The 288,358-nt window shown below is 39.9% G+C and overlaps 1 protein-coding gene across 7 annotated transcripts; it reads right to left on the bottom strand.

Moving 5' to 3' along the window:
- Window positions 1–47,270: 47,270 nt before the first annotated feature.
- Window positions 47,271–195,802, bottom strand: SYT3 (synaptotagmin 3). Of its 7 annotated transcripts, none has more exons than XM_072110377.1 (11): window positions 195,537–195,802; window positions 140,457–140,655; window positions 137,466–137,632; window positions 107,045–107,417; window positions 88,348–88,386; window positions 81,302–81,851; window positions 66,047–66,167; window positions 64,968–65,139; window positions 64,627–64,756; window positions 63,713–63,842; window positions 47,271–48,815 (listed from the first exon to the last, which is right to left on the bottom strand). In XM_072110377.1, the coding sequence occupies exons 3-10, from the start codon at window positions 137,608–137,610 to the stop codon at window positions 63,756–63,758; spliced, it is 1,617 nt and encodes a 538-aa protein (XP_071966478.1). In that variant the 5' UTR covers window positions 137,611–137,632; window positions 140,457–140,655; window positions 195,537–195,802; the 3' UTR covers window positions 47,271–48,815; window positions 63,713–63,755. The 7 variants fall into 7 exon arrangements, with proteins under 7 accessions (XP_071966478.1, XP_071966482.1, XP_071966479.1 ...); XM_072110381.1 differs by lacking the exon at window positions 195,537–195,802 and adding an exon at window positions 195,408–195,516; XM_072110378.1 differs by lacking the exon at window positions 195,537–195,802 and adding an exon at window positions 195,067–195,219.
- Between the last annotated feature and the right edge of the window lie 92,556 nt (window positions 195,803–288,358).

Raw genomic sequence — 288,358 nt, 5'->3', positions numbered from 1 at the left:
TGACAAGGGCTCACCCTGTGAGACCTTTTCATACATCCTTAAACATACTTGTAGGTCATGGAGCTTTTAAGAGTTTGATTCTATAAATAAAAATGTGGGGGCCAAAGCAACGTTTTTTGGAAAATAAAATTTCACTCATACGAGCCAATGTTAATACTTTCTATAAAACATCTGTGGTACTAAAATGCTCAATATACTCCTTTGTATACTTTTGGAAAGTTGAAAGTTAACTTGTTGGGGTTTCCACTGTTCTGGTACTTTTAAAATGTGTAATGGCACCATAATGGTATACAGGCGTATCTGAAACTGTTGTTATGATAGAGCGTCCCATACTTCCTATCTTACAATCTTTAAGTATCTTCAAATTGCCGTCATTATCTCCATATGTATAATGTCCACATAAACATTGCTAATGCCACTGGTAATCATATAAAGATATGAGTTTCAGAATTTGTCCATATGCTCTCTTACGAATATTGGATACATTGACCTGTATCTCTTATTTGCTCAACGCTTTCCAACATTTTTAACACCGAGTATCAACAGAGACTAACAAAGGGACTAACAAGGGACTCACAGGGGGCCATGTAATTGTAATGCTTTGATGAGGTGTGAATATGCGTTCATTCATTACATATCATATGGATATTCAAGGGGGGGGGTTGTATCTGACAATTTTATGTCAACATGGATAAAATTTCAATGTTATATCCTAAATTCCAATACCTTGTTTTCTATTGTGATGATGTTGTCTCACAAGATGGGTGCAAGGCCAATGGAGCCCAAATGAGGGTTATTTTCTGATAGTTTTAGTAAGCTACAGTATATGCCAAATATTTTTCATAATTATAAACTGTATTAATTTCACTTATGTATTCTGTTATTGTTGGGGGTTCAACAGCTTTCCAGTGGTGAGTGATGAGTACCCATGCGATAGTGAATAATTTGCATAGTAAGACTGGCTTTAGGAAGGGATAGTCTTTTAACTTCAGATGGAGGAGGGCCTGTGCTGGGTCTTATGTAACAGACTATGAAAAAATTTGTTCTATAACCTTGTATACCCCGTTCCAGTATCTCTGGATGTTTGGACATCCCCAAAGAATGTGATGTAGAGAACTTTTCCCACCGCAAAATCTCCAACAGAGTAGGGAATATTTTTTGTAGTCGATCTGGCGTGAGGTAGCAATGTAATAATGTTTTAAGAAAGTTTTCTATTTGTAATGTGCATTTGAGTGCAATGTGAGATGTCTTTATTGCTTTTTCCCAGTCTTGATCTTCGTACGTATTTTTTAGGTTGTCCTCCCATTTATCCATTGACCATGTTCTTTTCAATGTAATACATTCGAAGATGAAATTGTAAATTGGTTTTAACCCATTTGTGGCCACAGATAGTAGTGTTTTTATTTTGGGGTCATATTGTACTTCTTGTTGTATAATCTATTCTACTATGTGTTTTGCTCTAAGGTACAGAAATATGTCTCTACTAGGTCATTCAAATCTTCTTTGTAGATCTGGGAATGGTGCCATTTTCTGTTTGATTATTATCTGAGACAATGAGAAAATCCCCTATCTCTCCACAGTCTCATTGTATTCTTTCCAATGCAAATTTCTATAACATATATCAGTATACTCCCCACTTCTGAGTTGGTTCCTACATGCGTGCATGTAGCTCACTCCAACAAGTAAATATTGCTTTGGTTAAGGGGGACATTTGGATTGTTGGGGTTAATTGCCACGTATTTGCTAACAATTGACTTTTGAGATTGAAGTGTCCTGAAAGTGCTTGCTCAGCTTGGACCCAAGGTATGTTTGTCTCCTCCTTCCACCATACCATGGCTCTAGATAACACTGCAGCCAGATAATATGCCCTGAGATCCAGGATGCCCATGCCAAGTTTGTGTTTGGTTAAAATTGATTTGGCTATTCTTGTTCTAAGGCCCCCCCATATGCATTGAGACATCATTTTGTGGGCTTCAGTAAAGAAACTGTTAGGTATTGGAATGGGGAGAGTATGATATAGGTATAACAGTTTTGGTAACAGCAACATCTTAAGGAATCTTCCTATCGATGGAATCTCAGCCTTTTGAATGTGGAGTGCATCCTTTTGAAGCTGACATAGGAGATGAATGTAATTATATTTATACAGCCGTTGGACTGAAGATGTAACTTGAAAACCTAAGTATTGAATACTATCTTCTTTCCACTCGAATGGGTATTAACGGTATAATTTTTGACAAATTTTTTATCCAGGTTGAGTGGTGACATCTGTGTTTTTGTGGTGTTTATTTTGTAATATGAAATTTTACTAAATTAATCTAAAAGACCCATTGTGGTTTTAACTGAGGGTATAGGATCTGTTAGTGATAGTATAATGTTGTCTGTGTCCATGGAAATAGTGTGGGGTTTCCCTCCAATTTCTACACCTTTTATCCTTTGGCCTTTCCTATTATGTATTACCAGTGGCTCCAGTGATAGAATGAATATTAAAGGGGATGATGGACACCCTTGTTGGGTGCCGTTGGTTATCTGGAAGGAGTCTCATAAAGTTCCATTAACAAATACCCTTGTTGAGGGAATCAAATATAGGGCATGAATTCTGTGCAGTATGTTACCCATTGCCGCAAGAGCCAAGAAGGCATACGACCAGTGTATTCAGTCGAACACCTTCTCGGCATCCAATGCCAACAGTAGACATGGCACACTCTCCTTTTCCAAATGATGCACTAACTTCACAATGCATATTGTGTTATCTGCACCTTGCCTCCCTTTTATAAATCCCGTTTGGTTGGAAGTAATTAGGTTGGGAAGGAATTGCATAAGTCTCTTAGTATCTTGGCATGAATTTTTGCATCTACGTTTAGTAGTGAAATGAGATGAAAATTTGGGGGAATGTCCTGTGTTTTTCCCAGTTTAGGAAGAGTCATAATCAGCGCTTGTAGATTTTCCCCAGGGAATGACCCACTAGATATAGCTTCTGATTAAAACTAGTTTAATTAGGAGTGTTGCAAAAGTCTTATTGTACTCTCCCGTTAGACCGTCTGTTCCTGGTGCTTGGTTTGCTGGAGAAGATCTAATAGCATCCAAGACCTCAGATTCTGTGAGTGGGGAATTTAAAGTGTTCAGTTGGGCTAGGGTTAGTTTTCCCAATTGTATGCTTTCTAAGAAGCTCTGGATCTCTTGATCGTGGGGTTTATGTGTGGAAGGGTCACTTTTCAGATTGTAAAGGCTGGCATAAAATCTTTAAAACTATTGGCTATGTCCACAATGTGGGTTATTTTGCCTTCTGCTTTTGGGTGTTTTAGGTATGCTATCTTTGATTTAGCGTGCCTTGCTTTTGGTTTAGATGCTAACAGCTTCCCTGCCTTGTTGCCTTGGGAATAAAACCATGCCTTAGTTTTTTGTAGTTTTTTCTCATATTCATAGAGGGGCAAAGAACACAAAACCAGAAGATAGGATGTGAACAAAAAATGGCTATGAACCAGTAAATGAGAAAGTATAGAAATTTTATTAAATACACTGAGCACTAAAATTTAAAAACATTTAAAATCAGTACATGAAACATTATGCTAGAAGTAGTACATGCACTATATGATCTACCTTCTACAGATCATGGTGGACCTACACTTGGTGTCTATTCAAATAGAAAATAATATAAACAATGACTGACTGTGCATATGCAAACCAAGGAAAATGCGATACAGAACGAAGGAGCAAAGAACGCAATTGCTCTCTTTTTAACCTAAGTTTGTCTGCTGTTATTGCAGAAGGGGACTTTTTATTCTGGTCCTCAAGTTCTTAGATATCAACAAGAGTTCTAGTGATCTGGGTTTCTCTTCTTTTTTGCAATATGACCCAATTTAATTCCTAGGCTGCTGATGAACATTTTGTGTGCGTTTCAAAGTGTGGCCTTAGCTTGGCTGTCGGGGGGGGGGGGGTTGCTCAAAAAACTTTTGTAGTTCCTTTTCTAGGATCTTTTTGTTTTCGGGATTGTTTAACAGTCTAGGACTGCAGCGCCATAGATATGTTGTGGGGTATAACGAGTTCCCCTGCATGGACATAGTAACGGGCCATGGTCTGACCATGTGATTGTTTCAATGGTGGACTTAGTAGCTCTTATTAGGGCTTACCGGTCTACAATAAACATATCAATGCATGAGTAATCTGTCTATTATTTGGGGTGTATGCTGAGACTAAATTGTGCAGAACATTGTTAAGTTGACAGTTGAGGATGACGTATCTCCCCATTTAATCTGTTGTGACATCTATCTCTTGAAAGGTTAACGTGTTTTTTTATGGCGATTAGGACCCCTCTACTTTTGTTTGAATAATATGATAAATAGATGTGGGGGAAAGCTTGGTTCCTAATCCTGTGTGCATCCTTTTTCCCAACATGTGATTCCTGAATGAATAAGATGCGCAGGCCAGGGATCAAGCCTTCCATTATATATTTACACCTTTTAAAAACTCACAACTTTCACATCTAAAATCGGGTTATAACTCTGGGTTGTCCTAGTTGCAAAAAAGAGGGTATTACTATTTTGGCAAATTTATGTTATTTTTTATATAATAAAATCTGACCATGGTTACACAGGTACACAGCTTGTTAGTATCAGAGAAAGTAATCACAGCCGTGTGTTATAACGGGCCATGCACCAGTGTGACCATGGACAGATTTCCGTCCACTGGAAAAAAACAATGAGGTTTCCAATACCAGGACAGGTAGCAGAGATCTAGAAAACTGTGGCGATCTATTACAGAAAGTAAATTGGAAAATTGTATAACTTTTTATTATATAAACAATAACATTTATTTCCTGAAATGGGAATACTCATTTAATCCCCAAATCACTATTACAATTCATAGGAGCCCAATATGCTTATGGGATGGATCCAAACTCCCAATGCAATATTCCTAACCTGGAAAGTGGGACCCAACTGCAGGGAGCCAGGCCATTTGATAAAAACATCTAAGTCAACAATTAATTTTTCATAATTACATTGATAAGTTACTGATATGTCCTCTGTAAAAGTGGTGGCCCTCAAATAATGTTTGTTTGCTGGGAGCCTGACCATTGGGACCTCCAGCAATGACAAGAACTGAAGTCTCCAACAGCTCAAAAAGCACTGTGTAAATTAACTGTCGGCAGTCCAATTCTATGGAATACACGCTCAATAAGAAGGTGAAAATGTGGTTGCTCTAGTTCTTACTACTGTGTAAAACATAATGAGAAATAATAGTGCACGGCACAATAGCCTTTTCTATAATGTATTAAACCAGTAAGCAGCTTCTCAAAACTGCAGAATAGTTTCACTTGCAAAATGCTCCCCTGGTACATGGACAGCCCCAAGGAAGATTTTGTGACCAAGACCGTGATGCAGTTACCCATAATAAGCAGTACAGTAAGTAATTCAATTTGGCTCAAATGCTTCTGTGCCTTACAGGAAAAATATACATTTTTTACAACAGCTTTATAAATGCCTGGAAATGGCACTTGCCAAAAATAGATGCACTTCTCCCTCTGCCTGAAACCTTTTATTTGCTTCATTAGCAATTTTATTTATTGTGTATAAGGACTATGAGAAGGCTGCAATTTATTTTTGCTGGCATAATATAGATCGAAGCAGAGAAGCAGAAACATAAAAGCTATTGGCTGTAAATGGTTAAAGAGCTGGTAGGTATAAAAACCATACTTTTCAATTTGCTTTTTTTCCCCTGTACCTCTTATAAGGCCTTATACTGATTTCCCTGTTTAATGGATATGTAATTAGACAGAGAGAAAGTTGGATCCATTCTCTGAAAAAATGTCTCTGAACCAAAAAATGAGTAGCAAATTAACAATTATACATTGTTTTCTAAGCAAAATGGTATTAACCCCTTAGCGCACTATGATATTGGGGAATGTCATAATTAAAGATGAGCGAACATACTCGTCTGAGCTTGATGCTCGTTCAAGTATTAGCGTACTCAAAACGGCTCGTTACTCAGACGAGTATTTTACCTGCTCAACATCAAGCTTTTACTTAAGGAAACACAGTGAAGAACAGTGAAGAACACAGTGAAAACAAAGGATCATTTAAGTCAAGAACACAGTGAAGAACACATTGCAGATGTTTCCGTACATCTGCTAACTTATCAGAAGACATTAATGCTGAACGGTGTTCTTCAAAATAGTATGTGAAGAACAATATGTGTGAAGAAGTTCCACGAATATTCCATTGAATAAAAAAAATGAACAAACAGGACTGACTTCCTTATTTCTCAGAGCCTTGGTCCCCTTGAAAAATCGGGAAAAGTTCGACTCGAGTAACAAGAACTTGAGTGCTCGCTCATCTCTAGTCATAATACAAGGGCTCAGATGCATTAATAGACAGGACCCGATAGCTACAACCTTGGCTGTGTTACCCTTTAGTGCTATAAACAGCTTTCTCACCTGTCCCCCAAACGATCACCCCCACGCCAGGTTATGAGGGTCTCCATGGTAGCTATAGATCTAACAGTGCCATTGTCAACGTGTTCATCTGCATAATATTGCAGTGCATTAGACTGAAAAACTATCATTGGATGATTGCTAGTTGAAGTCCCATGGTGGGATAAAATACTGTGGAAAAGGGTAAAAAACTTTTACATATAAAAAATATTTAAAATAATAAAAGTCCCGTACCCTATTCAATATAAAAAAGTGAAAACCAGAATAAAAACACCACATATTTTGTTTTGCTGCATATATAACAACTCCACACATTCACTCCACAACTCCACTCCATACATAACAACTCCACATGTTAAAAGAATTTAACATGATCAGAAAAGTAACATTTACCCCAACTTAATACCAAAAAACTGAAACTCATCCTGCAAAAGAAAAACCAAATATGGCTTCATAAAAAAAAAAAAATTGAATGTTACGCCTCTTAGAAGAAAGTGATGCAAACTATATTTTTTTCAGAAAGCTAATCATAAAAAATCTATATAGATGAGATATGGGCAGTTCAATAAGTACCTGTGTTAGAAATGAAGACACCATTTTTTCCAATTTTTTTTTAATTTTCAACATATCTTTTACAAAGATACACTTCTCCCAATGTTCCTGCCATTTTTTTAACCCCTCCAAAAAATAGGATTTATCAAACTCTCCAAAATAAGCCTCTGTCTTGGCGATCACTTCCTCGTTTGAGCTAATTTTTTTTCCTGCAAGCCATTTCTTCATGTTAGGGAACAAGAAAAAGTCGGGTGAATACGGGGGGATGCGGCAGCAATTCATAACCCAATTCATGCAGTTTGGCAGCGACAACTCCCGATGAATGTGCTTGTGCGTTATGGAATTGGAAACAGCACCTTACCATTCAGTTCGACACACCTATGGCCTCTGCTACTTTGGGCACTTTCTTTGGAGGATCAGTGAGTATCATGTCGTGGACTTTTTGAATGATTTTCTCGGTAACCACGTCTACTGGGCGTCCTGGTCGCTCATCATCAAAAATGGATGTTCGCCAACGTTTAAATTTGTTGAACCAATATCTAACTGTGGTCATAGAAGGCGAAGTGTCCCCATAAACAGCATCCAACTTTGCTTTTATCTCCTCGCATTTTTCCCATCCAAAAACAAAAAGCGAATTACCGAACTATACTACTCTTTTTCCATCTCAGCGAAAATCACGAAACATGTCTTACTCAAATGGGTGCCAAATCCAAACTATCTATCATTCAGTAATTTGTTTTGCCGTTGTTTGATAAATGGCAGCACACGATGATAACACCAACTCCCCTCAGGAATGCCCTCCGTCATCAAACACCATATGGAGGAAATATTTGTGCACATCAACATCAAAGGTAGGAGGACCCTGGAACAGAGGTGCAGCTCATGGTAATTAAAATTTCATTGACTGTTGGTACATTTTGTACTTAAAATATTTAAATTTATAGGAAATCTATCACATAGTTGCAGGATTGTACAGCAAGTGCACATACCCTGGCCTGTGTTCCCTGAAATAGACTCCTTTCTTTCTTTATCTTCTTGTACCTTAGTTTTTGTAGAAAATCATCTTTTGGAGAAAGAGTTTTGGAGAAAATTATGCAGTACAAGAAATTTCCCCTTCTGGACAAATGTACCGAAATGGACACCTTATTACAGGCCTTTGAAAAGACTTGCCATCTGTACTACATGCCAGAGGATCAGTACAGTACCCAACCCCTCATCTGAGAGGGAAAGCTCTGAAAATAGAAACTTGCTCAGTGGGACCACCATGAGCTATAAGGATATCAAGTAAGCTCTGGTCCCTCAGTACAACTTGAGCCCTGAGACTTACTAAACAAAGCTTTAGAGACCAATGACATGAGAGCCTCCACATGAGGACCCTCCTATGATCAATGTAGCTCAGGATTGAGTCTAACCACCTTCCAGCAGCTGACGGAACAAATTGCAATGGAACAGTTTTTGTTGAATTTCCCAGAGGATTTACAGAAGCATATCCATAACCGGAAACTAATGGAGGCTTCTGAAAAAGCAACACTTGCAGACGAGTACACAAACAACTGTCAAAAAAATCTACTTTGGAGAAGGGCTAAGACAAACATAATACCTACTTTTCCTACCCCTAAGCCCAAGGGGGCAGAAACCCCATTTATGTCAACTTTAAAACAGCTGGGACACTCCAAAGCACTAGAAGGTTCTGGTACCATCCCAAAAAAGTCTCCTGTGTTATGTGTGGGTGGTGGAAGGTTCCGTGATAACTTGCAGCACGTAACCAAAGGTCAGGCCATGGCCATGGGACTGAGAGACACTGGAAGTGACTTGACTCATCTACAACTTCTAGGTGCTGAAGACTTTTCTAGCTTCCGCGTACTACAACAGCCAACTTTGCAGTGCAATTTCTAGTATAAACTGAGTGAGTTTGCTATCAGTTCCATTCTCAGCCAGGTAGACACACATTATGTACCTGAGCCAGAAGCTGCTGAGAGAAATGTCTGGCAATTGTAGGGACCCTGAGATGTCTGCAGCTCTACTTGTAAAGATGCCACTTTGTTGGGCAGATGGACCAAAATCCTCTCAGCTGGTTACAATGTGGATCTGGTAGTAAGGAAGGGGTCAATGAATTATAAATATTTCTACATTCACCACGACTGTATCTGTGAGTAAGTTTCCCTGGTTTACCATGCTTGATTTTGATGGAAGATTTCCTTTAACTTTCATTGACTGCTGATACTTATTGTACTCCACTTGTACTCTTACTACATTACAAACCTTTTTCTATGATAATTGTATTGTCTAGTGTGCCCTAAAGGACTTTTTGTCATTACCATGTGTGCTGCTACAAACAAAGCTGCAAAACCCATGCCTCAGTGACGGATGCCGCTTTGGGGAACGGATACACCTGAAGAGGTGGGTATACTGTACATACTTTATTATTTTTTCAGCACCCCACGGCCAATCATAAAAAAAATTATCTTCGACTAAGCTGCTTTTTTTGTTGTTATATTTAATTAGTACTTAGGATATTCCTTCAACATCCCCTAACATCAAGGTTTTTCAAGTTACTTTTTGCATCACAAAATGTATGTATTATGTGCACCTATATTGCACCAAAGCCCATATACATGCACAACTATGCCTTTAGATCTCATATAACTGAATATGTGCTTTTGGCATAAGCAAGCCAAACAAAAGGTGTACTTTTTACTGGGCATGTTCTCCACGTGGTTTATGTACCGTGCATTAGTGCAACTTGAACTGCCAACTCCTCATATAGGCATCTAGACCCTTCTTGAAGCTCTCTACTGTCCCTGCTGTGACCAGCGCCTGAGGCAGGCTATTCCATAGATTGACAGTTCTCGCAGTAAAAAAGCCCTGTCGCTTCTGGTGATTAATCCTTAATTTCTCGTAGACAGTGACCCCCTCGTTTTTTAATTTGATTTAATCTGAAACAATTTATCACCATATTTTTTGTATGGACCATTCATATATTTATATAAATTAATCATGTCCCCTCGTAGTCGTCTCTTTTCCAGACTAAATAAATCTAGTTGTTTTAAACTTTCCTCATAACTGAGACCCTCCATACCCCTTCATTTTTGTGGCTCTACGTTGAACCCTCTCCAGCTGCAGGGCATCCTTTTTATGGACTAGTGCCCAGAACTGGACAGCATATTCCAGATGAGGCCAAACCATTGAGATGAGAGTCCATACCACTCTTGATACATGACAAGATCCTAATAGCTTTGCATGCTGTTATTCAATTTATGATCTACTAGTACCCCTAGGTCCTTCTCAACAAGGGACTCTCCTAGGTTTACTCCGCCAAGTACATATTTTGCCTTTGGATTATTAGCCCCCAGGTGCATAACCTTACATTTATTCACATTGAACCTCATTTACTAAGTGGATGACCAAACAATCAGTTTGTCCAAGTCACCCTGCAGCCTATGAACATCCTCCATAGACTGTATTACACTACATAGCTTGGTGTCATCTGCAAAAATAGACACAATGCTATTAATTCATTCCCTTATATCATTAATAAGTATATAATTAGTAGTGGGCCAAACACAGAACCCTTGGGTACACCACTCATAACTGGTGACCATTCCGAGTAGGAATGATTGACCACAACTCTCTGGATACGATCCTTCAGCCAAAATTTCAATCCAATTGCAAATGATTTTTGCCAAACCACTCGACCTTATTTTAACCATCAGGCATCTATGAGGTACAGTGTCACATGCCTTTGCAAAGTCCAAGAACACAATATCCACAGCAGCTCTTCCATCCAGGTATCTGCTCACCTCTTCATAGAAGCAGATCAGGTTAGTCTGACGACTTCTATTCTTAGTAAACCCATGCTGGCTGTCACTTATTATACCATGTGATGTCACATACTCCAGTATAAAGTCTTTTACTAACCCTTCCAATATTTTCCCCACAATGGAAGTTAAGCTTACAGGCCGGTAATTGCCTGGCAAAGTTCTAGAGCCCTTTTTATATATTGGCACTACACTTGCCTTGCGCCAGTCATTTGGCACCACACCAGACATTACGGAATCCCTGAAGATTTTAGACAGCGGTACAGCAATAACAGAACTGAGTTCTTTAAGAACTCTGGGGTGTAACCCATCTGGTCCAGGAGCCTTGTACACATAGATTTTAATGAGCTTAGATTGGATCATGTCTACACTCAGAAAGTCTAGTGTATTACAGGATGTATCAACCACACCACCCACGACCGAAGTTCTTCTATCGTATAAACAGAGCCAAAAAACCCATTAAGTATCTCAGCCTTCTGTTGGTCTCCAATCACAGAAGCCCCATTTTCAGAATAAAGTGGTCCCATGTGCTCTGACCCATTTTTTTTTTGCATTGATAGACTATTGATATATAAATTTCTTGGGATTTGTTTTGCTATCTTTAGCCACTTGTCTTTCATTTTGTATTTTGTCTGATTTGATTTCCTTTTTGCAGATTTTAGTAAGTTTTTTTTAAGCATTGAAAGCCTCAGGTGACCCATCAGATTTATATTTTTTTAATGCCCTCTTTTTATCAATAATTGCCCTTTTAATAGTAGTTGTAAGCCACGCGGGGTGTAATCTAGCCCGTATATACTTGTTACCAATTGGAATAAATTTAGAAGTATAATGTCCCAGGATAGATTTGAATTTCTCACATTTAACATTACTATCACCATGTGACCGTATCTGATCCCAGTTTTCGATTTTCCCACCTGCTTTTGCTTTTTACAGAAAATAATTATGTTATGATCGCTGTTCCCAAGGGTTTCCCGGACACTGACATTTTGGACAATCTCTGCATTGTTAGAAATCACAAGGTCAAACAATGCATCACCTCTTGTGGGATCTTCTACAAGCTGCACCATAAAATTATCCTGCAGAAAGTTGATAAAATGTCTCCCCTTCACAGATGAAGAAAAGCCCAGACAATTTATATTTGGAAAGTTAAAGTCTCCCATTATCACTACTGTCCCCTCCTGTGCATCCCGCTCCATCTGTTTATTTAGGTGACCCTCTATTTCCTCAGAGAATTTGGGGGTCTATAAATTACACCAAAAATAATTTTCTCAGCACTCTCTTGGTTTTGAATTTGAACCTAACATAGTTCCACCTCACACTCTTCAGACCACTGTCTCATTCACAATCAATTTTAAGTCTCATCTGACATACAGAAATACACCACCTCCCCTCTTATTTGTCCTGTCTTTCGGAAAGAGTGTAAAACCTTAAATATTAACACCCCAATTATGTGATGCATCGAGCCATGTCTCCGCTACAACAAATTCTAACTGTTCCTCTAATACCAGAGCCTCAGCTTTACTGTAGGTGAAGAAGCGTAAAATCACATGCAGGGAGAAGCTAGCCAAGGCTTCTCCCTGCATGTGATTTTACACTTCTTCACCTGAATAAAGGACATTACACTTTTCTAACAAGTGGGTGAGTGCCGTTACTTTCTTCTACGTGTTTTTATAGTGTTGAAATAACTTACAGTTCCTTAATGGAACTTCAAACAGCAGGCAGGGCTTTAACATCAGCAGTACTTCAGCTGGAAGGAGGTAGCTGTTTGGAGTGCAGGTGGTTGCTTGCAGCCTGGATTATAGTTTCAGGCTGGGCTGGTAAAGATGGGACTGAGTCCTGATGGTCAATCTTTATCTTCAGACCTAGTCTCTTGGGACTGGCTAAGGTGTCAGGCAGCGTGCCTGTGACACCTCTGCTTCCTGGACTTAGACAAACTCCTCTGGTCAAAGAGTGGCTGGCTGTTGAGGCCTTGGGCATGTTATGGTAATGGTGCTTGGTATACAGGAACAAAGGCCTTGTCCAGAGCCTGGTGGGGCTCCTGCAGGTGGTGTACGCACGAAAATGGAGGGAGAGGCTGATAGAATAGGTTTCTCCCTAGGCAACCCCTATGTGTAGATAGAGATCCCTGATGATTAGAGATGAGCGAGCACTAAAATGCTCGGGTGCTCGTTATTCGAGACAAACTTTTCCCGATGCTCGAGTGCTCGTCTCGAAAAACGAACCCCAGTGAAGTCAATGGGAGACTCGAGCATTTTTCAAGGGGACCAAGGGTCTGCACAGGGAAGCTTGGCCAAACATCTGGAAACACCACGGAAATGGACAGGAAACAGCAGGGGCAGCATGCATGGATGCCTCTGAGGCTGCTTAATCGCACCATTATGCCAAAATTATGGACAACAGCATGGTGATGACAGAGTGACCGAATGAGGCTAGATAGCATCTAAAACATCCAATAATTGACCCTGACACTATAGAAGACGGCATGCAGAGGCAGCGGCAGCAGGAGCAGGCTAGAGAGTGTCGACATACCCAAAATGGACTCAGGCTTCAAACCAATGGGTGGAAGAGAGGAACCAAAGGAGGTGAGCAAGAAGCGCTGAAATGATTTCCTATGTGAACAAAAGGTTGACGGTATATTTAGTCGATAACACAGCATGGTGGCGACATAGTGACCTAGTTCCATAACGTATCTGGTGAAACACCCAAAAAATTAGCCTCACACAGCTCATTTGATAAGGGGACGACATGTGGAGGCAGCCATGGAGACGACTTCCATGATTAAGAGTGACAGTATGAGGCATCGATATTGCTTCTATGATTGAAACTTCAGGTCTTCAGCATGGCGGCGACAGATGCACCGAGTTCCACTATGTATCTGGTGAAACACCCGAAAATTCTGCCTGACACAGCTCGTTTGCTAAGGGGACGATGTATGGAGGCAGTAAGGTAGTAGTAGATTAAAGGTGCTGCAGTTAAACCTATGTTAGTTGGATCTTGGGATGGAGCTGGTGGTCCGCTGCCATGCAAGCTTTCGCCTGTCCAAGCCCTGTCTCTCGGCTCCTCCCCAAACAGCACTTCTAAGAAGCTTTTGTATAAGATCAAGTGTAGTAGTGTTCTTATAAGTTTGGGTTATAGCGGGTGAGGGGAATGTAAACAGATGCGCAAGAAGCGCTGAAATAATATCGGTAAATGATAAAAGTTTGCCAGTATATTTTGTGGATAACACAGCAGGGTGGTGACAAAGTTAACAAGTTTGATGTGGAAGCCATGAAAACGACCCAAAATTCTGCCTGACACAGCTCGTTTGCTAAGGGGACGATGTATGGAGGCAGCTATATGGACGACTTTGGGAGGCAGCTATGGAGATGATGTGTGGAGGTAGCAATGGAGACAACGTGTGGAGGCAGCTATAAAGACGACATGTGGAGGCTGCTATGGAGACAATTAAATTTGGATACTGCCTATATGTGGCAGTCCAAAAAAGTTTTCAAACCAGAGGAGCAGGTAGGTGGTCCTCCAGAAAAATTAAATAGATTAAGTGCCTGTATGTGGCACTCCCAAAAATTGTTTAAAACAGAGGACCGTGTAGGTGGCCCTCCAGAAAAATTAAATACATAGAATACTATAGCTAGAGCCAGTTGGCCCTGGCAAAAAATAGCCAGTTTCCTCTACTTTAGTGTACAAAGAGGTGGAGAAGGAGGAAAATGAGGAGGAGGAGTGCATACATTATTCAGGTTGAGCTTCTTTCACCTGGTGGAAAATGGAAATCCAGAGAAATCCAGGCTTTATTCATCTTGATAAGCGTCAGCCTGCCAGCGCTGTCAGTCGACAGGTGTGCACGCTTATCAGTGATGATGCCACCAGCTGCACTGAAAACTCGCTCAGACAACACGCTAGTGGCAGGGCAGGCAAGAATCTCCAAGGCGTACAGCGCCAGTTCGTGCCACATGTCCAGCTTTGAAACCCAGTAGTTGTAGGGAGCTGTGTGATCATTTAGGTCAATGGCAAGGTCAGCTATGTACTCCCTCACCATCTTTCTGTAAAGATCAGCCTACTCTGCCGAGACTGGGGACAGGTGACAGTGTCTTGCTGAGGTGACATAAAACTGTCAAAGGCCTTGTAAAGCGTACCCCTGCGAGTGTTGGACAAGCTGCCTGCTCGCCTACTCTCCCTCGCTAGCGCTGTCAGAAAGGAAATACAGTTTCAGCTTGTGCACCAGGGCCTGCTGGTATTCATGCATTCTCACACTCCTTTCCTCTCCAGGGATGAGAGTGGAAAGATTTTGCTTGTAGCGTGGGTTCAGGAGAGTGAATACCCAGTTATCGGTGCTGGAATAAATTCTTTTAACACAAGGGTCACGGGAGGCAGCCTAGCATGAAATCTGCCATATGCGCCAGAGTCCCGACGTGCAAGAATTCACTCCCCTCACTGGCCTGACTGTCCATTTCCTCCTCCTCCAACTCCTCTTCTTCTTCCCATACACGCTGAACAGTGAAGGACTGAGCAATGCCCCCCTCTTCTGTCTCGCCAACATTCTCCTCCCCTACTCCTCATCCTCCTCCACCTCCTCCAATATGCGCTGAGAAACAGACCTGAGGGTGCTTTGGCTATCAACAAGGGAATCTTCTTCCGCCGTCTCTTGTGACGAGCGCAAAGCTTCCGACTTCATGCTGACTGGAGAGTTTTTCAACAGGCCAAGCAGCGGGATGGTGAGGCTGATGATAGCGGCATTGCCGCTGACTGTGTTGACTCCTCAAAGTTTCTCAGCACCTCACAGATATCAGACATCCACATCCACTCCTCATTGTAGACTTGAGGAAGCTGACTGACCTGACTACCAGTTCTGGTGGTAGTTGACATCTGGCAGTCTACAATCGCTCTGCGCTGCTAGTAAACTCTGGATAACATGGTTAAGGTTGAATTCCACCTCGTGGGCACGTCGCACAACAGTCGGTGAGCGGGCAGTTGGAGGCGGTGCTGCGCTGCCCTGAGAGTGGCAGCAACTGTGCTGGACTTCCTAAAATGCGCACAGATGCGGCGCACCTTCGTGAGCACATCAGACAGATTGGGGTCTGCCGCTGAACTATGAGATTTAAAACATGGGCCAGGCATGCCAGTGTCAGTCTGCCGAGTTGCAGAGCCGCCACCAGGTTACGGCCTTTGTCACACACAACCATGCCTGGATTCAGGTTCAGCGGTGCCAGCCACAGATCAGTCTGCGCCGTGATGCCCTGTAATAGCTTTTGGGCAGTGTGCCTTTTATCGCCTAGGCTCATCAGTTTGAGCACCGCCTGCTGTCTTTTAGCGACGGCACTGCTGCTGTGCCTAGAGCTACCGACTGATGGCGCCATGCCCACGGATGGTAATTCGGAGGAGGAGGTGGAGGAGGGGTGGGAGGAGGAGGAGGCATAGTAAGCCTGAAAGACCTGGACCAAGGTAGGCCCTGCAATCCTCGGCGTTGGCAGTATATGAGCAGCCCCAGGGTCAGACTCGGTCCCAGCCTCCACCAAGTTAACCCAATGTGCCGTCAGCGATATATAGTGGCCCTGCCCAGCAGCACTCGCCCACATGTCCGTGGTCAGGTGGACCTTGTCAGAAACGGCTTTGGTCAGGGCACCGATGATGTTGTCTGATACGTGCTGGTGCATGGCTGGGACGGCACATCGGGAAAAGTAGTGGTGGCTGGGGACCGAATACCGAGGGGCGGCCGCCGCCATGAGGTTGCAAAAGGCCTCGGTCTCTACCAGCCTATAGGGCAGCATCTCCAGGCTAAGCAGTTTGGAGATGTGGACGTTGAGGGCTTGGGTGTGTGGGTGGGTTGCACTGTACTTCCTCTTGCGCTCCAGCGTCTGGGGTATGGAGAGCTGAACACTGCGCATGGAGACATTGATGGATGCTGTGGCGGATCGTGGAGGCGAAGGTGTGGTTTTCGCACGGGAGGTGTTTGGGCCGGGGTCCTGGGCAGGGGGGTGACTAGCAGAGGAAGCAGGTGACACAGGGGAAGGAGCAGCCGTGTGCCCGGCCGGAGGTGAACGGCCTTGGTTCCATTGAGTGGGGTGTTTACTGGTGGTGTTTAAGCTCGTAGTGGTGGAACCCCTGCTGATCCTGGTGTGGCACAGGTTGCACACCACAGTCCGTTGGTCATCCGGTGTTTCTTTAAAGAACTTCCAGACTTCCGAAAATCAAGCCCTCACCACGGGAGCTTCACTACGTGAAACATTTGGCGCTGATGCACCAGCTCTGGCCCTGCCTCTCCATCTGGCCCCACCACTGCCTCTTCCAACCTGTTCTCGTCGAGGACTCGCCTCCATCTCAGAAGCACTGTGTTCACCCGGCCTATCAACCCAGCTTGGGTCTGTCACCTCATCATCCTCCGATCCCTCAGTCTGCTCCCCCCTCGGACTTCCTGCCCTGACAACAACTTCACCACTGTCTGACAACCGTGTCTCCTCATTGTCCAACACCTCTTTACACACTTCTTCCACTACGTCAACAATGTCATCATCACCCACAGACTGCGACCGATGGAAAACCTGGGCATCGGAAAAGAGCTCAGCAGCAACCGTACAAGTGGTTTGTGACTCTGGGAAGGGTCCAGAAAACAGTTCCTCAGAGTATGCCGGTTCAAATGCCAAATTTTCCTGGGAGGGGGCAGACTGGGGGGAAGGAGGCTGAGGTGGATGAGTGCTGATTTTGGTGACATGGGTGGACTGCGTGGAAGACTGACTTGTGGAAAAATGGCTAGAAGCATTGTCCGCAATCCACGACATCACCTGTTCACACTGTTCTGGCCTCAACAGTGCTCTACCATGGGTCCCAGTAACTTGAGACATGAACCTAGGGAGTGTAGCTCTGCGGCATTCCCCTGCTCCCTCATCAGTAGGTGGTGTCTCACCCCGCCCAGGATCACGACCTCTGACCCCTGCAGTAGTGGGACGCCCACGCCCCATCCTCTACCCCTAGCCCTCGGGTTCAACATTTTCAAAATTAAGGTGTAAACTGTAAAATTTTTTTTGTGTTTTTGTTTTTTTAAGAAAACAATGCTATCCTTTTACTATTGCTAGTTTCTAACCTACACTGACAGCACACAACAGGATTTTGTGCTGTTCCTGATGACTTTTAGATTTGAAATTAAAAAAAAGAAAAGAAAAAGCAGACTGTGCCTAATTCAATCAAACCCCTAATAAATTGTCCCACTTAGATGTTTGAGATGGATATATGTGTCACTAAGAGCTAAATAGAACGTTCGCAAGTCTCCCTGCATATTCCTCACAATATGGTACTAGCTGCAGTACTAGTGCCAGCAAGGCCAGCCACAAGCAAATCAACACAATAAATATATATATAACGCTATTGTAGGCCTAAGAAAGCCGGTTGGGTTCTTGTATGCCTAGTTTCTAACCTACACTGACAGCACACAACAACTGGATTTTAAGTCACTTTAAGTTTTGAAAAAAAAAAAAAATCGTCAGACTGTGCCTAATAAAAAAAAAACCCTAATAAATTGTCCCACGTAGGTGTTTGAGATGGATATGTGTGTCACTAAAGCTAAATATAACATTCACAAGCCTCCCTGCAAATTCGTGACAATATGGTACTAGCTGCACTACTAGTGCCAGCAAGCCCAGCCACAAGCAAATCAACAAAATATATATATATATATATATATACATATATATATATATATATATATATATATATATATATATATAACGCTATTGTAGGCCTAAGAAAGCCGGTTGGGTTCTTGTATGCCTAGTTTTTAACCTACACTGACAGCACACAACAACTGGATTTTAAGTCACTTTAAGTTTTGAAAAAAAAAAAATCGTCAGACTGTGCCTAATTCAATCAAACCCCTAATAAATTCTCCCACTTAGGTGTTTGAGATGGATATATGTGTCACTAAGAGCTAAATAGAACGTTCGCAAGTCTCCCTGCAAATTCCTCACAATATGGTACTAGCTGCACTACTAGTGCCAGCAAGGCCAGCCACAAGCAAATCAACAAAATATATATATAACGCTATACTAGCCCTAACAAGGGCTGTTGGGTTCGTGTAGAATCACTCCTGCCTAACAGTAAGCTAATATAACAGCCTAACGCTTTCCCTGACCAGCAGCAGCTCTCTCCCTAGCGGCATCCAGACAGAGAATGATCCGAGCAGCGCGGGCAGGGGCTAGTCTATTCCAGGGTCACCTGATCTGGCCAGCCAACCACTGCTATCGACGTGTTAGGGTACCACATCATGCTGGGTGGAGTGCAGAGTCTCCTGGCTTGTGATTGGCTCTGTTTCTGGCCGCCAAAGATCAAAACAGCGGGCGATGCCATTTTCTCCAGCTGGCGAAGTATTTGTCCGAGCAACGAGCAGTGACGAGTACGCTAATGCTCGAACGAGCATCAAGCTCGGACGAGTGTGTTCGCTCATCTCTATTGATGATGTTGGATGCATTGGCAGGGTTGTTGCTAATGGAATGACCAAAAAGAAATAACCAAAACATTGCCATACACATAGTGAAGTTATACAAATATTTCCACTGTAAGTAAAAACACTCTTTGAAATTGAACAGCCATGTTTATGCTGAATGGTTCTTTTTCTCTAGACCATGTTATCCAGACACATAACTACGCAATATATTGTAGTCATTTAGTCATAATTATCCAGCTTTCTTGTTTCCACTACTTTCAATTCCACTACTTTACTGAGAGCAGAGAGCACATAGGATTGCAACCAATTTTTAATAAGAATAAGAAATTAAAGATGTCAGGGGAGATATGTAATACTTATATGTTTGATCAACAATGAACTGTACACTATAACGTCTAGCTATGCCTCATAAATAGTGTCAGGGTAGCTACTTCCACAAAGAAGAGCATAATGTAAACAAACATAATGGGGCAAATTTACTTTCCCGGTCCATTCAGCGACTCGTTCTCTGCGCTGGATTCGGGTCCGGTCGGGATTTATTAAGGCAGTTCCTCCAACGTCCACCCGGTGCCACTGCTGCGCTGAAAAGCATCGGAACGTGCTGAAGTTCACCGGCCTATTCCTAGTGAAGGTAAGTGCAAGCTCTGCGACACATTTTTTGTTTAAAATGCGGCGGTTTTTCTGAATCCGTTGGGTTTTCGTTCGGCCCCGATTTCCGTCGCGTGCATGCCAGCACCGATGCGCCACAATCCAATTGCGTGCGCCAAAATCCCGGCGCAATTCAGGGGAAATCGGCGCAAATCGGAAATATTCGGGCAACACGTCGGGAAAACGCGAATCGGGCCCTTAGTAAATGACCCCCAATCTGTAGACTTTTGATATGCAAAAACTTTTATATGATCCTCAATGGACAAATAGATTGCAATTCTGCAAAACATAATGGGGCTTAATTACTAAAGGTCGCACGCTGCACTAGTCAGACTGTGCACTTTCTTCATGGCTAAAACAGCTTGCACAGGTATCGCACACAACCCTTTTGTGGTGCAGCTGCGCTTGCTTCCTTGCGACTCAAATTAGGGGTGTGCCGTCTGATGGTCCGACTGATTCGGACCGAGCACCATATTGTGTTGCACGCCCTATGTTGAAGGTGCACCACAAAATAGATGGTGAACTGTGTGGGACCAGTGCAGGGAAGCGACAGATTCATGATTTCTGGCGCAAGATCTTAGTGAATCACCACACGCAGCATTATACACGGATATAGCACTAGAGGGACCTTGTAGGTAAATGTGCCCTAATGATTCTGCCTTGATAATGGCCTTGTGGAAGGACAACTTCTATGGAAAGGACAACATAGCTCCAACAAAAGCTTTTTCATACCATTTCTTAGATCCTGTTTAACCTGATGAAGTATATAAACATTTTCTTTTGTTGGAAAAGAATCTTCCATTAGGTGGTCCAGGTATGTGACCTATTTTCTAACAATGTCAGAAGCCTATGGAGATGTAAAACTTACCTTTTACACATCCCATCTTTAGAAATAAATATATATCCCCAACTGTTCTAAAGCTGGGCTGTAAGAGCTCTCCTTAAAAAGACCTTTCCTTGCCTGGAGACAGAAAGTATTCAGACTCCTTTAACCCCTAGGTGCACCAGTACGTCCATGCGGCTAGATGCTAAGCGCACGGGGATGTGCTATAACGTCCTGCTTCTGGCACCGGATCACGAACAGAGCCGGCACCAGAAGCAGCAGCTGTTAGCTGTCTATCACAGCTGACACCACGCGCTAACACCCGCAATTGGAGCTGGCTCAGAACGTGGGTATTAACCTCTTACACGCCGCGGTCAATGGTGTTCCCGCTATGGATCAGATACCCGTGCCACTTACCAGGGGATCCGATCCACTTCTGGGCAGCCACAAGGACTGCTGAGTGCCCCGGGACTGCCCGATCTTCTGAGCAGTCAGACCCCTTCCGGGTCTGACTTTAAACCGTCTGCGCATGCGTCTGCATGCTCAGAAGTTTACACTGCTCTACAAAAAATAGTATTGTAGTATTGTAGTATTGAACTTGAACCAGCAATCAGAGCATCGCTTGTTCAAGTTCAAGTATGGAAAAGTAAAAACATGTAAAAACAATACAGTTTACACATTAGAATACATTTTAAAAAATACATAAAAATATAAGCCCCTAAAATGTCACTTTCCCATCAAAACACTTAATAAAGTATAAAAAACACCAAAAAACCCACATATTTGGTATTGCCGTGTCTTTAACAATATGTATAATAAAACAGAATCATAACTGGAACCACACGGTAAACGCCGGAGGAAAAAAATGCAAAGAACATTCTGAAAAAAGATTTTTTTAATGAATACCTTTTAAAAAATGCTCTAAAAAGTGATTTAAAAAATGTTCCACAATCTAAAATAAGCCCACTAAAAAGAACAATCCTTCTAGCAAAAATAAGCCCTTAACCAGATATGTGAGGCAAAAAATAAAAAAGTTATGCATGTGAAAGACAGTCAGTGATGCTAAAATTAACAACATTTTGCAAAATTACTTTTTATTCAGTAAAAATGGGAAAAAAATAAAAAATCTATATAAATGAGGTATTTTCATAATCATGGCAACCCATAGAATAAAAATAATATACTATTTTTATGGTATAGTTAACGGCCAAAAAAACACATAAAAATTTTCCTAAAAATTTCGGATTTTCATTTCCTCCACCAACAAAGAGTTAATAAAATCTCACCAATTAGCTATAGATGCCCCAAAATTATGTACCAGAAAAGTGCATCTCATGTGGCAAGAGAAATAAGCCCCTATAGGTTCACATTAAAAAAAGAAAATAAATTATAGCCTGAACAAATCTGCTCTGCATGGCGCCTCCTTCCCTTCTATGCCCGTCTGTGTGCCCATACAGCAGGTTACCACCACATATAGGGTATCGGTGTACTCAGGAGAAATTGGGTATCAAACTTTGTGGAGCCTTTTTTCATTTAATCCATTATAAATGTTTAATTTTCCACCCAAAATGAGTGTATTGTGAAAAAATATTACAATTTGTAGACTGCGTCTCCATTTTTTTAACCCCTATAAAACACCTAAAGGGTTAACAAACTTCTTTAAAGTGGTTTTTCATACGTTGAGGAGTGTAGTGTCCATAATGGGGTAATTTACGAGTCTAGCTATTATTTTGGCCTCTCAGTGTCAATTAGAATTTGAGCAGGTCCATCTAAATACAGGTTTTGGTGATTTTACAAAAAATGTGAAAAATGATACCTAAATTCTGAGCCTCATAACATTCTAGTAAAATATGTGGAATCTTAAAAAACCATCCAACATAAAGCAGACATTTGGGAAATGTTAGTTATGAATTTATTTGGGTGCTATGACTATCTGCATCAAAAGTAGAGAATTTAGAACGTTGAAAATAAAGAATTTTTCCAGATTTTTTCCAGATATAGTTTTTTTCATAACTTAACACAAAAGATTTCATCCAAATTTTTAAACTAATGTACAATGTGTCACGAGAAAACAATCTCAAAATCCCCTAGATAGTCCCGTAGGGATTAAATATTTTACTCTTTATTTCATTGCAGTCAATTTGTAAGCTCAAAACTGTCTTTTTGTTTTTTTGTTTTTTTTTGCTACACTCTGCACCTCCACAGTCACCAGATCTCAATCCAATAGAGCATCTTTGGGATGTGGTGGAACGGGAGATTCGCATCATGGATGTGCAGCCGACACATCTGCAGCAACTGTGTGATGCCATCATGTCAATATGGACCAAAATCTTCCAGCACCTTGTTGAATCTATGGAACGAAGAATTGAGGCAGTTCTGAAGGCAAAAGGGGGTCCAACCCGTTACTAGCATGGAGTACCTATATGTATATTTATATTTTCTGATACATTGTATAGTGTCAATCCCTTTTCTGTGTAGGTGTTGTAATGTAGTTAAGGCATTTAACCCCTACGGGACACAGCATCTTTTGGCCTAAAGGACGCGGACCCATTTTTCAAATCTGCCCTGTGTCACTATAAGTGGTTATAGCGTGGGAACGCTATGAGAAATCCAGGGGATTTTGAGATTGTTTTCTCGTGACACATTGTACTTCAAATTAGTTTAAAAATTTGGATGAAATCTTTTGCGTTTAGTTATGAAAAAAAACAAAATTTGGCAAAAAATTGGAAAAATTCCTTATTTTCAACGTTCTAAATTCTCTACTTTTGATGCAGATAGTCATAGCACCCAAATAAATTCATAACTTACATTTCCCAAATGTCTGCTTTATGTTGGCATGGTTTTTTTAAGATTCCACATATTTTACTAGAATGTTCTGAGGCTCAGAATTTAGGTATCATTTTTCACATTTTTTGTAAAATCACCAAAACCCGTACTTAGATGGACCTGCTCAACTTCTAATTGACACTGAGAGGCCTAAATAATAGCTAGACTCATAAATTACCCCATTGTGGAAACTACACCCCTCAACGTATGAAAAACCACTTTTAAGAAGTTTGTTAACCCTTTAGGTGTTTTATAGGGGTTAAAACAAAACGGAGGTGCAGTCTGAAAATTGTAATATTTTTTCACAATACACTCATTTTGGGTGGAAAATTAAACATTTACAATGGATTAAATGAAAAAAGGCTCCACAAAGTTTGATACCCAATTTCTCCCGAGTACACCGATACCCTATATGTGGTGGTAACCTGCTGTATGGGCGCACGGCCGGGCATAGGAGGGAAGGAGGCGCCATCCAGATCCGATTTGCTATGTCACATTGTACAGGCTATAATTTTTTTCTTTTTTTATTGAGGACCTATAGGGGCTTATTTCTTTTGCCACATGAGATGCACTTTTCTGGTACATAATTTTGGGGCATCTATAGCTAATTGGTGAGATTTAATTAAAGCTTTGTTGGAGGAGGAAATGAAAATCGTCAATTTTTAGGAACATTTTTATGTGGTTTTTTTTTGGCCGTTAACCATACCATAAAAATAGTATATTATTTTTATTCTATGGGTCGCCACGATTACAAAAATACTTCATTTATATATATTTTTAATTTTTTCCCATTTTTACTGAATAAAAAGTAATTTGGCAAAATTGTTGTTAATTTTAGCATCACCGTCTTTCATATGCATAACTTTTTTATTTTTCACCTCACAAATCTGTTTAAGGGCTTATTTTTTGCGAGAAGGATTGTTCTTTTTAGTGGTCTTATTTTAGATTGCGTAACTTTTTTAAATCACTTTTTAGAGCATTTTTAAAGGGCATTAATAAAAAATCATCTTTTTTTCAGAGAGAGTTTTTTGAGGTTGTTTTTTACGGGGTTCACTTTGCGGATCTAATAACGATTCTGTTTTATTATGCAGATTGTTACGGACGCAGGGATACCAAATATGTGGGGGTTTTGTGTATTTTATTCAATTGTACTGAATAAAAACTAATTTGGAGAAAATCTTATTCATTTTAGCATCACCATCTATTCATATGCATAACTTTTTTATTTTTTGGCTGACAAATCTGGTTAGGGGCTTATTTTTTGCGAGAACAGTTGTTCTTTTTAGTGGGCTTATTTTAGAGTGCATAAAATTTTTTAAATCACTTTTTAGAGCATTTTTTATAGGGTATTAATTAAAAATTATCTTTTTTTCGGAACGTTTTTTGCGTTTTTTTCCTCCGGCATTTACCGTGCGGGTCCAGTAACAATTCTGTTTTATTATGCAGATTGTTACGGACGCGGCAATACCAAACATGCGGGGGTTTTTTGTGTTTTTATGTTTTTTATACTTTATTAAGTGTTTTTATGGGAAAGTGACATTTTAGGGGCTTATATTTTTATGTATTTATTTTTTATTTATTATAATGTGTAGTGTTAAGTGTTTTTGCATAATTTTACTTCTACATACTTGAACTTAAACCAGTGATACTCTGATCACTGGTTTAAGTTCAATACACTGCTCTACAATACTATTTTATTGTAGAGCAGTGTAAACTGTCTAAGCATGCTTGCGCATGCTCAGACAGTTTGCAGTCAGACCCGGAAGGGTTCTGGCTGCCATGGAAACCGGGCAGCTCCGGGGCACATGCCAGTCCTCGGAGCTGCCCAGGAGAGGATCGGATCCCCCGGTAAGGGGCACGGGGGATCCGATTCATAGGGGGAAGACCCTTACACGCCGCGGTCATGCTTGACCGCGGCGTGTAAGGGGTTAACACCCGCGATCGGAGTCGGCTCCGATCGCGGGTGTTAGCGCAGGCTGTCAGCTGTACTAGACAGCTGACAGCCGCTGCTTCTGGTACCGGCTCCGTTCGTGAGCCGGTGCCAGAAGCAGGACGTTATAGTGCGTCCTGGTGCGCTAAGTATCTAGCCACCGGGACGTACTATAACGTCCTGGTGCGCCTAGGGGTTAAACATAAAGTGGGATATCTGTGGGTTATCTATTGCTTTAATGAAATCAATGACAGTAGCAGGGCACCATCAGTCACTGATTAACTGTATTGATGACAAAACTCTGTGTACAACATCATGGTTGCATCAGGAAGAGCAGAGCGGCAAATAGGCAGTCTGAGGAAATGAGCTACAGTGATCCAGGAATTTGTGAGATGAGTATGGATTTTGATGAATTATTTTAAATATGATTTAAATAGAACCCCACTTTGAAAGTTTCCCAGGTTATATATTACCAGAATTGGTATGTACAATGGGTCACATTTACTAAGGGCCCTGTGCCAGTTTTCTCTCAACCTTTGCAAATTCTTTCTAGTGCATACTGTACCCTTTTGTGCCACGGCTGCACTATTTTTCATGCAACACAAATTTCTGCACTGAACATGGTGTTCCAGTTCTCAGTTAAACCATGCACCAAATTTTACATGCAAAGTCTGACAAAATTGTGTTGCACGCCCCATGTTGACGGTGAACAAAAAAAAAGTGGTGTACTCTGTTGGGGCAGGACAAGAAGGCACCACATTCATGCAGAACATGCATCAGAAATCCTGAATCTGGCGCCTTCTGCACTATACACAGGCAAACTGCACATAGTACAGACTGCACTGTTCTTGGTAAATGTGCCCCGTTATGTTTCATTTGAGGAATTTCACATTTCGTTTCAATGAGGAATTAAAACTTTTTAAAACTACAACCAAATTTTATACATTTCCTTTTTAAGTTGTACTACTTTACCACTGACTATTTGTGACATTGAGATGACCTTGTAGATGTTGCTCTCCATCAGTTTCATTCATTACCTTTTCCTCCTTACTCCATTACACACAGGAGAGCGGCATTGCCTCTCCTGGGCGCAGCAGGTCACCGGGGTAATAGACCATTATCTAGTAATAATGTTTCCAGCAGATTGAAAACAAAAGCAGAACTAGTTCTCAGTATTCTGTAGATTGAGAAAGCAACCTACAAAAATGACTTCAGTATGAGGTAAATTAATGTGGAGAAACTACATTGAAGAAATAGATGTATTTATTGTAGTATAGGTCGCAATCTATGTTTGGTAATGATTAATCAGACATTGGCCACAACTCCAATATAAAGTAATAATACCAGTGGTAAAATCAATACTTTACATACTTAGGGCTCATTCAGACGAATGTAATAGAGACTAATAGGTGCGGCCAGATATCAGTCCCCATTGATGCCTATAGCGCCCTGTCACGGTGCGGTGAGCACAGATTGTCCTATATTTGGTAGTGTTATGGCGTCGGCTTCTCTATTCAAAGGGGTAAGCAGCACTCACTTCTCCTCTCTTCTGCGCACAGGTGAGCATAAGTAGTGTGAATGTACCCCTAAAATGATGATGAGTTAGGAAAATCGCAACATATTGGAAAATCGCAACATTGCTGGATCAACATATTGGGGGGGGGGGGGGATTTACTAATTGTGCCGCAAGGACGACTGTCGGCATCGGAGATCAGTCTCCGCAAAGCACAGCCCAATGTATTAAAGTGGTGCACGGCTGTTAGTGATTACTGGGTAGACGGAATTAATCAGTCGTGCGCCGGAAAAATGCCGACAGTAATTAATGAAGTGTGCACCCAAATCTTCCATGCACTGTGCCTTAATTTTGCTCTCAGACCAATTTTTACCTGGTCTATTGTGCGCCAAAAATTGCACCTAAAAATGCCGACAAAATACACATAAATGTGGAGGATAATGTGGAAACAGGCCACGCCCACTTCCGCCCAAAAAGATGAAGGTGTCGGGAAAGTTGGAAACATCTGTTCTTTCTGACGCAAAATCGTTATAAAAGATCCGCAACAATTCTGCGCCAAAAAACCATTAAAATCCCGGCATCCTAATGATGTTCTGTATTACAGTTTAAAAATATTCTGCTTTGTGCTTTGAAAAATGTTTCCACCTGTCAGCCCCAATGTTTTTTTTGATGACCTTTGCACATGGGCACGCCAAGAGCTCAGCCTGTCATCACATTATGGTTCCATTTTGTACAAAGCCATAAAAGTCTCCTGTAAGTGAGACCTACTTGTTTCTTATGAATGCTCCATACCTGTAGAGTTATTCTCCACAATGCTGCCCTACACCAGAATGCCCCTATAAATGTAATTGATCATTGGGGTGTTACTTTTAGTCCATTTGAGCATATTGACAAAAGGTTAAAAACACTGTTAAAAGTCTAGTCCATTTTACAGTAAAAAAACACCTCAGGAGGCATATTTGCCTGAGGTGAGCTAAGTTTAAAGGCTGCAGTGGGAGTGTCACTTCAAATGCACTCATTTGATTTTAAGATTCCTAGAAATACACTTTTGATGTCAAATAACTGTATATACTCGAGTATTAGTTTTTTCTAATTTTACCAATCAAAACTGGGAACACGTATTGACTGGAGTATAACCCTAGGATGGGAAATGCAGCCGCTACTCTCAAATAAAATGTCCAGTAGTCTCCCCTTATGAATGTAATGTCCACAGCAGCCCCTCCAGTTGATAAAATGTCCATCACAGTGCCCCCATTAATATAATGTCCAGCAGAGTACCCCCATGAATAAAATGTCCAGCAGATTGCCCTCATAAATCTAATGTTCAGGAGAGTGCCCTGAACATCTATGCGATCTGCCCACACACAAATTTTGATGTCAGCCGATTCATCTTTTCTGTGCTGGCAGATTGCATAGACACGTACTAACTTTATTTTTTTTATATACCCAAGTATAAGCCAAATTTTTGGGCTGAAGATCTCGGCTTATACTTGAGTATATACGGTAAATACAAGAATCTTGAGTACCACAGGTTTGTCCTCCTATGAGGTACTTAACCGGAGATACGGTCAGCTAAAGACATAGGTGGAAATGCAATATGCAGATAAAGTATTCCTGTATTTTTTTACTTTATCTCCAGTTCTGTAGCTCTGTGTGCAACAGGCCTGATGGGATCAGAAAGATTAGATACCGTATATGCCGGCGTATAAGACGACTGGGCGTATAAGACGACCCCCAACTTCTGCCCTAAAAATATAGAATTTGGTATATACTCACTGTATAAGACTACCCCTCTCCCAAATGAAAAAAAGTCTGCTTAAAACTTTGCAAAACAAACAAGAGAGCAAGTGCCTGGTGATCATAACTGTAAGCTGCGATATTAATGAAGATCCGACATGCTTCTGTAAGTGCCGCCTGTGACCCCCAGCTCTGTGACGCCGACCGCTGTGACAGGGCGGCTGCATTAGCATACAGCGCGCCGCCCCGTCAGCGCGTACTAAGCCTCTTCTAATGACTGTGAGAGGCGGACTGCTGTGCATGCGCGGCGGTCCCAGGAAGCGGCTCTCTGCGCGCTGACGGGGGAAAAAAAAAACTCACACAGTGCGGCCCCCGTATATCCGGCGTATAAGACGACCCCCCACTGTAGCCATTATTTTAAGGGGTTAAAAAGTAGTCTTATACGCCAGTATATACAGTACTTATTTTGAGCTCAAAAGCATGTTTTTAGGTGCTGTAGATTAGACAATAGGGATGTCTGAAGTGATACATCCATGCAGCCTCTAAAGTTACACATCTCAGGCCACAGATGACATTTGTGGTGACATTGTTGAATTTTGAATGCAATTTTATATAAGTTGACAGGAGAAATTTCACATAAAAGGGGGAATTCATCTGTGTGAAACTGAAACACAATTGACTTATGGTATTATAGTGGGCCACCCAAACTTCAAACCTAAATCCTACTTTGTGAAAGGACAATTAGTTACCTGTCACATAATAAATACAGTTCTATCTGCAGGAAACAGGAATTTCTATGAAGAGTAAAGTGACAGATATCCTTTTATGAATGTGTGTACAGAGTCATCTGACAAAGAACATGGCACACACCAATGGATATATTTTCCTTTTTTCTTTTATTTACATGAAAGTAGAAAATTGTAAGGCTTGACTCATCTTACCCACTTCTTCATATACCATATTACAAATCCAACTTGACAAAGGTTGGGATTATCAAAACACTGTGGGGCACATTTACTTACCCATCCGAGTCGTGATCTCCAATCTGGACTGTCCGATGATGATGCACTGTGCTGCAATCCACTTAGATTGCGCGTCCGATATCCTGCATGTGTCGCTCCCTGCTCAGGTCCGCCGGAGTTCACCATCTTCTTCCCGATGTATATAAGTGCATGTCTTGTGACACAATTTAAAAATTAAATTCTGCGCTTAGTCCGAATCATTCGAATCGCCTGATGGCTCGTCCCCCAAATTTGTGTTGCATGATAGCCAGCGCTGATGCGCCAAAATCTGATTGCAAGCAACACAAACCCCTTTTAAATGCGCAAATCAGAAATTGTCAGAATACCCAATGAAAGTGTGGTCCGCGGACCCTTAGTAAATGAGCCCCTATGTGTTTTTGACCTGCTTCCTATGTGATACTATTATTTTGTGTACAACAGTGAAGGCTAACAATTATCAATATTCATTTAAAGGGAACCTGCAACTAGGAGACCCATTTTTAGCACTCCCCCACTCCCCACAGAGTATAGTACATACGCTGCCAAAGTGTTTTTGTATTAAAAATTGGTTTTACAGAAAAAAAGATATGTTATATTGTACCTTTCATTAGCATGTGCTGTGTGACATGGCAGTTGCCAAATGGGAGGGGCTTGAAAGGAGCAGTTCCCCCCACCCTTGGGGAACAGCTACTCCATGTGACCTTTTCAAATATATGAAAAAACCTATCACTTGGCTTAGCGACGCCCTCTGCTCCTCTACAACCAATCCCGAGTGTGGGGAATTATTCATATATTTGAAAAGGTCACATGTTTGACAAGGGTGGGGGGGAAACTGCTCCTTTCCAGCCCCTCCCATTGGCAACTGCCTAGTCACACAGCAGATGCTAATGAAAGGTACAATATAACATATCTTTTTTTCTGTAAAACCAATTTTTTATACAAAAACACTTTGGCAGTGTATGTACTATGCTCTGTGGGGACTGGGGGAGTGCTAAAAATGGGTCTCCTGGTGACAGGTTCCCTTTAAATAAAATAAAAAGGTAATATATGCATTGGTGTGTGCCATACTTTTTGATTTATATAACTGGAGTGGGAAGACCCCCTCCTTGACTAAGAGTAAGTAATAAATCTCACTTAAAAAGGTTTGCCCATGAAAGAAAGTTATCAAATGTTAATCCCCTAGTGATATTTAAACAATGAAGATGCATTTTAATCCACATACATCACAATTTTACTCAGTTTTATTGCTTTTTAGCTCATATAAGTCAGTGATGATTATAAGCAGACACTAAGCAGACACTTCATGATCCCACTGTGCTATGAGGTGCTGTGTGCTGACAATGTGCTAACATTATCAGAGTTAAGGGTTTACCTACAATTTTATTTAGCTTCTAAACATTATACTAGTATCTGACGCATAGAAAAAGAGAGATGAGACAGAGAAGAGATGAGAAAAGCTGGTGCATGTGTCACAGAAAGAACTAGAAAGGATTAAGGCATTAAAAAAATACACACTCAACGTATGTAATTGCCCCATCTGTATAGTTCAAAGAAATATAGAGTAAACACATTACGTAAATCTGTTGTAAATCCATGCTCAGCTATAGGACATTTATACTTGTAATATTGAAGTAGAAGAAAGGGTTAAGCAATGAAAGAAAAGTAAATATTACTCCTTTATGAAGAGAATGAGTTCTAATGTGCACTGCATATAAAATATTGTAATGCAGCCCACACAATGTTTCCCGGGATTTGAACAGAAGAAAGCTGTATACTGTGTATTGTCCTTGCAACAAAACATAGTAATTATTGTTTAGACTTTCATGCGAATATTGTAGTTATGTACAGTTTACAGGTCTACAAAAGCACAAAAAAGAGTTTACAAACAACAAAATAAAATATATATTTTCACTACTGTATTAAAACCTTTTATTAGAGAATAAGCTAAGCCTCCATTTACCTGGTGTAGCCCTATGTACGTGCCCTAGCCAGGAGACTTCTTCAGGGACAAAAGACAATAGGGTTATATGAATACTGTCATGGCAGACTAACGTTGGTACAAACTCTTAACCTTAGGCACAAAATCTCATGAGGGCCCCCCAGTCTGTTAATTTCGTTTTTTTAATCTAGTACAAGTTGCTAAACTGTACAGTTATCATTGAGTCTATTGAATAGCATGTAATTGTTATTGTAATTGTTATTAATGTTTTTAAGGAAAAATTTACATGAAATAACAAGCATGCGTGTTAACTTTAACCCCTTCCTGCAGCTGCCTTTTTCATCTTTGAATTCCCAAATTGTGAAGTAGTGTGTTGGATATTTGGACGCTATTTTCCATTACGGGGTTCACTACTGTGAATAACCATTTTTATGATGATGTAACAATCATCCTCAGCATATTTGTGATACTATTTGTTTTTTTTATATCAGTTGTAGGAAAAGGGAGGTGATTTAAAATTTTAGTTTTTTAATATTTTTCAAATTTTTTAAACTATTTTAGGCCCCTTTGGGTAACTTAAAGGGGTATTCTCATCTGGGTATTTTACATTTAATTTAATTCATCAACCATTTATTTACATTTCTTCAGTTTGATATAAAAATGTAACTGTGTGATAATAATTTCCCATGAGTGTAAGCATGTTTTTGCTTAGAAACAAGATATCCTTCCTTGAAAACGATCATCCCTTACCTCCAACATTGATGGCCACACATGCGCTTTAGTTGCCTCCAACCACATCGATACAGATTCCATTGCCACTGTGATATATGCAGGAGCTCCCAGATATTTAACATACAAAATCAATTCGTATCCAAGAAAAATAATCTTGTTCTAAGGGACAACATGGCTATGTGTATGGGAAATTATCTTCATGCAGGTAATATTTTAAGAAAATAAAATTGAAGAAATGTTTTTTGTTTGTCAGATGAATTAAATTATATGTCAGATGGGAAAACCACTTTAACTTTAGGGGTTCTGATTGTTCCTATCATATACCGCAATATAATACCTACTTTATCCTTAAAATGGGAGGAACAAGACCAATGTAACCAGGGTAACACTGTCCCCAACAGGAGTTTCAGCTTTTCCTAGCCTTGTCTAGGCTAGGAATAGCTGAAACTATATATTGTATACTGATAGCAATCCTGTTACTCATTAGGACGCTGTAATTTTGTTACCTGGTCATGTTATACTTACCATCGTTGTATAAATAGACATATTTTACTTACACCCAATGTAGCATCTTATTTACAGGGGTAACTAAGGCCCGTTCCACACTTGCGAGTGTGATGCGATGAACTCGCATCACACTCGCAACGCATGCTGCCGGGAATGCACGGCCCGAACGCTGCACCGCAGGAGTGAACTCAGCATGTCAGTTCACTGCCGGTGTGCAGCGCTCGTTCATCGCATCACACTCGCAAGTGTGGAACGGGCCTTACTGTCTGCTTCAGACTTTTTTGCTGCTTATGTTTTAATTTTTATTAAATTGTTACAAAAAAAATTTATATTTTTCAAGCTTCCCTGTTGGTCTTGTTCTTCCCATTTTTCGGGATAAAATATGTATTATGTTTTGGTTTACTAGATCAGGGCTTGGTGTTAGTAGGGGGCTCTAGGAGTTATCCTTCTTATTTTGGCTAGTAGGGCATAAATACTACATTACATCACAAAGTACATGGTCCTATCCCCACCTCAGTTGTTCGCAATTGGTTACCATATACTAAATACAAATACTAAAGTAAAGAAAACAGAGTTTATGTGGCTTGTGTATTAGTTGGTGACTTGGAGATGGGGGATACAGTCTGGGAAGGTATGTGGGAGTTACTGGGTGAATTAAGGTGTTACATGAGTGAATCAAATTAGACTTACTGGTATACTAAAGTTGTTATCTGGATGGTATGCAGCCCACCTCCCCACAGACAAAATAATGCACTGTGACTGCCCTGATTAGCAGCTGCCCTTCTGTATTTTAAGGTAGGGTTAGGATTGCTGCTAATTTCCTTCCTAACCCTCCTCCTCTCCGTCTCCATCAGCAGCTGCCATTCTGTTGGTGTTCTCCAATCCAAGCAGGAAGTAACGTCACTCAGTGATGCTGCCGCTTAAATGTCTAAATTGCTCAGTTTTCATAATTTTGCCACACTTTTGTAATAATAAAAAAGATTTACATTAAACTACAACAAACATTATACAAATTTGGTATCTCGGTGATCGTACTGACCCAAAAAATGGAGTGGAAAAGTGCAGATGGTACTGACCCAAAAAATGTGGGGGTGTCATCTGGAATCCCAAAAAGGACACAATTGCATTTTTTAATTTTCCAGTTTCCCAGTCCATAGGTTGGTATATTAAACCCTGACACTTGGATGTACAGTATCTGTCCTGCAGAATACAAGCCCTAACACAGCTCTGTGAAAACAAAACAAAAAAAGAAAAAAAAATAAGGTTTTTGTAAAATTGGGGTGAAAAACATAAAGGCTTAGAAAAGAAAACGGCCCCGGTATTAAGGGGGTTAACAACCTTATGGTTTATATAGATGATTTTATTATTTTCCTTATTCTCAGGGTGACAGTCTATTATACATATATAACTTGTTTCTGCTCTCACAGATCTGTCCATACTTTCCCTGTGGTCACTATGACTGGTTCGTTCCTATTATCAGTAGCTGATGTGGAAATGACCAGTCAGGTAATCACAGAGAAAGTATGAAGCTTCATCACAGGCAGCAGGAGCCGATGGCCAGAAGCAGAGATCATTCAGTCTCTGTTATCTCTGACTATCTCTCCATCACTGAGGGCCACTCCGCTGCCTCCTGCTCTCGGTATGCGGCAAACACATTGCCACAACAGTGTTCTCTCTGCTCTGCTCTGCTGTTATTTAATTGAGATTTAATAGAACCTTCAGGATTTTTAGAACCTATACTGGACTATTACTGTTACAAGAACTCCATCAAATAGCATTATTGTCAAGGTACTGAAGGACTATCAATAGTGATCAAGATCCTTAGTTGTTACTGCAGTTAGTGGCATAGCTAGAGACATCGGGGCAAAATTCCCAAGGGGGACTTATATCCCTGCCTGTCGCCACCAGCAGGGTCAAAATACAGTGAGCAATTGGTGACATGTGCTAGCTGTAAAAGGAAAAGGATACCACATGTCCTAAAACAATGTTTGAGTGCAGGGGCCCTTAATTTGTGACCCCTATTTAAGTGCCCAAGTGCCCCCTTTATATTTACTGCCCCCTTGTGTGTCACTTTCCCCTAATCTCTCCCAGCAAGTTACTGTCTTTTGGTCATACATACCATAGCTGCTGTAGAACATTATAATACACACCTCAGCTGCTAAAGAACATTGTGATACAAACCTCATCTGCTACAGATCATCAAAAACACTTTAGCTACAACTGAGCATCATAATACACATTTAAGTGACACAGTGTATAATGCTTGTATTTTTTATAAGGGAACAGAAAAAAATAATTTAATAAATAAAAATTCTGCTGCTTGAACTAGTGATCAGCTATCATCTTATATATATATATATATATATATATATAGATGCGAAGGTGAATGAAGCAGCCACCGGAGCAACTGAGCCTCATTATCATAATTTCGTAATTGTTTTTTGAGCAAAACTACTCGGATCAGGGATTAAACAAGATATTTTTCTGCATCAGTGTAGCTACAGCCTTCTCACTGTATGCTTGTTTCACAATGTTTCACAAATGGTGCATTTCCTTTAACTATGACGAAAGAAAGAGTATTTAATGTGTATTTTACATTGCTATGCAGTAGTTTTACTTCACACAATATTGTTTGAGATCATTAAAATATGAATGTACTCTGTCTACGACACCACAAAGTTTAACCTCGGGAGTCAAGAAGCAGCCTTCTGCTAAATTACTTTAAGTGTCTTCTGGCAACATAGAATCCCATAAGACACACAACAGCCATCAGATTTATTAAGGGAATCTGCTGCCAAGTTAATCAAAGCTCAGTATTAAGGAAGATTTACAGGAATTTTTAGTTTTCATTAGTATATTTCAATTTTAATTCTGAGACCTGGATAAGGAATAAGATAAGTGAGAAAGATGTGTTCTTCACAAGATACTTAAGGGAAAATGTACATAAGAATTGTATATTACATTAACATGAATAATAGTGGCTCGACTATGGTGGTCTCTGTCTTTATAGGGTCTTTAAACTTACTCACTTCTTCATGATCTTCAATTATCCCTGCAGTAATCATGTTAATGAGCGTTTACTACCTGAGTCGACTACTGCCCTACTCATTACTGTTTCACAGATCTGCTCTGCTTAATCACTCTGATTCCAACTCTACTGAACCACCTGCTAAATAGCCAAATATTCCACTTCACTGGTTTATGGACAGCCAAACAGGGGCAGATTAAGACTGCCATTGACCCTGGGCTGTATGAATATTATAGTCTCTACAAGTCTGTGATTCACTTTCTACATATGGTACTAGAACAAAGCTTCTTTGGCAATGGAGGATGCGCCCATTGCTGTCTGAATTCAATCTGCGGTCTGAGGACCTTCAATGAAACGTGCTCCTGGGCCGTATCAAGAAAACTTTATTGAAGAAACAATTTTAGTCTGCTACTAGTTGTAATCCACACAGTCCTTTTATTCTTTAACTTCCATTATCACATATTATAAGCATAATCCTGCCAATTCCAGTTAGCGTGGTATAATCCAATGCTTTTCGAATGTTATAGGTCAGTGATGGTGAACCTTTTGGGGCCAGAGTGCCCAAACTACAACCAAAATCCACTTATTTACCGCGAAGTGCCAACATGGAATTTTAAGCAGTAACTTATCGCTACCTGTTCATCCACATCTTTTAATCACCCCCCTGAGGCCACCAATACAGTTGAAAGAAGGAGGGAAAATTCAGACTCTCGTTGTAGCCTCTCTCCAGGGTCTCTCTGTAGAGGAAGAATGGTGGGTCCAGCAGGATGACCTCCAAAGATATTGCATTTCTTTCAACACCTTCTCACTTTTCCCGCAGTTCCTAACAGCCATTGAAATGTCACTTTAAAAAAGCACTGAGAGCAGCATTTCTTAAGTTGCCTTGTCCTGTTTGATGAACTCTGTCCTGGGGTGATGGCCTGAGTGCCCACAGAAATGGCTCCGAGTGCCACCTCTGGCACCCATGCCATAGGTTCGCCACCACTGCTATAGGTGTTCTAATTATGGCATGGAGTGTAATTTTATGAAAGCAATTGGTATAGCTCCTCTATTGAGATAAAAAAAAAAAACATGTCATACCAGAAGTTCTGCAGCTACTATCAAGACCTTTATAATGACAAAGTTGTTACAGTGTTTAAAACAATTACTACATCAAAAATAATAAAAGGTTCTTTTTTTTCTTTAAAAAGCATTGTAAGATATATTTTCGCCTCAGGTAATGATGCCCAGAAAGTAGACATAATTATTTCTCTCCGATGTGGAAGTCCTCAGGAATGGGCATTTTCTTTATCCTTAATTGCCTGAAAGATGTCCTCTTTGCATTTGTTTTTATTATCTGAGGAACCTGATTGACTACTTTATGGCAAGGTAAACGTCTAGTGGAAGATTACTAAACTGTATTTAGGAGATTGTATGTTCCATCAAATTGAAATGACTGTACTCACTGGCAGTCAGGTTAGACAGTGTGAGTGAACGTTAATGTGAATGTATTTGATCTTTACCTACTCATACTTCTCTGTCTTCTTCCACAACTCCTCTTGTTACGCCTAAAAGGCTGCTGAATATTGAAGAACCCATGCAAATTAGAGCCATGCTGCCCAATAATTGTAAGGAGCATTGTATTAAGAACTCACTCTGCTTCCACTGTGGTAAACCCAGCCATCAAAGACCAGCACTGGAGAACTACATGGACCTAAGTGACCCTTGGTGCATAAGTATTTCCCAAACCAGTTTTGAAAAAACTGACATTGTCAGTAAATAACGATGAGCCGACCTGAACTGCAAAGGTCTGGTCTGTACTGCATTTGTCGGGTTTGGCATCCATGGGCATGGAGACCGCACAAGCGCTGCAAAAGGAATAGTTCCACACTGCATGATTTACTGCTCAGCAGCCACTAAGCAGCCAATAAGCAATCACAGGAATGTCCTCTGTAGGCATGCCTGTGATTGGCCAGGCTGGAAATGTGACTCTGTGGTATAAAAGCAAGGTCACATGTCCAGATGCCACTACACACAGGAGATAGAGCTAGGAAGAGGTTGCTGCTCTTCATATAATCGATCAGTTATGCAAGGACTTTTTAAAAACTAGCAATTGCCCTTGTTTAGGGCACTAAATATAGAGAGGTTGCTGCTGTTAATTGGGACAGGTGGAAATGGGAAATCATTGCCAATTTTAGCCCTGCATCAAGCTACACATAAGCTGCTATATTGTAGGGATATTCTTACAGCTCATAAAGGATTATATGATAAACGATTAAATCTACCACATCCAAGTCTCTTTGCTATATTATAGCAAGAGTTAACATGCTCAGACTCTCAGAATTATGTCCCTTTCACGTGAAGCATACATCCTACATAAATACCATACTCTGATAAAAAAAAACGCTTTGCTGGTTATATTTTCATGCTTGCTCTGTTGTTTTATTTGATATACTTTCAATATTTGGCTATTGTTCTTGACTATTATTTGTATCTTTGATTTTGTGCCTTATTTTATATCTCTGCTTTGATTCAGATCGTTGATCACTTAGCTCTTCAGATGTATTTATTTAGTAAGCTTGGATTAGTATTGTATCTTTTTAATAAGCTTTGTGTGGATACTGGATGTTGCTGAAGTTTGGTTCTGGTACAATATATATGAAGTAATCTTCGCTCTGGCTCTTTATCTATACCACATCCATGTTTTCTAGATTGGAAGTTATACCAGAAAAATCATAATATATCAGCACAGTAATCTGCTACATATATATATATATATATATATATATATATATATATATATAGGTAGGTATACCATATATACATATATATATATTAGGTACACCATGCTAGTAACGGGTTGGACCCCCTTTTGCCTTCAGAACTGCTTCAATTCTTCGTGGCATAGATTCAACAAGGTGCTGGAAGCATTCCTCAGAGATTTTGGTCCATATTGACATGATGGCATCACACAGTTGCCGCAGATTTGTCGGCTGCACATCCATGATGCAAATCTCCCGTTCCACCACATCCCAAAGATGCTCTATTGGATTGAGATCTGGTGAACTCATTGTCATGTTCAAGAAACCAGTCTGAGATGACTCCAGCTTTATGACAGGGCGCATTATCCTGCTGAAAGTAGCCATCAGATCCACTAACTGGATGTTTTTTTCTTTTTTGGACCATTCTCTGTAAACCCTAGAGATGGTTGTGCGTGAAAATCCCAGTAGATCAGCAGTTTCTGAAATACTCAGACCAGCCCTTCTGGCACCAACAACCATGCCACGTTCAAAGGCACTCAAATCACCTTTCTTCCCCATACTGATGCTCGGTTTGAACTGCAGGAGATTGTCTTGACCATGTCTACATGCCTAAATGCACTGAGTTGCCGCCATGTGATTGGCTGAATTTAAGAAATTAAGTGTTAACGAGCAGTTGGACAGGTGTACCTAATAAAGTGGCCGGTGAGTGTATATATATATATATATGTGGTAAGCTTAGTCCTAGTACTGTTTCTATGCAGTAAGCTTGGTTCTTGTGATGTATATGTGAAGCTATATTTCAGCATTGTGTTACAGCTTGGTTCCCGTACTGTATCCATTTCTATGTATTAAGCTTGCTTCTGGTAATGTACATGTTTAATAAGCATGGTTTTGGAACAGTATGTATGTAGTAATCTTGACTCTGGTTCTGTATCTATCTCAAAAGTTTTGTAGCTTCGGTCTCTTTCTATGTAGTAAGCTTGGTTCTTATACTAAAATAAGTTGTAGTGCTGTATATATGTTCTGAGTTGCACCCTTAACCCTTTTAGAAGCTAACTCACAGTCACAGATCGATCCCACGTCCAATAAATAGTAAAAATAGAAACAGTCTAACCGGAGCTCCTTTTATGTCTTCTTGTATATCCTTTTGCGAATCCACAATTTCGTTCCACTTTCCCTCTTGGAAACTTCTCTAGTGCAGTTCCACACAAGCGATATTTGGATGAGGATAAACCACTGTTCAGACAGTCCAGCTGCGTTTTCTTATATCTTGTAACCACTCAATAAATGTAGGGCTACTACAGAAAAGATTTAAGCAGCAATAGTGCAGTATGTTCAAACAGATTAAAATTTATTCAAATAAAACATACTCACAAAGGAAAAGTAAAAAATGCGTTTTTAAAACCACCATGCGGACGCCAGTCTCACTAGTTCGCCCGACCCAGGGTTTCGCTACCACGGCTTCTTCCGGGGCGTATATTTGTAGTAAACTTGGTTTTAGTTTTATATCAAGGCACAAATTTGATCCTGGTACTATATATGTTGAATTTGATGGACAAGTGTCTTTTTTCAACCATATAAACTATTATGGTCTGGCATGCTGTTTAAATTGAAAATATATAACAAATAAAAATTATGCCAACTGAAGATCCATTTCAATTATATATATACATTGTGTATGTCACGGGTGTTACCGCGACCCATATCTCAGGTCGTGGGCTCACCCGTGCCCCTCGGTGTTCGCAAGCTCGGCTTTGCTCTACCCGGTCCTGATCCCAGTCCTCGGACTGTGAGTGCACGTCCCAATCTCCTTGGGTGCACGCATGCTGACTTAAGAAAATTTAAAGAGCACCATTAATTGGCGCTCGCCATTTCACAGAATTCTAAATAGACCTGACTCTCCCTCCCAGTAGTCATCCCACCCAGCTCTCAGACTACTCCAGTAAAAGCCAGGTCAGAAACCTAAGGTTACTAACAAAGATTGGCGGCTTACTTCACTGAGGCCAGGCACATAGGCCATATGTATAATTTATATGTTGCATTTTTATAGTTTTTAAGGTTTTTCCAGAGCACCTGATTTGAATTTGTATTGTATAATTGATTTTATGTCATTCAGGAGTAAGAAAACAAAATTATTTCAAATAAATAAGTCATATGGCATTATTCTTATGGCACCATTGTATTTATATGTATAACATAAGTATATTAATAATGTTTTCATTCTTCGTTCCTGTGGAGTGGTGTATTGTGTTGTTCTGTTCCTTATCCTTCTGCTCAGGCCTTCCAGATGCTGCTGTAAGAAGTGGGCAGTGTACATTTCTACTCAGACACCATTGAAGTGGAGTTCTGTGTAAACAGATGGTGATTGATAGAGAAGGATTTGCTTAACTCTACTAAAGACACATGAGGGGGCATTTATTATCATCTTGAAAACAGAAAACTGGTAGAATTTTTTTTCCCATTGCTGGGCCTCTTGTGCCTTATTTATGAAGTGTCAGCACCAAAATTTTGATGGTTTTCCGACACTTCTTTTTTGGGGGGGCGTAAAATGGTGGTGTTGCTTGTGATTTTGTACTGGTGCTACTAGTTTTCTGACTCCTTTTGTGTCGCAGTTTTTGTCGCAGCATTAGAATAGCTCATGCTCATCTGCCAAATCATTAATACCTTGCGCCACCAACTTACATCCCACTGAAAATAAAAACAATGAAATTGAGGAATAAGAGCTAATTATATTTTTTCTGACTGCCTCAATGCAGTTGATTTGAGTGAATTTACCCATAATGCAACTCATGCCATTGCTTGGAGACCTAGACATTCAGAGGACCTCAAAGAATAGAATAAATAGATTTAGAAGGCACAACCGTAATGAGCAATTACCATGTGTGCTAATGTTTGTACCAGGGTATCTACTGGTTAAAATCTACAGGTTATCCTTATAAAGTTTTCAGAGGACCTCACACGGTTAGATACACAGTTAAAAAATCAGCCATTTCATTGATCAGCTGCAAATAAGTAGCGGATGACTTGGAATGAGCTTGGGGTTTTCTCATACTCCTTTTCCCTCTCTCCTTGTGTGCTCCTTCCCGCCCTCTTCTTTTCCTATCCCTTTGTATTGCTTTATGTGCTTTCCTTCATCTTCCCGTGTTGTGTATGTTTAATGGGATTAATGTTGTTAATACTTATTTAATAGTGATATGGATATTTCTCAAAATATCTCCATGCATTCCACAAGGAGGTAGCCTGCACATTGGCATTGATATTGTTTTGATCATAATGTGGATTGTCATGTATAATCCAGATGTGAAACTGGATGCGTTACATCTGTACTCAAATGCTTTAAAGTTTGTATACTGCTTTATTCTATATTGACTCACTGACAATGCCTTGAATATTGTTACTTATTGATTTCAATAAAGTTTATTGAACACAAAAAATCATCCATTTAAAGAAACCAGGGAGAAGGTGGGAAGATGAGCATAAAAGTACTTGCATGCAACAAATGCAAATACTGTTCAAAGCAGAGCAAGGATCAGTAGAGTGGAGAGAGCCTGCAAGTCATAACCCTAGACAAAACTGTCCCTGCAAATCTGCTTTATGATTTTAGTTTCAAAAGGAAAACCCCAACATAGATCTTCTGGATCAACATCTAACACAACCCATAGAATAACATTGAGCTTCGTTGTGCTCCACCAAGGTGTCAAAGATTTTGAAGAGCATAAACAGTGCCTCAGGTAGCATTGTTATTTTCATAGCATGTGCCGTTATCCAAGTTAGAGGGTCTTCTCAGAGTCTCAGATGTGAACTGCGACACATATGTGAACATAGTTTAGTAGCACCAATATATTAATGAACCAAGTTGCTATTTGTATCCTTGTCAAAAGGATATTTTAAATGAAGCCATACTAGGACCCATCAGCAACAATTACCACCCTGTTTACAGTTCCCATTAGCAGAAATAGATTCATCCTATACTGCACAAGTTGTGTAGATAAGTGGTAAAATGAATTAGAATACAACTTGAGAAACTGTGCATTTAGCCACTTTGTTGTCCTCTACCACTTCTTTCAACTCCCTTCAGTATTTAGTTTTTTCTATAAATAAAAGCTATGCAGTTTAAAATGATGTTTGTTTGGAACATTTACCCCCAAGGCATCCTGTGATGTGTGCTGGAGGTTTCTGTGCTTACTTTACTGTAATGCCATGTGTAACATAAAGTTATAATTTTCTGCCTGCAGTGAAATGTCATCTCACCTGTCACAGTTCTCTTGTCACAACCATCCAGCTACAGCTCTGCTTGTGACAGTGAACTGCATGGACTTGCTTTCATTTCATCAATTTTTATCACTCTTCCAGATCTTTTTATTTTTAGCAGACTTCTGCTTTGTGCTATCTTCACTCTATAAATTATAATATTGCAGACCTTTGTAAAACCAGAAATGCCTCAAGTATATAGTGTAAAAATAACAACTAATAAAAGAATTAGGCGTTTTGGCTATTTTTATGACGTTGTGGAAATAATTGTCATATAACCCATTACTAAATAGCCAAAGCAAAACAGAAGGCTACATTGAATACATTGAAGTTAGTAATGAAAAGAAGGTGTACGGAAGAGCTTCAGGTCACGTTCTGTTTTCATTTCTGTTTTGTTCCAGGACAACTGGATACAGGCGAGCCTAACACATGTAAGAAAAGTTCTATTAACTTGTAAATGCCACATCAGATCTCAGTAACATCATCAGTTATTATGAGCCAAAACCAGTAGTTTGAACACGCAGAACAGATATAAATTGTAACTAGTGATGATAAGATCAGATAAAGATAAACTTGAAAATTCTTTATCTGGTCCAAGTTCGTGTACCTTACGGGAACTCAGATCTCAGCCCACACCGGTATCACCTGTTAAAAACCCCAAAGTTCTGCATGGACCTGAACTTTTTTTAAACTGAATCGTAAAATTCAACAGCTTGCACAATAACTGATGCAAAAAACTGATGAAATAATGGAGATGTGACCTAGCCATGATTTCTCCAGTATCAAGATCAGGCTATATTCATTGCTTGTACGCAAAATGTGGGCACTATATGGGTCGGTCTCAGACTTTTTTGACCACATATAAAAATGTTTAATTTTGTTACTTATAAAACATGCAGCAATGCATAAAAATAACCAAAAGAAAAATACTCAGTGTGGTATGGCACAGTAAGGTAGCATTATAGATAGTCTCTATCAATGATGGATCCAATGTTTCAACCCTGGGAATCTTTATGCTTTTTCACCAGTGGTTGCCTCCATCCAATAAATCTATATAATATTATATATATATATATATATGTACAAATAACAATATGGTTAACAGGATACTTAAGAATAATGTAGACAGATAACTAACATATATGTGTAACCTTATGATGCAAAGTATATTAGAAATAACTTCCCCTTTTTTGTAATGAATTAATAGCATAACTAAAAAATATTTTTTTTGTTGTGTAGAAATATAGTGTGGAAACCTATATGGTAGAGTAATGTATAAAACATGTACGGATTTACTATCCACACATTTATATTGAAGAGACCTCGCCTTTCGAGATATTAAAATGTGAAATCCATTCCAGATTTTTCTGGTGACCAGGTGGATTAATCCAGGACAGGTATTTGTAAGAACCAAAATGGGTATAAAATGAACATAACTGAAGGAGGTTTAAAGGAAACCTACCACTTTAAAATTGTAGTTACAACCCTGAAATACCTTGCACCAGCTCAGGGTGCATGGTGCACCGAGAATGTATGATGGTGCGCCGAAGGGGGGTTGAAATCTAATGAATAAACGAGTTTTTCAAGCAATACAGCTGTTTCTGAAAATGAAGATATGCTCCAGCACCAGCTCACCCTAAGCTGGTGCAAGGTATTTCAGGGTTATAACTACCATTTTAAAGTGGTAGGTTTCCTTTAATAAAGCTACTGAGAAAGAAACATCTTGCTTCGGAACACGTTTGGGTAAAGAAAAATTGAACAGCTATAACACAATACTGAACTTTATGTATTACGTAGCCGCAAACCACTCCCAGTGAAAAAGAATATCCCTAAAGGGAAACAACCCCTGGGGAGAACATCCCTAGCAAATCGGCACCAAGAATTAATAACAAAGACTTTGGCATACCTATTACTTTGTTATAGATATAAATCTTACCAGGCTGTGCTTGTGTTGTGAAAGTACAAGTGTTGGGATCATCTATTTTGGGCTGCATGGAGTGGAGACCTTTGGACAGAACATCAGCGCTGCAGATGGCTTTTCAAATATAATATAATATTTTCATTCACAAAACCCAATGAAGATACAATGTTAACACATACATTAACATAATGGTTACATTTGTGATTTGTTAATGCAATGTTAACACATTGTTAACACATTGGCGCTCATTTATTAAAGCATGCAAAATGCTTGCAAAATTAAAGTGCCAAATGTGCTAAATGCATGCACCAGTTTTGTGTTGCAGCTGCACTGTGTCCAACAAGACAGTAAAAATGTGCACCAAAAGGACGTGTTAGTGCGTAGTCGGAGTTTGTGCCATATTTATGGAGTTGGGCCGCAATTATGTCTGTGCCACAGTTCCACAGCATGAACAAAGTGCACCAAAAATACCTATGGAACCCGGGCGTGGTACCGCGCTGTCACCGAAAAAAGATAGAGCAGGCTTTATCTTCGGCCATAAGAATGATCTGCAGCGTTTTAGGACATTTTTTTTCCCTACAGCCACAATGTGGCACACATTGACTAAGACCACGTTCACACAGTGTATTTGGATTGCATTTTGAGACACAATCCAAAGGCTTCCCCTGTGATCAGGGCCATGTTAGGAATTTTACCTTGGGGCCCAGATGACATTGGTTACAACACTGGTTATTATATCTTGTTTACAACACTGTATCTTCCTAGGACCCTGACTTGTGGTCTTATCTTCCATATGTGCAGTAGTCCTTATGATGGAACTGGTGTGCTGACCCATACCTGACATTTTCAACTTCCTGTGCCTTTGGTTGTACAAGGTAAAATGATTTTTTTTTACTATATACAGTATCTTCATCCACAAGGAATCAAAACTTTGTAGAGATAGTTTCTATTGTTAGGGGGATATTTATATTCCGTACATTTGGGAGAATTTGTTCTGTATATATATTAGTAGGGTCATATGTCTTTATCTAATCACCAGAGTTTATAAATAATTAATATACTGTATTTACATGCAATTAAGACCTTTTCTTATTTATCAACACCCCAGAACATTCCAGAAAAGGTTGGAACAAATGTTATAAACAACCTTGGAAACAGATTTATATCCACTAGAAGTAAACATAGATGCTTTCTATAGAAGGACATCAAGCAGAGATCTTGAAAATGGTGAGAAGTTGATACAGGAAGTATGTTGAAAAATTTATAACGTTTCCTTACACAAACCATATTGATTATTTGCTGAAATGGACATCCCTTTTAACACTCACTGCGCAGAGTTGTGGAAACAAACAGGGAGAAGTGAGAGTCCAATCTTTAGCCTAGAAGAAGGATGTGCCTTAACAACAGAGAAGTAGAATGGTTACAAAGGGGATGGCAGTTCGCCTGAATCCAGAGTCATGTTCATCCAGGTATGCTAGCTCCTCTCTTTCCTCTGCTGAAAGGTATAAGTTGTATAATGCTTACAGTAAATACAAATACACATTACTTCACATCTTTATTTTATTACTTTTTTTTTCTTTTTATTGTTTGGTATGGCTTTACAGTCAATGACTGTTCAGAAATGAACATTTTCTCACACACTATAAACAGACAAATGAATTTTCCCAACAAAGTACACACGTGCATTTGGTTTAGATTTTTTTCATGGTTCAATTTTGTCAGCTTTATTTTCTTCAGTCTTATTTACCCTTCTGAGTAATTAAAATAAATTGGGTAGCCCCCCTCCCCCTAGTAGCATTTCTGTTCCTCTTGCAGTTGATACATTTTTAGAGCATGCTAAGAACTCCATGCAATTCTCAGTTAATCCAATTGATGTAGAAAAATTTGGAGGAAAAGTGCTAGCACCTAAAGTAAGGCCACCCAAGAGGAACGCATCAAATAGGTCAAGCTCTTTTATACCCCCTTGCAAGTAGCCAAAACTGAAAGCACATTATTTTGGACGATACCTTATACATAGAGAATCTCATCATGAAATTCTATTTTTTTTCTTTGTAACAAGATGATATGACATGTACACATGACCTTTCAAATTTTCCCTTACTATAAGATATAGTTATCCAATTTTCATTTAAAGTTAATGTCCATCATTTTAATGTTGTTTTCAACATTACTCTGTGCTTGTCAGATTTTTTATATAACTTTCTGGTGTTTGAAAATTGTAATCAAGCCACAGATTTAAATATATATTATATGTAAGTAATATCTATCTATTTGATCTATTTTATGTAAGCAACTCCCTCTAGCTGCCACTAGGGAGAGTTTAGAGGAGCCATACAGAAGGTGTTATATATATATATGTATATATATGTATATATATATATATATATATATATATATATATATATATATATATATGTATATATATATACACACATATACATATATATATATATATATATATATAAAAAAGGATATATTTTTGAAGAATGACAAGACAGAATTATTTTGTTAAATAATGGATATTCACTTTAAATATCTGTCAAAGGGACAGGGAAAATAACCATTTTATAGTGAAGTGATGGGAAAAGTTACTTACATTCCAAACATCGGGAAGTGGTCAAACAGATAGAAATAATGAGGACATCGAGATGATTTTAATTGACAAGTGATATTGCACCTCCGTTTAACAATGGTAACATTGAGACATTTTCAAGAAATATACCTTGTAGGACTGAAGATGTATTGAAACAAGAACAGAGTCAAGTGCAGAACTACTACATATTTCTCACCATTAAACACATGGACGAGTCTGCTGTATCCAGTTTTATTTTGTTCTCTTCTTCTTTTTATAATATATGTAGATATAGGTTTGGGAATATATATCTCTTGTTATTGTAGTATTATAGTTAGAATAATATCTCCCAATAAATCTCAATAATAGATTTAACTTCAAAGCCAGTAGGCACAATGTTGATTAGTAGGCCACAATGTTTAAGAAAAGGTCTAGTGGCAATTAGCTGGCATAAATTTTGGTATAAGAATAAGGTTTTTGATCAAATCTATAGGTCAGTATACCACATCTATACAAACCATAATCGTGCACTGGAAAACAATCATGAGAACCCTTGGATCCTGGCCAGGGCTGGAAGACAAACCCTTTGGACAGTTGAGATCATCATCATTAAAAACATACGATAACTGACCATGTTCTGAAGTCTCGCTCACCAAAATACCAATAGTAAACTTACATGGATGAAAAAGCCATCAAATACCACTCATCTTGGCATAATCCGCCTCACACACACATAATTTACATTATTACATAAATCAATAGAAAGACAGTTGACAGAAAAGTGCTTACATCTCATGGCAAGAGTCTAAGGAATTCTCTCTTGTCCATGGTCCAACAACTGTTTACCAAAACAACCGGTCTCACAATGGTAAAGTATGAGTGAAACACAACAACTGTCATGAAGCTTTTTTCAGTTTTAACAGAGTTGGTGTTCTTGCCAGAGACACACAAAGAATGAGGCAAGCATTGTCACCAAGCTGATAGCTGTAAAATGAGTTGAAAGACCATAGCGGCATTGCTTTGGCAGTCAAGAACTACAGTGCATTCTCCGCGCAAGAGCAAAGTGATGCTGAGAGGAGAGGCTTTTCCTTCACATGCATTCTGACTTAATGTTACTTAATGGCTGCTCGTCATAAAGATTTAAGTTCATCCCTTCTGTTTAGTGCATTGCTGGAGATTCAACTGAGGAGTGTCAAGTCCGGCAGCATCCATTATCCCCATCCATGGTAGAAAGGCATTTAAGAGTTCACCATCGATCAGTGCCGTTTCATCCAAAATGTACATGATTACTCTATGGCTTTAAGTAGATCTACATTTGTTTACAGCCTTGTCTTCCTTTTGTCCTTCTTGGGAATCTGGTGCCCTCCTCATTATAAGAGTGAGATGAAGAGGAAACAGAGAAAGACCTGCAACTCAAACACCTGAAAAGAAACACAAGACTCATAAGAATTAAACATAAAGAAAGTCCAGCAAGTATAGTTATTAGTACTATTATTAATAGTAAGCTACAGCTTTTCTTTAACCACTTGGTGTTGGAGCCTTTTTCATTCATTTTTCGCTCCCCACCATATAAAAATCTATAACTTTAAAATATTGCTTTAAATGATTGCTTTATATCCGATGCTCCCCCACACACCTCAGAAGAAGCCTCATTCTCACAGTAATGCCAATGGTTACACTCTGAGCTATTCCCGACTGCTCTATAAGATGACATCGACTAAGCCCTGCAATATTACCAATGCTTAACCACCTTTGCTTGCCACAAAATGTAAGATTATTACCTGTGTTCTAAAAGATTTATAAAAGACTGAATAGCACTGTAAATTTATTCTTCTGCGCACTATTGTATATGTGGAGGAACTTGGGGTATATTGACTTAAATGACTGCAGCATTACGGCTGTCTGGGAGATTGTAGGGAGCCATAAGCCATTAACATCCAAATAATAATGTTTCAGTAACCCAAACGTAAAGGTATCATTTTAGTAAGGTGTTGTGATATAGTAGATCATTTCTTAGCTCTATATTCCAAGTTTGTGTCATGTTTTTCAAATATGGTAATGTTATTCCTCATATGTAAGTGTTACAGGCATTCTGTGCTATGGTAACCATAGTAACCCAAGAAAGTTCATCATCAAGGGGACAATGGCAAAGTATTTGTGACTTGTCTTCCACAGATAAATGTCTATTCTGTATATTGTATATTAAGTATATTCATCATTTATGTATTTAACTTGGATTATTCTTTATCACCAAGCTAGTGTTATCTTACATAATTCAGATTTAACGTCAATAAATCTTGCCTCTTCACTATGCTCCATGGATAGTCCGAAAAAAAACAGTAAATGTTGCACACCCATCTGTAAAGCCGGAGTAATGCACTTGTGCAGTAGCTCCGGCTTTGCCATGAGGCAGCGTCGATGTAGCTGTACCCACTGGTCTGCAAAGCCAGTAGCTGCTGCGCATGCGCAGAACTCCTGCTTCGCAGACAAGTGCACGCAGCTACAGCGAGCTGTGCACTAGAGTGAAGCCATTAGATTGGATCGAAAGAGATTACTGGGGGGGGGAAGTAGCCTTAGCTTCTGCTCCACGATGCAGCTACTCCATGCCCCAGTAGCCTCTAGAGAACATTTTTACAAGGTTCTGAAAAAGTAAAAGTTTAAACAAAAAAAAACTGGGGGTGAATATAAGAACCTGCCTTCGGATCTACCTTATTAGGTAGATTATTGATGGTAGGTTTCTTTTAACCAATGCTACATATACATTTCCATTGCCTCTTTCTCCATGCTGCCTGCCAATTGTGAACAGCCTTAAAGGAAACACTAGGGGTACCATCATACCTAGGGATACCTATCACCTAAATTTAAAGCCCATATCCCAACACCAATCTAAATTAATTCACCAGGCACCTTTACATACATCTCAATATTATGCCACTATGTACTCTAATACCGTTTAAATTGTCATCCAAACCTATTCCCCAGAGTATGCAAATTAGCTCCTCTGGGTCCAATTGTCACAACTTTGTGAACAAAGGTCTGGCATATTTATAAGTGGGACTGTCCAGGCACCCTCTGTTCTCCTCTCTCAAGCCGATCCTTAGCTCCCTTCTGCTTCTAATTCTCACACCTGCTCACTGCAGTAAGAAGATGTCAGCCTCATGCTCGAGTCTCCTTCCACTCCTGTGCTTGCACTTCCCACTTGTTTTGTTTACACACAGTCTCCTGTGACATCTGTGTTGGGACTTCAACTCTATCTGTGTTCGGAGAGGACACAGATCTGGATAACCTAATGGTGCAGAGAACAATTAGTTCTCTGCATCATCATCATTCCCCTGCTGATGCTGTGATGCCAGCAGATGTGTGATGATGTAATCATCTGCCAGCATCATAGCCAAAGAGGAAAAATCAGAAGTGAAGAGCTTCTGGGGAATGGAGACAAGTGAGTATGTGCTGTTTATTTTATTTTAAATTCCTTTGAAACAAGGAAAACATGGGGCCACAATTGTTTGTGTGTGTGTGTGTGGGGGGGGGGGGGGGGGTTGAGAGGGAGCCCACAATATGAGGGAGTATGAGGGAGGCATTTATTTTAAATGGGAGCACTGCTGTTGACAATTCTTTAAAGAGGACATGTCACCCCGGAAAACACACCCACTAATTGTGCCCCCCATAATCCTCCCCCAGCCCCTTTCTTGCTAGCCATTTCTTTTAAATTGATTTAAACCGATCCGACCTCTTACCAAATAAGAGGTCGGATCCTGTATCTGGTGTGCTGGCAGTCGGCGGTATTCATAAGGAAGCCGGCCGACACACCCTCAGCATGCCCTTGCCAGCGGCACATTGTAGGAGATGCTGGCAGCATAGCATCACCGGCCGGCAATGTGAGTAAGCCAGGCTGCAGCCGCAGCCGCTATTTGTGTGGCGCGGCCACACCGTGAAGAGCCGGCAACGATGCGATGCTGCCGGCTTCTCCTACAATGTGACCGCTGGCAGGGGCGTGCTGGGGGTGTGTCGGCCACCCCCCTTATTTGGTAAGAGGTCGGATCGGTTTAAATCAATTTACTGCACATAAATTTAAAAAAAATGGCTGACCCTGCTGTGGACAATTCTTTAAGGGTGACCCTGCTGTGGATATCACATTAAAGGGGGCTCTGCTGTGGACATTTCATTAAAGGGGGACTCTGCTGTGAACATTTCTGTAAAGGGGGCTCTGCTGTGGACAATTCTGTAAATAGGGGCTCTGCTGTGGACATTCCGTTAATGAGGTGCGGATCTTTCTAGACATTTTACTAGAGTAACGGCTACTGCTGCAATTTTATTAGAGCAATTTTTAAATTAGGTAAAATTAGGACCTTGGCTTAAGAATTACAGTATGGGTAGGGAAGTTCAGCTGTAGAGCGTACAGAGGCTAGGCCAGCCATGTACAGCAGTCCACATCTCCAACATTCTCTGGGAAATCTGGTTAGGGCAGTAGTCAGAGTGAATGGTTTCATGCAGTTAGAGAATGTGATTGGCTTTCCTAAATAAATGGGTTATATAAGAGCAGGTTTAAAGTTCATCTTTAAATTACTTTTATGACAGTACAAGTAGGATATAGAGTATATAGACAATATAGGGGCAGATTTATCAAGTTCCTGGAAGTCAGAATATTTCTAGTTGCCCATGGCAACCAATCACAGCTCAGCTTTCATTTTACCAGTGCTCATGAATAATTTAAAGGGTAGCTATGATTGGTTGCCATGGGCAACTAGAAATATTCTGACTTTCAGACACTTGATAAATCTGCCCCGTAGAGTAGTACTTAAGTCCTAACATGTTTGTTTGGATGTTGGGGGCCCCTAGTCATGTGAACAACACAGGGCCCATGGGACACATTCACTAACTGGCTGGCAGAGGCACTGATTGCTTTTAATAGGTCCTACCTGAGGGTGGACCTTATAATCCATGTTCACAACGTTAAATTACATTTTATGTGCATCTGGAGAATCTCCTCCCTGAATGCAGACTCCTCCCAGTACGCAGCCATGTTTACACTTAAATTCTTGCGTTGGATAAGTAGCAACAAACAAGTTAGTATTTACCAAATGAAAGCATTTAGATCAAAACACATCTGCATTCAGGAGGGAAATTCTCCAGATGCACATAAAATGCATTTTAAAACACAATTCAATCTCATCTTGTGCACATGGTCTTAGGCTGTGTTCAAATTATGTGTTTGCATTGAGTTTTAAAACATATTGCAAAAATTGGCAAAAATGGCAAAAATGCACCTCAAAATAGATCTGTGTTTTCACTATCATTAATACTGATGTGTTTTGGGATGCATTTTGCCTGATAAATTTTTTGTGCCTTTCAGACAGTAAAAAGGCGTAAATGTGGCCTAAGAATATACATGTAATATTTACATGTAGCAGTAGGTGGGCCTACAGAATCTATTTCAACGGTGGACCCTAGGCCCCCCAATCTGACCCTGAGTGAGACTATGGGGGATATTTATCAGGACCTCTGTGCACCGCCAGTGGCGCAGAGGCCCTGAAATAATCGCAAATGCTAGCTTATTGCTAGCTTTTGCGATTATTTTCCCCAATCCGCCACCTTCACGCCAGTGTCACGCCTTCATGCTTTACTGTCCCCGCGCCTGCGCACTCGCTGCTGACGGCGACTTTTCATACGTGAAAAGTCGACGGCTGCATTTTTTTTCCAGGCAGGGCCTGGCGTAGGATAAGCGCTGCGCTGCTGGCAGCCCGATACATCGAGAGGCAGAAGCCTTTTGATGTATCGGGCTGCGAATTTTAGCAACGGGGATATCATACGCTGGTGCACGAGCGCCAGCGTATGATAAATATCCCCCACTGACTCTATATGATCATGCAAAGCAGATCTCTACAGTAAATAAGGTTTAGGCGTCACTTTAAAATTTTCACTTGAATTTAAGCGCTACCACATCAGATATGGATAGTTGCAACTGTCCTATTTAAAGGAAACCTACCACTTGAAGTGGCAGGTATAAAAAGGACATACCGAGCACCAGCTCAGGGTGAGCTGGTGCCAGAGCTTAGTTTTGTTAGTGTTTTAAACCGCAGTATCGCGGTTTAAAACACTTTTTAAACTTTATGGCCGAAGCTGCTTCGGCGCAGGGAGGTACGCGCTCGGCGCACCATGCGCACGACCGTGCACGCGACTACATAGGAAGTGAAGGAGAGCCGTGCGCAGGGTCGCGCGCATGGTGCGCCGAGCACGTACCTCCCTGCACCGAAGCAGCTTCGGCCATAAAGTTTAAAAAGTGTTTTAAACCGCGATACTGCGGTTTAAAACACTAACAAAACTAAGTTCCCCCTTATACCTGCCACTTCAAATGGTAGGTTTCCTTTAAGGGTATGGGGTATCAATAAATGCAGATAATATTTGTACTAGTTCCTTCAGGGCCAGTAAGCCCATCTGCACATGATGTAGTAGCATAGTGGATGGGATTTAAAGTCCTATCCAAAGGCTAAGTGAAGAATCTCTGGGGAAACAAATTTCCATTGTAGATTAATTATCTGTTTCATGTCACATTTGTGCTGCAGATTTTGGTATGGAATTCAACCCTTGCAAAGCAAAGATAGAGCTCCTTCCACAGCCGCAGCTAAATACTGAATAAAACAGTAACCAGCATATTAGACATTAGGGGACATGTATCATAGTGTTTTTTTCTTTGGTGAACTTTTGAGACATTTGGAGGGTCTTTGCGCCTTATGTATGATCATGTCTTTTTACTTGTGATACAAGTTTTTTCCTAACCTGGCAGACCTAACCCGGAATCCAAATTTTGGATTCTTTTTGAGACTTTTTGTTGCAAAAGTTTCCAATCCACATGGACACAAGCCACGTGAGGGGGTTATATACAGGAGTGGACACTACTGATAATTTGGGATTTGAGGCTGTGTCCTGTGACCATGTTAACACATGTGTTAACATCTCATTTGTATTGCGTTTTGTAAACGCAAATGTTAACAGTAATGTAATTAGGCAATTCACCTCTCCTCAGTTGTTGTAATAGGTTTCAAAACTAAATCAAAATGCAACGTGTGACCTCACCCTTAGAAGTAACCAATAAATAAATAAAAAAACAGAAAATGCAAATATTTATGAATTTTCCAAAAAGACATTACTGTACAAAATTGTAAACATTTAAAGTATGTGAAATAATTCCAATTTACATGTTAGAATAGGATCCATGAAAAAAAATCCTTTTATTTGCACCTGCCCTGGACCAGGTGTAGATGTGCGCCTAAAAAGTTGCAAAAACAAGCTAAATAAGTTATACATAAGTGAAAAGTCGCACGGAACATCTGGGAAGTAATGATACATATGGCACACTGCACAAGGTGCAGACCGAGGTGCACTTCAAAAGCCCCCACAAAAAAATTCAGTGAAAAGTCCAAAAATGCAAAAATGTCTGATGATGCAGCCACTCTCCACTTTCCTTGGTGCTTTTGCTTCAGAGCTGAATTCATAATTCTACATGCTTTAGAAATGTTGGAAATATTAACTGAATATCCCCTGCTATTCTCAGTGCTTAAAATATGCTAAAAAAAAAAAAATATTAGAGAAAGGGGTAGAAAAGAGTATATTTGTAGGGAAAACAAGCATCTTCATCATCTGTGATGGATCAAAGGAAAGTGTACCTTTGATAACTTGTGTAATTGTTGTCAAGCAAATATTTCACTTTGTTCTCAATAAAACAAAACATAAAAGTTACTACGAAAATTCAAGAAGAAAACAGGAATTACTGAAGCAAGATAAAAACCACATCTTAATCCAGCACAGCAAAACATGCAACAGCGAATGCTAAGAACCTGTCAACGTAGACGAGTACAACCAGTAGTTACAGAACAACTTGAACTACATATCTGATCACACACCTAGAAACAATTTTTAATCAACAGTACCAAAGAAACTCAAAAAAGAGAGCTAATTGAGTACACAACAATCGGTGCTGGGCTGAGTATATGAGAAGATAATATTCAGAATAGGAAACAAAATATGGTATAGCAGCAGTATATGAGACAAAACTACAAAACTACTCATAAGATGTAAATAAGATAAGAAATACCTATAATGGGTCAGTCAAGAGACCGAAACACGTGTCAGGGATGGTGCTAGGCAACGTGTTTGTGAGGTTGGCCTTATATTGTACATTTTGCTTATCTTATTTCCATCTTAGTTGGCAGTTGTACTTGTGTCTCATATACCGCTGCTATACTATGTCTTGTATTCCATTCTGAATATTATCTGCACTTTATTCCCAAGAAGACAAGTTTCTTATATGTACACAGGATAACAAAATAACATATTCTCTAATTCATTATTAACAAAAATACATCATTTAACATATATAAGTCCAACCTGTCTCTACCAGTCCCGCTGTACACAATTTCAGTTGCAACTAGACACGACCCTGTAACTTCTGGGTCGGATGGCCACCATCTTGGATTTCTGTGGGACAATGTAGAGCTGAGATTTCTGTATCTTTCTGCTCTGAGCCTGCAGCCCCATTCCCTGTAGTCTAGCATGGAACTCAGACACTCATCACTTTCTGCAAGCACATCTTAAGCAAACTACAAACTAAAAGAGATAAGGGATCCGAGGGAAGGGGGAGCCAGACACATATCTGCAAGAACACAGAAGTAGAAGGTGTAACACTGTAAAAGTCTGTCAGCCTCTGTCATGCCTCTGTGTAATATGTATCTCATCATCTCTCATCTGTCTCATTTCTCTCTCTATGTGTCAGTGTGTCAGAAGCTAGATTAAAGTCTATATGCACCTGTACCCTGATAATCTAACCACATTGTCTCCCCACCGAATTAGATGGATCATAATGGGGCACATTTACTTACCTGGTCCTGAGGAGATCCCGAAAGTGCATTGTCCGATGACCATGCGCTGTGCCGCGATTCAAGAAGATTGTGCGCCCGATATCCTGCATGTGTCGCTTCCCCGCTCAGGTCTGCCAGAGTTCACCTTCTTCCTCCCAGTGCATGTAAGTGCATGGCTTGTGACACAATTTTAAAGTTAAATCGCTCTCTCTGTCCGAATCTGTCGGATCGTCCGACGGCCCACCCCCCGATTTCTGTTGCATGAAAGCCAGTGGATCATACTACTATTACAACTCATTTATGTAATTTAAAAAATTGCATCAAAGCTTTAGTTACACTTTAATAATGCAGGAGAGGTGCTGGATTTCTCCTGCAGTACATACATATTACCCCTTGATGCCGCCTTACATTTTCTCTCCCCCCCTCCCATTGTGGTTAAGTGTTTGAAAAAGGCTATAAGTAAGCCGAAATAGTACACCAAAAACTATTTTACCATAATGAAAAGGAGTGCTTGTTACTTTTTGTAAACATTTGATGTGATACAAAGGGGTGTGCGATTAATGAAGCTGTAACCTGCAGCAACAGAACATCCTATAAGAAGTAAAGAAAGACTATGTCAATGTAGTACATGGACATGCCAGGTCTTCCAGAGAGAGATATTGGGGCTCACTTACTAAGGGTCCGCGGACCACACTATCGTTGGATATTCTGACTATTTCCAATCTGCGCTGCATGTGGCAGACCTGAGCGGGCAGCGACACATGCAGGATATTGGACACACTATGTAAGTGAAACGTGGCAGCTGTGCATTCTCGTTGGACAACGCAACTCGGGGAAAGCACTGGGTCAGGTAAGTAAATGTGCCCCATTGTGTGTAGCCCTTTCCCGACATGTGACATAATAGTATGTCACACGTCGGGTGTGGTTGCATAGAGAGGGCTCACAGGCTGAGCCCTCTCCATAGCCGGTAAGTCTCGTGTTATCGCTAACACCCGCAAGTGTTATCCCATCAATCGCCTCCCTCAAAATGGTGGCGCTCTTATTGGCGAAGATCATCGCTCCCTGTGATGTCATAATGGGGGGTGGCAATCGGTCATCCTTGACACCCTCAGGTCTTCCTAAGACCCGCGGCTGTCTCATTTTAACCCATTCATTACAATGTACAATTAGCTGTAGTTTATGGTAAGATCGATCAGACAACCTAGGATTACAGTACCCTGGGGGGCGGAAAAATAGTAAAAATAAAAAAAAAGTTTAAAAAATATATAATACCGTTTTTTCTGGCACTTTTTTGACATTTTGAAAAATATAAAAAGTGATCAAAAGGTTGTACAGTCTTAAAAATGGTAGCATTGAAAACGTCATCATTTCAAAAAATTCACTCAAAACAACAACACTCAAAACTCTGTACACCGAAGTATGTAGTGCCAGAAGATGGCAAAAAAAAGAAAAATTTGTACAGGAGGCTTTAATTCTTGTAAATGTACCAAAAAATTATGAAACCTATACAAATTTGTTATCCCCATGATCGCACTGACCCAAGGAATAAAGTAGACATGTCCTTTGTGGCGCACAGTGAAATCCGTAAAATCCAACCCCACCAGAAAATGGTGCCCTGGCGGGAAGGGGTTAATGTATTTTAATGTGCAATGGTGACTTTCCTTTATGCATTCACTAATATAGTCTTTAGAAAAAAATGACATTTAAAATTATTCCACTAATAAAAAATAGATTTTTTATTTCTTTTAATGTGCTTTGGAAAGCCATAGATAGACAGCAAGATAATTACTATTACATGTACACTAATCTGACTGCACATGCCTTTATACCTTACACGCTTTGATAAACAGTAGGGTAACCTTACATACAGACAGATCACATGTAAATACTGTATGAAGCTGGAGATTTACAAGCACCACATTACTAGAATGGGCTGTAAATGTAGACCTGTTTATTCATACATGAGAACTGATCAAGGCATTTGCAGCCACAGAATATGTAATTAGCAGTTCTCATTACATCCATAGACAGTGGCATTAATAACGCATTGGACACATTTCTGAAACAACAGTTTGTTAGAGGAAAAAAACAAAGCAGTATCCACAGTGATACTTATTTATTTATTTATTAAATTATTTATTTATTTTTGAGGTGTCACTGAGCCCTGGATGAATGTCCCCAGTCTATGGGATCTTTCATAGCAGGCAAAGTGGTCTTCTCAATTATTCCATAGGTAAGCATAACAGTGGGTTTATTTAACCTCTTAATGTCACTGCCCTTTTCCCTTTTTTATTTCACTCCTGCATATAGCCATACATTTTTTATTTTCCAATTTACATTTGAAGGCTTGCTTTCTGCTGGGCAACTTATACTTCCTATTGACATTATTTAGTATTCTGTGCCATGAGCTCGGAAGCTGGAAAAAATTCCAACTGAGAAAAAACAAATTGCACTATTTTCTTATTAGCTTGGTTTTCAGAGCTTTCCCAGTGTGGTCACATCCCATTCATTCTTTAGGTCAGTATTACCCAGATAATAAAATCTATAGTTTTAAAAAGTAAACAAAAAACATATCCTAACACTTCTAAATTTTATTATACTTTGGCAGACAGAGATGAGGAACAAGTCATTTTTTTGGAACCAGTCAGCATTTTTACTGACCATTTCAGGAAAATGAGATCCTTTTATTCTATTTTTATTGGTTGCAAAAATCTACAAGATGTTCCCATTACAAAGTGACACTTTATAGTCATAGCATTATTAAGACTCTTCCATATATTTATCTTTTGCCTCTTCTTAGAGTGTTTTATTCAGTAACAGCATTATGCAGGCAAATATTTAGTGGTGAATGTGTTGTGATGTTGTGGAAACATTATGTAGCCCTTATAACTTTGGCCTTCCCGTTTTCTAGAACATATCAATTCAGTTCACATCATTTACTATCCCATTGTTAATGGCTATTTTGGGTTTTCACTCTCCTCTTTGGAAGAAAGATCCATTCTAATTTTTTATGGTACCCGACATTATAAGAATGTTGCTTCCTCATTTAAATCCGCTAGAAGAGAAATCAATTTTTGCAATTAAATTCATTAAATGAGACCTTTAGCTATTTATTTTGATCTATTGAACTGTAAAGGTTGAATTAAGTCATGAAGTGCCAGGTATTGTACAATGACTGCATAAAGAATTGCTCACTAAAAGATATCCAATTGAAGAAAGGAGGGTCCAAATGGTTGACCACCCTGTATTGCAAATCCATAAAAATGAATGCCTTAATTAATTAATGCCAAAAAATAATGCATTAATCCCTTCATGGAGAAGATGAAACATTGCCTATGATACATTTGAGAATAACCGGTGAATCTCCAAAAACATACTGGTAGGTTGATTAGATTGTGAGCCCCTAATCAATATCCTCTAGCCCTCTTTTTTTATCTGAACAGCTAGAGGATATCAATGCCCCTATAGACCTATTAGAGATTTGATGACTTTTCAAATGAATGTTGTCTTCTACAAAATTTCAATAAGGCAGCTACCAATGGGAGTCTCCCTCCTGATAATTTGACTGCACTTATTATTACTATCCCTAAACATGGCAAGCCCTCCACTGGGACCCACAAATTCTGGCCTATCTTGCTCCGTACTGGAAATGTTAACTATATGCAGGCATACTAACAAGCAAGGTGATTAAGGTTACCCCCTACCTTATCAAAGGTGGATAACACCCGAAAGTTTATCTCCCTGATGCAATACTGTTAACACCAGTGCTACCTTCAGGACAGTTGATGCCGAGAAGACTAAGTTAATTGGTCCTATGACATGGGTTCTCTGAATATATTTACACACCAATTGAGGCTCTTTATTCTAATTCCAATGCTCAGGTATTTGTGAATGGGGCACAGTCTCACTATTTTCTCCTGACTATTGGTACAAGACAGGGGTACACCTTCTCCCCTAAATTCTTCAACCTCTCTATCGAACCATTAGCTGAAGCCATTACAGCCAACAACAATGTAAAAGGCATAAAGGTTGTATAAGTCTCACATAAGGTTGCCTTGTTCGCAGACAAGGTAATTCTTATGCACACACAGACATCATCGTCCCTAGAACACTTATTTACAACTCCTCTTATAAAGTCAATAGTTCCAAAAACTCTCTCCCTTTCTGTTCCACCAACAAAATTGGCACCCTTAATTAACAACTTTAATCTCCTCTAGCAGACATCCATATTCATCCACATCCGTATCCATATTTAACTCTATCTACCTTTGATAACTACAAACATATCTATTCCCCTGAACAAAGTGCCTCTTGCATTTTTAGAAATACATATTCCTGACGTGAATCTACAGAGCTGAAGGGAGACAGAAGTAATTTACATCCTTGACATTCAAACCACATCTAGGAGGATACAGTTTGAACACTCAACTACGAAATATCCCTCAAACTGAATTACTTTCAACTCATAAAATTAACAAATTCTTACTTGCATTGGAATTTAGCTCTTCCTCCATTAATTCATAGATTGTTAAATTATTGTGCAAGACATTGAAAAGTGTTAAAGGTCTACAATATATTTTCTACAATATATTAGATGAGAAAATGTTTATTACCTCAATTACGCCTATGGAGAATTGGAACAGACACTTAAACCAAACATTCTCACTCTCTGACTGCTTTTAAAGATATTTACTCAATGTTCCACTTCACTAGGTATCAAGAAGCAGCAAATAAAATATGCTTGAGATGGTATTACACCACTTACCGTCTCCATCTCATCTTTCCTAATTTGTCACTATACTTCTGGAGGAAGTGCAGGAATACGGGTTCTCATCACTATACGATATGTGCTGTGAGCATATTTTAACCCTGTGGTCAAAGACTAGCTCTTTTATCTCAACTCAATAGACCATTTATTCTCCAGTTAAAAATGGCTCTATTTCTTATAGGTCTTAATCCCTTTAAACCATCCCAGAAAGTAGAAGTAGGGCATTTGCTTCTAACCACCAAACTTCTCTTAACATGCCATTGTTAATTACCTGTTGTCAGGATTTCTTAGAAGTTCTTGAATTTATGCATACTACTTATTCATTTGAAAACATCCTAGCCTACCATTTGCATGATACCACATGCTTTCAGAAAAAATGGGCCCTCTGTTCCCAGAGCCCTTATTTCAGACAGTGAAAAGATGTGACATTTTCCACCCTTTCCTTATAAGTGCCTGGAACACTATATTGCATTATTTGTTAACTGTTACCTGTTTTGACACTTATTCTGAATATATTCCTGTATATGTATTCTACAACATTACAGAATAATCTTGGTTATGTCTAATCTGACTGCGATCGCAATGTTGTATTACGTCTATTGTATGTGTAAATGGGGTCCTGTATGTGTAAATTGAAGTCTGTTCAATCGAACACAGATCACCTAGATTTTGATATAGAATTAAGAGGAAAAGCCCCTTTCATCAAACACCCCATAAGCATTCGCCTTTTCCATAATGTGGACAAATATGAGATTCTCTAGGAGAAAAAGAGAACCTTCAAAATGAAAACACAGAATCGAGCTGGTTATCTCTACTATTGTAAAATGACACGGTTGTTGTAGTATTTGTTCTGTACCTCTCTAGTCCTACCTCAGAATCCAGAGATTTATTTTCCACGGAGGTGTGTGGAATAGCAGAGGCATAAGAATTACAGAAAATACTTCATTATCTTAAGTTTGATGGTTCAGCAAAAAAAAAACCCTGCCCTCATAACAAGGCTCTCAAAGAAACCACATATTACATCAGACCTTAATGAACTGACCAACTGTACTACACAAGACAATTTCCACAGCTTGAAACCCATTACAACATATTCAATCACTGTAATAGATCAGGAGCGGTATAATCAAGGTGTGGAAGACAAATGTGTGTTCAGCTCTCTAACACGAATAGCCACTGCCCAGTCAATCTTGGCTTCAGCCAGGGTTTGTTTTATAGTTATTTGCAGTGCACATGGGCCATAAATGCTTCCTCCATTATCAGAAAAGGCTGTTCTCTTTTAACTTGAATTTTTTAAGACATATTAAAGGGGTTTAAAATCAAATTGTTGATAACCTCTCCATAGAATGTTCTCAGCAGCTTATATGGTCATAATAATAATTGGTATCTCAATGACATTTATTGAAGAGTTAAACCTGAACAGTGATAGAGCTAGTCTGGTCTGGACACTGGAAAAGGAGAATGATGGGCAAAAGCCCTAGGGTAATACATTCCTAGTTTGGAAAACCAAAAAGAGAAACAGCACAGATCTCACAAGGGGTAAAGATAAGTAATAGTATATATTGTGCCGCCTATACAACTTTTCCATGCACACTGTTCTCCTTTAGACATTCACAAAGGAACTCGAGACATCTGTCCTCTATCACCTCTTTTATATGTTCTGAGTATAGAAACCTTGGTTGCCTGAATTTGAAAAAAAAAACTATATATGCAGGGGATTAAGGTGAGTTAAAACAGTTTAAGATATCTTTTATCTCTTTACTCTCACTAACCCACTTACCACTCAATCTAATCATACTAATCTTCAAGTTGAGATAAACACATATAGCCACATCTCAGGATACAAAATTACCCAAACAAAATGTTACTCAAACGCCTTGTCACTCAATCTACTGTACCTCAGAATTTATTGGAATCTATAAAGGAAAATTTGCTGTTTGCTTCAAACTACCTACTTACTGATTCTTAAAAATTCTGCATCTGCGGAGATTTCTATACCCTGTGCCAAATATGCTTTTTAATAAATTTTTAACATTACCCGGATTAATGCCAGCAGTGCATGGTGGGTCCTTGGGCATGGAAGGGCGAGGGGGCAGTTCAAACAGTGTTTGAACCTCAATGTGGGAATGAAGCCTGACAGTGATGTTGTGTGTTTGGAATCAGCTTAGTTTCTCACAGAACTTACCAGAGCTTAATCTACAATAAAAATGTATAAAAATTAAGTAATTCTTGTGTTTATCACAATGCTACTGAAGGGGGTATACTCTGGCCTGAGGGAAGGTATAATCTGGTGCAGCCCAAAGTATACCTGGGGTATAATCTGAGCTAGACCATGTTAACCCAGTGTATAGTCTTGGCTGGGAGTATTTTCTGGTCTGTTATACCATGACTCACTACTCGCTGCTGGCAGGGAGCAATGTAATGTTAAATATTAAGAAAACATTGGAATTATTCAGATGCATAACAAATACCTTTGTTGAAATCAACATGCAGGAATCTATTGGAACATATCATCATGTAAGAATGATGACAGGTGACAGTCAGGTATGTTAGGGAAGTCAGCGCCTCATTTTTGCTCTATAGTCATGTATAGTCATTCTTTTCTCCATTCCATGTACAATAAAAAAAAGTCAGATATAGCATCTGGTGTCACAATGATTTGTGACTGGAAAGATGATAGACATTCACTACTTACAGCTCTCCTGATCTGCTTCTCTCTTCCTAGGTAGTGGTATCAACTAGTCAGAATGTGTATTGTCCACTATTATACTTGGCTTCTCCCGAGGTGGGGAAGATTTTGTCACAAAACTGGTCAAAGCTTTCTCCTGAAAAAAAAAAAAAAACATTAACATCATAAAGCAGGGTTAGTTAAAGCTGAACTGTCAGGTCTATTAGAGGAGAGTATGGACTAGAACAAGGAAGACGATGGTGATGGTGGAAGTAGGGGGAAATGCTGAGCCTAGACACATATGATTGCTTTACAGAATATTCAGAATATTCAGATATCAATTAACTGTTGCCAGTTCTTATCTGGAATGCCTTTGACTCCTGTTTCCTCTGCCCATACACAGTGATTAACAGGTTTTCCTATACCATGAAGTGTTGTTAATCACTGTGGTTGAAGGAGACAGGGCTAATAGGCTTTAAATAATTGTGAATACAATATAAATAATATAGAAATATATGCAAATTGTTTGTTAAATTCGTACTAGAGAATATTCTTAGCTCCAATCAAATAGTTGAATGGAGCAGCACAGTTGTGGGAAAAAACGTATATAGCCGAAAAAATGGGTGCCGGCCCCAGTTCACCTGACTCAAAGATGAAGCACAGGATATCCGAAATAAAGACGTTTGAGGCAGCACATCCGTGAGAATAAAGATGTTTATTCGCCCAAGGTACAGGTGCGATGTTTTTTACCTTGGGCGAATAAACACCTTTATTCTCACGGATGTGCTGCCTCAAACGCCTTTATTTCGGATAATCTTAGCTCCAAATATTCAATGTGAAGTTGAAAGTTACAAAATTATTTGTATAATCCTTGACAATACATAAAATATAAAGATTGCCAAGGAGGGTTGGTAGTCACAGTTCATTGCAAATGCATTTACCTCAACTAACTGATGCCAGTGCTCAATTGGTTTTCTGGGATTTGCCAGCATCTCATTCCAGTGTTCCCTTCCTGGCATGTCCGCATCACTGCCCACACGACACATTCCAATAACCTCATTGTGACCTATACTGTACAAATGCAAAGAAATATAGAGATTACACCTCCATTGCCTGGCTGGAGAATCAACAACATATTCCACAATAGATTGTGTTTTTCTGTGACTTTTGAAATTTTGATGTTATTATTTCTTCAAACAGAGCAATTCATGTCAATGGGTGGTCAACAGATGACAATAATGCAATTTGATGAGCCAATGAAGAGAAATGGCCAAATCCTTACCAATCATAATCCATAACTGCAATTGTAAGGCTCACATGGTCCATGTTTTCATTAGGAATGTCAAACACCAATGCCTCATTATAGGTTGGGTTCAGAGTATTCTTCTTTATAGATGTCTTTCTCTTTTTCAGCCTCCGGCCTTCACAGATCAGAGATGCTTTAACATATGGATCTTTAAGATAAAGTCAACAAACAAGGAAGCTTTTAAGAAACCATGCAGTGCAACTGAGTTGTGGGTCAATAATATTTTTCTGGTACTCCAATATATGTTATCTCATAATTTATTAGATTTGAATTGTAAAGTGAGTATTTGTGAAACACTTGAGGTGCGTCATAAGGTGGAGCATCGTAAAGTTTCCATTTTATAAATGAAATACTACAGCATACTGTACTATTTTCCAGCATCTGTGTGCATATTTGCTACAGAGGCATTTAACCACCAGTGCAACAGCCGACCCCTCCCTGAGGGTGGTCTAGGGCTCATGCTACAGAATACTATGGACAAAGATAGAGGAGGAAGGCTTACAACTAACTGCTCAGCGCTGTGTAAACAAACTCAAGGAAAAGCTGCTACTGAGGGACACTTTGCTGCCCGTTTCTTAAAATCTAAGCTTAATTTCTTAAAAAACACCGCATCTGCAACAATATTAAAAATTACTCTATGTCAAATGTCAGTTGCTGTTTAAACTAAAACCCTGTCATTACCACTATCCTAGTATTTCAAAATAGGCTAAGGCAGTCAGAACAAGAGAAACACAGTTATACTATGGATCTGCAAAGCAATACTCACTGATGAAAATCAATTATCAACTTCATGTCTAAGAGAGTTCAGTAATGTTTTTCCTACTTGTACTGTAGCCATAGTACTAATTGTTCCGGTCATGAAATATTTAGTAAAATATTTAGTAAAAATTGTTAAACATGCAACATGTTTTAATCTTTGATTTGCCTTTGATTTTGCTTAGCCTGATCAGTTAGGTTCTCATTTTGCATTCTGGCTTAAAATAGCCCTTTGCTTTGTTTTACATATAAATATTTGCAAACCTAAGAAATGTACACAATAGTATTAAATAACTAACCTGAGAAACCAGTTAGATCCATTGCCTTCAAGTTCGTTGCTTTAATGATGGTGACAGTAAGGCGGCCGGCAGTTGGAAGGTAACACAGCGAAAAGTTTATTTCACCCAAGTCGGCTTTCTCCTTGAAATGCAAAAGAGACTTTTAATGTTCCTGTTTTTAAAGCAATACTATTTTAAGAAGAGGAGCAATTAGGAAGTGAAAGAATTCTGCAATTAAACTAATTAAAAGAAAACTAGAACATGAGGTGTATACACTTCACCAGATGTTTACACAGATCAGTCTATGTCCTTGAGTAAATAATATAGTAAGTCTGCTTCTTCTACCTTTTCTATTTTGTGATGAACAAAGGTGGTCAGATTCATCAAAAGAAACACAATTCATAAAATGAACTATAATGAAAATGATTTAATTATTACACACATCACAGCAATGTCATTTATCCATTTGATACATTTATTGAGTTATTATTTTGTAAAAAGCCTAATTGCTCTGAGAATGTTGCTAGATGGTTATTGGACAACAGCATCCAACAATTTAAACCAGATATCCAGAATAAGTGGTTTCTATCTGTTTGCTTCTAAACATGAACTATTTTTTTGGAAAGGAGAAAAAGTCATTGATAGTCACAATTGTATTATCCAGACACATAGTAAGTGGCCTATTTTAAACTTACCATGAACTATCCACAGAAGATGTGTAAAAAAAAAAAAGGAAATCCAAAAATGAAAAAATTGCACAGAAGCTTTCCAGAAGAATTTGAGAACTGAAACTAACTGAAATAGAATATCAGTATATGGTATCCAGGCTAGTATTATGTGAAAAGAAAACATGAATAAACCCCCACTTTAGTCGTATCTGCTTCAGTTTTGGAAGTTCTTAGATACACTGAGAGGCATTTATCAGTTTGGGCGCTAGGTCTTTGTTTTTGGCGCATTGTACTATAATTTTTAATGGTGTGTAAGATTGTGGCGCAAGGGGTTAATGTTGTGGTGCTAGACAGAAAAGGTTTAGAACTATCTCCTCATTCATGAAGGTGAAATAGAACTCCAGAGGACAGCTTTTTGCAGCTCTTAGTGTGCTCCAAAAATTGAGCCAAAAAATGTATTAGAAAACACAAGATGTGCAGGAAAAGTGTTGGATTCCCAAGCAGCGCTCCAAATTCTGTGCCCAAAACCAGGAAAGTTTGTGAGTGTCAGAAAACCCATGAATATTGTGGTACTGTCAATAAATATGGAGCAACAGGTGCAGAGAGGGAAAAAAAAAACAATGTCAGTTTTCCATCTGAAAGTCCTGAGACAACCATTAAAAATAACCTCCACTGTCACCGCTCCGATCATTGTTTCAGGGGCATGCACTGTTAGTTTGTGCCAGTTTAGTAAACCAGCTAGTCATTTCTTGGCATGAAAGATTCATTATTTACAAAAGAACATACATTAAACAGTTTTTTTGTTTTCCCTGTCTGTTTCTCGTATCTGTAGCCAGTGTTCATGTCTGCATTCAGCCATGTCCCAATTCCAACCTGATAAATATGTATGGCTTGTCAGAGCCAGCGATCTGTGGCGCTACAAATCCATTTGTGATGTGAAACAGAAACCTCAGAACAGACTAGTCTGAGACACAAGCTCACAACAAGACGTCAGCACATGAAAATCAACACAACCCCACAAAACTACATCCAAGACGAATTCCTAATGTGCATGTGTTCAGATTACTCAGGAGGCAATCTTCCAGGCCATTTTCTTCTAGTGAGTTTGGTTATCAATTTCATTTTATAAATGGGAGATAGAGAAAGGGGGATGGTGAGAAGATTGGAAATCTTTAACATATTTAAATAGACGATTCATTGTAAAAGTGCCAGAAATATAACCAATGAGTTAATTTGTTACTATGGGGAACACTGTAATATGCTTGCTTCACAGCAAAATCTTCTCTGTGGAACTGGGTATGCAAGATATTGTACCCAGCAGAAGTGGAAAACCTGGTTTGGGGTTTGTTTCCCAGCACTGTCTGCTGTTTGCCATGCCCTGTTTTAAAGCCTTTATTCTTGAATGTTGGTGTATTTCCCCATCATTTTGGTTGCTAATGCAGTTTCTTGAAAAGGCTAAGATCTTGACCGGTTTCACCACTTAGCAGCAATGAGACTGAAACTAACTATAAGTGAGACTTCTCCTTACTTCCATACCACTCACTATGGTTCATTTACCCATTGCCCACAATGGAGGTCATTTACTAAGGGCCCGATTCGCGTTTTCCCATCGTGTTACCCGAATATTTCCGATTTGCGCCGATTTCCCCTGTATTGCCCCGGGATTTTGGCGCACGTGATCGGATTGTGGTGCATCGGCGCTGGCATGCATGCGATGGAAATCGGGGCGTGGCCGAACGAAAACCCGACGGATTCGGAAAAACCGCCGCATTTTCAAAAAAATGTGTTGCGAAAATTGCACTTACCTTCACTCAGCCTGGCTCGATGTATTCCAGTGTGTTCCGATGCTCTTCAGCGCAACTGCCTCAATAAATCCCGGCCGGACCCGAATCCAGCGCAGAGAACGCGCCGCTGGATCGCGAATGGACCGGGTAAGTAAATCTGCCCCATTGTGTGCATGCAGGATTCATTAATAATATAATATCGCTCCCAATAGTACTTAGTGTGAATAGTGGTCTTAAAACGAGACTCTATGTCCTGGCCAGTTGAATAAATTCTCATGTTCTATTTCATTATTTTATATAAATATTTCTTGAGTATACAAAAAAGCGTATGTGATGTTTTGCAGGAGACTCCTCCTTTTTCATCATGTTTAAAGAAGGAGAAACCTCCTCTGAAACGTCACTCTGGACTTTTGTTGTCTTGGTGAGAGCCATGAAGATCTAGTGTTGACAATGATGACTAAAACTGGTGATGTACATATACTTTTTTGTATATTCAAAAAATATTTATATACAATAACAAAATAGAACATGAAGGTTTTTTTTTGATTGGGCACATGCAGGATTCATCAAAAAAGAACCTGGAATCCTAAAGGTAACTGAGCATGTCAGTTCAGTTCAGCAGCTCTGGGTTCAGTCTAATAAATCCCATATGGAACAAGTTTGTTGGCACAAACTCACTCTTAAGCAACAGGATTTAGTGGCTATACACTCCAAATACTGGCAATAATCAAAAGTTTTTACAATGCAAAGATGGTCTATCCCAGAAATAACACTGGAGTGAAAGTGGATGGAACTGGCACATGCAAAGTTTTCTATGGACACAATCTTGGTCAGTGGAAAAAAAACTGATATTTGAACATATCTATTCGATTTAGATGTCATGTAATTGTTAATGGAAATAATAATATGCCCAGCTAACCAATAATGCAGTATGTCAATAGGGCACACTTACTAAGGGCCCTGTGACAGTTTTCCATTGGATTTTTCATGTTCTTTCTAGTGGAAACTATCTTTTTGTGGCGCTGCTGCTCTAGGTATCATGCAATACAAATTAGGGAGTGCTCCATCGGACTTTACACCAAATTTATCATTCAAAGTCCGACAGAATGTTTGTACTCTTTTCTAAACTCCCTTGTTTATGTACAAAAATCAGTGAATAGAAATCATTAGTAAATAGGAACTGAAGCAAGTAACTGCGTGCATATCAAGATCTGTACAACTGCATTGCTTTGACCAAAGTGAACCTACATATTATATGGCACTTAAGGTATGGAAAATATCTCAAAATACTCAGAGATAGTTGAGTGCACTATGAGGACTTCTGCACTCAGAGCAGAATCAGAAAGCTGACAGACATTTTTATTATCAGCATAGCACAGGCTATTGGAACTTGTCACCAGCTAAAAATGACATTCCTGGCGAAAGGTTCCCTTTAAACAATGTGGTAGCCAGTGTAATGCAGAGATCACACAGCACAATAGTTTGATGACAATCCCATGGTGCTCGATGTCTATCAACAATGCTGTTTATATATCATATGAAGCATAAATCCACAGAATTTAAAGAGATGGTCATTTCTTTTTCTCACAACTGCATACATAGCAGAATGCCAGTCAGATTAATCCTTGGCTCAACCTATCTTCTTTAAAAAGCTAATAGCCATAAATTGCACTAATTGTTAGTTTCATCAATTGCAACGTTCAACCACATTTTTCACTAAATTATGTTGCCATAGTAGCCGACATTACTACCTCTTGGGGAAGGGCATTGCATAGTTTGACTGCTTTTACTGTTTACTTATCTCTACTGATATCTTTTTCAATACTGAAATGTCTTTTCTCGATTCATGTATGTCCCCAGATCCTTTGTAAGGTTCTTGGAGCAAATAAATAATGTGCTATTTCTTTCTACTATCCACTCATATAAATCAGATTACCCCTAAGGTTTCCATTCCATATAGAAATCAAAAATATGAAATAAAGGCCATAAGGTAATGTATTATGTATGTTACTCTAACAATACAGAGCTGAAATGTGCTGCAGTACAATAGCATCCGCACCAGAAGGCACCATCTCTTTATAACTGGAAAATATGTTTAGATTTTGTCTTTTGTCTTTGGGCGGAAAATCCAAAACAGCAGAACTCCCTGAGCATAGTAATGCCGCCATGTACCAACAGCAAGGTTCCCTCGGCAGTTTCCCAGATAAGAAGGTTTCATCCTTCTCGGGATATTGGTCGCATACTAATTAGCTGTGGTGTAACTGAACATTTTGCTGCTGTTTTCCACCAGAATAAGTATTTCCGTGGAGAGGACAGGTAAAAAGAATAGCAGAAGCTTAACTTTTTAACCCATTGTCTCCTTTCATAGCAGTGACTTAAGAAGTACTGTAGTCCATATATTCTGCAATAATACCATAACAGTACCATATCGTATATGTACATTCTGCATGTCTATTCAGTATATTCCAATTAAGGAGCAATGTGGCTTTTAAAGATTTTAAGATTGTCATGTCTCTCTGGAGATCACAGCATGTGCACCTTGATATTATTCATCTGCATATAGTACTTTATTACCCAACAGAAAAAGCACAGTATTTGTACACCCTTTCATTGAACGATTTAAACAATTGTGAAGGGCTTACTTTGAATTTACAGAGCAAATGAATAAAGCAGGCAACCCACGCCTCTAATGAATTCTTAAAACTAAAATCCCCCAGCATTACACATTAATAAATGAATTCCTTAAAGAATGTGTGAAAAGTGTCTGGCCTCTAGTGGTCCCATATGTGGTCCTTTATCCTCCACTTGAATAGAATGATAGGGGAATCTGTTTTCTGTAGCTGCTTCATAGAATGTCTAGGGGACTGACCGAGATACTTAACTTAATCGCTTGTTATCTTGTCACTTTGCTTAAGAGAAGTAATGCAGTGACCATTATTTACTTCTTCTTGGGGCATAGGACCTTCATTTATAGAAATTCTAGTGGGAAAGTTCTTACTTTTACTCTTGCCAATTCACTATTCTGTACAAGCAGGGCCAGATTAAGGGTGCAGACTGGTGGGCATGCTCCCGACAATTTTAGTAAACAATGCTAGAAAAAAATATATACAGCTTCCCAAGTAATACTTATATATACATTTCCCCCAGGAATATATATATATATATATATATATACACAGTCACTGTGATAAATATATCCAGCCCCCCTATAATAACTATATAACTATATCCAGCTTCCCTTTTATAACTATATACAGCCCTGTATAATCACTATATATATAGCCCCCCTATAATAACTATATAAAGGCTCCCATTATAACTGTATACAGACCATCATAATAACTATATACAGACCCTTATTATAACTATATACGGCACCCAATAATAACTATATACAGCCCCCCTATAATAACAATTGACAGTCCCTCTATAATAACTTTATACAGTAAACCTATAATAACTATAAACAGCCTCCCTATAATAGCTATATACAGCTCCCCTATAACTATAAACAGCCTCCTTATAACTATATTCACTCTTTCTATAAGAACTATACGCATACCCAGCAATAACTATATACTGCTCACTATGATAAATATATCCAGCCTGCCTATTTTAACTATATCCGGCCCTTCTATTATAACTATATACAGTACTCTATAATTACTATATACAGCCCCCTATAATAACTATATATAGCTTCCCATAATAACTGTACAGCCCTCCTATTATAAGCTTATACAGCCCTCCTATTATGACTATCTACAGCCCTCCTATCACTATATAGTGCCCTAGGTAAAATAATAAAATTGCACTCCATTCCCCCGATGAACACTGACCTCCTCCACCGGTGTCAACATACCATTGGGCTCCGACAAGATGGCGGCACCCTGCTGCTGGTGGCGCAGTGACATCTGCTATAGACCCAAGTCTATTAGATACTGTGCAGCTATGGTGGGGTCTCGGGCGCGCTCCACGGGAGCTCCCCCTATAATCCGTTCCTGTGTACATGTGTCAGTATTCACTGCAGTATCTCATAGACCAGTGATGGCGAACCTTTCAGGGACTGAGTACCAAAACAACAAGCAAAAGCCACATATTTTTCACAAAGTGCCACATGCCAATTTAAAGTAAATAAGGTAACTCACAGTTTTAAAACTTATTGGCATCCAGAGGACACCAATACAGTAGAAGGGAGAAATTTAGATTATTGTTGCAGTTTACCTCTAATGTCCCTTAACAGGATGAATCACAACTCCAGAGAAGGGTCTACAATGAAAATTCAGCTATGTCAGCACCTCCTTGCTCCTCCTGCACTAGTCACTTTAAAATAGCGCTGAACGTGGCACGTCCTGGGCTGCCTCTGACTGCAGGAGAAGGTATTGAGTCCTGAATGTTGACCTTTGTGCTGGGTGATGGGTGTCCACAGGGAGGGCTCTGAGTGCCACCTCTAGAACCCATGCCATAGGTTTGCCACCGCTGTCATAGACTATAAGCTTTTGCATGCAGGGCCCTCACTCCCATTGTTCCATTGAGTTCCATTATGCCCCCTCGAGATGTAAAGTGCTATGGAATATGATGGGGCTATATAAATAAAGATTATTATTATCATTGCCATTTTATGCAGCACAGATGACTTGGAATGTTTTAGTGTATGGAATTACAAGAATACCAAAAGAAACAAACCCTGCTATAATAGTTCTGCAATATGGCATCTCTTCAACAGAAGATAATTTAGCAGCTTTACAATTTTGGAAGATTAAGAAGGTTTGATTGACGGGTTGTAAAATCCTCTGCACTTCCTTTCTTCTGATGCTTTGGGTGATTTCCAGACGTAATGAGAAGAAACTATTCAAAGTGCAAAGAAATTAATTTGCACATCAATTACGGCAGGTAATTTATGTGTGCCCTTAAATCTTAAAGACAGAGAATTCCTGTGTAGTCACCGTACCATGTAGATTTAGGTGATGGGGGTACAATTTGCAAACAAAGAAAAAAACAAGCATGTCTGTCCAGAAAAACAAATGTTTTGATGCTTGAGATGCTGATTTGCATTTCATTTACATATAGTTATACTGTATCTACTTTGTTGATAAAGCCTGAAGTAACTCTAAGGAGGTTATTTTTCATACACCACCGCTCATGTTAGCCCTAGAAATATTAAAATAGAAATAAAAGCCGCTGACGAATTTTCACATATGAAAATTTGCTGGCTGTAGCAAGTTTGCGGGGACAGGAACGCCGTATGCAGGCACACTCCCCACCGGATGCGCCCACCACCTGGCCGGCCTTTCCCCTTCAAGTACCCCTAGCGTCAAGGTGGCGATTTGGGGGAAATAACTGCAAGTGCTAGTATTTGTGATTATTTCAGAGCAGAAAAAAAAGGTAACAAAGCAAATATAAAGAGTTTCTGTTAGCGTTATCAATAATGTAACAGATGTGTTTACCATAATAAACATATATTTTTCAGCATTTATTATCATTTCAGTCCTAGTCACTACAGTGGTCACAACAGGCAGACAATTCCCTGTTTTTTCAACTCACATATCAGCTTTGTTATGTGGAGTCATCTCATTATTACTAGAGTGGGGAATTCAATAACAGCTCTGTTGTACCACCAGAGGCCCAGATATGCCAAAAAGCCACACAATACACAGAGGAAAAGCCTCATGTGCAGCTTGTCACTTCATGGTCTCTGGAGAAGGCCTTTATCTATCAAGCTGGCTCATTAGAGAGTAGATGTATTGCAGTATATGACTACTTGAAGGTGATAACAGAATAGACCCTTTATAGTCTAAGAACATAACAGAACCATGTTTGGCCACCTGTCAAAAAAAATCTACAAATTTGGAGTCTTTAAAATGAACTAACCAAGAGGTTAAAGCTATTTACACCAGATCATGATCACCAAAACTTAGCACATAAAGCTTCAGAATTGCAATCTTTCCCTCATTAAAAGGGTTATTAAACATTTTATGAACCCCTAAATGGAGCCATTTAAAAAAAATCAATAAAATCCACTGAAAACAATTCCTTATGACTTTTGGAAGGGAAAAATTAGCAAAATGCTGGGACATTAAGACTCAAAAGCTGGTCTGTAAGGAGATAAATAGCTTAGTGCTTATATCTATTCCATGACTGAAAGTGATGTGTCACTATCTGGTTTACTGCTCTTTGGCAAAGAGGTAGGGGCCGAGGGCTGGATCAGGAGTGATGTGCTGTCAGCTCTGTGGCTCACATCGCTCTGTTCACTAGACAATCAGGTCTGTAGTGGTGACCCAGAATGTAAGGCAATAATATATTAGTAGGTGAGTGGTACTAGAAAAGGGTGACTACTATGCGCTGCCCCTCAATGTAGATAGATAATGGCAGATAAAAACCAAGAAAGAATTGCACATGCACATAACTTCATACATATAAGTATGCTCTCTTGTATTCATTTCTGATTGTTTTGGACCTTACTTCAATGTTGATTGGCTATATTTGGCCCTCCTTATCTATGATACACCTTATATATCAAAGATAGATATCTATTTAACAAAAACATAGGGGCTTATTTACTAAGGGTCCCACAGATCGCACTTTCGTTGGCTTTTAGAAATTTTCGAGACTTGCGCCAATGTCACAGCTATTTAGAAGTGTTAGAAGTGGATTGTGATGCATGCAATCGGATTTTGGCGCAATCTTTCATGCAACAGAAATCGGGGGGCGGACCGTTGGGCGATCTGATGGATTCAGACTGAGCAAGGGATTTAATATTCAAATTGTGTTGCATCCAATGCACTTACATACACCAGGAAGAAGATGGTGAACTCCGGCGGAGCTGAGCGGGGAAGCGAGAGATGCAGGAAATCTGGTGCATGATCTTTGTGAAGCGTGCCAAAGTTCATTCTCGTCGGACAATGCACAGCAGGGATCGCGCAGGACCGGGTAATTAAATGTGCCCCATAATCTATCTATCTATCTATCTATCTATCTATCTATCTATCTATCTATCTATCTATCTATCTCACATCCATCAAACAATATTTCTATCTATCATACACAAAGTACATAGCGAGTATTAAATTCATTATTTAATTCATCTGATTAAGGAGACAATAGAATTAAAAAACGGTGTGAAATCAATAATACATCTGTTGTTGTTAGTTTTTGGTGCAATCAATGGGATTTATTAATGAACCATTCCCAACACAAATGGACAGAGGCCAGAGGTCAGTAAAAGGCAGCATGTGTTGACAGCAGAGGGGCATCATTTACAATCTTTGCACGTGTCATTAACATATATTACTGTATGTGCCATAATTTATCATTTACTGACCTATAACTTTGGAAGTCTAATTGGAGTGATATATCACTGCCTCATAAACCTAATAATGGGAAAACATGTTACAGGGTTTTCTGGAATTTAGGGCAGGTCATTAAAATGAAGTCATTTAAAGGGAGGGATGGGAGCTGATTGAGAGACTCTTCCACTTTAGTTTCCGAGACTTTGACAGCATTCGTTAGTCACATGACATGGTTGCGGCTCAGTCTCCCCCAAATAAATAGGGATGACCTGCTATGACCAGCTTTTGCCACTTCACAATGTATAGAATTCTGCATATTAAGCAGAAAGAGAACAGAATGCTCATCTGATCACAACAGTCTCTTCAACCATCGGACTGGATGTGCCACATGTTGGACCCTCATTGATCTTATTCTGATGTCATATACTAAAGATAGATCATTAATAATCTTATCCTGGAAATCTTTTTAAAAGGGATTGTCCACTGTGTTCCATTTGGTTTGATCATAAGTAGTGATGAGTGGGTTGGTTGAAATTAAGGTTTGATGGTTTTGTCCGAATTTCTTGACTCAGTTAGTACATCACATATGAGGCAGTGGATGGGCAGCCTAAAATTCCTCTGCAGTGAAGATAGGCGAGCAGCAGCAGTGTGTGAATGCTGAAAAGTTGAACATATGGCATGCACTTTAAGCAGCAGTTATGGCAGATCTCTATAATTGGCAAGGAACCTTTGCACCGCCAGATTGAGCACGTTAGACAAATGAGTTTTAGCATTGCCTGTTGCCATTTCCCAATTGCTTTGCTAAAAGTGGTGATGTGGGCGCTGCACTGTCTGGATGAGAAAACAAGAGACTAGGAAGCCACAGTGCCTCCTGCCTAAAGACCAGCCGTCATTATATCCCAGCCAGTGCTTACTCGTCCATGTGTCAGTTGTGAGGTACACCTCGGGACTAATGGTATTGTGCAGTGCATATTTGATCATGTCCACCATCTGTTGGTGCAGAGAGGGGACTTCCTGCTGGGAAAAGTAGTTCATCACTAATCATAAGATAGCTTACCACAGGTCAATGCAGCATTTAGCTAAGGACCTGTCTGCCACAGTTCAATTCCTCTGCAGCTCGTCTAAAGAAGAATTGAAGCTATACATAGCACTCATAGATGTGATAAACTGTCCAAAGTGACAAGTGCTCTTTGTAGTCATCGTTGACTCTAGCTAAAAGGTGTGTTTCTTGAACATACTCTTGCCTTTCCCTACTCATACAATATACGGGTCTAATAGATAGACCTTTAAATATCTGAAGAACCTCATAATGTCATTAAAACCACAAATCTCTCTGTATCAAATGTATGTATATAATAGTAAAAGGTAAAATGCAATGCTCTGCAGCTAGTTCCTTTATGATGAGATCCAATGGTTAGGTTATTGAGTTGGAAATCTACATTGTATTGTATTGTACAGTGAGTATGGATTTAACATTAAAGACCTCTGCATGGTAACTAAAGATGTTATTAGTCACCAGTCTTTGTATGGATTCTGCAGGTTACAATGTACGAGTCAACTGCAATGATTTTTCTCTCACTGCTTATATATGCATATGCTTATTTTTATGTTGTGTATAATAATTCTACACGCAAACTGAACAATTGGAATCCTGTGGTGATTGTTCCTGATAAGTAGATCTGAGGCCCAATACCTTTGGGAGAGTTCTATGGTCCTCTAAGACCACTGATAATGATTTTCATTTTATTATCACACATCTAAAAGGGGACAAATGGCCAGGAACCTCAAAGAAGTGGAGCATCATTTTTAAAAAGAGAGCGAATAAAACTCTACAAGAATGAGAGACTGATTGTTCAGTGACATAACTACCATTATAGCAGCCATTTCATCTATCTGCCATAGATAAGTGAAGTGTCTCCTGCTCCAATTGACTGACAGTGTGGTTACCAGACTTTCTCTGGAAACAGAAAAACATGAGTATTTCTTCTTTTCTAGCTTATAGAAGGATATTAAAAAAAGAAAAAGGGAATGTGGAGGCACTCGAAGGGTCAGTAAAAATCTAAAACGATTGATTGATACAGCGATGTGTACCAGTACCTTTTGGGAATTAGAGGTCAAAAATGGTCTTGGTTTCAGTCGAAGAATTCAATCAAGCAATGATGCTGCTGCAGTGATCCCCTAAAGGCGAAACAACTACCCCTACAAAGGTAGGCCTATCAAGGGGTAGTTGCAAACTACACGTTTCCAGGGCGTACCACCCTCTTAATCAGATTAGTAAATTGGCTCTACAATGGTATATATAAAAGAAGTTGTTGTCTTTCAAGTATAATTTCATCGCTGCTTATAATGCCCAACATGCAAGCATTAGATACAATTAAAAAAACATTGAAGGATCCTGCTCAAGGGTAAAGAAACACCCCCCAAAATACTGGAATTATGTACCATAGGGCTGCCACTCTAAACAATATGCTGGCCACTGGTGTCCCTAAACATTTAATACAGATCACATGAGACATCAACCTCACTATGGGCATCTTCAAATGTGGGGACAAGCAATGCCTTTGTTGTGACACTATCCCCAAGGTCTAACATAATTTACTGCCCACAGTACGGGAGAGTCCTTTACTATCAAGCATCATTTTAATTGCAAGACCAGTTCTGTAATTTGAATGATCAAATGTTCCTGTCAACACACAGTATGTGGGCGAACAACACAACCCCTACATAAAAGATTAAAAAAACATAAAAAAATACATTTATTAAACAAGGCCTATCAAAACACACGACTTTCGATCACGTTGGAGAATAAAGACTTCTAAAGATTGTCCTAATAAATTGGATCTCGGATGGCAACACAGATCACTTGAATAAATTAAAAAGGTGAGAAATATACTGGATACACAAGTTATCCACCTAACAGCCCTTGGGTTTACATGACATGACAGAAATTATCATTTAATTTCGGCCAGCATAATAGTGGTGATAGTGAAGTCTGTTTTTTTTCCACTAATGCTTTATTGCTACCACAACTTTCAATACAACCTGAATAAAACTAAATATGTGCATCATACCATCTTCATTTCAATGTAGTATACTCATTACATCATTTAACCACGTGGAATCACAATTCCCCCAAGCCCAGGAACCCACCACGTTGCTAACGGCAGCGTCTAGACTTCCAGTCACGTCAAGGTGTGTTCCTGACACACACTTGTATGAGCGGCATAGGGTTTCCCCACCACATTCGTTTACTCATTACATTTTTTATATCTTTTTTTCTAACCCTCTTTTAACCATTAACTTACCTTTGTTTCCTTTTGTTTTTCAGTCATGTGCAATGACTAAATTGTGGCTCTCTACCTGGATTACACAAATACAACATAATAACCCCAGGAAGAGAATCAATTTTAGAGGCAAGGTATGCTCTATAGCACATATAAGCATGACATTTAACCCTGTTCAGTAAAGACTGTAATATAATTTATTTATTGGCTTAGTCGGAGGGATTTAGTCCATACCTCCTTTAACTATTTTATTTTATTTAAATCAATGCTATATTAAATGATATTGTGTGTATTACTTTCAATATCTGTATATAATTGACATTACGACTCTCTATTTTTGATTTTTACTAACTGATTTTATATCAAATTAGTTTCTACTCTGTTTATTGATTATATGTGTTGTGTGTCATTTGTCTTCTTATTGATATTTAGTTTCATTCTCTTACCTTTATTTTTATCTATATTTATAAAAATACTTATTTTAACTATTATATATACCATCATAGAGCCTCTTTACTAACCTGATGAAGAGCCCTTGAAATGTGTAGTTTGCAACATTTAAAAATAAAAAAAAGTTTTATACACACAATGAGACCTTTTGTTCATGTGAGCAGCGCGGTGGATATCCCCATTTTTGACGTATTTATTTTCTAGCTTAAAATTTTTCTCTGTGTGTGGAGATGGAATATGTGTGTGTATGGCAGACATTATACTGCATTACACATAGTGCAAAAGACACAATGATCACCCTTGTTAACTCATTAGATGCCACGCTTGAATGTCACCCTGGCACCTAATAGGCTAGGGAAGTCCTACCTTCTGGATATAGTTGCTTGCCCTGATACCTGGCAGCCTCTAATTGTGAGGCAGGATATATTTGACAACATGGGGAAAGAAAAATAGAAGTGCAAAAACAGAAAACAGCTTTACAGGAAAGGGTTAAACTATGCAATAATTATATATATAGACATGAGCTATGTTTTGATTTGTTGGGATCCTATGTCTGAGTTCTAGAAAAAAACTGGTGTCAGTCTAATGTAATTTGCTAATACAAAACAATTAGAAAACAGAATAAATTCACAGATGAACTGTTGCATGTGGTGTTATGAAAATATTCTCTGGAAGAACATCATTAAATCCAGTGTAACAAAATTATTCCTGCTGAGTTGCCCGTTGTTAATTGACACATTAACAGCAGAATAAAGAAATTCAATAGTTTCTTGATTGATGCAACATCCCAAGTCCCCCTGGGGTTTACGCCAGAAATAATTTGTAAGGGAAAGAGGAATGCACTTGGGGGTAGGCCACATATATTCTAGAATGAAAATGAGGAGGAGGTTTTGTCAATAAAATTTTGGATTGCAGGGAACCTGTTTTTGCCCCAAGCAGCAATTGCTGAAGGAAAATGTAATATTACATCGTGTCTGTGGAAATCTAAAACTTGACCAGTCTCCTATGAATCGACTCCAAATATGGAGATTTATATTGCCTATATTCTAGACAGCACAGAAAAACACTTTCAAGAAGATCTTTCACTATTTTTACCAGCCCCAACTCTTTGCAATGCTTCACGTTATTTCTCTACTAATTCGTTTGGAATTATTTCTCTCGTTCCAGCAATTCTTGAGCAATGTCAATATTTTCATCTCTCTATTGACCTATGGGTGGTGCCAGACTCTCTGATCCAGCACCAAACCACCAATCTAACAGTAAATCACTTAATTAGCATAGCTTAAGGCTATATTTAGTGTGCAAATTAGATTTTCTACTGTCAGATGGGTGCTGTCACCCACAAACTAGTTAAGGGCTATGTGTGGCCCCCAAGTTATATAGACACAGGAAATGAAATATACCATTTGCAAATTAAATCTCCTTTCAAAGTATTTTTGGGTATGAATCTATGAATACTGTAATGATTGAGTTATTTTACAGTCTAAACACATTTCCTCTGGAGAGGTGAATCACCTTCAGTCTAGTGCACGTCTCTGTCGCAACATTATATTAACCCTTTCACACATAAGGACATCAATAGGCATCCTTATGCCATGAAGAGTCCCTGGAGAGGGCTTTTTGGCTAAGCACTCACCAAACAGAGCAAACATATGCTTTATGATACAGCAATTAAATCTATTAAGTATTATAATATAAAATATCACTAATGATTTCATATTTATCTGGAATTTGCTTTAACAGTTTCCTTTCCTTTTGAAATGTGAAAACCTTATCTTGTAAGATACTATTGAACACTTACAGAACTGGCTTCCAAAATGTCTCTCCATATGGGTGTTTCTTCTGTAGGATTTGAGAAATCCAGCAAATTATCCAACACCACCTGTCCAATGAGGTCATGTCGAGAGAATCTGTCAAAGTCATAAATGCTGAAGTGTAATTTGCGGTTCTGGAGCTCATTAAAGGGCACATTAAAATGGAATGTCTCATTAAAGATTGGGTTAAGAGTCTTGCGGTGAACTTTAGTCTGGAACTTTTTCTTTCGGTCAGGCAGTAGATACATCTTCACGTATGGGTCAGAAAAACCATTGGCATCCTTGGCTGGTAGGTCTAGTGCCTTCAAAATCTTTACCACTAATTGCTCTGTGTTGTAGGCATAGCGTAGGATGAAGCTAATGCGTCCACAGCTGGTGGCCTCCTGCTTCTTCATCTCCGCATCAGCTGACCGCTGCTTATATAACTCTGGTTTAATCTGACCGATACTGGTGGCCTGCTCCGGTTTTTCATCCACATGGCCTGAAAAGTCAGGGCTGGATAACTGCTGTGTCATAGGTCTGGGCAGTGTGTTGTACCTAGAAGTCAAACAAATGAAAAAAACTATTACTTATATAAGTTTAGTTTAATGAGGGTTGATGTTTCCAATGTGATCATTGCTGACCATTTCTTGTAGTTCTAAGGTATAACAGATCTCCAGTCAGAGCTACTTTTTCTAGCAAGATGATGGACACCATGCTGAAAGTTGATATTTGTGTTATCCATCTGGCAGTTTGTTTTAGTTTTCATTATGAATGAAAGTCATAACATATGTATAAATATAGCCCTATACTATAGCCACTTTACGCAATATTGCCTTTGATTAAATATGGCTACATCTAAGCTAACATGTAAGCTAAAATTTTAACACAACTTAAAAAAGGTTTCTCCTTAATGTTTAATTTGCTGCTAAATGCTGTAAAATAAAATGCTGATTATTAAAATACATTCCATTTACATTCAGGTTAGCGCAATAATATATTCAATGATGGAATCCTGGTCAAATGACAAGCAGCTGACGTCACCAAACTCTACCTAGTCTATGGAACTATATGTGTTAATTACAGACCTGATGAACATGCATGGAAGTTACTACAGAAGCTCTGAGCTCCAATGAAGAAGTGACTGTTTTAGGTATAGCTATATAACCCCTCCAAACTATGCATAACAATTTGTATATCGAGAAGACTTTTTTTTTGTTTCAAACTCTGAAAATGTTGCAAATAGCTGTGGGGGACATTACTGGGGTAGCTGTGGGTGACATTACTGGGAGGCTGTGGTGGACATTACAGGGGGGGGTTGTATGGGGGACATTACTTGGGGTTGTATGGGGGACATTACTGGGGGACCTGTGTAGGGCACATTACTGGGGGTAACTGTGGGGGGATGTGTGGGGCATATTTCTTATAAACCTTATGCTCTACTGCAATCTTGTATTCTGCATATCATTAAAGTTGTTCCAGGTTAAATTACAAAATATGGGGGCACTGTCTCCATGTAGGGAAATGATTAAATCTCCAGATTAGACAAGGCTTATTTTCTGTGATAACTGTAAATCTATGGAATAGATGCCTGTTTACATCAAAATTACATTGATGGTTATGTAATGGTATATAACTATAGAACAATGAAGGAATGAAGGTTAAAGCCCTTCTCAGCGAGTCCTTCCCCTGCCTTCTTCTCACTGTTCTGCATTTCATGTCATATGACACAAACACTTGAAAAATGTACCCCATGTATGTATCTCTTCACATGAAATCACAACATGTCTTCATGGATTGCTACTCTTCTGCATGTCTCCTTGGAGGCTGCTTTGATCTCTAGTGATCAGATACATACATGGGGTACATTTTACAAATGTTAGGGGGTAAAGAACGTTAGATGACATCACCCTGGTCGCGTTATATGAAGTACTGAATGTTAAGAAGGAGGCTTGGGGACTCAGACAAGCAGGACATGCCCCCTCTGACTCGTTGCTGATGCCAGGTAGGATAACAAAGTTGATATTATGGGGATGTGAAGGAAACAATTTTAGCTGAAAGAAGAAGGATGGAAATTGGTTAATAGGACCCTAAAGGAACCTGTCACTAGCTGTATATGTGAAAAATGTGGGGACAGATTAAATGTGGTGATTAGATAAGATTTATAGTATACCGTATATATTTAAAAACATTAATTTCCTTTCCCTTAATATCCAGACCATGATATGAACATTTATTTTTATGTAAATAGAAAAATAAATACTATGTTCAGTGCCAAGTGTGTGATGTGTCTACAGTTTTATTCAATTTTAACCAAAGATGCCTGGACCAGACAGCCCAGGCGACAAACACAGGCGGCAACGGTGATCCTAGGTAATCCGCCTTGACAGCATCTCCCCTGATTGTGACAGGTAAGTGGTAAACTCTCAGGGGAGAATTCATTGGCTCAATATGAGACTGTCAGATAAAAGTGCAGCGTTGGTTTGCGGCCTTACCACGTTAAAGCTGACTCATACTTAGACTGTAGAGACTTAAATAACAATAACAACAAACAAGGCAGCCAAAATTATTGTTTAATTGTACAGAATACTGTAGGCATCTCACAGGGAGGGATTCAGGAACAGTTCATAGGTAATTTTACTGCTTATTTTAATCCATGCCAATGTTATGGAGAAAAATCTACAAGGGCAGAAGAAAATTGATTTATTGCATTTTTAGAATAACTAACAAGTACTTGGTTTTGAAAAGTACAAAGTGAATTGTGTTTTTCTAGAAGTATGAAAGGGGATGCCTAGAGAAAAAGGACAAACTATTTCAATAAATTTTTCTGTTAAAAAGGTTGCACTTCTTTGAAGCATTTTAAATGTTTTGCTGTGTGATGTCTTTTCAAAAATATTGTTTGCAAAAACAAAAATATTGTATTTAGTTAACTAATAGGACTAATAATAGTATTAATCTGGAAAAAAGTAGTATTTTGTGAAAGTTGCTTGTTGATCTGTTTAGTACATGATACACAGGACCAGAGAAATCCAAAACAACACACATATTACTAATATATATATATATATTGTATTAGTATACATTTTGATTTTAGGTGGGTATACAATGTAATTTGTGTGATTTCTTTGGTCGGGTAAATGATTTAGTATTGAAATATGTAGGTCTATCCTAGGCTGAGTTATCTCTCAGCATTGTTAAAGGAATTGATCTGCTTAATACAGAAAGTAAACAAAAGGTCCTAACTGCATACAGATTTTCTTTCATTGTTACAGAGCCAGGAAATGGGACCATTTCTTTAGAGATTATGATCTAATTATATCTCCAGCAACTGGTTGTTTAGGACATAATGGGAGTTTTACCGTTAGGTTCTCAGGCATTAGTTACACATACTTTTAAGAACTCTGTTGAGAGTTCCATATGTGTACCACAAGTGTTCAGAGGGATAGTAGACTTAACTCATTAGGGATGTTTGGCAAAGTATGCCATACAAAAACTGGTGACATTAAAGTATACAGCAGTGGTTCTCAACCTTTCTAATGCTGTGACCCGCAATACAGTTCCTCATGTTGCGGTGACTCCAAACCATGTACCAGAATACAACTACTATAATACTGCCCCCTATGTACAAGAATATAACTACTATAATACTGCCCCCAATGTACAAGAAAATCACTACTATAATACTGCCCCATATGTACAAGAATATAACTACTATAATACTGCCCCTATGTACAAGAATGGAACTACTTAATTACTGCCCCCATGTACAAGAATATAGCTACTATAATGCTGCCCACTGTGTACAAGAATATAACTACTATAATACTGCCCCCTATGTAAGGTATATAACTACTATAATACTGCACCCTATGTAAGGTATATAACTACTATAATACTGCCCCCTATGTACAAGAATATAACTACTATAATACTGCCCCTATGTACAAGAATATAACTACTATAATACTGCCCCCTATGTACAAGAATATAAATACTATAATACTGCCCCTATGTACAATAATGTAACTAATATAATACTGCCTCCTATGTACAGGAATATAAATACTATAATACTGCCCCCTATGTACAGGAATGTAAATACTATAATACTGCCCCCTATGTACAGGAATATAACTACTATAATACTACCAATATGTGCAAGAATAAAACTACTATAATTCTGCCATCTTTGTAGAGGAATATAACTACTAGAATACTGCCTGCTTCTTCTTGTTCCCCCTCCCTCCTGCCCCTAGTTCTAGTAAACCCTGTTGCCCACAGTTCTAGTCCCCCCTCCAGCCCCCAGTTCTAATCCCCCCACTGGCCCCCAGTTCTAATCCCCCCCAGTTCTAGTTCTCCACTCTGCTGCCCGGAGTTCTATTCCTACCCTCCTGCCCCCAGTTCTAGTTTCCCCATATGCTGCCCCCAGTTCTAGTTCCCTCCTATGCTGCCCCCAGTTCTAGTCCCCCCTCTGCTGCCCCCAGTTCTCGTTCCCCCCTCTGCTGCCCCCAGTTCTCGTCCCCCCCCTCTGCTGCCCCCAGTTCTTGTTCCCCCCTCTGCTGCCCCCAGTTCTAGTTCCCCCCTCTGCTGCCCCCAGTTCTAGTTCCCCCCCTCTGATGCCCCCAGTTCTAGTTCCCCCTCTCCTGCCCCCGGTACTAGTCCCCTCTCCTGCCACCAGTTCTAGTCCCCCCATCCTGCCCCCAGTTCTAGTTCCCCCCTCTGCTGCCCCCAGTTCTATATCCACCCTCCTGCCCCCAGTTCTAGTTCCCCCTTCTTGCCCCCAGTTCTAGTTCCCCCCTCTGCTGCCCCAGGTCTAGTTCCCCCCTCTGCTGCCCCCAGTTCTATATCCACCCTCCTGCCCCCAGTTCTAGTTCCCCCTTCTTGCCCCCAGTTCTAGTTCCCCCCTCTGCTGCCCCAGGTCTAGTTTCCCCCTCTGCTGACCCCAGTTCTAGTTTCCCCCTCTGCTGCCCCCAGTTCTAGTTCCCCCCTCTGCTGCCCCCAGTTATAGTTCCCCCCTGCTGCTCCCAGTTTTATTTCTCCTTACTGTGAGCAGAGCAGCCATGCTCCACAGTAGGCTGTATAGAGGAGAAGCTGGAGGGTCATGTGATGATGACATCATCATAGGTCCTTCATTTTATCCTCTGTACAACAGCCGGACAGGTCCTCAAGGAGTGTGTGCTTACTGCACAGCTTTTATTAAGTTTTTGCCACGAATTGCGGCAAAAACAGAATAGAATCGAGACCCCTGTGTTTTGGTTTTTCGACCCCCGCCGGAGTTGCAACCCACATGTTGAGAAACAGCTGGTATAGAGTATTCTCACAAGGACAAGATTTTTAAATAACAAAAATACAAATGTCCCTCCGCATCAATGTCCCCGTGCATATTAAGTATTATAGAATAAAACAGTCAATGAGAAAAAACACAGTACCTCTCAATTTCCAAACACATATACCCGAGTAGAGGCAAAAAAAACCTTATTTGTTTATTATCCCTCCTTGGTGTATACTTAATATGCATGGGGGACGTTGATGCGGAGGGACATTTGTATTTTTGTAATTTTGCCTTGGGATATTGGACTTTTATCCATTTCTGTTTCTCTTGCACCATCGTACCGTTTTCTACAACGGATTTGGTTTTCTTTTTACTTTATTTTATAAGATTCTTAAATATACTCAGGACAACAAAATAACACATACTATTATTCACAGTCTCTTGTATTAACAAAAATACAGCACTTCACAGATATAATTCCAACCTGTCTCTATCAGTCCTTGCCCTCGGATATGACCTTAAAGCATCTGTGTTTGGATTCTTCTCATGAATAGCTTATCTTGTCTGGACAATGAAGTGTCCTCTGCCTCCTGCCCCCCCCCCCCCCTGCATTTCAAGAGCAACTCAGATACAAACACACAAGCAGCAGAGTGCAGAGAATTAATTTAAAACCTACAGCCAAGATAAGCTCTTTATCAGAGAGGGAGGCATAGAGCAGTGCTGACTAAAGTTATGGATCTCATGGATCTCATCATCTCTCATCCCTGATCTGTCTTCTCTCTCTTTTTCTGTGTCAGATACTGGTAGAATGTTCAGAAACTAAATACAAGTGTAGATAAACCCTGTACCCTGGTAATCTAAGCACATTTTCTGCACACATCATTTCATAGCATAGATGAAGTGTATGTTTAGAGAGTCCCTGCCCGCACTCTGGAATATTACACTGACCATCACTGAGTGATAGGAGCTAAAACAGCAATAAAGAGTAAGTAAGGAGTTAAAATGATCTTATGGATCCTCTGGATTTCAACCTTAACCCACAAAAGAATGTATGGACTTTGCTGCAAAATGATCCTTAGGTCATTATTCCCAGAAGAGTCACAATGTGGACCCAGTGGTGATGACAGAACCAGTGATGGGTTGAAGGTGCTAATTATGAGAATGGACAACAGGCCTAATGATAATGGAAAACATTCAGGGATAAAGCCGAGTAACAAAGCCAGAAGGTTGATCTGGATTTGTGCATCAAAGCTAGAAGGATATAGCTGAAGCCTAGACAAACAGAGCCATTGGAAAATGCCTGGAGAATTATATCAAAGGCAATCAGGTTACAAGCCAGGAGATTACCAAGAAACAAAACCCAGGAACAAGGACACAGGAACCAGAAGATCAGCATCATGGGACAAGATGGTCAGGACCAGGACATGACAAGGGGTCATGAGCCAGGAGAGACTAGAAGTAGGGGGGCAAATACTGTTTGCTGTAGCCGACTTTGGTCCTGATACCAAAATAGATCAACACAGGTTGCTAGAGACATATGTAAAGTTTCCAGCCCCGTTAATATTTTTGAAGATAATAGCAGCACAAATCTCTTCTGTAGCATAAAATATTTTCATGGTGATGCTGTAGTATGGCTTGTTCTTAGTTCTTCTAGTTCTAGTGGTGACACTTCAGTGCTTGGCACACAGGGGAATATGTATAGAACTTCCGGAATCAGTGGTTATCTGATTCTACACCAAATTGAACATGATGGGTCATAAAGGCTTTGCTTCCCTTACTCACCCCTCTCCTTCTCCAGTCAGCGGGATGCTACGCCCAGGTCTAAGAGGGATAAAACACATAAATTGTCATTTACTAAAAATACATTCTGATCTCACCACTATTTCCCAGATATCCCACTGATATATTTCACTTTCCCACTTTTCCCCAGAGATCTATCACTTCAATGAAAATGTGATATTACCACTAAAGAAATAATGTTTAGAAAGAAGAAAAGGGGTGGAGCAGCAGTTATAACCATCCCCAGTGCACCAGGAAACTTATATGTATAGGAAATAATTTTTTCTCTGAAATGATAGATCCCTTGAAGATATGACATGTGTTTTGAAAAGATTAACCCACTGCTGGTTTTATTTGTGGGCAGATTTTGAAGCTGGTAGATTCCCTATAAAGGGGTTTTCTGGGAATTACTATTGATTAGTCATCCTTAGAATAGACTGTCACTAGTAATTCCTGGAAAACTCCTTTATCGGGTCAATTATACTGCACTGTGACATCAGAGTGGTTATTCCCAAGTGTGTCCTTTTGGGTTTTGATAGTCAGTTGGTTGACATAATAAAAATACATGTAAACACATAGAGCAATAAAGTAAGAATTTGGATTAATGTATTTAACACATCAATAGAACTCTATAAATCAAGTAACTGCATGATGGGATTCCAACAAAGAGTATAAACTAAGAAACTACCTCAACAGTAATGTATATATGGACCAACCTTTAATCTTTCAATGTCATTCTTAATAACACAACACATATGGGATTTGTAACCACATCAAGATAAATACAAGGAAAGTGAGTAAGGCTTTTCTTCTGTAGCACACTGAAACCTCATGAGTATTCTTATTTGTATGTTTTCATTTGACTGACATTAAACTAATTGTGTATGATATTTGATATTTGCATATTTAAACCATTTAAGTACTCAAGGGGCATATCTCAACCCCATTGTTTAAGCTATCAGTACATTGTGGCTTTATGCAAATTGAATCTCCAGTGCCTTGTTTCTGATGATATCTTAATCATGGCTATGTTGATCATTTTTAAAGGGACATTCTGGTTTCTGTCAAAAAGTTCTATTTGTAGTGAAAAGTTAAAGAATTTATCAATATACTTTTTGATTTCTTTTTTTGCATTTTAAGCATGCTAGAGTTTATTGAGCACCTTTAGGATAGAATACTACCCTGATCATCTGATGGACTCACATGCATGTAAGAACATGAAGCAATCAGCTACAAGTCCAGCACAAAGCAATAGGTGGTAAAATCGCTTCTTTTATTATCCAAGGGGTAAAACCATTTTCATGAACATACAGCTAGCGTCACAGACCGACGCGTTTCGACGCAGCAGTGTCTTTAACAAGGTCTGAGTAAAATACAAGCAGACTAACTATTTGTAGAAGCCACGTCCAGGAAGCTCCGCCACACATGGCAGGGAAAACCTGTCACGTGATCGGAGCCACCCGCAGTAGGCTTGTACATCACGCATAACAAAACTAAAACAATATAGGAATACAAAGGACTTACATGCATGACACAATACTTACATGGGTTCTATGGTAAAGTGTGGTTTGGTAGAACCATAGGGATCCCATTTATGTTTTATAAATAGTGCCACAGTTCTTATTCACTCCTTATACAGTTGGTACAGAAAGAATTTAGACTCATTTAACCCCTTCACGCTTTGTGGCGGATATATCCGCCACAGAGCTATGAAGGGTGTATGAAGAGGGCTCGCGGGCTGAGCCCTCTTCATACATAGATGGGCTTTTCTTCATATCGCAGCAAAGACCCATCCCTAACACCCCCGGTCGGTGTTTGCACCGTTCGTGGGTGTTAACCTGTTGTTCATCGGGGGGGCGGCAATCGTTTGCCATGGTAGCCTCGGGTCTTCGTCTGACGCAAGGCTGAATGGCTTCTGCCTATTTATTACAATGAGCCAGTGGCTCATTGTAATGTATAGTGTGCAGAAATTCCATATACTGCGATACAGTCATATTGCAGTATATGGTAGGAACGATTGGACCATCTAGGGTTAATGTACCCTAGATGGTCTAAGAAATAGTGAAAAAAAAGAAAAAAAAAGTTTAAAACTGTAAAAAATTAATAAAATATTAAAAGTTCAAATCACCCCCCCTTTCCCTAGAACTGATATAAAACATAATAAACAGTAAAAATCACAGACACATTAGGTATCGCCGCGTTCCAAAATGCCCAATATATCAAAATATAAAACCAGTTACAGCCGGCGGTGACCTCCGAGACGAGAAATGGCGCCCAAATGCGACTTTTACACCTTTTTGCATGACATAAAAAATGTACAAAAAATTATCAAAATGTGGCACAATCTCCAAAATGGTGCGATTGAAAGTGTGAAAGTCGTAAAAACTGAGCCCACAATAACGTGACGCACACGCGTTTTTTATTTTTCAATTTTTCCACAGTTGGAATTTTTTTTTCCGGCTTCCCACTACATGGCAGGGAATAATAAATAACATCATGGGAAAGTAAAATTTGTTATGCACAAAATAAGCCCCTCACACAGCTCTTTACATGGAAAAATGAAATTGTTATGGATTTTTGAAGGTGGAAAATACAATGCGTTCTTAAGGGGTTAAATTTTTCACTCTTTGTTTCATTGCAGTCAATTGGTAAGATCAAAAAAAGTTCTTTTTTTGCTCATTAATGTATACTCTGCACCCCATTTCCTCAGTATTCAGACCCTTTGCTCAGTATCGAGCAGAAGCACCTTTTTGAGATATAGCAGCTATGAGTCCTCTTGGGAATGATACAATAAGCATTTCTCACCTGTTCCACTACGTTTCTTCCTTGCAGATCCTCTCCAATTCCCTCAGGTTGGATGGTAAACATTGGTGGACAGCCATTTTCAAGTCTCTCCAGAGATGCTCAATTGATTCTTGGTTAGGGCTCTGGCTGGGCCAGTCAAGAATGGTAACCAAGTTGTTCTAAAGTCACTGCTTTGTTATTTAAACTATGTGCATAAAGTCATTCTCTTGTTGGAAGGTGAACCTTTGGCCCAGTCTGAGGTCCATAGCGCTTTGGAAGAGGTTTTCATCCATAATATTTCTGTACTTGGATGTGCGACACCCTCGTCGATGCAAGGCAGAGGAGTGGTTGCGAATACGTCCCACCATGTAGCTTGCAGCCTGTGTAGGGTCTAGTCAGCCCCACAGCATGTCACTACATCACACTACATAGTCCTTATAGGACACAGGGGAACACTGCAGTAGTAGATCCTGCCTGGCAAGGCAGGAGTTAACTGTTTTATGTGATGTCATATGTGTCAGCCAATCACAGGTGTTATACTTTGTCTCTGTGAGCTGAGATGTGAGCTGAGATGTAATTGGGGGAGCAGCCACCACCTGACCAGGGGAGTAACAAGACCCTGTCAGGAAACTTCCAGAAGAAGTGAGTTCTCTCTCAGAAGAGAGCAGAGAGTAGTTAGCTGAGCAGTAGCTCAGAAGCAGACTGGAATTAATCCAGTAAGAGACTCTGAAGAGTCTGTGCAGCTAGCACACCAGACCAAGAGCAGGTGAGCCGAGCCCCTGCCTGAAGAGTGGAACTAATAGCTAGTTTAGTGAGGAAAGGGGTATCATCAAGGGTTTTTATTACCTCAAGGGTGATACCTGAAGCAACCCAGGACAAGCTGAAGCATCCTTTTAGGACACAGCTACCTCCCAGCCTGCCCTCTGCATCCAGGCTGGCGCTCTACATCCTGTGGCTCCCTCCAACTGCATCTCAGCACTCCACTATTCTGTTAAAGGCACGTTGCTGCGGTTCTTGTCGGTTCCAATAAAGAACTGTAAGTTGTTTTTGTTCAACCTCTGCCTCCGTCTGGTCCCTGCTACTACGGCTGCCATCATCACAGGCACCCTGTCCACTACACAGAGACTCATACTCTAGACACCAAAGGGTTGCCCCAGGGAGATCCGCTATAGCAGCCTCTCCCTCATCATTTCTTGCCAACACCACCCTGCTGGAGACCTGCCAGGCTGTAGGACAGCCCTCCGGTTCCCCCATACCAAGCACCGTGACACTAGCGTGCCTAGGCCGCAATCGCCAGCCACTCAGGTACTGCGGGCCCCGGCTGACTCCAGGCCCCGAGAAAAGGCTAGGCCCCGGAGGGGGATGTTGCAGATGCATCTTTCCTTCAATTGAAACCAATTGTCTTGTCCCTGTAGCTGAAAAAACACCTCCATAGCATGATGATACCACCGCCATGTATCAATGTTGGGAATGTAGTTATCTCCACATATACTGATTAGAATTAACACCAAAAAGTAAAATTTTCACCTCATCAGACCAGAAAATTGTATTTCTCATAGTCTGAGAGATCTTCATGTGTTTTTTTGCAAACTGTATGCAGGTTTTCATATGTCTTGGATTGAGGAGAGGCTTTCATCAGCACACTCTGCCATAAAACACCAACTGGTGGAGGGCTGCAGTGACAGTTGACTTTGTGGAACCTTCTTCCATCTTCCTACTTCATCTCTGGAGTTCTGTCATAGTGATCTTGGGGTTCTTCATTACCTATCTCACCAAGGTTTTTCTCCCATAATTTCTTAGTTTGGCTGAATGTCCAGGTTGAGGGAAAGTTGAGTTGTCACAAACTTCTTACATTTGAGGATTATGGAGGTCACTGTGGTCTTAGGTACCTTGAGTGCTGCAGAAAATCTTTTGTAACCTTGGCCAGATCTGTGCCTTGCCACAATTCTGTCCTTGAGCTCCTTGGAAGTTCCTTAGGCCTCATCATTCTCATGTTCTGTGACATGCACTGTGAGGTTTTATATAGACAGGTGTGTGCCTTTCCTAATCAAGTCCAATCAGTTTAATTTAACACAGCTGGACTCCATGAAGAAATAGAACCATCTCAAGGAGGTTCAGAAGGAAATTGACAGCATGTGAGTTAACCCCTTCTCGCATCTTAACATTACTCTACATCATAGAATGCGGGTAGTTCCCGTACCTTTATGTACGGCCTGGCGGCCTGGTGATCACCCAGGCTCAGAATTTAGAGTGTCACAGCAAAGGGTCTGTTTACTTATGACCATGTGATATTTCAATTTATCTTGTTTAAAAAATTAGCAAAAATATCTACATTTCAGTTTTTCTATCAAAATGGGGTGCAGAGTGTACATTAATGAGCAAGAAACAAACTTTTTCGATCTTACCAATTGGCTGCAATAAAACAAAGAGTGAATAATTTTAAGGGATTTTAATACTTTCCGTAACCACGATAGATTTCATTTGCTGAATACTTATCCAACAGTCAATATCCAACAAACACACTAGGTTTGACATATCATACAATTCAGTTTTGATGGAGTGCGTTTTGCCATAATTTTCAAGGTTGATATTGTCTGTTCGGGCATATGGCCTATGGCATATGGCATATTTTCTTTTCTGAAATGCCCACTTTTGTGCCAATGAGTGTTGATTGAATCCCAAAACGCAAAGTTTGGGAGTTTAACCTTCCCACCAATAACACCTGCTATCAGTGCTGGCACCGATCACAGGTGTTATATTTTTAAATGGCACCAGCAAAGTTGGTGGCGGCACTTAAATCCTTGTGGTGCATGCATGCTGGCATTTTGGGGAGGATTGTCGCTCTCCGATGATGCCAGCACTGAACGTGGGTCTTACTGATGGGGGCTCAGTTCCAGGTTCAGACCCGAACAAAATTTTAAAGTGCAGGTTCAGTCGTACGCAACTTAACCCAAACTTTCTCGGATCTGCTCATCCCTATTCCCAATGTGTGTCATTTATTATTGAATTTCCACCAGTCAATGCTACAAATTAGCTTCTTCTCCCGACATTCACATGTTTTTTTTGTGTTGCTCAATTTAGGTGCAAATTGTGAATCCTGACTCTTTTCCTGCTCTTCTACTTTCTCTGACACGTTTTTTTTTTTTGCACAATGTTTGGCGCACAATAAGACCAAACAAAAGTAAGTCTACCAAGTTTTATTTCACTTTTATGAAGGTGGAGACATTTTAGACATTTTTCCCCATGTGGCAATTTGTTAAGCCCCTGCTACACAATAAAAAAAACACACAGTGTGTGTGCCAAAATAAAGAACCTGTGACACAAATAATGAATGACTCCCAATATGTCTGTACACAGAACAATGTTGTACCTGAGTTTCTTACACACTCAAGTTGGGGATTGTAGGTTTGCAACAACTGCAAATTCACAAGTTGGAGAAAATTTTCTAGATTTTGCAAATATTTTTGTGGTGTCCTATTCTTTTTTTTCTTTAAAAATGCCACCTACTATGTACAGGGTCTGTGAAAACATCACCTGAATCTCCTTAATTAAAAAAACCATGGCAACATAATAAATATATAACAGCAACATCTCAGAATATCAAAGTATCGTAGAAGATAAGGTTGGAAAAAGAAGGAGGTCCAAGCTATAAGATTAACATTTTTTTTCTCTATGACGTGATATTTACATATTTTCACTGCTCTTACAATAAAGATTTTCTGTCTATGCCTCTCCTCTAGACATAGAGGATGTCCCCTTGTCCTGGCCATTGGCTAACTACATATAATGAGATCTTTAGAGAAATCTCTGGACAGTACCCTTTATAATCTTGGTTTAATCTCTACTTTGTACCATTCCAATTTCCTTTTTATACACTGGTGCCTATAATTTTCATAATTTACAAAAAAAATCATTTTTTCAAGAAATTGGGGTTACTTTAGTCCAGGGTGCTAATATTTATATATATAAATTTTTGCACAGGAAAAATGGTAGGTTTTAGTATATGCTTTCAGATTTAATTAAAGGGGTGTTCCCACTTTGGCAAATTAATGTTATTGTTTGTGTTATAGAAAGCTAGACAATTTTCAAATGTACTTTATATATCAATTCCTCATGGTGCACTGTGTGATATAACGAGCCGTTCACCTGTGTGACCATGGTCAGATTTCTGTCCATAGGCAGGAAATAGAGATGAGCGAGTATACTCGTTCGAGCTTAATGCTCGCTTGAGTATTAGCGTACTCGGAATGGCTCATTGCTCGGACGAGTATTTCACCTGCTTGATAACGAGCTTTCACTTAAGAAAACACAGTGAAGAACAGTGAAGAACACAGTGAAAACAGTGAACACAGTGAACACAGGATCATTTAAGTGAAGAACACAGTGAAGAACACATTGCAGATGTTTCCGTACATCTGCTAACTTATCCGAAGATACGAGTGCCGAACGGTGTTCTTCACAATAGTATGTGAAGAACAATATGTGTGAAGAATACATTGCAGATATATGGAAACATCTGCAATGGGGTTCGTTATTCGATACGAGCACTCGAGCATCGAGAAAAGTTTGACTAGAGTAACGAGCACTCGAGCATTTTAGTGCTCGCTCATCTCTAGTGGTAAACATAGAAGCTTTCTATAGAATTACAGCAAGCACAGATCTAGAAAACCATGAGGAATTGATACAGAAAGTATATTGAAAACTTGTATAACTTTTTATAACACAAACAATACATAAATTTGCAATGAGAATACATATGAGACAGGATTTTAAAATGGTATACAATGATAGATGCCTGAATAGTTTTGTAATTGTTTATCTGTAAGCTCCATACCTGTAGTAATAACATTTAAAGTGTATCCAGATCAGTATGCATGTGTGTAATCTTATAGTAAAAGTAGTTAATATTTGATGATAACATACTGTGCAAAAGTTAACATTTTCAAAATATTTATAAGGCAAATGAAAATTATTAAGGAACAGATAGTGGACAGATAATTATCCAGTCATGGAATTACATTTAGTGCTTTATGCATGAGAAGTCAATGAAACTCTTCAAATTAAGAGAGAGTTTCAAAAGTCTCCCAGAGGTCTAGTATAAAAGTGCTGTATATATCATTTTATATGTGTGCGGTAAACTTAAACTGTGCCAAAGAGAGAGCAGCCAAAAACATACAAAGAAAACAAGAGCTGGTATGCAGAGAGAAATTCTACTGGGATATGCAGAAAAAGAACTAGATATTATAAGAGACGGGAGAAGATGGTTAACAAGTACATTGCTAATGAGGTATGTTAAAAAAATTAACCTATTCAGGACCAAGCCATTTTTAGTTTTTGCATTTACATTTTCACCTTTCGCATTTCAAAAGCCATAACTTTTTTAATTTTTTTTTGTATCTTAGTATATAAGGTTGGAAAGAGACACAAATCAAATCATATCCATCCTATGAGATTAACCCTGTCAGTACCAATGGTCATTGGTGCCAGAAAGACCAGGTCAATTTTTGACGTTCTGCTATGCACTTCTTTAATTGACAATATCTCCGGGAAAGCTTTACATATCATAACGAAATTAACTTTGTTTTTTTAAGACATGTGAGACTTTATCTTGATACAATAGTTTTAATAATTACTTATTTAAAATTTGCCTAATTGACTACAAATGTGAAAAAATATGATTTTTTGGCATTTTTCCAATTAAAGTGTTTTTTATAAAGTAGTGACTTTTACCTAACTAATGTAATAAATTTGTACAGCATTATTCCATCACCTTTCCCAGGTTCAGCTACAGATGCAGAGGGTGCATGTACTTCTGCAATAATAAAAAGTGAGTCCTGTGCTTCTTCTTCAAACTGCCTTCTGCTGACCATCACTTCAAATGCCTTAACTCCTTACAGAAGCCAATCAGATTAATCTCACAGGGCCAATAAATAAATAAATCATAAATCCATACTGATGCTGAGTGATAAGGTTATATATAGTGAGATACTCCAGCAAACTACTTAACAAACTAAAATATTTCCTGCACAACTGAAGTTAAACTGAAAAATTGATCCTTTCCTAATCTCTCTCCAACATCTCTCTAGGTTATTCCCCAGAACGTCCCGATTTTTCATTTTTAGTTTCTTATCATTTGTATATTTGAGAATCTATTTGGGATTACTTTTACTTTTCTTGGCCATATTTCTTTGCTGCTATTTTCGTTGCTTTTATTGTTTTTACAGAATTCTTTTTTTTTCTCTATACTGTCATCCGTTTCTCTTATACTCAAACATTCCCATATGGTATGTGTTATTCAGGTTTTTTAGAAAATAATTTTTTGGGGTGCTTTTGTTTTTGAGAACATTGTCCCAGTTTATATCCTCAAGCTCCTTACTTAGCTGCTGAAAATTTGCCATCCTGAAGTTAAGGGTGTTCTTAACCCCTCTACTAACCATCTTAGTGAAGGATAAATTAAAATCAGCAATATTATAGTCACTATTACCACTATTACCCGGATGCCCCGCAACCTGTAATTTTGATATTCTGGCAGGTCTGTTAGTGAAGCTAAGGTCAGGAGTCCTCCCCCTCTTCCACCGCTGAGCTGATGCCGGCTCGGCTTTGGATCGGAGCCGAACCGGCATCGGAAAACACGGGATGCCGGCTGTTACTAATAGCCAACACCCCAGTGTATCACCCGCGGTCAGAGAGGGCTCAGGTCACGGGTGCCGCGACCGCGGCATTTGACCGGCCTTTGACCGGCCTTTGGGGGGTCTTTTCCCCACGATTGCCCCCCCTCTCCCAGCGCCATTTTCGGGGGTCACCGATCGTTGCTATGGCAGCACTAGGGTCAGATCAGGACCTCAGCACTGCCTACAGGCACTGTCAGTAAGATGACGTCAGTGACGTCAAAAGTCTAAATCATAACACAAACCTCACATATATAGTATCCCCGCGTCTGTAACAACCGGTAGAATAAAAATAAATAATTATTGAACCCGCACAATCAACTCCATAAAAAAACTGTGAAAACCATCCAAAAATTATGATTTTTACCCAATCAATACTCCAAAATGATACTGTTGCAAATTACAACATGTCCCACAAAAGACAAGCCATCAGCCAGCTCTAGAGATGAGCGAGCACTAAAATGCTCGGGTGCTCGTTATTCGAGACAAACTTTTCCCGATGCTCGAGTGCTCGTATCGAATAACGAACCCCATTGAAGTCAATGGGAGACTCGAGCAATTTTCAAGGGGACCAAGGGTCTGCACAGGGAAGCCTGGCCAAACACCTGGAAACCTCAGAAAATGATGGAAACACCACGGAAATGGACAGGAAACAGCAGGGGCAGCATGCATGGATGTCTCTGAGGCTGCTTAATCGCACCCTTATGCCAAAATTATGGGAACAGCATGGCGATGACAGAGTGACAGAAGGAGGCTAGATAGCATCTAAAACATCCAATAATTGACCCTGGCATGCAGAGGCAGCAGCAGCAGTGGCAGCAGCAGGCTAGAGAGTGTCATGGCAACATACCCTAAATGGCCTCAGACTTCAAACCAATGGGTGGCAGAGAGGAACCAAAGGAGGTGAGCAAGAAGCGCTGAAATGAGAGCCATGGAGACGACTTCCATGATTAAGAGTGACAGTATGGGCATCCATATTGCTTCTATGATTGAAACTTCAGGTCTCCAGCATGGCGGCGACAGATGCGCCGAGTTCCATTATGTATCTGGTGAAACACCTGAAAATTCTGCCTTACACAGCTCGTTTGATAAGGGGATGATGTGCTGTATATCCTCTTGTGCTTTAGCGTCTGGGGTATAGAGAGTTGAAATTTGCGCATGGAGACATTGGTGGACGCTGTGGAGGATCATGGAGGCGAAATGGACAGGAAACAGCAGGGGCAGTATGCATGGATGCCTCTGAGGCTGCCTAATCTTGGGATGAAGCTGGCAGTCCGCTGCCAGGCGAGCTTTCGCCTGTCCAAGCCCCTGTCTCTCGGCTCCTCCCCACCCAAAATGAGCCTGGGGGCCAGAAGCGTTTACTTTGAAAAAATTGTAATTTTCAAAGCAGGCAGGGTCGTTTGAATATTTCATCTAGGTATAATGGAATAGCATAGCGGTTCTATTTTTAAAAGTTTTTTCGGAAATGGTTCCATGATTAAGAGCGACAGTATGGGGCATCCATATTTTGCTGCTATGATTGCAACTTCAGGTCTCCAGCATGGCGGCGACAGATGCGCCGAGTTCCATTATGTATCTGGTGAAACACCCGAAAATTCTGCCTGACACAGCTCGTTTGATAAGGGGACGATGTATGGAGGCAGTAAAGTAGTAGTAGATTAAAGGTGCTGCAGTTAAAACTATGTTAGTTGGATCTTTGGATGGAGCTGGCGGTCCGCTGCCAGGCGAGCTTTCGCCTGTCCAAGCCCCTGTCTCTCGGCTCCTCCCCAAACAGCACTTCTAAGAACCTTTTGTATAAGATCAAGTGTAGTAGTGTTATTATAAGTTTGGGTTATGGCGGGTGAGGGGAATGTTAACAGATGTGCAAGAAGCGCTGAAATAATATCGGTAAATGATAAAAGTTTGCCAGTATATTTTGTGGATAACACAGCAGGGTGGCGACAAAGTTAACAAATTTGATGTGGAAGCCATGAAAACAACCCAAAATTCTGCCTGACACAGCTTGTTTGCTAAGGGGACGATGTATGGAGGCAGCAAGGTAGTAGTAGATTAAAGGTGCCGCAGTTAAAACTATGTTAGTTGGATCTTGGGATGGAGCTGGCGGTCCGCTGACAGGCGAGCTTTCGCCTGTCCAAGCCCCTGTCTCTCGGCTCCTCCCCAAACAGCACTTCTAAGAACCTTTTGTATAAGATCAAGTGTAGTAGTGTTCTAATAAGTTTTGGTTATGGCGGGTGAGGGGAATGTAAACAGATGTGCAAGAAGCGCTGAAATAATATCGGTAAATGATAAAAGTTTGCTAGTATATTTTGTGGATAACACAGCAGGGTGGCGACAAAGTTAACAAGTTTGATGTGGAAGCCATGAAAACAACCCAAAATTCTGCCTGACACAGCTCGTTTGCTAAGGGGACGATGTATGGAGGCAGCTATATGGACGACTTTGGGAGGCAGCTATGGAGATGATGTGTGGAGGTAGCAATGGAGACAATTAAATTTGGATAGTGCCTGTATGTGGCAGTCCAAAAAAGTTTTCAAACCAGAGGAGCAGGTAGGCGGTCCTCCAGAAAAATTAAATAGATTGAGTGCCTGTATATGGCACTCCCAAAAATTGTTTAAAACAGAGGACCGGGTATATGGCCCTCCAGAAAAATTAAATACATAGAGTACTATAGCTAGAGCCAGTTGGCCCTAGCAAAAAATAGCCAATTTCCTCTGCTTTAGTGTACAAAAAGGAGGAGAAGGAGGAAAATGAGGAGGAGTGCATACATTATTCAGGTTGAGCTTCTTTCACCTGGTGGAGAATGGAATTCCTGAGAAATCCAGGCTTTATTCATCTTGATAAGCGTCAGTCGACAGGCGTGTACGCTTATCGGTGATGATGCCACCAGCTGCACTGAAAACCCGCTCAGACAACATGCTAGTGGCAGGGCAGGCAAGAACCTCCAAGGCGTACAGCGCCAGTTCGTGCCACATGTGCAGCTTTGAAACCCAGTAGTTGTAGGGAGCTGTGTGATCATTTAGGATGATGGTATGGTCAGCTACGTACTCCCTCACCATCTTTCTGTAAAGATCAGCCCTACTCTGCCAAGACTGGGGACAGGTGACAGTGTCTTGCTGGGGTGACATAAAACTGGCAAAGGCCTTGTAAAGCGTACCCCTGCCAGTGTTGTACAAGCTGCCTGCTTGCCTACTCTCCCTCGCTACTTGTCTCGCAGAAGTACACCCTCTGCCGCTAGCGCTGTCAGAAGGGAAATACTGTTTCAGCTTGTGCACCAGGGCCTGCTGGTATTCATTCATTCTCACACTCCTTTCCTCTCCAGGGATGAGAGTGGAAAGATTTTGCTTGTACCATGGGTCCAGGAGAGTGAATACCCAGTAATCGGTGCTGGAATAAATTCTTTGAACGTGAGGGTCACGGGATAGGCAGCCTAGCATGAAATCTGCCATATGCGCCAGAGTCCCAACGCGCAAGAATTCACTGAGAGACCTGGACCAAGGTAGGCCGCGCAATCCTCGGCGTCGGCAGTATATGACCAGCCCCAGGGACAGACTCGGTCCCAGCCTCCACCAAGTTAACCCAATGTGCCGTCAGCGATATATAGTGGCCCTGCCCAGCAGCACTCGTCCACGTGTCCTTGGTCAGGTGGACCTTGTCAGAAACGGCGTTGGTCAGGGCACGGAAGATATTGTTTGACACACGCTGGTGCATGGCTGGGACGACACATCGGGAAAAGTAGTGGCGGTTGGGGACCGAATACCAAGGGGCGGCCGCCGCCATGAGGTTGCGAAAGGCCTCGGTCTCTACCAGCCAATAGAGCAGCATCTCCAGGCTAAGTTTGGAGATGTGGACGTTGAGGGCTTGGGCGTGTGGGTGGGTTGCACTGAACTTCCTCTTGTGCTCCAGTGTCTGGGGTATGGAGAGCTGAACTCTGCGCATGGAGTCATTGGTGGATGCTGTGGAGGATCGTGAATGCGAAGGTGTGGTTTTCGCATGGGAGGTGTTTGGGCTGGGGTCCTGGGCAGGGGGATGACTAGCAGAGGCAGCAGGTGACACAGGGGAAGGAGCAGTGGTGTGCCCGGCCGGAGGTGAATGCATATGAATGCTAAACAGTGGGGTGTTTAGAATTCATATGCCTGCGCATACTGGTGGTGGTTAAGCTGGTAGTGGTGGAACCCCTGGTGATCCTGGTGTGGCACAGGTTGCACACCACAGTCCGTCGGTCATCCGGTGTTTCTTTAAAGAACCTCCAGACTTCCTAAAATCTAGCCCTCGCCACGGGAGCTTCACTACGTGAAACATTTGGCGCTGATGCACCAATTCTGGCCCTGCCTCTCCGTCTGGCCCCACCACAGCCTCTTCCAACCTGTTCTCGTCGAGGACTCGCCTCTGTCTCAGAAGCACTGTGTTCACCCGGCCTATCAACCCATCTTGGGTCTGTCACCTCATCATCCTCCGATCCCTCAGTCTGCTCCCCCCTCGGACTTCCTGCCCTGACAATAACTTCACCACTGTCTGACAACCGTGTCTCCTCATCGTCCGACACCTCTTTACACACTTCTTCCACTACATCAACAATGTCATCATCACCCACAGACTGCGACCGGTGGAAAACCTGGGCATCGGAAAAGAGCTCAGCAGCAACCGGACAAGTGGTTTGTGACTCTTGGAAGGGTCCAGAAAACAGTTCCTCAGAGTATGCCATATTTTCCTGGGAGGGGGCAGACTGAGAGAAGGAGGCTGAGGTGGAGGAGTGTTGATTTCGGTGACATGGGTGGACTGTGTGGAGACTGACTGGTGGACAAATGGCTAGAAGCATTGTCCTCAATCCACGACATCACCTGTTCACACTGTTCTGGCATCAACAGGGTCCCAGTAACTTGAGACATGAACCTAGGGAGTATAGCTCTGCGGCATTCCCCTACTCCCTCATCAGCAGGTGGTGTCTCATCCCGCCCAGGACCACGGCCTCTGACCCCTGCAGTAGTGGGACACCCATGCCCTCGTCCTCTACCCCTAGCCCTCGGGTGCAACATTTTCAAAAATTAAAGCGTAAACTGTAACTTTTTTTTGTGTTTTTTTGTGTTTTTGTTTTTTTAAGAAAACGATGCTATCCTATTGCTATGGCTAGTTTCTAACCTACACTGACAGCACACAACAGGATTTTGTGCTGTGTCTGATGACTTTTAGTTTTGAAAAAAAAAAAAGAAAAAAGAAAAAGCAGACTGTGCCTAATTCAATCAAACCCCTAATAAATTGTCCCACTTAGGTGTTTGAGATGGATATGTGTGTCACTAAGAGCTATACAGAACGTTGGCAAGACTCCCTGCAAATTGGTCACAATATGGTACTAGCTGCACTACTAGTGCCAGCAAGGCCAGCCACAAGCAAATCAACAAAATATATATATATAATGCTATTGTAGGCCTAAGAAAGCCGGTTGGGTTCTTGTATGCCTAGTTTCTAACCTACACTGACAGCACACAACTGGATTTTAAGTCACTTTAAGTTTTGAAAAAAAACAAAAACAAGGAAGACTGTGCCTAATTCAATCGAACCCCTAATAAATTGTCCCACTTAGGTGTTTGAGATGGATATGTGTGCCACTAAGAGCTAAATAGAACGTTCGCAAGTCTCTCTGCAAATTCCTCACAATATGGTACTAGCTGCACTACTAGTGCCAGCAAAGCCAGCCACAAGCAAATCAACAAAATATATATATAACGCTATTGTAGGCCTAAGAAAGCCGGTTGGGTTCTTGTATGCCTAGTTTCTAACCTACACTGACAGCACACAACAACTGGATTTCAAGTCACTTTAAGTTTGGAAAAAAAAAAAATCGTCAGACTGTGCCTAATTCAATCAAACCCCTAATATATTGTCCCACTTAGGGTTTTGAGATGGATATGTGTGTCACTAAGAGCTAAATATAACGTTCGCAAGTCTCCCTGCAAATTCCTCACAACATGGTACTAGCTGCACTACTAGTGCCAGCCAGGCCAGCCACAAGCAAATCAACAAAATATAACGCTATTGTAGGCCTAAGAAAGCCGGTTGGGTTCTTGTATTCCTAGTTTCTAACCTACACTGACAGCACACAACAACTGGTTTTTAAGTCACTTTAAGTTTTGGAAAAAAAAAAATCGTCAGACTGTGCCTAATTCAATCAAACCCCTAATAAATTGTCCCACTTAGGTGTTTGAGATGGATATGTGTGTCACTAAGAGCTAAATATAACGTTCGCAAGTCTCCCTGCAAATTCGTCACAATATGCTACTAGCTGCACTACTAGTGCCAGCAAGGCAAGCCACAAGCAAATCAACAATATATATAACGCTATTGTAGGCCTAAGAAAGCCGGTTGGGTTCTTGTATGCCTAGTTTCTAACCTACACTGACAGCACACAACAACTGGATTTTAAGTCACTTTAAGTTTTGAAAAAAAAATAAAAATCGTCAGACTGTGCCTAATTCAATCAAACCCCTAATAAATTGTCCCACTTAGGTGTTTGAGATGGATATGTGTGTCACTAAGAGCTAAATATAATGTTCGCAAGTCTCCCTGCAAATTCCTCACAATATGGTACTAGCTGCACTACTAGTGCCAGCAAGCCCAGCCACAAGCAAACAAAAAAAATATATATATAACGCTATTCTAGCCCTAACAAGGGCTGTTGGGTTCTTGTAGACTCACTCCTGCCTAACAGTAAGCTAATATAACACCCTAACGCTATCCCTGCAGCAGCAGCAACTCTCTCCCTAACAGAATCCAGACAGAGAATGATCCGAGCAGCGCGGGCAGGGGCTAGTCTATTCCAGGGTCACCTGATCAGGCCAGCCAACCACTGCTATCGATGTGTAAGGGTACCACGTCAGGCTGGGTGGAGTGCAGAGTCTCCAGTCTTGTGATTGGCTCTGTTTCTGGCCGTCAAAAATCAAATCGGCAGGAGATGCCATTTTCTCGAGCTGGCGAAATATTCGTCCGAGCAACGAGCAGTTACGAGTACGCTAATGCTCAAACGAGCATCAAGCTCGGACGAGTGTGTTTTTCGCTCATCTCTAGCCAGCTCCATAGCCAAAAAATTAAAAATGTTATGCCACTGGAAGACCATGCAATGCAAAAATGACATTTTGTAAAACGTAAAAAAAAATATTCAAGTATGGTATCCCCATAATAGTATTGACCCATAGAATAAAGATAGCATCATTACTAAGCTATATGGTGAATACCAAAAAATAAAAAGTAAAAAATCCAGTACAGAATTGATGCTTTTCCACCCCTGCCCTTCTCTTCTGTGCCACGCCGTGCCCCCATAAGTAACGTCCACATTTTGGGGGTCTCTGCACTCGAGAGAAATTGCAGAACAAATTTTAAGGTGGGTTTTCTCTTTTTATCTTTTGGAAATGTGTAAATTTTAGGGCTAAATAAATGTAAACCAACAAAATTTGACCATTCTAAATTTCACCTCCATTTTGATTCAATTACTATGAAGATCTCAAGGGGTTAAAAATATCCCAAAAAGCTGTTTCTGATAGTTTGAGGGGTGCAGATTTGAGAATGGCTTGATTATATAGGAGGTTATGTAAAATTTCATTCAAAACTGTATTTATCCACAAAATAGCAAATTCGGAAAATATGGAAAAATCGATATTCGATTTGTAAGCCGTGTAACATCAAAATAAATTATCCAGACATTTCAAAAATTATGAAAAATGTGCAGTAGACATATGGGAAATGATACTCAGCAACTTATTTAGATGGTATATCTGCCTGAAAACGCAATGATTTCGAATTTCCAATTTTGAATTTCATCAAACATTTGCCACTAAAATGAAGCACAACATGTAGGGAAAAACAATCTCAGAAGTACTTTGATAAGTAACAGTGTTCAAAAGTTATAACCATATAAAGCAACGCAAGTCAGAATACAAAAATGGGGCTGAGCCTTAAGCTACAAAATGGCTGCGTCCTTAAGGGATTAAATTGTCAGCCCAGGAATATTTCAAAACAGGGAGACATATATGGGCCCTTACCTCTCAAACTTTATTCCCCTGTGCACAATTCTAATATGCACCTAAAGCAGTCACTTTAGTAGTACATCAAAAATATTAATATAGTCAATATCGTTGTCATATCACAAAAATTAGTATTCTGTTGGATGATGACCAACATATTTGGTATAATAACTTACAGATCGAACATAGTTAGTACATAGTATGCTACCATGTATGCAAGTAATGCCGACTGCTGCAACCAATGAAGCAAAAAAAATATCCAACAACCAGTGAACTCAGTAGCATCCATTCATCAAGCTCCTGGAGGCTGCCCCCAGCAGCTGACTGACAAGGCCCAGGATTAATCAATCCACAGCTGATACAGTTCTAAGTTCCATAATAAACCACCTAACTTTCCAGGAAACTAAAAGGCAGCTGAAGATGTGAACCGAAAGGAGGCAAGATTTCACATATAAACAAACCCCTGTTCCTTTTTTATAGAATTATTTCTAAAAAGACGGTAGCTATCTATATTAACCCAGTCTTAGATTTCATAAAGCCATGTTTAACTGATACCTACAATAGTGACCCTCCAACATTAAAAGTTCTAGCTCATTTATTTTTTGAGGCTTCTAGCATTAGTGTACATGCACTTTATAGAGTTTTCACTATCTCTATTCATTTGGTTCTTATTCACTGATCCCCCCCCCTCCAGGTCCCTAGTTTAAACACTCCTCCAACCTTGTAGCCATTTTTTCTCCAAAGCAGCTTCACCCTTCCCATTATAGCCCATGCAGCCCATCACTGCTGTAAAGCCTGTACCTAACAGTAAAATCATCCCAGTTCTCCATGAACCCTCCTTTCTACACTAACTTTTAGCTACACCATCTCTGATCTTGTGCAAGATGAATTTCAGAGAAAACTACCTATCAGCATGTATTAGGGTTTGTAATCTGTACTGACTAGTGGTATTCCCTCTATTCTATAGGTTAGTGTGATAGATCAGGGGACAACACATTAATGTAGTTTTGTTGTTTCTGAATACCAATAAAAATTTACAAAACTTTGCAAAAAAAGACAAACATTTAACATTTTATTCAGTAAAATTATTTCTTCATTGGAATCTATAAACCATTCTTCCATGTGATACAGAATTTCTACACTAGCATACAATGTTTTTTTGGAGACCAATGAGGGCAACATTTATTGAATGCTCCAAACCATATACTTCATTTAAGTAAACATTAATCTTCTTACCTGGTAGTCGGAGCAATATTAGCCACTTGCTGGTGTGACTGTGCATAAGGCATCTGAGATTCCTTGGCCACACCCTGACTGTCAACTGGTATGTCAGGAGATGTTTGACTTATTTTAATGTTGGCTTCTGGGTAGGAGTCCATGTCTAAATAAGAACGCTCTGGCATCTCCTGTCCAAGTTCCACACGTTCCACCAATAAGTCCCCATAGTGGGAATGATGGAGGTGGCCATGGTGTCCATGATCTTTCTTCTGAGTTGATCCTTTGTCCCTCCATGGAATCCAACATAACTTCCATGAGACAAAGAGCAAGACTCCAAGGAGAACTATACCACAAAAGGTGACAATGACTGATAGGAGACTGACAGAGACATCTGTAAGAAAAGATCAACAGGAGATAGTAAGAATATGTACTATAATGAAATCAATAACATTGCGATAGTTGTGGTATTATTCACAGCTGGAACCTATAGACTTAGGGAACCTAAAATACCCTTTTGCCTATTTTTGGGTACCGTTGCTATGAATTTTGCATAAAAAGACCCTGTTAAAGGGTAGGTGCTGGAGCATCCAGTTTCCTCTCTACTTCACAAAGTGAAGTAATGATTAGCTATACTCAAACCCAACATGCTACCAAATAGTGGCAGCTATCTGCAAACATTATTTAATGGTTTTTATAGATATAAAAAACTGTAATAGTCATAAATGCATTATATTCTAAAGCATTTTACTTATTCAAGGTCACCTAGAAATGTACATACTGTATAAAACAATGCCCCTTTAGGCATTGCTTTGTCTTTTAAGGACATGCCACGGGCCAAATGTAAAAGTGTTTCTCTGGAAACACATGTGATCCGTAACCAGCACCCAGTGTCTTGTATTGTTAAAATGCAAAACACCGGGTGCTGGTTATCAATCGCACGTGTTTCCATAGAAACACATATGCAATTGGGTCGCAGCACACCACCATGTGCTTTCATTGTGCTTCTAAATGGAAGCAAATCATTATGTCAATATGGACCTTTTAGGATAAACATTTAACCATTAAATTGCAATCCACTGTGTAGAAGGTGAGCAGATAAATATATAGTTTTTATTAAATAAGATAATTGTTTAAATCTGTTCTCTTGCTATGATGAGAAGTGGCAATTTAAATGGTCATATTATCATATTGTTCAGCACCTCCTGCTCTATAACATGCTGTCTGTAAGTTCATGAGAACACGTTAACTTTAAAACTAATTCTGAAAGCAAAACTCTTATATTAATAAAAGAGGAATAAAAGGAGAATGGTAATCTAAAATCTCCATTCAATATTAACATTTATGAAGCTCATAAAAATCTATCATTACTTTTCATTTACATGGCATTCTTCAGACAGAGTGCTGAGTCTCCTAGAAACGATTGTCTCTATGCAAATGGAATAGTAAAGTCTGTCTTCCTAGTAGGATCTCATGGCCTTTTTATGTATAACCTTAGCAGAAAATACAAATGGTTCATATCTGATGTATTCATAATATAGTTCACTCTGAGTAATAGAATTTCCAAAGTGTTAGCAGAGTATACATCATATATTGCATTCCTCTTCTAGACATGAGGGTATTGTAGAGCCTTCTGTTGTACACAAATGTGCAATGGGATGCAAAAATATTCATAACCCTTGAACATCTCCTCATGACTAAGTGAAAGAGCATAAAAAACAATATGTTTCAAGTGTAAAGAAATTATAAATATATATTTTTTTTTTTTGGAAAGTAAAAAACTGAAGTATGCATCCAGCCTCCTTAATAGTGATACCCCTAAATACGACTCATTGTGCTCAATTACCTTTTGAAGTTACCAAATAGTAAATAGAGTACAGCTGCATGTATGTTTTGTAAAGGACGTAGAGGTTTGTTAGAGAATATAACTGAAACCAACAAACACTACACACAGGGATAAAGTTGTGGCAGGGTTATGTTTAAAAAAAGTGCAAGCTCTGAACATCTCATAGCACACTGTCCAATCCATCATCCATAAATGGAAGGAGTATGGCACAACTGCCAACCTACCAAGATATGAGCATTAACCTAACCTGATAGCTCTGAAAAGTAGAGCAGTAGAGTAATTAGTCATGTAATCTATTATAGAAGCATGCAAAGAGCAAAGCTATTTATGGAAGCAATAAGAAATAAGAAGTCCCAACTGCAGTTGGCAAAAAGCTAAGTATGGTGAAAAACAAGCATATGGAAGAAAGTGTATAGTGGAAGATGAGACCAAATTGAACCTTTTGGCCTAAATGCCAAACACCATGAAGATCTATCCTGGCATGTGTGTATGTACAGTTGAAACCAGAAGCTTACATGCAAAATATAGAAAGACACATGTGCATACAAGTAATCTGACATGAAATCAGAAAAAAACATTTCTTATTTTAGGTCAGTTAGATTACCAAAATTATTTATACAGGCAGTCCCCGGGTTACATACAAGATAGGGTCTGTAGGTTTGTTCTTAAGTTGAATTTGTATGTAAGTCGGAACTGTATATAAAATTTTTCAATATAATGTCTGAATCAATTCCTTATGGTTCAAGTCCTTATGTTCCAAAATGTCCATCACAGACCATGGACAGATTATATCTACTGGAAGTAAATCGAGAAGCTTTCAATAGAAGTAAATCAGGCTTTACAGAGTTCTAAAAAAAACATGAGGAATTGATACAGAAAGTATATTGAAAAATTGTATAATTTTTCATTACGCAAATAATATCAATTATTTACAGAAAGTGGACAACTCCTTTTACGGTCTCTGTTTCTGTGTGCATTAGCAAACATTAATCTGGCTTTCATGTTTCTTTTGGAGAATGGCAATTCAGCACTTGTCGATACTGTACTTGTTTCACTGTGGTCGACTCACTCTTACGAGCTCATTCACACTACTTTACTGGGGCCGGATCTGGCTTCACATATTACTGTATAACTGTCCCCCCACACTTACACAAAATCATGAGGAAAATCCTTTTAAATTATATTCTACAGTTACATTTTGCAGCATTTACTCTGCAGTTTACATAACGGGATATTTTATTTGCTATAATTTTATTTTCTAGTGATAGATGCCAAAAAAACATTGTTTTGCCATTTTCTCACAGGCGTTGCTTTTATAGTTTTCACTGTGCAGTCACTGGCACATCCCATTTATTCTTTGGGTTTGTATTATCATTGGGATACCAAATTTATATACTTTTGTTATCAATAAAAAAAAATTGCAAAAGTAATTTGGCGTATTGCCATATTCAGAAAGTTTTCATACTTTACTAAATTGAGCTGTTAAGGTTAAATTCTTTTTTAGGAAAAGGTGACTTCTACATTCATACCATTGTGAGAACTGTTTCAAACTGTTTTTCTAGTTATTTATTTTTACATTTTTATAGATGAGACATTTTTTTCAGAGATACCTGGAACATTTTTATGACTTTATTTTTTAAATTTATTTATCTATTGTAGTAAAAGTGGGTGATTTGAATTCTTAAATATTTTTATTGGTGTCAGTAAAGATTGCAGAAGTTAATGGCAGGTGTCTTCTGTTCTCCATACATCCATAATCACACCACAACGTACAGTTATGTCCTGCTGTGTGAAGGAGGTTGATAGAGAGAAAGTAAAGGAGAAAGATCATAGTATCATAGTATATAAGGCTGGAAAAAGACGTAATTCCATCAAGTCCAACCTTTAAGAATTAAATAAATGTTTTATCCCCATATCCCGTGATATTTTTTCTCTCCAGAAAGTCATCCAGGCCTCTCTTGAACATGTACATAGAGTCCGCCATAACAACCTCCTGCGGCAGAGAGTTTCATAGTCTCACTGCTTGTACAGTAAAGAACCTTTGTCTATGGCTATGGTAGAATCGCCTCTCCTGTAGGTCTAGAGGATGCCCCCTTGTCCTGGTCACAGGCCTAGGTATAAAAAGATCTTTGGAGAGATCCATGTACTGTCCGTTCAGGTATTTGTACATTGTAATGAGGTCTCCCCTCAGTCGTCTTTTTTCTAAACTGAATAATCCCAAATTTTGTAATCTGTCATTGTATTCTAATCCCCCCATTCCCCTAATAATCCTGGTTGCTCTCCTCTGCACCCGTTCTAGCTCTACTATATCCTTTTTATACACTGGTGCCCAAAACTATACACAATATTCCATGTGTGGTCTGACCAGGGATTTGTATAAGGGCAAAACTATATCTTTATCATGAGAATCTATTCCTCTCTTGATACATCACATAATCTTATTTGCTTTAGCAGCAGCCGCCTGGCTCTGGTCACTAAAATTAAGTTTACCATCCACCAATACCCCCAAGTCCTTTTCAGCTCCAGTTTTACCAAGTAATTGACAGTTTAGAACATAATTATACTATTTGTTTCCATGGCCCAAGTGCATAACTTTACATTTATCTACATTAAACCTCATCAACCATTTCTCTGCCCACTCCTCAAGCTTCCACAAATTCCTCTGTAATTCTAAGATGGAGAGGAAGAGGAGAGAGAGAAACGATAAATGATCTATTGGAACAGTGAGTCTGTTATGTATCTGCATCTTGTAATACATATCAATGGAAATCTATTTTAACACTAAAAATGGCTCTAAAATTTAGTAAAGGCTAAATGGCTGAAAGACCATGGGGAAAATGGCACAGTTGCCCTGCCCAAAATAGATATTTAAAAATACAACATAACATAAAAGGTAAATAAACAAAGAGATAATCATTTAAAAAAATCAATAAAAAAGAAATGATGTCGCACCAGTTAAAGGTGCTCTGGGTTATTCTCTCTCTCTGAAGTAAAAGATGCAATGTATTATATGACAGGTTTTCCTACAAAGACATGCCATTGGTTGCTAAGTCAATCAAGAAGCTTGATGCTTTTTCCTGAACACAGACCTGTATCCCAAACAGCAGCTGTGGCTGCAGAACCTGCCAAATTCAGTACAGACTTGAATTTTGCTGTTTGAGTTTCCTCATCACATTTCTAGTATCAGCTCCCTGTATTATATGACAACTTTGTTTACCCAGCAATGCTCTGGTTGATATCCAATACTTTACCTAAGCAACACAGCAGCAATAATGTTTCTTCTTTCAAATGAGCACTGTTACTTTCCCTAAGAGAACACAACTAGTGACAGGGCTGAGTTATGGGGATTTTGCAGAGAGAATAAAGTGTGTTAAAACCTGAACTTGCTTGAATAAAAGTCTATTGAAACTTTTCAGCAGACTAAGACCCCAATGTATGATATTGCTTTATACAAGTTGCAGTAACAACTGTACAGTATATACACAAACAACAAACAAAAATGGACACATGAAAACTCAAAAATTGTGTATATATATATATATATATATATATATATATATATATATATACACTGTATGTATGTATGTATTATGTTCAGTTCACAATTATGATACACATAGTAGAACATGATGGATCTACTTATTTCCCATTGAGTGAGTGCTTAGGAAAGATGTAGATTCAACATAGATGCTACACTTCACTGAATGTGGCAAAGAAATCAATGTAAGGATCAGAGAAAGTGTTTCCTATGAGTGATAACCTATTGATTACAAACAGACTGCACAGACAACAGGCAGCAAGGGTAACAATGCATTTGAGGCATAACCCAGGGGATGCTTAAGAGTGGCCATCTGGAAGAACGAGAATCATCACCCTTTAATATGCACAAGGAACACACTTCTGTGGAGAATGATTGTTTCTGTGTCTCCAGAGAATTTACAAGTGATAGCTAAAAACAATTACCTAAAGTACTTTTTTTTCACCATCTAAAAACAGTGCAGCTTCAGAGAGCGCTTTCCGTGATTTCTGACTTAATTGTGAGAATAAATCACTGATTGATTTCTCTGTCTATTGTAGATGAAAGAAACAGACATTAATTGTTGGTGTCAGATTAGTTTATTATATATGTAATTATTATAAGATAACATTAACACTATAATGTAAAACCTGTTAAAAATGGTTTCTGGTTTCAAAGCCCCTTTGTAAAATACCCTCTTGGATTTTTTTTCAAAAAGACCTTTCCTTTTTGGTTACCATCATGAAATAACAGGAATGGGAAACTCTCTAAATCACTACACAAGGTTTACAGTGGGCGGCAGTGTTAGGAAAACTCATTTGAACTGTACAAGCTCTGTTGCATCAGCTGCACATATCAGTGTCTCTCTCTGAAGTTCTGAAGAAGCAGGAGACCACACAAAAGAATAGAACCCCACGGCTGAACCTATGTTTGTAGACTTTAAGATTCAGCCTCTGGAAAGTTCTAGGAGAGAGCAACCAATAGACACTTTGCATTAACACTAGCTGGAATACATAATTACACACATTGCACATAACATATACCCACCTCTGCCGATCAGGTCTACAGGGTCCACTCTAGCAAGATTACCAGACCAAGACTCTAAGAATTCAACATCTACCACAACTTTTACACAAAAGAAAGTACCAATGTTATAAAGTAAACATGGTAGCTAGGTGTCTCTGTTACTGCTTCTGAAAAATGGGCCCAAAGCTTTAAGTTCTCCATGTAAATTGTAATTTCTGATGTAAGGTCACCATAAAAATTGAACTGCTTTTCCTGGATTATATCTCATTGTTTGGGGTCTAGTAGAGAGACACATTGTTAGTGTAATTTTCGTTTCTGAAAAATTATGTAAGAATAAATAACTAGGCTAAATAGTAGATAAGTTTGAGAAAAAGAAGAATATCAGCATCTTCTTGATAAGAAGAATATCAGAATTAATATAAAGTTGCTTATAATATGGATAATCTTTAGCTCAAGCTATTGGCAGTATCTCCCATACCATATGAGTCTATGGACAAAGCCTTGGGATTAAACATAATTCTTATGATAAGGATGTTTATTTTAGTTTTGTATTCCCCATGAGAAGGGGGTGGGTTGGGAACGATAAGAAGGGTATACAGTTATTCTTTATTTTTGTATTGATTTAGAAGGCTAATGGCCTCTCTCCATTGCATGTGTTTAACAAATAAAATAAAACTTGATGTAAAACTTCTATTAAACTTTGGCACATTTTAAATATTCACTAAAATCAGCATAATCCTCCTCTTTGCATTCCAAAATGGGAGACACCTATAAAGAATTCTGTGTGTGTCCTAGGATGGCAAATTTCTGCTGCCTGACAAACAAAATATCTTGTGTCTAAACTGACCGTAAATGGCTCAAACTGACAGTGCAGAATCTTTAGGGAAGCCACTTTCATTAATGCTACATGTAGCTGAAAAATGAAAGTACATCTATAAATCAAAACAAGATGTTTTCTCTTCACTGCAGTTTACAGCTGCACATGGAGATTTTACTACCTGCAGATTTCCCCCCGTTAAATACTACATCTATGAGTTATAGTTTGATTGCCTTTTCTTTACTATCTTTGGTCTCCTGTGGTAGAGATACCTGTTTATTGCATTACTCCATTAGTTCAGTGAAGCACACTCTGGACTCATTTGAATAGGAAAATGGAAGGATTCTATTGAAGATTTTAATGGTGCACAGGGACATGTACACTAAATCACTCTGATTTCTGCATACGCTGACAAATAGTGAACAAAGAAAACTGCAAGGTTATGCGTTCATCATATACATAGCTGAATATATGCTGTGTAGTAGACATGCAGTTGTTTCAGGAGTGGCATTGATTGCATTTTTATTAGAATATTCTCTCATTGCTCACTTAGAGTTTACACCAAACTTCCCCTTCTTCCCAATTGAGTGTAGGAAGCACCACATTTTTCACTTCCTGTTGGTCAAGCATAACTGTCTCCAAAGACTGCATGGTTGGTCTAATTTGACCAGCATTTAGTCAGTATGAAGAGGTTAGGAAGAGGTACTTTAGTGTTTCTGCCCTTTCATTCTAGCATTCAACATGGGTCACTGTGTTCAGACATCATGTACCATACATCCCTTTATTAAAACCTGTAAATATATTGTATTACATATAAGAGGTACAATTTCATGTTCCCAGCTGGACTCGCTGGACTTGCTTCCTTAATAGCCAATATTACCTTTCTTGAGGGTTACAGAAATATGTACACATGAATAAAGCTCAAAGAACTCATACAAGAAGAGGGGTAAGACAACTGCACTACGGTTTCAGAATATCCACAAGAAGAAAATGGAACGAAGATGAGAGATTATAACAAACTATCTCTCAGAGCTGGCATCAGCCCAAGTACCAGCAACAGTCAAATTAGTACATACAAAATTTGCTGCGGTTGTCACAATTTGACATACGTGGCACAATATTGTCATCGCACTGCCTGCACAAATATATAACAAATTTGGGGTAAGGTATTTTATACTGTGCACTGTATGTTGTGGATATCTGTGGACAAATTATTCAAGGCTGTATACTATGTTAAAATGTTTTGAGGGTTTCACAGTGTATGTTACATGTATTTTCAAGGACACAGCATGGAGATGTCCTGCAAAAGCCAAAAGCCAAATTCTCCTGTTTTTAGTCACATTAAGGAAATATATCTGTATCTCTCCTATAGTTTAATGCTAGGACCCAGAGCAATGGGACAGGAAAGCATACAAGAGATCTCAGAGGGATTTCTAGCATTCTTCCACCTTGCCTGAGATTATCTTTAATAGTTCATGACCCCTTTCTGCTTCCTGCACTTAAGCCTGACCTATTCATCACCCTGCTATCTTAACTACCATTCTTCTGGTCTCTGATGTGGATAGGTTACATCAGCATCACTACAGCTGAATATGGTAATGTATGTTTTTATGCATTTCAAGATATTTTAAGAATACTTTTCACTACTTAAGGAGCTTTTTTCATAGCAATGATACAAAATTTCAAAGCATTACAGGAAAACAAATATAAAAACATGTGACTAGCGACAAAAGACCATTTAAAATAATCATTAGGACTCTCTATTTACTTAGAGATGGATATATTACTTGTAGTTCTAAAAAGACAATAAAACCGAGTAATATTGTAAAGTAAGGGGTTAAAATTTACTTTTATTATGTAAACATCACTAGTGAATTTTCTTTCATGTTGTTATTCTTCTATAGTAGCTTCACTGTTCTATTCTGTATATTTTTCTTGTGTCAGGATTTATACACTTGCTGTGAAGCCCTGGACCCCTTGCACTGCTATGACATAATGATAGTTCCACCACTGATTGAGACTCTTGATAATAATAAAACACAACCTTTATTCATATTCTAAATAAAATCAATTGGCAAGATGCAAAACATAAAGCCACATATCTAGCGCTGTGCTCAGGAAGGATGGCAGAGAAGAATACCTGGCAGCAGGATTTATGACTGTGAGAAGGAATTCTGGCAAATGCTACAATGCCTCTTTTTGCTACCTTGAAAGGCAGCCACCTTAAAGAGGTCTTCCCACCAAACAAGTTAGACCACATCCACAGGATAGAGTCTAACTTGCTGATCGGTCCCCCCACCTGCCCCTGTTCTTGTGATTTGTGGGGGTCTCATTCTGTGGATAGGGCCTAACATGTTTGGGGGAAAAACCCCTTTAACATCAAGCATGACATAATGACATAATGCAGGATTAAATACAAACTAGTTTATCTATTCCAGAAGGATCAGATTCCAAACTGTAGACAGCACTGTTTCAGCAAAGTTGCATCTCTTAAGAATAGTACATGATACTGGTTGAGTTGAGTGAGAGGCTTTTGACTAGGGTCAGGAAGTAAGGGCTTTCCTCATGGAAGCTTTGTCACATGGCTATCTTGTACTAGAATTATCTTATTTGTCTACCAGTCAACTCCAGATCTATTTAAGCATAGTGTGCTGAGCTGTAATACCACACAGTACTTGCACACTGGTGTAGAACTGTAATTGTAATAAAGTACACATTTTTAGCAGCTTAGCAGCTAGTACTCCAATCTATTAGAGGTTTTCCACTACAGACAAGTATCCCTTATCCACATGTTTAATTGAGGGAGCCCTAGCAATTAGAAGAACAGGAATCCAAAAGTTCCTTTGTGTGCCCAAGGTAAAAGGAGAGGTGAATTGCATGACTGCCCAGCAGTCCAGTCACTTATATGGGACTTTAACAACAGGTTGAGACGGCTTTGGAGCACTGATCAATGGCTCTGATTCTGGATACCAAGCCTTTACCTGAACATAAAAGTGATAAAAGACCTCCGATGTTCCTAGGCACAAACATTGGAGCCACCAAACCTAAATAAATCTAATTGAGGGCTATAATTCGATCTCATACACTTCCTTAGGCTGGTTACAGGTCAGTATGTTTCTATTTAAAAATGGAAGCAACCCAAGTTAAATCCCAAATGTAAAAGAAAATGACAGTACTTTTGATAGCAAGGGTACCTGGTAATAAAATGATTACATGATTATGTAGAAGAAAACTTGGTACCAGGTGTTCAATAGTCATGAAGAGACCACAATGAAAATCAAGCATTTCCAATTTAGATCAATGATTGATCCATGAAATGCACAATGGCTCTTTTCTGTGATATCATGAAACAGCAGGTTACCAGATTGAAGTTAAGGATGGCGACATCTGTATATTAGACATGTAATATACTTCTAATATAAGTGACAATGTCATTGACAGTATGTGACTGGATGCGTGGCTCCCTAGTGGCATTTACCTATTTGTATCTTGTTTTAGTGAGAGGAAGCCTGGGTTTGATGTAATTACAATATATTCACAAACTAACTTCTCGGCAGGAAAAAATTCAGAAGAGATGGTGAAACTGTAAATTCATTATCTATATTATTAACATTTCACTATAAGTGTCATTATGGAATGACTCTAATGTGTGCACTGGGAGCTTATGTAAAAACAAGGAATTTTCTGTATTAAATTTGAAAAGAAAATTACATTAAAGGCTAAATAATGTAATCAGCTAGAACAATGCAAAAAAGAAATTATTATTACTAGTACTTCCCTTATACTTCAACTTCAATGGAAAATTCAATGCACAAAGCCAATGATGGTGCTGATAGGTGGGTCCGTGAAAACAGAAAGGAGAATTTTATAAAAATTCAGTAATCACATAATAGATACTCTAGTGATCAACAAAACTCAGTGGCAGCAAGACCTTAATTAGAAAGGTGACAATCTCATTTATATTTTTGGTCGCACAAGCCCAACATTTTGTTGATTGGGAGACTGTTACAGTCACACTTAATATAATAGAAAAGAACAGAATGGAGAATTGAAAGATACATATTCTTTATTGGAAATAGGTTTCTTACAAATGTGATAAATAATATTTTTGTAACACTTAAAGGAAATCTATCATGAAAACCAAGCATGATAAACCAGGGGCACCTACTCATAGATCCCGGCACTGTGACTGTGGGAATCTTTCTTCCTTCTAAAATAAATTTTCAAAATGATGCTAAAAAATCTCTCTTTCTATTTCTTTTGGCTGAACGACTATAGGTATAAATATTGTTTGGCCAAAAGAGTTTCTAGTTCTGTATGCAATATTGTAGAATGTGAAATTGTAACATGTGCAAGAACAGGGGTCTCACAAAAGTGGCCCTAAAATTTGTGATGGCAGCCCTGGTTTCAGTACATGATTAAAAAGCAAGGTTTTTCCACAAAACACAGCAGATGATAGCCAACTCAAATCCAGGTCAGGCATAATAAACACACAGGTAGGCAAACATGGCAGGGAAATCGAGTACAAGGATGCATTATAGCTGGCTAATGCTTATTGTGATGCAGCTGAGGAAACCACTCCAGATTGTAGATCTTGTCAGTTATCTCACCATCTCTGTAATGGCTCCTATTGAGTCCATGGCTTACGGGGACCTGTACAACCAAGCACGGCACATTAATTTCCAACAATTCCCTCGGTCCTCAAGACCCAGATAGATTGTATACGGTGGTGGAATGTGAAGCTTGCTCCACCACTCACACTGTGCATCTGCTACTATCTTCTAAGATATGCAGGTCCAATTCAATCATATGTCTGCTGCTTTCATCTAGGATATACAGGTCCAATTCAGTCATATGCCTGCTGATTTCATCTAAGATATACAGGTCCAATTCAGTCTGCTGCTTTCATCTATGATATACAGGTCCAATTCAGTCATATGCCTGCTGATTTCATCTAGGATATACAGGTTGAATTCAGTCATATGCCTGCTGCTTTCATCTAGGATATACAGGTCCAATTCAGTCATATGCCTGCTGCTTTCATCTAGGATAAGCAGGTCCAATTCAGTCATATGCCTGCTGCTTTCATCTAGGATAAGCAGGTCCAATTCAGTCATATGCCTGCTGCTTTTATCTAGGATATACAGGTCCAATTCAGTCATATGCCTGCTTCTTTCAACTAGGACAGTGGTGGCGAACCTATGGCACGGGTGCCAGAGGTGGCACTCAGAGCCCTCTCAGTGGGCACTCAAGCTGTTGGCCCAGTTTGCAGGAAGAGAGAGGAGGTGTGGACAGGGTCAAGATATCATTGGAGCTCCTTCTGTGTGACTCCTGAATCTTCCTGTTCAGGGGTCTGTCAAGGCAATCAAATTTCTTCTCCTTTAGACAAAGATATTGATGCCCTCAGGACCATTGAAAGATATGGTATAGCACAGAGCAAGAAAATTGTTCAACTTACTGCTTGAATTGCCGTGTTGGCACTTTTCAAAAAATATGCAGGTTTTGGGTTTCAGTTTGGGCACTCAACCTGTAAAAGGTTCGCCATCACTGATCTAGGATAAGCAGGTCCAATTCAGTCATTTGCATGCTGCTTTCATCTAGCATACACAGGTCCAATTCAGTCATATGCCTGCTGCTTTCATCTAGAATAAGAAGGTCCAATTCAGTCATTTGCATGTTGCTGTCAACTAGGATATACAGGTCCAATTCAGTCATATGCCTGCTGCTTTCATCTAGGATAAGCAGGTCCAATTCAGTAATTTTCATGCTGCTTTGAGCCACGGACAGCACAGATGCAGATCTTCTGAGAAACCACAAAATGTGAGCCTTATATTCCATGCGGGATAGGGCCTGGTGTCAATGTTGTATTTAATATGGGTAATCTGGGCATGAGCCATTTTCCTCGACATGAGGACACAGTAGCATTATATTTTATAGGAGTTGTATTGTGTAGAGGGTTGGGAGACATTATACTGTATATACAGCCTTATACTGTTTAGGCAAGTGCGGGAGAATTATACAGTATAGGATGGGAAAAGAATACAATATGGGGGTGAGAACCTGGGAACATTATACTGTTTAGGACACTTGAGGGCCTGGTGGCATTAAGCTGTATAGGGGTGTAGGAGAAGAATACAGTATGTGGGGTGAGAACCTGGGAACATTATACTGTATGGGAGGCAAGAGGGGTTGGTGGTATTATACTGTATAGGAGGCATGATGGCCATGTGGCTTCATGCTGTATAGGGGGGGGGGTTAATTATGCTGTATAGGTTATGTATGTATATGTATTATGTTGGTTAGGGAGCATGAGGGACTGGGGCATTATATTGGTAGGGGGCATAATTTATTATTGTAAATGGAGGGTACTCCACTGTGGCATTGAGGGAGTGTTATACAATGCATGAGCATTTTACTATGTAGGAGCCAATGTATAGTGGAGAGGGTACTAATGCTGCATTAAACTGGATTGAGGGAACAAGGTGTTTATTATACTATAGGAGGTATAATACTGTGTTGCAGACTCAAAAGAAAACATGACATGGTAGATTATTGCTAATACTTACAACTGTGAACTTCATTTTTACAATCCATATATGGGATCATGCCCTTCACTATGACAGACCAATAGAGGAGATGGGGCCCTACATCAAAGCATTGGTTTCAGGTTCACATTTTGTTCCAAGCCGTAAGAGGTCAGGTGTTCATTTTAACCAGTCTCTTCTCCAGGGTGGCTATACACTCTATGGTACATGAACCTGTGTGCCATTAACTTTTTCACAAAAATATGATTTCAAAATATTGGCTATGGGCAAATTGCTTTCCTAAAGCCAAATATAACATAATATAATTTTTCCATGCATTAGCCAAAATCAGAGATGCCTTAACATTAGGTCTTAAAATTTAGGTAATTTTCTAGTGATTTCTTGCCCTACATTGATTCCTGAATTTGAATGGTGAAATGATTCCTGCAATCAGGAATAGCAGGACAAGCTAAAGAAGGGTCAAATGGACAGAAGGAAACAACAGGGCAAGCATGAAAAATCAGTATCACTTCTATATACAGGAGATTTTTTTTCTTTTTTGTACATTTTTTCAATAATACCAGCTTTACATGTATTTTTTTTATAGTCTCCTCTGTGGCCATCTCTCCCTAGACTCTGGTCGTTCCTAATCATATTATCTCTATTAATTCAAGCATTCCATGTGTTCTTATTCTGGAGCCAATGATTCAAGAAAATATTGATCTTTTTCTTAAAATCAATCCAATATTTCTATTAATGGCTTTATGGCGTCAGCCTGTTTACAAAATCTGCAGCTATTTTTATATCGTAACTTTATTCCAGTAGGGACTTAATATAAAATGCAGCAGAAAAAACATCATATTGCATCTGAGCTAAAAAGAATGTAACCGAATATAAAACAGACCAGAAGACAATACTACAAATGGAGGACAATTTAATATGCACAGTGTTACACATCTCCAGTGGCTTTAGAGTATATTGTCTCTTCCGAGCTTATTTTCATTGTTTAATAATTTACAGAAGCAATGACGTCTGAGATGAAATGCCAAAAGAAGTAGACTAAGTGGTTGGATTTAGTAACGTTTCATAATATTTCATCTCATGTGTATAGCAGATATGAATATTCAATAAAATTTACTAATGACTCTAGTTAATTAGTCATTTTGCAAAACGATATGACTTTACAAAGGCATACTGAGAAGAATCTACTTCCCAGGTCTTCAGCATTAAGCATGTATTTGGTGCTATACAGAATATCACAATAATATAAGATAAATGTGGGGTCAATTGTAATCTCCATAGCTAAATAGCAGATATTGTGTAGTGTACTGAGATTTATTTCACTCTCTCACCACTTTTTAATGGCCCTTGGATGAGTTCTTTACCACTTTTACATTTGGTTCTTCCATGAGGCCATATAAAACATTGGGGCTCATTTACAAAGGATCCAACGATTTCCGATGTGCGCCGCATTTGGAAGGGTTTTTGGCGCATTTCGGCAGATTTTTCCGCATCTGCGCCGGCTTTCATGCAACAGAAATCGGGGCCAGGCCGACGGACGATCCGACGGATTCAGACTAAGAGCGGGATTTAACATTCAAATTTGTGTCGCAAGCCATGCAATTACAAACACCAGGAAGAAGAAGGTGAACTCCGGCGGACCTGAGCGGGGAAGTAACACATGCAGGATATCGGGTACAGGATCTACGTGGATCGCGGATTGCGACTTGGACAGGTAAGTAAAAGTGCCCCATTGTGATTGCAGAGAGGAAACGAACAATCAAGACTACGCCTCATAGAAGGTTCATTATGCTCTCTTTCTCATGAAAATCTTCTTACAGACCTGATCTCACAGGCTATGAGTATCTGAGAGATAAAGAGGATCATGCAGCAGCACAGTTCTCTCTATAACTGGGCAAGGCAACTCAGAAGCATGCTAGTCATAATCGCTAACTTTTCAAGATAGTTTGTATAAATTAATAGTAAATGTAAACAGCTCTGTATTGTATCCTATGATACATATTTTCAGCTTGCTTGACACTTTTATTGATTGTTTTCTTCATGATAAAATAAGAGAGTCTAATGGCAACCTACAACCAAAGTGTAAACAGTGCCTTATGCAATGGTAAGAAACAGTGTTACTCTACCGATTTATGCAATGCCTTTTAAAGTTCAGCTATGTATTAAAGGGGATAGCTCAGGTAGTTAGTGAAGCAGCTGACATCCCCTAAGTGAGGTAAGCAGTATGGCATTGCTTCTTTGCATCTCAACATGCAATTTCCAATGTTTACTCTTTTTATTCAGAAAAATAGACCAAGGATATGTTGATGTTCATTGCCGATTTCATTACAAGATATGGACAAATGGCAAAGCATACCATATAATGGAAACTCAACAGGCCTCATTATGGTCAGTTGAGTGAGACCTAGAGTGAGAGCTAGAGTGAAAATGTAAAATTATAATTATTCAGTGTATAACCGATTGAAAAACCTTAGATTAAATTAGGCTTCATGATCTGGGACCAGCTCTGGTTTTGACCATTTTAAAGAATAAATAAATTGGCCCACATGTGTGCACTATGTGCAGTTTGCCTGTGAAGTGTGCAGGGTGCGCCAGATTCAGGAATTGTAGCACCCTTCCTTCATGAATCTGGTGCTCCTGCACTGCCCCGACAAAGTGTACCGACTTTTTTTTGGTGCAGCTTTAACATGGGGCATGAAACACTTCTGTCGGACTCTCCATTTTAACTGTGCCGCACGTTCAGACTGGGAGGCAGAAATAAATACATGTGTAAGCAGTTTGCACATAGAATTAACATGTTTTTATGTTTTGTTTGGATCTTTCCGAGCATTGAATTCTCATTGCTCTAAAAATATGTTGTTTTAGAAAGTCCACTATTGCAACAAAGTTCATGTACCACATAACCTAAAGTGTGGCTGCTATGGAGAAATGTAGATGGGGAAGAGAAAAGTGAAAATAAACAAGCACATTACCTTCCATTAAAGGGAAAGGAAATGTGAAAGTTAAACCAATATTTCAGAAGATTTTGTTTCAAACATCTTCTCTTTAACAGCCCATGTTTATTGGTTTGTCATAGTAAATGCCATGATCCTGTGGTATCGAATGTATAAAAAAGAATCCCATAATGGTAAGGATTAGTGATAATCTACCGAACCACTCATAGGTTCATTATAGTTACCCTCCTTTTTCTCACTCATTATCTTCAATATGTTGTTATTTACCCACACTCTAAATTAAAAAATACATAATGATGCAGCTCACACATACTATGTGGATATACTTAATCTAAAATGATAGCAATGAGTATTAATTAACTGGAACTAATTGATGTGATATGAGTGCAAGAGAGTTCTTGAGGAAAATAAAATATTCATTAAATATACTTAGTGTCTTTAATATAAACTGCTTTAATTAAAAAAGAATGAAAGCCACACTCTACATGTATGTCAACACATTCATATTAACTAAGTATAAATGTAATAAAACTATAAGAGCATTGAAGCCAAAGTGCAGTATTAGCAGCAGAAGAATGTTATTAAAATGAAATAAAATTTTGTGTGACATCTCACAATGCTTGGACTTAACCAGGATGTGGCATGTCTACTCTGGAGACATCAGCTGTACATTCATGTAGCCAACAGCTACAGTTGAGCTCTTCCATTACCTTCCCCTTGGCTAATGGGGGAATAACTAAAGACATCACCATTCCCTCTTAGTAAATTCACTAGTGTGGTTGATCTTTTAATTCTTCAATAGCAGTAATTGCAAAATTGTAAACAAGCATGGTTGCCACTTCATTCACTGACTGGAGGTGCATATTAAAAGTTCTTTAAATGAAACTGGCACCAGGAATGTGATTTTTTTTGTTGTAACAGGTTCCAATAAACTATGCTATACTGATTTTAAAAATGCCTTTGTCAGCATTTTGAATCAATAAAGTAGTTTATTATAGTTTAATTTACATTACCTGGTTTCCTGCCAGCAGCATTTGGTGAGTCTCTGGGGAGGTGAAGCTGCTGTCTGTGTGTGACTGTATCTGTTTTCTGTGTAAGTGGGGAAGGGGAGGGAGCTACATGAGTATGGAGGAGAGAAGATTGACAAAAACACAAACAGGCTGCCCCCTCACCACTTCCTCGGGACCCACCACATGCTGCTGGCAGGGAGCCAGGTTATGTAAATAAAACTCTTGTAAACTACTGAAATAGCTGCACCCTTTGTGTGCCTGTAACTCCTAATACATTCTTCCTTTCCTCCGAACAATCTCCTTCCCTTCTCTGTCTGCTCAATGCATGTGACAGGAAATGGGGAGGGAGCTGCATGAGTGTGGAGGTGAGGAGTCCAACATAGGCACACAAAGGCTGCAGCTGCCCCCCACTGGACTCACCACATGTTGCTGGCAGGGAGCCAGGTAATGTGAATCAAACTCATAATGACTACTGTAATGATTCAGAATGATGACAAAGGCATTGTTAAAATCATCATAGCATAGGCTATTAGAACCTGTCAACAGCTAATTCCATTCCTGGTGAATTGTTCCCTTTAAAGATGTAGTCTACTCTTTATTTACCCATGTTGAAGGAAATTTGTGTCACAAGAACATATCTGCTGTGTACAATATTTACTGCACATTTTTGAGCTGACAAAGGCAGTGTTGAAAAGTAAGGCAACCAATAGATGGTGTAATCTCTGAAAATCAACCTAGTGGATGGATCAGCTGCAGGAAGCTGTCACCAGCTCTCAGACTTTTCACTGCAGGATGCCACAGCAATTATAGAGATCCCTTGTCTCTCTCTCTGCGGCAGCCTTCACTTCCTAAGCCCCACCCCCACCCAACAGAATTGCACTGCATCCGGACACGGAAGTATTACAAACAGCTTTATACTCAAACTTTCCCCAAAGAAGCTGCCCCCACTCTCCAGAACCCTGTACCGGTGCTGCGTGTGTTGCATGCTATGCTGTACTCCTGATCAACGCCCCCACCCAGGTTTGTGGCACACCTCATCCGGTCCATAAAATGGCCCATTGTAAAAAGTATTTGGGGTGACTCAATAGTATAAACTAGAAAAAAAAAGATTATGATGTCTAAATATTAAACAGTATTAATAAATCAGAGTACCTCACTTCATTGTGCCCTGAACTTCAGACGCATGCTGCATAGTGCACAAATGGTTGAAGTCCTGGTGGACTCCAGTCAAAGCTACCTTGCCACCTGTACCTCCTGGAATCTTTGGTGACACCGACACAGTTAAAGTATAAGTTTTGTTACCCTAAAATCCAGCTGCTTGAAGACACACTGGGGGTTTAGGGGCCCAAATCTACTGAGTTTCTCTTTATGATGATACCTAGGTACCCCATTACCCCAAGTCAAATATACTAATCTGAGGCAGAGCCTAGAGTAATTGTTACATTTTACAATAGTGCCAAACCAGGCCCAAACCAATAAATAAGCTGCTTCTTCAATACACTGACATTGGCTCTCCAGAACTATATAACTTTTTAGAATTACTTTCCATTTCTTTAAAGCCAGGCAAACATTTTAATAAAACAAAAAATATTACAACAAAGGAGCAAATTATCTACTTTTAAGATCAAATTTGATCATGTAAATATTCAGCCATCTGTCACCCATAACAGAATCCCCAGTAATATATATGGTTGGGCACACCTCATTGGGAAATAAAATACATAGAGAACATTGAGCATAGTAAGACAGAAGGTAAGTGGGCCACTGCAAATCCCACATGCTCTAATCCTTTAAAGTCTTGGAGAAAGGTTATCTAAAAACAAAGCTGTGTGAAAATTCTGAGCATCTTGAATAACAAGAAGATGGAGCAATTCATTGTTAAGGAAAATTGTAAATGGATAGATTGATTTTTCTTTAGATTTAAATGGCCACAAAGCACTGCAAAAATAGAATATTACAATACCTACTCAAAAAGCATAGTCAATTCAAATTACTGGTTGTGGGTTGTTAAGAAAAATGAAGAACCAAACTTACCTTGAGAATGCTGTAGCCACATTGATGCAGAAACTAATCCCTGAACCGAGTAGTTTTGCTGAAAAAACTATTATACAATTATGATAGTGAGGCTCTGTGGCTCCTGTGGCTGCCCTGGAGCTCTCCTCTTAACCTAATTATACACTACTGCCACCTCGTCCTGCTGTATTCTCCTGTATACTGTATTCACTGTGTTTTCCCTGACAGGCAGAAGTAATCAATCTCTGCACCTTCCTCTAGCTGCTGTGTATGAGCCATCCTGCTCAGGTTGATTAGTCCTGTCTGGATAGTTCAGTAATATGTTTATGTACCGCAGCCAGCCTGCACCCAGCTTTCCCAAGGTCCTGAATTTTATTATTGTTTTTTCAGCAAAACTATGAGGTCCAGGGATTATACAAGATATGTTTCTGCATCAGTGTAGCTACAGCCTTCTCAATGTATGTTTGGTTCACAATGCATAATAACAAATGGTACATTTCCTTTAATGGTTGATTACTTTGTGGTTTGCTTGTTTCTTGTAGTAGACTGAGCTTTTCTCACTGCCTTTAAGAATGGGTATTATAGTGGTCATAACATAAAAAGGATCTTCAGAAAGTCAAGAGAAACAAGAAAAAAGGAAGCATCAAAACAGGACTAGAACAGGAATCAGGTATAAAAAAAAATGAATATTTTAATATCATTGGATGTAAAAAAAAGAATCTGTTGTTCCAAATTCTTGCTCACATAGGGCCTCTACAACCTGTACATGATTCCTGGATAAAGCAAGATATCGGAAAAGTACTCATCAAGGATACTAATTTCAGCTAGGAATTTCTACAACCAGGATAGAAATACAGAAGGATTTATATGTTGTATAACATGGCATTATAGATAGTCAAGATGTTCCAAGGACGGGTTGAGTATTGTCTAAAGCCCACATATTTTTGCTGCTCAGCATAGCATTATAGGAAGACAAAGTATAAAAACTATATATGAAATATAAAAGAAAAGCTTATTAACTAAAACCTACAGTAAAAAGCAGTGCAGCATTTGTAATTGCAGTCTATCTCTTACATAACATAGCTCTTGTTATGCCAGAATATTCACACCATTGTCTTCTTTGGATGATAGAGCTTCAATAGAACATTTCTAAAGGGTTGTTCTTTAATATTATAGTAACCCTGTAGATATTATTATTGCCTCAATCCAGAAATGCAGCAATAACTTGTGCACTGCACCTGAAAGCTTTTGTTTGCCTCCCAATATAGCTCCCTGTATACAGCAGAAAAGAGCTCAAACCATAATGTAATAATAAATAATAAGTATCCATACCTCTCAACTTTTGGAGCTCTGAAAGGGGCTTTTTTTGCCCTAAGCTTTTGCCACACCACTTACTTCACCCCCACACAGTATAATCCCCCTTGGTGCTCCCCATTGTCCATTTTGACCCCCGAGCACCCTGTCACATATCGTGTCCCATTTCACAGCCACTCTTCTGCATACTTTTACCCCCTCCAGCAGCTCTGTTTCATTTTGTGCCCCTCCCAGCAGCCATACTGTGCCCCAGCAGCTCGCCTTCTTACTGTGCCCCTAGAGCGGCTCCCCTTCATAATGTGGCCTCTGCCAGCAGCTCTCCTTTATATTGTGCTTCCCCAAAAACTCCCCTTCATATTGTGCCTCTCAGAAGATCCTTTTCATGCTGCACCCTCCAGAGGCTTCCATCCATACAGTAACCCCCTCTTCTCCTCCTTGTTACTGCTTAGTAAAAAATAAATAAATAACAACAAAGACACTCTCCTGGTTCCCTTGCAGAGACTTTCCTCCTCTCCTGCTGAATCTGCTACACCCAGCAGCCAAGATATGCTCTCTCTTCATTATCACTGCTAAAAACTATCAGCATCTGGAGGATACCAATAGAGTTGATGTCCTGGAACATACCTCCCACTTGGTGGGACACTTGGCCAAAGCCCAAAATCCAAGCAAATATACTGGGAACTAGAGCAGGTTGGATATAATGGGGCAGATTTACTTACCCGTCCCTATGTGATCCCCAAGGTGCGTTCCCCGACGATTCACTACGAGCGTGCGCCCCATAATCCTGCATGTGTCGCTTCCCCAATCAGGTCCATTGGGGAAGCGACACATCTTCCTTCCTCTTCCCAGTGCATGTAAGTGCATCGTCTTGTGACACAATTTAAATGTTAAATCCCGCGCTCAGTCCGAATCAGTCGAATCGTCCGACACTCCGCCCCCCAATTTGTGCTGCATGAAAGCTGGTGCCGATGCACCAAAATCTGATTGTGTGCACCAAAATCCCCAGTTAAATGCCGCGCAAATTTGGAAATCGACTGCAGTCAGCGGACCCTTAGTATATGAGCCCCTTTATCTTTTTATTCCCCCCCCTGCCCCATCGTCCCAGAGGCTATTCAAACTAAATCAATATTTCTGTAAAAGGAAATCTATCACTAATTTTCCCCTCCACAAAACTCCACCACTGTTTGGTAGAGGTTATCATCCTATCCTATCATATCCTATCCTATCTGTTGGCTTGTGTGGGCGTAGGCACTGTGAACTTTGGCTACTGTGTGGCACTGCGATTATATTGGCTACTGTGGAGCACTGTTACTAAAATATCTACTGTGGGGAATCAACTGTGACTGTTGGCTACTATGGGGGCACTGTAATGATATTGTCTGCTTTGGGGGCACTGTTACTATATTGACCACTGTGTAAATAAGGCTACTATATTGTATATATAATAAATGTGAGGGACACAGTGTAGTCAGTTGCAGTGTGGAAGCTATATACTATATACTGTATGCTGAGGCCAAAACATTTGCCTGTACAGGGCCCCTAAATCCCTTGTGGCATCCCTGCCACAAAACAGCATGCCCTTATGTACTAGGTTCAGTCTGTCCTTTTGTAATGAGATGATACATTTTAATGTCCCAAACATTAGTACTGACAGCATTTGTAGTGCAGTGCAGTGACATATGTTCTTATTGACTTAATTGGCACAATACACAAGTTAACTGTAGCAGAATATAAAATATTACATACATATGATGTATATTGACAAATGAAGTTCTGATTTTTCAACTAATAGTCAACATTTGACAGCTAGCAAATAGGGGGGTTAGTCTCTTAATTTTCAATGCTAGGTTTATTTTTTTTTACGAATAACTGTAGTATGTTTTTTCAAAATCATTTTATATCGTGACGTACGACCATTATTATTTGGGTGCACAACAAGTAAAACTCATGTGAGTCAAAAATAAATCATCACATTGAGAAAAGGGGGCATATACTTATAGACCTGATTTTGGCGTATCTAAATGTGTGCCACAAATAGCCCCACAAAAAGTTCTGACAAACCAATTAATGCAAGAAAACTGTTGGGAAACAAAAGCCACAACTATGTAGGGGGACTAAAAAAAGGTGTGAGGTTCAGCAAACCCAGGTTTTTGCAGTGCCGACACGCAACTGGAGCAAACAACAAAACCATGAGTTTGATTGACTGAAAACTGACAAAAAATAATTTTTACGTTCCCCCATAATGTTTATGTCCAACTGTGTTTTTGCATATACAATAATATTATCCACATGTGTTTTTTTAATGGACTTTAGTGTTCAGATCCAGGGTCTACACACATCTTAATCTAGTACCAATGCAAAATACCACTGGCAATAATCACAAATATATTATATTTATAGGATATTTTTATTTGCAGGATTTGGGTAAAATGTATTCTGTACCTTGTGTTTAGTCACTAGAGTTTATTTTAGTTTTGTACACTAGGTTTGGATTTTAAGACATATTAAGACACAGACTTGCAGCAACGTTTATTTAACAGAAGAAGGGATTATCAATACAAATCAAGGATTTATTGATACAAACCTGGGGGATTATCAATGAGTAACTCGTTTCATCTTCCAGAAACCATCATGAGCTGACCAGCTGATCTCCTGGGTGCAACATATCAATCCAGAAGGTCACTTAGTTTTACCACTAAGGCTAGTGTTCATTTTTCCAGTAAATTTCCAATTTCGTTACAAAGCCTTTCTGGCCTGATATAGTGCTATCATACCCATACAGTCCTTAGGTAGGGCCTCAATTTCAACATTGGTTGCTGCTATCACAGTACAATTCTTTCATTGCTTCCACTTACACAGAACTCTGTGACATTATAAGAAAATCTGTGTTCTGAATGCATAGAAATCACCATTTTCTGAATTTGCACATGAATATTTAGGGGCACAATGGGTGACAATGACATATTTTGCATGAATAAAAATTAAACTTTCTCTGCATTTAGACCACAGATTGTTTGACGTAAGGCACATTTATGATGCGTGAAAGTTAACATAAAAACCATATGTTTTGCGCATATGTGTCACAGCATCTCTGACAAATTCTCTATAAACTACTCTACAGACCTAGCCCCTGATTCCATATACAAAGCAAAGTCTTTTCGGAGCCCCTTTCAGACTCCATCCTGCAAGCTTCACTGTAAAACTACACAGCCCTGACTAGTGGAACTAAAAAAAAACCTGATGATTTTAGGCAAAGAATGTGAGAACTGGACTGCCTTTGTATGTATCTTGGCCATTATTTGAGAAGCTCACCTTCCTCAAGTGTAGCCCGACAGCTCTTTGCCTTTGTATCTGGTAAATAATTCAGTGTCTTTAGACAGTGACTTTTCTCCACTCTATTTGTAACAAACAGGTTACATGCACGCTCTATTGATTTCTCTTCTCGGGCCGCAGGTCTCAGCTTTCTGCCAGATTCTACAACTACAATCTCTGTGCAAATGTCATCACTTTGAGAGCACTACGTGAACACAGAGAGGAGCGGCAGGTGTTTATTGTAAGGAATTGAGAGGTCACAAGCCTCTGCTTACCAAATGTTGCCAAACAACTCTGTCAGTGACCAGGAAAATGTTATTAATGGAGGTCATTACTAACAAAATGGGAACATTTAGTGTCAATGCAAGATGATTTTCACTAACGCAATGCAGAAAAAGTCACAGAACAAAGCAGCGTCATCATAAATAAATTTAGGGTTTTGCATGAGATTCGAAAAAAAAATTAGCTTTCTTTCAGAAATAACAAAACTCTTGTTCATGAAGCATCTATTACCTCCTCTCTGCCTAATATACTGTAAGTAATATACCCAGTATATATATGATACTCTTTCATACTCCAGAGCAACATTCACAAGTTTGCTTGTTAGAACGATACCTATTATGAGTAAGTAACCCATCCACAAACCTGTACAAATACTTTGTATGTATATACATCACAGTGATGGACAATTATTCTGTAATTAAAATACACAATTAGAAACCAAATATCGTGAGGAGGCTGGAACATAACAAAAGGTAATCATTCAATAGTTGATATAATGAGTTAAGTGGCTGAGGCATGCATATTCACAAGGTAATAATGAAAAAACTCACCTGTTAGTGATGTCTCAAGTATTTGTACAGATTTGTGTATTGGCTAATTACTCATTCACGGTGGGTTGTCTGGCCCTATCCTTGTAATTTCAGAATAGTTTTCTATTTTAGGTGAATTCTTTTCCTTAGTAAGAGTCAGCAAGCTCGTGGTTATCCACACCACTAACTTCTAAAGTTACTTTCTTTCTCACATATACAGCTGCATACAGTAAACATATACATGCACAGTTCCTGCTAGGCATACTACTGATCATAGGAAGCTCTGAGATGAACAAAGAATTGTGCGGATTTTATCTCTAGAGCTAGCAGAATGGTGAATGAAGCCCTGAGTATTTGTCAGTACATATTTGCAATATACAGAACTTACTCATCCACACACTTTATAGAGTTCCTATACGTCTCTATTTTGGAATCACTGTACAGCCTCCATTTTCATGAGAACTTGAACTTAAAATACCGTATATTCCGGCGTATAAGACGACCTGGTGTATAAGACGACCCCCCTACTTTCCTGTTTAAAATATGGAGTTTAAGATATATTCGCCGTATAAGACTACCCCTTTTCCAACGCATACAAAACACTGGTAAAAATTTAAAAAAAAAACAGATTTGAATTTAACATGGTCCTTTTTTTAATTTAAATTCTTATGATATGCAGGTATATAGCAGGAAAACTGTCGCTCATAAACATAAGGCATACAACAACAACATTACCTTCGTCCATTTTACTGTAAATGTTACCATACTGTACCTTAAATTTTTATTTTATTAAATATTCCATGCCATGTACTCAGAAGTGGGAAAAAAATTCCAAATGCAATGAAAATGGTGAAAAAATGCATTTGCGCCATTTTCTTGTGGGCTTGGATATTACGTCTTTCACTGAGCGCCCCAAATGACATGTCTACTTTATTCTTTGGGTCGGTACGATTAAGGGGATACCAAATTTGTATAGGTTTTATAATGTTTTCATACATTTACAAAAATGAAAACCTCCTGTACAAAAATTATTTTTTTGATTTTGCCAACTTCTGGCGCTAATAACTTTTTTATACTTCGGTGTACGGAGCTGTGGATGGTGTAATTTTTTGTGAAATTTGATAATATTTTCAATGACATCATTTTTAGGGCTGTACGACCTTTTAATCACTTTTTATTGATTTTTTTATATTTTTCAAAATGGCAAAAAAGTGCCATTTTCGACTTTGGGCGCTATTTTCTGTTACTGGGTTAAGCGCATTGAAAAACTGTTATCATATTTTGATAGATCGGGCATTTTCGGACGCGTCGATACCTGATGTGTTTATGATCATTACTGTTTATTTATATTTATGTCAGTTCTAGGGAAAGGGGGGTGATTTGAAATTTTAGGGTTTTTTATTATAATTTTTTTTTAACTTTTTTTTATTTTTATTTATACTATTTTTCAGACTCCCTAGGGTACTTTAACCCTAGGTTGTCTGATCGATCCTACCATATACTGCCATACTACAGTATGGCAGTATATAGGGATTTTCCTCATTCATTACAATGTGCTATCAGCACATTGTAATGAAGGGGTTAAAACGAAATAGGCTACCACGGAGAAGATGCGCCGCTATCTTTTTGAGGCTGCCGGCAGCTTTGCCGGCAGCCCACGCTGTGAAAACACCCGCGATCGGTGTTACCGGTAAGCCTTTGCTGCAATATGCAGCAAAGACTTACCGGCTATGGAGAGGACTCAGCCTGTGAGCCCTCTGCATGCAGTGCGACCCGACCGCCACCGTGAATACACGGCGGGCGGTCAGGATTACCGGCGTATAAGACGACCCCAGAGAAGACAGAAGATTTTTCTGTCTTCAAAAGTCGTCTTATACGTCGGAATTTACGGTAAATTGCATGTTTTATGTAATTTAATAAAAAATATATCAAGGATGAAACCTCATTTAACAATATGGAAGACCAGAATATTTATTTTAGAGTGTAACAAATTATGTTTTGGTTTCCCATCAATGGCATTTAGAAGAGGTTTATTCCAATTCTAAGAAGTTCTATAAAAATGAATAGATAAAGCAATATATGCAAGGTCACCTCGTCATTGTGTTTTGATAGGGGTAAGGAGATAAATATGGTGACAACCATTTTGTAGGGGATTTGGTCTCTTTAATAATACAAATATAATCTGCAGAGGCTCCTGCAGAGAGGTGTGCATTAAGTATCTGCACAGATTGGCCTCCAATTTTTCAAGTTTTTTGTATTACTCCCTACATGTGTTGATACATTATTGTTTGATATTCTTTATTCATACATTGGCTAAATTTGCCAATGCATTGGTGTCTAATTTAATAAGAAAGATGATGGGAAGGAATCTAAAAAGGTAATAAAGCAAGATATAAATGTATATCTTGTGTATGGGGGGGGGGGGATTTATCACACTACCATGGCAGTTTATGAAATAATTGTGCCCTGAAAGAAATTGTGTTATATTTGTGACTACGCCACTCCACATCATGTGGGCGTGAAGGGGTGCAGCCATCGGCGGATTAGGTGGGCATGGTACGTTCCGGGTAAATCAATGAAACTGAAAATTGGGAAACATTTACTCATATTTATATATTTTCTTATGTTGCCAATGAAAGGGAAACAGTCCCATTGTAACTGCATATGACATGAGTACCTATATGCAATGGCCCCTATATACATAATGGTTACATAATACTCACTGGCCATTTAGGTCTGAAGATGCACTCTATCTTAGAGTATTCTTCCTTTTTTACAATGTACATCAATAATGTGGAATCTATTTAAAAGTGTTGTCTGATGCATATAATAACTTTTCTTCAGAAGGGTGATTTCTAAATAACCACCTGATCTTCTGCTGATATTAACCCCCAGTGCTTAATTCCACTGCAAGACGGTAGTGGGGAAAAATTAAGTGATTCCTTTTGAAATCATTGTAATCCAAACTGTCGCTAATAGATCAGGATCATAAATAGACAACACCCCCCACAAACTCAAAATGTGTTATTGAATGTTATGTTATTAAAAAAGAAGCTAAAAGTATTTACTTTCTTGATGCATCTTCCTTGGTGGTAGAATATATACTGTGTCTCAGGCATTACTATGAGACAATGACAGAGCTCTAGATCAGAGTACATACAATATGCATATTAAAGCATACAGCAATTAAAACAATAGTAATGTTGACATGTCGACAATGAGCTTCTTGCCTATAAAGTGTTAATAGCTTAACTATAAAAAATAATTTGCCTTTTAATTTGTGGTTATATTAAATTTTCAATTTTGACTTCATCTTGACATTTTTATCTCTCCTTCAGCAGCTAACCTCCTTAAATGCCAAGGTCATTTTACATCGCAGTATCACAACTTAGCTGACTCACAAAAGAAAAGGTGGAGAAATTAACCTGATTATAACTATTAATGAGCCTGCAGAGATTGAGAAAATAGCTGTAGCGTTAGACATACTGTAGGTCAACATGTCAGCCAATACCATATTACCTTTTGTGTGGGCAGGAGATTACTGCGGGGACACTAGAAATCAGAAGGTAATTTACTCACATTCATGATAATCTATGTCTCTGAAAGGAAAAAAAAACAAACAATCTTTTCTCTAAATTACCCAAATGTCACAATTTCCTATAATCTTAGAAAATAGTATAATTTAAAGAACTTTCTATTGAAGATTCTCATGTTATAAATCTTTCACCTGCCATTTTTATAAATGATTTTATTAGTTATGAAATTAACACAATGGGGGAGATTTATCATAAGTCTCTTACAGCAAAACTGTTCTAGTTGCCTATGGCAACCAATCAGAGCTCAGTTTTCATTTTTCCACAGCTGTTTATAAAATTAAAGCTGAGCCCTGATTGGTTTCCCTGGGGAACTGGAAGTTTTACTTCAGAAACTTGATGATAAGTCTCCCCCAATATGTGGGGAATTGAACCAATGCGAAATATTATATTCGAAGTATGGCAAAAGTTTGAAAATCTGATACGTTGGCAGTAGAGATGAGCGAGTATACTCGCCCGAGCTTGATGCTCGGTCGAGTATTAGCATACTCGGAACGGCTCGTTGCTCGGACGAGTATTTCCCCTGCTCGATAACGAGCATTTAGTTAACAAAAGAACAGTGAAGAACAACAAATTACAGATGTTTACAGATGTTTTCCTTTTAAGAACACATTGAAAGAACACTATTCTTCACATTGCAGGTGTTCGCGCGTGTCTCCCGCTAAGTTAGGAGATGTGCGCGAACATCTGATATGTGAAGAATAGAATAAAAACAGTGAACACAGGATCATTTAAGTGAAGTACACATTGAAATAACACTATTCTTCACATTGCAGGTGTTTGCACGTGTCTTTCAATAAGTTAGGAGATGTGCGCGAACATCTGGAATGTGAAGAATAGTGTTCTTTCAATGTGTACTTCACTTAAATGATCCTGTGTTCACTGTTTTTATTCTATTCTTCACATTTTAGATGTTCGCGTGTGTCTTCCGATAAGTTAGGAAATCTGCGCGAACATCTGAAATGTGAAGAATAGAATAAAAACAGTAAACACAGGATCATTTAAGTGAAGTACACATTGAAATAACACTATTCTTCACATCCCCCATGTTCCCGCACATCTCCTAACTTTTCGGAAGACACACGCGAACACCTGCAATGTGAAGAATTGTGTTATTTCAATGTGTTCTTACAAGGAAAACATCTGTAAACATCTGCCTTGGAGAGTTGTGTAATCCAATCCTTAGGAAATCCTGGAAATGTTCCACTCTCTCCACTGAGCTGCTCCACAACTCCTCCTCTCTGCTCTGAGTGACTGCTTGAGTTGTCAACTAGAAGTCTTCTATAGTGCTTACTCACACCTAAAGGGTAAGGGGATTTGGAGTTGTACTCCTGAATTAAAAGGCCATATTTCACAGTCCTGCTGCTACACATGGTTGTCTCAGGTCCTCGGGTGCTACTTAACACTGTGCAGTTTTACCAGGACAGACTCCTAACAATTCCATTTAGGGAACATTTACCAAAAGAGCTCTGAACACAAGATTGATCCCAAATATTTTATGATCAACATATGGAAAAACTAAGACTGGGCTCAAGCGCTTTGGGCCATACAACAGGGCTTGACTTAATTTAGAATCCTAGGGTTTCACCTCAAACAATTGTCTAAGCATGTTTCTCACAATGTTAACATTATTAGCAAAATAAGCATACTATACAAAAATAATTAAGTAGTAAATCAAATTACCTGAATCTGTGTAGCGAGTCAACCCAAGGTTTCGTTGTATGTCATAAAATTCCAGACATTTTTCATCTTGTTCATTTCTGTAGCAAAGTTCTTTCATCAACCTCACTGTGATGCTGCAAACATCCTCTTCATAGTCCCCGGACATCTCGTAATACCATCTCTCAACACTGGAGATACCAGAACATACACACAGTGTTATGCGGGTAGGGGTGAGGAGTCAGGTCATAGAAGCAGAGGTAACACATGGCTATTGCAGGGCTCTAGGAACTAGGTAGTTTATTGTTCAAGCACACAAACATTAAATAGCCAGAGGAATGTTCTAATTGTCCAGAAATTACTTGGAGAAGCTACTCAGAGTTCATGAGCTGACTATGTAAAGGAGCAGACAGCCCATACGCACACCCTGAGAACAGTTCTTGCGCTAGGACTAGTGGCTGCTGGGTCTGTGAAGCATAGAGGGAAAGAAGCTATATGTTTTTAGATTGTGGAACACATATCCTGGAGCTAAGAGCGGATTCTGAAGGCCTCTGGGAAGTGAAGCTTCCGAATTTAAAATAGAATAACTGAAAAAAATCACATGTCAATATGGTATAGGGAGAACATACTATGTTGGGTAGTATCAATATGTCAAAACTGAAATAACTTCAGGTTTAAATTCAATGCTGGGGAATTGTTTTTTTTTGTGTCAGAAAATCAAGGCAAATCCAAAGATAAACCATAGCTACAAAGTTAGTATAGACCTGAAATGACTTTATTTACTTTATATTATTATTATAATAGCTGCTGTTAGGGGCTTGATGTATTCTGCTTATCACCCATCTCAAAGAGAGATGGGACAGATTTTTGTAGCACATATAATAATGCTTTGTTATGCTAACCTTAGGCCCTTCACGACTACTGTGCTGCTATATACAACCTATTTGCAAATGCCCCGTGCAGAAAGGACATGCATTTGTAACGTTTTAACATTTCCAAGGTATTTTGAGAAAGTTTTCTCATCACACATTGTACTTTGAATTAATACAAAAATTGGATGATATCTTTTGTTTACGAAAAATGGAAAGTTGGCAAGAATTTCTAAAAATTATTCATTTTCAAAGTTCTATGTTTTTTTCTTTTCAGGCAGATAGTCATAGCACCCAAGCAACTTTATAACTAACATTTCCTAAACGTCTTCTTTATATCGGCATGGCTTTTTATGCATCCGCTCTCTTTTCTAGGTTGTTAGTATGTTCCAAAATTTTGGGTGCAATTTTTCTTATTTTTATTAAAGTCACCAAAACCCTTGTTTAGAGGCACCTCCTCAGCTTTAAGTGACTTTGAGAGGCCTTATTAACCTTAAAAACCATAAATTATGCCATTTTAGAAACTACACCCCTCAATGTGAGAAAAATGAACTTTAAGAAGTATGTTAACCCTTTAGATGTTTTACAAGGGTTAAAACAAAACAGAGTCGTAATTTACAAGCTGTAATTTTTTTAGAAAATACACAAATTTTTGTCAAAATTAAAACCGTCACAAAGTATTAATTTACAAAAAACTCCATGAAGTTTGATACACAATTTCTCCCAAGTATGAGGATACACCAAATGTGGTGGTGACTGCTGTATGGGCACACAGCCAGCATAGAAGGGAAGGAGCGCCATTCAGAGCATATCTGCATTGTCACATTTCACATTTTTTTTGTGAATGAGATCCACTTTTCAGTTACATCAATTACAGGGGTTTAATAGCTAATAATCAGATTTTATTAATTCTTTCTTTGTGGTGGATAAAAAAAAATAACTAATTCTTGTTTATGGTTTTTATCTATTTTTTTCAAGGACGTTCACCATAAACATAATGTGTTATCTTTATTCTATAGGTCATGGCGATTATGGCAATACCCCATTTTATAGCTTTTATTATGGTTAACTTGTTTTGCAGAATATAGAACTCATTTTGTGAGAAATTCACTTCTTTTTGTATTACCATGCATCACAATTTTAATATTTTTTGTTTACAGAGCTGTTTTAAAGCTTATTATTTGCAGGACAAGCTGTACTTTTTCTTGGTATCATGTCAGGTAAATGTTACTTTCTGATCATTTTTATACTGTTTTTATGAGGTCAGATGTAAAAATGTCATAATTTTTGTGAGTATTTTTGCAATTTGTAATGAGACAGGGGACTTTTATTCTTTTTAAATTGCACTTTTTTTTAAAACAGTTTGACTGTTTTATTTTGTCCATGGGGGGACATGAACAAGTGATCAATTGATCACTTGTTCATTGTAATACACGGCAATACGAATGTATTGCAGCAGATTGCGTAGTCCGGCTATGCATTCTGCATAGGCTGACATTAACACTGTTAGATTGTGTATTTAGCACGATCTAGCAGGCTTCTACTAGAGGCAGCCCTGGGGTCCTCCATCAGACCTCAGGGCTCCCATGGCAATGATCAGCACCTCATGCCCTGCACGGAGGCTGCCGATCGTCGCGTTAATGCCTTATAGACTCTGCAGTCACGCGGTGTCTATAGGGTTAAAAAGGCGGGGGTCGCAATCAGGAGTAGCCATAACAAGAGTGGTCTGCTTCATACAATTACTAATATATTTTTTATTTTATAACAAAATTTTTATAGAATTTTAATAGATTTATGTAATACAGAAAAGAAGTAAACTTTTGTAGAAGGGTAACTGGATAGCACTGATGCATACATAAATCCAGTAGTACAAAGCTCGAGTGGAAGGGGAGGAAGGGGGGAGAAAAACACACCCATATTTTGGTATTTCCACACCAAAATATATGGTATTTCCAGCCAAGGCTAGATAACTATTATATATTTATCACATAGCACGAAGGAAAAACACTGACATTTTGACAATTTTTTTTTTTTTTCATCCATCACACAAACCTCATCAAATCCCATCCCTGGGTTTTATGTACAAGATTTTCAAAGTAAATGAAAACAATTGACAATCATATTGCATGTGCTCATTTCCTCTCACCTGTCATAAAGTTTCACAGCATTTTCAGGATTTCTTATTTCAGGCACACCGGTTCCTTTGAACTGGGAAACATTGTCAGACGCTGTGTAGTCTTCTCATGAGATCTTTGTGACTTCTTCTTGGCTAGTGAGCAAATTTAGTTCATTGATTTGTGGCCAACATTTACATAGGCGAGCCCACCATTCTCAGAAGAGTCAAGCTGTAAAAAGATCAATTGGAAATCTTAGTCTCAAATGGGCACAATTTCACACAGACAAAGCATAAGGCATCAGGTGGGCCAAGTATTATCAATTTTGATGGTATTTAAAATAAGGCAAAATGTGGGCTTATAGCTTGGTAGTCATGTCATAGATCTATATGAATATGATGACATGGATAATCTTTTCTGCACCTGTTCTTTGCTCCTCTTTTTAACTAGATGACATCTTTCTTTGTCAAAACTTTCATTACATTATGGTAATAATTCATGGGGTGAATAGAATTGTTTTGCAATTCCAAATTGTTTTTGTCAGAAGGTTTGAACATGATTAGTAACTATATAAAGATTCTGCATAAGTGATATTATTCTCACAGGGCCCGGATTCAAAGAAGTATTTTTTTCAGAAAAAAAATCTTTAAATGGCAACTTTACCTTACAATGGAGGATTGTTTTGATCTAAAGCATCTAAAATAAAATAAAGAAAAACAAAAAAAACATCCTGACAAACTAGAACAGTTCTGCTCTCAGACAATTCAAATAAATCTCCCGTTTGTGTCTATCCTCCTTCATGTACATGGGATGATTTGCAATAATAAAGCACAACTGTTTTCACTTGCAGCCCTGAAGGTAATACAGAGATGGCCATATTTCTAGCTCACATTTCCCTAGGCCTAAACACACTCATTTTAAAGGCCTATTTATCAAATGGGGCAACAACATTTAAGTAGCTTTCTAAGTTGTCTTTACTAAAAAATATCCTATGAAAAGGCTACTGAAGAGTCTGTATAGCTTCTAGATGTCACTATCCTAACCCTAATATTAAAGATAGCAAGAGGATGTAGAAGGCAGTTTGGGGTAGATAAGTACCACTCAGCTTCAATATCTTTCTACATGAGGGAGAAGATATACCCTATTGTCTGTAGAAGTGTAAATCAGTACAGAAATGTAACTGTCCAGAAAGCCTCTAAAGCCTCTTATTGGGTAAGGATACTTCTACATGTATACCATGGAAAAAGACGCAAGTCCATCAAGTCCAACCTTTAAGAATTAAATAAAGTAGATAAACACTGGTCCAGCTACTCTTCCGTACCAATTTGAATTGCTGTGGTTATTTATTTGAAGTTTTCTTTTACAACAGCTATTACACCATACCTTAAATATCATATGTCATTTATAGCACTTCCCTCCGCATGACAAAGGGATGGGTCGTATCCTGTAGACCCACTTTTTCAATGCAGCCTATTTTCTGGTGATCAACTTTACATAGCCAAATGTTCCTACAGTTTCTTTCTAACAGGTTTGTAAACAAGAACCACTTTAATTTATTCTGTTTAAGAGGATTAGTGCCCTTCAAAATGATCTGCAACCCTTTTACCCTGTTATCCAACCATAAAACAAATAATAAATCATGATAAAGTAGGGACACCCATAGATTCAGGCTCTGTGACTGTGGTAATCTTATATTTGTTAACTATGGTCTCCTCCCTTGGCACATTCCCTCTCTCTGCCAGCTTTAATCTCAAACAGCACCTCAGAGTAGGAGCGGGAAAGTGCACAATATAAAAGCCAGCACAGAAGTGCTCAGGTAACACTCACAAAGACCGACCAACTCATTAGCATAATTTTATAATTGATTTTAGAAGGAAGGAGACCTTGGATATAAGAAGATACCCACAGTCATGCTTCCTGGATCTATGAGTAAGTATCCCTGGATTATTCATGCTTCATTTTAATGGTAGATTTCACTTAATTACTGTTTATCCAAGTAAGCAAAGTATTTTATTAGGTTTTTCTTTTTAGTAAAATGGAATGTGTGGCTAACATTTTATATGGCTGTGTGATTGATAGGATTCAAAGGAGCTGAGAGTTAAAAGCTTTACTTTTTATTAAAAGGTGCTAAATGCTAAAAGGCCAGTTCCGTTTCTCACTCAAGGCAAATTACAATCGCCTGTTATAGAAAATTTTATAAATAAAAAATAAAGCGCAGCTTGCAGACAAAGTGAACAGTCTGTTCTCAGGTGTTGGCATTTATACGAAAAGAACTGATGTTGTGTTATTTTTACTGTCATTGGGAGTATCATCCTGGTTGACCCTGAATTACAGTGACAGTTAACAGTAGCTATTCAACCAAGCTCTAATGTCCTGAAGTTTTCCTTTTGAAATGATATTGTCCACTGAGGCTAAAGGTAGGCATATACATTATACCACATAGAGGTCTGAATGCCCTTTAATAGATAAAAATGAAATCTTCTTCCCATGTTGCTTGTGGTCTCTTAATTCGAAGAATCTAGAACAGAAGAACCTGGGGGAGATTTATCAGAAATGCCTGAGGCAAAACTGTTCTAGGTGCCCATGGAAATAATTTTATAAACACTGTGGGAAAGTGAAAGCCATGGGCAACTAGAACAGTTCTGCCCTCAGACACTGCAGATAAATCTCCCCGTTTGTGTTTATCCTCCTTCATGTACATGGGATGATTTGCAATAATAAAGCACAACTGTTTTCACTTGCAGCCCTGAAGGTAATACAGACAGGGCCATATTTCCAGCTCACACTTCCCTAAGCCTAAACATACTCATTTTAAAGTCCTATATATAGTTATCAATTGTAATTTCCTAGATAACCCCTTAGGAACTGCTACCATATGTATCCCAATTCCTTGTGGCTCACTGAAATATACTATAACTTTCCTATACCCCTGATTTCTATACATAATGACACAATTCTGTCTTATAATGCCCCACTGCCCCTATTCCTATACAAGAAATCCCTCTATCCCAGTGGTGGCGAACCTATGGCACTCAGACCCCTCTATATGGGCACCCTTGCCTTCACCCCAGGGCAGGGTTCCCCAGACAGGGCTCAAGGCCTCTTTCATTCCCAGGACCCTAGAAGGAAGCTACAATGATGATCCAAACTTCTTCTTCTTTCTACTGTATTGATGTTATCAGGTGCCTATAAAATTTAAACATGTGACAGAGCAGGGAGTAATACGTTACGCCTAAATCGTTACATTGGCACTTTGTGAAAAAAATGTGGGTTTTGGTTGTAGTTTGGGCACTCGGTGTCTAAGAGGTTTTCCGTCACTGCTCTATCCCTTTCCTAATTATATGGACCCCCTCTGCTGTCTTGTAGGGCAGACTGTCCTTTTAAAAGAAAAAAAAAACTTCTTAAAGGGCTTGATTTCTTCCAACCACATCTCTACACCTGACCATGGTTTGTGTTGGTATTATGTGGCAGTTCCGCTCAGGTTATTTGCAGTACCATGCACCACCCATGGTCAGAAGATGAGCTGAAGAAAGCAGCAAAGTTTTTTAACTTCTGGGCAGCTCCTTAATTCTTACTATTTCTCCTCCTGAGGATGCCCTCTGTAAATAACCAAAATAGGCATGTGTCTAATGGAACATACAGCCCTAAGTTCCACTCATGAGCCTACATATTCTTCTCTAGAATTAATACAATGATTAATTGTATTCATTTTCCTGAATCAATCTTGCACCCTTGTATTCATGGGCCTATAATTTTATTACCAAATCAGATAATGGATTCAGGCTGTGGAGTCTGTGTAATTGGTCTACATGATACGTCCTTGTCAAAACTAGATTTTTTAAATAAATCAATGGCATTTTCCCTTGAGGAATTGATCAGTTCTGATATGCTAGATGAATGCAGATCTACTAAAAATATTGAGATACAATAAACAACATTTCTAAACATAGTATAAAAAGACTACAAAGACAGCTACAAAATTATAGACATAGGGGAATTTTTTCAGGGCTTCTATGCCATTAAACTGCCGTAGAAACCCTGAAGTAACTGCAATTGCTAGCAGTGTATCAAAAATTGTGATTATTAACCCTTTAATGCCAGCTCCATGCAAAGTGGGCATGGAGAGGGTGAAAGGGTCACGGCCAGTGGGTGTGTGGGCTAGCGAGGGGCGTTCCTGCTCTATGCCTGCACACTTGTCACATTTTGCAAACTTTCATTAATGAAAGTTCTCATTCTGTGTATATTTCTACACTAGGTAGGACCTGGAGTAGAAGTAAACCCTGCGCAGACCAGCTGCTGGATACGTGAAGAGGAAAGAGATTTCATCATAAGCTGGCACATAAGCGACAGTGATTGATAAATTTACCCCATAGTATTTTAACTGCAGACGCATGTAGCATTGTTAGGTTAACAATTGATGTAGTGATAGAAATAGAGGATTATTTTTCCCTTCACTCTGGATCAACACCATAAGATTAGACATGATAGACCTGCATCTTTATCCAACCTATTCAGCCCACTACCTATAGTCTATGTAAGCTCTTGTGAGCAGGGCCCTCACTTCTATTGTTCCATATGACAGTCTGTACTCTGTAATGTAGTATTTTATGTGTATATGTTGCCTATGATTTGTAAAGCGCTATGGAATATGATGGTGCTACATAAATAAAGATTATTTTGGGAAAACAAACCTTCTTAAATATAGTAATGGAAAAGCAGGATGAATAAGGTGAAAGTCACTAACATTTCGCCACTCTCGAAATTACACTTATGAATCAAAGAGGAAACATCAGCAAGACTAATTTGTAAATTAAATATGTCCAAATACCTTATCCAAAATTACTGCATTGTAACTGAATTTGCATATTAGAAATTTCCTCTGGAATTTTAGGATTTACTATTTGTTACTATAACATATTAAATATTCTATATATCATTAAGTAATCTTTTGACAAATACGCACACAGTTTATGATATGCCCTTACTTAATTTCTGTATATTACAGTGTCACCTGCAGCAAAAAGTACTAGTATTGTAGCATTGTTATACCAAATATGTTTTGTTTTGTTTCACTACTTTTGTAAAATATAGCACATTTAATGAATAAAGACATGTTTTACACACATCTTATGACCCATAGGACTGGTCTTTCATTTTATATTTAATGATAGAAAAAAATCTGTTCAACCGTTGTGTGATTTTAATGAAAAGGAACTGCAGGAATAATAGATCTTCCATAAAACTAATTCGGGGAATTTAAGACTGCTGTATTCACCCTCCCTTCCGGCATACTGTATGCTGGATATATACTGAAAGCTTTTGGTAGTTTGCTTCACCATCAGAATGAAATTTCAGTAAACTATACAAAAATATAGTTATATTGGGGATTCACGTCTGTCATACATGCTCTTCAAAAATGTTGGAAAGGCAGTTAAGGCATGTTAAATTACCCAAATTGCCAGAGGTATAACGATCACGGTCTGAAGCAGATCAAAAGTCGGTGAAGAGGACAGATAATCATATGAGTGTTTTTTTAAGCTTTGCGGTTTCATTTTTCACCTTCAAAAAATTACTTTTTGTTTTTCCATGTAAAGAGCCATATGATGGCTTGTTTTCTGTGTACCAAATTGCACTTCATAGTGACGGTATTTAATATTCCATGCTGTGCACTGGGACGCGGGAAAAAAAATCAGAATGCAGTGGAATCCGTGAAAAAATGCATTTGCGCTGATTTCTTGTGGGCTTAGGTTTTATGTCTTTCACTGTGAACCCAAAATGACATCTCTTTGGGTCAGTATGATCATGTGGATAACAAATTTGCATAGGTTTTATAATGTTTTTATACATTTACAAAAATGAAAACCTCCTTTACAAGAAAAATAAAATAATTTTTCCATCTTCTAATGCTAATAATTTTTTTCATACTTCAGTGTATGGAGCTATGTGTGGTGTAGTTTGATGTTGTTTCAAATGCTACAATTTTTAGGACTGTACTGTCTTTTGATTACTTTTTATTGATTTTTTTATTTTTCAAAACGACAAAAAAAGTGTCACTTTTGACTTTAGGTGCTAATTTCCGTTACAGGGTTAAACGCCAGGAATAACCATTATTATAATGTACCTAACATGTTAAGGATTTTTACTGTTTATTTATATTTAAATCAGTTCTAGTGAAAGGTAGGTAATTTGATTTTTTAGGGTTTTTATATATTTGTTTAATTATTTTCTTTTACTATTTTTCAGACCCCCTAGGGTCTGATTGATCCCTAGCTTGTCTGATTGGTCCTACCATATACTGCCATACAACAGTATATTATATTTTCCACATCATCTATTACAATGTGCAAATCGACTATTGTAATAACGTAATAGTGTATAACAGTGTATAACGAGACAGCCTAGGGTCTTTGTGTGACTGTCATCGCAACAGATCACCGTTCCCTGATGATGTCACGAGGAGCAACAATCTTAGCCAACATATCGACGCCCATGTACCACCGGCTTTTTAATATTGGCAGCATCTTTCCCGGAGGCGAACACAGGGTTAAAACCCGCAATCATGGGTGTTTGCTGCAATATGCAGCAAACTCTCTCTGGCCATGGAGAGGGTTCAGCCCAATCCAATGACTCACCGCCGATGTGTGATTTAGTAATATTTCATGCATCGTTAAGGGGCTAAGACATACATATCATTGATTACAAGAGTATTGCAGGCAGAGACACATCTGTACGCCTTATCTGCGCACTCTACATGACATTGGTGGTGTCAACTGTGTTTTTTGAAGCAAGAATCCACTCTGGCACTGCAGGTGGAAGGGAAAAAGATGGGAGCAACAGAACGTACTGGCGGTGTTTATTGTTATTTATGGGCACCTTCCAGAACTGCATTGATAAGGGATGCACAGGGGCTGTTGAACTTTGTTGAAATTAATTTTTTTATGCTTTTGAATGTGCTTTAGAATTTTTTCTTTTAATTTTAAAAACAGGTACTTTGTATATTCAACATTCAGTTTACATAGATATTTAGTATTTTTCATTGCCATGCATAAGAGTAAAGTTGATGCTTGATGAATTGGAAGCACTGACCTAGCATTTTATTATATTGTATTTTGTATGAATTAATTGTCTGCACAGCTTTTTGTGCTGGGCACAATTCTTTCTTGCAAATTGTTTCTGGCAGTTATGGCATTTTTACGTATTGATCAAATAAAGCACTGGAGTTCTGCATCATACATTAAATCTACTACATAACAAAGAAAAGGATATATTAAAAAATGTCCACCTACACTATAAAACACCCACATGGGAATAAAAAGATGAACACATGACAGCATCACAGTATTCATACATATATGTATATATCTATACACACACAGTGAAACCTTTCCATAAGACCACCACTCTGAGAGGACCCCTCCCTAAAATATTGTTTTTTTTTATTCAATCACTGATTTTTTTAAAAATTATTTCCCATTATATTCTATGGAAGCTGCCTCCTATCTATAGACCACCACTTTCTTGTGCAAAGAGATCGGCTCAAAGAGGTGTCACTATATATATATATATATATATATATATATATATATATATATATAATGTGTTATGTGTGCATCATCAGATGTGGACTGATGGGGAGCCTGAGCTCTGGCTTTATTTGTGAATCAAAACTTTCATACATCCACCTTTGTACTATGTTCAAAATTTCAAACACAAATAGCATTGCTATATACCTTTTCTGGTATGTAATAGGATGGCCTGAAGCATGTGATCAGTCATGTGCTTATGACATCACACCAGGTCCTGGAGTTTTGTACATACTTCTGGAACTGATATTCACCTGCATGAGCAGCTGCTGATTAGGAGCATGCATGTGCTAGTAGCCCCTCCCAACAACATCCACCCACCCTCTTTACCTGTTTCTAGCTACGGATTCCCATGGCAACCAACCAAACAAAGACAGCCAGAGAGACAAGGTAACTGTTTGCTGCTAGTCTGCTACTACAGATAGCTAATCAGTGTAAATTAGAGAATTGCTTATTTTGGCTTATTGCCGAGCTAGGCAAAAGATGTTATACTTTACAGTTGTACTTTATATGGTAGTTGCTACTAAATTTTTTTTGGGGGGGGGTTATGTTACAAATGTAGGGAAACTGTATATGTTAATCAACCCCTTAAACTGGTTGAACTGTATCCTCACACCCATCGGTTTCATTAGTTTTATAACATAAAATTTTATTTATTACTTCTATACAAAACTCAAACATTAAATCTTTATTTAAATAGTTATATATAGCATCAGAGCTATACATATCATGGTGTGCATATACAAACAAAATGAGAAGAGAGGATGATGAGCGAGTCAAAATAGCTAAGTCTCTATCTACCAGCAGATAATTTCCAACTAGAGATGCAGACTGCATTGATGAGACCTGCTACAATATAAATAATACAATTCACAAAATGAGCAGAAATATTGCTTTCCCAATTTAAACATACAACACTTTTAATTTTGCTAAATTTCTTAAAAGAAGACGTATGCTTTAAGAGCTATTCTGAGTGGGGTGCAGAATAAGCCTTGTACCCTCAACATGTTGGAGGAACAGTCATGTCTCTTACACCCACCATTGATGAACTCGTGATAAGCCTGAGGCATACTGTTATAACTTCATAACTTAGGCCACTTATACTGTAATTGAAACCCATCAACAGGAAAATGCCATGTTATCTACTGGCAGTGTGTAGTTATTGGGAATAGAGTGAGTATAACTTTCTACATTTATGTCCCTGTTCTTTGTATGCTAAGGAGTCAAGGGGTGTTACCAGGGATGAACCTAAAATTTCTGCTGCCCGAAGTGAGCTATAAAGAATTGCGCTGCCTTCGCCTCATCCAGCAGTAATATATCAAGTTAATTTTTCAGTAACTGGATTTGCCATGCATTGTTTCACCTTACATTGGGTGTAAAAAGACACAATTTGTAAGTGTCAGGTCCTGCTTTATAGCAAATGACTGTGCCCCTGATGCAGCCCCCGTATTCCTCCATGAGGTGCTGTCTGAGGCAAGAGGCTCAACTCGTCTCATGCATGGTGCACCCCTGGGTGTTGCTATCACCTAATACACAGAAGACCACACATTGACAGCACAGATAGAGCCCAACAAGCAGTAAATGTAGAAACTACAGCTTATTCTGAATCTTTTCACCCACAACACAACTCCACACAATCTGTTCAGTTCCTCCTGCTGTAAAATATGATGGCTGCAGAGTGCATTTTCATGGTCATAGGTGTGCATTAAATAAGGCATGCGGTAAATAAGATCTTCATTCATATATATCATATTACTTAGAAAGGAGAGGGAAGGGTCTGAACAGTATGGCTAGGCCAAAGGGGCCTTGGCATATAGACATCCCAAATTTTAATTATAAAACACAGAAACAAAGCAGGATGTATGCGAAACAAATGAAAACTTTATTGAATCAAAAACGATACATAAAAGCAATTAAAAAGCACTGCATGTGCTAGAGTCCAGCAGCCATCCCTGAGCTCAATGCAACAAAATACATATTCTAGGAAATGAAGCCTATTGTGGCTAGAGCCACCAATACCCATTATATGCTATCATATTCAAAGTGCAAAATATACAATACAATGTAAACAGGGTGGTTTAGCCGTATGGATAACAGTAGATATAATTACCTAAAGTGCATAGTGCAGTCAGGGAGGGAGCTGGAGGAAAGATTCCCCATGCGTATCCCCTGTCTATGCAGGCTTCCTCAGGGGTCATAGACAGGCGATACGCGTGGGGAATCTTTCCTCCAGCTCCCTCCCTGACTGCACTATGCACTTTAGGTAATTATATCTACTGTTATCCTTACGGCTAAACCACCCTGTTTACATTGTATTGTATATTTTGCACTTTGAATATGATAGCATATAATGGGTATTGGTGGCTCTAGCCACAATAGGCTTCATTTCCTAGAATATGTATTTTGTTGCATTGAGCTCAGGGATGGCTGCTGGACTCTAGCACATGCAGTGCTTTTTAATTGCTTTTATGTGTCGTTTTTGATTCAATAAAGTTTTAATTTGTTTCGCATACATCCTGCTTTGTTTCTGTGTGTTATATATCATATTACTATGAACACCATTTTCAACTCAGTTTACTTATGGATTTTGGCCATTTTCTGGTTTATACAACACAAATAATAACCTGTCTGTACCATTTCTGTAATAGGATTTTGGCTACCTGCGGGCACCAGAGAGAAAAAAACATTTGTTCTATGTGGCAACCTAGAACCCTTAATAAAATTTGGTTTCCTACCATTGACTGTTTTAAGCCAAACTAAGTAGTACCGCACCTTAAAACGAAACCTTGAAATCTCTTTGCAATTAGCCTGTTTAAATGCTTTGGGTATTTTCACTCCTTATAAATCCAGTAATCTTCTCTCCACAGCAGCACAAATAAAGCTTGTCTCCCAAGTGAGAAGAAGTAAAAATAAATATGTGAACCGATGAAAAGCTTAGTGAGAACATTTCCATTAGAACGATAGACTTCTGCTGTCTCAGCTCAGAAAATGCTATTTTTTCTAGCTTTATTGAAAAAAAAAAGGTTTCAATAATCCATTGATGGTTCTTAGACGGCTTTACCCAAAAGGCATGCGCTCCCTATGTGTGAAGGATCAAGAGAAATGTGTCAGTCTGAAATATATTAAAATATCTTTCAGTATTATAGCAGAAATCAAGCAGAAAAGAATAGGAGCAAATCAAAGAAAGTTTTGTGCATTGAAAGGCTAATTTTAAGAAGAACATAGTAATATAAGTAAGCACAGATGTTCCTAACCATAACCATAAGTACAATAGTGAATGTCATAACTACTGTGTATCACAAAAGGTGTCTTGTTTTGGTCATGTTACCGTAGATACTGCACTGAAAATATAGTAAAAATAAAGTCATCGTTTATATTAAACGCCTCTGTCATTTTTGGAAAATTGGTATCTGTACCACTTAATGGCTGTTCTGCTTAAAGGACACCTGTCATCAGGTCTGTGTCACTTGTCCTGTCACTACTACCTGTTGGAGCAGCTCACAAGGATCCCATCCCAGCCTTTATCTAGTTATTTCATACATTATTCATTGTAAAATCATCTATTTTTTATCATGTAAATGAGGCTGGTCACATGGTCAGAGGCAGTGATGTCACCCCTGTTACCCCTCCCCTCTCCTCCCCCTGCTCATGTCTGTGTGTAATGTATAGTAAAGCATGGCTAGTGTGTGCTGCATCCTCCTAATATACAGGTGAGAGACAGACATCAGCTACACATGAATCTGACATGTTCTGCTATAACATGGCTGCCTAGAGCTGCTGTATCTCTCCTAAACACACACATGCACACACAGGCTGCAGGGGGCGTGGCCATAAGCACCAGGAAGCACATCATTATACAGCCTCACACTATTACACAGGCTGTCAGTCAAGCACTGGGGGTGTGGCTGTGCCTCCCACTCATGAATAGAGTGGACAGCTTGAATATGCTAATGCTTCATTGGACATTTCACAGGTCATTTGCATACAGCTTTAGGACCTCATTGCTTAGGTTTACAGGCATGTAAAGGGACAATGAAGGGATAGAGGCAATGCTCTCTAATGGCAGTTTATGAAAATCTATTTAGTTTAGGGGGTTAGTTTGCATGACGGGTTCTCTTTAAGTGAAGCCATTGCTTAAGAGGTGCCGGACCAAGTATTCAAGTTGTCAACTATTCATGTGTGACAATGTGCAGCATAAGTGCTCCAATGAAAGCCATGGCTTCAAGAAAAACTGCATATGTGCCAGCAGCAGATCTTTCAACAATTAGTAGAAAGGTTTTTTTTTGGTGGAATGGTTTACCTGATGCCGGCTTCAGAAGTCACTGGTTCATTAGAAAAATCTGGTAGTTAGATGTCTCATAACCTCATAGCAGTGTTGCTCCCTCTGTTTTATCTTCAACTCTTTGAGGTTTAGGTACGAGTATGATGACATATGATGAAAATGTATCCAAGTTAAAGTTAAAATTCAGTTGTTACATATTTTCGATAAATAATATAGAATTTACCAAAATATGATCTGTCATTACAGTTACCACAGCAGAATTGAGAAAAAAGCTCTATGGTGCACAGTTTAACAATACATAGGTCCCGGGCCGGATCCAGGTTTCATCAGGCCCCTGGGAAACAAAGCCTCAGTGGGCCCTTTTGCAATGATCTTATGAGGTAGCATTATTAAGAAACTAAATAAAACATTGCATACCTCCCAAACAGCACGGTCATGGTTACTTTATATAGAACCCCGTCATAGTTTAATTTTATACAGCCCCGTTCACCAGGTACTGCCAGGCTGTTGAGGACTGAGATTTGGACGTGTGGGCCCCTCTAACAGCTCTGAGCCCCTGCAATTACCCAGGTATGTCTAGTTCCGACGCTGTATAAGTCCATAGAATTGTTACTGATGATGATCCAGAGGCATAAGAACATCAATCACTTCAAAGAACAAAAAACCTAAAATAATGACATTTTCTTTACTTCTACTAGTCAACTGTTGCTTCTTGTTTGCTTCCGTGATGCCTTTATAGCTGTTCCACTCCATATTTAGTCATGATATATTAATGATTTTTCTCAGGAATGCATGTGTTAACAGCAGGAGATTAGTAACATGGATTGTATGTCTTAGAAGATCTTAGAATGATGTGGGAGTAAATGGCTTCTTGAGAAGGTAATTCCAATGGGAGATCAGGGGAAGCATAGTGAGTGGGAAGATTATTTTTCATATATCTACCATGAACATAAACATAATATAGAAAAGTCACTTTATTCCACCTTAATGTCACTGTGAGTAGGTTGCCATTTTGTGCCTCATCTCTAAATAATGTCATAGTTTCTTAGAGAATGTATTGTAATAGATTTAACTACAGTGGCAATGAAAAAAAACACATATTTTTATGTTTTTTTTGGGTAACGTGATTTACTCACAGTTGATGTATTTAAACTTTTTAATACTAGAAAGTCTATTCTCTAAAATTTCAATGAGAAAAAATAATCTCTTCCACGGGATTTAAATTTCTTGCAATAATCAAAGCCCAAATAATGCATTACTACCTGCTCACTTCACATCGATATTTAGAAGCGGCACCTTTGGCAGCAATTGCTGACATAAATGAATTAAATATAACATTAGGCTTATTGGATCACTTAGCTTTATAGTGATTGAAGTTCTGTTTCTGATACCAACATCTAAATACCACACAGAAATTAACACCAAAACATAAAAAACTTAAAATATAAAATACTGGCTATCCTGCAATCAACACTAGAGAAAGCTTAAAAAGGACCTGTCACCCTAAAAAAACGTAAAGTAAGCAGCTCCTAGTGCTATGCCATTTTTAGCAGTGTTAAACTGCTGGTTTTATCGGAACCCTCCAATAAAGCTGGCAGGCACATATTCATGGGTGGGTGGTCTGAGGAGGCAGTGACTGCTGCATGAAGCCCAGCAGTCACCGCCGGCCTACGGCGTGGGAGGAGCATTCCGGGTTTTAAGCAGCGCCTCCGACCACCCCTCATGAATATGCCGGACCGCTGTAGGCTCAGTCGGCTGACACTGACGCTATGGCGCAGCAATGTCTGCTAGCTTTATGGGAAGGTTCTGATAAAGCTAGCAGTTTAACACTGCTACATCTGGGGTAGCGCTAGGAGGTGACAGTTCTCTTTAAGGTTTTCTCCAAACAGTGAATACATTGAATGCTATAAAAAGACAGGACACAGCAAGATACTCTGCTCACCTTAGCAGCAGCTAAGTCTAGCAACATTTTGGAATTTAACAGATGAATCAGCTCGAGTCCCATGTTTTTTAAAAAACAATATCATTGTTTTGTTTTAATTAATGTTATTTGTAACAATTTATGTTGTCCCAAAGTTGCCATTTTCCTTTAGACTGCAGCTGATCGTCCTTCTTTTGCTGCATTCATATCTCGATAAGCCTCCTTGAAGCTGCAGCAGAGAAGAAGCAGTATTCAAATAGCTATGGCTCTCTAGGTTCACAGAACTGCAATTCCCAGCATGCTTGTCAACCTGTGCTGCCAGGGAATGATGGGAAATGTCATTTTACAATAGCTAAAAAAGGTTTCTATAAGGCATACATAACCTGGGTAGAACTGTCATTTCATCTGCTTGTTCCTGGATAATTTTATAAGGCTGTATATTGTCTCTCACATGACAGCTGTCTGATTCCTGCTTGTTTTATCTGTCACATGTGGCTTGTACGTGCTTCTCCTACAGATTCATAAATATATATCCATTTAGTGCGTGCCATGTGATATTTGCCATTGTGCAGCTTCTCCCAGGGCACCGCTGTCAGTGAGCATGTGTCTATGAGTCTGCTATTTAAGATGACAATTTAGAGACTAATCTCCATTTAAATCCATAGTAGCAAGAGGATTGCAAACTATACATGTAATGAATAATTATGGGCACACAACATATCTTAGCCTGCCTTGGCTGCTTCTCATCTCTCGCTCTGCCCTCCTGCCTCTGCCACCTCTGGAGATATTCTTGGGCTTATAAGCATGATACTGCATGCATAAATAAGCTGTATCCCAGAGCAGCTAGGCAGATGCTTAGAGAATTGCAGAATGTTTTCAAGTAAGGAGTTTGAGCTACAGAACACATTTATATCAAGAATAGAATATGGAAATATTCTTGGAAAAACAATGAAATTAAAGATTTTTGGGGGGAACGTGGAAAATTGTAAGCTTGTTGCACTTATTATTTATGAAGACCCCCAGACGTTACATAAGTAAATCTACCACAAAAACTAAGCATGATAAATCGGGGATACTTACTCATAGATTCAGGTACCGCAACTGTGGTAATCTTTCTATATTTGTTATTCATCCTATATTTTGGCCTCCTTCCATCCAAAATGAACTTTCAAAAATTATGCTAACAAGCCAGAAGGGCTCTGGGGCTGTTACCAGAGCCCCTCTATGCTGTAGCCTGACAGGCTGTTACAATGTCTCACCCTCCCCCTGCTCCCTATTCACACCCCCCTCCATTTGCCTGATGTAATCTCACTGCAACAGAGGAGATTACAGCACACAGTGGGGGAAGTGCTCCTTGCACACTGTAGCAGACTGTGAATCTGCCACCCAGATAGGCTTGGTAACACCCCCAGAGCTCTTTGGGCTCATAAGTCTAATTGTAAAAATGGATTTCAGGAGGAAAGAGTACTTGGATAACAAATCTAAGAGGATTACCACAGTTACGGTGTCTGGATTTTCTTTTGTATGAAAGGATCCCCTGATAATAAAACTTTACTGTAAAATGTAAATCATTAGTTGGTAATGACTTTACTAAGTAATTGTCTGTAAACTTCTAACATCAGATATGCAATATAATAAGCTGACACTTTTTCTTAATAAATGAACATTGAAATGTGTTAAACTGACACAAATTTGTCATTATATACATCATTTCTTTTTTTCAGGAAATCAAAAGGTTAAATCAGAAACCAAGAAGAAACTTCCATAATCACAATTTTCCTTTCACCATTTGATTTACATCAACATCAGCATATGATTGGCTGTATTGTGTAAAAACGACTGCAAGGATATGCCGCCTTCAGCAAAACAATGCGCAAATTACCCCCAGGAATCTGACAGGCCAAACCTATATAGAAACCTTTGTTCAGCTGGAGCAGATAAAAAAAATTGTCAAAAGGCAATGAAGCTTAACCGGCAACTCCAAAATGATTTCCATTGCTTGTGACATGGTCTGTGTTATGGCTTCATGAATTGGGATCATTGCAACGTCTCATACTATAATAAGCGTGTGATATCATTGCTGTTCCAGTCCATATCTATCCAGCTGCCACTATATTTTCTACTTTTCTATTGAAATGTGTTCTCGTTATAACTGAGCAAATGGATATTGGTAAGTGAACACTATTGAGCTTAATGTATTTTCTTCCATGCCACTGCAAACAAAGGATTGTCTAGATCCCTACCATGAAAGGGTTACTCACGCCTGGCGCCAGTGCTTATCGTTCTTTTCATTATGTAAAGCACTAATCAAGTTTTCATTCGCTAAATACCTCTCTGTTTGATTCTCAGTAGGCGATGTCTGCTGCATGCTAAACTGCATCTTTACAAGGAGCTTTGCCAGGAGAGGCGGCAGCGCATTGTGGGACATGCAGACCATTGAAGCTTGCAAAGGTCACCACTTACAGATAGCTTGTCTTAAAAGGCCAGAAACAACAAATCTGACAGCATTTATATTTATTTCGACAAAGAACAAAACATACAGCCATCTCTGTAATACTAATCTACAATATGTCTATCTCATCCTCATAGAAATTTTGTTTACCCTCTAATAGGGAAACATTTTGGTCCTTTGTTCCACAGTTAGGTGGAAGCCTTCGAAGACCATGGAAGACATCTTTAGAGTCCATATTACTACCTCAGCAGATTTACAAATTCCTTGGTTATCCGCCTTATGTACTGCTTAGAGACCTCTTACTGAGTGCTAAGGGTTAATCTACCAGGCTTAAAATGCATATTCATTGCTTACATTGGTTCTTTTACACACACAATGAGCCCACTACAGCCACCCTTCCTTAAAAAGCTAACGTGAGACTGTGTTTGAGAACTTATTCCTACTTAAGTATTGGGAGTTAAAGGGGTTATACTGATGGCCTCAATACAAGTCAGCTGTTTGACCTAATGTAAACATGGGAATGGAGCTGGGAATTAACCAGCTACAATTTGCTTGGTGGAAGCCAACACTTCAACTGCCGCTCCCATTCACTTTAAATTCATGGCTTACCATTTTGCATACAGAGAGAGGAACTAAAACTGCTTTTATGTTTTCTGACTTCAGTTAAAAGAGAAATGTTTTACATGAAAAAAATAGTGAAATACAAGGCACGATAGATGGACTCATGTTGCATTTCTATTGAAAACTGACATTATGAAATAAAAAATTATCATTAAGAGTCAAGCACTATCCATTCCATTCGTACATATGACTTACTATGTTTCGGTCCTTTAAAGGACATCTACCTTCAGATTTATTGATGGTAGATGTCCCAAACATACTTACTTTTTACGTACATTAGGGGATAACCTCGCTTTTGTTATATCCAGGCACAGTGGCATTCTTTTAAAAAACACTTTATAAAAATATTCAAATGAGCCGGAGGTGGAGCGGGCTACGTCACCCGAGCTCCTCTCGGCTCAATTGCTTGCTAATATAGGCACACCACCTTCATGTTTAGTGCAGCATAATCCCGTCTGAGCGATCGTAACTTCAGCAGATCGGTAGGTGGGACCAGGGGCCATGTACACGGAAGGGGTATGCATATATTAGCATGCGTTGGAGTCGAGAAGCGGTCAGGTGCCTAAAGTGCTTCTAGCTCATTTGAATATTAGTAGTATAAAGTGTTTTTTAAAAGAATGCTGATGTGCCTGGTTATAACAAAAGTGAGGTCATCCCCTGATGGACTTAACAAACAAGTAAATTTGGACATCTACCATCAGAAGATAGGTATGCACAGAAGATAGGTAGAGATGACTAGCAACAAAGACTAATTACTTGTATTTGTCAATACAATTTTACTAGTTTGTTTCCTTCTCATTAAATCAACATCAGGGTAATGTTATTGACCATTTAGCTTTGTGAACACTAAGGTTACTTGGAATGTGTCCTCAAGGACTTTCAAAATGACATTATAACATTTCATATGTCAAAGTGAAGTCATTAAGTCATTGCAATTAGCCAATGCCTGCAGCTAAGGACAAAGCATGGAAGAAAGGGTTAATATAATTGGTGTTAATCTGACCATGGGATATTTTAAAATTTGACTGAAAGGGGTTCTATAGGACTTGAGAAACACAACTGTTTTATTGCAATAACAGACTGACCTTGTTCCCATTGATATTGGGTCTGTTAGTGTGGAAATGGACAGTACCAATTGTGTCTAGTATTTGGTCTGTTAGAGTGGGCTGCCTTGTTCAGAATTTTCTAGTATTGGCAAGAGTAAAAAGAAGTGCATTGGTTGTTCTGGAGGGCTAGTGCTGCTTTACACTGGCAAGCCAGTTATTTAATATGTCACTGTATATATTGCTTAATTTCTCCTCTGTAGAGGAATTACATAGTTCCTATCAGGTCGGCAAACAGATTATAGCTTGGGGGAGACACTTTGGGGGAGATTTTGTGATCAACCTATTGTCAAAAGAATCTTTTAAGTGCAATTTGGCCAAAGTCCTAAATTAAAGAGGTCTATATGATTCTTTTAAGATGATAATTTCCATTCACTTTCAACCTAAGCCTTTATTATATAAAAAGGAAGAGAAGCAGCATCAGAAGACAATAAATGGATATCCCCAGATGTTTTCAGTTATCTCTAAGCCTGAGCTTAAGCAGTAGAACAATTGTGTAAGCAAATATTGGCCTCCGAGAGTGTCCAAGGGCCCTTGTCACACTTTTGACAGTCTGTCAAACTGGACCACATCAATGGCTGACATCAAGCTGCTGCATGCCAGTTTACATTAAATAGGCATGCATTATACATCCCTCCGCTGACACAATAGACTGCAGTCTTTTTTTCCTTCACTGCACTGCAGTTCTTTCTAATCTTTCCATGTGCAAGGAGAAATCAAGCAAGAAATGTGCATGAGGAGAGGATATGTTGAGCTGGATCGTGCTTTCAGAATAAAGATAAATAAGGGTCTACAAATCCATTATATAAATGCTATATCGAACCAACAGTGTGATCTTTTAGCAAAATGAGAAAGGGTCAAAGTAGGTAAGGTTGAAAGTACCTGGGGCAACATGAGACAACACTATCGGAAAGGGTTGATACAGTTGACACTTAGTGCCAAGTAGCGGGCAAAATATCCACATCATGTGACCCTACTGCCCAGTGCTATTAACTTCATTGGTGAAAGCCAAACAATGGTAGACCTTTTAGTTATGAAGTAAACCTTGAAAGGCACAGACAGAAAAGCAAATAGGAAGTAAATAAGAAGTAAACTACTATTTAATCTACAAGATTTGTGTAGTCCATTTTGGATGAGGATAAGCCAAGGCCATAAATTGAACAGATGTCAATTTAATGTTTGTAATCAAATGAAAGTAAGAAATTAAGCAAGTTATAAACAATTTATACAATTGACCAAGGAATTTCCCAGGAAGCATAATATCTCATAGCCTTTTTGCTCTGAAGTATTGCACATGGTATATGTGGTGCCTTGTAGCAGATATTAAATTGCGACTTCATGTTATGCCTCTATCTATGAGGCTGACATATCTACAGTAAAATATCCGTGGGAGTATGCCTGTCAACATATCTCAATATGTGAGGTTACATTTTTTTTTAAAGACTGATTTTGTGTTATTACTATGTGCTTCAGGAAAAGTAGGGGAAAAGTGCGCAAATGAAGCTCTAGAGCACAAACTACAACTAAGAAACAACTGGGCAGAAAAATGTACGATTAATGGTTTGGAAACCTATTCTTTTGATGTATTTCAATAAACTTTTAGGATTCACAGAGTCAGACTGTTTCTACATACTGACAGTGTTCCGTAAACTATACAAGTATGTGACTGAAGGAACAAAGAGCTTAAAGGGGTATTCTAGGAATAAGTGTATTTCATATTCAAATGGATCATTAAAACATAAGCTAATATGTAATTAATTGTTATTTAAAATTTAGCTCCCATTAGCAGAAAATTTCTGAGGATATACACCGTAATGAAGAATTAAAATGCTACTGGCCCTTTAATCAGTCCTTCTACTTTGTCCCTGTGGAGGAGATACAAGACAAAAGATGGCTGTTGATCACATGTCCACATCACATGTCCTGCACCTGCCTGGGCAGATCATGTGATTATCACTATAACCGGCTGTGGTCGGTTGGTTGCAGTGCATCTAGTTTTGACAGTGTTAGTTAATGTGTAGCGATGGCAGCTACACACATCTGATCGACTATGGTAACAGAGCAGGACAGTCTGTAGTTGATGGTGGCGGCCATCTTGGCCATTCTATTTTAGAAAGCCTGTAAAATTTTGTGAATCATAAAAGCAAACTATGTAAACTTAATTTTGTGATTAATGACACTGAGTTTTGTTGTATTTGTTTATTTATATATAGCATTAAGGGGTTTTGTATCAGAAATTCATATTCTCGGATTACCACTTTAATGGTTTTTGGGTTGTGGCCATAGAATGTCATAATGTATAGGTTTATGGGCTTCAGGACTTATTACTTGTGTCTTTACTCCTATATATACTATAAGTCTATAGAAGTTGGGGCACAGGGGTTTATAGCATATTGGAGTAGGCACCAGATATCAAATTCTACAGGAATGGGAGTAGAAGCAGAAATCGTCTTTATCAGTGGGATGTTATCAAAATCAAAGTTGATGATTATAACTAAGCGGTAGTTTTGTAGTTGATCTTTTTTTGTTGAAACCAAACAAATATTTTATAAATGTTATAGTTACTTTGAAACAAGAGCAAATAATAGTCTGCTATAAATGGGCCTTCAATGTGGCATTCTAGCCTTAGTGCCTAGAGCAGCTTTAGTAAGTAAGGCCCAGTACATAGTTAATACATTTTTCTTCTAAGGCTTTCATTAATTTCAATGAAGGATTCACTGATTAAGGAAAGCAGATATAAAAACATAGCAAGTCATAAAATGTTTATATAAAAATACTAGGTATTAATAATTCCGTCAACAGCAAGGCCCTGAAAATTTTTTTTAACAAACATATTCTTTATCCCATCTACCATCTAATTATGGGGACTAACAAATTCCTTGATATAGTAACCTGCTACAGAGAAAAGCAAAGGAATGTCTGCTTAAAAGTTCCTTAGTATTTCTAAAAGGTATTCATTATTAGAAACCACTTTCTAAATGACTTCTTCTGCTCTTTCTTTACAGTTTAAGGCATAATGGAAGTCATTTTGCAGATATCGATTACCTGCTAGGCACTGATGGCTTTCCAACTTTTGCTGCCAGTGTTAAGGGTACGTTGTTTAAGGCTTGGTTGCCAAGGTACATAGCCAATAGGACTAAGCAGTCAGCCACACTTAAAAATGATACAAAATAACTGACACCTCAAAATTGTCTGAATGCACCTGTGGAAATGTCTCCAGACCTACAGTAAGTTAAATGACAGGAGGGGTCTGCTGATGTCAGGTGTTTTGTGGGCAGTCTGCTGATGACTTTTCTTCAGCATCAGAGAGACACACTAGTAATGAGATGCCAAAAGCTACTAATTATAATGTATACCTGCCATCTTTTTTCAGACTATATTATGAATGTAAGCAATGATGTTCAGCTGCTATATGTTTGCTCTAAATGAATGCCCACATTATTATTTGGAATGTGGGAAAATACATGATAATAGGAGAATTGGCTGGTGGACATGGTGGAAAGCATCAAAAATAATTATATTATGCAATAATGTTAACACCACATCACTTATAGGGGTTGTCCAAGGGTCCAGGTTGTATGAAATTCAGAAATCAGTTGTACTCCTCTGAGCCCGCTGATGTAGTTGGAGCCTAATTTCCTTGTGGCACATCCAGCTGCTGCTGGGGGTCACAATTGCAAAAGGGAGGGAGGTGTCCTGAGCCTGATGAGCACTTCATTGCTGTAGCAGTTGTCACACACTATGGTGCACATTTACTTACCCAGCCGACGGAGTTCACCCGAAGTGCATTGTCCGATGACAATGCACTGTGCTGCGACTCACAAAGATCGTGCGCCCCATTTTCCTGCATATGTCGCTTCACCGCTCAGGTCCGCCAGAGTTCACCATCCTCTTCCCGGTGCATGTGAGTGCATTGATTGCAACAAAATTTGAATATTAAATCCCGCTTTCAGTCCGAATCAGTCGGATTGTCCGACGGCACGCCCCACTCGTTTCATTTCTGTTGCATGAAAGCCGGCACCGCTAATCACATGTGACACAATCCCCTTTTAAATAGCTGTCACAGCGGCGCAAATCCCAAAAATTTACAAAAATCCAGCAAAACTGCCTTCTGTGAACCCTTACTAAATAAGCCCCTATGCCTTATCTATGTCATCTTTCTATGACCCAGTCAGTATAATCACTATTACAGATTACAACATATTCAGCAATCATACTATTATATGAGCATGACCTCACAGTGAGTATAACACCCATTGACCATCCTTTTTAATATTTGAAGACTATTCTGCTTAGCCTGCAGTGCAACTACTAATACTGAGACACATGACAAGTGCATGGCTGTATACATAACACCGCCATTGTCTCTCTGATTAATAGATAATAATAATAATCTTTATTTATATAGCACCATCATATTCCGTAGCGCTTTACAAATCATAATCCACTGTCTCCCCCCTCCTGGGTGAGTGAGGAAAAGCAGGATGCTACTTCTTCATATGTTTTATCACTTGTTCCAGGATCGAAAGTCTGAGCGCTAACACCAACAGATAAAAGCCAATCTTGGAAGCTGTTTTGAAAAAAACATAAACATTTTTCTTACTAAACTAGAAAATAAAATTGTTATCTTTATTTCCACTTTGGAGTTCATAGCTCTGTCTAAGTGTAAAACTTAATTTGTTGCATGTAGCAAGCAACAACATTACAGCTTTAGTATTGTATTCTGCTCTTGAGTGAAGGTGCAATATGATTGGTTGTTATAGGTCACTATTTCTTTAAGACAGTGGTGGCGAACCTATGGGCACCTGCGCCATCACCCTAGAGCAGAAGAAAAAGTGTTTTTGTGATGCACACTATCCCTTATAGGAGCTGCCAAACAGTCACAGATGGATCCCACATCATAGCAATTAGTAAAAATAAAAAATAAAACAGTCTGACCGGAGCTCCTTGTGTGTCCTTTTATATATCCTTTGATAAATCGATGATTTCACTCCTTTCCCAACTATGTTCCAAATTCTTCAGTACACTTCCACACAAACGGTATTTGGATGGGAATAGATCGCTATTCAGACAGTTTTAAGCTGCGTTTTCTTGCATCCTGTAGCCAAATAGTGTACAGCTACTATAGAAGAGATTAAGCAGCAGATAGGGTAGTATGTTCAAATATATGGAATTTATTTTATTAAAACATACTCACAAAATAGAATAAAATCATGCGCATATAAAATCCACCATGTGGACGCCAGACTCGCTAGTTCGGCTAGTTGGGCGAACTAGCGAGTCTGGCGTCCACATGGTGGATTTTATATGCGAATGATTTTATTCTATTTTGTGAGTATGTTTTAATAAAATAAAACCCTAGAGCAGAGTTCGCCAGACAGGACTCACGGACTCCTGCAGTCCCAGGCAGCCCAGGACCTTAGAAGGATACAATGATGATCTAAACTTCTTCTCCTTCCTTCTACTGTATTGGTGTCCTCAGGTGCCTATACAATTTAAACATGTGACAGAGCATGGAGTAATAAGTTACTGCTTAAATTGTCGTATCGGCACTTTGCGAAAAATACGTGGATTTTGGTTGTTGTTTGGGCACTCAGTGTCTAAAAGGTTTGCCATCACTGCTTTAAGACATAAATCAACTTGTGTTATGTTCTATTCATGCATATACTTAAAGGGGTTTTTACTACTAGTGCAATCAGTTGAGTGTATCAGTGGCACCTTGCTGTTACACTATAGACTTAGCAGGAGATGGGCAGCATCATCTGTAGCGTATTGTACATTTTTACTACATCCCAGACGGGAGTTTTACTTAGAGATCAATTGAAAGCGGCTATAATACACTACAATACTTCTGTATTGCAATGTATCATGGCAGTCACTACAATGAGAACAGCCAAGGGAATGCCAAGGGTTACCATTACAACACAAACATCCTGCAATCTTTATGTGGTGGTTTTGTCATAAGTGGCCATAGAGGCCATGTTCACTATTGTTTGAAAGTGAATGATTACCTTGCACAGATAGATTTGGGCCCAGCAAAACTTGCCCATCAGTCTTACCTACACTTGGGAAAGGGGGACTTCACCCTGAAATGCATTGTGATGTTAAGACTTAATTTGCCAATAAAATCTTGTTATTGCTACATCATTCATGTTTATTCCTATACCTGAGTGAGCCATTCGAATATACCACAAGCAGATACAGAGGTAGTGCCATTTTCTTCATGTAATAGTTCATGAGTACGCATCAAAAGGCTACCTTCTATGATGTACTTTTATTTCACTGAGCAGTAAATAATACTTGGGACACCCACCAATTAACCGATATTAGCCTCCTATAGCACCAGAATCAATACAGAAAATGGAGCCAGAAGTACAGTTACCATCTTGGTGTACAAGATCTGTATTCGTATTCACTTGATACCAGGATTTATTAATTAACTCCGTCATTGAGTGTTCATCAAAGCCTCTTAAAACTTTGTATTTAGAAATCCAAAAGCTGCATTTGGTCAGCCCATATGATTTACAAATTTTGAGAAATGCTGCCCTCTGTAGTGTAGGTACTGATGGTGCATATTTCATTCACTTCAAGTAGATGTAATATAATAACCAATATTAACAAATTTTGTCACAAAGTTTCCTTAGATTCCTCCTAGATCAGTGGTTTCTAAGCACAGGGCCGCGGAACACCCAGGCCCTGGCCGTGGCCAAAAAACTTGGAAAAGAAACTGGGTACTTACCTTTGGCGCTCTTCTTCACCATGGGGCTTCGGCTTCTTCTCATCTCACATTCTTGGCAGTGCGGGCAAAGGCACGTGCTCTCTGCCCATGCGTAACCGCTATAATGTAATCAGCGCGCGACACGGCTGGCGTCATGGCGGGTGCACGTGGGCAGAGCATAGAGGGACCTCTTCCCACACTGCCGAGAATCGAAGACGCCAGGTCACGGGGTAAAGAGGAGCACTTGAGGCAAGTGTTGACTTCATTATTAATATGGGGCCTCCGCTGGGAAAATTTCATTTATGGTGGGAGCAGTGTTGGGGACATTTTATAGGGGAATCTTGAATCTTTAACAAATATTTACTCTGACCTCACCTTTACAATGCCCCCATATGGGTCCTTTTCTTGCTTCAAGTCCTCTGGCTCCATCTGCGGGTCCCTGTGCGCTGTCAGCACCATCATTATAAACTCAGCTATAGCATCAAAACATTGATACTTGTGCGATGCGTTCAAAGTCAGAACAATTCAATACTAGGCTTTTGTCACCTGTGGAACTGAATGACTTCTCCAGACACAAGGCACTAAATTATTTAATTAAATAATTTTTTCCCAGCCCGACATTTGATCTCACAACCTCCACACTCCACCTACCAGGTTTAATGCACTGGTTTAAAGAGATAGATCTTCTCAGAGATTTCTCTTTATATCATCACTTGATTATAATACATTTTTAAGCATGTAATACAGTTAAATTAAATTAACAGTTAAAAAAATGTATAAGACAAAAAAAAAGGGCTCATTAGATGGACGTGTCTTCAGTGCATCTTCAAAAAAGCGGATGTGATGTCTGTGTTCAGTCCATATTGTATCCGTTTTTTTCACATCCGTACGCAATCAGTTTTTTTCTTTTGCAAAAAAAAATTATGGGTTTCTTATCTACTTTTTGCCTTGTGTCTAATGACATTAAGTTTTGTTACATTCATTTATTTATAGCATTATGGATTTTTGTATCAGACGTTCATATTCCCTGAATACCCCTTTAAAGCTTCTCATCTCAAATCACTGGTGACCATTATTGATCGCATGTGTTTCAATTGAAATGAATAAGTGAATATGTTGGGCTGAGCCCCACCTCCAGGCGTTTGCATTGCATTTATAAATGCAATGTAAATGCCACATGTGACTGCAGCTTAAACATTCAGATAATCCTTTTTTTCTTTTCTTGAAAGTATCAGTATCGAGTATTGTGCTACTGTTCTGAATGATGTTGGCAAGTGGCTGACGTCATAGTTTGTGTTCCGGCAGTGCACAGGGACATGAAGAGGGCTAGAATAAAGAAGAGGATGTCAGGTTCGCTAGGGAGATTGCTGGGACTTCTGGTTCTTCTGGTGGTACCAGCAGCGTTCTCCAAACCCCGGCGCGTATCCGCGCAAACTCCACCTCTCGTCCTGGGCAGCAGCTGCTAAGATCTCGCGCTGTCTAGGAGTGGCTGGGACTTTGAACCTCTGCTTGGTGCTTGGTTGTTCTGCACCATGAGGGGTTAATTCCCAGATGCTGTCCAGCACCTATCAGGTTCTGGAGGTGGAGTTCTGGCTGCATAAATTGCAGCTTCACTAGTCACCAGTGCCAGTGTTTGAAAATCCCTTTCTCCACCTGGTTGCTGCTAGTTTGTATTGCTCTGTATCTGTATCTATATTGTTGCTAACTCGGCTAGTTTTGGACTTTGACTCTTGCTTACTGATTCTGCTTTTGACGTACCCTCTAGTTGTGACTCCGGCTTGTTTACGATTCTTTTATGTTTGTCAGTCTGTTTGTGTTCCCCTTCCCACACTTACCCAGAATATTTCGAGTCTTCAAGTAGTCGCCCCACGGTTTAGCGTGGGGGGGCTATAGGAAGGGACAGAGGTTGGGGCAAGCTCAGGGCACACTATCCCCTGTCTTTTGTGTACCAATCCTTACAGAAACACTGGCCACACATAGGTCTGCATCCTGTATCCGACCTGCTACATTCTCTCCTTCCATGGAGCCTTTGTCAGCTGTGGTCGCTCAGGTCCAGACCCTAACTCAGCTTGTTCAGGATCTAGCTTCCCGTCTCCAAATTCAGGAATCTATGCAGGTTCCACGGCAGACATCACCGCAGGATCCACTGCCACCCACGCCTGAACCTAAGGTTCCTCTCCCTGACGTGTTTTTTGGTGACCGTAAGAAATTTTTTTCATTTCGGGAGGGCTGTAAACTTTACTTTACTTTACGCCCTCGTTCATCGGGCACAGAGATTCAAAGGGTGGGCGTGGTAATTTCCCTGTTGCGTGGGGATCCGCAAAATTGGGCTTTTTCTCTCCCACCTGACTCTCCATCCCGTTCTTCTCTTGACGCTTTTTTTTCTGCTTTAGGCCAGATTTATGACGAACCTGACCGCCGAGCACTTGCAGTTTCCCACCTTAGATCTCTGTGTCAGGGAAAACGGACAGCAGAAGATTATTGTGCCCAGTTCAGACAGTATGTGACTGACTCTCAATGGAATGACTGCGCCCTAAAAGACCAATTTATGTCCGGACTGTCAGACCGAGTACAGGACTTAGTCTTAGCTTATGCCGAGCCTCAGACATTAGATGATGCTATGACTCTGGTCATCCGAGTTGATCGTCGCCTAAGATCCAGGCGATCACCTCGGGTGTCCTCGGACTGTCAGCCAGCGGCCAGTCCGTCTCCAGGTAGTCCAGAATTGGAATCCATGGAGCTGGATAGCATCTCTCCTGCACAGCGGAAGCAACATCGAATAAGACGCCATCTTTGTTTCTACTGTGGAAGTCCTGATCATCAGATCAACACCTGTTCCAAGAGGCAGCAGCAGGAAAACTTCCGCTCCTAAGCAGTAGTCGGGGGGACTGCTTAGGAGCTCAGGTACTCCCTATTGTGTCTAGAATGTATTTACCTTGTACGGTTAAGTTTCAGTCTGTTTCCTGCACTGGTCGCGCCTTTTTGGATTCAGGTGCTGCGACTAATTTAATCGATTATAATTTTGTCTCTCAGTTTTGCATGTCATTGATTCCATTGTCCACTCCTATCCAGATGTCGGGTGCGGATTTGACCCCTCTACAGGCAGGGTTGATCAAATTCCGAACCCCGCAGATAAAGCTTATGGTAGGAGCTATGCATGAAGAATGGTGTTCTTTTCTAGTTATGGAAAACCTGTCTGAAAATGTCATTCTTGGTCTACCCTGGCTCCGGATCCATAATCCGGTAATTAATTGGGAAACTCTGGAGCTGGTTCATTGGGGTCCTCTCTGTAAGGAGCACCTGACCAGAGTTTCACTATGTACAGTAGTGACGGAAGATCAGGGTCTTCCAGGTTTTCTCTCGGACTACTCAGATGTGTTTTCAAAACCCTTGTCCCAAGTCCTTCCTCCTCACAGGGAGTTTGATTGTAAAATTGACCTTCTTCCTGATGCTAGATTGCCAAAGGGTCGTATATATAACTTGTCGGTACCAGAACGGGAGGCACTGAAGAGTTATATTGATGAGAGTTTGGCAATCGGACATATTCGTCCCTCTGAGTCGCCCACTGGGGCCGGGTTCTTTTTTGTTGAGAAAAAAGATGGTGGTTTACGGCCGTGTATTGACTATCGAGAATTAAATAAGATAACGGTAAAAAACTCAGGTCCCCTCCCCTTGATCCCGGATCTCTTAAATCAGGTTTCTGGGGCCCAAGTTTTCTCTAAATTAGATCTCAGAGGGGCTTATAACCTGATTCGGGTCCGAGAAGGGGATGAGTGGAAAACCGCATTTAATACACCTTTGGGGCACTTTGAATACCTGGTTATGCCCTTTGGTTTGAGTAATGCCCCAGCGGTTTTTCAAGGCTTTATGAACTCCATTTTTCATGATTACATCGGTGTGTTTATGGTGGTGTATCTAGACGATATTTTGATTTTTTCTCCTGATATGGTTTCTCACCAGCAACATCTCCGCCAAGTACTTACCAGGTTGCGCAAAAACCACCTCTTCGCTAAGCTGGAAAAGTGTGTTTTTTGCGTCCAGAAGGTTTCCTTCTTAGGTTATGTTGTGACTCCCTCTGATGTACAGATGGATCCGAGTAAGGTTCAGGCGCTCACGGACTGGGTTCGGCCTACCAATCTTAAGGCCCTACAACGATTTTTAGGTTTCGCTAACTATTATCGGAACTTTATAAAGAACTTTTCTGTGATCGCCAAACCCCTCACGGATCTAACCCGTAAGGGTGCTGATCCAAACAACTGGTCCCCTGCCGCTTGCTCAGCGTTTGAAACTTTAAAAGCGGCATTCTCGTCAGCCCCAGTTTTGGTTCAACCTGACCTCTCTCTACCGTTTGTTGTGGAGGTTGATGCCTCCGAGGTAGGAGTAGGTGCAGTGTTGTCTCAGGGGTCCTCCACTCTCACCAGACTTAGGCCCTGTGCATATTTCTCTAGAAAGTTTTCCTCTTGTGAGAGGAATTATGATATTGGTAATCGAGAGCTCCTTGCCATTAAGTGGGCATTTGAAGTCTGGCGACACTTTTTGGAAGGAGCTCTTCATCCGATAACTGTGCTCACAGATCATAAGAACTTAGTATATTTGGATACTGCTAAGCGTTTGAACTCACGTCAGGCTAGGTGGGCCTTGTTTTTCTCTCGCTTTAATTTTGTGGTCACCTACCGACCTGGGTCAAAAAATGTGAAGGCTGATGCCTTGTCCCGTAGCTTCGGGACTCCTGAGCTTCCAGCGACTACGGACAGTAATATTTTGTCTCCAGGTGTTGTGTTGGCAGCTGTCTCCTCCCACCTCTCCTCTCAAATTTTAGCAGGACAAAAATCTGCACCCAAAGACCTTCCGGAAGGCAAATTATTTGTTCCTCTTTCTTGTCGTTTGAGAGTGTTGGAGGAGACGCATTGCTCAGTATTGGCAGGTCATCCGGGAATGCGGAGTACCTTGAATCTCTTAAAGAGAAGTTACTGGTGGCCTCACATGACTAATGATGTGCACGCATTTGTCCAAGCCTGTCAGGTCTGTGCGCGAGGAAAGACTCCCAGGAGACGTCCTGAGGGGCCTCTTCTTCCGCTTCCAGTTCCCACCAGGCCATGGTCTAAAGTGTCAATGGATTTTGTCACTGATCTGCCAGCATCTCAAGGCTATACAGTGATTTGGGTGGTAGTGGACCGTTTCTCCAAGATGGGACACTTTGTTCCATTAAAAAAGTTACCTTCAGCTGAAGAATTGGCTGATTTGTTTATACAGAACATTGTACGCCTCCATGGTATACCAGATGATATTGTGTCTGATAGGGGCGTACAATTTGTTTCCAAATTTTGGCGAGCATTTTGTTCTAGACTGGAAGTTAATCTGTCGTTCTCCTCAGCGTTTCATCCTGAGTCTAATGGTCAGTCCGAGAGAATGAATCAGGAGATGATTCAATATCTGCGACTCTTTGTCTCGGACAGTCAGGACCAGTGGGTGAAATTCCTTCCGTTGGCAGAATTTGCTATTAATAACCACTGTAGTTCGTCCACACAGGTATCTCCGTTTTTCTGCAATTATGGTTTTCATCCACGTTTCTCTTTTTCATCTGTGCCTGTCTCTAATATTCCTCGAGCGGAAGCCATTACATCCAAGTTGCGCTCGCTCTGGTCACAAGTTCGGGAGAATATTCAGAGGGCACAAAATTCTATGGTCCAACAAACTGAAAGAAGGCGCACTAAATCTGATACGTTTGTGGTGGGGGATAAAGTGTGGTTATCAACAAAAAACCTTAAATTGAAGGTCCCCTCTTTGAAGTTTGCGCCCAGGTTTGTGGGTCCGTTTGTTGTTACTCATATTGTTAACCCGGTTTCCTTCAAGATTACACTTCCAGCAGGGTGGCGGGTCCATAACACCTTCCATAAGAGTCTTCTGAAGCGCTATGTTGAGCCTGTTTTGCCTCTTTCTGACCCTCCTTCTCCATCTATTGTGGAGGGGAATCTGGAATTTGAGGTGGAAAAGGTGGTGAATTCCAGATGGGTAGGTAACTCCCTGCAGTACCTGGTCCATTGGAAAGGTTTTGGTCCTGAGGATAGGTCTTGGGTTCCGGCTAGAGATGTTCATGCTCCACGGTTACTCAGGTTATTTCATCAGACCTACCCTCAGAAGCCATCTTTAAGATCTAGGGGTCCGAAGGCCCCCCGTCAGGGGGGGGGTACTGTCAGGTTCGCTAGGGAGATTGCTGGGACTTCTGGTTCTTCTGGTGGTACCAGCAGCGTTCTCCAAACCCCGGCGCGTATCCGCGCAAACTCCACCTCTCGTCCTGGGCAGCGGCTGCTAAGATCTCGCGCTGTCTAGGAGTGGCTGGGACTTTGAACCTCTGCTTGGTGCTTGGTTGTTCTGCACCATGAGGGGTTAATTCCCAGATGCTGTCCAGCACCTATCAGGTTCTGGAGGTGGAGTTCTGGCTGCATAAATTGCAGCTTCACTAGTCACCAGTGCCAGTGTTTGAAAATCCCTTTCTCCACCTGGTTGCTGCTAGTTTGTATTGCTCTGTATCTGTATCTATATTGTTGCTAACTCGGCTAGTTTTGGACTTTGACTCTTGCTTACTGATTCTGCTTTTGACGTACCCTCTAGTTGTGACTCCGGCTTGTTTACGATTCTTTTATGTTTGTCAGTCTGTTTGTGTTCCCCTTCCCACACTTACCCAGAATATTTCGAGTCTTCAAGTAGTCGCCCCACGGTTTAGCGTGGGGGGGGCTATAGGAAGGGACAGAGGTTGGGGCAAGCTCAGGGCACACTATCCCCTGTCTTTTGTGTACCAATCCTTACAGAGGACCTGTGTGTGTGTGTTGGCGGAAAGCTGAGTACAGAGTGAATTTCATTTTATAGGCTGGGCATACACCGGGCCGGGGCTGCTGGCAATATACTGGGGGCAGGGGCTATCTGGCTATATACTGGGGGCAGGGGCTGCTGGCTAAATATTAGGGCAGGGGCTAGCTGGATATATATTTGGAGCAGGGGATGCTGTCTATATAATGGTGGACAGGGGATAGCTAGCTATATACTAGGGGGGTGTGCTGCTTGGAATATAATGGGGGCAGGGGCTGCTGGCTATATACTGGGGCAGTGGTCTGATTATTTACTGGGGACAGGTGCTGCTGGCTATAGACTGGGGTATGGGATGGCTAGCTATATACTAGGGGGCAAGGGGCTCACTATATACTGGGGGGTTGAGGATTGGATAGCTATATATTAGCTGGAGGCTATGACCAATGCATTTTCCACCCTGTGCTTATACTTGAATCAATAGGTCTTCCCAGTTTTTTGTGTTAAAATTAGGTACCTCGGTTTGCACTCAGGTCAGCATTATAGGCGTGTGGGGGTTGCTATAGAAAAGTGGCATTATAATATCCCCTTTTCTTTAGCCCGTTCTTATCAAGAGACTAAAAGGGGGCTGCATAAAAGGGGCATTATAGAGGGGGGCTACAGAAAAGGAGCCATTTTAGACCAAGGGCTTCAGGAAATTGGACATTTTATGGGTTGTGGTTAAATATGAAGTATTTGTGGATTACACAATTTTTTGTCCAGGGACCATGATAGGAGGGTTACCCGGCCCTGTCCCTTGAATAAATATTTTGGGTACAGCCAGTCCCCAGATATAAAAAGGTTGGGGAACACTGACCTAGATGTTAACGGGATTGTATTCAATTACACATTTGGCTTCAAATTACCTTGAAAGAGACATGACAGATGCAACCAACAATGGTTTATCACCCAGTATTATGAATGAGAAACCCTGATATCAACAGAAAAATGTATGGGAAACTCTACAGGACCTGTGCCATATTACCCACTAAAGAGGAATTGCTTTCATTGGAAAAAATGGTGCTGGGAAATTTGCGTTGGAAGTTCTACCGTAAGATCACCATAATCTAATCTCTTATGGTGTTAAAAAATAAAATGTACAAAAATGTTCAGGCTTTATGAAGAAATTTAAAAATGTTGTTTCTGTACTACTCAATACCCACAAAGCTTCTTCTTCACAGTGATAAAGATCACACCATGATATAAGGAGACATACTCCTCCAGGTACGTGCCTGGCTGGGGAAATAAATGTGACAGTGCGAGTCACCTCGGGTATCTCTAAATACCTCAGTATCTCCCCTGTCTATAGCTTCACATGAAGGTTCACATTCTTGACATATGGTACTTTTCCTCCTCCACTATGTGAATCATTGCTAGTACATATGCAGAATCTAAAAAAATCCCATGTCACACAATAGGAAAAGTCTTCAAAAGCTGAGCGAGACAAATTGTATCATTTTTATGGGCTCTGTCACAAAACGATGCCTTTTCCCAATGGGAATCTAATGGGGTTAATATCTTTATTACTGAGTTATGGTAGTATTTAGCTCCAATTCTTCTAGATCTGACAGCCTATGTATAAAAGTGATAGCACCACAGAATGAATAGGGAAATGGATATGGTTAATTTGTTTCTATTTTGCAATATGAATACCATATGAGCTGAGAAGACTGAGGAGTCTTCCCAGATAAATTAGTGTTCGATTCTAATAGATTGCAGCAGGTTTCTGACCAGAATATCGCTCCATTCTGACATGGCTTTTGTCAATGGATGGTGGTATAATCTGTAGGGGGAGCTTTGCTTGTCACTAGTTTCTTGCACTTCTGCAGCCTTGAGATGTGGTGAATATTCATAGTTGTGTCCTATAGTATATGTATAGTAAGCAGAATCATTAAATTAAAATACAGCATCTATTGGCCAGAACACCTCAGCTAGCTTTCAATGGCTTTGTACACCTTAAAAAAGAGAAAAAGATCTCAGTAACTGTAATAGGAAGATAAATTATACAAAACAGCAACATTCTCATTGCTCCCCTTGGCACCTATGGCCACTCAGCTGAATTATTTTACCCTTGGTATTGCAAAATTTCATAACTTTTTTCTCGAGACCCACTGGCATTAGACCCACCACCACCATCCTCCTCATTTGACTTTTTAAAGAAGTTTATTGGGAGCTTTATAACGTGGAAACTACAGAGTCTAAGTAGATACCATTATCTCAAGGGTTAATGCAAACACAAGAATTATGGAAGGCCTACAATGACAGCTAGTGATTGCTATAGTCTGCAAAGAGGATCTTGAAAACTCGTCCAGACGTGATAACATAAGAGTGCAAGGGCTGCCTGAAACTCACAAAGACATGAATAAGTTGATCTGTATAATAATACTTAGGCAACATGGTCCTGGCCAGTCCCCAGACCTAAGGAAAAGGTTTGGGGGCAGTAAAGACGACCTCGAGCTCATTCAGCTCATTCCTTCACCATTTCAAGTGTAGGGAGCCTGATGAAAAGGCAATTACTTCAAGTCTTTCTCACATCTGCCCCAAATTGTAGTGAATTGTTGTTTATAAGACTTCAAGTGAACTAGAGGCAAATTTACTCATTGTATGTTATATCTGAAACATTCATTTCACAGATAAGAAAAGTGAGTCAAAGATAAGTATTTGAGTTTCATGCTTAAAGTGTGCAGTTTATGCAGTGTGTGTGGAGTTTATAAGGGACATAGTTACTACGTGGATAACATTATTTGTGTTGTGTGTACTGTTCATGTCATGTGTGTGGCCTACATCTGCTGTGTCTAATGTGTATGTCAGTTATATGTCTTCAGTGTGGGTCTTCTGATGTAATAATGCGAGTGACTGTGCGTGTCCCATGTTATGTCACACTTATCTGAAGTATGGGCTGTGGGTGTCACATGTGATTGTTGTAGGTGTGTCTACTGGACCTTTCTGAGCACCAAATGTATGGATGTGTATGTGTAATGTGTATATGCTGTATGTATGTGTATATGTGAGGTGTTTTATGTGTATATATGTGATTTGTATATGCTCTATGTGTGTGTATGGGGTGTATGTATGTATGTGTGTACAGTGGGTATTGAAAGTATTCAGATTAGAGATGAGCGAGTATACTCGTCCGAGCTTGATGCTCGTTCGAGTATTAAGGTACTCGAAACGGCTCGTTGCTCGGACGAGTATTTCCCCTGCTCGAGATCGAGCATTTAATTAAAAAAACACGGTGAAGAACAATGAAGAATAGAATAAAAACAGTGAACACAGTGAACACAGGATCATTTAAGTGAAAAACACAGTAAAGAACACAGTGAAGAATAGATTACAGATGTTCGGCACATCTGCTTACTTGTTGGGAGATACGCGCGGAACGGTGCAAACAAAATAGTATGTGAAGAACACATTGAAGAACACAGTGAGCACCAGGGAGCAGCACAGAGACACCGGGGAGCGGCACGGAGACACCGGGGAGCGGCACGGAGACACCGGGGAGCGGCACGGAGACACCGGGGAGCGGCACGGAGACACCGGGGAGCGGCACGGAGACACCGGGGAGCGGCACGGAGACACCGGGGAGCGGCACGGAGACACCGGGGAGCGGCACGGAGACACCGGGGAGCGGCACGGAGACACCGGGGAGCGGCACGGAGACACCGGGGAGCGGCACGGAGACACCGGGGAGCGGCACGGAGACACCGGGGAGCGGCACGGAGACACCGGGCAGCGGCACGGAGCGGCACGGAGACATAGGGGCACGGAGACATAGGGGCACGGAGACATGGGGGCACGGAGACATGGGGGCACGGAGACATGGGGGCACGGAGACATGGGGGCACGGAGACATGGGGGCACGGAGACATGGGGGCACGGAGACATGGGGGCACGGAGACATGGGGGCACGGAGACATGGGGGCACGGAGACATGGGGGCACGGAGACATGGGGGCACGGAGACATGGGGGCACGGAGACATGGGGGCACGGAGACATGGGGGCACGGTGACATGGGGGCACGGTGACATCGGGGCACGGTGACATCGGGCAGCGGCACGGAGACATCGGGGAGACTTCAGTGGAAGAAGAGCAGCGGATCCCGGGACAGCGTATCTCCCGACAAGTAAGCAGATGTGCCAAACATCTGTAATCTATTCTTCACTGTGTTTTTCACTTAAATGATCCTGTGGTCACTGTTTTTATTCTATTCTTCACTGTTCTTCACATCTGCTAACTTGTCGGGAGATAATATACGCGCGGAACAGTGAAGAATAGATTGCAGATGTTTGCATACATCTTCTAACTTATCAGAAGACGTTCTTTTTCAATTAATTAACACATTTTATTCCCGAACCATGGTCCCTTTGAAAAATGCTCGGGTCTCCCATTGACTTCAATGGGGCTCGTTATTCGAGACGAGCACTCGAGCATCAGGAAAAGTTTGTCTCGAATAACGAGCACCCGAGCATTTTAGTGCTCGCTCATCTCTAATTCAGATCCCTTTAAATGTTAAACTTTAAATCTCGGTAATATTCTTTTGTGCTCATTAATATATACTCTGCACCCCATCTAGACAAAAAAAACTGAATTTTTTATATTTTTGCTAATTTATTATTATAAGTATTCAGACCTTTTGCTGTGACGCTTACATGTAACTCTATTTCTTTCTCATCCTCCCTGAGATGATTTTACTCTTTCATTGGAGTCCTGCTGTGTTTAATTAAACTGATTGGATTTCTTTAGGAACAACACACACCTGTCTATGTAAGTCCTTACAGCTCCCAGGGTATGTCAGAACACATGAGAATCATGAAGCCTAAGGAACTACCCAAGGAGCTCAGAGACAGAATTGTGGCAATGCACAATTGTGGCTGTGCTCCAGAGATTCAATAGGGAGATGGGAGAAAGTTCCACGAGGTTAACTATCACTGCAACTCTCCACCAGTTGGGGCTTTATTGCAGAGTGTGCCAATGGAAGCCTTGCCTCAGTGCAAGCCATATGGAAGCCTGCATATAGTTTGTAAAAATACACCGATAATGAGAAATAATATCCGCTGGTTTGATACAAAAATTGAACCTTTTGGTGTTAAATTGTAAGCATTATATGTGAAGGAAACCATGCACTACTCATCACCTGCCAAATAAAATCCGACAGTGAAACATTGTGATGGTAGCATCATGCTATGGGTGAGTTTTCAGCTGCAGGGGCTGGATGACTGGTTGCAATTGAAGTAAATGAAGCTAAATACAGAAATATCCTGGATGAAAAACTCTTCCAGAGTGCTCTGGATCTCGCCTTCAAACAAGACAATGGCTCTAAGCACACAGTTTAAATAACAAAGTAGTGGTTTAGAACAACTCTGTGACCATTCTTGACTGGCCCAGCCAGAGACCTGACCTTAACCCAATTGAGAAACTCTGAAAAGGTTTGAAATGGGCTGTCTACCAATGTTCTGCATCCAAACTGAGAATCTCCAAGGAATAGTGACAGAGGATCCCCAAATCCAGGTGTGGCTGTACTCGCTCAAAAGTTGCTTCTACTTAATACTCAGTAAAGGCTCTGAATACTTATGACCATGTGATATTTATTATTATTATAATATATATTATTTATTTCAGTTTTGCTTGTTTTGCCAAGATATGTTGCATAGTGTACATTAATTAGCAAAAAAATAAAATGACTTTGAAACAAAGAGTGAAAAAATTTAAAGGGGTCTGAATACTTTTCGTACCCACTGTATAAAGTGTATTGTGTGTATTTACTGTATGTGTACATGTGTGTATATGTGGTGTGTATGCTGATGTATGGACATAGTGTATATATTGTTTATGTGTATATGGTGTATAGTGTATATATTGTATGTGTGTATATGCTATATATCTGTTTATGGTACTGTGTATATATATATTCTATGTGTGATTATGCTGTATGTGTGTATATGGTGTGTAAAACTGTATGTTTATATAATGTATGTGTTATAATATATACTAGAAGTTTGTGTATTTAATGTTTATATACTGTATGTGTGTATGTGTATATACAGTGTGTATAAGTGTATAAATGTGTATAAAAGTGAATAAATGTGTGGGCATTAGTTTATAAATGTATCTTTGTAAGATTGTATAAATGTGTGCATGAGTGTTGAATTGTATGTTTTTTTAGGGGTAAGTGGGGCACCATACAGAAGTCTGCTATGGGCCCCAATCTCACCTAGTCACTAGTTGCAAATAAAGAAGAAAAAAGCAAAAATTAGATATACTTAAAAACCCTAATTTACATTTTTTTTATATTATATCTACATTACCTCCTTCTATATGGATAAACAACCGGTGTTAACCATTTCACCTAGCATCAAATTATCAGCCTCAAATTTACTTTTTATGGATGATGTCATTGTCACAAATCTGATATAAATAGCTGAATGCTATCATGTGAGGTTATGCAGTAAGGATTTGGCTGTGTATTGCATCGACAGACATAACCTGACAGATGCTCGATTAGGTAACTTGTCATCATTCCTAGTGTGAATCCCTGTCCAGATAATAAACTGTGTGATGAGAAAAATGTATTAGGTCTAAGATTAGATGTGTCTTTCATTATGGAAACTACACTTATTTGTTATTGATCATCTGCTAAAATTCACTATGTACCTAATGAGGTGGAAGAGGGAATGAACCATTGTCACCTCTAGACCTCTGTAGCTATATGCCTTGTTCTTGTTGGGACAGTTTGTAGTTCTTCAATGTACTACTTATAGGGGATGGCTACCTTAAATCATATGTTTTGAAAGGTGTGTGTGAGTGTGGGGGATATGCTAATAGTCCCTACAGAGCACAGTACATACACTGCAAAAGTTTTTTAATAAAAAAGTTTTTTTAATAAAAAAAATAGGTTTTACAGAAAAAAAGATACCTTGGATACCTCGTCCTCTGGAAGTGGCTATAGAGCAGAAGTTTCCCCCTACCCTTGGGAAATCCCTCCACCATGAGTCCTTTTCAAATATATGAAAACGCCCATCACTTGGCTTAGCGTCACCCCCTGCTCCTCTATAGCCACTCCCGAGTAATGGAAGTTGTTCATATTTGCAAAGGACACATGCGTGACCAGTTTCTCAAGGGTGGGGGGAAACTGCTGCTCTATAGCCACTCCTAGGGGACAAGTGCCTAGTCACAGAGCACATGGCATTGAAAAGTACTATATAAAACACCTTTTTTATATAAAACCTATTTTTTATACAAAAACTATTTGGCAGTGTATGTACTATGCTCTGTGTGGACTGGGGGAGTGCTAAAAATGGGACTCCTGGTGACACGTTCCCTTTAAGTCATCATTAACAGCTAGTACCAGTATATCCACCCAACCCTGTGTCTTTATGGGTGTGGATTATCACTGCATGATGAGATTGACTTGCTTTTTAAGCACATAGGGAAGTAAAAAAGAGTAATGTGGTAGAGAAGTATTTGCGCCCAGGTTCTATGGCCTAGGTGCAATTGCTACTGCTACTTCTCTTCTTATCATCACATACTTCCCTTGTAAAAATCCATCTGTGATGATGGCCACATTGGTTGTATTAGTTGGAAGATTGGACAACTATGTAACTCCTGTAAGTTGGTATAGTATATCCATAGATGACCGTCCCTGCCTTGTGTTACTCTAGTTGTAAAATGTAAATGAATTAATATGTAATTTAGCACTTAGTGTGGAGTTGGCGTAGGAGGAAATAGACACGTGCACCAGAAATTGCACCGATTTCAGGGCTTATACGCCAGATTTCAGGCGTACAAGCCCTGGTAAATCTGCCACACAATACCCGACACAGAAATATTTACATGCCTGTTATTCATTTAGGACATACCCCAATAAAAATACTTTTACAAAGAAATCTATGTAGTGTCCAGGGCTACAATTGATATTAATTGATAATATTGTGTGAACTTGAAAACCTGTTTATTGCTTTTACTATATAGCAGGGGCTACAAAGGAAAGCCGTAGTAAACAGAATGTCATTGACAGCTTGTATTCCATGAGGCAATTACACAAAACCACTAAATTTGCCATTCATTACCACAGTTTTTCTGAATTCCGAGTGTTTAATTACGGTATAATCAGATTAATGTATTAAACCTGCATTTTCTGTTACATTTGCCCTGTCCATTCTCTTAACCCAGCAACTAATATGAGTCTATTACACACGAATGACTGCAAATAATGATCTGTAAATTGGTACTATTACCGCACTGAATTTTATTGGATAAGGCAGAAATATTAACTTATACCTTAAAGGCACCAACTGAAAAATGTAAAAAAAAACAAATCTGCTCTTGTCTGTAGGCTTCGTAAAGCTACATTTAGCATTGCTTCATTAAGGTGCACAGAACTGAGTTGTGCTACAGCTACATCTATAGATAAACCATATTCACTGGACAAGCAATGTGTCAAGTTATTGCCTTGGCAGAGATGGCCTTAAAGGGATTAATGTTATACAATTTTCAACTAAACGTTCTATATAAATTCCTCAGTTTTCTAGATCTCTGCTTGCTGTCATTCAATAGAAAAGCTTCCATGTTTACTTGCAATAGGTAAACACCAGTCCCTAGTCAAGTGATGTCACACAGGTGCTAGTAAAATCACAGGGAGTAATCAGAGTGTGTTATAATGAGCCGTGCACCTGTGTGACATCACATGACTATATAGGTGTTTATAGGTTTATCCACAGGTAGTAAACAATAAAGCTATATATAGAATTTTTGGATGTACAAATAAATATTAATTTATCTAAGAAATCCGGAACCTTCCTTATTAGTGCCCACCTACACTTATATTTTATGAAATAGCTTTTACTTTTTCCCATTGGGTGTTTTAGGGATAAGGTGGTAGCACATAAGGACGGCTAGATAAATTTGATAAGTGCCACTAAATTTCTCATATATAGAATGACAGCAAGCAGAGATCTAGATAACAGTGAATCATTGATATAGAAACTATATTGATATAGAAACAATATTAATTATTTGGTGAAAGTGGACAAGCTCTTTAATGAAACCCTTAAATCCATCATTTTTGTACAGCCATTAGATACTGTGAGAGATAAAGTTTACCAAATATCTTAGTGTATAACAGTATTGATTAAGTTCCCCCATTGAAAAAATGTAAAAATATGTCAAAGAATAAAAACCTAATAACATTATAAAAGAATGCAGAAAATTACCCTTTTCTGTTCAAGAATAAAAAAGTATAAAAATGAAACCTATTTGTTATTGCCACATTCAGAATGACCTTGAATTATTGAACCAATGAATTTTTTGACCCACACAGTAAATGCTGAATGAGTATAAGTTACAGGCAGTCCCCAGGTTACATACAAGATAAGGTCCGGATGTTTGTTCTTAAGTTGAATTTGTATGTAAATCGAAACTGTATATTTTATAATTGAAATTCTAGCCAAGTTTTTTTCTTTTGCCCCAGTGACAATTGGAGTTTCAAAATTTTTGGTGTAATTGGACCAAAAATTATCAGTAAAGCTATATTATAGACACTTTATAGCTGATTATTGCAGTCTGGGACTATAGTAAAGCATCCAGAGAGCTTCACCAGAGGTCACAGTGGGCACCCCACTACCGTAATTATGAAAGGGCAAGTTGAACAGCAACGTCAATACAGGCAGTCCCCGGGTAATATACAAGATATTCTGAAGGTTTGTTGAATTTGTATGTAAGTCGAAACTGTATATTTTATAATTGTAACTCCAAACAAATTTTTTTTGGTCTCTGTGACAATTGGATTTTAAAAATGAATTGTCATAAGAACGAGTATTAACAATAAAGCTTCATTTCAGACACCTTTAATAACTGTTATAGCTGATTATTGTATTGTAGGGCTAAAGTACAGTAAATTACCAATTACCAGAGGTCCGTTTGTAACTAGGGGTCGTCTGTAAGTCAGGGATTCTTAAGTAGAGGACCGCCTGTAACTACAATTATAAAGTTATAGTATTCAGAGTGTAACAAGGAAAAAGTAATGTATCCTTATGGTCAAAATGTGCCTTGTCCTGAAAAGGTTAAGTTAGAGAGTAGAAAATGTAAAGTAATTTCCCTTTAAATGCCTGTGTCCTTTGACAGACACATTTAATAAGGAGAAAATTGTATGAAAGCATGTTATATCACAAACTCAGCATGAAACGCAAGAAATCAGTGTCTGCTTTCAAAAGGTTTAATCGCACACTTTCCTACTTTGTACAATACATGCATGAGCCTGCACTGTCTGTTATACCTAGCTATGTTTCATATGTTTCATAAAAATGTATTTCCATACATTTGATAGTCTTGAAATGGAGAGGACTCACATAGTGTTGCACATGGCTACCCCCTCACCCCCATGTCTTCAGAGGGCACTGATTGCTTTCCATGACAACTGGGAGCCTTTTACAGGCTGTATTGGAGTTGTGTTGCAGTATAGTACATGAGTGCTCAAACCTCCTAAGGTTTAAATAGCCTAGGGGGCCTGAGAAAAATAGTAAAAAATTATAAGAAGAAGTATTGAAAAGGACCTTGTCCTTTTTACAGAAAGAGGACTTTGGACCACTCGGGGACAGACAGGTAGTCTGTCCCAAGAGGACTGGAATCCAGGAAGGAAATTGATTGATTGAGCTCACTGACAGCCATAGTGCTAAGGAGGAGTTCGAGAAGGAAGGGATCAAGTAGTGCCCTATGTAGGGGCTTAGCTGTTTGTAATTTTTTTTGTTCCTGTAATTGTTTTAAAGCTGAATAAAGCCATTTCTTTTGAATTGCTACAAGCTCCTACATTATTGCTTTAGCAGTCAGCACCACAAAAGAAGACTGTGAGGCCCAGAAGCTTCTACCATTGATGCTAAGCAACCCCAAACTCCACAGCGTTCAAACTATCAAAATGATTACCTAAATGTCTATTTACCATGTTTTCACTATTTTGCCTCCAATAAAATTTTTATAAAAAGTTATCAGAAGTTCCAGTTATCAAAATGGTATCATTTAAAACCATCCACTGAAGTATAAAAAGTTACAGGTGTTAGAATATGGAGAGGCTTTTTTCTAATAGAAGTTTAGCATCTAAGCCAGCCACAGTGTGCCCAATTCATAAAAAAATTTAGTAAATACCTTCCAATGACTCAAGTATAAGCCGAGGGCTTAAAGGGGCAGGGGCTGGCTATTTACAGGGGCAGGTTGTATACATGCTGTCCATACTTGGGCAGGGGGCTGGCTTTATACTGGGGAAGGGGACTGGCTATATACTGGGGAAATGTTGGCTGGCTATATACTTGGGAAGGGGACTGGCTATATACTGGGACAGTGGCCTGGCTATATAATGGGGCATGGGCTGGCTGGCTATATACTAGGGGCAGGGGCTGCTGGCTATAAATGGAGGGCAGGGGCTGGATGGCTATAAACTAGGGGGGAAAGGGACTGACTAGCTATATACTGGATGTGACCAATGCATTTTTCACCCTAGACTTATACTGTACTCAAGTCAATGGGTTTTCCCAATTTTCAGTGGTAAAATTGGGGGCCTTGGCTTATAATTAGATTAGCTTATACCCGAGTATATACGGTAATTAAACTTTACAAATTTGGTATCTCTGTGATCAATGAATAAAGTAGAGGTATCTTCTTGAGTGCACATTGAAAGCCTTAAAAATAAAGAATATGGTGCATTTGTGATTTTTTTTGTCAATTCCGCCACATTTGGATTTTTTTTCCAGCTTCCCAGTACATGGCATGGGATATTAAATGGTGCTAATAGAAAGTACACTTTGTCTCTCAAATAACACACCTTCAAAAATCAAAAAGATATTGCATATGGAAGGAAATTAGGAAATGCAAAAACACAAATAATTCTGGTTCTGAAGGGATTAGACTTCTGATACACTGCTCCAAATCCCTTTTGTAGATCTTTATATTTTCACACACTACCTCAGTGGTGATCACATGCCATACTTGTGCACAATGGTTTTTTTTCATTATATCTTGATCAAGCCCTGATAAATACCCCCCCTTGCCTCAGAAGTGATAACATGCAATACATGCGCACATGGCCTCGAAGTGATGGCATAACATACGTGTGCAAATTGAGGATATTTATCATAAGATGCGCTCCTGCGTTGGCGTATGATATCCCCACCACTGCTATTTTGCAGCCTGACGCACCAAGAGGATCCTGTGCAGCTGCTTGGTGTAAAAATAAACACAGCTTGTGAATTTTCATAAGTGAAAATTTGCTGTCTGCAGCGAGTGCACAGGCATGGGGACAGTAATGGCCCGCGTCGACCGCTCACGCACTCCCCTCGGCCAGGCGTGTCCCCCTTTATGCCCCAATGGCGTGAAGGTGTCGGATAGCAAAAAGCTAACATTTGCGATTATTACAGAGTTTCGACGTAACTCACGTGGCGCAGAGGCCCAGATAAATATCCACCTCAAAGCAATTAGACAAGTAAATACAGTAGGTATACAGAAAGTATACAGACCCCATTACATTTTTTACTCTTTGGTTTATTGCAGCCAATAGTAGGATCAAAAAAGTTCTTTAATTTGCTCATTAATGTATACTCTGCGCCCCATCTTAACAAAAAAAAAAAGGAATTGTAGATATGTTTGCTAATTTCTAAGCAGGAAAAACTGAAATATCACATGGTCATAAATATTCAGACTGTTTGCTGTGACACTCAGATTTAACTCACATGCTACTTCCTTCTGATCCTCTTTGAAATGGTTTTACTGCTTCATTGGCATCCATCTGTGTTCAATTAAACTGATTGGCACACGCCTGTCTATGTAAGATCTCACAGCTCTCAGTCCATGTCATAAACACATTAGATTCATGATATCTAAGAAACTGCCCAAGGAGCTCGAAGACAGAATCGTGGCAAGGCACAGATTTGGCCAAGGTTACAAAAGAATCTCTGCAGAACTCAAGGCTCCTAAGAGCACAGTGGTCTCCACAATCCTTAAATGGCAGAAGTCAGGGATGACCTCAACTTTTACTCGACCTGGTCGTCCAGCCAAACTAAGCTATCATGGGAGAAGAGCCTTGGTGACAGAGGTAAATGAGATGATCACTGTGGCTGAGATGCAGCAGAGAGATAGGAGAAAGTTCCACAAAGTCAACTATCACTCAACCCTCCACCAGTCGGGACTTTATGGCAGATTGTGCAAGATATATCAAGACATACAGTTTGTCATGAAGGACTTCCAGACTATGAGAAATACTGTACGATCCTCTCGTCTGATGAAATGAAAATTGAACTTTGTGTTGTTAAAATTCTAAGCTGCATGTGTGGAGAAAATTATAAACTGCTTATCCCCTGCCAAATACAATTCCAACAGTGATTGCAGTGATGCTATGAGTTTTCAGCTACAGGGACATGATGACCGGTTGCAACTGAAGTGAATGCGGACAAGTACAGAGATATCCTGGATAAAAACCTCCTCCATAGTGCTCTGGACCTGAGACTGGGAAAAAGGTTCACCTTCCAACAAGTCAATGACCCTAAGCGCACAGCTAAATTAACAAAGAAGTGGCTTCAAAACAACTCTAGGATCATTCTTGACTGGCCCAGCAAGAGCCCTGACCTAAACCCAATTGAGCATGTCTGGAGAAATTGGAAAATGGATGTCCACCAACATTCACCATCCAACTTGAAGAGTAGCTGCAAGGAAGAATTGCAGAGGATCTCCAAATGGTGTGAAAAGCTTGTTGCATCTCACCCAAAAAGACTCATCGCTGTACTAGGTCAAAAGGTGCTTCTACTCAATATTGAGCAAAATTAGCAAAAATATCTATACTTCTGGCTTTTGTTCTGTCAAGATGGGTGCAGAGTGTACAATGATGAGTAAAAAAAAGAACTTGCTTGATCTTAACAAATACAATTAATTACAGCTAATAAAAGGGTGTCAGTTAATAGGGCTCTATAGGAACCTATCACTATTAGAGATGAGCGAGCACTAAAATGCTCGAGTGCTCGTTACTCAAGTCGAAGTTTTCCCGGTGCTCGAGTGCTCGTTTCGAATAACAAACCCCATTGAAGTCAATGGAAGACTCGAGCATTTTTCAAGGGGACCAAGGCTCTGCAATAAAATGTGTGATTTTATTGAGAAATAAGGAAGTCAGTCCTGTTTCTTCATTTTTTTTATTCAATGGAATATTCGTGGAACTTCAAAAAGGAGAATGACCCATGTTAAACATGTGCAATGTGTTCTTCACACATATTGGGGGTCATTTACTAAGGGCCTGAATCGCGTTTATATGGCGGGTTATACGAATTGCCCCAGGATTTTGGCGCACGCGATCGGATTGTGGCGCATCGGCGCTGGCATGCACGTGACGGAAATCGGATTCCAGTCGGATTTGGAGAAACCACCGTATTTAAAAAAAAATTGTGTTGCTTGACACGCGCTTACCTGCACCCGGCCTGGTCAGTGAACTCCGACGGAATTCAGCACAGCAGTGACACCTAGTGGACATCAGGGGAACTACCTTAGTGAATCGCCGGAAGACCCAAATCCTCCACAGAGAACATGCAGCTGGAATCGCGAATGGACCGGTTAAGTAAATTTGCCCCATTGTTCTTCACATATTATTGTGAAGAACACCTTTCTGCACTAATTTCTTCTGATAAGTTAGCAGATGTACGGAAACATCTGCAATGTGTTCTTCAGTGTGTTCACTGAATTCACTGTGTTCTTTAATGTGTTCTTCACTTAAATGATCCTTAAATGATCCTGTGTTCACTGTGTTTCCTTAAGTGAAAGCTCATTATAGAGCAGGCAAAATATTCGTCCGAGCACCGAGCCGTTTCAAGTACGCTAATACTCGAACGAGCATCAAGCTCGGATGAGTATACTCGCTCATCTCTAATCACTAGCTGTATGTGTGAAAATGTAGTTACAGGTTCCCTTTAAGTGAAGAATACCAACAATAGATAATACATATTAAAAGTTCAACTATTTTTAGTTTCACACATTGTAGCACAATTAAAAGTTGTGTGCATTTATCTACATGTTGATGCTTGACTAATATCTTAAAATCCCTATACTGTACAAGATTTATATAAGGCCAACAAGGTAACAATAACTTAAAAATAAAACAAATAAAGTTTGTACTTATGAGAGCTGCAACATCTGTTACATAAAAATTCTTATACATCCAATTATGAACTAATGAAGTTCCTGAGACATATTATTTTCTTCTCATTAAAGGGTGATTACATTGAGTTACTGTACTTTCCAAATCAAGAGATATGATCTTATATTATACGCATTCATACACGTTTCAGTGCATGTACTGTGTAAAATCGCTAGGAAATAATTTGCTAGTTTTCAACCTTATCCACATTGGAAACTTGATGCAGTTGTAAATGACACATTTGTAAACAGTATTAAAGATAAATAATGGTTGAATTCTCATTCCAATATGGCAGGAGATTTGGTGACTTACCAATGGCTGTAATGTATAAGTAGAGTGACAGCTTACAACACATTATATGAATCTCATTGTTAAAAGTATTAATCAAGGAGGGTACAAAAAATTCCAAGTCAAAAGATTGAATGCAGTGAAGTTAGTTATTAAGAAGCAGATAAAACCTAACACAACAATGACATTACCAAGAACTGGATATATGTCAAAAATAGATGATAAGAAAAAAGGAAATTGTACTGGGAGACTGCCAAAAGAATTAAGGCGACATTAAAGGAGCTGCAGGAATTGGTGGTAAGTACTGGTTGTGTACAGCATGTGATAACAATCTTCTGTATTCTTCATATATCTCAGCTGTGGCATAGGGTGGGCAAGACAGGATACTTTAAAAAAAAAAAACATCTGCTATGTTTTCCCTTTACCAATGCATATGGGAAAGATTGACCTTTTTGGCCATATATCCAAAAGGCATGTTTGGTGCAAAGCCAAAACTGCACATCACAGAAACATATCATATCACACACATCATATCAATCAATTTTGTCAAAAAAACAATAAAATAGCTGAGGATTAAGAGGAATTTCACTTTTCATCACAACTTCCCATAACACAATTCCACATGAACAAAGTAATGGCTTTGCCAGAACAATATCAAAATGTTGGAATACTCCAGCCAGAAGCCAGACCTGAATTCAATTACAATTGAATCTATTGTAGGGTAAACTGAAAAAAAGCTGTTCACATGAGATGCCTTTGCAATCTGACATTGTTAAAATATTTGCACTCTTAAAACAAATTAGGGACAAATCTTAGCTACCTCATTTTTAATTTTATTGCTGCTTACATTTTGAAAATGATTCTAGACCAATTCTCTTTGTAGAGACACACATGTTACAAAATGGAGAAGTAATAATAATGATGGATATGGTAAAGAATGATGTAGAAGAAACAGAAGAACAAAGGTAAAGATAAAACAGATGACACAGAAAAAGGAAACAAAAAGTATAGAAAAAAGAAACAGGGCCCTAATAAATAGAAATAAGGTTATCAATCAAAGGTGATAAATATAAAAAACCACATCAGAAAGGAGGGGATAAAGAAGGCTACAAGATGACAGAACAAAATACTTTGATTCCACTTTGATGTAGCATTTTTATTTGAAGAGTAACGGCTCTCTTTTAGCTACCTAGAATCCTGTTACAGACAGATGTAATGATGAGAAAATCCTAGCACAGCTACAGATGGTTGTTAAATCACAGGCTCAGCATGAGAGGTAAAAAAGCAGTGTATGTTTCACAATGTGCACAAATGTGAAAAGGTTACAAAATACCACCTGCTGTCTCATCCGCTACGCATTGTGCAATGCATATAGTGTATAAGCAGCACTGACTGCGGTGTTAACAATAACTATGTAATGAACAACTCGGCCAAGTCCTGGGTGCAAAACACTAAATCATTCTGATTCTCTGCCGGGTATGAACAGTAAGGGACTGACAGAGAAAATATTTCACCTCACCATCCCATCATAGCTCATGGAGGTTTAAGGCTTCCAATGGAGTGTAGTCTGCACTGACTGTGCCTCATCCAAATAAAAATACATAAACATAGGAAAGCAAGGATGCAATGAAAGGTAATTGTACTTTTATGATGCAACTTATTTACAGTCATCCATTAATATTAAAAGTGTATTTCTTCACAATGCAAACTTCATTTTATGAGTAATAATGAGGCAGTGGCATAGAAGATAGTGTGCCACAGAGATGTTCACATATTTAATGCAGTAATGACAGTGGTAGACTCTAAGAAGTACAGCTGTCAGATAAGAAGAAGCATTTGTAAAGCTGAGAAAGATACTCAGATGATAAACACAACTAACCAGCAAACTAACACTTAAAGGGGTTTTCCCATGAGGACAAGTTTCTTAAATATATAACACATTAACAAATTCAATGTTATTAACAAAAATACAGCATTTCACAAATATAATTCCAATCTGTCTCTACCAGTCCTGATGTACACAATTTTGGTTGCCCCTTGACCCGAACCTGTATCGGTTTAGGGTTGGGAGACATCTTTCTATATGACCCTGAGCAGAGCTCCTCACTGCTCCCTACCTCTAGCCCCCACCATTATATTCCAGGACAAGCTCACACAGAGTTCCTGTCAGCACATGTGAGGAGAGGAGTAAAGCTGAAGACAGATAAGATCTTTATCCAGGGGAGATACAGCATATCTGACAGTATGTGTTATATTTAAGATATAGTAGAGCTGAATATCTCATGTGTAATATGCTTCTCATAGATCTCATCATCTCTCATCTCTGATCTGTCTCATCTCTCTTTCTACATGCCAGATACTAGTGCATGTTCAGAAGCTAAATGAAAGTGTATATAAACCTCTACTCTGATAAACTAACCACATTGTCAGCACACAGCGATAATGTGTCGGCTTAGCAAGCTATCACTGAGTGATAGCAACTCAAACAGTAATAAAACTGAGTAAAATTGTAAACAAGTTTTGACAGGATAGGGCCTAACTGATTATCGTGGGGGTCGTTCTTCGTCACTCCCCAAAATGAGTAGAGCAACTGCTTGTGTATGGCTGAGCTGCCCTATTCATCTCTATGGAGGTGACAGAGATTGCCAGGTATGGCGCTTGGCAAACTCAGCCATGCAGGACCGACTGCTCTGCTCTGCTCATCTCAGGGAGCGACTTGGGGTCTGACAGGGGTACATCGGACCCCTGTTCTCCTGATCTTTTGATCATAGTCACTTGAGACCCCCACCAATGAGCAGGTTAGGCTCTGTGGATCATCAAAAAGGCCCTGTGAATAGGGCCTAACTTGTACGGTGGTGTACAATAGGAATTGTAGCCAAAATTACTGAATGAATATCATAGTCCTTGGAAAAAGTCTGCTAGAGTACTACAATGGACTCATATGTGGTAAAAAAAAAAAGAAACAATTAAAACCTCCCATTGTTTATTCCTAGAAATTAAATTTGTGAAATAATAGTACATCTTTGAAACCATTTCATGTTAATTTCTGCTATTTTGCATCTACAACTGCTTCACAAACCTACTGATATCCATGGTAACCGCAACAAACATCCCAAGTGTGGTTTGATCTAGTGGTCATACTAACTTCTATATATCCTTCAAATTGTGCTAATATGCATGTTCTATGTTAGGACGAAGCAGGAACATGTCAAAAAAAGTATAACTGTTGGATCAGACTAGGGTATACAGAGTTTATTGAGTGTTATCATGGAAAATAGTTTATTTTACTAACATTTTTATTCAGAATGAAGATCTTTTTGTGCTTTAGGATTTTGAGAAGATTTTAACTGAATGTCCTTTATTACTAATAAGCTGAGCCGTAATTAAGCTGAAATGTTGTAATTCCCACTTGTGAAATAAACACCTATTTGTTACGGAGTGCTGCTTCTCTACCTTGGCTTACTGTGCCTCGCAGTAACTCTAGGTTAAACCAAGGGGCACAGAGTTACAATATGTTTTAGGAAGTATACTAACTCATCCACAAGTAAGTATATCACTGTGTAGAACATTTCTAAAGTTTTTTTATTTTCTATTTCCCAGCAATAGTTTATTTTTGAGAAAAATAAAATGTATCTATGCAAATGAGCTACTTGGTGCATGAGGAACAAGGCCATGCTTGTTGGTGCACCTGTTTTCTTCTCTCTCCACTTCTAAGTGCAACACACTCCACTGCCAAGAGACTTACAAATTTTGCAGAAATGTGCAGGAAAAAAGAGATATACGGTGTACCAGCAGGCATAGCCACTTCTCAGGTACACTCAGGTACATCAGCTCATTTAGCTAAAGAATGTTTTAGAAAACTGACAGAAAGCAGGAAAGGTAGGCCTGGAAAGATTCTAAAGTCTCCATTACAATGCTGGTTTTACTTGTAGGTGAGTTGTGAGGTGGTAGACTCTCTTTAATCCATGTCTCTTTAAATAAGCAGTTTTATCCCATTTTATTCCTATATTTTTAATTTTATTTTTTGTATCCATTCGTATGTACACGGCAATAAATACAAAGTGTCTATTGACCAGAATCCAAAATACATAACAATTTTTCTCTTTGTTGGCCATAACTCCAATTAAAATAAATATATTTTATTGAAAGACATAAACATACAACAGATGTTAGAAAACTGTAGAGGGAAAAGACTAAAGAGTGATATGGACTAGAGATTTACCTTCAGATAGCCACAAACACAACAGCAGGGAAAGAGAAGTTTTTTTATATTGATGCAATGAGCTCGGTGAATGAATAGTTGACACATCTTACTGTTTAATCAATACTGCAAATTTTCCCACAATATTTGGGGTTATTCAGTTTTGTACAAATATCTGAATGGGCAGTACAGGAATCTTTCCAAAGGTTATTCAGTTTTAGAAAAAAAAATGTTTATACTCATTACAATGTACAAATATCTGAATGGGCAGTACAAAGATCTTTTTTATACCTAGGCCTATGACCAGGACAAGGGAACATCCTCTATGCCTACCATCGCCATAGACAAAGGTTCTTTACTGTAAGAGCAGTGAGACTATGGAATTCTCTATCCTCTAGACTTTCTAGAGATCAAAAATATAAAAGGGTAGGAGAACAAAAATTTTGTTAATAGTAGATATTGATCTCAGAGTTAATCCCAATTTGGGGCAATTGGGAAATTGAGTCTTGCAGTGGTATTTTGCCTTTGTCTGGATCAGTACAGTAAAATTTATAGTTTGGACTTCATAGACTTTTTCTCAATGGGGAGATTTATCAAGCTGTCTAAAAGTAAGAATGCCAATGGCAACCAATCACAGCTCAGCTTTCATTTTACCAGTGTGCATGAATATTTTAAATCTTCCTCAATGTCTTTTTTCAACCTTCTCTACTAGGAGACTACGAAAGAACATATGAATCTTCTTGGCACCTCCTGCTCTTTATTATGCCATCTACACTTAATAATCATGTTTCATGATGAGAGCCCATTTAACAGACATTCATGTGGTCTTTCAACATTAAGACATATCAGAAGATGTCATCAGTATAGCCCATAACATGGAGCACAGGAAAGGGTTTGGCACTCCCTGAATCTTTGTTTTCTTGCTTACAGATTTAAAAAAAAAAACAAATCTTCCATTCAAAGCAACAGGTCTACGTGTATATAAGTAAATTAGATAATCTTATTGATGTACAGATAATGTCCACATGAAAACAATGGGATGGCTTGCAAGTATGTCCCTTTTTCCTTAATTCTAGGTACATATTGTTAAAGGTCACTCCACCTACACTGTGGTCAATGACATCTTGTTACATGTCATAAGTGACACATCTGTCATTGAAAGGTAAGCCTTACCTAAAAATCTAATAATTAAGGAGGTTGAACAACTGAAACATTCTATGTCTCTTTTTATTCTGTATTTAGAAGACCCCATATTTCACCATCTCAACTGTAAGAAAGCATTGGAAAACAAGTATTTCCCATTGTATCTACTACAAAAATAGACACTCAGCAACCCCCATAAGCTCCTATTAAGTACTTGCACGGCTGTGTCTTTTGCAAGTGTAATTGGTTAATGATTACAAATGTATCACACAGACTTGGAACAAAGACATAAAATAGAACAATTCACACTAAAAGAATAAAGTCATCTTGTTTATAAAGCGAGGACACAGAAAGCCAGTGAGGAATCTCCAGACAAAAGACACATAATATAAAACAAAAACCCTTCGTCTGACAACACACAAAACACATCTGTCAAAATAATCTGGAAATAATTCTTCAGCGCATTCATTCAGAATCTTGAGAAAAAAAACATACTCAATTGGATTAAAATTGCTGACATGACAAAAATACCCAGTATGTACCAACTGTAACAAGGAATGCACCACAATAGCAAAGGTACGGAGCTGAATTTATCATTCTACTGCATCTGCATTATAGCAACTCATTCAACTGTGATGTGGTCAGTTGTACCAGATGACATACACATGTAGAAGTTGGCTTACTCCCTGTATGCCATATTGAGTTGCAGTCACCTAGATTTACCTGTAATCCAATTGACAACTAGGTTCTGCTACATACGTCCATTTACAAAAAGAGATTTTGTGCAGAAAGATGGATGGATAGATACATAGATTAAAAAATTAGTTTGATGAAAATAAACAGATAAATAGAAAGATGATGAACAGGTGTGGAATAAGAGATGAAAATTGGATGATAGATAATATGTTATTAGGAAGCTAGAAGATCTAGAAAGAGATAACATTTTGTTGGTAGTGCACAGAGTCAATGCAGATTATTGACCTCTCAGATGTACAATATTAACAGCAGACATTTAATGGATAGGCTTAAAGACTACGCAACTTATTTTGCATTCAGAGAGTGGAGACATTATTGTTGGCTGACTCTGTTATAAAGAAAATGATGGCTGATGCTATATGTATCTGTCCATTTAGAGAGTATAGCAATAAAAGCTGATGCTGCAAGGAAAATTGTGTTGACTATAAGCTTTTAGATAAAAACTCAAGCAATGATAAGCAGAAAAGGGGTTTTAAGACTGATGGAATTATAGACAGGAACAGGCTACAGGTTGCTAGCGAATGCAGATTACATGAGAACAGACTCGATGGCACAATCCTACAGGTGATATTAGCTCTGCCATTCCATGCAGAGGCAAGAGAGACAGCTGTGTTAGCCTGCAGTGATTTGGGTTACAATGTATGCCTAGTCTGGCTAGAGTAAATAGCATTTCAGCACCATGGACAGCAATCTGCCATGGCAAGGAACAGCTCAGCAGCAATGCAATGCCAACAGTATACAGCCCATAAAAGTCATTAGCCATCACAACCCAGACAACTCATACTGTATTATGATGAAGGATATAAGCAGACAAAGCTGCAACCGCTGCAGCAAAAGATGAAATACTTCATTCCATAGGACTGCATAGAGAGCAATCTACAATACCAAATCCACATATGTATTTTATCAATAAAGTGTAGCAAAGATGAATTTATGATTTGGCCACAGATCTGATTTTCCATAAGATTGCAGTTAACTTTGGAGTTAGAGAAACTCAATGATCATCACAGCACAGAGAGTTAAATGACAATTGCAGGATTGTCACATCTGCACTCCCTTCATACTTTGACATATTATATGAGAAATACATATATTATAACTGTATTTCATTAACTTACCAGGTGCCAGAATATTTCAAAGTAAATTCCACCCTCCTTGCTTTAATGAACAGGGACCAAATGTAAGCCCCACAGTCTCTTTAGTATGTCCAGCCAGCAATTAGCAAGTCAATAGTGTCATAACCTTACCTCCTCTGTGAAGCATATTCAGACTATGTACCTCCAGTCTCCCTTACCACTGGTCCATATGTTATTGTCCAGAGTGAGAGAATGGAGGTTTCACCAATATGACTGACTGCACCTTGTCTATTCCAGCCTGTCTAGGGCAACAAGCTTTGACAATTTAGGTCACATCATTACATATGACTTCATCCATGTTCTCTAGCAGCACAGAATGAGGGAAAGACTGTAGGTGGTCTCCTAGTCAACATGAGTAGGATGCAGCAAGGATTTCCCCATCATGAACAATACATAATTAAATTTGGTAACCCTCTATGTTAACCTTAGTGGTGTTGTACCTCTCTTAGTAAGAAATAATCCTCTTGTACATTTCCCAGATGCTGGGGGGAAGCAGCAGCTCCTGCACCTGAAGGCAGCCTGGACTGTGTGTGCTGGAGAGAATCTGCAGATTGCAGCTGGGATGCCAGCCCCTGGTACACATGTATTGTCTGTGGACTCCTGCTTTCATTTACATCCTAATTGAATTAGACCATTGTTGGCACAACATGCAGTTCCTTGCTACTATCAAAGCCACTGCAATAATATTAATAAAAAACATCTTAGTTGGCCTGATAGTAGTCTTTATGGGCTTATGGGCATGACTCTGCCAGCCTCCCTAATTACAGACAGGCACCCTTACCTTGACAGAAGAGGGGGTGGGGGAGCTTTCTGCCCCACCCCTATTAGACACTGGATACCCTATACAGCGGCTATGAGGATGAATGCACAGAATATGCAGGGACAGGCAGTGCTTGCAGTAGGTCCTTACCTGCCAGTGCTTGCATTCTTTCAGGCAGATCTGGGTGAAGAAAAAAAAATCATTCATCCCCTTCCTGTTGTAATTCGCCGAGTCACAGCCCTTCCAGGCTCATATCCCCCTCCCTGTCATTATCCAGTTGCAGATCCAGTAGAGTTTCTGGGTCACAAGCCCCTGGATCCTAGTCCTGGATGGAGATGCTTGCTCCCAGTCTTTGCTTTGCAAAGCTTGTGGAAATGTGTCCCTCTCCCTCTCTCCCTCTCTCTCTCCCTTTCTGTGCTTCTCCCCAACCCCCCCACCTCCCTCTCTCTCCTTGCTTCTCTGCCTCTCATTACTACTGCATGCTGAGAGGGAAAGAAGCCTGTCCTGGAATTCACTTACTCTTTCTGTATGCTACACAGCAGATAGATGGCAGCCAGGATCCTTCTCAAACTGGCTGGGAAAATGCAATGGCCCTGCTCAGCTGTCCTATTAAGCTTCATATAAAGCCAATGCTACATAATAAGCAACATCTCCATGACTGCAATACAACATGACATTATGGATGTCTATAGTATAGTAGTAAGACTGGTATGATGAATGCTTGATGTACTGCTATCCCTGTTTCATATCACAGCTTCAGCACTGCTACATCTATATAATGCACTATGATGCGGTCAGAGTAGCCCAGTTATGTTTTTTTTTTCGGTACAGTATAGAGTATGTTTCAGTGAAAACATGAACATATTTGGAGGCCGCTGACTGAGTTACTCTGTGTAGTGTGAGAGAGGAAAGGAAAATGCATGTTTACTAGAAAACCATAATAAAATAAGGAAAATCTGGATAATAATGATTGTATCAAACATTGTATCAAAATAAATATCAATGCTGAGTAATGCAGCAGCCATTAGGACAAGAAAGATATCAGCTATTGCTGAACCCTGTAAAGATTATAATAACAATAACCCCATTATTAATATGATAAACACCTTGCATCATCATAATACACACATTATAAAAGAAGAACCCTCTTCACTTCATAAAAAGAATACATGTGACCAAATTGTTCTCATAAATAATGTTTTTCTTATTAATATTACAGGCAGTCCCTTTGTTACATACTAGGTTCTGTAGGTTTGCTCTTAAGTTGAATTTGCATGTAAGTTGGAACTGTATATTTTGTAACCCCATCTGTCTCTGTGACAATTTGATTTTAAAAAATGTTGGGCTGTCATAAGGACAATGATTAACAATAAAGCTTAATTGCACACACCGTTTAGGGTGCGTTCACACGTTGCAGTTACAACTGCATCGCAATCAGCTTTGAGGGGGTTTTAGGTGCAGTTTTGTCAATTGAACAGGTGAAAGACATAAACTGAATGGGTGAATGACATTTGTGGAGCAGGTTTCCCCTTCAAAATCAAATTCACCAGTTCAGTTCATGTCTTTCACCTGTTCAATTGACAAAACTGCACCTAAAACCACCTCAAAGGTGATTGCCATGCAGTTTTAACTGCAACGTGTGAACTCACCCTTATACCTCTTTCAGCTGATCATTGTAGCCGAGGGCTAAAGTACCAACTTCCAGAGGTCCATCTTTAACTAGGGGTCGTCTGTAAGTCAGAAGTTCTTAAGTTAGGGACTGCCTGTACTTTACTACAAAGCATCCCGCTTAAAAGAAAAAAAGGTGTAAGATGCATGTCGACTCTTATATGATACTTAAATATAAACGTTAGTCAAATACTGTGATTCAATGGGGAAGTTCTGAAGAAGTAAACTAGATGTAGAAATATCAGTTGTCATTGTTATGCTTGCTACAGATCTTCAGCTGTCACTTACACATTACTACTGGCAGATAGGAGGAACCCCACCTACAATATCATTTTTGCTGGTGTATGAAATACAGCGCTGATGAGGGTTGAGCATAGATAAGCTTATTTCAGTACTAAGGCTACACCTAAATGTCCTGAAAGGCTTCTTTCAACACTGTAATCAGGAACTTTGGTACCCCATACGGCCCCCAACCCCTATATGACACAACTACTAACTTTTATGGTAGACCATCTACACTTAAATGGGGCTGCATGAGATTTGCATATACAGGTCTTTTCCATGATGGTAATCATGTCCACTAAAATCATCAAGCAATACAAGAGACTTTGATTTTATGATAGGGAATGAGAGGATATCCCTTTATGCAAACATCGTGCTGCTTTACTTAGAAAATATAGGTTACTGGATGCATGTTTTTGATATATAGACTGAGTTTGGCTCCTTCTCCAGGATTAATATAAATTGGTCAAAATCCACCATTCTCAGGTCGGGTGTAAAAGTAAAAACAACTTACATCCGGGATACTGTACAAGTAGTCAGGGCAGTTTTTAGGTAATTTGTTGTACAAGATGAATCTCAAAACCTCTCAACTTCCCCCAAGGTTATTAAAATATATACAATGTGCCCCGATTTTTAGCATAAACAGTCCCCTCAAAATTAAAATTATAAGATGCATTTATGCATTTATGTATGGATTATAGTGTATGCCGCACTTTCCCAATATTTCAGCTTAGGCATTGCCTCCCCCAAAATTAATTCTAACATATACAGTGCACCCCCTTTAATTAAAATGTACAGTGTCTTTCAAAATACAGTATTGTGCCTGTGCCTATTACGTAGTACATAAATACAGCACCAGTAAAGTACTAGAACCAAGTTTCATATAGAAACACAGCACCGGGACCAATACCAGGTCCCTATATATAGCATCCCAAATGATTTTACATATGTACAGAACCTTCTAATTTACATGTATACAGTACCCCCATAATGAATTAATACATGCAGCCCCTTTTAATTAACACTGTGCCACCTTAAACCTATTAAAAACCACCTTTATTAGATATATATACTGTGCCCCATTCTATTCTATATATATACATCTTGAACATTGGCAGCAGCAAATCAATGTTCACTCTTCATCCCTCTTTGAAGGGGGAGAAGCCAAACAGGAGGACGTATCACACTGTATGAGCATTGAGTGGTATACAATGGTGGCCTCTGTTGTAAGAATCCTCCAGACATATCCCTACAAAGGATGGCAAAAACGAGCTATGAATGCAGCCTTATTTTCATTATGTAAAATCTTAACATCAACATATCAATTGGCTGAGACCAAATTAACAACATAAAATAGGAATGACCTGTTTTAAAAATTGTATAACTATATAAGGGTGATATAGGTGGATAAGAGTGTTACAAGCAAAAGCTTTTTCTTTATATTGATAATTTATCCAGATTTTTTTTGCAACATTTGATTCTCGCTCACATATAGATTTTGAAATTATGGATGTCGAAATCTTGGGCTAGTATAACCAAATGGAAGAAGGAAGTAAATAGTCTTAATCCTTGAAAAGATACTTTTCATAAGTGAAGGACAAGGAGTTTATGGATTGATCTAAACCCCACCGTGTGTGATCTTATACATATCTCCTGTGGTCAATGTTAGAGAAACAGTAATTATCATTGATGACCAGATATGAGCAGCAATGACCAACGCCTCTGGCCAAAGGCTGGAAATAAAGTCAACATACAATTAATACAACCCAATAGCAAACAACAATGATAAATTTATTGGCATTACAGAAGTAGTAAAGACCATGTAATGTCAATAGTTATTAATGGTTTATAGATCTATGCTTTAGCTCTGTTATCAGAGCTCTAGAAGTTTCTGTTAGTGCTAGAAGGCTGGTCATTAATAAAACACACTGAGACTGTGAATGCTTCCAGCTTTAGCCTCATATTCTATGAATGATCAGTTATAAATGTAAGGTATCACCGTTTACAGGCAGTCTACACAAACACGTAGGGTGACAAATGTTAGCATGGTTGACTTCATTCGAATTGTAATACAGCTCTCTATAAAATCATTTATTTACCTGTGGAAAAACAAGGAGCTATATAATAACATATAAACACATGTTAATGTGTTGCCAATGGTCTTTGTTACAGTGTTTTTCCCAGCTCAGATATTTATGACATATCCACAGGTTATGTTATCACTGGTGATGGTCACATAGATGGAACCTGCAACTACCGTATATGAAGAAGCTGGGTCTACTGACCCCTTTCTTATTGTAAGGCAGATTGATGAGGTGGCTGCACCATGCTCCATTCAAGTCTAGGGGAGCTTCGTTTTGAGCAAGGGTCCTAAATCTATCAAATATTACTTATTTTTGTGGATATGTAATACTATAGATGCCTTTAACTGTACCGCAGTGATAACTTCAACAATTACTCAATGGTTTTATGTAACATATGCTATGGTTAATACTGAGACCAGTGATTAGTTTTAAAGATACTGTACCCAATACAAGACTATAGAAACCCATCATGATATACCCAGTGTAGGGGAAAATTATAAAATACCCAATACAAGGATATAGGCAACTAAAATAGGAAGATATCTATCCATCTTGGTGTACCATATACATAGAAATAACATTTTATCATAATATACCCAATACAGGGAGATAGCAGCTGATCATGGTATTCCCTATACAGGGAGATAACAGACCATCTTGATGTATCCAATACAGGCAGTCCCCGGGTTACATACAAGATAGGGTCTGTAGGTTTGTTCTTAAGTTGAATTTGTATGTTAGTCGGAACTGTATATTTTATCATTGTAATCCCAGCCAGAACTTTTTTGGTCTCTGTGACAATTGGATTTTAAAAATGTTGGATTGTCATAAGAATCAGGATTAACACTAAAGCTTCATTACAGACGCCTGTGATAACTGTTACAGCTGATCATTGTAGCCTAGGACTAAAGTACAATAAATTACCAATATCCACTGGTCCGTTTGTAACTAGGGGTAGTATGTAAGTCGAGTGTTCTTAAGTAGGGGACCGCCTGTACAGGTAAATATCAGCCAAATATTAAATACCAAATAGATATAGATAACAGCCTCCTATCATGAAATGGCCAATACAGGGAGATAAAAGCCCATCATTATACACACAATACTGGGAGACTATCCAGTACTTGGAGATAACAGTTTATTAGGACATACCCAATACCGGTAGATAGCAGCCCATATTGATATATTCTAAACAGAGTATAACCAAAAAGCAGCCAATTAACCGAAAAAAGGAAGATAAAAGCACATCAAGATATACTCAATCCAGAGAAATACCAACGTAGCAGCCCAGAATAACCCTGTTCTAGATTATACTTGGGTATAGTGTGGCCTAGACCAGAGTGTGCTCTGGGGTATAAAGTAGCCTAAGTGTTTTTAAACCTGTACTTACCTCTTTCGGCACTCCTGCTGGTGGGTGAAAGTTGTTGAAACCGAGGTGCCATAACTCCTCTAAACCAACAAAAGCACTGCACTGAGGGAAGGTGAAGCAGGACACCAGGAATTCCAGAAAAGCAAATTTCTAGGGATTTTTTTTTGTACAGAAACCTTTTATAATGTTGGACAGCCCGTTTAAAAACAGGCAGCCATTACCAATCTCAGCATTTCACACTGCATGTGTTGTCTGTAGCGTCTAGCTGCTTGTACTGTACTGTGCTGTAGCGATTTCTGCTCCATTCCCAGGTTGTCAGTTTTGTGGGGATCTGTATACCCCAAATAGCAGTTCTTTTTTGCTGCTGAAGTTAATAGGAAGAAATCTGTGTAAAATCCACATAGTTTCTGGATTGATTTCTGCTCCATTCCCAGGATGTCCGTTTTGGGGGATCTGTATTCCCTCAAATAGCAGTTCTTTTTTGTTGCTGAAGTGAATAGGAAGAAATCTGTGTAAAATCCACATCGTTTCTAGAGTGATTTCTGCTCCTATCCCAGGGTGTCTGTTTTGGGGGATCTGTGTACCCCAAATAGCATTTCTTTTTTGTTGCTGAAGTGAATAGGAAGAAATCTGTGTAAAATCCACATATTTTCTGTAGTGATTTCTGCTCCAATCCCAGAATGTCCATTTGGGGGATCTGTATACCCCTAATAGCAGTTCTTTTTTACTGCTGAAGTGAATAGGAGGAAATCTGTATAAAATCCAAATAGTTTCTGTAGTGATTTCTGCTCCAATCCCAGGGTGTCCGTTTTGGTGTCTCTGTATACCGCAAATTTTTTTGTTGCTAAAGTGGATAGCAAGAAATACGTGTCAAATCCATGAAGGCACAACGTTCTACAACACCCTACAGGCTCTCTCCGCAGCTAGGAAATACCTGTTTTTTAACTTGATTCGTCATGATTCAATTCGGGTCGATTCAAATGTTTTCAAAAAATTTGTCGAATCAGGTCGAATCAAATTTTGAAAAATTCACCTATCTCTACTGCTTATGTCTGACCACACCATGTCTCACAACAACATGACCAAGCCAGTATGGCACGGCTTCCTATGTGTTGGAGTATAACAGCAATAGCTGCAGCTTAATGCTGGAGGAACTATATTTTACTGACAGTAGATGGCACTTTCCTGTTTTGTAACTGGCTATATACACTCTGCTGTTCTATGTTCCGTACTCTCTGGTGTTCTCCATCTTGCTCTCAATGGAGGTGTTATATATATGATGGTTGTTGTTCATTCCTCAGTAAAAGTAACAGTTTGTTCTCTTACTATGTCTGGGTGCTCCTGAAAGACAGAACAATCTGCAATACTATGAAGGTGGGGGTGAAAAGTGATCATCCCTTTCCATCTCCCCCTCACCAGTAATTTCCACCGGTCATGTAAAGAAGATACATAAAGTGTGTTTACACAAAGAAATGTTAACTCGATATTCTGTTGCGTTAGCATATTGGCCCACATTTATCAAAAGTATTGAAAAGTAGTGCAGTGTGCCTGTGGAAAGTACATAGTGTGCCAGATTATTAAATACTGGTGCACAGTCTTCAATTATTTGCCACACACTGCACTGCTCAGGAAGTGTGGAACAACTTTTCTTTGGCGCACCCTTAACCTCTTGATGCTCAGCGTCCGATATATGCCTTTGGAGGGATCTTTCCCCCACGATCGCCCCCCCGAACCGTTTTCTTGGGGCGCCTGTCGTTGCTATGGCAGATGCCTGCAGGCAGTGCAAGTAAGATGGCGTCTGTAACGTCATCTTACAGGCACAGTGTCAGCCTATGCATGTGCATAGGCTGACACTGCTAATACCATGCAATACATCAGCATTGCAGAGTATTATCATGAACAAACAATACGATGATTGCTTGTTCATGTCCTATGGTGGAAGTAGTAAAAAAAAGTTAAAAAAAAGGTTTTTCAATAAAAAATAAAGTAATAAACTACTAAAAATGCCCATAAGCCCCATAACATATAAAGAGACATATAACGCTAAAAAAGTCTAAATCATAACACAAACCCCACATATATATAGTATCACCGCATCTGTAACAACCCGTAGAATAAAACTAAATGATTATTGAACCCACACAATGAACGTTGTTAAAAAAAAACTGTTAAAAACCTGGCAAAAATTATTTTTATCTATTGAACAACATCTCCCGTACAAAACAAGCCATCAACCAGCTCTGTAGCCACAAAAGTTAAAATGTTATGCCACTTGGAAGACGGCAATGCAAAAATTATAGATTTTTCCCACATTAGGGTTTTATTTGTCAAATTTAGTAAAACGTTAGAAAAAATATTCATGTCTGGTATCCCCTTAATCATATTGACCCACAGAATAAAGATAACATGATTATCAGGCTTTACGGTGAACAAGAAAAAAAAAACTAAAAAATCCTGTACAGGATTGATTATTTTCTATTCCTGCCCTCAAAAAAAGTTCTACATCTCAACCCGCAAAAAAATCACATAGCCCCAATAACGAAAAAGTGAAAATTTTATAGCCTACAAAAGGGGCCAATGAGGAAACTAAAATCCTGGCAGTTGCAGGGCTCTCCTTCACTTCTGCGCCTCGCTGTGCGCCCATAAAACAAGTACTGGCCACATGTGGGTGGTCTCTGCACTCAGTGGAAATTGCGAAACAAATTATATGGTGGATTTTATCCTTTTATCTTTTGGAAATGTGTAAATTTTAGGGCTTAATGAACGTATAACCGGCACAATTTGACCATTCTAAATTTCACCTCCATTTTGATTTCATTAGTATGAAGATCTCAAGGGGTTAACAATCTTCCTAAAAGCTGTTTGTGATAGTTTAAGGGGTGCAGATTTGAAAATGGATTGATACATAGGGGTTTTTTATGCTAAATATGTAAAATGTCATTCAAAATGGTATTTATCCCCAAAATAGTCAATTCTTAAAATACGGAAAATCGCTATTCGATTTGTAAGCCGTGTGACATCAAAATTAATTATCCAGACATTTCAAAAATTATGAAAATGTAAAGTAGACATATGTGAAATGTTATTCAGCAATTTATTTAGGTGGTAAATCTATCTCCCTGATAATGCAATGATTTGGATTTGTGACAATGGCAAATTTCTCAAAAAAATCATCATTTTTTTTTTTTTTTGTAAATAAAACGCAAAACTTATCAGTTAAAATTCACCACTAAAATGAAGTACAACATGTGGAGAAAAACAATTTCAGAATTGTTTTGATAAGTAACAGTGTTCAAAAGTTATAACCATATAAAGCGACGCAAGTCAGAATCCAAGAAATCGGGCTGAGCCTTAAGCTTTAAACTGCCTATGTCCTTAAGGAGTTAACATAGAGGTTGTGACACAATTATGTTGAGTCGCTATAATAAACTTGGGATATGGTCCATATTGGTACTGGAATTGCCCTTTGGGTGCAGAATTTTGTGGCGCGGCGGACACAGTGCGGCCACAACACCATACTGGTGCAAACACTCCAAAAATACATGTGCAACAGATTTGCGTGTTCTTTTCAGTGAAAAGTCAGACTTTTGAAAACTTGACCAATGTGTTAACACCGCATTGATTAAAACCATGTTTATTTGAACTCTATGTGGTGCAATATTAACCTGATTCACACATTTTTCATTTACTTGCGTTTATATTCTATGATGTAAATCGTTGTTATGAAAAGGCTATTTGAACATGTTTACACCACATTAACATAAATGCATTGTGATTGCAATGTTTACACTGCATTTACATCAACACAATAATCACACAGATTTTATGTAAACACAATTTGAACATCATGTTTACTCCTTACTTACCTAAAATCAATGTGAACGTGATGTGAGGACAAAAATTTCATTTGTACAGCGTTAAACCACATTTTTGTAAACACAGTGAACACAATGTTTATACCACGTTCATGTAAACAGTTGTATCCAGGGACAACTATCTTGTTTCTAAGGCAAAAAAATTTGACATTTATGGGAAATTAGTTTAACACAGGGACATTTTTTTAATGAAATGTAATTGGAGAAATGTATATATGGCAGATAAATTAAAGGAAATATATCACCAGGATCCCGGATTGTAAACCAAGCACATTTACATGCAGGTGGCCTCCCCTCTGGCAGGATCCGCTCTCCTTTTAGCTCCTTATACCCTTGCTGTTGCGAAAAATAGATGCAAATGATGCAAATGGAGCATGGAGAGTCTCAGGCTTTTTTGCATAATTTTTAAAACCTTTTTTTTTTTTTATGAGGGCATAAGGAGCTGAAAGAAGAGTGAATCATGCCAGAGGGGGCACACACCAGCATGTAAGTGTGCTTGGTCTACAACCATTACTGCTGGTGGTGGATTTCCTTTAAATTAAATGGGAATTCCAATATAAGAATGGGGTTTTTGAAAGAAAGCAGTTTTTGATGTCCAAACCAGGAGTGGAGTAAAAATAAAAGCAATAGGATCATCTCCTTTTTATATGTTCTCACCCATTAGAATCAACACATGCATTAGAAAACCTCAACAGAGAAACACTGTCTAACATTGATGGTTTTGTGTTTGTGATCTAACCTAAACCAAAGTATATTCAGGGTACAATCACTCGTAGGTCAAAGTATACTTGGGGTATAATCTGGCCTCGGCCAAAGTATACACAGGGTATTTATCTGGCCTAGGCCATTTTAACCAAGGGTATAGTCTGGGATGGGGTCATACTCCAGCCAGTTACATCGGTATCAGCCCAATATTTTATGCCCAAAATTAGGAGATGGCAGCTCTACAAGATATACTCAACAAAGAGAGATATCCGCACAAATTGATATGCCCAAGAAAGGGAGATTCAGTCTGATATACACAACATAGGAAGATAGTAGCTCATTCTGATAAATCTAATACAGGGAGACAGCACCCCATGCCACCAATACAAAGTGAGAACAACTTATCATAATTTACTAATGTAGGAAGATAACAGCCCATCATTACATAACCAATATGGAGAGATGTCAGGTCATAATCATATAACCAAGACAGGGAGATATAATTATTTACCTGTATAGGAAAAAATTAGCCCAATCTGAAATACCCTAAAGGGGCATAGCATGATTTTCAATGCAAAGAGATAACCCACAATTACTGGGCACAGTCTCTGAGGAATAAGGAAATTATTTTAAGTAAAATAAATGATGTTTCTATCAATTCTAGAAATTAATAATTATATAAATAAAGAAAAAAGAAAAAAAAAAGAAAATCAATAGGTGATACTTCAGCCTAAAGCAGTGAGCTCTCCAGCACTGTCACATTCAATGAGTGAGAGATTACAAACCCAATGTTTTCCTGCCATTACAAAGACGATTGATAATGTACAGACATTAACTTGTCATTCAGAAAAATAAATAGTCTCTGAAATAGTGAAAACACAGTACTAAGCTTAGGATAGCCGTTTATTTCCACACTATACGACTAATACTCTCATATGTCACAGGTTTCTCAGGAAAAATCAGAGATGTGCCCAGTGCCCATGCTGAATGTAGATATGAAGACCGGGTAGATAATATTCTAAGAAGCACAAAACATTTTGACTAGGAAAAAGAAAAAAGATTTAGGTTTAGAAAGAGTGGGGATTAGGAATGAGAGATAGAAAGCAGTTCAGTTAGCTGTGCTTTAACCACTTCATGCTGCAGCCATATTCCATTATTTGCTTTTCAGCATAAATGTGGTGTAATTGGTGAACAAACTTTTTTTTTCACTGTGTGGTCCCTTAATTCCCTTAATTTTTTGGGTCACTGCATTCATGGAGATACCTAATTGCCCCATGATTAGGACTTTAAGAATCAAAATAATCCCTGAGCCCCTGCCTCCCTTTGAAACTACAGCTCCACACTGAAAACATCCTTACATCACATTACATAAAGGTGTAATAGGCGGATAAAGGGACTACTTGCATCAATTACACTGGAAATCCAAATTAGAGGTGGATTTTTTAAGGTGGCAACCATGCCACTAAAACAGTGTTTTACAAAATGACTAAAGAATATGAAATAAAACCTATATTTTGCAAAAAAAAACTTAATGAACAGCAATGACTATAGGATAGAGAAAGATTATAACTAGAGATGAGTGAGCACTAAAATGCTCGGGTGCTCATTACTCGAGCCGAACATTTCCCGATGCTCGGGTGCTCGTTTCGAGTAACGAGCCCCATTGAAATCAATGGGAGACCCGAGCATTTTTCAATAAAATTACAAACTGAACGAGCACTGTTCCGTGCAGATGTTTTCACTGAAAGAACACAGTGAAAGAACACTGCAGAACAGATCGCAGATGTTCACGAACATCTGTGATCTGCTCCGGAGACACGCGTGCAGAACGGTGTTCTCCTTAATAGTATTTGAAGAACAATATGTGTAGAGAACAACTTGCAGATGTTTCCAAACATCTGAAAGTTGTTCTTCACACATATTGTTCTTCAAATACTATTGCGGAGAACACCGTTCTGCACGCGTGTCTCCGGAACAGATCGCAGATGTACACGAACATCTGCAATCTATTCTGCACTGTGTTCTTTCACTGTGTTCTTCAATTAAATGATTAAATGAAATGTTTTAATTGTATTTTTTTTACTGTTCTTCACTTTTTTTTTTTAATTAAATGCTCGTTATCGAGCAGGGCAAATACTCGTCCGAGCAACGAGCCGGTCCGAGTATGCTAATACTCGCTCATCTCTAATTATAACTACATTTTCTGAATGTTAGAACAGGAAGTAGGAAGTAACCTAGAAGTAGGAAGTGTTTAGGGCTTTGCTTTGAATGACTTCAACACATCTGTGGCCACAGGGCATCACTAGTCTCTCACACTGTTCTAGTGGGATTTAGGTCCACTCTTCTTCCAGTCTCTTCTACAGTTATGTAACTGTTGTGGGTTTCTTGGCCATACCTATGTCACCAGAGATTTTCCAGAGGTTTTCTATTGGATTTAGATCAGAACTCTGGGCTGGCCATTTCATTGCTTCAATGATTTCTGTAACTTCTTTACACATTTTCTTGTATGACAGGGGACAGTGTCCTGTATGAAAATTGCTGGCTGATTGAGTAAAGAACGCAAGAAGAAGGTTCTGATACACACTTGGATTCACTCTGCCATGTAGCTGTTTGAGAGGTCCAACTCCTGCTGCAGAAAACATTCACCAAACTGTGGCACTTCCTCAACTACATTTCACCGACTTCTTTACACACTTTGGTTCAGTCTTTGTCAACGAACATAATATTTCCCATCAGACTCAAATAATTTTAGTGATAAAAGCATGTTAAATTTAAGGGTGGGCCATGTCTCATCTCATCTCATCTGGCCACACAACATGCACATCAGCAAAAGATAATTGGGGTTTCAGTTCAAATGCTTTTTAACGTCGAGACACTGTATAATAGATCCATACCCTGTTCAGTGCAGAACTGGCAAACCATTTCGATGCAGTATTAAAACTATTACTAGAGATGAGCGAGCACTAAAATGCTCGGGTACTCGTTATTCGAGACGAACTTTTCCCGATGCTTTTTCAAGGGGACCAAGGCTCTGCACAGGGAAGCTTGGCCAAACACCTGGGAACCTCAGAAAAGGATGGAAACACCACGGAAATGGACAGGAAACAGCAGGGGCAGCATGCATGGATGCCTCTGAGGCTGCTTAATCGCACCATTATGCCAAAATTATGGGCAACAGCATGGCCATGACAGAGTGACAGAATGAAGCTAGATAGCATCTAAAACATCCAATAATTGACCCTGACACTATAGGGGACGGCATGCAGAGGCAGCGGCAGCAGCGGCAGGCTAGAGAGTGGCATGGCAACATACCCTAAATGGACTCAGGCTTCAAACCAATGGGTGGCAGAGAGGAACCAAAGGAGGTGAGCAAGAAGCGCTCAAATAATATCGGTACATGATAAAAGTTTGCCAGTATATTTTGTGGATTACACAGCAGGGTGGCGACAAAGTTAACAAGTTTGATGAGGAAGCCATGAAAACAACCCAAAATTCTGCCTGACACAGCTCGTTTGATAAGGGGACCATGTATGGAGGCAGTGAACTAGTAGTAGATTAAAGGTGCTGCAGTTCAAACTATGTTAGTTGGATCTTGGCATGGAGCTGACGCTCCGCTGCCAAGCGAGCTTTCGCCAATCCAAGCCCCTGTCTCTAGGCTACTCCCCAAACAGCACTTCTAAGAACCTTTTGTATAAGATCAAGTGTAGTAGCGTTCTTATAAGTTTAGGATATGGCGGGTGAGGGGAATGTAAACAGATGCGCAAGAAGCGCTGAAATAATATTGGTAAATGATAAAAGTTTGCCAGTATATTTTGTGGATTACACAGCAGGGTGGCGACAAAGTTAACAAGTTTGTTGTGGAAGCCACGAAAACAACCCAAAATTCTGCCTGACACAGCTCGTTTGATAAGGGGACCATGTATGCCTACAGTTCATGCCAGTCGCTGCACTGGCTGCCAGTCTCCTTTCGAATACAGTTTAAAATAATAACCCTCATCCACAAAGCTGTGTATAATGCTGCACCCCCCTACCTCTCCTCTCTTATCTCAGTCTATCGCCCAACCCGTGCTCTTAGATCCGCCAGTGATCTTAGATTAACCTCTACCCTAGTGCGGACCTCCCACTCGCGTCTCCAAGACTTCTCTAGAGCTGCACCAATTCTATGGAATGCTCTGCCCCGGACTATCAGACTAATACCTAACCTCCAAAGTTTCAAACGTGCTCTTAAAACCCATTTCTTTAGGCGAGGTATACTAGGCCTTTGAGACCTGGACCGAGGTAGGCCCCGCAATCCTCGGCGTCGGCAGTATATGACCAGCCGCAGGGTCAGACTCGGTCCCAGCCTCCACCAAGTTAACCCAATGTGCCGTCAGCGATATATAGTGGCCCTGCCCGGCAGCACTCGTCCACGTGTCCGTGGTCAGGTGGACCTTGTCAGAAACGGCGTTGGTCAGGGCACGGATGATGTTGTCTGACACGTGCTGGTGCAGGGCTGGGACGGCACATCGGGAAAAGTAGTGGCGGCTGAGGAGTGAATGCCGAGGGGCAGCCGCCGCCATGAGGTTGCGAAAGGCCTCGGTCTCTACTAGCCTATAGGGCAGCATCTCCAGGCTAAGCAATCTGGAGATGTGGACATTAAGGGCTTGGGCGTGCGGGTGGGTTGCACTATATTTCCGTTTCCGCTCCAGCGTCTGGGGTATGGAGAGCTGAACGCTGGTGGATGCTGTGGAGGAACCTCCAGACTTCTGAAAATCTAGCCCTCGCCGCGGGAGCCCTCGCCACGGGAGTTTCACTACGTGACACATTTGGCGCTAATGCACCTGCTCTGGCCCTGCCTCTCCGTCTGGCCCCACCACTGCCTCTTCCAACCTGTTCTGGTGGAGGACTCTCCTCCGTCTCAGAAACACTGTGTTCACCCGGCCTCTCAACCCAGCTTGGGTCTGTCACCTCATCATCCTCCGATCCCTCAGTCTGCTCCCCCCTCGGACTTCCTGCCCTGACAACAACTTCACCATTGTCTGACAACCGTATCTCCTCATCGTCCGACACCTCTTTACACACTTCTTCCACTACGTCAAGAAGGTCATCATCACCCACAGACTGCGACTGCGAAAACCTGGGCATCGGAAAATTGCTCAACAGCAACCGGACAAGTGGTTTGTGACTGTGGGAAGGGTCCAGAAAAAAGTTCCTCAGAGTATGCCGGTTCAAATGCCAAATTTTCATGGGAGGGGGCAGACTGGGGGGGAGGAGGCTGAGGTGCAGGAGCTGGAGGAGTGCCGATTTCGGTGACATGGGTGGACTGCGTGGAAGACTGACTGGTGGACAAATTGCTCGAAGCATTGTCGGCAATCCACGACATCACCTGTTCGCACTGTTCTGGCCTCAACAGTGCTCTACCACGAGTCCCAGTAACTTCAGACATGAACCTAGGGAGTGTAGCTCTGCGGCGTTCCCCTGCTCCCTCATCAGCAGGTGGTGTCTCACCCCGCCCAGGACCACGGCCTCTGACCCCTGCAGTAGTTGGACGCCCACGTCCCCGCCCTCGTCCTCTACCCCTAGCCCTCGGGTTAAACATTTTGAAAATGAAAGTTATAACTTTAATTTTTTTTTTACTTTTTTTTGTGTTTTTTTGTGTTTTTTAGTTTTTTTTTGTGTTTTTTAGTTTTTAAAACCAAACGATGCTATCCTATTGCTATGGCTATTTCCTAGCCAAGTATGAAAGCACACTGCTATGCCAGATGAGATGACGCTGAGTTATGAAAAAATAAACGTAAAATAAAAAGGAAATGGCAGACTGTGCCTAATTGAAATCCAACCCCTAATAAATTTTCCCACTTCGGTCTTTGCGATGGATATGTGCGTCACTTAGCGCTAAACACACCGGTCGCAAGTCTCACTCCAAATTCCTCACAATTGGCTAGTAGATGCACTGCAGCAAGGACAGCCACCAGCAGATTAACCAGAAATAAAATATATATAACGCTATTGTAGGCGTAAGTAAGCCGTTTGGATTCTCCTTTGGCTATTTTCTAGCCAAGTATGAAAGCACACTGATGAGATGACGCTGAGTTATGAAAAAATAAACGTAAAATAAAAAGTAAATGGCAGACTGTGCCTAATTGAAATCCAACCACTAATAAATTTTCCCACTTCGGTCTTTGCGATGGATATGTGCGTCACTAAGCGCTAAACACAGCGGTCGCAAGTCTCACTACAAATTCCTCACAATTTGGTAGTAGATGCACTGCAGCAAGGACAGCCACCAGCAGATCAACCAGAAATAAAATATATATAACGCTATTGTAGGCGTAAGTAAGCCGTTTGGATTCTCCTTTGGCTATTTTCTAGCCAAGTATGAAAGCACACTGATGAGATGACGCTGAGTTATGAAAAAATAAACGTAAAATAAAAAGTAAATGGCAGACTGTGCCTAATTGAAATCCAACCCCTAATAAATTTTCCCACTTCGGTCTTTGCGATGGATATGTGCGTCACTAAGCGCTAAACACAGCGGTCGCAAGTCTCACTACAAATTCCTCACAATTTGGTAGTAGATGCACTGCAGCAAGGACAGCCACCAGCAGATCAACCAGAAATAAAATATATATAACGCTATTGTAGGCGTAAGTAAGCCGTTTGGATTCTCCTTTGGCTATTTTCTAGCCAAGTATGAAAGCACACTGATGAGATGACGCTGAGTTATGAAAAAATAAACGTAAAATAAAAAGTAAATGGCAGACTGTGCCTAATTGAAATCCAACCCCTAATAAATTTTCCCACTTCGGTCTTTGCGATGGATATGTGCGTCACTAAGCGCTAAACACAGCGGTCGCAAGTCTCACTACAAATTCCTCACAATTTGGTAGTAGATGCACTGCAGCAAGGACAGCCACCAGCAGATCAACCAGAAATAAAATATATAACGCTATTGTAGGCGTAAGTAAGCCGTTTGGATTCTCCTTTGGCTATTTTCTAGCCAAGTATGAAAGCACACTGCTATGCCAGATGAGATGACGCTGAGTTATGAAAAAATAAACGTAAAATAAAAAGTAAATGGCAGACTGTGCCTAATTGAAATCAAACCCCTAATAAATTTTCCCACTTTGGTGTTTGAGGTGGATATGTGTGTCACTAAGAGCTAAACACAACGGTAGGAAGTCCCCCTGCAAATTCCTCACAATATGGTACTAGCTGCAAATAAAAAAAAAAAAAAAGTATAACGTTATTGTAGCCCTAAGAAGGGCTGTTGGGTTCTTGTAGACTCACTCCTGCCTAACAGTAAGCTAATAGAACACCCTAACGCTATCCCTGCAGCAGCAGCAGCTCTCTCCCTAGCGGCATCCAGAAACAGAATGATCCGAGCAGCGCAGGCAGGGGCTAGTCTATTCCAGGGTCACCTGATCTGGCCAGCCAACCACTGCTATCGACGTGTAAGGGTACCACGTCATGCTGGGTGGAGTGCAGAGTCTCCTGGCTTGTGATTGGCTCTGTTTCTGGCCGCCAAAAAGCAAAACGGCGGGAGCTGCCATTTTCTCGAGCGGGCGAAGTATTCGTCCGAGCAACGAGCAGTTTCGAGTACGCTAATGCTCGAACGAGCATTAAGCTCGGACGAGTATGTTCGCTCATCTCTAACTATTACCCATTGGAGATTCTTTGCATTATCCAATCCTCTCTTGCATTTGTCTTTCAAGGGTTACCAGCCTTCTTGGGGCACTTGAATGAGTTTTTGATGTTTGTGATTAAAGTGTAACTGTTTAGTTAGAATAATTTTACCAAATTATTAGATGTTATTTCCCCTTTAAAAACTAAAAGAACAATGCCTACTTTGTGCTGCTCACCCTTTTCGTCCAAAGTTATGGCATTTTCTGTTCTGAAAGTATTTGACAAAACTCTTTCTTACCAGAGGTGAAGTGGGAGGAGATTAATGTCTGTCTATGCCCTCAAGCTGAGGCCAGTTAGCTTGCCTATAGATCCCATGATGCCTTGTGTTCTCTCTCAAAGTAACTTAACAACAAATCCATTTTGTTTCCCACAAGTAAATCCACTGAACACTGAACAGTGCGTATAATCACTGACAGATGAGTCCCCTTGATGCCGGTTGAGGGGCCGTAGAGACGCTGGTGTTAAGTAGCCATCAATTCCTGCAACATAGCGGTTACAAGCTGTTGACCTTGTGTGGCAATCTGTTGGGACTGCTGGTCCACAATGGTGGTAAGATCAGCCAGTTCAGGTAGTGGAACCTTGGTGAGATCCATGGCCGGATCTTACTGTCAAGCACTAGGGGTAGTGCACCCACTGGACCACTGTGGACGATGAAGTAAGCCGACGACTGGGACTGGAGTTTAAGTTGTACCCGGTTTTCACCAGAGCCCGCCACAAAGCAGGTTGGACTTGCGGCGTGGTACCACCAGGTCTTTCCACAGGCGCAACTTTGACCGCAGTGGCGGCCAAGGCTAAGTACAAAATCGTAAGGCAAACTCTTGGTCGGGGACAGGTAGGAGGTGGAGACAGGCAGCACAGTATCGGAGTCAGGAACATAGCGGTAGGTCAGGACAGGCGACAAGGGATCAGAGTCAATAGCGGAACCGGGGTCACAACTGGAATTAGGAATACAAGCAAAAGGAAGGGGCTGGCTATTTAACAATATTAACAGCCGGCCAGCGGCAATTAGTGGCGCACTGGCCCTTCAAATTTTACAGAGCCAAAGCACGCACCTTAGGAGATGGGGGACGTGCGCACTGAGCTGCAGGAGACGCCGCTGGAATCTGCCAAGGTAAGTGAGGCAGAGGGGCACATGGAGGCACACGGGTGTACCTGCGACCCAAGACATGTGTCACATGGGCTCCATGACAGGACTGATAGGGAACAGGGGATATTTTGTACCTCACTATTCTGTGCAGGAGACATCTGTATCCACAATCTTGAACACATCCAGCTCTGCTTCATACACAGAGAGAGCCCTGTCACATGACCTTCTCCTCTTTGAGCGGGGAGCAGCAGCTCCTCCTCTCCCATGAAACCAACAGATAAACAAACTATAAACAACCAATGGACTTCAGGGCTTATCAGCATAGGCAGAGGAAGCAGCTATTACAGCAATGAGGTAATCTGGGGGTTATAGAAAAGAACCTAGTGGATATAGGTTACAAAGATAATAGTTAAATTGGTTTTACATTCCAAGAGCTATTGATGTGTGGAAAAAAAACTTTACAGTTACTCTTTAAATATTATTGAAAGCACACACTTGGAATGACCAACATCTTCTGCTATGGCGGATAGGGTCACCCCTTTGGCCTTTATTTGAACAACCTGCTGCCAGAGGGTTTTAGTCACTATGGAACGGTACACCATTTTTTCAAAGTCAGGTCATGTAAAAAAAATTTGTCAGATAATTAAGGAAATTAGCACCAGGTGCCAGATTAATGCCAGTACCGTGCAGGTATCTCAAAGTGTTTTCTAATTTTGTTAATTGTTTGGAATATGGCTTCCATACTGTCTCTATTGCACAGACCAAATACAGCTGTTTGTATAAGCCATAGAACTTGGTTTAAAATAAAATTATCGATATTATTTGACTTTGTGACCAAGTGCAGTAAATGCATATTTGTTAATATTTTTTATTTTGTGCTAGAACATGGGACTCAGAACTTGGGGTTATGCTAGTTCTCCTGTGTTTTAAAGTGAAAGTGGGATAAATATGGTTCAGCATCCCTATTAGGGCTTATTCACACTTGCTTTTTTTACCTACCTGTCTTTTAAAATGGGTTGAATTAACTGTTAAATTGAACTCGCAGAGATGTGTCTTTGACAAACTACAAAAGGTTTAAGTGTTCACTTAAGCTGATTGCTGTGTGCCATACACTTCACTTATAATTACCTCTCCATCACTTAACCTTGCCTTGACATTGTATTCTCCCGTTCAACCAATTCCATATTTCATTGTGCTACGTGCCGCACATAGTAGTAATCCATACATCCATAGCAGTCACCCTTGCAGATCATTTGTAGCAATATTCACTATGTGCATGTCTCTTTTTTCTGGAATTAAATATTAATGCAGCATAAGTATGTGAAGTTTTGTGCACATAGGGGGACATATATCAAGGCTTGCTTCTTGTGCCAGTACTGATCTCCCTTCAACCAGAGAGAAGATGCATTTAATTCAATAGGTGTATGCCTCTTAATGAATTACATGCTTTACTACAACAAATTGCTGCCCCCCTCCCACTTAGCCCTCTCCACTATATGCACTATTTTTGATAATTTGGTCTGAGGGGAAAATCACAAGTTGAGGTGCTAAATTTTCACCCTGCAAAGAGTCTTATATATTAGATTTATATTATAGTACTTAAAGTCAAAGCTAAATCTATGCAAATGATGTTGCACATTCTCTTTTCTTCCTCTCTTCCTTTCTGTTCACGTGATTTAAAGTTCTAAAATAACTGAATTACCCTATATACTCGAGTATAAGTTAATTGTTCATTTATTTTATTTTTAATAAATTAGTAGTTGCTAATATATCCACTACAGGGCTTTATGCCAACTCATATGTCTTTTTAGGCTAGTGTGTGCGAGAGTGTGCTTACAGATTCACTGATTAGACTACTGTTATGTGAAAAAACGACTTAGCCTGGGGTTATAAAGAGGAAATATGTAGCCACATTTGTTACAATGGTTTATTTTTACAAACTTAGATAATGTTACTGGCCATTGTTATATCAAAATGGACATAATTCTCTTCTACCCAAGATTGCCTTATATAAAACACAAATGGCTTGTAGCTTAAATGGGCTTAATGGTCACGATCTTTTCTAAAATAGAGCCACACTTGTTTGTAGCTTATGCATATATTTTAGTTTGGCCCCATTCACAAACCTAGCCCATGCACAGTTGTAGCACTGTTTTTGCAAAACATTTTTTTCCAATACTGTAAAACCATATATACCATGCATGCTTCATGATAGACTAGGAAGGGGCCACAGTTTGCAATATCTTAGGCTGCACTCACACGTTGAATTTTGTTAACGTTAACACATGTTTTCAAATGCATCAGAACAGCTGAGAAGAGAAGATCTGCCTAATTACATTGCAGTCAACATTGCATTTACAAAACGCATGTTAACACAATCCAAACAAATGCACAGAGTTAACAAATTCATGTGTTAACATGGCCTTACCGCATGCATTTTGTAAATGCAATGTTAACAGAAATCTCCTCTTCCCAGCGGCTCGGAACATGTGAATGCAGTCTGTGTATTGTCCAACTAACTGCACTGTATGTGGCACTGTCATTGAACTGCTAGACATTATATTACATTTGCATGCTATGTCTATTCATATACATGAGACTCGTAGGTTTGGACATCATTCCAATTGCCAATTTAATGATCTTTTTGTCACACTTAAAATTTTGTGGTTTCTATGTTTTTCAGTTCTCTTTTATATTTCCTTATTTCCATTCCTTGTTATTTTTAATTATCGCTGCTTAGCACCCTTATTACAGTTACACAGTAGGAGCTCATTGAAAAGACAATAAATCACTTGCTATGGTATTCGAGTTAGTTATTTGTAGATACTCTTAACAAGAAGCTATAAAGCTGTTACTTAAAGTAAAGAAATACTGCACCCTTCTAACATTCCACCACCAATTGCATTAACTGTAATATTTTTTTTTAAAAGTGTTAACTGGTTAGGGAAGTGTATTAAGACTTGAAAGGTAGTTGGAAGTTCAGATGTTGTTCAGTATGGAAATCCCCTAAGTTTACTCTGGGCTACTAGGAAGGGTTCGCTGAATCTGTTTTAATATTTTTTTATTGGTTTAACAAGGTAAAGGCTGAGAATTCCAGTACATTATAGCAGGTACATATTAATAAACAATTACAAGTGTACATCTTAAATCTTACATTTCAATTATCCAACACTACTATACAACACTACTATACAATTATCCACAACTACTAATAGTTGTGCACATATACTGGTTGTCTGAGGGGATTACTCAACCATTTTAAAGATAAAATCAAACGGTTAATCAAAGTAAACTACAAAGAAGAAGAACACTTGAAGGAGATTATCTGGATTCATGAGTTTCTTCCACAAAGTGGAAATGATCTATTATCAGCAGGGCAGTTTTAGGTGTTGTAGGTATTTTACATAGAAATGTATCACTTAATATTTGAGATACGCTGTACCGAAAATGAGATATATGAGGGCATGACCACAGAATATGGTAGGGGGTTCCTCTAGCTCCACATCCCCTCCAGCAAAGGTGAGAAGCGCCTGTGGCTAATTCTGTCTGGAGTACCAGTTTAGTATAGTTTTAATAGCAGCTTCAAAGGGTTTCAAAGGGTGTGATATTGAGAAAACCATATTGTTAGTGGGTTCCACATAAGCATATTGGGAATCAGAAATGGGTATGGTATATTTAGTGGTCAGCCTCTGATGTGTCACTATTTTGTTGTCTTCAATAATGGCGTCTAGGGACAGAATCCCTTTAGCCATCCATGTGTTAATGGGCAGTGAAGGATTGGTATGAGCAAGTAGAGAAATAGAGAGATCTTTCCAGGCAAGTGTATCTATATCACCGTTATTATTTATAACATGCAGGGTATTCCAGCTTTAATTGTTGGGGAAATTTGGGGTTGTGTGCGGATTTTCCCTATCTATGCTATAATTAATTGGCAAACATTTATTCCCTTAGTTAGATAGCTTTCTATTTGCATCCAGGGAGTAAAGACAGTAGCATTATGCCATTTAGCTGCCTGTGATAAGAGAGATGCATAATAGTATGCCACTATATCAGGAACACCCAGCCCTCCTGCTGTCTTGTGTTTCACCATTAAATTTTTTTCAATGCAAGTTTTTTTTCCTTGCCCAAGTTAACTGAGAAATCATGGGTTGTACTTTGCTGAGGTAGGATTTGGGGAGGGGTATGGGCAAAGTCTTTAATAAATAGAGAAACCATGGTAGAAGACTCACTTTAAATGCTACAATATGGCCTAGCCATGACATTTCCATTTTTGCAAGGAGGTACATTTTTTAGTAAGTGAAGTCAGAAGGAGGAAGTAATTATGTGAGTATAAAGTACCTGAATTCCTAAATATTGAACAGACTCTTTTTGCCAGTCTAGATTTACAATCTAGTCTACATTTCTGATGTAGGTAATAGGGAGACTCAGAAGGGATATAAATGGGGAGAGCTTGTAATTTTTGAATATTAAGCTTATAATATGAGATCAGGCCAAATTTCTCAATAACCTGCATAGCAGATTCTAATGCTGTTTCAGGTTTTTCTAATGTGAGGATAATGTAATCTGCATATAAGGATGTGGTATGTGTTTTCTCTCCTATTTGTTCCCCGGTTATTTGTAGCTGCCCGCAAGGTTCTAGCCAGTGGTTCAATTAAGAGAATATGCACTAGATGAATTCAGAAACAGAAGGCCTTTTACATAGTATAATGACAAAGGTGGGTTCCAAAATAGTCTTCTGTTTCTGGCTCCATCCAGTGTATAGATTGCTTGCTGCAATAGCTTATTGGTACTTACTGCTGATAATAGGACATCAGTATGAAAAATACGCGCCAGGCCGATACCCTAAAGGGGTCAGTAGAAATTCAACCAAGAAACCACTACAAATATGTTATCAAGGAAATCAACTTTTAAGCAATATGCAAATTAGTTGTATAAAGGCAGAGCACGCTAGTGTTGCCCCTGGACACAGGGATATCAGTCATGGCGGAACTTTCTGATACGAGGAGATTTTCTGGTTGGACCATATATGGAGTGGGTGTTGTTCTGCTTAAAAAGGTACACTAGGGGTTTTTTTTAATGAATTTCTGAGGACCCCTTTAAGGAGATCACTTTGCCCCTTAAGAAACTATTTGTGTAAGCTTCTGCAACTATTTTAAGAGTGGAGCTTCCTTTTTCCAACATTTATCTGTATACAATGGAAAAGGCCTTAAGCGTCTGTCATGATTCAGTGTAGTTTGAGCTTTACAAGGGGCACAAAGCAGGGTGAAGATTGGAGCGCAGATTTTGACAGAATTGCTATCAGTGCCATGACGCAGTTTAAAAGCCCCAAACAGTAGAAATCCACATTTTTAGGAACACACGACTCAAAGAATTTATCAAGATGTAAATTGAGCTTTTTTACAGGTGTTTCAAAGAATTTATAAACATGTGCCTTTTGAAGTGAAAAATATTTTGGGTGGGGAATTTCACAAGGACTTAAATAAGAAAATGTTACCCACAGTTTTAACACATTTTTTTTCTGGCTTTTTTATTTTCTGTCAATGAAGATATTTGAGGGCCTGCTTTTTTGGCAGGACACTTTGTACTTTTCAATGCTATAATTTTGGAGTTATAACAACTTTTGATTCTATTATTTTTGTGAGGTGAGGAGATCAGGCTAGGAGGAGCATGGAACGCGCAGCGTGTAGCGGAAGCGAGTGACACGCCGAGCGCGAGGCCAGAGTGAAAGTGCCGCTGTAGCCGCTCACCTCCGCTCACCTCTCGCAATGCTGCCCAGGACATCGTGGTGACCCACAGCCGCTCCACCACGCTTGCGGTTCGGTGAGATCGCTGCCTGCCCCGCTGAACGCGCTGAAGACGTGGAGGACCTGATCTGAGAGATCCTTTGTGAGCCCTGCAGCCCCTCAGCAGGAGAGAAGAAAACGGCACCCCAATGCCGGTTCTCAACACTTCGTGGAGTTGGAGCTGCCCCCCCGTGGGTGTATCCTATTGGAGGTCAGCTTCTCAGCTGAAGATATGTTCCCGGCGAGGGAGAGCTGTGGCACTCGACGCTGTGCATGAGGAGGTATCGGACTCAATACATACGGAGCAGTGTGGTGAGATGCACTCTTGATTTAATAATTTTACTCATACAATAATCTATGCAAGAGTAAATTCTCCTCGTTGAAGTAGAACTGTGCTTAAACTTGTAGCGATCCATGCAGGACTACTGTCACTGACAATTGATCTACTAACATCTCGAGCCCTATTCCCCCCTGTGAAAACAAGAGGAGAAAGGAGGGAAGTTGTCTAGTAAATTCTTGAAGAGAATAGTCAACTAACCTGGACATACTAACATTGTGTGACTGATATACATCCGGTTACTAATCTCTTATTCCCATGTGGTAGTGTATACCCTAGGTACTGATAGGTGACTAACAGCGCTCTCTAGAATCTGAAGTCAGTGTGAGACTGACACGGCTTACAAACTGTGGTTACTGTTAGCTCATCATATCAGTTCCTCGTACCTGCTCGACTATAAACCTGCGTAAACTATAATTCTTTATGCCGGATTACATGTTAAATGAACTGTGTTTAAATCTGTATCGATCTATGCAGGCCTTCTGTTACTAATAATTGTCCTACTAACATCTTGAGCCTTATCTGCCCCTGCGAAAAGAAGAGGAGAAAGAAGGAAGCTGTCCAGTAAATTTTGAAGAGAATAGATGACAACTAACCTGGACATACTAATAGTGTGTGACTGATATATACCCGGCTACTAACCCTTTAGTCCCATGTGGTAGTGTATACCCTAGGTATTGACAGGTGACTAACTGTTCTCTCTGAAATCTGAAGTCAGTGTGTGACTAACACGGCGTATTAACTGAGGTCACCGTTTTATCACCATATCAGTTCCTCTTACCTGTTTGGAGGGAAAAAAAAAAAAAACAAAAACTTGTGTAAACTATAACTCTTCATGCTAGACCGCATGTCAAGCGAATCTACGCTATTTACACTGTCTATCATAAATTGTGTGGATAATGGTATTTAAAATGCTCTTCTTGTCACGGTGTACAATCTGAGGTAACCATTAGACCACCACATCAGTTTTTCTGTATGTATGCTGAAAATTTATGCAAACCACAACTCTTTATGTGACTAGAGTGGATGTTACGCCGCCCATACTAGCATATTGCCTATCATAGATTGTGTGAAGAACCATATTCAAACGCCCTCTTTATCCCATAAATAACTAATTATGGCTAATAGAAAAGCAGCGAAGAATGTCCCTAAGTCTAGAACCTCAGATGTGGGGTTATCCCCGGGGGAAAAGAAAAGAAAAGAGGGGAAAATAGATAGCTTTTTACAGTCACCTAACTCCTCACAAATCAAGGCTAAAAAGAGCGGAGAAAAAACCAAGGGGTCTTTGGAGACATATGGGTGTACGGAAGGTGATGTAGTGGTCCCCAACATTGATGACAGTAGTGAAGAAAGGGACAACTGTGAGCCAGAGCTTTCCCTTAAAGATATTTCATCGCAAATTACACAATGTCTCTTAGCGGTGGGGAACGTTCTAAAAGAAGTTGGGATCGTAAAAACAGAAATAACCTCTGCTAGAGAAGATATACACCAACTTAAAACATGCATTGACGAAGCAGAATTAAGAGTAGGAGTTGTGGAAGATAAGATTGAGATGTTAAATACAAAAATAAAAAATATGGGAAAAGTTGAACAGAACTTAAAAGAGAAGGTGTTGGACCTTGAAAATCGATCAAGGAGAAATAATTTGCGTATAGTGGGGTTTCCGGAGGGATCGGAGGGGAGCGATATGGTCAAATTTGTGTCAGGCTGGCTAGAATCTACCTTTCCAGAGGGGGTTCGCACAAAAATGTTTATGGTCGATAGGGCACACCGTATACCAACCAGACCCCCCCCTATAGGAGGCAGATCAAGGAATATTTTGGTGAGACTCCTCTCCCCAAGAGACAGAGATAATATACTGAGAAGCATAAGATCTTTACCCCCATTACAATACAACAACAACAACCCAATTATGATTTTCCCAGATTATCCGCAAGATATCCAAAAAAAAGAATGAGTTTTACGGGTATTAAAAAAAGGCTACGGGAGAAAGGGATAGTCTACTCATTAATGTATCCAGCAAAATTAAAAATTGTGTATGAGGATAAGACTAATTTTTTTGAAAATGCGGAGGAGGTAAATGAGTGGATAGAGAAAGTTTTGAAAATTTAAAATTATTGTACTGGTAGTTTCACTCTGGCACTGGAAATGCTCCAGGAAGAGTCTAGGGATGATCAACCCTGGACAGGGGTTTAGGGGAAGGTGGGGAAGGGGTGGGATCAAGTGGTTGACGATAAAACTATACTTTGGGAAACATGGGATTGGAATAATTCAATTTACTGGTAATCATGATTAAAATCATTTCTTGGAATGTGAGGGGGCTAAATGACAAATTAAAAAGAAAGGCAATCTTTGATTTGTGCGGGTCATATCGTCCAGAGGTGATCTGCTTTCAGGAAACACATCTAGTAACGGATACATGCAAAACTTTAAGTAAGGCCTGGATTAGCCGATATTATAATTCAACTTTTTCCTCGTACGCTCGCGGTGTGAGCATTCTGATCCATAAAAAGATGTGTTTCCGGGAACTGGATGTTAAAATAGATCCCTTTGGTAGGTACATTATTCTACACGCCATATTAAATGGAATAAGATTAGTACTAGTAGGCCTATATCTCCCGCCAACGGATCGACTGGAAGTTCTAGTTAAGATAGCCAAAAAAGTTGAAACGTTTGATAATGCCCCCGTCTTCTGGATGGGAGATTTTAACCACGTATATAATGAAGGGCTGGATAGAAATAACCGATCTCCCACCGAGACAATTACGGTATTCGGTAGAATGATGACAGAACTGGGTCTCTTAGACATATGGAGGGAAAGAAATCCGAAGAGAAAGGCTTATACATGCTACTCAAAGTCTTCAAATTCTCTATCTAGAATCGATCTCATACTGGGGAATGAGACAGGAAGTGAACTAACGGAAAAAATTGATATGGGAGCAAGAGGTCTCTCTGATCATCTACCAATTTGGTTCACAGTGAGGGAAAGTAAAGTGGCTGGCCTGGTGTTTTACAAGATCAAGCCCTTTTGGTTTTACCTGGTAAAAAATAACCAAGATGTGCTTATAAATATACAATTCTTTGTGGAACAGAATATAGATTCTCAAGATATTGGTACTGTTTGGGATGCCTTAAAAGCATATTTGAGAGGACTGGTGAAGGACCAGATCAGCCGCTTTAAAAAAGGGAAAAAAAAAAATCTGGAAGAAGTCCAAGAGAGAACGATAGCCCTGGAAAGGGAATATATCGATAACCCCACAGATGAGAATAAAAAGCTTTGGTTGGAGGCACAGCATTGCCTGGAAAGATACTGCACAGAAAAAGCTGTTAGGGACAATGCAATCCAAAATCAGAAATCAATCTTAGGGCAATATATCTCAACGAAGAGATTGGCGAACCTGGTGAAAAGACAAGATGGGAATAATACCATTAGGGCAATTAGAGGAAAACAGGGCACTTTAGTCACATCTCAGGAAGAAATCAGGGAAGAATTTAAACAGTTTTTTGAATCTCTTTACACATCGGAAAGAGGAAACGATCTAGAGGAAATTAAAGAAAGTTTGATGGGAATAACGATCCCCCAGTTGTCCCGCGAGGAAGTAAATTCATTAGACCAGCCAATCACGTTAGAAGAATTATCAGACGCTCTCAGAAACATGCCAAAGGGTAAAGCGGTGGGCACAGACGGGATTCCGCCGGAGGTAATAAATCAATATGCCGAAGTTCTATTACCCCTATTGCTGAGGGTTTATAACCACTCATTTTTTAAGGGACAATTACCAGAATCCATGAGAGAGGCAATTATCATTTTAATCCGTAAGGATGGAAAGGACCCACTGGACCTGGACGCCTACAGACCGATCTCCCTGCTGAACACCGACTATAAGCTATTAGCAAAAATTTTAGCAACAAGGCTACTGAAAGTAGTCAGAACAATAGTACATGATGATCAGTCGGGGTTCATGCCGGGGAGGTCGGTCCGGGACAATATTCTGCGTCTATGGTGGAGCATTCAAACACCGAGCGACTCAGTGGGGGAGCGAGTGGTGGTCGCGCTCGACGCGGTCAAAGCATTTGACCGTGTCGAGTGGGACTTCATTTGGCTCACTTTAGAAAGAATGGGTTTTGGACCCCAGTTCATTAACTGGGTGAAAAATCCCTATAGTGGGGTATCAGCAAGAGTGAGCGTAAATGGGAGAGCTTCAGCATCATGGCGGTTACAAAGGGGCACGAGACAGGGATGCCCCCTCTCCCCACTATTGTTCGCATTAGCACTAGAACCCCTAGCATGTGCAATAAGATCCTCCAACCAAATAAAAGGATTTAAGTGGGGTGGTAGAGAATTAAATGTCCAATTGTACGCAGATGACATGCTGATATATCTAGATAATGGGGGAGAAGGTATAAAAGAGATTATCACGTTAATAAAAAAACATGGCAATTTATCGGGCATTCGTATCAACTGGAACAAATCTGCATGCTTGTGCCTAGACAGCTCCCTCGGTAAAACAGTCGACCAACTTCCCGTAGTTGAGAACATGAGATATTTGGGGGTAATAGTAAGTAAAAACCTAGATGATTATATCTCCCTTAATATTCACCCTTTGATTCACAAAATAAGACAGAAAGTATTAGTATGGAGAAAAATGAATTTACCCATGGCAGCCAGACTAGTTTTATTTAAGATGATTATTTTGCCCCAAATCCTTTTTAAGTATCAAAACAGTCCAGTAGTTATACCAAATAAATATAGTAAAATAATGAATGCACTATTAAGGGAACTTGTATGGGACGGGAATAGAGCACGTATAGCTTTAGAGAAACTATACCCACAAATAGACAAAGGAGGACTAGCTCTTCCCGACTTATCATCATATTTTATAGCAGCACAGTGGCAAAATTTACTAGATAACGACACTTTTCTGATAAAACATATAATAGGGGAAAAACACAAAATTTTGGAGATTTACAACACATGGTCACTATTAGAAACGGGGGTTTTTAGGAATAAAGAATTTAAATCACAATATCCTATATTAAAATTAATGCAATGGGTATGGGAAAGTACTAAGGATAAGATGCAATATAAGGGTTACCTGGATATATCACCTTTGTGGGGTCTCACAAAAAGAAATTTAAAACCACAAGAATATGCTAAATTCTGGATTGGGAAAGGGGTTCTGTTCCACAGTCAAGTATTGAAACAAGGAGTATTAAAATCCTTTGAAGATCTGACTGTGGAGTTTAATCTAAATAAAGGAGACTGGTATGCTTATATACAACTTAGTAGTGCATATAAAGAATTTTCTAATAGGGAAAAACCCACTTTAGAAGATCATCCACTAAAGTTCTGCTTAAATCGTGAAGTAAATAGAAAAGGTCTAATGGCACGTGTATATAAATCACTCATGGGAAGTCAAACTTCGCCCCCGGTTAAAGAGAGATATATGCAATGGAAAAAAGAGATTCCAGAATTATCAATTGAAATATGGGTTGATGCTCTTGCAATGGTTAAACGCAGTACTAAAAATATGTCTCATATAATTTCGCAGTTATTCATATTACACGGTGTTCATTATACGCCAAAGCGACTGAATCAATTAAAAAAAAATAATAAAGAAGAAAAATGCCCAAAATGTAATCTGTTTGATGCAGATCTGATACATATGCTCTGGCGGTGCCCGAAATTACATTTATATTGGAGTGAAGTTATAGGAAGGCTAGAGACAATATTTAATTGTAACATCCCGACAACCGAAAGTGTATGTATTCTGGGATCAAAAATGGGAGTGATAGGCACCCCGGACACAGTGATGTACATAATGAAGGGCTTATTACTAGCTAGAAAAGTAATTCTATTTAAATGGAAAAGTAAAGGATCCCCCAAATTGCAGGAGTGGGAAAGTAGAATGGACTTATTATTATACGCTGAACAACAGGAAGGAAGAGGTAAAAGCTTGGAATCTGAAAAAATAAGGAAAGTATGGTTTGAAAGACCAGGTATAAAATAAACGAAAGAAAACAATTAAAAAAAAAACAAAAAAAAAACGTGTGTTATATGAAATGCTAAAAGCCAAAGATCTAGGAGCATCTTTACCATCATATAGAAGAGCCTCAATTATATATGTAGTTCCAACTATATGTGTAATTTCTAAATCTGTTTATCGTCAACCACTTGGGGAAGGGGAGGGTAGGGGTGGGTATTGGTAATGGAAAATATTAAATAATCACGATTGTAACTATGAATGATGTAATTTGCTAACCATGTAAAAAAAACACAATTGTGTATGCGATTATATTTTTTATGTAAAGAAAATTGTGTAAAATAAAAATTCATAAAAAAAAAAAAAAATTTTGTGAGGTGAGAGAAAAAACATTGTTACAAGCATTGGGTAGTGAATAGAGATGAGCGTGCATACTCGTCCGAGCTTGATGCTCGTTCAAGTATTAGCGTACTCGAAACGGCTCGTTGCTCGGACGAGTATTTCACCTGCTCGAGAACAAGCTTTCACTTAAGGAAACACACTGAAGAACAGTGAAGAATACAGTGAACACAGTGAACACAGGATAATTTAAGTGAAGAACACACTGAAGAACACATTGCAGATGTTTCCGTACATCTGCTAACTTATCAGAAGACATAAGTGCAGAACGGTGTTCTTCACAATAGTATGTGAAGAACAATATGTGTGAAGAACACATTGCAGATGTTTAACACGGGTCATTTTCCTTTTTGAAGTTCCACGAATATTCCATTGTATAGAAAAAACAAAGAAACAGGACTGACTTCCTTATTTCTCAATAAAATGACACATTTTATTGGTCCCCTTGAAAAATGCTCGAGTCTCCCATTGACTTCAATGGGGTTCGTTATTCGAGCATTGGAAAATGTTTGACTCGAGAAACGAGCACTCGAGCATTTTAGTACTCGCTCATCTCTAGTAGTGAATCCACTGTGCTGGCTTTCGGCCACATACTATGAGCATTATCCCTGATACAACGTTTGATTCAGATTTTCAATGTAAGGTGAGAGAAAAACCATTGTAACAAGCAGCAGGTTGTAAACCCACTATGCTATCTAACTGGTTTGGCTGTGGACCACACACTAAGGGCGATATCCCGGACCTCTCTGGTATTCACCCTTTTACCCTTATACATGGATCTGGACTTCACTTAGGAGAGATCGCAAGGCCACAATCTTTTGTGGTAGTCCCAGTATAGATAGCAGCTGGAAAGTGTCTCAGGCAAGGCGAGTAGTCAGGGTCAGTCCAAAGTTGAGACAGGCTATGTACAAGCAGGGCCAGGAACAGACAGAAGATTGTCACAGGCAGCACAGGAAGGGGAAACAGGCTGGGGTCGGATATCAGGGAGCACAGAACAGAAATGGAGTGAGAGAACAGGCTGGCATCACACACAGGAAGACAAATCAAAACAGACACCATACAGTAGGACTAGCAAGCTAGGAACATTTGCTCAGGTGCAGGGAACAGGGGAACAGGGCATGCTTAGCTATATGGCTGGAAATGCATGCTAATAGGCTGAGACAGCCTAGCTGGGAAACACCCTGCTCCTTTTAGTAGGAGAGGGAGGCGTGCCCGCGCCCTAAGAGTGCTGAAGCATGGCTGGAAAGGGTGGCTGAAGGTAAGCCTGAGACAGGAAACGTGACCAGAGGCGGAACCCGTTGTCATTGTTACAACCATTAATTTGTAGCAAACCCATCATTTTTTTTTTTATTTTTTGCGGTTCACCATGTAAGTTTAATAATAATCATTTTATATGTTTGTATTGGTTGTTAAGGACCCACTGATATTAAATATATGGTATTTGCGTATTTTCGCTGTTTTATGGTAATTTTATATTAGTAAGGGCATTTTTCAAATTTTTCTTCTTTTTTACATGTGTCTTTTCCCAATTTGGGACTTAAACAGGTCATCTTGAGTGTGTGTTAAAACACCCAGACTGTTGTTGCACTAAAACTGACAATGAAAGAGGCAGCTTTAAATGGCACTTGAGGGACTGCCATAGAGATGATTGGTGCCCCGTTGGGCTGAACATGGGGTGAACCAGCAAAAAAACCTGGGGTAATGTTTGACCATGGTACTTATACCATTGAATTTATGGATATGTCCAAGTGTTTATGATCCTCTCTTGAAATGTAATCTTTTTCCAGTACAAATATAATAATAGAGAATCTATGTATAAAGTTGTGTTACTATAGCTTTGCACCTACTGTAATCACTTCAAATGAGAATTGGTGGTCACCATAATGGAATATTTTTATGAATGGATGACTAAATAATTTCCAGATATTACTATTCCCTTTAGCTTACACTTCTCAAGCACTACGTCTAATATACATTACATCTACAGCTGCTTGCAGAGGAAAGTGGATTGTGAAGACAGAGTATTGTTATGAGGATGGAGATGAAAGAGTTTGATTTCAAAAGGAGAAGAATATAAAGGAAGACTTGTGTAGCAATATGAACATCATATAATTCTAAGTGCTGGAAGATCATACATCCAATATTCAAGGTCTCATGGATTGTATGGCCTGGTGAAAATCTAGAAATATATGACTCCTTATTTTAATGTAAATCCATTGGATGTGTAGTGACATTGTTCTTATCCAAAATCATAATCAGAGAAAGATTTATTTAAATAAAAATACACTTAAAGTTTTTAAAGGAAATCTGCAATCAAACCATAAACCAAAGGCACTTAGTCATAGAAGCAGGAACTGTGACCTAGCCATGGCCTCCTTCCATCTAAAATAAATGGTTAAAATTATGCTAATGAAATTATCTGGCTTCACAGGCTATTTCACTGAGCAGGAGCATTTCCCTCTGCCTCTGTGTGAAATGACAGCAAGCAGAGGGAGGGGAAAGTTCCGTGGATTGGGTGAAATAGAGTAACAGCCTGTGAAGCTGCAGCATGGAGGACTCTGGTAATGGCACCCACAGCCTCTTTAGAATAATTTCAAAAGTTGATTTTAGAAGGAAGGATGCCATGGATAACTAATATAAGATTACCATAGTCACTTTGCCTGGATCTATGAGTAAGTTTTTAACAAGTTTCATAGGATTTTTTTTTATGCATAACTTAAAAGATAATTGTCAAAGTTCTTTATCTTTCAGTCTCTTTACAGACTGACATTTAGCCCAGCTTTGACAAAATGACTGCATTTTACAGAATTATGCCTTTTTAATATAAAAGGTTCTGTGAAATGCTCACACAAAGGATTACCTAATCGCTATATTAAAAAAAAGCAATAAAATAAAATAGCAAGCTAGAAAAGACTTTGTACAATGTTCAATGACTTACAGAATGCTACCGGAAATCTGAAGAAATAAGCTACAGTATTACCTACCACAATTTTCCATTCACCACATATCCTGGAGAGCCAAAAGAGAATTTTAAAAATGTGATTTTCTATGTCCATGATAATGTATAACAAAATGAGAATTTCCACTTTGGACAATCCCTACTTCAGATAAGTGTCTTGGAGAAACATTTGATCTAGAATTATCTTCTAGTGCCGGTGTTTGATTCACGTAGTCAGTCAGTGCTGTGTGCAATGAAATACTAGCCAGAAAGATAGTGATCTAAGTGATTCTGAAGACTAACTGGCGTTATAGGGTTGCATGATACAGTGAGAACCACTGACCCTGACAACTTTATAGCACGTTAACTACATCCAGACGGGTTATGGTGTGAATAAATGTGAGATGACATGCCATTACCCGCTCTGTACGTGCTATATTCCTAGTTGATACTCTGCACACCTCTGATGAACTGCCACATGAGATAGTGGCAGGGAAACGCGTTAGGTGCATAGGTGTTTGTAAGTGACCATGCAGCTGTTACACGGCACTCCGATTTATTTTTGGGTGGGAGTCATAGGTCTACACTCGGGGAGCAACTACCCTATCCGTGACCTTTCACCCAAGCACGCTAGTGGGTCCTCTAAGGGGTTCATACCCCAAAACAAATGAGACCGAGTGACATTCTAGTTCTCTGTTTCCTAACGAGGGTGACTGAACTGAGAGGGGACAATTAACTATATACCCTCGGACCCTCTAGACAGAACATCGATAGATGTCCTGGTCCTAAGTGAGGCACCCAAGCCTGTTGATGCATGCTGAAATGCAAAGATTTTCTGGCTATGGGCCGAGTTTTTATATTGATAAAAAATAAAGATTTACATTTTTAAATGTTCCTATCACAGGCAGTTTTTGCTTTATTTGAATTTTGAGGATTTAAGAGGAACAAAACCTTGTGGATCCAAAGGCAGTTGTCCTTTATTGCGAAGTAGAATTATCTTCTTACTGTAACCCCTAGATATCAGCTGTTATTTGTCAAGAACCCTGGCAATTATTGTTCACATGGAGTACCTGTCACATTGCAATTGTAGTAATATTTACAGGTAGCAGATTATAGAGACGAAGGTGCTGAACAGATTGACATAGCCTTTTTTGGAAAAGATTAAGTAGAAATTCAATGGGTGGTCCTAATATGAGGATGACAGTTAACTCTTTATTTAGAAGTATTAAGTATGACTATCGACAGAACTCCTGAGTCCTTTAACCCCATAGCGCAATAAGACGTACCCTTACGTCTTGTTGCGCATGGGGGAGTATGAAGAGGGCTCACGAGCTGAGCCCTCTTCATACTGACCGGGCGTTTTCTTCACAATTAAGCAAACACCCGTCGCTAACACCCGCGGTTGGTGCTAGCACCGATCGCGGGTGTTAACCCTTTGATCGCTGCCGGCAAATCTTGGCTCCGATCGTCGCTCCTTGTGACATCATCAGGGAGCGGTGATCCCTTGTCATGACAGCCTCGGGTCACACAAAGATCCGAGGCTATCATGATGTAGGCTATCTATTACAATGTGCGATATGCACATTGTAATAGATGGTGTGCAAAATCCCCATATACTTCCATACTGTAGTATGGCAATATATGGTAGGATGACTCAGACAACCTAGGGTTAAAGTACCCTAGGGAGTCTGAAAAATAGTAAAAAAATGTATTTTAAAAATTAAAAAAAAGATATTGAAAAAACATAAAAATTCAAATCACCCCCCTTTCCCTAGAACTGATAGAAATAAACAGTAAAAATCATAAACACATTAGGTATCACCGCATCTGAAAATGCCCAATCTATCAAAATATAATAACCGTTTTTTCAGTGCGTTTAACCTCGTAACGGAAAATAGCGCCTGGGGTCGCAAATGCAATTTTTTTTGCCATTTTGAAAAACATTAAAAATTCAATTAAAAGTGATCAAAAGGTCATACAGTCCTAAAAATAAAAGCATCAATAACGTCATCAAAAGTTGCAAAAAAAGGCACCACCTACAGCTATGTACACCAAATTATGAAAAAGTTAGAAGACAGTTTTAATTTTTGTAAATGTATGAAGACTAGAGATGACCGAGTATACTCATCCGAGTATACTGCTCGGTCGAGTATTAGCATACTCGGACTGGCTCGTTGCTCGGACGAGTATCTCACCGGCTCGAGATTGAGCATTAAATTAATAAAAGACAGTGAAGAACAGTGTTTACAGTGAAGAATAACACATTACACATGTTTTCCCTGTAAGAACACATTGAAAGAACACTATTCTTCACTTTGCAGGTGTTCGCGTGTGTCTTCCGCTAAGTTAGGAGATGTGCGCGAACATCTGGAATGTGAAGAATATTGTTCTTTCAATGTGTTCTGCACTTAAATGGTCCTGTGTTCACTGTTTTCACAGTTTTTATTCTATTCTTCACTTTGCAAGCATATTAGTTCTCGCTGATCTCTAATGAAGACATTATAAAACCTATACAAATTTGGTATCCCCGTGATCATATTGACCCATTGAATGAAGTAGACATGTAATTTGGGTCACACAGTGAAAGCTGTAAAAACAAAGCCCACAAGAAATGGCACAAATGTGTTTTTTTATCATTTTCACTGCATTTAGAATTTTTTTCCCGCTTCCTAGTACACGGCATAGAATATTGAATACTACCACTATGAAGTGCAATTTTTACACAGAAAACAAGCCCATACACAGCTCTTTACATGTAAAAATAAAAAAAGTTATAGATTTTTGAAGGTGGGGAATGAAAAATAAAGACGCAAAAACGAAAAAGGGCCTGGTCCTTAAGGGTTAAAGGAGCTCTGGGTGTTCAAATCCGGTTACTCATTCTCATAGCTGTAGAAGAAGCTATAAGAAAACCGCACACCCTTCCTCTCAATGTGGTTAAAGGAGCTCTGGTTGTTCAGACCCAGTTAGTCATTCTAATAGTGATCAAAGAAACATTAGGACAACCACACAACATTCACTTACTGCGGTTAAAGGCATTAAAATGCAGAATTTATATTTTTTTTTCGAATTGTTGAAATTGAAGTTCGGTGACAGTACTACTTATCTACTGCACATATTTGTGTGCTCTTTTACCACAGAGTCACATGTCCAGCCAAACCAATGACATACATGCCGACAGATGACATGCCTGTGGTTTGCTAAGGGGCTAGAAGCTGCTTGATTGGCTGCTTCAGCAGTCATCACCATTAACCTGCATATTGATTAAAATAACATTTTAAGATTGTGTGAATTGTCTATGTCATTGTAGCCCCAATTTGCTCCTATTCACATCTCTTCGAGGCATTTATTCCCTCCTCCTTCCTCCACTTGTGTTACCCTCGCAGTTGGCTCTGCTATGCAGGTTCTCGAATGCAGGAATTCCAGAGAGACAGCTAAGTTCGTTGTCTTTCAGGCAATACATGGGGAAGGAGGAGGATATAACTGCCTTAACCCCTTAACGACTTGGCCTTTTTTAGTTTTTCAAAATTTTCAAAAATCTATAACTTTTTTATTTTTCCACATAAAGAGCTCTGTGATGGCTTATTTTCTGCGTAACAAATTGCACTTCGTAGTGACGGTATTTAATATTCCAAGGCGCGTACTGGGAAGCGGGGAAAAAATTCCAAATGCAGTGAAAATGGTGAAAAAACACATTTGCAACGTTTTCTTGTGGCCTTGGATTTTACATCTTTCACTGTGTGCCCCAAATGACAGGTCTACTTTATTCTTTGTGTTGCTACGATCACAGGGATACCACATTTGTACAGGTTTTATAATGTTTTCATACATTTAAAAAAATTAAAACCTCCTGTACAAAAATTTTTTTTTTGATTTTGCCATCTTCTGGCGCTAATAACTTTTTCATACTTTGGTGTACGGAGCTGTGGGTGGTGTCATTTTTTGCGACTTTTGATGGCGTTTTCATTGCTATCATTGTTAGGACTGTGCTACCTTTTGATCACTTTTTATTAATTTTTTTATATTTTCCAAAATGGCAAAAAAATGTCATTTTTGACTTTGGACGCTATTTTCCGTTACGGGGTTAAACGCAGTGAAAAACCGTTATTATATTTTGATAGATCGGACATTTTCGGACGTGGTGATACCTAATGTGTTTATGATTTTTACTGTTTATTAATATTAATATCAGTTCTAGGGAAAGGGGGGTGATTTGAATTTTTAGGTTTTTTTAATATAATTTTTTTTTTTTAAACTTTTTTTTACTTTTACTTTAACTATTTTTCAGACTCCCTAGGGTACTTTAACCCTAGGTTGTCTGATCGATCCTACCATATACTGCCATACTGCAATATGGCAGTATATGGGGATTTTACTCCTCATTCATTACAATGTGCTGATAGCACATTGTAATGAATGGGTTAAAACTAGACAGCTTCGGGCCTTCGTGAGGACCGATGCTGTCATGGCAACGGATCACCGCTCCCCGTGACGTCATCGGGGAGCGAAGATCCGCGCCAAGAAGGCGGAGCCCATGCGGCGCCATCTTTTTGAAGCCTCCGGCAGCATTGCCGGCGGCGATCGCGGTGAAAGCACCCGCGATCGGTGCTAGCAATATGCAGCAAAGACTTACCGGCTATGGAGAGGGCTCGGCCCGCGAAAATATGTTCATTCCTCAGTATATTGTGGACTAATTTGTCTGGCGTGTCCTGGCCCTCTTCTTTAGCATACTTAATTTGGACACACAGCTGGTTCATTAGTGGAGTTCTAGATGCAGAACTTGTTTTTCACGATAGATTAGAATGGCATTTTTTGTTCACCAATAAACAGTAGATGCCCCGAAATTGATAAATGCTCCCCAATATATCTGTATTTTCTTAAAGAAGTTATTAAGAAAATCTACAAAGTTAAATAAAATTGCATATCCACCTTGGACTTTGTAAATTCTGGCTTTCATTATAGGCTATAAGCTAGACATATGATTATACCCATCTATCTGAGCCAATGGAAAAATTTCACTCTGAATAATTATATCATTAAATGAGATCAAGGGATAGAAAAGCCATTCCAAGTTATCATTCCTGGCTTTGAGCTGTATTTCCTGTCATTCAAAAAGATTTATCTTTTATGAGGACTCAGGAGGATTTCACTAATCAGGAGCCATTTAACATTTCAATGCTAGAACACAAAGTTATTCTCTGGATTTAGAAAAAAGGAATATAAGCTTCAAATGCACAACAGTGTAATATATATTTAATGTGCCGTCTGTTTTAAATTACTGTTAGCCAATCACAGTGTCTGGCTAAGGCTTAATTCACATGAATTCAATGGGGTTATCCAAGGTTATCCATTGGTGGCTAGGATGGATTTAAAAAAAATAAACATGTCAATACCCCCCGGCGCCCAGCCAGCCTCTAGCGCTGCAATCTATATGGTCTGTGCCCCATGTAAACAAACAGAGGCACGGAAGCTGTTCAGCACTCAGCTTCTGGCTGGCTGAGGTGACCATAAACTGAGCGCAGCAAGGCTTCCATGCCCCATATAAACAAACAGGATAGATCACAGCGCTGGAGGCCAGATCTGGAACCCTTTAAACTGCCAGCCTAAGCAGGAATCCTATGTACCCACAGACTGAGCTCAAACCCTGTGTGCCCACATACCCACATGTAGATATTTTTGTGAACCTATTAACCCCTAGGGGACTGTAAGGACGCGGCCCCATTTTTCAAATCTGGCCTGTGTCACTATAAGTGCTTATAGCTTTGGGACGCTATGAGATATCCAGGGGATTTTGAGATTGTTTTCTCATGACACATTGTACTTGCATTTAGTTATAAAAAAAAACAAAATTTGGCAACAATTTTGAAAAATTCTTTATTTTAAAAGTTCTAAATTCTCTACTTTTGATGCAGATAGTCATAGCACCAACATAAATTCATAACTTACATTTCCCAAATGTCTGCTTTATGTTGTCATGGTTTTTTAAGATTCCACATATTTTACTAGAATGTTATAAGGCTCAGAATTTAGGTATCATTTTTCACATTTTTTTGTAAAATCACCAGAACCTGTATTTAGATGGACCTTCTCAAATTCTAATTGACACTGAGAGGCCTAAATAATAGCTAGACTCATAAATTACCCCATTATGGAAACTACACCCCTCAACGTATGAAAAACCACTTTTAAGAAGTTAGTTAACCCTTTAGGTGTTTTATAGGGGTTAAAACAAAATGGAGGTCTGCAAATTGTAATATTTTTTCACAATACACTCATTTTGGGTGGAAAATTAAACATTTACAATGGATTAAATGAAAAAAGTACACCGAAGTACACCGATACTCTATATGTGGTGGTAACCTGCTGTATGGGCGCACGGCCAGGCATAGAAGGGAAGGAGGCGCCAGGCAGATCAGATTTGCTATGTCACATTGTACAGGTTATAATTTTTTTCCTTTTTTTTATGTGGACCTATAGGGGATTATTTCTTTTGCCATATAGGTCCTTATTTCTTTTGCCACATGAGATGCACTTTTCTGGTACGTAATTTTGGGGCATCTATAGCTAATTGGTGAGATTTTATTAACTCTTTGTTGGTGGAGGAAATGAAAATCATCAATTTTTAGGAACATTTTTATGTTTTTTTTTTTTTTTTGGTCGTTAACCATACCATAAAAATAGTATATTATTTTTATTCTATGGTTCGCCACGATTACGAAAAGACCTCATTTATATAGATTTTTTTTTTCTGTTTAAGGGCTTTTTGCGAGAAGGATTGTTCTTTTAGTGGTCTTATTTTAGAGTGCATACCATTTTTTAAATCACTTTTTAGAGCATTTTTTATAGGGTATTAATTAAAAATTATCTTTTTGCGGAACGTTTTTGCGTTTTTTTTTCTCCGGCATTTACCGTGTGGGTCCAGTAATGATTCTGTTTTATTATAAAGATTGTTACGGACGTGGCAATACCAAATGGGCGGGGGGGTGTGTTTTTGTGTTTTTTATACTTTTATTACTATTTTATTGTAGAGCAGTGTAATCTGTCTGGCATGCTCGCGCATGCTCAGACAGTTTGCCGTCAGACCCGGAAGAGGTCTGACTGCCAGGGAGACCGGGCCGCTTCGGGGCACATGCCAGTCCTCGGAGCTGCCCAGAAGTGAATTGGATCGCAAACACCCTTACACGCTGTGGTCATGCTTGACCACGGCGTGTAATGGGTTAACACCCACGATCGGAGTCGGCTCTGATCGCGGGTGTTAGCGCAGGCTGTCAGCTGTGATAGACAGCTGACAGCCGCTGCTTCTGGTGCTGGCTCCGTTCATAAGCCGGTGCCAGAAGGAGGACGCTATACTACGTCGCGGTGTGCTCAGCATGTAGCCCGGGGACGTAGTATAATGTTGTGGTGCACCTAGGGCAGTGATGGCAAACCTTTTGGAGACAGAGTGCCCAAGCTGCAAGCAATACACATTTATATGTCTCAAAGTGCCAACATGACAATTTAAGCAGTAACTTATTGCTGTTTGCTGTAGCACAGGTTTTGTCGTATTGGCCTTCTGAATTCACCAATACAATAGAAAGATGATAGAGAAATTTGGATTGTAGCTTCCCTCTGGGGTCCCCTGAAGAGGTAGAAACAGGGGACCCAGAGCAGGAGCTCCAATGACATAAATCTCTATCCACAAATTCTCACTCCTCCTGTAGTCCTGGCAGCCAAGGGTGTCGCTTTAAAATAGTGCACTTTCTGGGCTGTATTGAATCACAGGAGAAAGTCTTATCTGGCAATCTCTGTGTTGGGGTGAAGGCCTGGGTGCCCACAGAAAGGGCTCTAAGTGCCACCTCTGGCACTAGTGCCATAGGTTAGCCACCACTGACCTAGGGGTTAAACAAGAAAAAATTAAATTATCACAAGGTCATAAGTATACAGACACTTTTCTCAGTATTGAGTAGAAGCACATTTTGAGCTAGTACAGCCATGAGTCTTCTTGAGAATGATGCAACAAGTTTTTCACACCTTCCTTGCAGATCCTCTCCTGCTTCCTTAGATTGAATGCTCAATGTTGGTGGACAGTAGAGATGAGCGAACATACTCGTCCGAGCTTGATGCTCGTTCGAGCATTAGCGTACTCGAAACTGCTCGTTGCTCGGACGAATACTTCGCCCGCTCGAGAAAATGGCATCTCCCGCCGTTTTGCTTTTTGGCGGCCAGAAACAGAGCCAATCACAAGCCAGGAGACTCTGCACTCCACCCAGCATGACGTGGTACCCTTACACGTCGATAGCAGTGGTTGGCTGGCCAGATCAGGTGACCCTGGGATAGACTAGCCGCTGCCCGCGCTGCTCGGATCATTCTGTGTCTGGATGCCGCTAGGGAGAGAGCTGCTGCTGGTCAGGGAAAGCGTTAGGGTGTTCTATTAGAATAGTGTTAGGCAGGAGTGATTCAACAAGAACCCAACAGCCCTTCTTAGGGCTACAATAACGTTATACTTTTTTTTTTTTTTTTGCTTGTGGCTGGGCTTGCTGGCACTAGTAGTGCAGCTAGTACCATATTGTGAGGAATTTGCAGGGGGACTTGCTACCGTTGTGTTTAGCTCTTAGTGACACACATATCCACCTCAAACACCAAAGTGGGAAAATTTATTAGGGGTTTGATTTCAATTAGGCACAGTCTGCCATTTACTTTTTATTTTACGTTTATTTTTTCATAACTCAGCGTCATCTCATCAGTGTGCTTTCATACTTGGCTAGAAAATAGCCAAAGGAGAATCCAAACGGCTTACTTACGCCTACAATAGTGTTATATATATTTTATATCTGGTTGATCTGCTGGTGGCTGTCCTTGCTGCAGTGCATCTACTAGCCAATTGTCAGGAATTTGGAGTGAGACTTGCGACCGCTGTGTTTAGCGCTTAGTGACGCACATATCCATCGCAAAGACCAAAGTGGGAAAATTTATTAGGGGTTGGATTTCAATTAGGCACAGTCTGGCAGTTTCTTTTTATTTTACGTTTATTTTTTCATAACTCAGCGTCATCTCATCAGTGTGCTTTCATACTTGGCTAGAAAATAGCCAAAGGAGAATCCAAACGGCTTACTTACGCCTACAATAGCGTTATATATATTTTATTTCTGGTTGATCTGCTGGTGGCTGTCCTTGCTGCAGTGCATATACTAGCCAATTGTCAGGAATTTGGAGTGAGACTTGCGACCGCTGTGTTTAGCGCTTAGTGACGCACATATCCATCGCAAAGACTGAAGTGGGAAAATTTATTAGGGGTTGGATTTCAATTAGGCACAGTCTGGCAGTTTCTTTTTATTTTACGTTTATTTTTTCATAACTCAGCGTCATGTCATTAGTGTGCTCTCATACTTGGCTAGAAAATAGCCAAAGGCGAATCCAAACGGCTTACTTACGCCTACAATAGCGTTATATATATTTTATTTCTGGTTGATCTGCTGGTGGCTGTCCTTGCTGCAGTGCATCTACTAGCCAATTGTCAGGAATTTGGAGTGAGACTTGCGACCGCTGTGTTTAGCGCTTAGTGACGCACATATCCATCGCAAAGACCAAAGTGGGAAAATTTATTAGGGGTTGGATTTCAATTAGGCACAGTCTGGCAGTTTCTTTTTATTTTACGTTTATTTTTTCATAACTCAGCGTCATCTCATCAGTGTGCTTTCATACTTGGCTAGAAAATAGCCAAAGGAGAATCCAAACGGCTTACTTACGCCTACAATAGCGTTATATATATTTTATTTCTGGTTGATCTGCTGGTGGCTGTCCTTGCTGCAGTGCATATACTAGCCAATTGTCAGGAATTTGGAGTGAGACTTGCGACCGCTGTGTTTAGCGCTTAGTGACGCACATATCCATCGCAAAGACTGAAGTGGGAAAATTTATTAGGGGTTGGATTTCAATTAGGCACAGTCTGGCAGTTTCTTTTTATTTTACGTTTATTTTTTCATAACTCAGCGTCATCTCATCAGTGTGCTTTCATACTTGGCTAGAAAATAGCCAAAGGCGAATCCAAACGGCTTACTTACGCCTACAATAGCGTTATATATATTTTATTTCTGGTTGATCTGCTGGTGGCTGTCCTTGCTGCAGTGCATCTACTAGCCAATTGTCAGGAATTTGGAGTGAGACTTGCGACCGCTGTGTTTAGCGCTTAGTGACGCACATATCCATCGCAAAGACCGAAGTGGGAAAATTTATTAGGGGTTGGATTTCAATTAGGCACAGTCTGCCATTTCCTTTTTATTTTACGTTTATTTTTTCATAACTCAGCGTTATCTCATCTGGCATAGCAGTGTGCTTTCATACTTGGCTAGAAAATAGCCATAGCAATAGGATAGCATTGTTTGGTTTTAAAAACTAAAAAACACAAAAAAAACTAAAAAACACAAAAAAACACAAAAAAAAGTTTTAAAAAAACTAAAGTTATAACTTTCATTTTCAAAATGTTTAACCCGAGGGCTAGGGGTAGAGGACGAGGGCGGGGACGTGGGCGTCCAACTACTGCAGGGGTCAGAGGCCGTGGTCCTGGGCGGGGTGAGACACCACCTGCTGATGAGGGAGCAGGGGAACTCCGCAGAGCTACACTCCCTAGGTTCATGTCTCAAGTTACTGGGACTCGTGGTAGAGCACTGTTGAGGCCAGAACAGTGCGAACAGGTGATGTCGTGGATTGCCGACAATGCTTCGAGCAATTTGTCCACCAGTCAGTCTTCCACGCAGTCCACCCATGTCACCGAAATCGGCACTCCTCCAGCTCCTGCACCTCAGCCTCCTCCCCCCCAGTCTGCCCCCTCCCAGGAAAATTTGGCATTTGAACTGGCATACTCTGAGGAACTGTTTTCTGGACCCTTCCCACAGTCACAAACCACTTGTCCGGTTGCTGCTGAGCAATTTTCCGATGCCCAGGTTTTCCACCAGTCGCAGTCTGTGGGTGATGAAGTTGTTGTCAGGGCAGGAAGTCCGAGGGGGGAGCAGACTGAGGGATCGGAGGATGATGAGGTGACAGACCCAAGCTGGGTTGAGAGGCCGGGTGAACACAGTGCTACTGAGACGGAGGAGAGTCCTCGACCAGAACAGGTTGGAAGAGGCAGTGGTGGGGCCAGACGGAGAGGCAGGGCCAGAGCAGGTGCATCAGCGCCAAATGTGTCACGTAGTGAAGCTCCCGTGGCGAGGGCTCCCGCGGCGAGGGCTAGATTTTCAGAAGTCTGGAGGTTCTTTAAGGAAACACCGGATGACCGACGGACTGTGGTGTGCAACCTTTGCCAAACCAGGATCAGCAGGGGTTCCACCACTACTAGCTTAACTACCACCAGTATGCGTAGGCATATGAATGCTAAACACCCCACTCAGTGGCACCAAGCCCGTTCACCTCCGGCCGTGCACACCATTGCTCCTTCCCCTGTTTCAGCTGATAGTCAGCCCCCTGCCCAGGACCCTGGCACAAAAACCCCATCGTCGCCTCCACGATCCTCCACAGCATCCACCAGCGTTCAGCTCTCCATACCCGAGACGCTGGAGCGGAAACGGAAATATAGTGCAACCCACCCGCACGCCCAAGCCCTTAATGTCCACATCTCCAGATTGCTTAGCCTGGAGATGCTGCCCTATAGGCTAGTAGAGACCGAGGCCTTTCGCAACCTCATGGCGGCGGCCGCCCCTCGGCATTCGCTCCTCAGCCGCCACTACTTTTCCCGATGTGCCGTCCCAGCCCTGCACCAGCACGTGTCAGACAACATCATCCGTGCCCTGACCAACGCCGTTTCTGACAAGGTCCACCTGACCACGGACACGTGGACAAGTGCTGCCGGGCAGGGCCACTATATATCGCTGACGGCACATTGGGTTAACTTGGTGGAGGCTGGGACCGAGTCTGACCCTGCGGCTGGTCATATACTGCCGACGCCGAGGATTGCGGGGCCTACCTCGGTCCAGGTCTTTCAGGACTACTACGCCTCCTCCTCCTCCCACCCCTCCTCCACCTCCTCCTCCGAACTACCATCCGTGGGCATGCCGCCATCAGTCGGTAGCTCTAGGCACAGCAGCAGTGCCGTCGCTAAGCGACAGCAGGCGGTGCTCAAACTGCTGAGCCTAGGCGATAAAAGGCACACCGCCCAAGAGCTATTACAGGGCATCACGGCGCAGACTGATCTGTGGCTGGCACCGCTGAACCTGAAGCCAGGCATGGTTGTGTGTGACAACGGCCGTAACCTGGTGGCGGCTCTGCAACTCGGCAGACTGACACATGTGCCATGCCTGGCCCATGTGTTAAATCTGATAGTTCAGCGTTTCCTCAAGACATACCCCAATCTGTCTGATTTGCTTACGAAGGTGCGCCGCATCTGTGCGCATTTCAGGAAGTCCAGCACAGATGCTGCCACTCTCAGGGCAGCGCAGCGCCGCCTCCAACTGCCCGCTCACCGACTGTTGTGCGACGTGCCCACGAGGTGGAATTCAACATTAACCATGTTATCCAGAGTTTACCAGCAGCGCAGAGCGATTGTAGACTGCCAGATGTCAACTTCCACCAGAACTGGTAGTCAGGTCAGTCAGCTTCCTCAAGTCTACAATGAGGAGTGGACGTGGATGTCTGATATCTGTCAGGTGCTGAGTAACTTCGAGGAGTCAACACAGATGGTCAGTGGCGATGCCGCCATCATCAGCCTCACCATCCCGCTGCTTGGCCTGTTGAAAAACTCTCTGATCAGCATGAAGTCGGAAGCTTTGCGCTCGTCACAAGAGACGGGGGAAGAAGATTCCCTTGTTGATAGCCAAAGCACCCTTAGGTCTGTTTCTCAGCGCATATCGGAGGAGGTGGAGTTGGAGGAGGATGAGGAGGAAGAGGAGGAGAATGTTGGTGAGACACAAGAGGGGACCAATGTTGAGTCCTTCACTGTTCAGCGTGTATGGGCAGAAGAAGAGGAGTTGGAGGAGTTGGAGGAGGAGGAAATGGACAGTCAGGCCAGTGAGGGGAGTGAATTCTTACGTGTTGGTACTCTGGCGCATATGGCAGATTTCATGCTAGGCTGCCTATCCCGTGACCCTCGCGTTCAAAGAATTTATTCCAGCACCGATTACTGGGTATTCACTCTCCTGGACCCACGGTACAAGCAAAATCTTTCCACTCTCATCCCTGGAGAGGAAAGGAGTGTGAGAATGCATGAATACCAGCAGGCCCTGGTGCACAAGCTGAAACACTATTTCCCTTCTGACAGCGCTAGCGGCAGAGTGCGTAGTTCTGCGGGACAAGTAGCGAGGGAGAGTAGGCGAGCAGGCAGCTTGTCCAGCACTGGCAAGGGTATGCTTTACAAGGCTTTTGCCAGCTTTATGTCACCCCAGCAAGACACTGTCACCTGTCCCCAGTCTCGGCAGAGTAGGGCTGATCTTTACAGAAAGATGGTGAGGGAGTACATAGCTGACCATACCATCGTCCTAAATGATCACACAGCTCCCTACAACTACTGGGTTTCAAAGCTGGACATGTGGCACGAATTGGCGCTGTACGCCTTGGAGGTTCTTGCCTGCCCTGCCGCTAGCGTGTTGTCCGAGCGGGTTTTCAGTGCAGCTGGTGGCATCATCACCGATAAGCGTACACGCCTGTCGACTGACAGCGCTGACAGGCTGACACTTATTAACATGAATAAAGCCTGGATTTCTCATCATTTCCAATCTCCACCAGGTGAAGGAAGCTCAACCTGAATAATTTATGCACTCCTCCTCATTTTCCTCCTTCTCCTCCTCTTTGTACACTAAAGCAGAGGAAACTGGCTATTTTTTGACAGGGTCCACTGGCTCTAGCTATAGTACTTTGTGCATTTAATTTTTCTGGAGGGCCACCTACCCGGTCCTCTGTTTTAAACAATTTTTGGGAGTGCCACATACAGGCACTCAATCTATTCAATTTTTCTGGAGGGCCACCTACCTGCTCCTCTGGTTTGAAAACTTTTTTGGACTGCCACATACAGGCACTCAATCTATTTCATTTTTCTGGAGGGCCACCTACCTGCTCCTCTGGTTTGAAAACTTTTTTGGACTGCCACATACAGGCACTCAATCTATTCCATTTTTCTGGAGGGCCACCTACCTGCTCCTCTGGTTTGAAAACTTTTTTGGACTGCCACATACAGGCACTCAATCTATTCCATTTTACTGGAGGGCCACCTACCTGCTCCTCTGGTTTGAAAAGTTTTTTTGACTGCCACATACAGGCACTCAATCTATTCAATTTTTCTGGAGGGCCACCTACCTGCTCCTCTGGTTTGAAAAGTTTTTTTGACTGCCACATACAGGCACTCAATCTATTCAATTTTTCTGGAGGGCCACCTACCTGCTCCTCTGGTTTGAAAACTTTTTTGGACTGCCACATACAGGCACTCAATCTATTCAATTTTTCTGGAGGGCCACCTACCTGCTCCTCTGGTTTGAAACCTTTTTTGGACTGCCACATACAGGCACTATCCAAATTAAATTGTCTCCATAGCAGCCTCCACACGTTGTCTCCATTGCTACCTCCAAAAGTCGTCCATATAGCTGCCTCCATACATCGTCCCCTTATCAAACGAGGTGTGTCAGGCAGAAATTTGGGTTGTTTTCATGGATTCCACATCAAAGTTGTTAACTTTGTCGCCACCCTGCTGTGTTATCCACAAAATATACTGGCAAACTTTTATCATTTACCAATATTATTTCAGCGCTTCTTGCGCATCTGTTTACATTCCCCTCACCCGCCATATCCTAAACTTATAAGAACGCTACTACACTTGATCTTATACAAAAGGTTCTTAGAAGTGCTGTTTGGGGAGTAGCCTAGAGACAGGGGCTTGGATTGGCGAAAGCTCGCCTGGCAACGGAGCGCCAGCTCCATGCGCATCATGCGCTTCTTGCGCATCTGTTTACATTCCCCTCACCCGCCATATCCCAAACTTATAAGAACGCTACTACACTTAACTTGGTGCAGGCTGGGACCGAGTCTGACCCTGGGGCTGGTCATATACTGCCGACGCCAAGGATTGCGGGGCCTACCTCGGTCCAGGTGTTTCAGGCCTACTATGCCTCCTCCTCCTCCCACCCCTCCTCCACCTCCTCCTCCTCCGAATTACCATCCGTGGCCATGGCGCCATCAGTCGGTAGCTCTAGGCACAGCAGCAGTGCCGTCGCTAAGCGACAGCAGGCGGTGCTCAAACTGCTGAGCCTAGGCGATAAAAGGCACACCGCCCAAGAGCTATTACAGGGCATTCCACATCAAACTTGCTAACTTTGTCGCCACCCTGCTGTGTAATCCACAAAATATACTGGCAAACTTTTATCATTTACCGATATTATTTCAGCGCTTCTTGCGCATCTGTTTACATTCCCCTCACCCGCCATATCCCAAACTTATAAGAACGCTACTACACTTGATCTTATACAAAAGGTTCTTAGAAGTGCTGTTTGGGGAGTAGCCTAGAGACAGGGGCTTGGATTGGCGAAAGCTCGCCTGGCAGCGGAGCGCCAGCTCCATGCGCATCATGCGCTTCTTGCGCATATGTTTACATTCCCCTCACCCGCCATATCCCAAACTTATAAGAACGCTACTACACTTGATCTTATACAAAAGGTTCTTAGAAGTGCTGTTTGGGGAGTAGCTTAGAGACAGGGGCTTGGATTGGCGAAAGCTCGCCTGGCAGCGGAGCGCCAGCTCCATGCCAAGATCCAACTAACATAGTTTTAACTGCAGCACCTTTAATCTACTACTAGTTCACTGCCTCCATACATGGTCCCCTTATCAAACGAGCTGTGTCAGGCAGAATTTTGGGTTGTTTTCATGTTCCATGTTAACTTTGTCGCCACCCTGCTGTGTAATCCACAAAATATACTGGCAAACTTTTATCATGTACCGATATTATTTGAGCGCTTCTTGCTCACCTCCTTTGGTTCCTCTCTGCCACCCATTGGTTTGAAGCCTGAGTCCATTTAGGGTATGTCGCCATGCCACTCTCTAGCCTGCCGCTGCTGCCGCTGCCTCTGCATTCCGTCCCCTATAGTGTCAGGGTCAATTATTGGATGTTTTACATGCTATCTAGCTTCATTCTGTCACTCTGTCATGGCCATGCTGTTGCCCATAATTTTGGCATAATGGTGCGATTAAGCAGCCTCAGAGGCATCCATGCATGCTGCCCCTGCTGTTTCCTGTCCATTTCCGTGGTGTTTCCATCCTTTTCTGAGGTTCCCAGGTGTTTGGCCAAGCTTCCCTGTGCAGAGCCTTGGTCCCCTTGAAAAATGCTCGAGTCTCCCATTGACTTCAATGGGGCTCGTTATTCGAGACGAGCACTCGAGCATCGGGAAAAGTTTGTCTCGAATAACGAGTACCCGAGCATTTTAGTGCTCGCTCATCTCTAGTGGACAGCCATTTTCAAGTCTCTCTAGAGATTCTCCATTGGGTTTAGGAAAGAGTTGTCACAGAGTTGTTCTGAAGCCATTACTTCGTTATTTTAGCTGTGTGCTTAGGGGCATTGTCTCATTGTGAACCTTCGGGAAAGTCTTAGGTCCAGAGCACTCTAGAAAGAGTTTTCATCCAGGATATCTCTGTACTTAGCCACATTGACCTTAAAAAACCATAGCATGATGCCGCCACAACCATATGTTTTATCCACACATACTGTTTAGAATTAACAGCAAAAAGTTCAATCTTTGTCCCATCCGAACAGAGAATCTTATTTATTACAATCTGGGAGTTATCCATGTGTTTGTTTGCCAACTGTATGGAGCTTTCATATGTCAGGTGTGAACCTTTCCTATTGCATGTCCAATTAGTAATTAGTTTAATTAAATACAGCTGGAGTCCAATGAAGAAGTAGAACCATCTCAAGGAGGGACAGAAGCAAATGGACAGCATGTGTTAAATATGAGTGTCACAGCAAAGGGCCTGAATACTTATGATCATGTGATATTGATTTTTTTTTTGTTTAATAATTCTGTTTTTTCTGTCAAGATGGAATGCAGAGTGTACATTGACCCCTTAACGCTCTGCGGCGCAGAGGTATAAGGAGTGTATGAAGAGGGCTCACGGGCTGAGTCCTCTTCATACAAGGGTGGGGTTTTTGCATATTGCAGAAAACCCCCACCGCTAATAACCGCGGTCGGTGCTTGCACCGATCGCGGCTATTAACCTCTTCATTTCCGCCGGCAAAGTCGTGGGCGGCGTTTAAAAGATGGCGGCGCGCGGGCGCCGCCATCTTTATTATGATCGCCACGCCCCCGAACGTCATCGGGGGCGGCGATCGGTTGCCATGTTAGCCTCGGGTCTTCGTTTGACACAAGGCTACATGGCTTCTGGAGATTCATTACAATGGCTCATTGTAATGAATGTGCTGCAAAAATGCCATATATTGCAATACAGAAGTATTGCAGTATATGGTAGGAGCGATCTGACCATCTAGGGTTAATGTACCCTAGATGGTCTAAGAAATAGTGGGAAAAAAAAGAAAAAAAAAAGTTATAAAATATTAAAAATTCAAATCACAAACATATTAGGTATCGCCGCGTCCCAAAATGCCCGATCTATCAGAATATAAAAACGGTTATGGCCGGCGGTGACCTCTGAGGCGGGAAATGGCGCCCAAATGTCCGAAATGCAACTTTTACACCTTTTTACATCACATAAAAAATGAAATAAAAAATGATCAAAATGTCGCACAGCAATGAAAACGTCAGCTCATTTCACAAAAAATGACACCTCACACATCTCCATGCACCAAAGTATGAAAAAGTTATTAGTGTCAGAAGATGGCAAACATTTTTTTTCTTTTTTGTACACATTCGTTTAATTTTTTAAAATGTATTAAAACTCAATAAAACCTATATAAATTTGGTATCACTGCGATCGCACCGAACCAAGGAATAAATCTGATGTGTTATTTTGAGTGCACAGTCAAAGTTGAAAAAACTGAGCCCACAAGAACGTTTTTTTTTCAATTTTTCCACATTTGGAATTTTTTTCCAGCTTCGCAGTACATGGCATGTTAAAATAAATAAGATTACGGGAAATTAAAATTTGTTGCGCACAAAATAAGCCCTCACACAGGTCTGTACATGCAAAAATGAAAAAGTTATGGATTTTTGAAGTTGGAGAGCAAGAAATGAAAGGAAAAACCCTGCGTCCTTAAGGGGTTAATGAGCAAAAAAGTAACTTTTTTTATCTTACCAATTAGCTGCAATGAAACATAAAAATTTAAATGAAAAATTTAAAGTGGTCTGAAAGCTTTCCACACTCACTGTAGCCTTCTCTTTAACCCTGTTATAATTAAAGTAAAACATAGTAATGGGTTAATGAAGAGAGGACTCCAAAATGTCATCAGGACTGACACTGAAATGATTTGGGGAAAGAATACTTAGTAACGAATATGTAAGCAGCTACGTCTTTTCTCTGTCTCTGTCATTCACTTTCTACTGCAGGGCATCAGTCAGGTATGGTTCCACATAGTGTATATGTGCGGGATTGGCAATGCATACATCCCACATTTTTAAGTTTATATGTTCTCTGTGAAAATACCAAGTTATCACAGCGACAAATTTAGGCTGGTAGTACTGGATTGTAAAAAGTTCAATGAATAATGCAGCATTTCCTCCTGCTAGAGGGATTTGCTGGGGCTGTATGCCTATTTATGTTGCTTATGTCTGTGCATACTTTGCTTTTTTATGACAAGTTATTAATAGTTAATGAATAGATACCAACATTGGACTCAATTTCCTGGGACAAATTATTACCCATGTAAGAAAAATATCAGACATGAACTGGGTTCTGATTCTATAATGCTCTACTAAACAAAATAAAAAAATGAAGTACCCCTGCAATGTTCCAGTGTTTGGCAGTATGGATAAAACAGCCATGTAAGTGTTCTCCCGAAGATGCTGCAGGGGAGCCTGTTGAACTTCCAGGATTGAGAAATAGAGAATACTGTCACTCTTATTATTCTTTATTATTGCAGTTTAACATTACACATTCATATGTTTCTTACTCGTGGCTTGAGTCTGAAATGCGTAGGATGATTCACTGGGTATAACCTGTATTGTCACACACTCCGTGATTTTAAGGAATTCCAAATAAAGCATCAACATTTTGTTGGATGTCCCGCAATGTTTCTTCTGAAACCTTGAGGTTAAAATGGGTCTGGGTCATTTGTCTTGTCTTCTACCTCCTCCGGATGCTCCTGTTCCTCCTCTCCTGTCACCTAAGTAGAAAAACCTCTGCTTGTGCTCCAATGTCCTCCTCCTCCAGTTCAGCCCTGACTGGACTCATGTGGCCATTAGATCGCCACTTCTCCAGTGCCCTGACCAGACAGATTTTGCAGCATCTGTTCCAGGACATGAAACAGTGGAATTACATTAGGCATGGACCATCCCTTCTTGGTGCAGCGCGAACACCATGTTCCTCCCATTGTCTGTCACTACGGTTCTGATTTGCAGTTGTCATGGAGAAAGCCACAGATTGATTGCATGGCACGGAGCAGTTACTCCCCTGTGTGACTTAGTTTGCCCAGGCAAACCAGGTGTAGAACTGTGTGACACCGCTGTGCCCTGCACATGTGGTATAATGGAACAGCATTTAGACTTGTGGAGGCTTAGGTGGTGGTGGAGAAGGAGGAGGCGGACATTGGCGCAGGAGCAGCAATTTAAAAACATGGAGGAGAAAGCAGCGTCTCCTGTTCAAGTTGTTTGTGTGTCTGGGAGGGAAGCATATTCACCCAGTGGGCCATAAAGGACATGTACCTGCCCTGACCATAGTTACAGCTCCACACATCTGTGCTGCTGTGCACCTTGGAAGAAACCTATAAGCTCAAGGATTGGCCCACCTTCTGTCTACATATTTGTGAAGGGCTGGTAGTGCCTCTTTGGAAAATAAATTTTGGCTTTGAACTCTCCACCTGTGCAGAGTCCACAACTTGGAAAGGGAGGGACTGCAGTACCAACAATTTGGACAGGAGCATAGTCAGCTGCTGCACCTTAGTATGGCTAGACGCATACAGTTGTCTCTTTGTAATCGCCTTGCTCAACGACTGCTGGCACCATGAGTAGCGAGGAGCAGGAGCATCTTGATCAGGAGATAATGTCAAAGACAAATGGCTCCCTTCAGCCGAGGTGCTGGAGCCTTGACTGGCTGAAACGGCATGTGTGCCAGTAGGTGCTGCTGCTGTTGCTGCGTCGGCAGGATGAACCACTTCTGACACCCGTTTCTCCCAGGCCATTGGATGGTGACGCTGCATATGTTGACGTTGGTGCTCCCTGGCCATGCTTCACACTGCTGAGATGATGACTTTACCACAAACATACTCACTTTACACTGAGTGACTACTACTGCCGCTGCCTCGCTGAGCCCCTGAGCCACTGCTTATTTGGACCTGCGAATCGGGATTTGGACCCTGCAGCCGTTTGGCTCCCGTCCTCGCACTGCTGCTACTCTCCTGACTCAATAGCGACTTGCTGCCTGCTCTACTGCCTGATGCACAAGGTGACACTCTCTTCGCCTGACGATGATGAATCCCTTGCAACAACCGGCTCCCAAGTGCGATCAGTTACATCATTGTCAATTTGCATTTCCCTGTCACAGCTATTCTCCTCAGTTATTCTATGTCAGTATGCACAGCCTGCCTACTGCACGAAGCAGCGGATGTCTGTCCCACCTCTTCACTGCAAAGCAGCTGCTGACTGTCCTCAAACACTTTGATCTCGCTGTATAGTGGCACTAAGCCCAGACCACCTAGTAGCTCTCTGGCTGAGGAAAATGAACAGGACAGAGGCTGGTTGAGGACAGGTGAGGGCCGCTGACCTGCTCCTGGTCCATGCCAACTAATTGTTGTATCTGACGAACCCACATACTCTTGGCTGGGGTTGTCAAATGTTATATACCTAGCCAACCAATCAACAACCTTTGGGTTGTTGATCAACACACTGCCGCTAGATGACAACGGCAGTTCTGGCCTCACAGAGTCACCCCTGCTGCGCCGTCCCCTTACTGTGCTGCGGCCTCTGTCTGCTCCACCTGCCATCTTTCTGTCTGACTTAGTCGTTAATCAACTAAGTGGATATACAAATACCCCACAACTGACACCCTGTAATTGGAGCAAAAATCACTCTATAAACTATGTGGATTTTACAACTATTTCTTGCTCTCAACTTTAGCAACAAAAAAGTATGGAAATTTGCATTATACAGATACCCCACAACTGACACCCTGTAATTGGACCGAAAATCACTCCATAAACTGTGGATTTGACACTTTTTTCTTGCTCTCAACTTTAGCAACAAAAAACAATTTGCGTTATGCAGATGCCCCAAAATGCCTGGGAGAGGAGCAGTAATCACTACAGCAGCTGGGTGGATATGACACAAATTTCTTCCTGTTCCCTTCAGTAACAAAAAAGAACTGCTATTTGGGGTATACAGGTCCCCCTAAACGCAAACCCTGGGAGAGGTGCAGAAATCACTACAGCAGCTGTGTGGATATGAAACAGATTTCTTCCTAGTCGCTTCAGTAACAAAAAAGAACTGCTATTTGGGGTATATAGATCCCCCTATATGCACACCCTGGGATTGGAGCAGAAATCGCTACAACACAGTATAGTAAAAAGCAGCTAGATGCTACAGACAACACATGCAGTGTGAAGTGCCAAGATTGCAAATGGTTGAAAGTTTTTATAGGGCTGTGTGACATCACATAAGCCTGCCGGTCATTGACCGGCTTACAGGTATGCAGATGCCATCGAGGGTGCTCCTTTCTCCTTCCCATGTAACACATTGGGGCTCATTTACTATGGGCTCTGCAGCCACACTTTCGTCGGGTTTCCTGACTTTTTCCATTTTGCGCCGCATTCCGCTCAGATTTCAGCGCAAACACGCTGGCTTTCATGCGACAGAAATCGGGGGGGCCTGGCCATCGGAAAAACCAATGGATTCGGAAAACCCACGGAATTTAAAAACCGAATTGTGTCGCAAAATCCATCACTCATATGCACCAGGGATAGGTTGGTGAACTCTGGCGGACCTCGGTGGAGACACCTGGTGGACATCGGGCGCACAACCTTAGTGAATCCCTGGAAGACCCGAATCCTCATCTGAGAATGCGCCGCTGGAACGCCACAGGATCGGGTAAGTAAATGTGCCCCATTGTGCTCACGCCTATTAAGCTAAAAAAGAGGGGGAAAAAAGAGTCAGCACAGTAAGAGTGCCCCCCCCGCATATTGATGTGCCCTGATAATAGATGTCTTTCCTTAACATGAACTTAAACAACTAACAAGTTGTATAAATTTAGAATAGGCCATATACAGGTATACTACATGTATTATCAGACGGTATTAAATCTGGAAAAATTTACAACTCAAGTTGTGCTATTCACAGGACTTTTTTGGTTTTTGTGTTTCTGTTTTTTACTCCCCTCATTCCAAAAACGATAACTTTTTTATTTTTACATTTATCTGTGGAACAAATTGTACTTTTTAGTGGTGCAATTTAATATTCCATGCAATGTACTAGAAAACTGGAAAAAATGTGGCGAAATTGACAAAAAAACACATTTGCAGCATATTCTTGTGGGCTCTTTTGGGGCCTATATGAGTATATGATAATTTTTATTCAAATATTCATGGATGGAAAAATGTAAAAAAATTGGGGAGTCGGCCGGGAATAATGTTTTAAAAATTTTGATAGAATGGTAATTTTAGGATGTGGCGATACCCACCATATTTATTTTACTGTTTATTATTATATGTGTTCTAGGGAAAGTGGGTGATTACATTCTTATATTTTATTTAATCTTATTTATTTTTTATTATTATTTCAGACCCTCTGATGTACTTTAACCCTGCAGGGTCTGATTGCTCATACAATATACTCCAATATTACTTTATTGCAGTAAATAGCACTCAATAGATGAGACTGGAGACTGTTATGGCAAGCGATCATTACCCTACAAAGACATCACAAGGGGCAATGATTGTGTTAGGTGCCGTGGTTGTGTTCGTCACAGCACTTAGCAGGTTAACTGCCGCAATTGGTGCAGCACTGGCCACAGCAGTAACAGGCGGGTGTCAGCTGTGTCATACTGTTAGCTGTATGTCCTGGTGCACATAGGGGTTAAACACTACTAGTAAATCTGCTGCAATGTGTTTCAGACCCAGATTACCAAATGTTAACTTCTCAGAGTTTATGAATGCACAAAAAAGTTACAGAGCAAAAAAACTCTTATTTTAATGTTCACAAACTTAGTACAAGTGACAAGTGATTTCTTTTTCCACTTAGTGTGGCACTGACATACACCCTTGTCCATAATCATTGTCACACACTGGACTACTTATTTTGAATGGTTAGATATGTATGTGTTAATCCAATTGTTCCTGAATATTCCACAGCCACTTAAAGGGGTTATGCCACAAAACAATTGACTACAAAAAGCTGTCAAAGAGGTTAAAATATTTCAAAAATCTATTTGTAATGGTTACCTGGAAGTAAAGATACCTTTCTATTTGTTATTATGATGCTTGTTCAGCCTCTACTCTGTTCCACACAGAAGCAGATGTGGGAGGGGCCAGGCACATGCACAGCACTGACAGCTGTAGTTATTGCACAACTCAGTGCTACAGAGCGCTCAGCCTTCAGAGTCTCCTTCCACCTGCTGTGCTCAAATAGTCCCTGCATTTACTGATCCAATAGAAGTCCAATAGAAATGTGTCATACGCCCCATGTTAAAAGTGCACCAAAAAAAGTTGGTGCAGTCTGTCAAAGCAGTGAAGGGGGCACCAGATTCATGAAGAACGTGCGCCAGAAATCCTGAATCTGGCGCCCCCTGCACACTACACAGGACACTGCACATAGTACACATGTACTATGTATTCTCACAGCATCATGGTCGGTCAGGCTGACATGCATAAATAAAATTGAAAAAATCCCGGCACTCGCACAATTCTGATGCTGTGGTTATTTAATGTTGAGAGAAGATATACATCAGTGCAGTAACAATGATAGGGAATGCGTTTTCGGCTGCTACGAGCCTTTGTCAACCATATTAACACAGCTGACATGAAGACATTTAAATACAAAGTGATACCTTCCTAGTCCTGCCCACTGACGTCACATCCTACCGGAATCCCGAGATCCGAGGTGTGACGTAGTGACATCAGGTGTTCGTATCGTTAAGATTACGTTTCTAAAGAGAAGAGAAGATCAAAGATATGGAATTAGTATAAGTATACATCTAGGCAATAGACAGTCAAAATATGAATTATAATAAGCCGGAGAGATCATAATCTCGATTTAACCCTTTGGGTTCGAGTGTCCCCAGTGTGTGTATCCAATATGCCTCTCGGCGTCGGAGTAACATTTTAACATTACCGCCTCTCCTCGGAACTTCGATTTGTTCCAAAACTTGAAATTTTAATTGAGCAATGGTATGTTTCCTTTGGAGGAAGTGGTGTGGAATTGGTAATAGCTCGTTTTTGCATCTAATAGTGGACTTATGCTTATTGATGCGTGTTCTGACTGGTTGCATCGTTTCCCCAATGTACAAATAGCCACAGGGACATTTAATAGAATAGACCACATTCTGTGAGTTACAGGTGTAATACCCATGGATTTTAAACGCTTGTCCCGTGTGGGGATGGTGCACAACATCACCTTTAAGTACATTAGAGCATTCCGAACATGTCAAACACGGGAATGTCCCTCTTTTCTGTGTGGCTAGAAAAGTTTGTCGAGGTAGTTTTCTATTACCCCCTATGTCCGCACGTATCAGTCTGTTATGTAGAGACGGTGCTTTTTTATTGCTGATCAAGGGTGGGTTATTAAACTCCTCTATGTCAGGATAAGACATCCTGAGAATGTGCCAATGTTTTCTCACAATATTATCAATCTTGGCATTGAAGGGATGATATTGATGGCTAAAGACAATCCTCTTATTGCTATTGATTCTAGATGTAGTGGTACCCCTTGTGGCTTCATTACGAGTTTCTTTCAATAGATGGAGTGGATAACCCCTGTCGCGGAATCTATGTTCCATTTCATCCAGTCTAATCCCTTTAGTGGTTTCGTCAGAGACAAATCTACAGACTCTTTGAAATTGCGATTTGGGTACAGATTTTTTGGTCGAGTATGGGTGATTACTTCTATAGTGCAATACACTATTTCTATCAGTACTTTTCCTATATAGATCTGTACCCAGTGTGCCATCTGTGTTCTTAAAAACCATGGTGTCGAGAAAATTAATCTGACTGTCGTTACTTGACATGGTGAATTGTAATTCAGCACGAATCGAGTTGAGGTGCACCAGAAACCGGTCTAATGTCTCATGTGGCCCCGCCCATACGCAGAAAATATCGTCTATAAAGCGACGCCAGAGTTTGGCGTATTGGATAAAGAGGACATTATTAAACACATGATCTTCTTCAAAGGCTATCATATAGCAATTGGCGTAGGGCGGGGCCACATTCGACCCCATGGCCGTTCCCCTCTTTTGTAAATAGTAATCATCCTGTATCAAGAAATAATTTTCTGACAGCACTATGTCCAACATTTCAAGTAGAAAACGTCTCAGTTCCGCTGGAACGGTTGAATCATTGCGTAGCATTCTTTCAACTGCCTCACTACCCAATGTGTGTTTGATTGAGGTGTATAGACTAACAACGTCTATCGTAACCAGTATATCGGATGGTTCGATATCACCCAGCTCCCCAATAATATTAAGGAACGAGGTGGTATCCAACAGAAAGGAGGCACTGCGCTTCACGTAGGGGGTAAGTATCTTCTCCAATATTTTTGCAGGTGGTGTAAGAATAGAGTTGTTAGAAGCCACAATAGGTCTCCCTGGAGGGTTGACCAAAGTCTTGTGAACTTTAGGTAAAATATAATGTACAGGTACCACTGGATCATAATTAATCATGAATTTGGCTAATTTGTTATCGATCAAACCCTTTTGCACACCTAAATCCGCCAAAGTTATCAACCTCTCCTTAATCCTAGAGGTGGGATTACAAGCAAGCTTTTCATAAGTCTCCTGGTCTGACAATTGGCGATATATTTCTTTCATGTATGCATCACGATCCATAACCACGATGGCACCGCCTTTGTCGGCCGGTTTCAAAATAATTTCATTGTCAGACCAGAGAGACTTAAGAGCTTTATATTCCTTGCCGGTTAGGTTATTGGATACGTCAAAGTCTCCTAACTTAAAGCGTTGCGTCAGAGAGGTGGTATCACGCTTCACTATGTCTACAAACGTCTCCACTGGGTGGAAACGTCTGGGGGCATTAAAGAAGCTTTTATTCTTAAGTCCTAAGTCATCCAACTTTAGTAGACTTACATGAGACGGATTTACACTAGATAAGGCGTTATCCTCATTAGCAAAATAGGCTTTAAGCCTAACATTTCTAAATAGTTTTTGCAAATCCAAATCCATATTGAAGGAGTCATATTCACCAAGAGGACTGAAGGACAGACCTTTTTGTAACAGGCTCATCTGAGCCGAGTCTAAATTTTTAGAGGAAATATTAATAATCAAGCTGGGTATAGTACCTGGGATCTGGTCAGTAGTGGGGGAGGCGGAGGTACAGTCGCTGTCGGTGGTCGAGGTGGTTGCGGCACGTTGTCTAAAGCAGCGTCCTCCGCGGCGTGTCTTCCTGGGGGTTCTCGATATGTGCCCTTCCGAAAAGGGCGACGTCTCCCTTGATTTCCGCTGCGCTCGCTGCTGGAGCTTGAGGAATGTTGTCCACCGCGCGCGCCTGATCTGGCTCCACCACGTTGCCAACCGGAGAAGTCCCGCCATTTGTAGACTCTGTTGAGTCTATAGTCCTCCAGATCACGAAGGTATTTGTTCCTCTTAGTTTCCTCGTTGTCTTTACGGTATTTATCAATTAAGGTCTCAGTGAATTCTTCAGAGTTCATGCAGTCTTGTAATTGCTGTTTTGTCGATTCCGTCTTGGCTTGTAATTCTGTGATGCCTTTTTGTAGATGTGAAATCGTTAATACCATCAAGTCTAACGAACATTTGTTCAAAATTCTTTCAAAGTCGTTACGGAATTCATCTTCCTCCGCAAAAAGTGTTGGCCGTAGGTGGACTCTAAGTCCCCGTGGTATGCGTCCGGCTTTAAAGTATTCTGCTAATGTCGCAGAATGTAGTTGATAAGCAGTCAACTTCTTAAGATCCCTCTCCCAATCACGTTTCTTGAACTCACTTTGTGGGATGTTGAGGAACTCAGTCGATATTGTTACTTGCGAAACAATGTTTGCAGCCTCATCTTCGCTAAATGCTAGTGTAGCTGACATCATCCGGCTGACATGCATGGCGGAAGTCTAGGTGGTTGCAGGGGAGGCAAACCCCACGTGTATCGTCACTCCAAAGTGCCACTTACCCCTGAGGAAGTCACTTTGAAGTGAGGATACGCATGGAGTTTGCTGTCCCTGCATTTTTCTAGACCTCCGACATATTTACACTTTACTGTCCGCCTGACCGACCATGATGCTGTGAGAATACATTGTTTTGCTCTTCTTGTATGCATTGATTGTACAAAATTAGGTGCAATAGTTGTTTTTATAACTTTTACTAATAAACTTTTGTATTTTTGCATGTTGATTGAATCTCTTTCTGTGTATTTTGTAAGGAATTGCAACCAAATCACTAGATAGATAGATATGTGATAGATAGATAGATAGATAGATAGATAGATAGATAGATAGATAGATATGTGATAGATAGATAGATAGATAGATAGATAGATATGTGATAGATAGATAGATGGATATGTGATAGATAGATAGATAGATAGATAGATAGATAGATAGAAAAGGAGAAGTCCAAGGCAGCACAACCTGTTTGTCTGGGTGCAGGATCTGTATATCCGTGGCAAGGATCCGGTAATATATTCAAGGAAGGCAGCGCTTGAAAAAGGTGGATACACCGAAACGTCGCATCTGAAATAAAGATCACCCTGATTTAATTCACCTACTGGAGTGCTGCTGCCTTCCTTGAATAGATAGATAGATAGATAGATAGATAGGAGATAGATAGATATTAGATAGATAGATAGATAGATAGAAAAGGAGAAGTCCAAGGCAGCACAACCTGTTTGTCTGGGTGCAGGATCTGTATATCCGTGGCAAGGATCCGGTAATATATTCAAGGAAGGCAGCGCTTGAAAAAGGTGGATACACCGAAACGTCGCATCTGAAATAAAGATCACCCTGATTTAATTCACCTACTGGAGTGCTGCTGCCTTCCTTGAATAGATAGATAGATAGATAGATAGATAGATAGATAGATAGATAGATAGATAGATAGGAGATAGATAGATATGTGATAGATAGATAGATGGATAGGAGATAGATAGATATGTGATAGATAGATAGATGGATATGTGATAGATATATAGATAGATAGATATGTGATAGATAGATATGTGATAGATAGATAGATAGATAGATAGATAGATAGATAGATAGATAGATAGATAGATGGATATGTGAAAGATATGTGATAGATAGATAGATAGATAGGAGATAGATAGATATGTGATAGATAGATAGATAGATGGATATGTGAAAGATATGTGATAGATAGATAGATAGATTGATAGGAGATAGATAGATATGAGATAGATAGATAGATAGATAGGAGATAGATAGATATGTGATAGATAGATAGATGGATAGGAGATAGATAGATATGTGATAGATAGATAGATGGATAGATAGGAGATAGCTGGATATGTGATAGATAGATGGATATGTGATAGATAGATAGATAGATAGATAGATAGATAGATAGATGGATATGTGATAGATATGTGATAGATAGATAGATAGATAGATAGATAGATAGATAGATGGATATGTGATAGATAGATAGATAGGAGATAGATAGATAGGAGATAGATAGATAGATAGATAGGAGATAGATAGATAGATAGATAGATAGATAGATAGATAGATAGATAGATGACAGCTTCTCACATGTTGCTGATGTTTAGCGACTTCCCTGCTAGTCAGGCACAGGGGCCCCTTTGCAGGAGAGCAGGGTAACATGGAGGGACAGTGAATGGTGGAGAGTACAGGAGGAGGACTGCAGGACAGCAGGGTAACATGGAGGGACAGTGCATGGAGGAGAGTACAGGAAGAGGACTGCATCAGGAGAGGTCAGAGCTGAGCCTGTTCCTTGTGTTTTCTCTGCAGCCTCCTGTGTGACCTGACTAATGGTGGGGGGAGGAAAGGGCTGATACATTGCTATGATCCATGTTAGGGGAGGACTCCTCTGAGCAGACATGTCTGGCTGCAGTTACCTTGTATCTGCTGCTGTAGGCTCCTGTGTAGCTGTAGCTGTCTCTGCCCCTCCTCCTCTCTCACCTCCTATTGGCTGCAGTGTGTCAGGTGATCTCTCAGTGTGCAGAGGAGCTGTGAGCCCATGGAGTGATCTGTAGTGGAGAACAGCTGACTGACTCCCTGTGCGCAGACTCGGCCAGATCAGCTGTTGCTCAGGATGGGACACAGCTACCACCGGGGGGCGCCAGCAACCAGAACAAAAGGAGTTATCTCAGTAAGCCTGCAGATTTTGTGTAAATGGTGAAAGTACTTTTAACAATGCATTGGATCCAATTACAGCAATGTGCAATGGTGACACAACCCCTTTAAGAATAATTTGTATAGCAACCAGATTCCTCCCTGTGTGTTCTGCTGTCATCATAGAATATGCTGCAGGCTGCTTCTGCTTTCCAAGGGTGAGATTATCTTATATATAACACAATTCACTCTTCTTTCTGCAATGGAATTTGCATATTGTCTATAATATAGTCCCTGGCTCCAAAAGTGCTCAACAACACTAGTCTTTTGCCGCAACAGATTCATCATTTTGAGCCACAATTTGGTGCACCCTCATTTTTTTGGCGCACAGACTATTTCCAGCCTGGCTTTACCCCTTTTGGAAGAAGCTCAATTATTCTCAATTTAATGAATATGGTGCAGTTAGCATCTTGTATTATTCTTTCTTGAGATATACCTTATATTTTGAATCATTCTTTGAAGTTATAAATCTTCACATCAAGTATTCTTTGCATGGAAGAGCTAATATTTTGTTATAAATCAGATTATGAATTAGGAGTACCAGTACCACCTGACAAAAGGCAATTTCATGTACTGTATTCAAATTCACTTTTCCCATGTGAGTCCACAGTAGCGGACACTGCTGTTAAGAGAATTGCGATACATTTGTCTTGTTGTTAAGAGGTATTTGAAGATTGTGACAGGGTTTTTAGATTTATATTCATTGCTTGACATGTCTTATGCTAATACAGTCTCTTTAATGAATTGAAACCAACATCAATAAATGGTTTTGTAAAGGTTACTCTGTAATAATCCGGTATTGCGGCCTTTTATCTACAAGAAAATATGAAACCCGAGTCATTTATACTAGAATACCCACTTTTCTTAATATATTTCTCTCTACATGGTTGATACAGAACAAGCGGGGAATAACAATTGAAGAGGAGGTGCAAATCAAACTAACTCCCTTTCTTTTTATCATAATCTTGCTATTTTAGGATGAAAATTTCCTAATGACTTATTGTGGCCAAAGCCAAATTTACATGTCTGTATTTTTTAATTTAGAGATAGGCGGAGAGGTCTGTAATTTTTATTTTAGAAACATAACCTAAAAGAAATCTAGAGAATGGCACTGATTTTTAAATAATTAAATAGCATTTTACTGCATGTTATAAGTATTGGATAAAAAAGAAAAAATAGATCTTTATATTTGGTACATAAACTTGTTTGCAACTGCAGGGATTAGACATCTCCTGTATTTCTTTACCACGTTTACACACACTGTAGAAGGGATTTTGGACCAGTCCTCCATACAGATTGCCTGCAGCTCTCGCAGGTTGTGGAGTTGTCACTGGTCAGCATTGAACTTGGGTTTAGGTCTAGAGACTGGCCAGGTTACACCAGGACCTTGAAATGCTTAATTGCTTCTTATGAAGCCACCACACTACAATACAGTCGTGGCTGTGTGTTTCAAGTCAGTGTAATCCTAGAAGTGGTCTTATTAAGGAAGACCATTAAGGTCTTATTGAGGAAATGAGGTTGTTGGCCAAAATCTTGTGATACATTACCCCATTAACCCCTTAACGCTGAAGCCACTTTTCACCTTCCTGACACGGACCATTTTTTAAAATCTGACATGTGTCTATTTAAGTGGTTATAACTTTGGAACGCTTTAACATATCCAGTTGATTTTGAGATTGTTTTTTCGTGACACATTGTACTTCATGCTGGTTGAGAAATTTAATAAATATATTTAGTATTTATTTATGAAATAAATGGAAATTTGGCAAAAATTTTGAAAAAAACAATGTTTTCCAAATTCAAAATTTTCTACTTTTTGGAATGTTGGTCATATCACTAAAATAACTTGATAACTAACATTTTCCATATGTCTGCTTTAACTTGGCATCATTTTTCAAACATCTTTTCCTTTATTTTGGATGTTAGGAGCCTTATAACTTTAGGTGCAATTTTTCAGATTTTCACGCAAATCATCAAAACCTACTTTTGGAGGGTCAATTTAGTTAGAAGTGACTTTATAAGGCCCACATGACAGAAACCCCCCACAAATGACACCATTTTATAAACTACACCCCTCAAAATATTCAAAACAACCTTTGGGAATTTTGTTAACCCTTTGAGCGTTTCATGAGCGTGAAAGATAAATGAAAGTGAAATTAGAGAAATGTAATTTTATCTTACTATAGATTCATTGAACACTAAAATTTGCACCTTCACAATGGGTTAAAAAGGAAAATGCATTTTACAATGTTGAGGGCAATTCCTCTTGAGTATGCCAACACCCATTTTGTCACTGTACCCTGCTGTACGGGCACAGGGGGGCACTTGGAATGGAAAGAGCGTTGTTTCGTTTTTGCAGGGTAAATATGGCTGAAAAAGTTTACATGTGTCAGGATGCATTTGGAGAGCCATAGTGGTACCAAAACAGAGGAAAGCCCCAACATGAGACACCATTTTGGAAAGTACACCCCTTGGAGAGTTTAGCAACGTGTAATTTGTGTATTTTCCCCAACAGGTGTTTGATTCAATTAGGCCCCAAAAGGGAAAAAAGGTGAAAATTTTCTCAAAAAAGTCACTTTTACCCCAAATTTTTGTAAGCCACAAGGGATAAAAGATGAAACAACCCCATAAATGTGTAAAACTATTTCTCCTAAGCACAGAACTGCACCACTTTTGCATATAAAGTGTTGTATGGGTGCAAAGTAGGGCTCAGAAGGGAAAGAGGGGCTTTGGCCTTTTAGAAGCCAGATTTGACAATCATCCTTTACATGTGTCAGGATGCATTTGGAGAGCCCTAGTGGTACCAAAACAGAGGGGAACCCCAACAAGTGTCACCATTTTGGAAAGTTCACCCTTTGGAGAATTCAGAAAGGTGTAATATGTGTATTTACCCCTACAGGTGTTTGCTTCAATTAGGTCCCTAAAAGGAAAAAGGTGAACATTTTCCCAAAAAAGTCACTTTTACGGCTAATTTTTGTATCCCATAAGGCATTAAAGATGAAACAACCCCAAAAAATGTGTACTAGCATTTCTCCCGAGTATAAAATTGCCCCACACATGCAAATAAAATGTTGTATGGGTACGCAGTGAAGCTCAGAAGGGAAAGAGGGGCGTTGGCCTTTTAGAAGCCAAATTTGACAGACATCCTTTACATGTGTCAGGATGCATTTAGAGAGCCGTAGTGGTACCAAAACAGAGCGGAACCCCAACAAGTGTCACCATTTTGGAAAGCACACCCCTTAGAGAATTTAGCAAGGTGTAATATGTGTATTTGTCTGTAAAGGTGTTTGATTTAATTAGGACTTAAATAGATAAAAGGTGAACATTTTCTTATAAAGGTCATTTTACTCCTAATTTTATATAGCCACAAGGGATAAAAAAATGTAATAACCCCCCAAAATGTGTAAACCTATTTCTCTCAAGTGTAGAAGTACCCCACATGTGTATATAAAATGTTGTATGGGCGCACAGTAAAAGGAAAGGGGAATGTTTGCCTTTTAGAAGCCAAATTTGACAGAAATGTTTGACATGCATTTGGAGAACCCTAGTGGTATAAAACAGATAAGAATCCGAAAAGTGACCCTAATCTTTGAATGCACTCCCCTTAGAGAATTTTGCAATGTGTAATATATGTATTTGCCCCTACAGGTGAATGATCCAATTAGGCCCGAATCATTAAAAAGGTGAAAATTTTCCTATAAATGTCACTTTACCCCTAATTTATGTAAGCCACAAGGGATAATATATTAAATAACCCCAAAAAAGGTGTAAAACTATTTCTCCCGAGTGTAGAAGTACCCCACATGTGCATATAAAATACTTTATGGGCGCACAGTAGAGGAAAAGAGGGATGTTTGTCTTTTAGAGGCCAAATTTGTAAGAAATCCTTCACATGTGTCAGGATACATTTGGAGAGCCGTAGTGGTACCAAAACAGAGGAAAACCCGAAAAGTGACCCTAATTGTTGAATGTACACCCCTTGGGGAATTTAGCAAGGTGTAATATGTGGTGTAGGGTAATACACTTGGTGAAATGAGCATTTTGAACATATAGGTGGTTTCCAAATATGATGTGCAATGGAGTCCAAGATGGAAATTGCAATTATTTCTGGAAAGTTCAGTGCCCGTTATGTGGCGCCCCTTATGAAATAATGGAGGGGTATAGGGAGCAACGGGACATAACAGTTGTTACAATTATTCATTTTACCGAAATTAATTCACAACAGGTTGGGCGTGAATTGTGAATGTCTAGTGTATAAGGAGGTAGAATATACCAGGGGACCAACTAAACTTTTATCTACAAGAAAATATGAAACCCGAGTCATTTATACTAGAATACCCACTTTTCTTAATATATTTCTCTCTACATGGTTGATACAGAACAAGCGGGGAATAACAATTGAAGAGGAGGTGCAAATCAAACTAACTCCCTTTCTTTTTATCATAATCTTGCTTTTTTAGGATGAAAATTTCCTAATGACTTATTGTGGCCAAAGCCAAATTTACATGTCTGTATTTTTTAATTTAGAGATAGGCGGAGAGGTCTGTAATTTTTATTTTAGAAACATAACCTAAAAGAAATCTAGAGAATGGCACTGATTTTTAAATAATTAAATAGCATTTTACTGCATGTTATAAGTATTGGATAAAAAAGAAAAAATAGATCTTTATATTTGGTACATAAACTTGTTTGCAACTGCAGGGATTAGACATCTCCTGTATTTCTTTACCACGTTTACACACACTGTAGAAGGGATTTTGGACCAGTCCTCCATACAGATTGCCTGCAGCTCTCGCAGGTTGTGGAGTTGTCACTGGTCAGCATTGAACTTGGGTTTAGGTCTAGAGACTGGCCAGGTTACACCAGGACCTTGAAATGCTTAATTGCTTCTTATGAAGCCACCACACTACAATACAGTCGTGGCTGTGTGTTTCAAGTCAGTGTAATCCTAGAAGTGGTCTTATTAAGGAAGACCATTAAGGTCTTATTGAGGAAATGAGGTTGTTGGCCAAAATCTTGTGATACATTACCCCATTAATGTATTAAAATATATGCCATCAAAAGCATGATAAACCAGAGACACTTACTCATAGATCCAGACACTGTCGCTCTGGTAATTTTCTTATCCATGGCCACCTTCCTTCTAAAATAAACTTTTAAAATTATAATAATGAGACTGAGGGGCTTTGGTGGGTATTTCCTGAGCCCCTCAGTGAAGTCTTTACACTGGTTGAGGTCTCGCCTTCCCCTGTTTTCTGCTGCTGATATAATACACAGACAGGGGAGGCATGTTCTGCTCATTGTAACAGCCTGTGAATCTGCAGCACTGAGGGGCTCTGGAAACACCCACCTGAGCTCCTGAGATATATTAACATAATTCTAAAGGTTTATTTTAGAAGGACAGAGGTCCATAGATAACAAATATAAGAACAAATATAAGAAGATTAGCAAGTCATGGTGCCTGGATCTATGAGTAAGTTCCCCTGGTTTATTCAAGCACAATTTTCATGGTAGATTTTCTATAAGTACAATGCCATTTTCCTGTCCCCTTTTCAGAAAAGCACTGAAAATATCATGTGTTTACTCCCATTCGTTGAGGTTGGAATGGTTTTCCTCAGGTTGTACTCACCCTTCTTTTCCTCCAAATAGGGCAAGTATGAGTGCATTATAGGAGGAGATGCTGCAAGAAAAACTAGCAGGTCTTAGAGATATATAAATCTTGCTGGGTGATCAAATACTTAAACTGCAATCTTCTGGATTTTTTTTCAGGAAATAGTGTACATGATAATAAAAATGACAAACCCCCTCCATTCTTTGTAGGTCAGAAAATTTGCTAACTCGGCATTGTATTAAAAACTTATTTTCCCCATTGTATGTGTCTTCTACTGTATACAGAGGTCCAAATCACTACATGTATTAGATTTAAATAAAAAAATGTATCTGCTTGCTGACACCTCACTTGCTGGTGAGCTTGGGAGTTTATTGCATCTGTAGTTTTACTGAGATGTAGGCTTCAAAACAATAGAATCGGATTGCTTTTTGTAATATATGTGTTTAATGGCATATGGGATATACAGCTTGGAATATTGGCCCTTCCCAACCAGATCTTGGGGCTGTTACTTAGGGAGTCCGTTTTAAATAACATTTAAATAAGATTTGAAACATAAAGGTTTTTGGTTACACACGGTCCTTACAGAGGCAGCAGGCTTATTGATTACAAAAGTCATACAGGATATTTATAACTGGATAAAAAAGTACCTCACAGGGGCAATAACCTTCTATTTACACATATTCACAGGGGCATAGTTTTGGTGGTTTAATTCTTGGCCAAAAAAGTGCAGCAGAACTTAATCCGTTGACTATTCAATATAAAAATTGCTAGCAGCAGCGCAAGCTTAACATGGGTAATGACTAGAGATGAGCAAGTATACTCGTCCGGATTAGCATACTCCCACCGGCTCGTTGCTTGGACGAGTATCTCGCCGGTTCGAGATCGAGCATTAAGTTAATAAAAGAAAGCGAAGAGCAGTGTTTACAGTGAAGAATAACACATTACACATGTTTACAGATGTTTTCCTTGTAAGAACACATTGAAAGAACACTATTCTTCACTTTGCAGGTGAAGAATCAAATCTGGAATGTGAAGAATAGTGTTCTTTTAATGTGTTCTGCACTTAACCCTTAGGCGCACCACGACGTTATACTACATCCCCGGGGCTACATGCTAAACGCACCGGGACGTAGTATAACGTCCAGCTTCTGGGACCGACTCACGAACGGAGCCGGTACCAGAAGCAGCGGCTGTCAGCTGTCTATCACAGCTGACACCGCGCTGTAACACCCGCGATCGGAGCCGACTCCGATCGCGGGTGTTAACCCCTTACACGCTGCGGTCAAGCATGACCGCGGCGTGTAAGGGTGTTCCTGCTGTGGATCGGATCCCCCGTGCCGCTTACCGGGGGTTCCGATCCTCTTCTAGGCATCCCTGAAGTCTGCCATGTCCTGATGTCCTTCCGGGTCTGACTGCAAACTATCTGCGCATGCTCTGCATGTTCAGACAGTTTACACTGCTCTACAATGAAGAAGTATTGTAGAGCAGTGTATTGAACTTGAACCAGCGATCAGAGCAAGTAAGTATAAGTAAAAACATGTCAAAACATTGAACACTACACATTAGAATAAATAAAAAATAAATACATAAAAATATAAGCCCCTAAAATGACATTTTCCCATAAAAACACTTAATAAACTATAAAAAACACAAACACACAAAAAAAACGCCACATATTTGGTATTGCCGCGTCCGTAACAATCTGTATAATAAAACAGAATTATTACTGGACCTGCACGGTAAAAAAAAAAACCGCAAAAAGATAATTTTTAATTAATACCTTTAAAAAATGATCTAAAAAGTGATTTAAAAAATGTTACGCACTCTAAAACAAGACCACTAAAAAGAACAACTCTTCCCGCAAAAAATAAGCCAGACCAGATTTGTCAGCCGAAAAATAAAAAAGTTATGCATATGAAAAGATGGTGATGCTAAAATGAACAAAACTGTTTCCAAATTAGTTTTTATTCAGTAAAATTGAATAAAATACCCAAAACCCCCACATATTTCATATCGCTACTTCCGTGACAATCTGCATAATAAAACAGAATCATTATTAGACCCGCAAAGTGAACCCTGTAAAAAACAACCTAAAAAAACTCTCAGAAAAAGAGATGATTTTTAATTAATACCCTTTAAAAAAGCTCTAAAAAGTGATTTAAAAAAGTTCCGCACTCTAACCAGATTTTTAAGCCGAAAAATAAAAAAGTTATGCATATAAAAAGACAGTGATGCTAAAATTAAGTCTTTTCATAATCGTGGAGACCCATAGAATAAAAATAATATACAATTTTTATGGTACGGTAAACGGCCAAAAAAAAAATACAAAAAAAGTTCCAAAAAATTGATGATTTTCATTTCCTCCACCAACAAAGAGTTAATAAAATCTCACCAATTAGCTATAGATGCCCCAAAATTATGTACCAGAAAAGTGCATCTCATGTGGCAAAAAAATAAGCCCCTATAAGTCCACAATAAAAAAACAAAAAAATTATAGCCTGTACAATGTGACATAGCAAATCTGATCTGCATGGCGCCTCCTTCCCTTCTATGCCCGGATGTGCGCCCATACAGCAGGTTACCACCACATATAGGGTATTGGTGAACTCAGGAGAAATTGTGGAGCCTTTTTTCATTTTATCCATTACAAATGTTTAATTTTCCACCCAAAATGAATGTATTGTCAAAAATATTACAATTTGTAGACCACACCTCCATTTTGTTTTAACCCCTATAAAACACCTAAAGGGTTAACAACTTCTTAAAAGTGGTTTTTCATATGTTGAGGTGTGTAGTTTCCATAACGGGGTAATTTACGAGTCTAGCTATTATTTAGGCCTCTTAGTGTCAATTAGAAGTTGAGCAGGTCCATCAAAATATTAGTTTTGGTGATTTTCCCAAAAATTTGAAAAATGGCACCCAAATTCTGAGCCTCATAACATTCTAGTAAAATATATGGAATTTTAAAAAACCATACCAACATAAAGCAGACATTTGGGAAATGTAATTTATAAATTTATTTGGGTGCTATGACTATCTGCATCAAATTTAGAACTTTGAAAATAAACAATTTTTCCACATTTTTGCCAAATTTAGTTTTTTTTGTCATAACTAAACACAAAAGATATCATTCAAATTTTTAAACTAATTTGAAGTACAATGTGTCACGAGAAAACAATCTCAAAATCCCCTGGATATCTCATAGCGTTCCAAAGCTATAACCTACAGGGCAGATTTGAAAAATGGAGCCGCGTCCTTAAGGCCAAAAGAGGCTGAGTCCCGTAGGGGTTAAATGGTCCTGTGTTCACTGTTTTCTCTGTTTTTATTCTATTCTTCACTTTGCAGATGTGCGCGCACATCTCCGTACTTATCAAAAGACACGCATGCACATCTACAAAGTGGAAAATAGAATAAAAACAGTGAAAACAGTGAACACAGGACCATTTAAGTGCAGAACACATTGAAAGAACAATATTCTTCACATTCCAGATGTTCGCGCACATCTCCTAACTTATCGGAAGACACGCGTGAACACCTGCAAAGTGAAGAATAGTGTTATTTCAATGTGTTCTTACAAGGAAAACATCTGTAAACATCTGTAATGTGTTATTCTGCACTGTTCTTTTAATGTGTTCTTTCAGTGAAAAAATGCTCGGGTCTCCCATTGACTTCAATGGGGCTCGTTATTCGATACGAGCACTCGAGCATCTGGAAAAGTTAATATCGAATAACGAGCATCCGAGCATTTTAGTGCTCGCTCATCTCTAGTAATGATGATAACATGTTTTGCACTACGTTATGTGATTTTGAGATCTAATAAACCACAATATCATAAAAGTGTTACAGCCGAAAGCTTGAGGACTTTATGTGTCTCTGGAGGGCCACTCCCACCCATTAATATAAGGCCTCCCAACAACAATGATTTTCATTGTAGATTACTATTGGTAATATATATTAGGTAGTCCCTGAATTATGTACAAGATAGGTTCTTTGGGTTTGTTCTTAAATTGAATTTGTATGCAAGTCGGAACTGTATATTTAGAGTTGTAACTACAGAAAAAAGAATTTTGTCCCAGTGACAATAGATTTTCAACATTTTTTGCTGTAATGGGAAGAAGGATTATCAATAAACATCTTACTTATTACAGACACCTTACAGCTTATCTGACTATAGTTAAGTGTCCAGAGAGCTTCACCAGAGGTTACATTGGGAAGAGTGGTCTCTCAGTAACTAGGGGTTGTCTATAAGTTGGGTGTCCTCAAGTAGGGGACCATCTGTATAGATATATCTAGTTGTACATTGCAATGCTTTTCAAGCCTATAGATCAGTGGTGGCAAACCTATGGCACTCTCTGTGGGCAGTCAAACCATCAGGAAAGAGGACACAAGGTATCTTCATGGATTCCTAGACAGCCCAGGACTTGTTGCTCTCAGTGCTATCTGAGAAACTGAGACTACAGGAGGAATAGGAAGGCGTGAGCAGATCTGGATTATCATTGTAGCTCTGGCTCCAGGCCTGAAAATTCTTCCCCTTAAGAGGAACCTGAATTTGTCACACCTTCTTTATACTGTATTGGTGTTTTCAAAATACTGATATGATTGAAAGCTATGACAGAGAAGGGAGCAAGAAGTTACTGCTTAATTTCCATGTAGGCACTTTGTGATAAGTGAGGTTTGGTTGTAGTTTGGGTACTCAGTCCCTAAAAGGTTTGCCATTACTGCTATAGGTAAATTATTCAGAAGTATAATAGGCAGTAGAGTCTGACATTATTGTGTGTAATTATTTTTTGCTTCCTTCATTCATTATCTAAAGGGGTTAAAGATAGGCTATCACTATTCTGTATTACTATAAAGAACCAAGAGTAAAATAATTCCCACCTCAGTCCTTAAATAGCAAATGACAAGAGCTTGGAGGTTTCTGTAATTAACTGATAATGAACCAATTTATTTTCTTACTCCAATCACTAAGCAAAATGTTTAGGTGTGTATTATTCTGAGAACTGTGCCTGTCACGAGCCCTCAAGGAAATAAATTATACTCAGTTGTTGCAAAGATTCCTCGGGGCCTGTTTTAGTAATCTCTTGGTCGTAGCATCAGTCCAAAAGATAGCTCAGCATTTATCAGAGCGATGACTTTTCACTGGAAGCAAATAGACTTTTTCCATTAAACAAACAGTTGTAGTCTGTGATGCATTAATAAGGTGGCATTCTAACAAAACGCTTATTGTAGCCTTAAGAATGGAGAATCTAGATAATGCCACCGTGACATATCAGTATTCTGTATACTTCCATACGAATCTATAACTTTAAATAATCTCAAAGGGGTTTTCCCACCAAACAAGTTGGGCCCTATCCACAGGATAGGGGGATAAGTCCCTACATGGAAATTAAGCAGTAACTTCTTGCTCCCTTCTCTGTCATAGCTTTCAATCATATCAGTATTTTGAAAACACCAATACAGTATAAAGAAGGTGTGACAAATTCAGGTTCCACTTAATGGGAAGAATTTTCGGGCCTGGAGCCAGTGCTACAATGATAATCCCGATCTGCTCACGCCTTCCTATTCCTCCTGTAGTCTCAGATTCTCAGATAGCACTGAGAGCAACAAGTCCTGGGCTGTCTAGGAATCCATGAAGATACCTTGTGTCCTCTTTCCTGATGGTTTGACTGCCCACAGAGAGTGCTACAGGGATAGAATCATGGGGGTCTCAGTGATGAGAACCCCCACAGGTCATGAGATCGGTGGATCCATTGTACCCCAGTCAGACCCCTCATTGCTCCCCAAGATGAGCAGACGGTCGTGCATTACCTGGTTGCCCCATTCATCTCTATGAAGCTGAGGGAGATTGGGGAGTACAACCTAACTTGTTTCATGGGAAAACCCATGAATTAATTGTATATTGGTCACCTATTCAAATATCCATACATACTTTTAACTTCCTTTTATTACTTTTTAGCCGTACAGCCTTGCAGTGCTGGGGACCTGGGTTCAAATCCCAGGGTCAACATCTGCAAAGAGTTTGTATGTTCTCTCCATTTTTGTGTGGGTTTCCTCCGGGTGCAACAGTTTCCTCCCACACTTCAAAACATACTGGTAGGTTGGGTAGATTGTGAGCCCCATTGGGGATAGGGACCGATTTGGCAAGCTCTGTGCAGCACTGTGTCATCTGTGTACGCTATATAAATAAGGAATTATTATATTATTTTTATTTTCTTGCTTTGATGGATTTAAAAGCATGGAGACGCAACATTAACTTTTGTCACTTTCATTTTCAACCTCACTCACATCTTGATATTCATTGAATTATTATCCTTTGCATACATAACATAACCTTTTGCTGAAATGGTAAAACAAAATGTTCTTACCCACATAATGTAACAGCAATAACATATAACATAACATTACATAACATTAACATAAAAAGTAAAATTTTACATGTGAAGCCATTATTCACCCGCAGTTATTTTGTTCCAAATCTTCTGATATACTTTAGGGTTTTATTTACCACAACATTATACACGCTTCATGGTCTGCCCCTCTCTTGCAAAGGACAGAAAGCATCTTTTTTGTAACTATTTAACACTGAATGCCCCATTGTTGTTGCTATGACTTACTGCTGAGCTTGTTACAGTGTAACCAAGTTATTGCCACTTTATAACATTAACAGTGTCATTGTAACAAAAACAGATGAGTAAATGACTCTGCTACTGTGCGTGGCTAAAGGCTGACAGGCCCAATCTGATGGTCTCATGTCAACCATTATAGAGCAGTACACAGCAATGGCCGTGAAGCAAGCAAGGCTTCTACATGGGAACAGGGAAAGATAAGTATCGGCTTTTTTGTTTTGACAGCAGAGATGGAAACCACAAACAGGGAATTGGTTCCAAAGGGACGGTATTATAAGTAGGGAGAGGCCGGGGGGCAAGTGGGCATTATTCATGGATTGGTGTCACAGGCAGTGGGTATTATTGGATGTGTGAACCACTACTGGGGCATTTTACAATGGGTATTTGAGCTTTCATCTTATGTACCACTGCACATAGTGGAGAGCAAAAATATCACAGGTTATGGGGAAAAACATTTGTTTCATTCTTAAAGGTTGGACTTGATGGACTTGCAGCATATACTATATACTATGATACAAAAGTACTGGCAATTTGGAAATCAGTGCATAGTATGAAAAGAAGTACCTTGTAGAATGTGTATGACTGACAGTTCTATAGTGACTACGAAAGGTACAGTTAATCTAAAGAGGATGACACTGCTGAGAGACAAAAATAGCCAAATGACATGATGGTAGCTGTTAAAAGACCACAAGATAGAAAACAGTGAAAAAGAGTAATTTCTCATGTTTATGCTGCTTCCCAGTGTTCTCTGAATACCAAAAAATTAAGGGGATTTTTTTTTTTCCAAAAGGTGGCTCTGCAATTTATTTTAACCAGAATGAGAACAAGAGTCAGTTTTGATATAAAGTAGCACTGGAATGTCAGTGCCAGAGGGTCTGAAATAAGTCAAACTGCTCAACTGAGGCTAAGTGGGTCCAAAGCTACAATTTACAGATTTGTTCTACTGTACAACTAGTTCTTAGCCCCCAGGCTAATCCTCTGAGTATTTATTTTACTTAACATGTATTTTATTTCCTGTAGCTTTAAAAAAAAACCTCCCCAGAAGATGTGTATGTGCAGAATTCTATAATGACACTTATTTGCAGCATATAACAATCAATTGTAGCTGTGGGTGAAAACTCTAAAGAAGCTGGTGTCACATTCTTTTACCAAACCCCATCTGTTAGACAATTGCCTCTAACCTAATCAACGCCAACATCTATCAGGGATTTCTTCCTTCAATATAGTTCTTTAGCTCACACAGCAGACAAGGGGTTTCTTTGCTTCATATTATGTCTAAATGAGAATCTCTATTCCTTCAACTCACTCAGATATCTAACTAATGACAACTAGAATGGGCTTCAGGGGGTCAGCAGCCTTCATATCTTCAGTTAGCTGTAGATGTATTTATGGACAATGACATGTTTGTTTCTTCGACATAAGCATGCATAAAATATTGTGTACAAATTTAGATTTGTATTAAAAGGATATATCTGAACCAATTGTGGAGGTATAGTAGAAAAACAACCGGGTAGGTGTTAGACGCGCTTCCCAAATAGCGAGTGATCCAACATATACTGCTTAGGTTTAAAAGGTTTTATTCATAAAGTAAAATGGACTACGCGTTTCAGAGGTGGTCCACCCCCTTCATCAAGTCCGTGAGGGATGCTGGACAAAATAATAAAATATGTACAAATGTAGCTAAAATCATATATGAACAGAATGGACATTCGCACAGTTGGTATAAGATAATAGGTGTATAGAATGAATACAATAAATAAATGCATGATAAAATAGGATAAATATGTGGGTACAAAAATAAATACATGTGTAAACTCATCCAAAATAATTAAGAATATGTGAAATCAGATAAGTTAGAAAGTTAAAATGGTTAAAAAGTAGCAGGGATTAGATCTGTAAGGGGGGCAATGCAAGCGATTACATCAAAATGACAATGGGTGATCATATAATAGAATGGAGATGCAGTTGAAATATAGTGAATAGCATGGAAAGAAGTGTACATTACCTGGGCGGCAGGGCTAGGAAGGTAAATATGGTGATGTTTCTTAGGACCAACAGGGGGATATGGCTATGGTGGAGATAAAATAGAGATTAAAGTAAGAAAGCTCGGGAAATGCAGACTGGGTAATAGGAGATGAAGAACTTACTTGGTCTGTAGTCCACTGCTGCCTGGCATGTTGTGCGCTGTATAGGCGCGCTGTGTGAGCGGGGAAGCTATTTATGTGCGCCTGGAGGATGATAGATGTTGGGCGCATGCGCAGTAAGAGTTTTGTGCGCTTGGAGGAAAGTGAAACTGGGGGCATGCGCAGTCGGGTTCGGGAGCGATCATGGATCAGAGTAGTGATGCGCAGGCACAGTGGGAGCAGTAACCGCGGGGATGAGTTAATGATGAATTAATTTATATTGTCGGGGCAGTGTTGAGGCAATAGCTTGCTGTATGGGGGAAATAATGAATTGTTAAAGACATTAATGGGGAAATATGCTATGTAATGGAAGGTGGCATGTATGGTATTTGTAATAGGGTGGGGTTATTATGCCTGAGGGGGTGAATGAGCAAGTAGTATATTAAATCGGGGAGTTATTGATTTATGGTGAATAGATAATAAGTTGGTTAGTCAATGGTAAATATTTAATTATTTAATTGTTTCATTACCTTAACCAAAGGGGCTTAATGGGGGGTAGTGGGTATAAATGTCAATGTAGAGAGAAATACTTGATTGGGTGATGATAATGGGATGGCTTGGTGGGGTAAGGGGGTAATTGATGAAAGGCGGTTGTGGTGAGTGTAGATATAATGGTTGATGTGATGTTATTGGTGTTCTCGCTTGCTAGGTTGGTTAGAATAAATCAGAAAGCATTGGTGGGAATATGGTACGTACCGTTGGTAAAAATAGTTAACAGTAGTAACAATAATAATAATAATAATAACAATAATAACAAAGATAACAATAACAATAATAATAATAGCAACAATTGTTGTTACTATTGTTACTATTATTATTATTGTTATTTTTATATTTGTTATTATTATTATTATTGTTGTTACTACTGTTAACTATTTTTACCAACGATATGTACCATATTCCCACCAGCTCTTGGGAAATCTCTAGAGATCTCTGCACCTCCACTGAGACCTCCTCCCCAGACACACGTGGCGCCGTAATTGAGCGTCAAAGGCCCTAGCTAAATTGTAGGCCTCCAGTAGGCAAAGTGAGGAAGCTGGCCACTGTAACGTCACGTTTCCACTGGGACAGTTGACCCCCACCAAAGTACAGTTAACCCCCACCCAGTTGACTGGGAAAGTTGACCCCTACCAAAGTACAATGAGTACCAAAACATATGTTAACTCTTTCATATATGTGTTCTTTTCTGCTTAATGTTGTAGGTCTAACATTTTCTCGGAGATGCACTACAACATCTCTTATTTACTTTTATGCTTCATTCAAGTGTGAACTTGGTATATTTCATTGTGTTTAGCAAAACTGTAATAATGTATAATGAATATAGCAATTTCTTATCTTAATGTGAAGGGGCTGAATAGTCCCTACAAATGCTCTATTCTGTGAAAGTGAAAGAAAGAAAGAAAGAAAGAAAAATGCAATATTCTATGTATACAAGAGACACACATAGGCTCCTCTAACTCATCTAAACTGTTTCACCCTTCATTCATGCATATATTTCTATCTTTCATTCAGAAGAAATACCTCTCAAAATAATAGTACTGATATCCTTATGATTGATATATATGTGCCGAACATCATAAGAGAAAAGATGGAAGTAGGACCAAGTTTATAAGATCTCCGAATAGCAAGTGTCAGGACCGGGAGTCTGTGGACCCTCTGGACCACCGCGGGAGGTGGTACTAGCCGACCTGGGACCGAAGTCTAAGTGGAACCCCGGTGTTCACCAGAGCCCGCTGCAAAGCGGGATGGTCTTGCTGCGGCGGGATTCCACCAGGTCGTTCCACAGGTGCGACTAGCCCGCGGTGGCTGCCAAGGTAGTAATACAGGAGACACCACTAAAGTCAGAAATCGCAGGAGCTGGCACACAGGAACGCAGGACCACAGGGACGGACTGGCACACAGGAATGCAGGTCCACAGGAACGGACTGGCACACTGGAACGCAGGATCACAGGAACGGACTGGCACACAGGAATCACAGGAACGCAGGAATCACAGGAAAGCTTTCTCTTCATGGGAAGACTTGAAGATCCAGCAAGGGCAATAGGAAGAGGCTAGAATTTAAATCAGGCCAGTGCCAATTATTGGCGCACTGGCCTTTTAAATCTTAGCGAGCCGCGGAAGCTGCGGAGAACGCCGCTGGAGCCGGGGTAGGTGAGTGCAGCCGGGCACCGGAATCTGGAGAGGCACGGGTGTACCCGCGATCCGAGAAAGGGATCGCGGGAGCACCCGTGACAGTAACCCCCCCCCTTCGGCCTCCCCCTCTTCTTCTTGGTCCCAAGAAACTTCTGGAGGAGAGTCCGATCCAAAATGTTCTCTTCAGGCTCCCAAGATCTCTCCTCGGGCCCGAACCCCTTCCAGTCTACAAGAAAGTACCGCTTACCCCTAATGATCTTCATGTCCAGAACCTCCTTAACTTCATAGACATCTGGGGAATCCGCTTCAGGAGCCGGAGGAGAGGATTGCTGGGAGAAGCAGTTCAAGATGACTAGCTTCAGGAGGGAGACATGGAAGGAGTACGGGATGCGCATAGATGGAGGAAGGCGGAGCTTGTAGGCTACTTGATTGATGCGCTTGATTACCTCAAAGGGACCAAGGAACCAGGGACCAAGTTTGTAACTGGGTATCTTAAGCCGGACATATTTGGAGGATAACCATACTTTGTCGCCAGGAGAGAAGACAGGAGGAGCTCGACGTTTCTTATCAGCCTGGGTCTTGGTACGGTCCATAGCACATAGAAGAGACTGGTCGGTCTGATCCCAAATAGACTGGAGGTCCTGTACCAATTCCTCTACCGCAGGGACATCAGAGGAAGTAGACAACGGGAGAGGGGGCGAGAAATACGTCCATAGACCACAAAGAACAGAGCAGAGCCAGTAGACTCAGAGTCCAGGGAATTGTAGGAGAACTCAGCCCAAGGTAGCAGGTCAGCCCAGTTGTCCTGACGAGCTGAGACGAAGTGACGGAGGTAACAGCCCAAAGTCTGGTTCACCCTCTCCACTTGGACATTAGACTGCGTGTGGTAGGCAGAGGAAAAGTCAAGGTTGACCTGCAGTTGGTAACATAAAGAACGCCACAATTTTGATACAAACTGGACTCCTCTATCGGACATGATGTGTAGCGGAAAGCCATGCAACCGGAAAATGTGTCTGAAGAATAAACTGACAAGCTGTAGAGAAGACGGAAGACCTGGAAGGGGAACAAAATGGGACATCTTAGAAAACCGGTCCGTTACCACCCAGATAACAGTACTGCCCGAGGAAACGGGCAGATCGGTGACAAAGTCCATAGCCATGTGGGACCACGGGCGACTGGGTATCAGTAACGGCAGTAACAGTCCAGTCGGTGTGAGACGGGAGGCTTTGTTGCGGGCACAGGAGGAGCAGGATCCCACAAACTCCCGAACATCTTTGACCAATAAGTATAAGAGGGAGAAAAATTTTGTACACAGCGCAAGTGGTGTGGAACAATTCGGGTATAACACAAATATTTACATATACACAATGGTGATAGAGATAATATAATGGCGCCTCAGTGATAGAAGTCTCACCTCCACGGGCATGGACCATAAGGATTATAGGCACACCAGTAGGATGATGACTAGATCACAGAGGTAATATGGTAAGAGCTGCTGCAGGTAACCTGTCATCCAGTACTTGTGGTAGTAGCGGATGTGGGCGAGTAGTTTAGAGAGATAAAAAACAGGCTGTAGCCGCGCTGCTCAATTTTTCACATTTATTTTCGGAAACAGAGTGGACTACGCGTTTCGGAAGCGGAACGCCTCCTTCATCAGGTCCAAAAGATAATTTCTAAAACAAGTACAAAAGATTCTTTGATATAAAATACCAGTAAATGTGTCACAATAAATAGTAATACGAAACAGATAATAGCCAATTAGGCACATATGGGTAAAACCACATAAAATAATCATAATCATAAAGATTTTCATAAAGAACACATATCTTTACATATACAAAAAGAATAAGTGTATAATAGGTATAATAAAATTGCATTAATAACATAAATAAGTAAGTAAATGGCTTAATTAGTAAATTAGTAGATGAGTAGGTGATATAAGAATTGTGGACATTGATAATTGCAATAAATAAATAAATAAATAAAAAAATAAATAAAAGGGGGGACCCCTACCCTATAGTCCTCTTTCAGGTGGTCTGCCCCAGGTGGATATGGTAGGGATACTAAAGCTGTCTTATACACTGTATTGTTTGCAGGAGAAAAGGTAATTAGTAAATTGATGATTATGTTGCTATGAGTGAACTTAGACATAGAAGTACCTGTGGTATGGTCAGCGATGAGTATAAAGAGGTCTGAAATAGCAAAGGTTGTTTGGATTAAGTAATCTAATATTATGGCCCAAGAAGGGATAGTGCTAGTTGTATTGGTTTGGTACGATCCTAATACTGTAAGTACCAAACCAATACAACTAGCACTATCCCTTCTTGGGCCATAATATTAGATTACTTAATCCAAACAACCTTTGCTATTTCAGACCTCTTTATACTCATCGCTGACCATACCACAGGTACTTCTATGTCTAAGTTCACTCATAGCAACATAATCATCAATTTACTAATTACCTTTTCTCCTGCAAACAATACAGTGTATAAGACAGCTTTAGTATCCCTACCATATCCACCTGGGGCAGACCACCTGAAAGAGGACTATAGGGTAGGGGTCCCCCCTTTTATTTATTTTTTTATTTATTTATTTATTTATTGCAATTATCAATGTCCACAATTCTTATATCACCTACTCATCTACTAATTTACTAATTAAGCCATTTACTTACTTATTTATGTTATTAATGCAATTTTATTATACCTATTATACACTTATTCTTTTTGTATATGTAAAGATATGTGTTCTTTATGAAAATCTTTATGATTATGATTATTTTATGTGGTTTTACCCATATGTGCCTAATTGGCTATTATCTGTTTCGTATTACTATTTATTGTGACACATTTACTGGTATTTTATATCAAAGAATCTTTTGTACTTGTTTTAGAAATTATCTTTTGGACCTGATGAAGGAGGTGTTCCGCTTCCGAAACGCGTAGTCCACTCTGTTTCCGAAAATAAATGTGAAAAATTGAGCAGCGCGGCTACAGCGTGTTTTTTATCTCTCTAAACTACATCTTTGACCAAGTCTGGCCACCAGCAGTAGTGGGAGATGAAGGCCACAGTGCGTTGCACCCCAGAGTGCCCAGCCACACGTGAAGAATGTCCCCAAGATAAAATCCTCCTCTGGAGAGCAGGTCTGACATACGTCTTGCCGGGAGGTAGCTGCCGAATATCCACTGGAGCTGCAAGAACAAGCTGGTCTGGAGAGATTATGTGTTGAGGAGCTGGTTCTTCTCCAACAACATCCGAAGCCCGGGACAGGGCATCAGCTTTGACGTTCTTGTCAGCGGGACGAAAATGGATCAACAAGTCGAAACGGCAAAAGAACAAAGACCACCGGGCTTGCCTGGGATTCAGGCGCTGGGCTGTCTGGAGGTATAACAAGTTTTTGTGATCAGTTTACACACTCACAGGATGGAGAGCACCTTCCAGAAGATAGCGCCATTCTTCTAGCGCAAGCTTGATGGCTAACAGCTCCCTGTCTCTAAACAAATAATTTCTTTCAGCTGGGGAAAAGGTCTTGGAAAAGAAGCCACATGTAGAAGTTCGGCCCTTAGGCCCTTTCTGGGAGAGCACTGCTCCTACGGAGGATGCATCCACCTCAAGATAAAAAGGCTTGTTGGTATCAGGCCTAGAGAGGACTGGTGCCGAGGCAAATGCGGACTTCAACTTGGAGAAGGCCTCTTCAGCAGTAGGAGACCAGACACGTGGATTGGCACCCTTCTTAGTGAGTGCCACGATGGGAGCCACGACAGTGGAGAAGTGGGGAATGAACTGTCGATAATAATTTGCAAACCCGAGGAATCTCTGTATGGCTCGGAGACCCTCTGGGCGTGGCCATTGAAGAACAGCAGACAGTTTTGCGGGATCCATCTGAAGGCCTCTATCGGAAATTATATAATCCAAAAATGGAAGTCTGTGCTGGTGAAACTGACATTTCTCCAGGTTGGCGTACAGATAGTTGGCACGAAGTCGACCAAGAACTTGACGTACGTGTCTCTCATGGGATTCAAGGTCTGGAGAGTATAACAAAATGTCATCTAGGTAGACCACGACACACGTATAAAGAAGATCCCGGAAAATGTCGTTCACAAATTCTTGAAAAACGACAGGAGCGTCCGAAGGGCATTACTAAGCATTCAAAATGCCCGTCACGGGTATTAAACGCCGTCTTCCACTCGTCACCTTTGCGGATCCGGACGAGATTGTATGCACCCCGAAGATCCATCTTGGAGAACACCCTGGAACCGCGTAGGCGATCAAAAAGTTCCGTAATCAACGGCAGAGGGGAGCGATTTTTAACTGTGATCTTGTTCAGCCCTCGATAGTCTATACAGGGACGTAAGGAGCCGTCTTTCTTGGTGACAAAGAAAAAACCTGCACCAGCCGTATGAATCCCCTCTGCAGGTTCTCCTTGATGTATTCAGACATGGCAGCCGTCTCTGGAACCGAAAGTGGATAGACTCGACCTCTGGGAGGGGAAGTGCCAGGCAGGAGATCCACTGGGCAATCATAGGGACGATGTGGTGGCAAGGTCTCCGCTTGCTTCTTAGAAAAAACATCAGAAAAGTCCGGGTAACAAGCTGGCAGACCCTCCAGAGAGTTGGAAGACACATTATAATATGTACTATCTTAGAATTACTCTGGTTCCTTATGTTAAAGGGGTATTCTCATCTGGGCATTCACATTTAATTAAATTCATTTGCCATATGCAAACATTTCTTCAATTGAATGTTATTAAAAAAAATGTTCCTGTGTGAAGATAATTTCTCATAAATGTAGTCATGTAGTCCCTTAGAAACGAGATAGCTTCCCCGGATACGACCACGTCACACTCTGGCAGTGGTTGCCAGACATGCGCTAACGAGCTCTGCCTGACCACCTGGATTCAGCGATCATTACCACAGGGCGGTTGTAGGATATGCAGTAACTCCCAGACATTTAATATTCAGAAACTTTTTGTTTCTTTGTGCAATCCCTCCAGCAGAGGTGGCCGTAACCAAGGACACAGTCTTGTTTCTAAGGGTTCATATGACTACATTTATGATAAATTATCTTTACACGGGAACATTTTTTTTAATAACATCTAATTGAAGAAATGTTTATATATGGCAGATTAATGAAACTGAAAGTGAATGCCCAGATGAGAATACCCCTTTAAGTGCTGGTCATCCATGAGAGTCAGGAAACAAAAAGAGCAAGATTTCTTGTTTCACCAGCTGAAATATCCCTTTGGGCAAGCCCCTGCCCACCCCCATAACTCCATCCTAAGACCCCTCAGGTTAGACCCTAGACCCTCTCGATGTGGAGGAGCTGGCTAATTACCTGATATATAGAGGCATAAAATGAGTTAATAAAAATTAAATTGTCAAATTCTGCATTTGGTGGCTACAGTGTATTTACAGTGAGAAGACAGGTGTGAGGTTCTCCCATTGTTTATTTTAACATTATGAGAATAACTGAGTCTGAACACCTACTGTGCCTTTAACTGCAGTTAGAGGAAGGGTTTGTGGATTTCCCATTGTTTCATTTACCACTATGAGAATAACTGGGTCACTCAGAACCAGAGTGGACCACTGGAACACTCAGAGTACCTTTATCCACAGTGAGAGGAAGGGTTTATTTTAATTATTTATTTGTTTATTTTTTATGTTATGTTATTATTTAAAGGATTTAGCCCATTTATGTCAGGGAAACTGCCCTTTTCTTACCCCCATTCCTCAGCCCTTTAGCCCCCATTTAACAGCCATTGTTAGGTGCTAAAACTCAGTTCCCATTGACTTCTATGGGGTATGTGTTAAGGGTCAAGTTCAGCGTCAAGTCCGAACCACGAACCAAATTTTTTTCAAGATGTTCAGCCGAATACATCAAACCTGAATTTCAACAAACCCGCTAGTTATTACACATACAGTTACTTCATTTTGTTTTTTGTTTTTTTTGTCAGTTCGGATTGGATGGGTTGTTATTACCATCTGGTGAGAAGTTCAAATTGGGTGCATCTCTAGAAATATATTTAATAATAATAATTCCTTTATTTAAATAGCACACACAGAATCCGTAGCGCTACACAGAGTTTGCCAAATCAGTCCTTGTCCCCAATGGGAGTCACAATCTAACAATCTAATCAACCTACCAGTATGTTTTGGAGTGTGGGAGGAAACCGGAGGATCTGGAGGAAACCCATGCAAACACGGAAAGAACATGCAAAATCATTGTAGATGTTGACCTGGATGGGACTTGAACGTTATCGGGGAGCGTCGATCTGTTACTATGACAGCCAGAGACTTCAGGTTGTTTTGTTTTAGCACATTGAAATAGATGATGTGGAAAATCACCCCCTTTCCCTAGGACTGATATAAAAATAAATAAACTGTAAAAATCTTAAACATGTTAGGTATTGCCACATCCTAAAATGTCCGAACTATCAAAATATAATAATGGTTATTTCTGGCGTTTAACCCTGTAACATAAAATAGCGCCCAATTTTTCATAATTTTGCAACATATACAAAAAACGTAATAAAAGGCCATACAGTCCTTAAAATGGTAGCATTGAAGACATCATCTAATCTTTAAAAAATGACACCACAAACAGCTCTGTACATTGAAGTATGAAAAAGTTTATTTTAATTTTTGTAAATGTATGAAAACATTATAAACCTATATAAATTTGGTATCTCCGTAATCATATGACTCAAAGAATAAAGGAGACATGTAATTTGGGGCGCACAGTGAAAACAATAAAAACCATGCCCACAAGAAAATTGCACATTTGTATTTTCACAAATGCATTTGGAATTTTTTGTTCCCCTTCCTACTACATAGCATGGAATATTAAATACCATCACTATGAAGTGCAACTTGCTGTGCAAGAAACAAGCCCCTCACACAGCTTTTTACATAGAAAAATAAAAAAAAATTGTAGATTTTATAAGTTGGTGAGTGAAAAATGGAAATGCAAAAACAATAAAGGGCCTGGTCATTAGGGGTTAAGTTTGTTAGTTTTTGCCCATTGTCACCCAACGTTATTTGATTTAGCAAATGGGTAGTGAGTTGCATTGCATCTAGATTCCTTAAATTTCTTCACATGTGAACTGCAATACCAGCACAAACCATAGTCAGGTGTTGCGCCAGTCATGTTTTAAAGGGAACCTGTCACCAGGGACTTAATTTTCACTAAAGACAGGTTACAGAAGCTTAAAACACCTGCAATTCAAATATGCCTTTCTGCCTTTTCTAAGCATTTGCATTACAATATAATTGTGTGTTATAACTTACCTTGCACCCTGACAAAAGCCTGGGGTAGTCACAGGAGCTGGACTTTGGTTTGGATGCATTTAAAAAAACAATATGGGGCAGATTTATCAAGCAGTCTGAAAGTCAGAATATTTCCAGTTGCCCATGGCAACCAATCACAGCTCAGCTTTCATTTCACCAGTGCTCATGAATATTTTAAAGGGGAGCTGTGATTGGTTGCCATGGGCAATTGGAAATATTCTGACTTTCAGACTGCTTGATAAATCTGCCCCTATGTGCCCTGTCTGTGTTACTCCCTCCTCAGAGCTTGGCCCCCACCTTTGTGCTCCTGTGCAGCTCCACCTCTTCTCAGAGGTTATAGCCTGGTCAACTGACATCAGTGGGGGAGGGACAAGTTGTAGTGGACCACAAAGATGGAGGCAGCCTGCAGCTCACACACGTCATATGTTGTTTTTTGAAATGCATCCAAACTTGAGTCCAGTCCCTGTGACTACCCAAGGATTTTGTCAGGATGCAAAATTAAGTTATAACACACAATTATATTGTAATGCAAATTCTTAGAAAAGGCAGAAAGGCAGATTTGCACTGCATGCGTCATGGGCTTTTACAATCTGTCTTTAGTGAAAATGAGGTCCCTGGTGACAGGTTCCCTTTAAGATTTTATAACAGGTTCAATATATCTATTGGAAGACGACTCTCTGTATATATGCTCTATATTAGCCTTACACATCTTTCAGTGTGGAGAGACTTATCCCTATGTTTACAGTCACAATCACTATTTACAGACCTGTCAAAATCATGTATGAAACTGATGTTTGATAATTGCACAGGGCAAAAGACCTAGGGTTAGGGCCATCAAGTGAGCTGTTCGCATGCACTACATCAGTTATTTGACAGCTTTTTTGTATACATTAGACAAGCATAAAATGCTTAGTGAAGTAGATTAAATAAATAGCATACCTGTGAGTACTTAACCCCTTCAGGACTGCTCCATGTAAATATGCAGCAGCTTTTACTGTGACAAATTGTTTTTTTTTTACATCATGACAGTGGCCAACTTTAAACAGCTATATCTCCTGAAACCACTAGAAACACAATTCTGGTGTCAAATTAAACAGGAGACTCTCCCCTTTAAGATGATGTATTCGCAGAGGCAGAGATATGCACCCTTAAAGTTCCACTAAAAAAAGAGTGGATAGCTCAGGTTCTGTTGAGCATCCATACACAATCCATCAATCATATGAAAAGGGAATCTCTCTTGTTTAATATGCCACCAGAATTGTGTTTCTAGGTGCAAGAGTTCAGGAGACTTAGGGTTTTGAAGTCATTATTGCAGAAGTACATGCACCCTCTGCATCTGTAGCTGAACCTGGGAAAGGTGATGGAATAATGCTGTACATTTATAACATAGTTTGGTAAAAGTTACTACTTAAAAAAAAGGACTTTAACCCCTTAAGGACTCAGGGTTTTTTCTCTCATTTCTTGCTCTTCACCTTCAAAAATCCATAACTTTTTCATTTTTACGTGTACAGAGCTGTGTGAGGGCTTATTTTGTGTGTAACAAATTTTACTTTCCGGAAATGTTATTTATTTTAAGTGAAGCTGAAAAAAAATTCCAAATGTGGAATAATTGAAAAAAAAACTGCACGTGCGTCACGTTCTTGTGGGCTCAGTGTTTACGACTTTCACTCTTCGCTCCAAATAACACGCCTACTTTATTCTTTGGTTCGGTGCGATCGCGGTGATACCAAATTTAAATAGGTTTTATTGTGTCTTAATACATTTTCAAAAATTAAACGAATGTGTACAAAAAAGAAAAAACATTTTTTTCCATCTTCTGATGCTAATAACTTTTTCATACTTTGGTGCACGGAGCTGTGTGAGGTGTCATTTTTTGTGAAATGAGCCGACGTTTGCATTGCTACCATTTTGAGGTCTGTGCAACATTTTGATCATTTTTTATGTGATGTAAAAAGGTGTAAAAGTCGCATTTCGGACATTTGGGCGCCATTTCCCGTCTCGGAGGTCACCGCCGGCCGTAACCGTTTTTATATTTTGATAGATCGGCATTTTGGGACGCGGCGATACCTAATGTGTCTGTGATTTTTACTGTTTATTATGTTTTATATCAGTTCTAGGGAAAGGGGGGTGATTTGAATTTTTAATATTTTATAAATTTTTTTTATTTTTTAAACTTTTTTTTTCTTTTTTTTTTTCACTATTTCTTAGACCATCTAGATGGTGAGATTGCTCTTACCATATACTGCAATACTACTGTATTGCAATATATGGCATTTTTGCAGCTCATTGTAACGAATCAGCAGAAGCCAGAAGCCTCGAAGACCCGAGGCTACCATGGCAACCGATCGCCGCCCCGATGACGTTCGGGGGAGCAACAATCGTAATAAAGATGGCGGCGCCTACGCGACGCCGTCTTTTAAATGCCGCCGGCGACTTTGCCGGCGGCAATGAAAGGGTTAATAGCTGCGATCGGTGCAAGCACCGACCGCGGTTATTAGCGGTGGGGTTTTCTGCAATATGCAACAACCCCCACCCTTGCATTAAGAGGACTCAGCCCGTGAGCCCTCTTCATACATTCTCTGTGCCTCTGTGCCGTAGAGCGTTAAGGGTTTAATTGGAAAAATTACAATAAAATTGTAGTCAATTATTGGCAAATTTTAAATATGTAATTATTAAAACTATAGTTCCAAGATAAGGTCTCACATGTCGTAAAAAAAAAACAAAGTTAAATTTGTTGTGATATGTAAAGCCTCCAGAGATATAGTCATTTAAAGAAGTACATAGCAGAAAGTCAAAAATTGACCTGGCTTTTCTGGCACCAATGACCATTGGTACTGGAAGGGTTAATATTTAATACTATATGGCCATTTAGCTTATGTTAGGATTACCACCATAAAATTTGATTTTAATATTCTGAAGGAAAGTGTCACGGGTGGTCCCGTGACCCATATCGCGGGTCGTGGGCTCACCCATGCCCCTCGCTCCCTGCAGGCGCAGCACCAGCACCACATACCAATCCCCGCTCCCAAGTCCTGGTCTCGCTCCGTGCGCCCGCGTCCCCGTGTCCTAGGGTGCGCGCCTGGCAACCTCAGAAAATTTAAAGGGCCAGCGCACCATTAGTTGGCGCTGGCCATTTTCCCATAAGGCTATTTAAACCTGCCTCTCCCATCACACCCTGCAGGATCTTTGTGCCTCACAGCCTGAGAGAAAGCTCTATCACGATTTTCCTGCATTCCAGTGTCTCCTGCGTTCCAGTGTCTCCTGCGTACTTGTACCGTGTACCAGAGTTCCTCCTTGCTGCTGTTCCTGTGTACCAGTGTTCCTCTGTGTTGCTGTCCTGTGTGCCGTGTTCCTGTACCCATCTGCTTGGACCTCCCATTGCTGACCCTGGATTGGACTCTGACGTTGCATCTCTGCCGCCTGCTCTGACCCTGTGCCTGGACCTGACCATGAGATTGTCTGCCGTTCCTGTACCTTGACCTTGGCCGCCACTGCAGACAGTCATGCCTGTGGAACAACCTGGTGGTATCCTGCCGCAGGTAGTCCAACCCACTTTGCGGCAGGCACTGGTGCAAACCGGGTACCACTTACACTCCGGTCCCAGGTAGTGGCTTGTGTCATCACCTGCAGTGGTCCAGAGTATCCACAATCCTCAAGCATGAGGGTAAGCAATGTAAGCAATATTATTTTTACATAACTAACAAAGAATTAAAACTTGCTGTTTCACATTTATTTCAGAACTGGGCAAAACACAAACTACAGTATACACTTGTGTATAAGCCAAGTTTTTCAGAACAAAAAATGTGCTGAAAAACATACCCTAGGCTTATGCATGAGTCTATAAGCAAAATAAAATTACATACTCATAATCTTATACTCAGGACGCATGTCTCTGCCCGCTGTTACAGCAGAGAGAAGAAAGAAGAGGAGCCGTGGGGACAGGAGCATATAAGTATGTAAGTTTATTTTTTTATACGCTGAGGGTCTGCAGGGGGCATTTCATCAGAAGTAGGGGTATCCTGCTGCATGGGGCATTTGATAACTGGGGTGGCTGGCTACATGGGGCAATTAATCATTGGGAGGGGGGCTGGCTGCATAGGGCATATTATAACAGGGGGGATGGCTGCATGATGCATTTGATAACTGGGGTGACTGACAAAATGGTACATTTAATCATCGGGGGGCTGGCTGCATGGGACATTTTGTCATCATTGTTGGGGGGGTGGCTGCATAGGGTGTTTCATAACTGGAGGGCTGGGTGCATGGGGCATTTCATAACTGGAAGGGGGTGCTGGCTGCATGGGGCATTTCATACCAGGGGGGCTGGCTGCATGGGGCATTTTATCATCAGCGGGGGAGCTGGCTTCATGGGGCATTTTATCATTAGTGGGGTGGGCTGGCTGCATGGGGTGTTTCATAACTGGTAGGATGGCTGTATGGGAATTTCATTAGTAGGGGGGCTGGCTGCATGGGGCATTTCATCATTGGGAGGGAGGCTGCCTGCATGGGACATTTAATTACTAGAGGAGAATGTGACCATTGCATTTCGCACCCTAGGCTTATACACGAGTCAATACGTTTTCCCAGTCATTTGTGGCAAAATTAGGGACCTCGGCTCTGGTCTCGACTCTGGTCGCCTTATACTTGAGTATTTATGGTAACTGATCTGTAATTACTTTTAGGTAGTATTACTTGATGAACAGATTATTTAATGATGACCGATGGTGCTAGATGTACCATCTAACTTCAATTAGGTGCTCTGTACCTTGTGGCTGAAGTTCATTTTAACATTAGTAAAAGCCTCTGAAAGTGAAGCCTTCCTAAAAGTCATTGATAACAGTTTCCCTCAACATGGTCTGCCAGCAAATTTTGGCATTTTCATGGGAAATTGGGGCTATAATGCAAGGGATGGTTTATAAAGCCTCCATATTTTAGCCTACGAAACAATGGCAAATATCCAAGTAATCACACAGTAGACCAAAAGAAGAAAATACTGCAAGTAACGGCACGTTGGATCCAAAAACCAAAGAGTATCCAAAGAGTCTAGGATGCCTAAATGAGAAATTTACTTTTCCAGCTTCCTCTAAAGTATTTCTTCCACTAGAAGTTTTTCTGCTAACCGATTCAAAATCTCTTCAACTAAATATAATAAATTACAGTACAATTTAATGCAAAAAGAGGAGCCTGAGAGTAATGACTTTTCCAATGTTTCTATATTGATATACTTACATTGAACAAGCATCCACATCAGTTATTTAGTAAATAACAATGATATTTAAGACAATACAGTGGCAAGAAAAGAGGGATGCAACCCTCCATAATAGCGTAAGTTTATGCAGGACCCGGAAATACTTTTTAAAAAAAGTATTGAAATAGC

The sequence above is a fragment of the Engystomops pustulosus genome, chromosome 6, assembly GCF_040894005.1.
Source record: "Engystomops pustulosus chromosome 6, aEngPut4.maternal, whole genome shotgun sequence".
NCBI lineage: Eukaryota > Metazoa > Chordata > Amphibia > Anura > Leptodactylidae > Engystomops > Engystomops pustulosus.
The sequence above is the reverse complement of the archived record's forward strand: the minus strand, read 5'-3'. Positions and strand labels throughout refer to the sequence as shown.

Bases quoted from the DNA above. Each gene is read 5' to 3' on its own strand.
- SYT3 (XM_072110377.1), bottom strand. From the start codon at position 137,610: ATGTCCGGGGACTATGAAGAGGATGTTTGCAGCATCACAGTGAGGTTG. The intron at 107,418-137,465 runs GTAATTTGATTT...CTTTTCTTACAG, and splicing joins GACTCGCTACACAGATTCAG to ATGTCTCTGTCAGTCTCCTA. The intron at 65,140-66,046 runs GTTAGTTATTTA...TTTATCTTAAAG, and splicing joins GGATCTAACTGGTTTCTCAG to ATCCATATGTTAAAGCATCT.